Source organism: Schistocerca cancellata, chromosome 7, assembly GCF_023864275.1.
Source record: "Schistocerca cancellata isolate TAMUIC-IGC-003103 chromosome 7, iqSchCanc2.1, whole genome shotgun sequence".
In the NCBI taxonomy this organism is placed as follows: Eukaryota; Metazoa; Arthropoda; class Insecta; order Orthoptera; family Acrididae; genus Schistocerca; species Schistocerca cancellata.
In genome coordinates this window covers 106,478,263-106,766,620 of record NC_064632.1, presented here as the reverse complement: position 1 = coordinate 106,766,620, position 288,358 = coordinate 106,478,263, and the positions used below count along the sequence as shown (strand labels likewise).

The 288,358-nt window shown below is 43.5% G+C and overlaps 1 protein-coding gene, 1 non-coding gene and 1 pseudogene across 2 annotated transcripts; 2 read left to right on the top strand and 1 right to left on the bottom strand.

Moving 5' to 3' along the window:
• Positions 1 to 86,501: 86,501 nt before the first annotated feature.
• Positions 86,502 to 266,257, top strand: LOC126092656 (radial spoke head 1 homolog). The gene is made up of 6 exons (XM_049908378.1): positions 86,502 to 86,555; positions 122,574 to 122,793; positions 155,159 to 155,385; positions 221,787 to 222,029; positions 232,642 to 232,813; positions 266,181 to 266,257. The coding sequence occupies exons 1-6, from the start codon at positions 86,502 to 86,504 to the stop codon at positions 266,255 to 266,257; spliced, it is 993 nt and encodes a 330-aa protein (XP_049764335.1).
• Positions 165,258 to 165,375, bottom strand: LOC126092986 (5S ribosomal RNA; annotated as a pseudogene).
• On the top strand, positions 252,081 to 252,154 carry Trnat-ugu (transfer RNA threonine (anticodon UGU)). Its single transcript has one exon. It is a non-coding gene; the product is annotated as a tRNA-Thr (tRNA).
• Positions 266,258 to 288,358: the final 22,101 nt, after the last annotated feature.

Genomic DNA, 288,358 nt, shown 5'->3' with positions numbered 1-288,358 from the left:
CCGCCAATGTAGTAAGTCCCCGTCGCTGTTTAACATACACTGAACATAGATGAACTGTGTAGAACCTAGAGAGCGAACACTGCTTCTTTGGAAAGCAAATTAAGAATCCAACGATGTGTTCAGTCACTTTCTTGAAGTCCCTCTCAGTAGCAGGAACCTAACTCTGAAATAACCCCCCCCCCATCCCCCCCCATTATATTAGAGAACTGAATAACATCTCCAGCTTCAGCAGACAGTTAATGACATATCTACTAAAGCAACAAAAGTGATTACCAGCAACAATAATAATTACCATTCTCCTTGTACACACTCGTTACCCCTACTCATCCTTCTTTCCAACTAGATCTTCCTCCTTTCCCAATATAGCTGGTTCATTCTCCTTACATTTCCTTTCCCCATAACTCACTAAATCAGAAAAATCTATTTTGTACACGTGTAGTTCCTTTTATATCCGTCACTATCAGGCTTTTTATTATTGTCATTATTATTTCTTTCTATTCTCAGACGTTATGTCTGGTCAAAAATGGACAGTGACGCGGACCTTGATCAAGCGTGACTTCCTTTTAACTGTACAGTATATGTTATATTGCATTTAGGAACTTTCGGGTCATTGAACATGTATCAATAATTACAGATTTTTGTAGATGTATATATATGTTTGGATGTAGCTGTATTGCATTGATGGACTGGTGGATATTGTGAGGTATGACTCCTGTAGTTGATAGTATAATTGGTATAATGTCGACTTTATCCTGATGCCACATTTCCTTGACTTCCTCAGCCATTTGGATGTATTTTTCAATTTTTTCTCCTGTTTTCTTCTGTATATTTGTTGTATTGGGTATGGATATTTCAATTAGTTGTGTTAATTTCTTCTTTTTATTGGTGAGTATGATGTCAGGTTTGTTTTATCTGTTATAATCGTTCCTTTCCAGTATAATTTGTATTCATCATTCTCCAGTACATTTTGTGGTGTGTACTTGTATGTGGGAACGTGTTGTTTTATTAGTTTATGTTTTATGGCAAGTTGTTGATGTATTATTTTTGCTACATTGTCATGTCTTCTGGGGTATTCTGTATTTGCTAGTATTGTACATCCACTTGTGATGTGATCTACTGTTTCTATTTGTTGTTTGCAAAGTCTGCATTTATCTGTTGTGGTATTGGGATCTTTAATAATATGCTTGCTGTAATATCTGGTGTTTATTGTTTGATCCTGTATTGCAATCATGAATCCTTCCGTCTCACTGTATATATTGCCTTTTCTTAGCCATGTGTTGGATGCGTCTTGATCTATGTGTGGCTGTGTTAGATGATACGAGTGCTTGCCATGTAGTGTTTTCTTTTTCCAATTTACTTTCTTTGTATCTGTTGATGTTATGTGATCTAAAGGGTTGTAGAAGTGGTTATGAAATTGCAATGGTGTAGCTGATGATGATGATGATTATTATTATTATTATTATTATTATTTTCATTACTAGAGGCAGCAGCAGATGTACTGCCAGTATTAAATAATTTATATTCGTCACTATCAGGATTTTTATTATTGTCATTATTATTGTTATTATTATTTTCATTACTAGAGGCAGCAGCAGATGTGCTGCCAGTAGTAACTCAATCAGTTAATAGTCAGTTATTTACTCAGATTGTCAATATAGGCACTAAAATAATTTTAATACTACTTGTCATACTGAAATTGTTGTTTCGTAAGGAGCTATGATGTAAAAAAAAGTATTGTATTTGTGAAACCTGGTACGTTGTAAGACACAGGCTGACGGCCTAATCAAATCACGTTAAATAAATAAAACAACATATGAACACCTTACTCTATAAAGACGATCAAGTAATTATTCGAGAAACTGCAAAAACAGTATATAATATAAGTACATGTCACAAACTCTGTACACAATTTAAGTATTTCAGCAACTAAAATTAAGATTCATACTTCCCGAGGGAAGAAACCAGTGAAATAAAAATTCTGCATCGATGTTAAAAGTTTCACATTTCCAGTACCTCCGCTGCGACATATGATATGAAGAGTACGAACGTATGAAAAGCAAAATTAACGTCTGCCAGCGAATATGTGGTACATATGCAGGAAAGAGATGCAAAGGAAATTTTTATAAAATGATACCAGTTCCCAGTTACATTGAGCATAATGTAGGGCTCAGACGCAGTCTTTGGAAAATTCGTGATGGTTTCGCGATGAATAACTAAATAGCATTTAGAACTGGTTTTGGGTATAGCCAGTTAATGTCGATGAGACGTTCTAGATTGCTTCCAGCCAATATTGAAATAATACTTACGTCTGTTTGATGGAAGAGAGGATGCGAATTAAATGTGAGAAGATTTTTTTCCCCACTACTACTCTTTGGGTACGCCCTTATCGTGCATTTGGTAATTCAATATCCTTAGTAATTTAGTATTCCAATATGTCCGATAGACATCCATGAAAAGCATCACCACACTTGAATTCGAAGTAATGAGTAGGCAGTAATACCTTCACTGCCACTTCGGGAATTACGAATAATGGACTTGTTGACGTGTGTAACTGGCATTTCATGCATGAGCAGTTCTGCGGCCGCGGAGTTTGATTTATATACCCAGTTACAGCAGGGTGGAAAGTTGGTTATTGGTTCAGCTTTTTCCAATAGAGGAACTAGATGAAGTTGCAGCGTGTCACCGAAACCGGTAGTGTCTGAATAAAGTGATTCAAACGCACGGCTAAAGTTGTCATCATTAGTTCTCATATTCTAAGATAATGGGCACTTCTAAAACTTATATCTGGAATTCTGTCTGTAGAATTTCTCGTCCGTGGACTTATTATTAAATTTTTTTTCCGTGTCACTTCTCCCTGAATGAAATTTCTAACCATCAATGTCGCCAACTGTTGACGCACTCATTTTTCCCATTAGTCCAAAATGATCCACATCGCTTGTGTACCATTTGTTTTGTGCGGATTCCAACGAACCTCTCCTTCTCCCTGCCTCTCGCTTTACCACAACTGAACATACAGGATGTTTATTAATTATTATACAAAAGTAACCTTTAATTGTGAAAAGGATAAATAACTTACAGAAATGTTTTATATAGCACAGAATCCAGTATATCCTTAAGATTTATTCTCGACTGACACTGTTAGTTCCCGACATTCCTGCTAAGTGGCACGTACCTCTTTCACAATTAAAAGTTGCTTTTGTGTAACTAATTTATAAATTCATATATATTATCATTTTCATTCTACGAATATATACATGTTTCACGCCGGCCGGGGTGACTGAGCGGTTCTAGGCACTACGGTCGCAGTTTCGAATCCTGCCTCGGGCATGGATGTGTGTGATGTCCTTAGGTTAGTTAGGTTTAAGTAGTTCTAAGTTCTAGGGGACTGATGACCTCAGAAGTTAAGTCCCGTTGTGCTCAGAGCCATTTGAACATGTTGCACTTTGTTATGCCCAAAGTTTTCTTTGGTATGACGCCAGCTGCGATCTTGAAATTCCTCGACACTAGTCGCAATGAAACTCCTTGGAGTATATACAACTGTACATGCATCTGAAACTGGGCCTTCTACTCAGCCTTTTCAATGGAGCGTCCAGAAAAAAAATGGTTCAAATGGCTCTGAGCACTATGGGACTCAACTGCTGTGGTCATAAGTCCCCTAGAACTTAGAACTACTTAAACCTAACTAACCTAAGGACATCACACACATCCATGCCCGAGGCAGGATTCGAACCTGCGACCGTAGCGGTCGTGCGGTTCCAGACTGTAGCGCCTTTAACCGCTCGGCCACTCTGTCCGGCGGAGCGTCCAGAAAACATATCTTACTTTCAGTGTACTGATAATTTTAATGGTCCTTCTGATTTCATGACAGTTATTCTCCGGATATTTCTATGTAAGAGTGCGAGCCTTTTTCAGTGAGTTGATTCTGAATCTCGATCCTGACCCTTTTCTTCTTGGCCAGCTATTGCCTGCGATGTGGTTTAGCAATCCAAACAATGATCTTAGCACAAGTAGAACGTCTCGAAGTATGAAGGTCATGCTAACAAAATATGTGGCAGTGTTATGCAGTAACATTCATTATCATTACCATTAGTGTGTCCCAAATGTTTCAGTTCCTACAGTGCTCTACCTATAAAAGATATTTTAGATATTTATCAGTATTTTCACTCCTTTCAAAGTTGCTATTTAAATATGCTACTGTGGCTGTGGTCCTTAAGTCGCAGCCTATAGATAATTATCAGTTGGGTACCAACTAATTCGAGTAATTCGGAACACCTGTGGTGTTGTCAACAAATACTCTGAAAAAGATCCATATGTCGTCACAAATTACAATTAAACTGCTTGTAGAAGAGAACAGTTTATCTTTACGGCCTTTAGTGCTGGTATTATTGGTCCTGCATAACTTTCTCAGAAGCATTAGAAGTAAAAACAGAAGTGAGATTGGGAGATATTATATCACCAACCCTGTTCAATTTGGCCATCAACAACACCCTGAGGAGAGTAACACGTGAAACTGCAGGAGTCATCACAGGAGAAAAGATAAATGTCCCGGCTTTTGCGGGTGATATTGTGCTGATGGGAAAGAACTGGAAGACCTGGAGAAAATGGGGACTGTGCTAATGGAAGAAGCTAAGAAAGTAGGTCTAAGTATAATTGAAAGTAAAACAAAGTTCATCGTAGTAGGAAGAAGACCTCATTTAGGCCAAACCATCTGTTGTTGTTGTTGTGGTCTTCAGTCCTGAGACTGGTTTGATGCAGCTCTCCATGCTACTCTATCCTGTGCAAGCTCCTTCATCTCCCAGTACCTACTGCAACCTACATCCTTCTGAATCTGCTTAGTGTATTCATCTCTTGGTCTCCCTCTATGATTTTTACCCTCCACGCTGCCCTCCAATGCTAAATTTGTGATCCCTTGATGCCTCAGGACATATCCTACCAACCGATCCCTTCTTCTAGTCAAGTTGTGCCACAAACGTCTCTTCTCCCCAATCCTATTCAATACCTCCTCATTAGTTACGTGATCTACCCACCTAATCTTCAACATTCTTCTGTAGCTCCACATTTCGAAAGCTTCTATCTCTTCTTGTCCAAACTATTTATTGTCCATGTTTCACTTCCATACATGGCTACACTCCATACAAATACTTTCAGAAACGACTTCCTGACACTTAAATCAATACTCATTGTTAACAAATTTATCTTCTTCAGAAACGCTTTCCTTGCCATTGCCAGTATACATTTTATATCCTCTCTACTTCGACCATCATCAGTTATTCTGCCCTCCAAATAGCAAAACTCCTTTACTGCTTTAAGTGTCTCATTTCCTAATCTAATTCCCTCAGCATCACATTCCATTGTCCTCGTTTTGCTTTTGTTGATGTGTAAGTAGGCTGTTTCTGTTTTCTCATTCGCAACGTTACATAGCGCTGTGTATGAAAATCACTGGCTGTGCTGTGTGCAGTCTGTGGCTAGTTTGCATTGTTGTCTGCCATTGTAGTGTTGGGAAGCGGAAGCTCTAAATCAAAATCTTTCATTTGCTAACTATACCTATCAGTAGTTAGTGCCTTCAGTAGTTTGAATCTTTTATTTAGCTGGCAGTAGTGGCGCTCGCTGTATTGCAGTAGTTCGAGTAACGAGGATTTTTGGTGAGGTAAGTGATTTGTGAAAGGTACAGGTTAATGTTAGTCAGGGCCATTCCTTTGTAGGGATTTCTGAAAGTCAGATTGCGTTGCGCTAAAAAATATTGTGTGTCAGTTTAAGCACAGTCTTGTATAAATAGTTCTAAGGGGACGTTTCAGATGTTCATCTTATATCCTCCTTTCAAGACACTGTCCATTCAGTTCAATTGCTCTTCCAAGTCCTTTGCTGCCTCTGACAGAAATACAATGTCATTGGCGAACATCAAAGTTTTTATTTCTTCTCCCTGGATTTTAATACCTACTCCAAATTTTTCTTTAGTTTCCGTTGCTGCTTGCTCAATACAAAGATTGAATAACATCGGGGAGAGGCTACAACCCTGTCTCACTCCCTTCCCAACCACTGCTTCCCTTTCATGACCCTCGACTCTTATAACTGCCATCTGGTTTCTGTACAAATTGTAAATAGACTTTCGCTCCCTGTATTTTACCCCTGCCACCTTTAGAATTTGAAAGAGAATATTCCAGTCAACATTGTAAAAAGCTTTCTCTAAGTCTACAAATGCTAGAAACGTAGTTTTGCCTTTCCTTAATCTTTCTTCTAAGATAAGTCGTAAGTCAGTATTGCCTCACGTGTTCCAACATTTCTATGGAATCGAAACGGATCTTCCCCGAGGTCAGCTTCTACCAGTTTTTCCATTCGTCTGTAAGGAATTCGCGTTAGCATTTTGCAGCTGTGACTTATTAAACTGAGAGTTCGGTAATTTCCACATCTGTCAACACCTGCTTTCTTTGGGATTGGAATTACTGTATTCTTCTTGAAGTCTGAGGGTATTTCACCTGTCTCGTACATCTTGCTCACCAGATGGTAGAGTTTTGTCAGAACTGGGTCTCCCAAGGCCGTCAGTAGTTATAATGGAATGTTATCTACTCCCGGGGCCTTGTTTCGATTCAGGTCTTTCAGTGCTCTGTCAAACTCTTCATGCAGTATCGTATCTCCCATTTCATCTTCATCTACATCCTCTTCCATTTCCATAATATTGTCCTCCAGTACATCGCCCTTGTATCGACCCTCTACATACTCCTTCCATCTTTCTGCTTTCCCTTCTTTGTTTAGAACTGGGTTTCCATCTGAGCTCTTGATATTCATACAAGTGGCTCTCTTTTCTCCAAAGGTCTCTTTAATTTTCCTGTAGGCAGTATCTATCTTACCCCTAGTGAGATAAGCCTCTACGTCCTTGCATTTGTCCTCTAGCCATCCCTGCTTAGCCATTTTGCACTTCCTGTCGATCTCATTTTTGAGACGATTGTGTTCCTTTTTGCCTGCTACATTTACTGCATTTTCTCCTTTCATCAATTAAATTCCACATTTCTTCTGTTACCCAAGAATTTCTACTATCCCTCGTCTTTTTACCTATTTGATCCTCTGCTGCCTTCACTACTTCATCCCTCAGAGCTACCCATTCTTCTTCTACTGTATTTCTTTCCCCCATTCCTGTCAATTGTTCCCTTATCTAAAAATCGGAAATATAAAAATACAGGAAACAGACACATTCACGTACCTCGGTGTCAACATCAACCAACGAAACCTTATAGAACAATAGATAGTAACAAGGATTCAGGCTAGGGGAAGATGTTCAGGAGCTATGCACAACATCATAAGATCGAAGTTACTAAGTAGGCAGGCAAAAATAAGAATATATCAGACCATCATCAAGCCAATAGTGTGCCATGCAAGTGAGACATGGATCCTGACAAAAAAAAAAAAAAAAAAAAAAAAACAGAAAAAGCTCACCACTAAAAAATAAAGTACTGAGAAAAATATATGGACCACTGAAAGAAAATGAACAGTGGAGAATAAGGAAAAACAGAGAGTTCAGACAATTATACTCACTGCCTGACGTCGTAGAGAGTGTGAAAATTAAGAGACTAAGTTGGTACAGACATGTGAGGAGAAGAGGGGGAGAACACGGAAATAAAGGCTGTAATGGATGGACAAGCTGAAGGAAAGAGACCACTGGGACGGCTGAGAATGAGACTGAAGGATAATACCATGGGAGACATGCAGATACTGGGTCTGAGAGATGAAGATGCAGATGACAGGAAGTGTAGAAGGCTGCAATGAGTGAGGCCAAAGACCGGCTGCGGTTTGTGTGGCCGGCATAAGTAAGTAAGCATTTGTAAAGCTAATTCTAAGAAAATTAGACTCTAGCTTCAGTGTTAGAAATTGAAAAATTCATGGTTCACTGTTTTTTGAAATTCAAGCCCTATGGGAGTGAAATAATGGATAAAATTCTTTATGCAAATACTTCGTAATGCGAGAATTTTTGAACCTAAATCTATGAAAATTGGTATTTCACTTGCCGGTTAATTATAAAGAAATATATGTTAGGGGATGAAAGCTTCTATGGAAATATCACATCAAGAAAGCAAAAGGCATGATTCATAAAAGTATTAGACTCCAGCCACCAGGATCGCTTTTTGATCAGAACTACGTTGGGAAAAAGTCATATTGCTATGGCCTTCATTAGCGTGAAAAGTTTAGAAGGCAAAGCATAAAAATTTGATTAAAGGAAAACCTAGTTATCGTTAAAATATAGTAGCTGCGACAACATAGACGTTAAAACTAATATTTGGCCGACAGAACAGAAGACGTCCTTTTGTGTTGACTGTAATCACCAGATCTAATCAGGCAACTGTTCAATGCGACATTCTTCACTGCTGCTTGGCGAGGATGACTGCCGAACAAGCACATATATTTTTTGTCCACCGAATAACAGCGTTATATCTTCGGTCAAGTCTAATTACTGACAACTGCATGTCACGATACAAAAGGGCATATGCGCAAAAAACGCGTTGCGAATCACACTCAAATAATTCTGCCATTTAACCAAATGTTCTTCCAGCCTTCTGCGTCAAAAAGTTTAATGGATAAGCTGAGCGTTACTAGGGATGTGCCTCTAGTTAAATTGTTCTCAACTGACTTTAAACTGTTCCCAGTTTAAAGTAAATGACGGCAGCGCATCTAATTTCATAGCAGCAATTAGCAGTAGAGTTTCTGACTTTCAATCGTCCATTCAGAACGTAAATAATTTTCAGTAATGTTCAGTTTTCAATAATATTACTTCAAATCATCTATAATTTGTCAACTGCTCTTCTAACGTAAAGAAAGAACGATATATTGTCTACAGCGCATTCAGGGGGGGCATAATGTAACTGACTCTTCCTTCAGAGAACGTAGACTTTCGATATCACGTTTAACATATACTTTATATCAAACATTATGAGTTACATGACATGCTGGAGCGTAAGAGGTTTTTCACACATTAATCAGTAATTAAATATTTCTGGCCAGCCTAGTAGTGCGTCAAATATTTTCTTTTCGAAAGAAGAAAACCTGCCGAAAACAAATTGGACTATCGGAAGTGACTTCTATTGTAATTAATAGGTATTAGGTGTTATCAGACATTGCATCATTCTGTTTTCTTACTCCTTGCCTGATATTTCTGTTCATTTCGGCTGCGTCACCAGTTATAAGACGGAAAACGTGACATCTATCACTGCCAACTTATTATAATATTCAGTGATTTATTCGTTTGCAAGCCTCATTTTAGCACTCAGGCCTAATAGTGTGAGTCCTGAGTCTGTTCTGCAGGGGGACCCGAAAGTCCGTTAATATCTGAGATAGTACGAACTCACGGAATAATAGAGGTAAAAATTGACCAGATGCCTGAAATCAAAACCGAATGCAGAAATTGGCCAACAGACGGTGCTGGGCAGCAACACATCAGTGATTAGGCATGAAAATCGTGTATAAAATGAGCTGTAATGAGACAGGGAGTCAGATCATTCCCTAACGTGGCTGATAAACACCTGCTGGAAGGTACGACTTTTATGCTGGATGGCGCTGCACCTCATATTGCTACACGTGTGAAAGATCTCTTCCGCACATCTTTTGATAAAGATCGCGTGCTGAGCAGCCACATCCGTCATGCTTGGCATCCCAGATCCCAGTCCGTATGATTATTGGTTTTCATATTTAGCTGAAGCCGCATGTGTACCACGACCGTTGAACCTCAGTGATGCTAAACGTCAACACCCGACAGCAGTTTCTCACTGTACCTACTGATATGCTGTACAGTCCTGTTCACAACATTGTCTCTCGACTACAGGTATTGTTGATTAATGACCGCCAACATGTTGAGCATTTATTATGAACAGCATCGTCTTTGCTATAAATCAGTTGTTATACTAATTACTGAACTTGTATCTTGTGAAGCTCCAACTGTTGGTCATTTTCTGAGTTTTTCTTTTTGACCCCATGCCGTTTAAGGCATGTGTTTCAATTTTTAGCTTTCTAGCTACATTATCCCTTGAAGTATTAAATTTTCAAATGCTAACAGACTTTTGGGTCACTCTGTATTAAGACACACACAAAGGCCTCCGCGTTAAAATTGCAACTGTTACTGAAAAATTCCATATAGATTGGACTTCTACCAATTGTTCATTATCAGTGAAATGACACTCAGCTACAGCCCATCATCATCAGCTTCCTCTGCCTCAAACGATACAATGAATGATGTCAAATGTGTTTCACACGACCTCGAAAATATTTATAGTACTGTTCAATTGGAGACAATTGTGTCGTACGCAGACTCAGTGTGGGCTATCAGAGTCTATGGAAAGCAGCCAATGAAATTCAAGCAACATGTTTCTCAAAGTTGTGTACTATTCACATCAAGAAGTATCAAGTCACCCACAAAACATTGGTGGATCTACTCCCACGATCATATTTTAAGAAACCTCTGCTAATTCGTCTGCTAGTACCGATGGAAAATTTAAATCCCAATGGACAATAATTTAATCAGCCATCTTCTGGTGTCTGCAATAATTACCAGCATGTCAGATGCAGTGAAAATATGAAATTAGCCTTCCATATACAGAAAAAGATAGACGGTAGGCAGAATGTGTCTCAAAAGCAGTGAGGAGCAGCTAACTGATAACTTACGTTACTCCTCTTCATTCGGAATAATCAACGAAGTGAAAATGTAATCTTCAACCTACGATGCACGTTTTCCTTATAATGCAATATATCGCTTGACTGTATATTGGTGTAACATATATGTTACTCATAACTATCTGGTGATAAAATTTAAGCTAATTAGAAGTTCGTGCTTGACGCAGGGCACATGGGTGTATATTCTGCAATCTACTGTCCGTGTATTAACACGGTGACTGGATTCGTTCACTGTAAGTGGGTTAGTGCATTCTGTTTAGTTTAATATGGTTTTCATATATTTCATTCGAAGTACCTTGGTGAACGTACAATCTACGTAGTGCTGTCTACATGCTATAATTTTTACCCGTACATACTTTTAGCATTGTTATTTTTATCTGTTTATTCCCTGTTAATACGAATACGAGTTCACTGCTGAAACATCCGCTCTTTGGATTGCAATGTTGTATTCAATCCAACTACACACTGTACTTTGTTTTCATGCATTTTTTTATATCTGTTTTTCCAGTTCACCTTGGCATCTTATTCTTCACTGTTACGTAATATAAGCATATTTATATGGCAATGTTATTTTTGTGCCTTCTGCAAGCTATTATTGCTGTTAATCCATGCAGAATTTCCTCCACAGTTCTGAACTGAAATTTTGTTTCTGTATGGTACCCAGCTGGATCTCTGCAACTCTTTCCCTTGCCGTCCTCTCTTATCTTCTACATTTTCTATATACTTTGTGTTACATCACAATAAGTAAAGCATTAGTCAGTAATTAGCAGGTGAAGCTTAATCGATATGTAATTTGGCACGTAACGCTAGCTAATAAAGATTCTCACCACGCCGTTCCCTGTTTAGTACCATGATCAAACATTCTTCGTATTTTTAACTTCCTTAGTTTTCATTTCTCGCTTCGTACTAGTATCTTTATAGTTCGTTATAAGATACTGAAAGGTAACTCTTTCTCAGCACTTTCATATCCTTTCAGTGTATTTCATGTTTTTTTTGTGAAATCGACACTTGTTTTAACATAGTCTATGAGATCTCGCTCTCATCAGTTTCACTGAACTATTACAGTAATTTCTTAGTCAGTATTGTTTACTCACATTGCCATTACAGACACTCAGACAGTTTTAATACTATTTGTGGTATTAGTTAGCTCTCAGGCAACTATGAGGTAAAAAAGGTTCAAAATGATTCAAATGGCTCTGAGCACTATGGGACTTAACATCTGAGTTCATCAGTCCCCTACAACGTAGAACTACTTAAACCTGACTAACCTAAGGACATCACACACATCCATGCCAGAGGCAGGATTCGAACCTGCGACCGTAGCGGTCGCGCGGTTCCAGACTGAAGCGCCTAGAACCGCTCGGCCACACCGGCCGGCTTTACTCTGATATCCAGATGAATCAGTCGCCGTAATAAATATTCCTAGCAGATTAGAGCTGTATGTGGGAACGGTGTAGTGCGTCGCTGACTTCGTTGCACACCCGTTCCCAGCTCACGGACCAACCCCAACGGTGAGTACCGTTCTCTTTCGACAACCAAGGCCACAGCAGCACTCAGACTACATCCCCACAGAGCTAACACTGCTGGGATAGAGGATATTGAGAAAGCGCTAGAATATACTTAACTTAGGGATTGTTAACGGACTGCAAGCTGTGAATAGACCTATGAAGCATGTTTGAACGACTCAGTCGAAACAACACTGCCCACGGAGACTAAATTCAAGTTCTAGTCCCACGAACATTTTTTTTAATCCGCCAAGAAATTACTACCGCGTGAAGATCTTGTGTGCTTATTCTGTTACAAGAAAAGGATGTTATCGAGACAATACATCTCTGACACTATGTTCATCCTCTACATCTACAGCCAGACATTAGCACATCGCGTGCCAAGTGAACTAAACTAGCTTGGAAATGGCTTGTATAAGCGGCGGTAGTGAAAGTCTTGTCGCTATTTTTTACTCTGACCGAATTATCCCGCCCACTCAGTCTGCACCCCTACCTCGGACTTTCTTAACATTTCCGGGCCGCTTTAATCTAATCTAGAAGTGCCGACAACTTAGCTACCTGCAAGGTATAAAAGCAGTTCACCGGCTCGTACAACAAGCAGTTAAGCACTGGGTCAGTCAACTATGACGACTGCAATCGCTGTTCTCCTGTCCCTTGTTGCCGCAGTCCTAATTGGAGCGGCAACGGCTGGTGAGGTGTTCGAGTCCAACGGCGCCCACTGGATCAACAACCCGTACCCAGAGAGTGGTGAGTACCTATTCCTTGTGAATCTGTTTTGAGTCATTATGCAGTTAAAGCATTGTTTTAAAAAAAGATCACTGAGAAAGATGCTTCGCTGCTACCTACGATACAATGTTGTTGTTCTTGTTGTTTGGTTGTTGCTGTGGTTTTCAACCTGAAGATTGGCTATTTTTTGATGCAGTTCTCCATGCTACTCTACCCTATGCAAGTCTCTTCGTCTCCTAGTAACTACTTCAACCTACATCCATTTGCATCTGCTTAATGCAATCATCCCTCCCCAGTCTTCTCTCTATTAGCAAAGCAACTAGTCTCTAGGGTTCTTCTTTCAGACAGGTTGTTGCTATCTGTTTCTTTTTTCCTCAACCACCCTCTGATTAGTTGCTTTACCGATCCTCCCCAAAATGTTCAACGTTCTTGGGTAGCACCACATTTCAAAAGCTTTTATTCTCCTGTTTTCTGAAGTGCTGATCATCCTAGTTCCACTTCAGCAGAAGGCTACACTCCATACACGTACTTGCAGGTATTGATTTATATTAGAATTCTTCTACTCCAGAAATGCTTTTCGTGCTATAAATAGTGTGCACCTCCCATTTTCTCTACATCGGCCACTAACAGTTATTTTGGCGTTCAAATAGCAAAGCATATCTACACCTTTCAGGTCTCATTCCTTCAGCATCATATCATAAAATTTAGATACATTCCATTACCGTTGTTTTACTTTTGTTGGTATTCACCATATAACTTGTTTTAAATACCTATCCTTTCATTCAACGGCTCTTGCAAGTCCTTTGCCGTTTCCGACAGAAATTCAATGTCATCGGCGAGCCTTAAGTTTTATTTGATTCACTTCCCAAATTACTCCTTGATGTCCTTTACTGCTTGCTCATTGCAGACACTGAATAACATTTGGGATAAACTACAACACTGTCTCCCTTCATCGTAACCACTGCTACCGTGTCAAGTTCTTCGGCTCTTGTAACTGAAGTCCGGTTATTGTACAAGTTGTAAATAAGCTCACAGGAGAAAAAATTAGTCACACCTAGAGGAATCATTACAAGCATCGTTTAATACTGTTCATTCTGACTCTGGAATTCGTAATCACCTGTATTCGGTTATAAAGTCAGTCCACAAGGCAGTGCAGGTACGTCACAACTAGGTTAAGCCATTCGCTGAGGATCTGAGCGTGAAAATCCGCAAATTTGCAGGGATGCTGATTTTACCTCTTGTTGCAACATGTCCCACAAATTTTCTATGAACTTCAAATCAGTTGAATTTTCAGGCCAGTCGAAATGTATTAGGGTGGGGGCAGTGTTCAGGAAACCAGTCATATATTTTTCCAGCCCGATGAACTTTGCTGTTGCCGTCTTCATGTGCCTGCATGAGCTATGGCCTCTGGCGGGGTGACCGACTCCAAATGCTCACTGCATGCAGTTCCCGTAACAACGTTCTATCGCTAACAGGTTGGAATCGAGTTTCATTCTGCTTGCAGCAATTCCTCTCGGGTTTGGAGGCGATTTTGATTCATAACCCGTGAAACGGGTCTTCAATCCCTCTCAGTCATTATCTTTTTCCGACCACAATTCTGACGTCGTGTTTTTGGCCATGTGTGTTACATCATTGCTTGTAGACACGCTGAACACATCAAATCCAAAAATTTCACTCAGACCATATGACAGTAGGTGCAGCTAAATACGATTGCCCCTTTTTACCACTCTGTCAGTTCTTTACATCTACTCCTGTTTAAGTACAATGTCCGCTTGTAAAATAAATGTCTCATTGATTGCTACTGCTTTATGCTCACGTAAAGGCAGTGCGTCTTCTGTTGAGCACGTGGCTCGATCGCTGCGCCATCTGTAAAAGCTAAACGATTCACCTGTGCGTGGGCACTGGGGTGACTGACTTTTTTCCGTTGAGCTTATCCTTTTGTTTCCTGTATCTTATTCCTGCTACCTTCAGAATTTCAAAGAGTGTGTTCTAGTCAACACTGACAAAGGATTTCTCGAAATCTACAAACACTATGAACGTATTTGCCTTTAATTTACCTATCTCCTTAGAGAAGTCCTGTGGTCAGTATTGCCTCACGTGTTCCTACATATCTCCGGAACCAAAACCGATCTTCCTCCTCCCCCTCCAACTAAATTTTCTAATCTGTGGTAAATAATTCGTGCTAGTAAATAAATAGTGCGGTAGCATTCACACCTGTCACCACTTGCCCTCTTTGAAATTGTAACTATTACATTCTTAATTTAAATTGAGGGTATTTCGCCTGTCTCATATACAGTGCATACCAGGTGAAGTAGCTTTGTCGTGACTGGCTATGCCAAGGATCTTAATAAATCTGAGGGACGTCGTCTGCTCCACGGCCTTGTTTCGAGTTGGAACTTTCAGTACTCTAACAAATTCTACTCGCAGTATCATGTCTCCAATCTCATCTTCATCTACTTCATCTTACCTTTCTCTAATATTACATTGCAGTTAATTTCCTTCGTAAAGCACTTCAGTATACTTCTTTCAGCTTTCAGTTTTTCCTTCATTTCTTAGTACTAGCTTGCGATCTGAGCTCTTGATATTCAACAGCTGCTTCTCCTTTCTCCAAAGGTCTCTTTAATTTTCGTTTACGCGTCATCTGTCTCCCCCTTAATTATCCATGCTTATACAGCCTTGCATTTGTCCTCTAGTCATTCCTGCTTTAGCATTTTGCATTTTCTGTCAATACCAATTTTTAGACGCCTGTATTCCCTGTTGCCCACTTCATTTGCTGAAATTTGACTTTTTTCCTTTCGTCAGATTCAATACCTCGTGCATAATGCAAGGATTTATACTGCGCTTTTCTATTTGTCTATTTAATCCTCTGCTGCCTTCACTTCAAAATGTCTCAACGCTTCCCCTTTATCTTCTGTTGTATTCCTTACACCTGTCTCAGTCAACCGTTGCCTAGTACTCCTTTTGCAGCTCTCAGTAACCTCTAGTTCTTTCAATATATGCAAGTACCATCTTATTCCATTAACGTGGAATCTATTCATTTAAAATTTGCAGTTCACCAGTAAATTATGATCAGAGTCCAAATTTGTCACTGGAAATATTTTGCAGTTTGAAATCTGGTTCCGGAATTTCTGTCTTATCATCTAACCTATGTGTGTCTCGATGTCTCTTCCACATACACAAATTTATTCCATGATTTTTAAACCAAGTCTTATCGATGATTAAATTATTTTTTGTGCAAAATTCCACCAGATGGCTTCCTCCTTCACTTCTTTCCCCAGCCCATGTTCTCCTACTTTTTTCCCCCTCTCCCTATCTCTTCTATCGAACTCCAGCCCCACATCACAATTAAATTTTCGTTTCCCTTAACTATCTGAATAATTTCCTTTATTTCTTTACTGTCGCCTGATTATACTGTTTTGTGGCAAAATAAACGTAACCTTACAAAATTTTGGTTTGCTGCTGCAATATTGGACACCAGTGTCTATGTGAGGCTTATCAGGAGCTGCTCCACTATTTTAGCTGATTATTTGTATCTCCTTACGCTCAGTCACTGTGCTAGTTGGTCTGCTGGTAGTTCTTCGGTGCTCACGAGTGATTCCTTCTTCCGATTTGATGCGGGTTTTTCAACGACCCTCTGGAAAGCTTTCTGGTCCCTGTCCGTTAGTACATGAGGTGTGCCTGCTCTTCGTTTGATGTAGTTGTTCTTCGCATTTAAATGGCAGAACCACAATCACCGACAGTCGACTAGGGGAGCTTCAGAAGGGATGAAGTGTTCAAATGGCTCTGAGAATTATGGGACTTAATTTCTGAGGTCATCAGTCCCCTAGACTTAGAACTAGTTAAACCTAACTAACCTAAGCTAGGGGAGCTTCAGAAGGGATGAAGTGTTCAAATGGCTCTGAGAATTATGGGACTTAATTTCTGAGGTCATCAGTCCCCTAGACTTAGAACTAGTTAAACCTAACTAACCTAAGGACATCGCACACATCCATGCCCGAGGCAGGATTCGGACCTGCGACCGTAGCGGTCGCGCGGTTCCAGACTGAAGCGCCTAGAACCGCTCGGCCACTGCGGCCGGTGGGATGAACTGTATCTGATGGATTTATTCCTCGGGTGATATCCAGTTACTATTTCACGTTGGAAGTCAATGAACTCTCCTGACTGTTACTGCTTTTCTACTGGCAACACAATTGTCGCCGATACATTTTATACTGGCAGGTACGCCTCTCATGAAGTATAGTGGTCAATTCTGGATTACATAATGGTGTCCTGATAGTTTTGATCAGTTATGTAACAAGCAGCGCTCTCGTGTGGTCAGGGGTATCGTAAAATTTTGCACATCTGTTCCTAGAAAACGCTTGAGAAGCGCATATCAGTAACGCAGCTTTCGTTACATGTAAGAAGGGGAACCGGTCATAGTTCACTCTGTGATATAGTCGAAACGTGACAAGGTGGTAGAATAATGAAAATTAAAGAATATCTGTTTTGGTTTATGTGCCAACACACTATAGCTTCCGAGAAAGTGACTGTCAAAGTTTTGACGCGGCTTATCAGGCTATTCGTACAACGTAAAACCAAGGTTCCGGAACTGTCGCCCTCCCTGTTAAAAAGTATTATTATGGTGATCCTTTCTGGCAGATTAAAACTGTGTACTGGACCGAGACTCGAACTCGGGGCCTTTGACTTTGGCGGGCAAGTGCTCTCCCGGCTTTTCTTTCATCTCATTTTGTCCAATAGTGTTCGTTGGATGCGTTTGTGGCGGACGTCTGATAACACGCGTTCAGGTTCTTCGCTGAAATGTCTTTTCATTACAGAGGGTAGCTAATCCTCTGACCGAACACGCTGAGCTACCGCCCCGACGCGTTCTTCGTCAGAAGTGGCTGAGCTACCTAAGTACGACTCCCTCCCCGTTCTCACAGCCTTACTTCCGCCAGTACCTCGTCTCTTACCTTCGAAATTAGAACATTGCCCGCGAAAGGCAAAGGTCCCGAATTCGAATCTCGGTCCCGTTGGTTCAAATGACTCTGGGCACTATGGATCATCAGTCCCCTAGAAGTTACAACTACTTAAACCTAACTAACCGAAGGACATCACACACATCCATGCCCAAGGCAGGATTCGAACCTGCGACAGTAGCGGTCGTGCGGTTCCAGACTGTAGCGCCTAGAACCGCTTGGTCACTCCAGCCGGCTCTCGGTCCGGCACACAGTTTTAATCTGCCAGGAAGTTTCATCATACCAGCGCACACTCAGCTGCAGAGTGAAAATTTCATTCTGGAAATTACACAAAATCTTATAAGATTTGTTATGATACAATCAGCCTTAATAAGCTTTGAAATCTTTATTGTTTTGCCAGATTCCCTTGTATTTCACCAAGTCGTAAAAATTTTGGTGTGACATATTTCCCGACAACAGAAGAAAAACAAAACGTAAGATTTGATTTGAATACCGATGGCGAAATTTCGAACTTGCGCTTTATACCACTGCGCCACCAACTCACTCCATTATGCGGTGCGCGAGTGGACACGTCTAAAGTTTGACCATGATTTTCTCGAAAACTATTGAGTTTTGGCACCTAAGTCGAAACTGGTGTCCCTTTACTTTCACGCTTCTTTTACCATACCAAGTTTCGACTGTATAGGAGAGCGACCTGTAGCGGATTCCCCCTGTAAAAGTGTGCCATTATCGTGATAAAAATGAGCATTCGGTGTGCGTACGAGGTGTGGCTAGAAAAAAACCGGACTAGTACTGGTGAAACAATAAAACGAATGCAATAAGGCTGAAAGTCGCGTGGCCTGTCACGTGACTCTCGCTCCGCCTACTGCTCGAGTTTCATCTGCCTCCTGCACTCAGTCTGCCCGTGGCATCTGTTTTAAGTAGTTGACGTTTTATCTGTGCGTCGGAAAACGTTGAGTGTACAGAAAGAACTGCGTGTTAACATCAAATTTTGTTTCAAACTAGGAAAATCTGCAAGGGAAACGTTTGTAATGTTACAACAAGTGTACGGCGATGATTTTTTATCGCGAACACAAGTGTTTGAGTGGTTTAAACGATTTAAAGATGGCCGTGAAGACACCATTGATGACACTCGCACTGGCAGACCATTGTCAGCAAAAACTGATGCAAACATTGAAAAAATCGGTAAACTTGTTCGACAAGATCGCCGTTTAACAATCAGAGCAGTGTCTGAGTTAACAGGAGTTGACAAGGAAAGTGTTAGGCAGATTCTTCATGAAAGTTTCAACATGAACAAAGTGTGTTCAAAAATGGTTCCAAAGTGTCTCACAATTGAACAGAAGGAACGCCGAAGAATGATTTGTTCTGACATCCTGGAAAACATTGAAAGTGATCCCACCTTCTTACAAAATGTTATTACTTGCGATGAATCGTGGTTTTTTACTTACGATCCCGAAACTAAACGCCAATCGATGCATTGGAAAACTCCTGGTTCTCCACGACAAAAAAAAAGCACGAATGTCAAAATCGAAATTCAAGGCAATGATGATTGTTTTTTTTTTTTTTACATCAAAGGGATTGTGCTCATTGATTGGGTACCAGAGGGACAAACAGTGAATCAGCATTACTACATCAGCGTCCTGGCTACCCTACGTGAGCGAGTACGGAGAAAACGGAACGATTTGTGGAGAAAAAAGTCATGGATCCTTCACCAAGACAATGCCCCAGGTCACAGTGCGTTGTCAGTGAAGACGTTTTTGGCAAAACACAACATTCCCATCTTAGATCATCCACCCTACTCACCTGATTTGGCCCCCTGTGACTTTTTTCTTTTCCCTAAAGTCAAGTCAGCTTTGAAAGGAACTAGATTTGAGACTGTTGAAGCAGTAAAAGAAAAAGCGACGGAAGTAATGTATGGACTTACCGAAAATGATCTGCAGCATTGCTATGAACACTGGAAAATTCGTATGGAGCGGTGTAGAGACCGAGGAGGAGAGTACATTGAAGGAGATAACATGAAATTGTAAATAATTGTAAATAAATGTTTTTTCCAGCATCAGTCCGGTTTTTTTTCTAGCCGCACCTCGTATCTCTGGAAAGAGAAGGTGACTGAATGATGAAGTGGGACAGAAAGGATTTTACTCTGTAGTTTCTGCTGTGTTGTTCAGACAAAATTACGAGGGCAGTTCAATAAGTAATGCAACACATTTTTTTTCTCGGCCAATTTTGGTTGAAAAAACCGGAAATTTCTTGTGGAATATTTTAAAACATTCCCGCTTCGTCTCGTATAGTTTCATTGACTTCCGACAGGTGGCAGCGCTGTACGGAGCTGTTAAAGTGGCGTCTGTAACGGATGTGCGTTGCAAACAACGGGCAGTGATCGAGTTTCTTTTGGCGGAAAACCAGGGCATCTCAGATATTCATAGGCGCTTGCAGAATGTCTACGGTGATCTGGCAGTGGACAAAAGCACGGTGAGTCGTTGGGCAAAGCGTGTGTCATCATCGCCGCAAGGTCAAGGAAGACTGTCTGATCTCCCGCGTGCGGGCCGGCCGTGCACAGCTGTGACTCCTGCAATGGCGGAGCGTGCGAACACACTCGTTCGAGATGATCGACGGATCACCATCAAACAACTCAGTGCTCAACTTGACATCTCTGTTGGTAGTGCTGTCACAATTGTTCACCAGTTGGGATATTCAAAGGTTTGTTCCCGCTGGGTCCCTCGTTGTCTAACCGAACACCATAAAGAGCAAAGGAGAACCATCTGTGCGGAATTGCTTGCTCGTTATGTGGCTGAGGGTGACAATTTCTTGTCAAAGATTGTTACAGGCGATGAAACATGGGTTCATCACTTCGAACCTGAAACAAAACGGCAATCAATAGAGTGGCGCCACACCCACTCCCCTACCAAGAAAAAGTTTAAAGCCATACCCTCAGCCGGTAAAGTCACGGTTACAGTCTTCTGGGACGCTGAAGGGGTTATTCTGTTCGATGTCCTTCCCCATGGTCAAACGATCAACTCTGAAGTGTATTGTGCTACTCTTCAGAAATTGAAGAAACGACTTCAGCGTGTTCGTAGGCACAAAAATCTGAACGAACTTCTCCTTCTTCATGACAACGCAAGGCCTCACACAAGTCTTCGCACCCGAGAGGAGCTCACAAAACTTCAGTGGACTGTTCTTCCTCATGCACCCTACAGCCCCGATCTCGCACCGTCGGATTTCCATATGTTTGGCCCAATGAAGGACGCAATCCGTGGGAGGTACTACGCGGATGAAGAAGAAGTTATTGATGCAGTACGACGTTGGCTCCGACATCGACCAGTGGAATGGTACCGTGCAGGCATACAGGCCCTCATTTCAAGGTGGCGTAAGGCCGTAGCATTGAATGGAGATCACGTTGAAAAATAGTGTTGTGTAGCTAAAAGATTGGGGAATAACCTGGTGTATTTCAATGCTGAATAAAACAACCCCTGTTTCAGAAAAAAAGTGTGTTGCATTACTTATTGAACTGCCCTCGTAGTAGGGTACTGCATGGAACAGCCCCAGTCTGGACTGTTCTGCTGTGTCCGCCGATGCTGGAGCCGGTTGCTGTGGCTGTTGACAGGTCGCGACGGCAACTGCTGCGACCCACCGGCCGTGGAGGTGTGCAGTCCGCACACGGAGCGCTACTCGTGGGCCTACGACCCCGGGTGCGCGCTGGTGTGCGCCTCCGGCGGCCAGGGTCCGGTGCCGGGCTTCTTCCGCTGCCAGGGCCGCAGCTGCATCTGCTACGGCTGACTCCGAGGCAGGCGCCGGCTGACACCGTGCTGCCCACGCCCTGCAGCGGCCGGAGCGGGAGAGCAGCGCACACAACACAACAGATGCTGATCTCGTCTCGTCTCCACATACATGTGTCACCATTTCTCTAACCCCACTAATGTACTGAACTTCGTCACACACATCAAATAATGTATCACACTGTCTCCTTCAGAGCCGATTTACTTCATAACTAGTCCCTTCTGCAATATCTGAGTTTACTTCACTTAAGGGGCTCCGGAACGCCCTATACTTGCAATGTTAAAATAACGCTTATAAATTACATCTTTCCTCACAAAGTATTTGAGGTAGGAAGTTGAACTTTTTACAGATTATTTATTGGAATATGGGCTACAACTTAACACTGGGATTTTACAAAATTTTAGTTCAGTTATTAAAGATGATTTTTTTTCAATTGTAATGAAAATTCACAATATTTTTTTGCAATTTTTTATTTATATATTCAAAAATATACAGTTTTTTGGAAAAAGGCTGTGTTAAATTATGCAGAAGGTACTGTGTAACATTTACTGAAAGTTTGAAACAAATATGTTTGGAAGATCCTTAGAAAACATGTAATTAGTATGAGAAAATAAAAGTTTTGGGAATCGAGCGACAATGATTGGATTAACTTTTTAGTGCATTCCAGGTCCATAGGACGGATTATCTTCATCCTCTGCAAACTCCTCCTCCAGCTTCCTCTTGTTCCTCCTCCTGTTTACTCTTGCTTGTATTTCTAGACTCTTTACAGCCCTGTCTGCAGCCCGAAGGCGTTCCTTGTCTAAAGCAAGCATCGCTCGTACCATGTTAGAATGTTATTATTTACAGTAATAACACATACCTTTGGCTTTCCAACATTTCTCCTTTTCTTAAAAGCCTTCAGAGGATTTCTAATAACTTTACTTTTACTCATTATTATACTTCAACAAAACAGAGACTCAAGAAACAGAATTAATTACGAATATTTTCGAGATAACGACAGAGTAAATAAACATGAAACAATCGACAATCACACCAGCGATATATATTGAACCATCACAGGTTAGCCACAACACATACTTTATCTCACATCACTAAAATGTACCTGATGAACACGGACGTTAATAATAACACCATTTGACAGCAGTTTAACAGGGCCACAGTGGGTCACGCCCATGTAGAACACATTTCAAAAAAAAATTTAAAAATAGTTGTAGTCTTCGGAATTGAATAAATTATATATCCATTAAAAGGTAATAGTCTGCAGATTCAGAAAACGCAAAAAAGTAAAAATTGAACTTTTCATGATTTTGAGCCTTTCCGGAGTCCCTTAAAACAAGGGAAATCCTTCTAACAATAAAACATCATATTTTAGAGAGAAATAAGCACATTAGCAACATATCAGCTCCAGCAATGCTTTCTGCGCCATTTGGGCCATAATTATGATAGAACGTAGTTATGACCTTCTGAATGTACAGCTTTTACACTTTGCGCGCACCTGTTTTCCGCCACTCCCTGAAAGCGTGGGAAGAGGAGGGGGCACGGATCACATCTGCCGAACGTGATTTGTTTGTTCGACAACACGTTGTTTTACACGAAAGGAGTACGTACATGAATGTTCAGTATTCTATATGAGGTGTCTCAAACCTTTTAGCTGAAATTGAAACAGGTGATAGTGCGCTCACAACCGACTACATCGAGATAGGAAAACAATGCCAGGAAATGCATATTATTGTGTTATGGACATAGGCAGCGTACCCTGCATAACAACAAGACAGCTCGTACTAATTGTTCAAAGTGACGACCATCAGTGTCGAAGCACGCATAGCAACGGCGCATGTTCTGCGGCTCTCTCTATAGATCCCTGGCATTTGTCGTACCAGAAGACAGACAGCTTGGACATTAACAAGCACGTCTTCATCCGCTTCTACGGGATTTCATAAGCAAACGTCTTGACATAACCCCAGAGGAAACAGTCCAGAGGTGTCAGATCCAGCTATCGCGCTGTCCTTGGGACCGGTCCTCTCCTTCGAATCCAACGATGAGGGTACGCGTTGTTCGGCTATTCGCGGGCATTATCGTCGAAGTGGTCTGGTGCATTATCGCATTGAAACGGCGTCCTTTCGCGGACAGCTAGGGGCACAGTCTACAGGAACTGTGACAGCACATCTCGCAGGAACACGGTAACGTGTACCAGGCAAACGGTGATGTAGCTAGTAATGCCGTGTTAGGTTTCTTGGACAACGCCCACCCATACGTTGACAGAGAATCGTTGTGGTGGCCACCGATGTGGGTGGCTTGGTCATTGACCTCACTCTAGGCACAGCTGTTGCTGCTGTTGAAAGCACCGTCACGGGTGAATGAGGCCTCGTCCGTGAACAATACGACCTATGTTGTTGTTAAGCGGTGCAAGCTTCGTACGTCCATAACACAATAAGTACGAATTTCCGATAACTGGTTCCCTATCCTAATGTGATCAAAAGGTTTGAGACACCCTGTATGTATCTCATAACGTAGTACGAATAAACCTAGGCAACCGAAGAATTACTATGTAATCAAGTTCATGATTTTACATTTTAATCACGACAATCACGTTCAAGAATAGCACAACTATTGCAAATGTACTTCACTTTGAAAGTATCAGCTTTCCAGTCCAAAGAAAATAACGCACAACTACGATCTTGATAACTGAACAGTGCTACGCTATTTTTTAACAACACACTCACTCATTTCATTGACATACACTACATTTGTGAACAGCAGCATAAAAGTGATTAAAACAAAGAGATCTCTGGCACAAGCTACGGTCAGAAACCGCACACTTTGACAGAATGAGCCAAGCACTACCGCTTATTCGTGCAACTACTTTACCAGCACGAAGCTCTTACTCATTCCGCTGTACTGTACTTCGCGCTCGGGCATTAGGCTGCTCTGTAGTGGTCGTGGTGAGGGAGAGGGGGGGGGGGCGAGTGACAGCGTTCAAAAGCTGTATGTACATTGAGGTCAGAACTGCAAATGGCCCAAATTTTTCGGCAGCATCTATTGCTGGGGTTGACATGTCACTTGTGTCCTTTTTTTCTCCTTAAAATTTGACATTTCCTTGAAGTTGAATATTATATTTCATGCAATCTGCGTATCCTGCAGTGTGTCACGATCTTACGCAGAACCTGGTTTCAAACACGCAATGCCTCACAATTAAAACATTTTAAACAAAATATAGTTTTTGTGTAAAACAAGGATGCACACATGCCATTGCCAGTGATGAAGGACGAATAATTTCACAAAGGAGCGCACTCTTGTCTCATGTCAAGTGTTACTTCATTCGAATAAACGTATTCAATCACTAGTATGCGTAAATGTGCTTAATTTAATTTTACCATGTATCATGAAAACTTGTAATACAGCTGAAAACAATAAAATACTCCTACATAATAAAAAAAACTTTTGCCACTAACTAGGAAAGTACTTGGGCTCGAACAAACACAAATACACCAAAATCGTGTGAGAAATAATGTAAAGGTCTCTTATTGCACTAGTGATAACACCCGCATCTGCAAAACTCTGCAGTCGTCCGTTACAGGCCTCTGCGTATGCCATGCCGCATTGCACACTGACCTGCCGGTACGCCAGTCGGGACCAGTAGGGACGGTGTAGTGTGCCTCTGAAGTTGCGTTTTGTGACATTATTTGTGTATTGAAGCGTCAGATTGCTCGGCGGTTGGTAATCAGTTCTGCTAATGTATTGCGATTGGTTGAGATGAAGTTACGAAGAACCCTTCTTCGTGAAGATGCTACTGGTGTAGAAGACGAATCATTCGCATGTTTTCTGGTATCTATTATAGTGCAGAAATATGATACTGTTGTAACACTAACACACAATGATGATGATAGGGATGATAATGACGAACAACTCATTGCAAACGGTAGTGCTACGGCAAGTGCGGGAGGGAAGAGGCGATGGAAGCAGTGACAGTGAATACCAACCGTCTCCCAAGAAGAAGGTTAAAGTTGCAAGTATCATCACGGCGTTTGATGACGAGACACTGGAGAACATGTTCGATGATTATCACGTAAGAGGTTTCGACACATACGACAAGCTTCTGAAAAGATACCCTAAACTGAAGTCTAAAAGCAATATTAAAAACATACAGGATGACGTGGCAAAGAAAAGAGAAAGAAATACAGTTTTCACAGGAAATCGTACACTGCTGTTCAAGACCATCAAGGAGCGTGTAGTGGCGAAATTCGATGAAGCGCGAGAATGCGGTTCCGCCGTTCATTATTGGCATTTACAACATTAGGCATTGGACGTAGCCAGAAATCTCGGGTGTACAAACTTTACACCTTCACTAGGATTTATTACTTATTAGAAAAAGGAGTTTAGGATAACATCACGCCGTATCACTATGCTCCAAGCACGAAAAGATAAGGATGACGAAGAAGAGCTGATTGAAAGAGCTCAAACGTTTGTTGCTGACGTCAATGAGCATATCACGAGAGAAAACATCAATATTAGTTCACTACGGAACTGTGATCAGAGTCAGTTCAACTATGAACTTTCTTGTGACAGAACACTATCCATGAGTGCAACACATAGTTACACGATCGATGTTGCTATATCAATGGACGGACGATTGGCAGACAAACTCTATATTTGCTTCCAAGAATCCAGTGGAAAGTTTGGACCCCGCGTCTCAAGGTAAATAGAAACGCGGTGCCCTCCAAATTTCGTCGTCGATGCAAGTGCGAGTGGGAAGGTGACGAAACAACATCTGAATACGTTTTTTCTGTCAGTTTTGAATCCACATTTGTCGAGGAAGTCATTAGTACTTTGTGACTCCTGTTCTGGACATAAGGATGAACGAGTACTTCTGGAAGCATCTGGCGGAAAACATGTAGATTTAAAAATCATTCCGCCTAAAACTACAAAATATGCACAACCTCTGGATGTGTATTTCTTCAGGCAGTATAAAATATATGCCAAGAGAGTAACAGACTTCATTAAACTACGTTCCAGTAATATGCAGCCTAAATTGCACGACAGATTCTTTATCATGAATATGCATTCTGTCATTTACAATCAGTTATCTGCGGGAGTATACAGACCAGTGCTTCGTTACGCGTGGCGGAACGCTGGCTACGATATTGGTGAACCAGTGAACAACTTCAAAAGTGTCATCGACGTGGCGTTCAACCCTGATATTATAGAATGTGCAAATACGCCATGCGATCAACTTGCATTTCTTCACTGTGCGTTTTGCAGTCATTCATATTGCTCGGAACATTTTATTGACATTCCGCATTTACATTTATAGTTAAGATTGCTGCATTGCGTATGGCGTCTACAATTACATCCAAAGTGATATCTAGAGCATGACTGCAGAGTTTTGCAGAAAAACGGCACCCACCAGCACATTCAGAGGTACATAATGGTCCTGTAACTAAACGTTCATACATATCTGTTTGTTCGAGCCCAAGTACTTTCCTGGTAAGATCTGTGCATGACGAATTCCACCAGAATCTAGCTGCAACAGGAGCAGTAAGTCCTAGCAAAGTTAACGAAACTGTAATCTCCAGCTTTTCTCAAATATTCAACGGATATTTTCTTCTTCTTTCATTGTCAAACTAAAACTCTTGTTATTCTTATAGATTAAAAAAAACTCAAACTCCTTGTTATTGGAAAGAATTCAAGCTGTTATGGTCAGACAGAGAAACCACTAAAATAAATAGATCATGTGGTTGAACACCTCTAATCACTCAGAAACGACTCGAGATATCTAGACAAGCGTTGCAGGCATATACACTGATTAGCAAGAACATTATCACCACCGACCCAATAGCAGGTATGTCCACCTTTGGAACAGATAACAGCGGCGACTCGTCGTGGCGTGGAAAGAATGAGGCCTTGGCAGGTCGCTGGAGGGAGCAGGCGCCACATCTGCACACACAAGTCGCCTAATTCCCGTGAATTCCGGGGAGGGGACGAAGAGCTCTGACGCCACGTGCAATCACGTCCCAGATCTATAGGGTTCAGATCCGGCGAGTTAGGGGGCCAGCACACCAATTGGATCTCAACACTGTGTTCCTCGAACTTCTCCATCACATTCCTGGCCTTGTGGCGTGGCGCACTGTCTTGTTGAAAAATGTCACTCCGTCGGGAAGCATGATCTTCATGAAGGGGTGTACGTGGTCAGTAACCAGTGAACGACACTCCTTGACCGCCATCGTGCCTTGCACGAGCTCCACTGGACCCATGGATACCGCCGTAAATGTTCACCGCCAGCTTGGCTCCGTCTCACAGTACAGGTGTCAAGGAGCTTGGTTCAATTGGCTCTGAGCACTATGGGACTTAACTTCTGAGGTCATCAGTCCCCTAGAACTTAGAACTACTTAAACGTAACTAACCTAAGGACATCACACACATCCATGCCCGAGGCAGGATTCGAACCTGCGATCGTAGTGGTCGCGCGGTTCCAGACTGTAGCGCCTAGAACCGCTCGACCACCTCGACCGGCGTCAAGGAGCTGTTTACCTGGAAGACTACGGATTCGCGCCCATCCATCGGTATGATGATGATGGTATCGGGACTCATCAGACCATGCAAAGTTCTCCCACTGCGCCAACGTACAATGCCGATGGTGGCCTGCCCATTTCAGTCGTAGTTATCTATGTCGTGGTTTCAACATTGGCACATGCATGGTGTAATGGTCGCCTGGTCGTAGATACTGCTAATTGCTATAATCGCACTATTTCACTCCCATTTACGGAGCTTGTTAGCACTTGATGTTAGGTTGGCGCCATTAAAATGCATTGTGTTGTGGTAATCGCTGTTACTTGCTGGATCGCTGCTGTCTCTCGATGCTAATGCTGGCTCTACATCTGGTTGTCTAGGGTTAAAAACATGAGGTCCCGTGTTTTCTATATGCTTTTGATGATAAAGAACGAGCAAAACCAACAAATATGTAAACTTTAATTATTTATTACTCTGGTGGCCATCTTAATTCCACTGTCCACCAAAGACCATGACTGAACACAAAGTAGTACTTCCGTTACATGTTCTTTGCATTGTTTATCCACCTCAAACAATAACACACAAACACACTTTACCAAAGTGACATTCCGACTGCCTCTCGACCCTTCTCGCTGCTCGTATTTATAACATTGTCAAAGAACTACTAAAAAGAGATATAGTTTATAAGTCACATGTACATCTGTTATCATAATTTGTGCAGAAAAGTTATTAATTTGCATCGAGTGACATAATTTAACACGTTATTAAAATGACAGACAGATTTGTTGACTTGAGAGAATAACTCTTTGTTACAAAAAGGCCGTTTTTTAGAAGTTTATCAATTGACTTCTCTAATTTGCATAAATAAGTAATTAACATGAATTATTAAGAATTACATTGGTTTTCGTCTAAAACAGGATTGATTTCGTGAATACTGAGTGAAACCGCTCCTAGTGAACAAATAGGTTTCACTGGGTGATTTTTATTTAAGGAGATCCAAAATACCTAAGTTGGCCACTATTTTTCGTACTTCATATTAATTATTTACGATGAACTCAGTGTTTTTACATGATGACATTTGCTGTATCAGTGATCAAGTGATATTAACTTTTGTGTGGGTCAGTTACTCAGTATAATTTAATGGGTAGACTGTTTATGGAGACATGTTATGCAATCGTTGTTAACATACACAATACCTTTGCTATAATCATAAATACTCGTTAAACTGGTTGAATTTGGAGGGTATCGCATACTTCGGTACAGTAAAGCCTTTAATATGTTCCGTTACAATGGGTCGTGGGCTGCGGAGGCTCATCGTTAGGAGTGTTCGGTGCACTGTGAGGCCAGACATACTTCTACTTTGCTCAGCATTGAAGTACGACGATAGTTCCGCCACAGTTCGCCGCTTGTCCTGTTTTACCAGTCTGCCCAGCCTACGACGTCCGGCATCTGCAGTGAGGGTGCCCGCCGTACACCACGACGTCTGGACGTGGTTCCATTTCGGTTTCGCAACGCGTTGAAGACGTTTATCGCAGAACTCCTCGACCATCCGACAAGTTGTGCCGTTCCCGAAATGCTCGGCCGAGTCTCCAGGCCATCATAATCTGCCCTCTGTCAAGTTCAGGTACATCGCACGCCTTCGCCATTCTACAAACGGGACAGCGCGCTCACTGATACTACCTGCACAGTGCGTGTGTGTGTGTCCAGCGGTCATTCGCCACCAGGTGACGCTGATATCGCCTGGAAGGGTTTATATCGATAATAGGTCGGTGGTCATAATGTTCTGGCTGATCAATGTATAGCATGCAAAAGGAAAAGTGTTTTCATTGTGAAACGTCCCCTTTGAAAAATTATACACGACTGTGCTTAAACTGACACACAATATTTTTAACGCAACGCAATCTGACTTTCAAAAATCCCTACAAAAGAATGGCCCTGACTAACATTAACCTATACCTTTCACAAATCACTTACCTCACCAAAAATCTTCGTTACTCGAACTACTGCAATACAGCGAGCGCCACTACTGCCAGCTAAATAAAAGATTCAAACTACGGAAGGCACTAACTACTGATAGGCATAGTTAGCAAATGAAAGATTTTAATAGAGAACAAACAATGTATTTACCTTAATAATCATAATATATATAGCAGTTCATGACAAATTTCAAAACTCTGCCATCTCTCTCCCCACATCCACCACTGCTGGCGGCTCACCTCCAACTGCGCAACGCTACGCGCTGTTCACATCCAGCTGCCGCTGCCCAACACTACAATGGCAGACAACAATGCAAACTAGCCACAGACTGCACACAGCACAGCCAGTGATTTTCATATAGAGCGCTACGTAACGTTACCAATAAGAAAACATAAACAGCCTACTTACATAAAGAAAACATAAACAGCCTACTTACATAGACTGCACACAGCACAGCCAGTGATTTTCATATAGAGCGCTACGTAACGTCGCCAATAAGAAAACATAAACAGCCTACTTACATAAAGAAAACATAAACAGCCTACTTACATAGACTGCACACAGCACAGCCAGTGATTTTCATATAGAGCGCTACGTAACGTCGCCAATAAGAAAACATAAACAGCCTACTTACATAAAGAAAACATAAACAGCCTACTTACATAAAGAAAACATAAACAGCCTCCTTACATAGACTGCACACAGCACAGCCAGTGATTTTCATATAGAGCGCTACGTAACGTTGCTAATAAGAAAACATAAACAGCCTACTTACATAAAGAAAACATAAAATTGTTAATATTCGTAATATTTTTATTTGCCAATCTATTGGGACAAACATGGTTTTTAAATAAAACTATCTAGTTTCTTAACGGCAGTCGGCAGTGATACTTTTCTCATTAACTGCAGATAAATATGTTAAATCTAAGGTAATTTCAGATTATGACGACGATGACAATGATCAGTGTTTTTGGGCGCTAAACGCCGAGGTCAGTTCCCTTGCGTTAAATCAATACACACGGGGTAGTGAAAATCTATTAAAAATTAATCGCAAGTTTTAAAGCCATGAAAAGAATTCAAAATACAAGACTAAAATACTGAGAGCCGTAAAAGACCAACCATAAAATTATTGATAGAACATAGCGTAATAATTAGATAAGATCAAGGATAAGATAGCAGTACAGATACATTGGAAAGGGCCCATATTATTGTGGTGGGTGACTAATTGGAAATAAGGGGTTACCAAGGCACTCTGCGCCATATTAAAATCTCACTCTCTATATTTTGGGAAGGAGTCCTGACATCACACAGAACAATGAAACATGAAACACACCTTATTACCACTTAAAACAGAGGGCAGAGGTCTGCCGTCACGTCGTCACATAAAACACATTCGATTACTATATTGTATCGACTCCTGTGATCCACAGCGTTGACACACCGGTGGCTCCTCGCGATGTAGGAGAAAACCATGAATCAATGGGCGGGAACTTCGGATGTATTTTTGTCCACCCGGCCAACTAGGAAACTCTGAGGGCTTTCACGTTATCTACGACGTCTTGAATATACGAATGATTTAGTGGTAATTGTGATATTGAATAGTTCTTCTAGTAATTCGTCGATTGCCGCTGTGTTGTGTGTCACATATCTGTGACATCATCAAATTTCCTGTTAATCACCCGACATAAAACGAATATAGCACAAAATTTGAGCAAATTTTATTCATGGGGAGCTTATCAAAACCAGCCGCAATTTTTTTACACACACACTGCCTTTCAGGATTCACTTAGCTAGTGTGATCGGGTGAAATCAACATACTAAACAATATACTGTTGACAGGCTCCTTAGCGCAGCAGATAATTGACCAATTCATACCTGGACAACTGCTACGCTCGAAGCATGGAAAAAGGTTGCCGCTACTCATCGTCAGCGGTGATTCGATGGCAGAATAGGAATTTTTAGTTGAGATTGAAAGATGGAACGAGACACATCCAAGCCTGTTAACGTCCCTCACAAGTGGAAGTAAAACACGGTAACGCTGGCGTACTATGTGTACACATTTGTTTAGCCACAAACATCAACTGGAGACACATGTTTACAGAAACAAATTTTAGACCTTAAATGTCTGAAACCCTCGGCAGTAAACCCTCCGCTGGCGTAAAGATACTTCACTGGTCCCCGAGATGGCCCTCTGTGGTAAAAGATCGTATACACTATTTAATCACAACATCCTGGTCTATGGAGGGACTGTCAGTAATGAGAGGACATGTGTTGACACCCAGCTGACCACCTCATCGTGAGGTGGTGCTGCGACATCTAGTGAGATGTCAAATGCGCTACCCTTGCGGTGTACAAACCTCACGACCAGAGGAACTACGTTGGAGACCATCATTGAAACGCGTACGTTTCATATGTATTCAGTACCAGCGATGGCGAGGCATGAGAGAATCTCTGACTAGAGAGTTATTTATCGTTGCTAGTCTGCGCTTGACCGCGCGAGACGACAGTAGTAGTAGAGCGCGGGAGACAGTAGTAGTAGAGCGCGGGAGACGACAGTAGTAGCATGTTGCGAGTCGGCAAGAGCAGTTGCGAGTGGCACTCTGTCGGCAGTAGTTGTAGCGAATGGACGGTGGTACTGAGTGGGCGTCGGCATGCGTCGGCGGCGTGCTCTCCCTCCATCTCTGGTCACGGTTCGCGACGAGGTATTTTGTTATAGAAGGTAATGAAGCAGCATTGCGCTAGCTAATAACATATGTTAATTGTAATTAATTTGTTCAAGAGATGCCCCAATAATATTTTTCTATAAAGTAACCGTTTTAAAGAAAAAGATTCATTTCAATTCAAAGAATATTTCCTATGCATTTCCTCCAAGAATCAGAGTTAAATATACGCCACCATTGCACAAAGCTGTGTCAAAAATAAGAGCAGATAGACATACAGTTTTTCTGAAGTAAGAATTTATCAGGTTTGATTATTTCACAGGGCCATAGGTCAGCGCTGCTGTGCCTATAAAATTTATCAGGTTTAATTATTGCTGTTCAGATGTTACATTCAGTTCATGCTTCATTATTTAATTAACATTATTGTGGGTTTAATGAGCAATCTTCATTTCTTAACGTTAATTTTATGGGGAGTTTACATTTGGACCATTATTATTCTTTAATTTTGCAACGAGGTTACGCTTGGCTCATTTTTATTATTCAGTTTTGTGGGGAGCTAACATCAGGCACATTTTTTTTATAATCATTGACTTTCAAATTTCACACGGGGAGGTTACACTTCCGCTATTACTGATTTTTAAAATTTTGCGGGGAGGTTACATCATGACTTGAGGCAGTAGTTCTGTTGCAATCAATTCCGAAACGACAATTCGGAGCTCTAGATGGTTCTTTAGCTGCAAGATGGGACACGGGTCGTAACTCTGGGACACTGATGAAGCTGCTTTACCTTTACCATCACAGTCCCATCTGATAATGTTGGCAGATCGTGTGAAAGTCCATATCCTCCACCGTAAAACACTGCCGGCCTATCCAAGGACTGTGGCAGGTATCTAGTCGTGTCTGTATGTGAGTATTCAGGCTTGTGAGTCCACTGTAAACTGTGCACGCAGTGGGAACTCTGGAACGCATGGTATTATCTTTAGGAGGTCAGGCAGCTGTCGATAGCGTTGTCTAGGGCAGTGAGGCTGTACACGAACGACTTCAGCTGCACTGCGACCATAATGTGAGAGACGAGAACTGTTGCTCGTTATCTGCCACGTTCCTTTCGTTCTCTATGCAATATTAGACAATGCTACTTTTATGGTTATTATAAAAAATGACGTCAGGTCGTAAGCATCCTTCATAATTCCTACCTTCCTGCCAGTCGAAAGTTCGGAACAACATACGAGGATGAGCTAATAATAAGTCCCAAACTGGAATAGCGACATTAGAGCCGCGTGTACCAGCCTGAACTTTAGATTCCTTTTGAACATACTCACCTTTTTGTATCCCATCGCTAGACAAAGCGTTAAAAGGCTGCAGCTAAGAATTCTTGTGGCAGCGTCGGCATCTAACGAGTGATCCCTCGAAATATAACAAATTTAAGTTCCTTCAATTGCTGGATCTCACAAGACCGATGTGTCCTGGTGGTGGCGAAATACCACCAGATGGGGAGACAATGTGCCTTCACTGGATGACCAGGACGGTAAGGTCGTCCGTCGTTTGTGATCTTTTTGGCCTGTGGCGTATTCCCGTATGCATTTGAACAAAAATTTCCATTAAATACAGTTCTAATCATTTACGGGCGAATTTCAGTATGCACGTGCTTTGCGGACAGTCACTCGGGTCACAAAAACCGCGTTATTCTAGTCGGGTACACACTGGAAGCACATCTGCCATGTTGGTCTGATTGCATATCGTTGATCGTTGGGGGGAATACTGTTTCGGCTACCTCCACGAGACATGTGCTGCCACCTTTCAGATACGTACAGACGTGGAATTCAAAACGATATGCTACACATGTAAATTGAAGGTGGATGGGGGGGAGAAAGGAAAGGAAAGGGAAGGGATTATTGATGTCAGCTACATCTGGACATTACGCGGAATCAGCGAAGACGAGTGAAAATGTGTACCGGACCAGGATTTTTTTTATCTCATTTCGTTCATTACTGTTCGTTGCATTTGTTCGCGGCGGACGTCCCATATCACCCTTCATGTTCAATGTTGATCCACTCAGCTTTTTTTTTTTTTTTTTTTTTTTTTTTTTTTGTGATATAGGACAGCAAACCGTCCGGCCGAACAAGCTGAGATACGGAGTAGGCATGGGATTCGAACATGGGATCTGCTACTTGCTGGGCAGGTGCGTTAGCCACTGTTCCATCAGCGACACAGTGTTATCGCACCACAGAGTACCATTTCGGCACACCCGGCGGCCGACCCACACTCCCACCCAGTCGCTGGCAGTTTCCTCCATGCTCGCTGCTCTGAGGTTCCCGCAGGAGATCGGACGTACTTGTGGAGCCATTGCTCATCTAGCAGAACCAATTATATGAATCCGTGCTGTCTGTTCTTTTGGACATGTCTGAAAGAACAGATTCCACGCATTCATATAATTAGTGTGCCGTATTGTGGCGTTTGCCAGTTATTTATTGACTTACCCTGGTATTTTGGGATGTTACTGTGGAAAGGGAAGCTGTAGGTAGATCGTAAACGGAGCCCGAAGTGAAGGTGCGTGCGGACATTTGGAATCAGGATTTTGTATGGGTTTCGATTTGTTTCGTTTTCTATTTATGCGAAAATTGCAACCTGAAAAATCCAGAAAGGACGATGACAAGTAACAAAGTAGTCACAAACGACCACCCCTCTTTCTCTATGTGAGCTCTCTCCCTCACCTTCGTACCTTCGTCCTGCTGACGAAGCCGAGTGGCATAAATGCGGGACACCAAGTAACAATCAGTATTACATTTTTGAGAGACGTGTGCAAATACCTACAGATGCAGAGGTTGAACAAACATTACACCGCGAGAATGTATCTTTGAACGCAAATGCAGATGATAGCCAAGTCTGCAGTTTGCGCTGTTATATTTGATCACGAACAGCACATGAGCAGTGTTCTCCAAACGTTCCAAGCGTCAGTCGTGGTCAGAATAGCGTTCTGTGCAGTTGTGAATGTATCATGCCGGAGATAATGGAACTCGAACTTGGCAAATGGTTCGTGTTCATATTGTGGGTGCTTCCGTAACCATGATGACCGAATTGTTTGGTGTTTCAAGACTCAGTGTATCGCATATTGAAGCCGCAAACGGGGGGAGCGCAAAAATATCTTCCCCTAAGTCACAACGTGGAAAAATATGTGTGTTGAGTGATCGTAATAGATGGTCATTGGGGACGATTGTGACGAAAAAAAAGAAGACGTCAGTATCAAAAGTCACTGCAGAACTGAATGTAGCACTCGCGAATCCTGTCAGCAACGAAACAACACGAACAGTCCTTCACAGAGGAACGGGGTACTTAAAACTCTAGTACATAGGGCGCGCACTATCTCTGACGCAGAGAGTCTACCCCAGGAACTGGAACACCTGAGGACTGTATTTCGGAAAAATAGGTACTCAGAGTGGCAGATTCAACGTGCTCTCCGCCCAACCACTGCAGCACAACCTGTTGAGATGGATGAAGTCACGAGGGAGGAGGTAGGCACTGTATTTATTCCATACACAGGCGCACTCTTGGGGAAAATCGCCTGCATTCTGAAGAAACACCAGGTCGGAACTGTGTTTTGTCCTCCAAATAAAACTCGTGTACTGGTGGGGAGCACCAAAGATGACCTCGGTTTGAGGAAGACCGGCGTGTACCATATTCCGTGTCAATGTGGCAAGTCGTATATTGGTCAGACAATGCGTACCGTCGATGATCGATGCCGTGAACACCAGAGGCACACTCGACTGATGTATCCGAACAAGTCGGCTATCGCTAACATTGTTTGTCGGAAAATCACGCCATGGAGTATGACCGCACGAGGATTCTGGTACAGACGTCGAGATACTGGGACAGCGTTGTTAGAGAGGCCATCGAAATTCGCACCAATGACGACCTTATAAACCGTGACTGTGGCTATAATCTTAGCAAGGCTTGGAAACCAGCGATTGGGTTAATCAAGAGTAAATCGAGCAAACGTATAGTTGTGACGACCACGGCGGACAGAGCCATCACACCAACGTCATCTCAGACGCCGTCGCAATCTGTTCCACCGCGCGACCGTGGCGTGGGGCGTGGACGGCGGAGGGAGCGCGCCGCGGGCGGAGGGTATTTAAATCGGCCGCCGCCGCGACCGAACCCAGTTCCCTCTGAGCAGCCATAGCGTACGGATCTCCGTGCCGGCACGTTCACAGGAGCTCAGTCCGTCAGTTCACCTGATGATGGCGACATGTATGATCGCCGAAATATTGTGCCCGTTGGACACTATAGACCGGCAGCACACCTGTGGATATTTCGACTATCAAATACGCCGGGAGAAACTCAAGAATCACAACACGAACAGAGCTCCGTAAACAGGGAATTCCAAAACCACTCATCAGTGCTGCAAAAGCCCGTGAATGGTAAACGTGGTGCCAAAGTCATAAAGCCTTGAATACGGAGCAATGGAAGAAAGTCATTTGGTTGGATGAGCATTGTTTCACACTGTTTTCAAATTCAGGCCGAGTTTACGTATCAAGAGTCAAACATGGCGAGAATTCGGTGATGATTTAGGCAGCCATGTCTTCGCATTCCATGGGACCCGTAGTTACTCTGCGATGTCACATTACAGCCAAGTACTAAATGATCATCACATGATACAGTGCTAACTCCTCAATGGTGATGCTGTGCTCGAAGACGACAGGGTGGCTCTCCACACAGCTCGCATCGTCCAGGACCACTTTTTGTGAGCATCAGGATGAGTTGTCGCGCCTTCCCTTGCCATCACAGACACCAGACCTCAGTATTATTCAGCCTCTGTGGCGTACTTTGGAGAGAAGGGTACGTGATCACTACCCACGTCCGTCATCGTTACTTGCATTTGTAGGAAGAATGATATCAGATTTATCGAAAAGCATACATGACCTTTATTCATCCACCCCTAAACGACTAGAAGCTGTTCAGAATGCCAACGCTTTTCCTACAGCATATTAGGCATGGTAATGTATTGCGTTTTTGATGTTTCCGTATTTTTGTTCACCACAAGCGCAGAGCGTCGCCAACCGGCGTGTGCAAAGTATGTTTACGCGTCTCAATATACGTTGGACCCGCGCGACACGTGTGGAACGTGCGCATTGCGCTGCAGTGTTGTGTCACGTCACAGGTGCTATACGCGTCTCAATTTGCGCTTAGCCTTAAAGTAGAGTGCTGCAACGCTCCATGTTTGACCGGTCACGGTTCGCCTGTTGACGGGGGGACCGAGCAGCTCGTGTCCGGCCCCACACGACTCGGCTCGGTCACGTACTCGCCCCATGTCTGTTGTCCGGATTCCGGACACGCGGATAACCGAGCATGACCGGTCACCGCTGACGTCTCACCTCGCCTCGCCACGGCTCGCTGCACTGCTCTGTACTGTACTGTACAAATCCAACGCCTCTCTCTCTCTCTCTCTCTTTTAATACAAAAGTAACATTTCCAAGAACGGGTACGTTACACAGCTAAATTCATAGAGCACTTTCTTTTATAATATTTACTCCCGTCTTCCTAACGTCCGGGAATTTTGTTGTAAATAAAACATTGATCACAAGAGACCAATCTGTGTTAATGTAATCAAATGTAAGCGTCAAATAGTGCACCTGATTATGCGAATCAGTCCACATATCATGTATCAACTGTCGCAGCACATGTTTTATTAATAACTTCCGCAATAACAGAAGGCATGATACTGTTTCGTATTGCATCAGCTTGTTCTTTGACTTTGGCCGGCCGCGGTGGTCATGCGGTTCTAGGCTCTGCAGTCCGGAACCGCGGGACTGCTACGGTCGCAGGTTCGAATCCTGCCTCGGGCATGGATGTGTGTGATGTCCTTAGGTTAGTTAGGTTTAAGTAGTTCTAAGTTCTAGGGGACTGATGACCTAAGATGTTAAGTCCCATAGTGCTCAGAGCCATTTGAACCATTTTTTTGTTCTTTGACATGTCTGCTTATAGTAGAGGGATGTGGCATGACATCTGCCACGTTAACTTCTCCATAATGCGCACCTAGATGTATTAATTCTTGGCCTAGTTCTCTGAAACCTTCACCGCAAACAGCATTAAAAGGTCTCATATCTTTAGCACACATTGCAGCACACTCTGCTGTAATACAATTTTTTATTACCGCCGGTATTCCTGAAGGAGCTGTATCTTTGTGAGGTTTCTTGCAACTGTGTTTCTTTAAAAGAGAGGTTCGCGATTGGAAACACAATAATGTGGAGCAGTTTATGCACGATACGTACCCAGTAGACGCACTGTTTTCGTCTACAACCACCAAAGATATGCTCCGTCCTTGGCTTTTTAGACCTTCCCGTCTCTTCAACGTGTAAACATTGATTTCAGTCTTACGTCTTACTGCACTGGTTTCCTCGCACTGCATGATTGCAGAGAGAGAGAGAGAGAGACCACAAATGAGAAGCCCGTACTGGCTGCAGTCTCACACGGATAATGACACGTGTAATGTGTTTGAAGTTGCGTGCTACGTATTCGGCCACGGCTTCTATGCTCGGTCACTAGAACTAGTGCGGGCAGCCTATCCAGTTAGGGTGTGCTCGCCCCATCTCGTATTTTGTGCTCGCTTACTCGGTCATGCAGGACTCTACCTTAAAGTGCTTTCGGCATCTGTTGGGCAGTTTACTTAAGGATTAGGAGCGCTGCTGTAAGTAAAGGAAGTTTTATGGCTTAAGACTGTGACTGGGCTATTGGCCTGACTACAGGTAGAGTACAGCTTTTCTTCACCGTGGCACTAGGCGGAGAAGGCTGTAAGGGCAATTGCTCCGTCCGCCTTTTACCCACGGGTAAAATGTCCTACACATATCTGATAGCACACTGAGTTGACCGGTGGCCGTCCTGAAAGGACTAGAACCAGGAAGAACTTCGGATCCTACAGGTAACTGAACTCGGTACCTCCACGTCCCGAGTTTAGAGCTCTACCCACTACATCCCCACGATCGAGCTAGTAGTAGGCTGGGAAACAAAACACATGTCAGTGACGGTGGCCAAATTTTTAGTCGCTATTGAAACAAAAGGCATCGAATAATCCCTTAAGTCGTCAAATTTCCGCTTACATTCAGCAATGTGTTAAAATTTTACACAGTTGGTTGTCTCGTACACCAGTACTCCTTAAAATTACAAGCTCATGATTAAATCATTATAGAAGTACAAATGTCACAAATTAAAAGAGTGTTGTAAGTTCATGAGGTGAATTTGACAACCTGATGAATGAATGAATAATCGTATGGCATTGTTGGCCGCGATGTCCCATTCGGGTTCCGCCGCCAAGTGCAAGTCTTATTCGGAGCCACATTGGGCGACTTGCGGCCGATGATGAGGGTGAAATGATGATAAGGACAACACAAGACCCAGTCCCCGAGCGGAGAAAATCTCCGACCCGGCATCGGAGGCTCTGAGCACTATGGGACTTAACATCTATGGTCATCAGTCCCCTAGAACTTAGAACTACTTTAACCTAACTAACCTAAGGACAGCACACAACACCCAGCCATCACGAGGCAGAGAAAATCCCTGACCCCGCCGGGAATCGAACCCGGGAACCCGGGCGTGGGAAGCGAGAACGCTACCGCACTACCACGAGATGCGGGCCCCGGCATCGGAGACAAGCATGTAACCACTCAGCTAAGCAGGAGGACACAACCTGATGATGACAGCAATGTCTCTGAAAACGCGTTTTCAGTTTATGTAGGACATAAAACGGTTGAATGCTATCAGTAATTACTGTTATGTGAAGAGATTGTATGTTGTAATTCTCACGTGATGTACGTACCCAGGGTCCATAAAAATAGAGTAACTCTTAGCTACTCTATTCTTTCTAAGTTTACTAGGTAACGAATACTACTTTAGGTATCAACAGCTTTAGATGCCTGTCGAAGCCTAGCGACCTGTCGAAACCATATTGGTGCCGCTGCAATAAAAATAAACTTCATGTTGGATGTATTGAGAAGGGAGGTAGGGTAGAAGTTAAGTCGTGAAATGAGTTCACTAATTGTGAATACATATTAGCGTCAGTTACTTGTGACAAATGAAAATCTTTTCCGGACCGGGACTCGACACCGGATTTACCGCTTGTCATGAGCGGTCTGCCTTAATTCCTTCTCTTCTTAAAATTTTATAAAACAATAAAGTTTTTTTGAGAACATGATCAGCCATCTTGTATAATATAATTAAATATATATAATTAAAAAACACTCTTGATCACAAATTTCTTTTATCGGAGTGACCGGTTTCAGTCCTTAACTATCGTCTTCAGACTCTGAAATAACATACGTACAGATAGAGGGATCCTTACAGTATCGTATATACACTGAAATACAATTACAAACTACATATACCCAGAACGGCACGTGGACTTCCATGGAGCAGGCTGCGCCGACCCACGACGCTGAACTGACTGCTAAATGGATAGGCTGGGAGTGGTCTTCAATAGCACAAGTCCCGCTCACCGTTCTGTGTATATCAGTGCTAACTAATCAGAAGGTGGTAGTGGTGTCACTCATGGAAAAATTCCTGTAGTAGTTGGTGTTAGAGCTGCACCTTTTTTAGACTGAAGTCGGCTGATAGGTATACCTGCTTAAAGGAAGTGCCTCTAACTAAGGGCTCACCTCCAGAGGATGTAATGTTTCCAAGTAGAGAAGGAATTAGCATATTTCATCAAAATATAAGAGATATTAGAGATAAAGTTAGTGAACTGCTAATAGATGTTAACTCTGAAATTATTGGTATATCAGAGCACCACTTATATAATTTGATAATTCAGAGGCTCCCTTTACCAGGCTACAGATTAGCTGGCTGTATCTCAAGGAGTTCCTTGCGGGGTGGGGGAGTGGCTCTGTACGTAAAAAACAGTATTTCATTTGAGTCCATAGACGTATCACGACACGGCACTGAACAGATATTTGAAAGTTGTGCAGCATTAGTTGAAGTTAGTGAAGCTAAACTTCTAATTGCTGTTGTTTATAGGTCCCCTAACTGCGACTTTAGAGCATTTTTGCTTAAGCTAGAGAGGGTTCTTGATTCACTTTGTAGGAAGTACCAGAAAGTAGTTATATGTGGTGACTTCAATATTAATTTTGTATATGATTGTGCAAGAAAAAGTATGTTGGTAGATCTCCTAAATTCATATGATCTGATGAAAATTGTGTTTTATCCATCTAGGGTGCAGGGGAACAGGAGCACAGTCATAGACAATATTTTTATTCATTCTTCATTACTAGATGGGCATTATGTTAGTAAAAGGGTGAATGGCCTTTCAGACCATGATGCACAAATTTTAACACTAAAAGGTTTTTGTACTCAAACCAATGTCATATTTAATTACAAACTACGTAAGAAAGTTAATCCAACAACAATAGAGAGTTTTTTAAAACTTGTCGAGGAACAAGAGTGGCAAGATGTTTATAGTGCCGATAATATAGATGATAAATACAATGCTTTCCATAACACATTTCTCATGTTCTTTGAGAGTTTCTTTCCATTAGAACATTCTAAACGGGGTACTAGCAGTAATGGACAGCCCGGTTGGCTGACTAGTGGGATAAGGATATCATGCAGAACAAAGCGGGAATTATGTCAAAATGTTAGAAGTAGTCACAATCAAGCTACAGTAGCCCATTACAAACAGTATTGTAAGGTGCATAAAAATGTTATTAGCAAGGCAAAAAGTATGTGGTATGCAAATAGAATAGCTAACTCACAGGATAAAATTAAAGCCAAATGGTCAGTTGTGAAGGAAGTGTCTGGTCAGCAGCACAAGGTCGATGATATAAAGTAAGTTCACAGTAATAATATTTCTGTTACTGATAAATCAGATATATGTACAGTACTTAAGTCATTTTCTGGGCATTGCTGGTGAATTAAATAAAAATTTAGTTTCTGCAGGAAATCATATAAATTTCTGAGCAAATGCCTTTCCGAGACTGACGTCTGAAATACTCCTCTATAATACAGACAACTGAAAATGCCATATTCTCTTTCCTCTGTGAGGTACTGGATGGGCTAAACAAAAAGTTTCAAACGCTTGGCGTATTTTTTGATTTAACAAAGGCATTTGAATGTGTTGATCTCGCAATATTGCCCCAGAAGTTGGACCATTACGGAATAAGGGGAGTAGCTCACAATTGGTTCACCTCTTACTTTAGCAACAGGCAGCAAAAGGTCATTATTCACAATGTTGATAACGGCTGTGATGTGGGATCTGAGTGGGGTACTGTCAAGTGGGGGGTGCCCCAGGGATCATTGTTAGGGCTACTCCTGTTCCTTATTTATATAAATGATATGCCCTCTAGTATTATTGGTTATTCTAAAGTATTTCTGTTTGCTGATGACACTAGCTTGGTAGTAAAGGATTTTGTGTGCAACATTGACTCAGTTTCAAGTAGTGCAGTACATGACCTCAGTTCATGGCTTGTAGAAAATAAACTAACGTTAAATCACAGTAAGACTCAGTTTTTACAGTTTCTAACACACAATTCAACAAAACCTGACGTTTTAATCTCACAGAACGGGCATATGATTACTGAAACTGAACAGTTCAAATTTCTAGGTGTTCCGATAGATAGTAAGCTGTCGTGGAAACTCCTCGTTCAGGATCTTGTTCATATTCACTATTCGAACGGTATCAAAAGTGAGTGATACTTCGACACGTAAACTAGTCTACTTTGCTTATTTTCATTCACTTATGTCATATGGTATTATGTTTTGGGGTAACTCTTCCCATTCTAGAAGGATATTTTTGGCTCATAAATGGGCGGTTCGGCCAATAAGTAGTGTGAGTTCACGAACCTCTTGTCGACCTCTGTTCACGAGTCTGGTTATTTTGACATTGGCCTCTCAATATTTATATTCCTTATTGTCGTTTCTTGTTACCAATAGTAGCTTGTTTCCAAGAATAAGCAGCTTTCACTCGGTTAATACTCGGAAGAAAAAAACCTCCATTTGGATCGGACTTCCTTAACTCTTGTGCAAAAAGGGGTCCAGTATACTCCTGCATCCATTTTCAATAATCTGCCACTCCAATTCAAAAATCTTAGCAGTAATCCACGCGCTTTCAAATCGAAACTGAAGAGTTTCCTCATGGGTCACTCCTTCTATTCTGTCGAGGAGTTCCTTGAAAAATTGAGCTGAGTGTTATCGTATTGCTGATAGCGTTTACTTAAACTTATGGATTGACTTTTTTTCAGGTTCATGAACATTTTTTTATCTGTTATTCCTTTTATGTTGTAAGTTCATGTACTGACACGTCCATGACCTTGGAGATTTGCTTCTCAGTCTGGTCCTACGGAACTTGACGTGTAAATAAATTAAAAAAAAATAAATAATCTATATAGACGTTGAGGCTTGCCGTAGAAACGGCGCCCTCTATCGATGCCACATTCTAAAAAGCTGGCACAAAGTGTTGTAACGACAGCAAAGACGATCTATGTAGACGTTAAGGGATGCCGTAAAGACGGTGTCCTCTAGAGATGTGACACGTCAAAAACAAATAGAAAACATGGTAGTGAATATAATAGTCGTTAAAGATTATTCATAGTAATTTGTATAGCGGAATAGCGAAACATTGGGCATTATTTAACAAGCAATCTTGCCTAATACGTAGGAAGGAAACATAGATACAAAGGGCAGCATGAGGATTTAGATATACAGAGCTCCGTTACATCTTGTGTTAAACACGATATTGTTGTAAATTCATATAATAGATAATATTATGTAAAATAATGGTGATGAGGAAATAACCTATGCAACATTAAAGGATACAAAATCCGTTAAAAGGAGACTGTTAGTGAAAAAACAGTTTGTGAAGAAAAAGGGGGAGGCTGTTGGGGACAAAACATTAAGAATACTAGATAACAGCAGTGATAAACATGAAGAAACTATAACGTCATTAATCATAGAATAATGCGAATGATAAAATCACGAGTCAGCGTTATTTGTATAAAAAGAAGGTAAACTAAAACACAGACTGGAGCAAAAAAAAACGAAAGAGCAGTTCAAAAAGATCAAAGAAATATTTTTTCCTAAAATGAAGCTGCTCGTTCAATAACGCTAGAGGCTCGTTTCTGTGATGACCGTTAATTTCTACTTCTTCTAGTGAATTGATAAAGGTCCTTTAGGGGTAATGTAGAGAATTTTTAAATTATTTTGGATTGACCCTTCAGAGTGATCAGTCTTTTAAATGTTGCCCTAATAAAGATTTACCTCGACTAGTACCTGAGGTGTGTTCTTTAAGACGTACGTCAAAATTGCGACCTGTCTGTCCAATATATTGTTTTTAACAGTCATTACGTAAGATTTTATAAACAGCAGAATTTTGATATTTGATGTCATTTAGACCAATGGTATGTCTAAGTCTATTCTGAAGCAAGTTGTCGTTGATAAAAGCTATTGTCAATTCGATATATTTTATAAATAATTTATTTATATTGTCAGAAATATTCCCCATGTATGTCATTTTGGAAAATTTTCCATTACCAGCTTCAGAAGTGCCATATGTGTGTTGTAGCTTATTAAACAAAAAATCAATTTCGTTGGGATTGTAATCATTTGAACTAATAATTTGCTTTAGTAGTGACATCTCTTTATGGGTTCCATCTGGGGTCAGTGGTAATTTTAAAATTATATGGATCACTGATTGGAAAAACGTTTTTTTATGTCTGGGTGGATGACAAAAAGCAGCGTTAATGAAGACACCTGTTGCCGTTGGCTTTCTGTATATTGAATAATGGTGTTTATTGACCCTGTTTGTGATAATGAGATCTAAAATATTTATACTTCTCGAAATCTGGCAAAAAACAGATTGGGATTCTGGTCATAAGTAAAGTACACAAGCGGCAAATTACAAAAAAAAATGGTTCAAATGGTTCTGAGCACTATGGGACTCAACTGCTGTGGTCATAAGTCCCCTAGAACTTAGAACTACTTAAACCTAACTAACCTAAGGACATCACACACATCCATGCCCGAGGCAGGATTCGAACCTGCGGTTCCTCACTGTTGCGCCTTTAACCGCTCGGCCACTCCGGCCGGCCGGCAAATTACAATCAACACCATCACTGCGCGATAACAATTGCGATGTTACAGATGACAGTGCCACTAACGCAGAGTTACTAAACACGGTTTTTCCATATTCCTTCACAAATGAAGAAGAAGTAATTATTTCAGAATTCGAAGCCGCGCAGGGTAGACGTGCGGTCTAGGGCGCCTTGTCACGGTTCGCACGGCTCCGCCCATCGGAGGTTCGAGTCCGCCCTGGGGCATGTGTGTTTGTGTTGTCGTTGTGTAAGTTAGATTAAGTAGTGGGTAAGCCTAGGGACCGATGACCTGAGCAGTTTGGTCCCGTAGGAACTTACCACAAATTTCAAAATTTCAGAATTCGAATCAATAACAACTGACAACATGACTAACTTATCCTGGGTGTACCGAACCAGCTTAAAACACTTAATAAAGGCAAGGCCTCCGGTCCAGGTTCTTTTCGGAGTGTGCTGACACAATAGCTCCGCGCTTAGCGGTCATAAACAACCGCTCGCGCTTCGAAAGATCCGTAACTAAAGAATGGAAAGTTACACAAGTCCCACCAGTACCCAAGAAAAGAATTAGGAGTAATCCGCTGAATTACAGACCCACATCACTAACTTCGATCTGCAACAGGATTTTGGAACATATACTGTGTTCCAACATTATAAATGACCTCGAAGAAAACGATTTATTGACAAATATTCAGCACGGATCCAGAAAGTATCGTTCTTCTGAAACACAACTAGGTCTTTATTCTTGCAAAGTAATGAATGCTATCAACAGGGGAGATCAAATTGATTTTGGATTTCCAGAAGGCTTTTGATACCGTTGCTCACAATGGACTTCTAATCAAATCGCATGCCTATGGAGTATCGCCTCAATTGAGCAACTGGAATGTCAGAAAGATCACAATTCGTAATTGTTGACGAAAAGTGATTGAGTAAAACAGAAGTAATATCTGGCGTTCCCCAAGGTTATGTTATAGGCTCTCAGCTGTTCCTAACCTACACAAACGACGTAAGAGACAATCTGAGCAGCCCACTTATATTCTTCGCTGATGACGCTATGATTTTCATCAGATGATCAAAACCAGTTGTTAACTGAGGTACAAAATATACCTGTATGGCGCGAAAAGTGGCAGTTGTCTTTAAATAACGAAGAATCTGAAGTCATCCACATGAGTACTAAAAGGAACCTGCTAATTTTTTAGGCTACAGGATAAACCTCACGAATCTAAATTCAACTAAATACTCATGGATTACAATTACGAATAACTGAAATTCAAACGATCACATAGGTAATGTTGTTGGGCAAGGAAACCCAAGATTGCAAGTTACTGGCAGAACACATAGAAAGTGCAACAGGTCTACTAGAAAGACTGCTTACACCACTCTTGTTCGCTCTCTTCTGGAGTACTGCTGTGCGCTGTAGGATCCGCATCAGGTAGGATTACCGGATGCATCGGAAAAGTTCAATGAAGTGCAGCTCGTTTCGTATTATAGCAAAATAGGGAAGATATTGCCACGGATATGATACTTGAATTATGGTGGCAATCTTTAAAAAAAACGTTTTCTGTTGCGACAGGATCTTCTGGTAAAATTTCAATCACCAACTTTCTCCTAGAATTGCGAAAATATTTTGTTGGCGCACCTACAAAGGAACAAATGAACATCATAATAAAATGAGAGAAATTAGAGTTTACACAGAAAGATTTAAGCGTTCGTTTTTCTCGCGCGCTGTTCGGTAGAGAAATAGCTTGAAGGCGGTTCAATGAACCCTCTGCCAGGCACTTCATTGTGAATTGCAGAGTAATCATGTGGATGTAGATCCGGTGATAAAAACTCTTGAGAAAAGTTTATAAAAAAATATCAAAGTAGACATCTTCGCAATTGTCATTACTGTCTCGGTGATCACCGCATTCTATAAAAATGGCTCTCAGCACTATGGGACTTAACATCTGAGGTCATCAGTCCCCTAGAACTTAGAACTACTTAAACGTAACTAACCTAAGGACATCACACACATCCATGCCCGAGGCAGGATTCGAACCTGCGACCGTAGCGGTCGCGCGGTTCCAGACTGCAGCGCCTAGAACCGCTCAGCCACACCGGCCGGCCGCATTCTATAAGAGTAACATATTTCCCTGCGGTCAGATGACAACAGAATATGGTAACTCGTATTCAGAGCACGTTCCAGAGAGCAGTGTTATTTTTTTTCTCCCCTGTAATATACTGACGCTTTCGTGCTTAACTCACACGACAATATATCTACAAAACAGGTAATTTTGAAATTTCGTATGTAAATGTATGCTCCGAACTTCCTTGTTTAACGCTGTTATCTTCAGCTGTATCCGCTAATTCATGGACCAACTGTCCGAATTACTCATGCTGTTGTATACCAGAGGCGTCAAAATATATTTTGTGCTTTCAGTGAGGCAATATTAATAACACTGTCCGGATGGCCGCCCAACACGGGACGCTACGAATAGCGCCCTTGTGGCCAGTGTCCCGTGGTAGGTAAACTGTTACTGAAGCGGAAATGTTTCACAAATGTTAAGACTTTAAACCAAATTCACTCTCTATTGTTCAGTAACGACTTTACATTCCCCAAAGTCAGTATCCATGAATTACATAATTATAATAAATGCTTAGATTTCCTAAAGAACAATTATGGATCACAAAACAGGAATCACGATGGAAAATTAGGTTAATTGAGTACAAATTGGGGTAAGAAAATGCAAGATCAGTGTACTGCTCATTAAAAGTGAAACATTTTTACTGATCTTTGTACAAATCGCATTTATACCTACATCTAGTTGCATTCTGTAATTTTTTCTCTATTGTTTGACGATTGGCAAAAATTATAATAGTTTTTGTTGATAAGATTGCAGTACGATCATATGAATATCTTAAGAATATGCTTTCATAAACACAAAATGGCAGGAATTCTCAACAACAAAAGACAATTTAAGCGATATTAAATAATGAAATTATTCTGTGAAAACCAAGGGATGTAATGTTACCTTTATCAGTCGTCCTTCCCCAGTTTCTGCTTCGACGCAGTTTCTCTTGTAGATGGGTATAACAAGACAGGTGTGCAAAGTTTAAGAACGAATGTAACTTCCGCATGATGTGTCACCACCAAGTAACTTAGCTCGATGAAACTTGAATCATACATAGAAATAATTGCTACAGTACATTACAGTACAGAAGGTCGTTGAAAGAAATCATGATCAACGTCGTTTCCCCTCTATCCAACATCTGGTCGGGTTGCGGTATCAATGGTACTTCGCCACTTTACTCGGTCTTTCGGTTGAAATAAATATGCACTGAAAAGAACAGAAATTTCACCTTTATTCGAAGACAGTACCTACACTGAAGTCTCCACGGATGACCCACTGGTTCTTAATACTGTTTGAGATCATGGACGGCAATGCGTGCACTACAACGTGCTCCCACATGATGGCCTCAAAATTGGTAAGGTGTTCTTGAGGTACGGCGTTCCATTCCTCCAGCAGCGCGTGGGCGTGCTGCAGAACGTCTCCCCGACGCATCCCACGCGCGTTCGACGGTATTCACGTCGGGGAAAAGGAGAAGCCAGTCAATTCGCAGAATAGCCTCCCAAAAGCCCCTCCGCCTGCACTATCCGATGATGATGATATTTGGTCTGTGGGGCGCTTTTTCACAGTCCAGTCTAGCCACTGTTAGGAATGATGACGGCAACAGAAACACCCAGTCCCCAGGTAGAGAAAATTCCCAACACAGTCGGGAATCCAACCAGGGACCCCGTGATGCAGAGGTAGAAACTCTAGCCACTAGAGCACGAGCTGAGGACCCCTGCGCTATCCGTTTCAATCGTTCATTGCCATTCATAAAAATGAACTCAGGGTCAAATTCACTCTTGAGAAGACGCGAATGCTTAAAGAATACAGTCTCACAGTAACGTTGGCCAGTAAGTGTAGTGTGTTCAAATATTTGGAAGCTATTACCTCCTTTCAACATTATAGCTCCCCACAGTGTAACACCTGAATCACCAAAACGATCATGTTCGACAATGTTTGCAGGTGCGCTAACTGTTCCCACCGATCGTCATATAAGGGTACATCCCGCATTGTTGTACATGATCGCTTTAGGTGCTAAGGTGTGGCAGGGCATAATGTTACGTGGGCATACTCGCCACCAAATCTTTGAACTCTGTTCACACACCGATCAACGTTGCCGTGACGTTCTTATTCATATCCCACGTGCGTGTTTTCAGGTGTGCCTTCAGCCCCAACTTCATTTTTATAGAAGACAATGCATGACCACATCAAACAGAGGAGATGAAGGAGCTTTTGGTAAGACAGAATATTCGGCGAGGAGACTAGCCTGCCCATTCTCCCTACTCGAGTTCCATCGAGCAGAGACGGGATGAGTTCGGGAGAGGCAGTGCACAGTGAAACGCCTGGGTAAATCCGCAGGACAGAGAAGGTAGTTGGAATTGTGGAAGGGGCCAAAAATGATCGGCTGTCAGTTACACTAGAACACATAAAATTTTATTTAGTTGCCCAAACATTACGCCGCAAATTTCCGAGCTTAACTATCGACTGAATATGTCACACGATCTTATGGCTTAGGGATAAAACCTCTTTTATTTTCAAAACGGACGAAGGCCCATGATTGAAAAAAACAAAAAAAAACAAAAAAAAATTTTCAAATTCAGAAGGCCCAAAGCTTTATTCAGGAAAAAAATTTTTTTAATTGAGCTTGAACGCCCAAACAATGCAAGACGACAAGTAAGGGACTTTCAATTTTAAAATGGCTGAAGGCCCATTATTTAAAACCCAACTAAAAGCATAGAAATTCAAACCATCGGCTATGAGCCATTAAAATACACAAACAACAATAAGAAAAGGCAGTACAGCCAGCGGTGCTCAGAAGTTTCCGGGGGTCGGTCTGCACTTGAAATATTAACGTTCGCCTAGGGGAGACAGGTAGTCGCCTCAACTACATCCGATCCGCCGGCATCCCCACCAAGAGACAATCAACGGACCCACCTACAAGACGACTTGCTTTCCACCCGACCAGTATACAAGGGACTCCAAAGCCAAAACATAAAAGGCGTACCCGACCACAACCAAGTATGCATGAGGTCTAGTAAGGTCATCCGAAGACCAGTATCAGTTGCAAAGCGATTTAGAAAAGATTGCTGTATGGTGTAGCAGTTGGCAATTGACGCTAAATAACGAAAAGTGTGAGGTGATACACATGAGTTCCAAAAGAAATCCGTTGGAATTCGATTACTCGATAAATAGTACAATTCTCAAGGCTGTCAATTCAACTAAGTACCTGGGTGTTAAAATTACGAACAACTTCAGTTGGAAAGACCACATAGATAATATTGTGGGGAAGGCGAGCCAAAGGTTGCGTTTCATTGGCAGGACACATAGAAGATGCAACAAGTCCACTAAAGAGACAGCTTACACTACACTCGTTCGTCCTCTGTTAGAATATTGCTGCGCGTGTGGGATCCTTACCAGGTGGGATTGACGGAGGACATCGAAAGGGTGCAAAAAAGGGCAGCTCGTTTTGTATTATCACGTAATAGGGGAGAGAGTGTGGCAGATATGATACGCGAGTTGGGATGGAAGTCATTAAAGCAAAGACGTTTTTCGTCGCGGCGAGATCTATTTACGAAATTTCAGTCACCAACTTTCTCTTCCGAATGCGAAAATATTTTGTTGAGCCCAACCTACATAGATAGGAATGATCATCAAAATAAAATAAGAGAAATCAGTGCTCGAACAGAAAGGTTATGGTGTTCGTTTTTCCCGCGCGCTGTTCGGGAGTGGAATGGTAGAGAGTATGATTGTGGTTCGATGAACCCTCTGCCACGCACTTAAATGTGAAATGCAGAGTAGTCATGTAGATGTAGATGTAGGTGTCAAAACTAGACACACCTGTTGGACCGCGCCAACGCGGTGAGGAAAGGACATTGCCTGAATTTTGCGTCAGCGGCCAGGAGCAGGTAATCGGAACGCTAACGGCCACAAGGCAGAAAATTCCGCTGGTGCACTTGATCTTCAAATAATCAAATTACAGTTAAACTACACCGGGTGGTGGTCAAACTTTCGCCAACTCGAACACTCACTGTTGCTCACGGGAATACCCCCAACAGCCAACCATGAAAAGCAATAGCACAATGTGAATAGACTGGCTTCGGTAATTACATCACCACTCAACCTTGGTGTCCTGGGTCGGTGAGCCACGAACCTCGTAGCAATCGGAACATCTCCCACACACTCCGACACTGCGTAGAGACCACCAGCGGGCCCGGCCCACTTCGCCGTATGGAGATTTCCTGGCTTATCCACACCACCCGACCGACTGCTGCACACCGGCTAGCCAGAAACTAAAACCACCACACCAAACATAGTACAAGGTGTGAATATCGATACACACTGCTGCTGCCACACGTAGTAAGAGGAAGAACCACAGCACAACGGCAATAACAGCAGAGTAACAGTCAAGGTTTAAACCAACGCCTAAACCGGGGCCAGCACGGCTCAACCTCCTCCCCCCCCCCCCTCAAACTTAACCCATGGAGGGGGGATAATCCAAACCCTGAGCTACTTAACTTGAATAAGGTGAACACTGTATTGCTTACCTGAACTGTTCTCCTTGACCAACAGGTTTACCGGACCCAATATGCACATGATAGGCCCCAAAAAACGAGGAATGTATTTACTAAGATTCCCATCACGCACCTGGAAATCGCGGACATAAACTTGGTTCCCCGGCCAGCCGTTAAAGGATTCCCGTTTACAATTTTAACACTCTGCTTGCTTATTATGGGCCTTGAGTATATTATGCCTGGTCCGGCTCCAGTTTTCCTTGATAACAGGCGGATTAATATCGACTGGAATAAGATCTTGAATTCCCCACAAGTCCGAAATAGGGAAATTAACTGGATAGGGAAAGATCAAGGATGCAGGCATAGTTCTCAAGGCTTCATGACTGGCGGTATTAAAGGCAAAACTAAGCCAGGGAAGAACGGTGTCCCATTTCCTGGGGGTGTTCTGATGATAATCAAAGCGGTCTTAAGATTCCGATTAATTCTCTCCGCAAAGGACTATTGGGGATAATATGGGGTGGTAGTGACATGGTTGACACTGTTCTAAAAACAGAAGGCCTTGAAAGGGGCTGAAAGAAATGCAGGAGCGTTATCGCTAACCAGCTGCTTGGGTGGTCCAAAAACACAGAAGACACAAATGATTAATAGTGGTGGCAGCGGTAACGTTAAGGCTGGGAAGGAGTCAAGTAAATCTGGAGATCTCATCAATCATATCGATGACCCCTTCTAGTACGAGGTAAAGGCCCCAAACAATCAATATAGAGCTTGTGCATAGGACAGGACTCTCGTTCGGAACTCAACCAACCTTGTTGAAGAGCATTCCTGTGTTTGGCTGCATTACACAAGCGGCAATGGGATATCATTTGTCTCACATCCCGGACAATGGAGGGCCAAGTTAAATGCTCCTACATTTTTTTGGAGAGTCTTACAAGTTCCTAAATGGTCACCCACCAATGAATCATGAAAACAACGGAAGACCTGATGCACCAAGGTTGCAGGCGAGCAGATCTTAGACTGTTTACTATTGCCCACCTTCCTGCAAAGAACACCATTCTTAACAACATACTCTTCCCACAGCTCTACTGCCAACACACGTTGCTTAATACCGGCTCAAACAGGGTCCTGATCCTGATACTGAGCAACGTCTTCGAACAAAAGGGGAATTCACCCAACACCATACAATAGAGGTTGTCGCCCTCTACCTGCTGCCGTCTCTCACTAGATGTAACTTCAGTGAACATCCAGCTGAGGACATCCGCAAGGACATTTTCAGAGCCTTTCACATGTTTGACTTCAAACTGAAATGCCGAAATACGTATTGCCTACCTAGCAATACGGCCAGTTTTACGCGGCCTAGCCAACACCCAGGTCAAAGCTTGATTGTCAGTTTCCAACTGGAAAACCCGATGTTCAAGCGATACTTCTCTAAGGCAAATAATACGGCCAACGCCTCGCACTCGTAGACGGAGTACTTAAGCTCGGCATCAGTTAACCGACGAGACGCGTAAGCTAATGTCTGTCTCTGCCCCTCAAACTTCTGGAGGAGAACAGCTGAAATACCCGCAACGCACGCCCTTTCGGCGTAGCTGATTTAAGGGTGCCGCCAACTGAGCAAAATTGGGACCAAAACACCTAAAGTACTTTGCCATGCCTATAAATTTAGCAGTTCCCCGTTTATCAGTAAGGGGAGGCATTGCTCCCAAGGCCTTAGTCCGCTCTTGGTAAATGGGAATACTTTCACCCGACACTATATAGCCTAAGTAAGATAACTCCTGCTTACCTAGCGTGATTTTACTAAGCTTAACAGTTAGACCGGCTCGCTGTAATCTGAACAGAACTTGTTGCATATGCTCCAAATGATCCTCAAACGAACGGCTACAGATAACCAATTTCTCCAAAAAATTATAGACACAGGCTAACTTTAAGTCGCGAAGGATATTATCCAACAAACGAGTAAGCGCCGCCGCTCCGGTTGCTAGCCCAAAAAGAACTCTGTTAAACTCGAACTAGTTCCAATCAGTACAAAATCCAGTAACATGTTTACATTACTCAGCCAAAGGAATCTGATAATAGGCCTGATTCAAATCAAGGACATTAAACCAGTTAGCGCGGCAAACCAAGTAAAAGAATTATGCAGATCAGGTAAGGATACTGATTGAAGTAAAACCTTGGCATTCAAACGGCGGTAGGCAACCACAGGTCTGAAATCGGCCCCTGATCTTTAGGTACAAGAAATATTGGGGAAGCATAAGCAGAAGTAGAGGGCCTAATCACTCCTTGTTGGAGCATCTGAGATATCTTAGACTTGAGTATCTTCACCTTCTGGGGTGAGAGGCGGTATGGAGATTGCCTAACCGGAATATCATCGGACAGAAGGATATGATATTCGAGAACGTTAGTGACAGCCAGGTTATCACTAGGAGTCTGTGCAACAAATCGCGCAACTGAGAAACCTGATGGGGCAAGAAATGGGCCAAATGGAATTCATTAGCTGCGGCCTCAACGGCCAAGGCTCCGGCAGTTTACCATACACTAGTTTAGCGCACTCACAAAGGCCAAACATCTCCCTAGGAGTAAACTTAAAGGAAAAGGTGTGTCCGGGATAATCCAGGATCAACATGGTTTTATTAATGAAATTACACCCCAAAATTAGACTAACAGGCAGTTCCTTAACCAAGGCTAAAGACATAGGCCAGGAAAAATCACCGGCCGATATACTCAGCCGGACCCAACCCTGCAGAGGTAACACCTGACCATAGGCCAACTGACATCTCTGCACCGGCGAAGGCCCGAAGTTTTGTAAGATGCCCAAATTCCAAAAACCACTCAAAACTTAATAATGAAAAGGCACTACCAGAATCAAAGAGAGCGTAAACGGACTCGCCACCTACCTGAGAAGAAACATAAGGCAAAAAGGGGTGATGAGGGATCACCCACCCGAGTGCGCCAGGGCCTAAAACTTCGAACCTGAGTTCGCGGGCCAACCCGGGGTCATCTATTGGCTATAGGAGCACGAGGCTGAACACAAGAGCGTACCAAATGAGCCGTACTGCTGCATCTGAAACAACGCCGGGGTTCCCTTTTGATAACTGCAACAGATGTAGGTAATCCGGAATCAGCGCCGACGTCGCGCCCCTTAAAGGCCGGTTCCCACTAGAGCACGGCAGCGCGTCGTGCGGCAACGGCAGTGGCAAGCGTTTTCCGCTTTGACGCAGCGGCTCACGGAATTGGCGTTCCCATCTGGAAGCGGCAGACGCTAGCGGTAGCCAATGACGGACAGCCACGGAGGTACGGGGTGGGAACCACTGAAACCCCCGGTGCGTTTGATTAACTGTATCTTACACCTACATGAAGGAAAGACAAAGTTGGGTGAAGACATACCAATTTTTCATTTTCTGTACAATGTACTCTTTCACATATTTCATTATTCATGTTTCCTCATCTCACCATAAACAGATTTCATGACTACCGTTCATGATTGTTCACTATCTCCTAACACATTAAAACAATGAATGACAAAAGAGATTATTCATTTAGTTAAGCGAGACAAAAATTTAAAATGTGATGCGGTAGCAGGTACAGGAAAACATAATAACACAAAGGCTTGGGGCAAGGGATGAAAGTGGAAGCCACCTGATAGAATTTCGCACAGAGCATAATATAATCATCGTCAGCACCTTTCTTAAGAATCATGAAAGAATAATACATATTTGGAACAAAGTTTTCGAAACCAGATTTTAAATTATAAGACATTTTCCGGTGCAGACGCAAACCTACAATAATTTATTGGTTATGAGCTGCAGTTTACAACTAAAAAGACAGCAAACGGTAGCAAATTAAGGAAATGGAACTGACTGAAACAGAGGAAGGAATCCGCAATTATTCGAATGGATATCTTTGAGAGAAGAAGTTGTGAATCCAGCAGAGTATGTGAACGGGAAGAATGTGCAGTAGAAATCGTTAGATAAAACGTGATATATTAAATTTGACAAGAGGGGAAAAATAAAAAAAATGCAGCAAATAAAGTAGGCCAAGGGAAATAGAAACGTCTAAACATGACGTTGACAGAAAGCCCAAAACTGCAACGCAATTTTGCACTTGGAAAACATAGGGGAATGAAAATGAGAAAGAACAAAGTAAACTTTGCTCAAAGGAGGAGCAACTGTCAAGAACTCATTTGGCAAGCCAGAACTAAACAAACCAGAGAAGGCTAGAAAGTGGAATGAATATTTAGAGAAGAGAGGGGGAGGGGTTGTACAAACTAACATAAGCACAATGTTAGATTCCTGCGAGATGTCTGAAAACGCAAGGCAATACTGATCCTACCACTTAGCTAAGTAAACACACTGAAGAACTGTGAAACTGTGTTTATAGCATTTGCATTTTTAGAGAAAGGTTTTTACAGTCTTAATTAAAAGATTCTTTGAAGCTCTGGAGATGTCATCGATAAAACACACGCCACAAGATTATCTACAACTCGTACAGAAACCAAACTGCATTTCTAAGACTTCAATGACTTGAAAGGGAAGCAGTAATTGGTAAGGCATAAATAGAGAAGATATAAAATGAAGACTGTGAATAGGAAGAAAAGCGTTCTGAAAAAGAAAATTTGTTCACATCGAATATAAATTCTAATGATTGGGTACTATTTTACAAAGGTCTTTGTGTGGAGTGCGGTTTTTGTGTGGAGTTCAGCCTAGTATGTAAGTGAAACGTGGGCAATGAACAGTTCTGTCAAGAAGACAATGGACGTTTTCAAAACGTGGTGATGAATAAGAATGCTGAAGGTTAGATATGAGGATCGTGTAACTAAAGAAGACATACGGAATTAAATAGAGGAGGAAGTGGAAATTACGGCACAACTTTGACTACAAGAGGGGTAAGTTGGCAGGACATATTATGAGGCGTCAAAGAGTGAGGACAAAGGGGTTGGGTGACAGTATTCTGATAATAATCATGTGTTGAAATGCTATTCTATTATTTTATCTATGAATGTAAGCAGTGAATTTACTCTTCCATGCACTCCTCCACAAAACATTTAAACCAAAACTGAAATCAGCTGAACACCAAATCTTTCAACCACCGTCTGACAATTACTGCATTCACTTTCAACTTTCTATAACTATCACTGGCTAGCCACACACACATACAGATATAAGGAGAACAGAAATAAACAAACATTAGTTTTCAGCATATAATTCTTTAGGTTGGCAACATGTACATAAACCAAACAGGAAGGGACATGAGGTGAACACACTGTAGTCATGACTTTAAATCAGAGCTTTTGGTAAATGTCTGCAGCTAGTGACAGAAGAAAAAAGAGCGAACATGAAAATGTGCTTATGTTCCATAATCTAAGTTTTAGTTCAACCTCCTGCATGTGACCAGGTGAGGGGAAACGCAGATGTCCGCCAAAAATCGATTCTCTGTAAGTAATCAGTTATTCACGTAAAAAAAGATCTGAACTTTTTTATAATCTGCAAGTATCACATATCAAAACAAAACTGAATCATTCTAGATTCCACCGAAGATGCCTTAAAGTAAAAGGCGAAACGCGTCTTGAAACAATAAAGTACACTGGATAAAGAAAAAACGTTTGTTACTAACCAAAGGAAATAATCAATAGCTGTAGATACTTAGCAAATTACATCTTATGACATACCTGCAAATTAGTTTCGGTTTAACTTCTCATTCCACATGCTATTAAATGCCGTTTAAAAAAAATTCATCTATCCCATCTGAAAAACTGTAGTTACTTTCATATCTCGGTAGATAAACAGATTTTGGATATTTATCATGCGATGAAATATATGACTTTTTACAAGTTATCGTTTGCAAAAAAAAACGCGTTTCGATTTCTTGAACCATTTACGAAATTTGCGGTTGATACAACCACATGGTTTACGACGAGCAGGACGAAGTATCGGTCGCGTCGCAAGCGACCCGCGCGCTATCACCGCATAGCCCCTCCACCGATATATCATTCAATATCTCGAGAACGGTGATAGCTATCGTTCTTCTCTCAGCTTTAAAAACAATTTCGATATGTTGGCTACATTTCATACGCAATAATGTATTACCTAAAATGAACTGTACGCAAAGTCCACGCAATGCGTCTTTACCTCTGCACACTCATTAAAATTTCGTTTAAAGGTTTACGTAAATGCGATACAGCAAGTAACCACGACGAATAACGAAAATAAATTCGGTCCAAGAATCAAATGGTTCTACTGAATAGTTTCCTTGGAATCGGATGATACGTATTTCATAGCTGCCGCCGCGTCCGCGCCAGCGGTTCGGCGAAAGTTCGTGTGGCCTGGGGTTCCGTACCTGACGTCACGGTCAGCGCGTTCTGTGATTGGCGGCGCGGGCCTGGAGCGCGGCACGCGGCAGCGGAAGCGGTTCGACATGGTCAAACCGCGACACAGAGCCCGCCGCGCCGCGCCGCGGACGGCGTTTCCATGGCAACCACGCCGCTACCGCACGGTTTTGACGCGCGGCAGCCCTAGTGTGAACCGGCCTTTAACCTCCTGACGTACATGGTTCTCAAGCGATAATGCGGATGCTGGTATGACCACATCACGGAGCTCTCCGCAGGTTGTAGGCTGCTTATGGAAAACAAAATGCGACTTATCCACCGCACGCATTCCCTTAAGAACGATTGGGACTAATTCTTGTTCAGGTACATCAATCAATAAGGCGAAAGAGGCGAAAGAGGCTGTCTGGACTCTATCGACATATTGATGTAACTGCTCCTGACCCCACTTCACTTACAAATATAACGACACTGTAGTTGTTTACGAACCCCGGTGGTTAACCTTTGCCTAACTACGAGCTCCCTTATTTGCTGCAAGGAAAATTCTTCTGCCATGGCTCACGAGAGGAGGTTCTGCAACTCGCCTCTAGCTAGCGGGTACAACAACAACACAATTACTTGGTGTGGAACACTAAAGGCGGCCGCATGTTGTTCTAGGCGAACCGGTAACCACAATAAGTTTTCCAACCGATCAAGTCGCTCTATAACCAATTCAGTAATATCTCGGAAGAAATAGGCCAGAGGATTAGGCAACTTGGCAAACACAGCATCTAACTTGACAGCCGATGGAACAGTGCCACGCCCAGGCTGGTTCTCATGCTCTTGCTGATAGTGCCAGTAGCTATATTCAAACTTCCTCCCATCTAACTCCAAACACGTAAGCTTAAACTGTAATGTGCTCACCAAAGTTCCCAACTCAATGGTTAATTTTTTGTGATGATCCCCTAATCTAACATACTTAAATCGGCTACCCAAGCCAGCTGACTGTCACTAGGTTGGGTTATCTCTAGAAGACAAATAGTGTCCTCAAGGCCTTTAACAGCTAACAGCCTCAAACAAAAACTGAATTGCCGCTCCTGTCTCACCGACCACCGCTGGCATGACGTCAGCCGGCTGCAGCATGGGAAGCGCGCAAACGGGCTACTAATTCTGGAACACTTCCTTCAGTCGGTTGGTGCCTTATTGCCAACTCGTAGACAAGGTGGTCTTTCCGGAGCAAGCCGATCCCCGGACACTTTCTGACTGCCATTTTGGCAAGCACCTGAAACACGTCACAGCCAAAGCAATACGGTACCACCAGACACAAACAGAAACAAGAGTGAATCTGACAGCAACTAGAATGGCAAGCACAAGCGCAACCAGGCTCTGTTACGAGTGAAACGCCTGGTTAAATCCGCAGGACCGAACAGGTACTTGGAATTGTGGGAAGGGGCCAAAAATGAGCGGCTGTCAGTTAAACTAGAACACATAACATTATTTAGCTGCTAAACACTACAGCGCAAATTTCCGAGCTTAAATATCGACTGAATATTTCACACAATCTTATGGCTTAAGGACACAACCTCCTTAATTGTTAAAACTGCTGAAGGCCCATGATTCAAAACACAACTACAATAAATTTTTACAAGGCAGAAAGCGCAAACCTTTATCCAAAAAAAATATTTTAAATGAGGCTGAAAGCCCGAACAATGCAGGGCTTGACAAGAACCGAACGTTAAATTTTGAAACGGCTTAAGGCCCATTATTTAAAACCCAACTAGAAACATACAAATTCAAACCATCGGCTATGAGCCATTAAAATACACAAACACCAATAAGAAAAGGCAGTACAGCCAGCGGCGCTCAGAAGTTTCCGGGGGTCGGTCTGCACTTGATCCGACAGGCAGTCGGCCCAACTACATCCGATCCGCTGGCAACCCAACCAAGAGACAGTCAACGGACCCATCGACAAGATGACTTGCTTTCCACCCGACCAGTATGCAAGGGACTCCAAAGCCAAAACATAAAAGGCGTAGCCGACCACAACCAAGTATGCATAAGGTGTCAAAACTAGACACACCTGTTGGACAGTGACAACACGGTGAGGAAAGGACCCTGCCTGAATTTTACGTCAGCGGCCAGAGCAGGTAACTGGAACGCTAACGGCCACAAGGCAGAAAATTCCGTTGGTTCACTTGGACTTCAAATAACCAAAATACAATTCAACTCCACCGGATGGTGGCCAAACTTTCGCCAACTCGAACACTCGCTGTTGCTGACAGGGATGCTCCCAACAGCCAACCATGAAAACCAACAGCACAATGTGAAAAGACTGGCTTCGGTATTTACATCACCACTCAACCTTGGTGTCCCTGGTCGGTGAGCCACGAACCTCGTAGCAATCGGAACATCTCCCACACACTCCGATACTGCGTAGAGACCACCAGTGGGCATGGCCCACTTTGCCGCATGGAAATTTCCTGGCTGATCCACACCACACGACCGACTGCTGCACACCGGCTAGCCGGAAACTAAAACCACCAGACCAAACATAGTGCAAGGTGTGAATATCGATACACACTGCTGCTGCCACACGTAGAAAGAGGAAGAACCACAGCATAACGGCAATAACAGCAGAGTAACAGTCAAGGTTTAAACCAGTGCTTAAGCCGGGGCCAGCACAGCTCACACAGCACGTCCACATGCACCAACGACCATCCAGCAGCTGCCAGTCGTGCTGGTGGAGGAATGGAACTCCTTACCAATCTCATGGCCACCACAGGAGCACGTTGCAGAGTCCGTGGTGATCACATACCGTACTGAGAACACTACCCGCCTCCAAGCCCCGGGGTCCTTAGCTGGGGACTGGTCAGCGCCGCCAGTCTCCTGTCACCGTGAACCCTGGACATACTTCAGCGACCACCGCATGGCGCGGCGGTGGAATGTTGTGTGCTGCGGGGAATGGTAATCTTGGCTTGACCGCCTGGATTGCGAGGAAGGTAAACCTCTATAAAAACCCCTCAATCTTATGGTGTGCTGCGCGCCTATAAGATGCATGGCTGCTGGGGTGGAACAGTCGCAAGCGGGCAACCTCTGGGGCACCTGCCGCACCCCAGTTGTATAAGGCTTACTCAGGCACGCGGGGCTCTGTCTGAGCGGACCTTTAGTTCCCTAGCTGCTCGTGGGACCACAATGGACCCTTCGACCTCTACGTTTCCCCCTACCAGTGGATTGGGTGGGCCACTGGTAGGAAAACACACCCAATCGAAAAAGCGACTTCGTGCTGGAAGTCCTCCAGCGCCTGGTGTTACTAGAGATTTATCAGACTGTCGTAACAGAGCACATGCTGATAATCAGAATGTGTTTTTGATTGTCAAACGGAAGGAAGGTAGCTTTGAGAGAGTTTCTCCCTTTTACATCCACAAGGGTCTTGAGGGAATTGCAGGAACACTGAAATCTGTGAAGCGTCTGCGCAATGGGACTCTGTTAGTTGAAACTTCTAGTTCCCGTCAAGTAACTTCTCTTAGGAAAGCAACCTGTCTCGGAGAGTACGCTATCGAGACCGAGCTCCACTCTACTTTGAACTATAGTAAGGGTGTTGTGACATGTAGGGACTTGGTGGATATCCCCAAGGACGAGTTGAAATCTGAGTGGGCTGACGAAGGTATTGTCGACGTGCAGCATATTATGAAACGAGTCGATGGTGACCTAGTCAAATCCGACTCGTTTATTCTCACGTTCAATTGCCCGAGACTCCCAGAGCATGCTAAAGCGGGTTTCTTACGTTTGCCAGTACGGCCATATTACCCTAACCCAATGCGCTGTTTTAAATGTCAGCGCTTTGGGCATACTACGTTGGGGTGCAATGGGACAGCCACTTGTGGTAAATGTGGTCAGCCTGCCCATGAAGGAGCCGATTGTTCATCGCCTGTGAAGTGCGTGAATTGCTCTGGGAGTCACCCTGTCTGGAGCCGGGTCTGCCCCATCTATCTCGAGGAACGGAAGATACAGGAGATCAAAACAACTAAGCGCATCCCCTATGGTGAGGCCAAGAAGCTCTTTAAGGCCATGCAGCCTCCTGTGTTTACAGCATCTTTCGCTTCCGCTCTGCAGAAACCGGTACAGTTGGCCACTGTTGCTACACAAACGGAGGTTGCTAGTGTCAGCACTAATACCTGCGTTTGCCAGTGCACCTCAGCTGCTGCGGTTGTTTTGCAACCTGCAGCTCTCCCCACAACGTCGGACAAGGCCGTGGTTGCTGACATTGGGGTACTTCCTGCCCCTCCCCATATGGCACCTTCTGCCCAGGCGAGTAAAGCTCCAACTGTTGACAAGGTTCTGCATTCTAAGCCCCCCAAGACGAAGACGCCGAAGGTGAAGGTTTTGCCACCTGAGGAGACTAGTCAGGGTCAGTCCGATGACGATGCCATCGTACTATCTGACATCTCCCTTGGGTCGCCATCAAAGCTGATGGACATTGATGTCGACTGGGGGCGATATTCTCGCCCCAGGAATAAATCTCCGGCCAGTACGGGCTCTCCTCCAAAGCACAGGGGCAGGGTGAAAATTCAGGCACCCTGATCACTGGCTCCCATATTACAGTGGAACCTGAATGGGTTCAGGAAGTATGTGGCCGAATTACAACTCCTTGTACAAGAGCGCCCCTTGTGCTTATGTCTCCAAGAGACACATTTCCGGGCCACTGATGCTCCTTCTTTACGGGGCTATACCGTGTATCGAAAAGATTATCTGATGGGGGAAAGGGCAAAGGGTGGTGTTGCAGTTTTTGTCCATGACATGCACCACTCATCTGAGCTCCCTCTCGTTACGGACTTGCAAGCCGTTGCAGTTGACCTTCTTGTGGGGCGGAGGCTCACAATCTGTTCCGTTTACTTACCACCTCAGGATGCAATAGACTCTGAGGCTCTCACAGACCTTATTACCCAACTCCCCCGCCCATTTCTCCTTCTGGGGGACTTCAATGCTCATAATGTCTTATGGGGCTCTACGACTACTTGCCCCAGGAGTCGCATTCTGGAGAGCCTCATGGCATCCGAAGAACTGTGCATCCTCAACTCTGGTGCTCCCACTAATTTCTGTACTGCTTCTGGGTCGTCGTCAGCTATTGACCTTTCCTTTTGCTCTCCAGCACTCGCGGATTCTGCTCTGTGGGAGGTTGCCGCTGACCTCCATTCTAGTGACCACTTCCCCCTTTGGATTCGCCTCCTGGATGAGACTGTGGCATTACCAGTGCCACCCAGGTGGCACCTCTGCAGAGCTGACTGGACACTTTTCAGCGATTTAGCTGTTTTGGAACACCGTGCCAGCGTCCACGAATGGGTCGACCATGTTACAGCCGTGATCTCCCATGCTGCTGAATTGTCGATTCCACGGTCCTCAAGTCATCCCAAGAGGCGCCCTGTCCCTTGATGGAACACTGAGTACCGCTCAGCCATCCGAGCCCGCCGTGCAGCTCTGCGCCGCTTCAAGTGCCGTCCCTCAGCTGACAATCTTGTGGCCTTTCGGGTGGCAAGAGCCAAAGCGCGGCGAGTGATTAAAGAGAGTAAACGACGGTCATGGCAATCGTTCCTGAACTCCATCTCCCGCTCCACTAGTTCTACAAAAGTATGGGAAGCCATCAGGAGGATTTCCGGGAAACGCAGCCAACTACCTGTCACGGCATTGCTGCATCAGGGTTGTCTACTCACGGCGCCGAGAGACATTTCCCAGACACTGGCCATGTATTTTTCCCGAATCTACTGCCACTATTAACTGTGATCCAGATTTCTGCCGCTACCGCACTGCCATCGAGAGGGATCACTTGGACTTCCGGTCTCCAAATTCTGAACCCTACAACTGCCCCTTCACAATGTGGGAACTGGATTCGGCGCTGTCTGTGGCTCATGAAACTGCGCCAGGTGATGATCAAATCCTGTACAGCATGCTGCAGCACTTGTTGCTGCCATCCAAGGAAGTTCTCCTGAATTGTTTTAATATGATATGGTCATCCGGCACGTTCCCTGACTCGTGGAGGGAGACGATTTTGATTCCCCTCCTCAAACCGGGAAAAGACCGAATGCATCCCAGTAGTTATCGGAGTATTGCTTTGACGAGCTGTGTCGGGAAGACATTGCAACGCTTGGTCAACCGTAGCCTGGTTTGGCTGCTCGAGACCAGGCAGCTCCTTAGCCACTCTCAGTGTGGCTTTCGGAGATGTCGTTCAACTATAGACAACTTGACCCTGCTTGAGGCGGCCATCCAGCAGGCCTTCCTACGTAACCAGCATTGTCTGGGTGTATTCTTTGACATTAATAAGGCGTATGACACTACTTGGCGTCGCCTTATCCTCAATCAACTCCATCAGTGGGGCTTTCGTGGCCATCTCCCCATCTTCATTCGGTCCTTTCTTTCCCGCCGCCTCTTTCGATACCGGGTTGGTAATGTGTTATCTGATTTGTACGTGCAGGAGAATGGTGTTCCTCAGGGAAGCGTTTTAAGTGTCATCCTCTTTGCCGTCGCCATTAACAGTATCACGTCCACTATCCGGAGTCCTGCCCAGTGCTCCTTGTTTGTGGACGATTTTGCTGTTTTCTGTTCTTCCTCCAGTCTTGACACTGCTAGTCGGCAGCTGCAGCTTACGATAAAGCGATTAGAGGCATGGACTGCGAAGACGGGTTTTACCTTTTCTGCAGACAAATGTGTGTGTGTTCATTTTAATCGTTCTCGACGTGCTTTTACCTTCCCTGAATTGCGTCTGAGGGGCACCATTCTTCGTTTTAGGGACACTGTGAGGTTTCTGGGCCTCACTTTTGATTCCAAGTTGTCGTGGTTGCATCACCTTAAAGACCTCAAGGTGCGGGCCCTGAAGTCACTGAATATTTTGAAGTGTCTGAGCCATCGGTCCTGGGGAGCAGTTCGGGCGCGTCTGCTGCAGTTTTACAGGGCTTTCGTCCGGTCGCGTCTTGACTATGGATGCTCTCTGTATGTGTCAGCGAGGCCTTCGTATCTCAAGATTCTTGACGTAGTACACCATGAGGGTATCAGGCTGGCTACTGGTGCCTTCCGTACCAGTCCCATCCCCAGCCTGTGTGCTGAGGCAGGGGAACCGCCGCTCGCCATCCGGCGGAAACTCCTCATGGTGCGACGGGTGTGTCAATTCCTTGCCTGTCCTACCTCCCCTGCATACCCTACTGTTGCCCTACCGTCTATGGAACGTCTCTTTTCCAGTCGCCCAAGGGCAACGAGACCATTTGGGATTCGTGCCAAGCATTTGCTTGAGTCCCTTGGTGTGGAGCGTGTGGCACCCCAACTCCAGAGTTTTACCCGTCTGCCATCCTGGTTGCTCCAGAGGCCCAGCGTCCTTTTAGACTTGTCAGAGTACGGAGGAGCTGCACTCCTGCGTTTGTTTTTACCTCCTTATTTTATGATATTTTAAACCAGCATGCCGACCATGTACCAGTATTTAAGGATGGCTCTAAACAGGGGGACTCTGTTGGTTGTGCTGTTGTTTTCCCTGATCGAGTCGTCAAGTTACGGCTTCCTGCAGCGTTTACCATCTTTGATGCCGAATTGTTTGCGATCTTGCGGGCGTTGAAGCAGATGAGATGTGTTCCCAGTCTTAAGTTTCTCATCTGTTCTGACTCCCTGAGTGCCCTTCAGACCATGCAACACTTGTACCCAGCGGATACGGTCGTCCAGAACATCCACGATGCCCTACTCCACCTGCAACGGCAGGGGAAGGAGGTTTCTTTCTGCTGGGTGCCGGGGCACGTGGGTATTAGGGGAAACGAATTGGCGGATGTGGCTGCCAAAGATGCATGTTCCCTCCCTCACGTTGTTGAATGTGCCGTCCCACTCCAAGCTGTTACCTCCCTTTTGCGTTTTCGTGTTATGCGTCAATGGGAAGAGGAGTGGCTGGCAGTCGGTGAAAATAAGCTGCGTCTGGTCAAGGCCACCACGCGCCCATGGCGTACGTCCTACCAGTCATGCAGGCGGGATGAGGTTCTCCTCATTCGCCTCCGCATCGGGCACAGTCCCTTAACGCACGGTTTTTTACTCCGGCGGGAGGACCCCCCAATCTGCAGTGCTTGTGGCGTCCAGATTACTGTCCGCCACATTTTACTTGACCGTCCTTTATTCTCTGACCAGAGGGCGGTGGTTTCCTTGCCACTGGATTTGCCCTCTATTTTGCAAGACGACGCAACGACTGTGGTTAAGGTCTTACGGTTTTGTGTCCTGTCCAATTTGTTGCCTCGGATTTTAGGGAGAGGATCTTAATGTGCTGCTGGGTGACTGGCTCACCCAGGCTTTAGGTAAGGGGTCCGCCAGTCACGATTACCTACTTGTTTCACTTCGATTTCTGTTCTCTGTTCCTTGTGTTCCCTTTCCTCTTTTAGTGCGTTTCTTCTCCTCTTGTTTTGCCTCTGTATGTGACGATTTGTAACTGCGTCAGATCTGTGTCTTTTAGCCGTTCTCTTTGTTCGCTGTCCGTCTTCGTCGCTTCACTGCATGTGTTCCTGTTTCTATGCGTTTGGGCGCTGATGACCACGCTGTTTAGCGCCCGAAAACCTCAAACCACACACACACACACACACATACACACACACACACACACACACCTCCAATGTCCAGAGGACTACCATGAGTCGCGGTGACATCAATTCAGTTATAGTTTTGAATAAAAGTGTCTGTTCTTCTCACTGTGTATTCCTTTCTGTTACTTACAATGTAGCAGTTCTATGTTCTCGTATGTTCCAAGTTTCATCGAGTTGTGGTATTGGGAGTGACAGATCAAGTCAGCCGGCCGGTGTGGCCGTGCGGTTAAAGGCGCTTCAGTCTGGAACCGCGTGACCGCTACGGTCGCAGGTTCGAATCCTGCCTCGGGCATGGATGTGTGTGATGTCCTTAGGTTAGTTAGGTTTAATTGTTTCTAAGTTCTAGGCGACTGATGACCTCAGAAGTTAAGTCGCATAGTGCTCAGAGCCATTTGAACCATTTGAACAGATCAAGTGAAAGTGACTTTCGTTCTTAAGTTTTGTAGACTACTGTATTACCAGCATTTCAGGACCGTTCTTTTATTATTATTTTTAACCCAACATACTGCATTCAATAGTTTTACAGTTGTCTACAAAGACACAAAAACTTACTGGTTACTTAATTGTAACTACATTGTTTGAGATACTCGCTGTCTCACTGTAGCAGTTTTAGGATATCTTGGTATTAAAATTATATACAACTAAATGTACACTGAATACTACATAGCGTGTTTCAAAGGCACGACCGTTTGCTCTTGTCACCTCAAAATGCAACCGCACTTCCGAACAATGGAAGACCACTCTCGTCAAAGATGTGTCACGATTTATCTAATACGGATGTAGTTGTATGGCAACACTGAGCGCTGTTATAGGTTCACTCTGCACGTCAAAGGTAATGTTCTTGCTCACATTCTCACTTATTCGTATTACATGACATTTCTAAGAAATGGGAAGCATGCAGGAGCAATTAACTGTGTAAAATTTACATACAGTTTCATTCAGAAACACAATAACGTTTTGGCATACCGAGATCGACTGCTCGCCTCTTTTGTATAGTCTTCAGTCTCTGGTAGTCTGACCTGTGGCTGAAACATAAAAAGTTTCGGTTTTAGAAGGGATGGCTATTAGGCCCAGTTAAATGGCACAATTAAAGTGTCAAGCGAGCACGCAACGAGGCGGGGCGGCGAAAATAATTGTGAAAACACACTTGGCGTCTGTCAAACGCTATAGGTTTTTGTGTGTCCAAAACATTTATTAGTTGCAATGGACGGGTAAGACTGTGCATTAGTAGGCACTATAGTCTTGTCAGACGTTGCCACGCAGCTTTTGACGTTCAGAGCAAACTTCCACTCACCGTTGAGACAAGGAACCTTGCGGGGTAATGGGACCTCAGGCCTGCACCGGCCTCAAAAGATCGATGGGCTTGAATTCCGTATTACTGAAGTGTGAACGATCGCTACAAAGCTAGGCTGGACGTTGGCCATAACAACTTTACATTGTACAAGAGCGAAAGGATGTTCATAGCTTCCTGACGTAGAATGGTGGTGAATGAACCAAGGACACCCATGTTTCCTTTTGGCCAGTTGTGCCATAGTATGCGGTTGGTAAGATGTGGGTCAGGGTCGCTGAATGATGCAACCAACTGCTGTATTTGAGCCAGCGTAAGTTGATCCCTGACAGTTACAGTGGGATCGGTGCAGCAACTTCGCATGTCTACCTCAACCGTTAACATAACGCTACATTGTAAGCGTCTCTATGGACACGCATTAGTGTTGTCACAGCTCTACAGATGGTCACTGCTTTCCCCTGCAGCCATTAGCGATTCACAGTTAGAAACTTAAAAACTGCAAACAGCGCTGGCGAGCTGTCAGGGAACTACAGGGTTATTACAAATGATTGAAGCGATTTCACAGCTCTACAATAACTTTATTATTTGAGATATTTTCGCAATGCTTTGCACACACATACAAAAACTCAAAAAGTTTTTTTAGGCATTCACAAATGTTCGATATGTGCCCCTTTAGTGATTCGGCAGACAACAAGCTGATAATCAAGTTCCTCCCACTCTCGGCGCAGCATGTCCCCATCAATGAGTTCGAAAGCATCGTTGATGCGAGCTCGCAGTTCTGGCACGTTTCTTGGTAGAGGAGGTTTAAACACTGAATCTTTCACATAACCCCACAGAAAGAAATCGCATGGGGTTAAGTCGGGAGAGCGTGGAGGCCATGACATGAATTGCTGATCATGATCTCCACCACGACCGATCCATCGGTTTTCCAATCTCCTGTTTAAGAAATGCCGAACATCAAGATGGAAGTGCGGTGGAGCACCATCCTGTTGAAAGATGAAGTCGGCGCTGTCGGTCTCCAGTTGTGGCATGAGCCAATTTTCCAGCATGTCCAGATACACGTGTCCTGTAACGTTTTTTTCGCAGAAGAAAAAGGGGCCGTAAACTTTAAACCGTGAGATTGCACAAAACACGTTAACTTTTGGTGAACTGCGAATTTGCTGCACGAATGCGTGAGGATTCTCTACCGCCCAGATTCGCACATTGTGTCTGTTCACTTCACCATTAAGAAAAAATGTTGCTTCATCACTGAAAACAAGTTTCGCACTGAACGCATCCTCTTCCATGCGCTGTTGCAACCGCGCCGAAAATTCAAAACGTTTGACTTTGTCATCGGGTGTCAGGGCTTGTAGCAATTGTAAACGGTAGGGCTTCTGCTTTAGCCTTTTCCGTAAGATTTTCCAAACTGTCGGCTGTGGCACGTTTAGCTCCCTGCTTGCTTTATTCGTCGTCTTCCGCGGGCTAAGCGTGAAACTTGCCCGCACGCGTTCCACCGTTTCTTCGCTCACTGCAGGCCGACCCGATGATTTCCCCTTACAGAGGCATCCAGAAGCTTTAAACTGCGCATACCATTGCCGAATGTAGTTAGCAGTGGGTGGATCTTTGTTGAACTTCGTCCTGAAGTGTCGTTGCACTGTTATGACTGACTGATGTGAGTGCATTTCAAGCACGACATACGCTTTCTCGGCTCCTGTCGCTATTTTGTCTCACTGCGCTCTCGAGCGCTCTGGCGGCAGAAACCTGAAATGAGGCTACAGCCGAACAAAACTTTATGAGTTTTTCTACGTATCTGTAGTGTGTCGTGACCTTATGTCAATGAATGGAGCTACAGTGAATTTATGAAATCGCTTCAATCATTTGTAATAGCCCTGTACTTACACCGACTCGAGTGTAGCTTGACAGACTACAGCGGCGGCAGCCGTTATCACTGCCTTAATCTATCACATACTTCGGCTCATTAGGAATAATCTATTGTCAGTGTATTCCATACTTGGGTGACGTAAGTCGACCTGTGGGACGGCAACGCCGTTTTTCCTCATTGACAGTTCTGTACTACACTTCAGAAAATAGAAAGTCAGTCACTCTTCAGTAAATGCACAACATAACCACAGCCACTTTCCTTTAAGCACTTAGTTCTACCTAAGTTCATTCAAAGAATAAGTATCGAAAACAATTGAGAAGTTTATACTACATAAATTAACAAACGTCCGAGTTGATCGCACATGGTACACCAAACAGGTCAGAACACTGTTGCAGAAACACGAAAAAGGCAAGCCAAATTTAAACAACGCAAAATCCCTAAGTTTGGCGATCTGTAACAGAAGCTCGAAATTTAGCATGGACTTCAACGCGAGACGCTTATAATAGTTTCCACAATGAAACATTTCTCTAAATTAGACAGAAAATCCAAAGAGATCCTGCTCGTATGTAAAGTATGCTAGTGGCAAGCCACAATTAATACCTTCTCTGAACAATAGCAATAGAAAATACACTCCTGGAAATTGAAATACACTCCTGGAAATGGAAAAAAGAACACATTGACACCGGTGTGTCAGACCCACCATACTTGCTCCGGACACTGCGAGAGGGCTGTACAAGCAATGATCACACGCACGGCACAGCAGACACACCAGGAACCGCGGTGTTGGCCGTCGAATGGCGCTAGCTGCGCAGCATTTGTGCACCGCCGCCGTCAGTGTCAGCCAGTTTGCCGTGGCATACGGAGCTCCATCGCAGTCTTTAACACTGGTAGCATGCCGCGACAGCATGGACGTGAACCGTATGTGCAGTTGACGGACTTTGAGCGAGGGCGTATAGTGGGCATGCGGGAGGCCGGGTGGACGTACCGCCGAATTGCTCAACACGTGGGGCGTGAGGTCTCCACAGTACATCGATGTTGTCGCCAGTGGTCGGCAGAAGGTGCACGTGCCCGTCGACCTGGGACCGGACCGCAGCGACGCACGGATGCACGTCAAGACCATAGGATTCTACGCAGTGCCGTAGGGGACCGCACCGCCACTTCCCAGCAAATTAGGGACACTGTTGCTCCTGGGGTATTGGCGAGGACCATTCGCAACCGTCTCCATGAAGCTGGGCTACGGTCCCGCACACCGTTAGGCCGTCTTCCGCTCACGCCCCAACATCGTGCAGCCCGCCTCCAGTGGTGTCGCGACAGGCGTGAATGGAGGGACGAAAGGAGACGTGTCGTCTTCAGCGATGAGAGTCGCTTCTGCCTTGGTGCCAATGATGGTCGTATGCGTGTTTGGCGCCGTGCAGGTGAGCGCCACAATCAGGACTGCATACGACCGAGGCACACAGGGCCAACACCCGGCATCATGGTGTGGGGAGCGATCTCCTACACTGGCCGTACACCACTGGTGATCGTCGAGGGGACACTGAATAGTGCACGGTACATCCAAACCGTCATCGAACCCATCGTTCTACCATTCCTAGACCGGCAAGGGAACTTGCTGTTCCAACAGGACAATGCACGTCGGCATGTATCCCGTGCCACCCAACGTGCTCTAGAAGGTGTAAGTCAACTACCCTGGCCAGCAAGATCTCCGGATCTGTCCCCCATTGAGCATGTTTGGGACTGGATGAAGCGTCGTCTCACGCGGTCTGCACGTCCAGCACGAACGCTGGTCCAACTGAGGCGCCAGGTGGAAATGGCATGGCAAGCCGTTCCACAGGACTACATCCAGCATCTCTACGATCGTGTCCATGGGAGAATAGCAGCCTGCATTGCTGCAAAAGGTGGATATACACTGTACTAGTGCCGACATTGTGCATGCTATGTTTCCTGTGTCTATGTGCCTGTGGTTCTGTCAGTGTGATCATGTGATGTATCTGGCCCCAGGAATGTGTCAATAAAGTTTCCCCTTCCTGGGACAATGAATTCACGGTGTTCTTATTTCAATTTCCAGGAGTGTAAGAACACCGTGAATTCATTGTCCCAGGAAGGGGAAACTTTATTGACACATTCCTGGGGTCAGATACATCACATGATCACACTGACAGAATCACAGGCACATAAACACAGGCAACAGAGCATGCACAATGTCGGCACTAGTACAGTGTATATCCACCTTTCGCAGCAATGCAGGCTGCTATTCTCCCATGGAGACGATCGTAGAGATGCTGGATGTAGTCCTGTGGAACGGCTTGCCATGCCATTTCTACCTGGCGCCTCAGTTGGACCAGCGTTCGTGCTGGACGTGCAGACCGCGTGAGACGACGCTTCATCCAGTCCCAAACATGCTCAATGGGGGACAGATCCGGAGATCTTGCTGGCCAGGGTAGTTGACTTACACTTTCTAGAGCACGTTGGGTGGCACGGGATGCATGCGGACGTGCATTGTCCTGTTGGAACAGCAAGTTCCCTTGCCGGTCTAGGAATGGTAGAACGATGGGTTCGATGACGGTTTGGATGTACCGTGCACTATTCAGTGTCCCCTCGACGATCACCAGTGGTGTACGGCCAGTGTAGGAGATCGCTCCCCACACCATGATGCCGGGTGTTGGCCCTGTGTGCCTCGGTCGTATGCAGTCCTGATTGTGGCGCTCACCTGCACGGCGCCAAACACGCATACGACCATCATTGGCACCAAGGCAGAAGCGACTCTCATCGCTGAAGACGACACGTCTCCATTCGTCCCTCCATTCACGCCTGTCGTGACACCACTGGAGGCGGGCTGCACGATGTTGGGGCGTGAGCGGAAGACGGCCTAACGGTGTGCGGGGACTGTAGCCCAGCTTCATGGAGACGGTTGCGAATGGTCCTCGCCGATACCCCAGGAGCAACAGTGTCCCTAATTTGCTGGGAAGTGGCGGTGCGGTCCCCTACGGCACTGTGTAGGATCCTACGGTCTTGGCGTGCATCCGTGCGTCGCTGCGGTCCGGTCCCAGGTCGACGGGCACGTGCACCTTCCGCCGACCACTGGCGACAACATCGATGTACTGTGGAGACCTCACGCCCCACGTGTTGAGCAATTCGGCGGTACGTCCACCCGGCCTCCCGCATGCCCACTATACGCCCTCGCTCAAAGTCCGTCAACTGCACATACGGTTCACGTCCACGCTGTCGCGGCATGCTGCACATACGGTTCACGTCCACGCTGTCGCGGCATGCTACCAGTGTTAAAGACTGCGATGGAGCTCCGTATGCCACGGCAAACTGGCTGACACTGACGGCGGCGGTGCACAAATGCTGCGCAGCTAGCGCCATTCGACGGCCAACAGCGCGGTTCCTGATGTGTCCGCTGTGCCGTGCGTGTGATCATTGCTTGTACAGCCCTCTCGCAGTGTCCGGAGCAAGTATGGTGGGTCTGACACACCGGTGTCAATGTGTTCTTTTTTCCATTTCCAGGAGTGTAGTATCGATGACAGTGCCGCTAAAGCAGAGTTGCTAAACACAGCCTTCCGAAATTTCTTCACCAAAGAAGACGAAGTAAATATTCCAGAATTCGAATCAAGAACAGCTGCCAACATGAGTAATTAGAAGTAGGTGACCTCGGAGCAGTGAAGCAACTGCTCGGTGCAGACTATACACCAATTAGGTTTCTTTCAGAGTATGTTGATGTAATAGCTCCATACTTAACAATGATATACAACCGCTCGCTCAACGAAAGACCCATACCCAAAGACGGGAAAGTTGCATAGTTCATACCAATATTCAAGAAAGCTAGTTAGAGTAATCCATTAAATCACAGGCCCATATCATTAACGTCGATATGTAGCAGAATTTTGGAACATATATTGTGTTCGAACATTATGAATTACCTCGAACAAAACGGTCTATTGACACACACTGTCACGGATCTAGAAAACATCGTTCTTGTGAAACACAACTAGATCATTACTCATACGCAGTGTTATGTGCTATTGACAAGGAATTTCCACACGACTTGTTGTGTGCTATTGACAAGAGATTTCAAACTGATTCCGTATTTCTAGATTTCGAGAAAGATTTTGACACTGTACTTCACAAGCGGCTTGTAATCTAACTGCGTCCTGATGGAATATCGTCTCAGTTTGCGATTGGATTTGTCATTACCTGTGAGAGAGGTCACAGTTCGTAGTAACTGACGGAAAGTCATCCCGTAGAACAGAAGTGACCTCTGGTCTTCACCAAGGTATTGATATAGGCGCTCTGCTGTTCGTTATCTATATAAACGATTTAGGAGACAATCTGAGCAGTGTTTAAACTCAGAAGAGTGATCCTGGAGACACTCTGTAGAAATTCTGGACATGAAGGGTGTCGCATTGTCCTACTGGAATTGCCCAAGTCCGTCGGAATGCACAATGGACATGACTGGACTCAGGTGATTGGATAGCATGCTTACGTACGTGCCACATGTCAGAGTCGTATCTAGACGTATCAGGGGTCCCATATCACTCCAACTGCACACGCCCAACACCATTACATATCCTCCACCAGGCTGAACAGTCCCCTGGTGACAAGCAGGGTCCATGGATTCATGAGGTTGACTCCATGCCCGTACACGTCCATCCACTCGATACAATTTGAAACTAGACCAGGCAACATGTTTCCATCATCAGCAGTCCATCGTAGGTGTTGATGGGCCAAGACGCGGGGTAAAGCTTTGTGTCGTACACTCATTAAGGGTACACGAATGGGCCTTCGGCTCCGAAAACCCATATCGACAATGTTTCATTGAATGGTTTGCACACTGACACTTGTTGATGGCCCATCACTGAAATCTGCAACAATTTGCGGAAGGGTTGCACTTCTGTCACTCTGAACGATTCTCTTCAGTCGTCGTTGGTCCCTTTCCTCCAAGATCTTTTCCCGGCAGCAGCAATGTATGAGATTTTATGTTATACCGTATTGCAGATATTCACGGCACACTCGTGAAATGGTCGTACGGGAAAATCCCCACTTTATGGCTACCTCGGAGATGCTGTATCCCACCGCTCCTGCAACGACTATAAACCACGGTCAAACTCATTTAAATCTTGATAACCTGCCATTGTAGCAGCAGTAACCGATCAATCAACTGCGCCAGACACTTGTCTTATACAGGGTGGTCCATTGATAGTGACCGCGCCAAGTATCTCACGAAATAACCGTCAAAAAACTACAAAGAACGAAACTTGTCTAGCTTGAAGGGGGAAACCAAATGGCGCTATGGTTGGCCCGCTAGATGGCGCTGCCATAGGTCAAACGGATATCAATTCCGTTTTTTTAAAATTGGAACCCCCATTTTTATTACATATTCGTTTAGTACGTAAAGAAATATGAATGTTTTAGTTGGACCACTTTTTTCGCTTTGTGACAGATGGCGCTGTAATATGCAAAAACGTATAAGTACGTGTTATCACGTAACATTCCGCCAGTGCGGACGGTATTTGCTTCGTGATACATTACCCGTGTTAAAATGAACTGTTTACCAATTGCGGAAAAGGTCGATATCGTGTTGGTGTATGGCTATTGTGCTCAAAATGCCCAATGGGCGTGTGCTATGTATGCTGCTCGGTATCCTGGGCAACATCATCTAAGTATCCGGACCATTCGCCGGATAGTTACGTTATTTAAGGAAACAGGAAGTGTTCAGCCACATGTGAAACGTCAACCACTACCTGCAACAAATGATTTACCCAAGTAGGTGTTTCAGCTGCTGTCGCGGCTAATCCGCACATCAGTAGCAGACAAATTGAGCGAGAATCGGGAATCTCAAAAACGTCAGTGTTGAGGGTGCTACATCAACATCGATTGCACCCGTACCATATTTCTGTGCACTGGAATTGCATGGAGACGACTTTGAACGTCGTGTACAGTTCTGCCACTGGGCACAAGAGAAATTGTGGGACAATGACAGATTTTTTGCACGCATTCCGTTTAGCGACGAAGCGTCATTCACCAACAGCAGTAATGTAAACCGGCATAATATGCACTATTTGGCAACGGAAAATCCACGTTGGCTGTTACAAGTGGAACATCAGCGACCTTGGCGGGTTAATGTATGGTGCGGCATTATGGGAGGAAAGATAACTGGACCCCATTTTATCGGTGGTAGTCTAAATGGTGCAGTGTATGCTGATTTCCTACGTAATGATCTACCGATGTGACTACAAGATGTTTCACTGCATAACAGACTGGCGATGTAGTTCCAACATGATGGATGTCCGGCACATAGTTCGCGTGCGTTTGAAGCGGTACTGAATAGAATATTTCATGAAGGTGGATTGTTTGTCGAAGCACCATACCATTACCCGCACGTTCGGCAGATCTGACGTCCCCGGATTTCTTTCTGTGGGGAAAGTTGAAGGATATTTGCTATAGTGATCCACCGACAACGCCTGACAACATGCGTCAGCGCATTGTCAATGCATGTGAGAACATTACGGATGGCGAACTACTCGCTGTTGAGAGGAATGTCGTTACACGTATTGCCAAACGCACTGAGGTCGACGGACATCATTTTGAATATTTATTGCATTAATGTGGTATTTACTGGTAATCACGCTGTAACAGCATGCGTTCTCAGAAATGATAAGTTCACAAAGGTACATGTATCACATTGGAACAACCGAAATAAAATGTTCAAACGTACCTACGTCCTGTATTTTAATTTAAAAAACCTACTTGTTACCAACTGTTCGTCTAAAATTGTGAGCCAATTGTTTGTGACTATTACAGCGCCATCTATCACAAAGCGAAAAAAGAGGTCCAACTAAAACATTCATATTTCTTTACGTACCTAACGAATATGTAATAAAAATGGGGGTTACTATTTTAAAAAACGCAGTTGATATCCGTTTGACCTATGGCAGCACCATCTAGCGGGCCAACCATAGCGCCATCTGGTTTCCCACTTCAAGCTAGACAAGTTTCGTTCTTTGTAGTTTTTTCGTTTGACGCTTATTTCGTAAGATATTTGGCCCGGTCACGACCAATGGACTACCCTGTATAGGCGTTTCCGACCTCAGCGTCGTAGTCTGCCTGTTTACATATCTTTGTTTTTGAATATGAATTCCTGCACCAGTTTCTTTGGCGCTTCGGTGTATAATGAACAGATCAAGAATATGCAAGACCGTGTGGTTTTTTTTTTTATCTCGCAAAACGTGTAATCGTACAGATGAATCCTAAATGCGTGAAAGCTTTACACTTGGAAAAAACAAGTATAGTCCTCAAATCAACATGCTTATAACGTCCTTTAATTTATACCACGAATACATATTTCTGCTGCACTTGGAGATCTCGTAGAGTGAGCATTACAAAATCTCTAACACGTCTGGACACTTTGTTGTTGCTTTGATGAATTTGCTTCGCTGCCTAAATTAGATCTCTCTGGAAGTGAAATTTGTGAACCCCAGAGGGGAGCAGTTGCTGCACTAGAAAAGTCTGCAACATACAGGGACACACTGGTGACTAATGAAGAGGAATGAGACGTTAGATGTGTTTCTGATTTCCTTTGTAAATCAAAAAAGTGCTTGATGGACGTGCATTTTGGTTAGAGTTTACAGTGTTCTTTTATTTTATCTTGCCTACGCAAATTGTTTATGAATCAAAGCGGCTCGTAAAGGAACAGGACAGCTTTAACACATCGAGATCAACAAAATCACTCTTCTTCTGCAATACATATTCATCGGATGAACGAATGAAGATTTTTTATTTTGCTCAGGTAAGCCATTGGTGGTTCCAGGTTGTTGTTATTTGTGAGGAACAATGGACAGTTATTTCCTTACTCTGTCATTATAATCGACGGAATTATCCAGCCAGAAAATATGAAATGCACTATAATACTGTTAATCCAAAGAATTAACCACTCAGAAAAAAATGCTCGATAATACTGTTCAAATTCCACGTGTTCCCCGTTAGACAACGCGGCCAAAATGCTAAAGCAAAGACAAATTTGAATTAATGCAAACAAATGAATCTCTTAACAGTGGGACATAGTGAAAGAAAGTACAAAACGGACAGAACTGTGAACAAGCGCGCGGCTGCTATAGCAAAAAAAAATGGCTCTGAGAACTATGGGACTTAACATCTGACGTCATCAGTCGCCTAGAACTTAGAACTACTTAAACCTAACTAACCTAAGGACATCACACACACCCATGCCCGAGGCAGGATTCGAACCTGCGACCGTAGCAGTCGCGCGGGCTGCTATAGCAGGTAGTTATAATTAAAGTACAGATACTCACAGAGATCCAGTGTGGACAGTAATTATCGTATGGCAGCGAAACCTTGTGAATATTCTCGTGCGTTAATGAGGAACCGATTTACTCTGGAAAACAGTTACATCAAATTTTGGCCACGAGGTGCGGATCTACCACTGCGAATGTAGCAAAGACGTGTAGAAATATTTACAAATTAATGGATTAAAAACGACATAGGCAGGGAAGGTTACACAAATGAGAAAGGCGTAATGTTGATTTTGTTGTTAACCGCCGTTTGCGCTGTTTGTTCAATATGAGCCCCGGAGAGATCTACGAGATGCTGTACAGCGCTAGATCTGCATCTGGTGACCAGAATTGAAACTTTTTTTTTTCTCAGCGAAACTCGGTCCCGAATTAACACATTAGCATATCTATCAAGTTTCCCTGCCGTGCGATAGTTACAGCCTATTCTAGCCCTCAGTGAGTAGCTGCACTTTAATTTTAACCACCCAGTACTTGTTTCCCTTCTGTAAGAGGGAGACTCTGAGCATGCACACGTTGGATCGTGAACACAATTCAGCCATGTGTGACTCTGCATTGGTCCATGCGGCTCCTTGCCTCTTCTTGCCAACTGCCGCCTTCACCTAATGCACACGGAAAGTTAGCAGGTGTAGAAGTATCTATAGTTTCTTAATCATTGGGAAGGAACATCTTTGAAGTGAGCACTCAGACGCACAGAACAGAACTTCTCGCGCCAGTATACATTTACTCCGAAAGTCACGTGACTATGCCGCGGTGTAAGGTTTATCCGCAAACGCTTCACAGATTTTGAATTGAATTTCATTCCTAGTACTTACAGATCCTGTTACAAAGGTCCGTGGGTTTTGTACCCGCGTCTCCTACGCATCTTAACAATGTACATTCGATATCTGGAAAGAACTTGCCTTAAAGCTTTTAATAGATAAATGCAGAGCTTTCCGCTTATTTATGACAAGTGTAACAGATCAGAGATGTCACGAATTCTTTTGTTACAAGAAGAGAATGGATAGCCACGCTGTTTTTCAAGTTTTGTATTTCATTTGATCGTATTGCTGAATATCTGCATCTACACTTTCGCTGCGGCGGCATTGCGGAATGGCTTCCAAGTATCTCAAAACAAAAGTGTCCCAAAAAGACACCGAAATAACAAATTAACGTTTTATTACACAATGGAATATTTATATGGACGACAGTTTTGTTTTTCTCTTCCAGTGCCATATGTTTGATCTTCATTCACTTTTCGGGAGCTAGATTTTTTTCTTTTTGTCCACATTCATTCTCCTTGAAGTACATCTACATCTACAATCATACTCTGCAAATCACACTTAAGTGCATGGCAGAGGGTTCATTGAAACACGTTCACAATAATACTCTATTATTTCACTCTCGAACTGAGCACGCAAAAAACAACACCTATACCGTACCGTGGGAGCTCTAATTTCCCTTTTTTACTGTGATGATCATTTCTCCCCATTTAGGTAGGAGTCAACAAAATAATTTCGCATTCGAAGGAGCATGTTGCTGATTGAAATTTCGTTAGAAGATCCCGCCGCAACGAGAAACGCCTTTCTATTAATAATGTCAACCCCCAACTCTGTATCATATCCGTGACACTCTCTCCCTATTTTCCGGTAATTTCAAAACCTGCTGCTCTTCTTTGAATCTTCTCGACGTATTTCGTTAACTCTATCTGGTAGGGATCCCACACGGAGCAGCAGTACCTCGAAATAGGACAGACAGGAATAGTAGATCTGTTACTCCTTCTAAGTGTTCTACCAGTAAAACGCAGGCCTTTGTTCGCCTTCAATACGATGTTTTCTATGTGTTCTTTTCAATTTAAGTTGTTCCTAATTGTAATACATAGGCATTTACTTAATACGGCCTTTCCATTTGATTGATTTATCGTGCAACCGAAGCTTGACGGATTCCTTTTAGCACTCATGTGGGTGACCTCCACTTTTCATTATTTAGGGTCAATTGCTAATTTTCACACCATACTGATATCGTTTCTAAATCGTTTTGCAATTTGTTTGATCTTCTGATTTACTAGACGATAAACGACAGCATCGCCTGCAAACAATCTCAGACAATTCCGCGAACCACCAAATTCCCCAGACATGGACGGACATTATTGACCATATCTGGGAAGCCTTGCAACGGGCTGTTCAGAAGAGATTTCCACCCTCTCGTACTCTTACGAATTTATGGACAGCCCTGTAGGATTCATGGTGTCGGTTCTCTCCAACACTACTTCAGACATTAGTCGAATCCATGCCACGTCGTGTTTCGGCACTTCTGCGTGCTTGCGGGGGCCCTACACGATATTAGGTAGGTGTATCAGTTTCTTTTTTTTTTTTCAGTGTACATACCTGATGTGTTGGCAGAAGAGCCAACACCGTATAGCTAGAGGAGGCCGAAATGCACGCGTTAAAGCTCACGCAGGCTGGCGTGAGGTCTGGAAAATGACAAGGAATTATAGTAGCCAAAACTAGTACATAACTTCTGGAATACTTAACTTTATTCCATAATTGGAGAACATCGGTCTTGATGATACATAAGTGCAATCTCAATATACTGGTAATGGCGCCTTGCTAGGTCGTAGCAATTGACGTAGCTGAAGGCTATGCTAACTATCGTCTCGGCAAATGAGGGCGTATTTGTCAGTGTAGCTTCGCTAGCAAAGTCGGCTGTACAACTGGGGCGAGTGCTAGGAAGTGTCTCACTAGACCTGCCGTGTGGCGGCCCTCGGTCTGCAATCACTGACAGTGGCGACACGCGAGTCCGACGTATACTAGCGGACCGCGGCCGATTTAAACGCTACCACCTAGCAAGTGTGGTGTCTGGCGGTGACACCACAATACCCACCTCCGTAGTCGACGTCGCTATCGCGCGCCGGTGTGGTGACACATGGCTCAGACCTAATCCGATTCGAGTCCTGGTGGATGACATTTTCGCTGATAAAATTTGGCCGGAAAGGGGAGGAGAGGCGCCGGCCAGAGTGGCCGAGCGGTTCTAGGCACTACAGTCTGGAACCGAGCGACAGCTACGTTTGCAGGATCGAATCCTGCCTCGGGCAAGGATGTGTGTGACGTCCTTAGGTTAGTTAGGTTTAAGTAGTTCTAAGTTCTAGGGGACATGACCTCAGAAGTTAAGTCTCATAGTGCTCAGAGCCATTTGATCCATTTCGAGGAGAGGCGATGACTTACAGTTTCTGACCACCACTCATTGCGCCAATGTTCTCTGTTAAATTCCAAACAACACCACAATTTCTCATAAAGTAAGGGCATGTGACACTGCTGATGGTGATCCGTCCTTCGGACGAGAACGTTAACATCGACGGCCCCCTTGGTATTTTTCAAGAGGAGTAGGGTATGGCCGGCCAGTGTGGCCGAGCGATTCTAGGCGCTTCAGTCTGGAACCGCGCGACCGCTACGGTCGCAGGTTCGAATCCTGCCTCGGGCATGGATGTGTGTGATGTCCTTAGGTTAGTTAGGTTTAAGTAGTTCTAAGTTCTAGGGGACTGATGACCTCAGCTGTTAAGTCCCATAGTGCTCAGAGCCATTTGAACCATTTCTGAGTAGGGTATGTGCCGGCACTAGGTTTCAGCCTCTCCCTTCCCTTCATCCTTGACAACACAAACCCAACGCTGCATTATACAAGCACTACTCACAGTCATGCAAACACCTTAGATTCAGACTTGACACTTCATAACAGGTAGGAGGAAGACAACAGCAAATCGTCTCCACTAGGACCATGCTACGAGCGGCGGTGCGGGATTCCCTTAGTATGGGACTACGTAGTAGTCATCATACTGTTAACAATCCAGCAAGTGTTTTGTTCCTCGGAGTAAGTTACGTAACATGGTCCGCAGCCTGCCTTTAGAAAACATATTTCTGCTGCAGACGAATTAGCTACACATCGTCAGCGCATCTGATTTCTTTTAAAAAAGGAAAGCCCTGGATAATTGTCGGCTACACAGGTGCATAGAACCTGCAGTTCCAGCTTGATCACAAGAGTAATGCACGTGGTTCCCTCTAGGTTAAGTGGAATCACTCACGCACTTAAATGTGCGTTTACATCTGTGTACTTTCCGCCTGTGCTTGCCCCACACAAAAGTAGAGGCACGCGCTATGTGCATGCCACTTTTCACCATGTGGGTATGAGTGTTTCCATTCGTACCTAGAGGGGACCTGCGAGGTATTCAAATGATAGAGCTGCAGCTAGGTTAAAGGCGCCTGTGTGGCTGGCCAGTGGGTGATAAGCTTGTTTATCACATCCAGCCATGTGTGCGGCCGATGTGCACCAGCAAGGCTGCAGCATTAAAGTGCTCCTTAAAGGCAAGCTGACGACCACCTAACATTATTTCCCGTGAGAAACAAAAAACTCTTGCTAGATTCTTGTCATTTACAGTGAACAGGTCAACAATAAGAAAGTACGCGAATTTCATTTATTTCGCAAAACGTGTAATCATGTTGAAGTCAAACCTTTATGTTACGAAAGAGTAGCAGTCATCAAATTAACGTGCTTGTGAGTCCTTCAATGTGTATTATGCATGCATATTTCAGCTCCACTTGGACATCTTGTGGATTGAAGCATAAGAAGGCAGATTAAAACTGTGTACCGGACCGCGACTCCAGATCTTTGCTTTTCGCGGGCAAGTGCTCTACCAACTGAGCTACCCATGCGTCCTCACAATTTTACTTCCGCCAGTACCTCGTCTTCTACCTTCCAAACTTCACAGGCGTTCTCCTGCGAAACTTGCAGGACCAGCACTACTGGAAGAAAAGATATTGCGGAGAAATGGCTTAGCCACAGCCTGGGGGATGTTTTCAGAGTGAAGTTTTCACTCTACAGCGGAGTCTGCGCTGATTTGAAACTTCCTGGCAGATTAAAACTGTGTGCCGGGAGTAAAATTGTGAGGACGAGTCATGAGTCGAGCTTGGGTAGCTCAGTTGGTAGAACACTTGCCCGCGAAAGGCAAAGGTCCCGAGTCGAGTCTCGGTCCGGCACACAGTTTAATCTGCTAGGAAGTTTCAAATCAGCGCACACTCCGCTGTAGGGTGAGAATTTCATTCTAGGACCCGAGATGTCTGAACATTTTGTTATGATGAACTCGATCCGCTGGCTAAGCCAGAAGTGTTGAGAGATGAAATTTATGAAGCTCAGAGGGGAGCAGTTTCTCCAGTATATGAGATTGAAACACACAACGATTGGTTGGCGACCAATGAAGAAATACAGGACGTTAGATGTTGGGTTTCTGATTCAATTTTCAAATTAGAAAGTGCTTTATTGATGCACATTTCTGCTAGAGATTCCAGCCTTCTTTTATTTGCTCTGTTCGACACAAATTATTTTTGAATCAAAGCGGCAGGTAAAGGAAGCAGGAATGCTCGGCACGTAAAGGGCCCCAGAATCACTACTCTTCTTCAACACGTATGGAAAGGCATGCTTGACTTTGTACTGGTGCATGCGCCTTCTTGTCTCTTCGGGTAACGACTGCATGCATCTAGCGCGCACGGAAACTTGCTCAGGTATAAACCCACCTTCAAAATGTATAGGTTTTCTACTCCTTTGGTAGATCTCATACATAAACTTTTTCACATACGATGAGCAATCATTTCGATTTCACATTTACGTGGTAAGTTGCGTGTCAGTGTCATTATTTTTTTCAGCAAAACAGCTTCTCATTTAGAAGCAGGAGGCTAAGAATCGATCCTGAAATCTCCGCATTAATAGCCTGTCACGCTAATGACTTGGCCACGAAAGCGGCCGTGGTTCTATTACAAAGTATAGACCCCTACTGGTGAATGCAGAACGATATAACTTTATTTATCGTGACTATTTTTTAAAACATGAATTCAAAAATCTATAAAGACCATACATTCCTGTTGATGGTGTTCCATAGCCCTGACAAAATTTTGAAATGACATTATACAACACGTAAGCTGTTGTTTAATTTATTCTTTAATGTGCTACCAGTTTCCGTGAAAGACCATTATCTGAAACAGAAGAGTTACATTTATACACAAAGAAGAACACAAAGTCAAAAATATAGTACTTTGAAATTCAGAAGTGAGTGCTTTAGGGAATAATTTACACAGCACCTTACGGTTTTATGCAATGTGAACCAGAACTCAATCGACAAACTTTGGGAGGTGCTAGTATTGGGGAAAACAAGGAAAAAATGTTAGTACACATGGGCTCTAAAATGCATACCTTAAAAATGCTAATACCCTAGGAACATTTATTTTCGCAACTGTGGAACACTTCTCATCTGCTGAACAAGTGCTCATAACTTTTAAGGTCTGCGTTTTAGATCACATGTTTACTGGCCTATTTTTCTTCTTCTGATCCAAACTACCAGAATTAAAATTATGGAAAGCAAAGAGCTCGTATTAGAAGAGGTGTGTTTCACAGTGTCGAAAATGGACAAGTGCACATGGCCCCTAAGATATTCATTTTAAAGCCCATGTTTACTAGATTTTCCTTCTGGTTTTTGTCCACATCCCTAAACGTTTGTCGGTAGAGTTCTGGTTCACCCTGTACAATGTCATATCTTAAATTTATGAAGACAGTTCAGTGTTATGCTGAGAAATTAGTTGTCTCTCCATAGTATATCATAAATACATGTTCATATTAAACTGAAATCGAACGAATGACCTAACTTCATCCTACAGCTACATCTACATCTACACACGATGCATGGCGGAGGTTACCTTGTACCACTGCTACTCTGCTGGTCGTTCCATTCCCTGTTGCACTCGCAAATGGAGCAGAAGGTTAGCAACTTTCTATACGCTTCCAAATTAACGCTAAGTTCTCTAACCTTGCCTTAGTGGTCCTTACGCGAGATGTACATTGGTGGATGTAAAAACATTCTATAGTCTTTTCCAATTGCGGGTTCTCTAAAAATTTTCAGCAGTATTTCGCCAAAGCAATGTATCTTCCCTCCAGAGATTCCCATTTGAGCTCACGAAGCATCTGTCTAATACTCGCCTGTTAACGAACTACCTGTAACAAACCTAGCAGCATGAGTTGGAATAGCTTCAATGCCTTACTTTAGTCCCAAACATTCGAGCGGTACGCAAGAATGGGTAGTACAAATATTCCGTACACTGTCTGCTCTATAAATAAGTTAACACTTTCTTAGAATTCTTCCAATAAACCGATGTAGACTATTCGCCTTCGCAACACCGAACGTATTGTTCTTATTCCGTTTCGTATGACTTCACAACGTTACACTTAAATACGTAATCAACTGTGCCAGGCAGCACGCCACTAATACTGTAATTCAACACTACAGGACTGATGACTAATAACCCGACGAAACATTTAAGATTTCGTTAGTATGCATCATCAGCTACACTATTCAGTGAGAAATAGAATTCTTCTGCCGTATACAACCACGTTACCAGCAAGAACCATTTGTTAATGCAGCTTCGAAGTACTCTTTTTTTAAGACGTAAGAAATTACTAAGCCGTTTCTATATGTTTGCCTTTTGGCTTCATGCTGTTTGATATATTTCCGGCGGTAATTAAATGTCAAGATTCCAAGTGTTGTAATCCCCATATTTTATACAAGTAAATACTGCTAAACACATGCATAATCTTTGAACTCGGCAATGAAACAATGAAAGCGCAGTTCAACAACATCTCTGCACATTGCAGCTGAAATTGCTGGCGCTCAGCTGAATTTTATTGTCATTATCAGCGGTCGTCTATCTGCCTGTAAGCCCTGAAAATGGGAGATGAAGGGGAAGATGCACTTGGAGAAGGAGAGGAAGAGTCATTGGGGGTATGTAACAATAACTTCCAATGTTTATAGATCACGAAGACACCTCAGGTTAAGTATTTCATTTCTGCGTTATTGCCTACTTTGTTGTCTGCGTGTGTGTCTGTTTTGAGTAGTAAGTGATTGGGAGTGGACAGGTGAGAGGGGGGGAGGGTGTTATGAACAGATTGCGCACGCATATCGTTTACGTCTCTTTTCTATGGTGTTTAGCAGTGCACACCATAAACAACAGGAAATTGTATTTCACGACAACGTATTACTATTATTCTGTGTACTGATGTGCTCCTTCTGTTTGTTTTGAATTTCTGCTACTGATCAGTATCAGGTAATAGGGTCGGACTTTTTTGTTTAAACTGCAAGACTGTTATGACGTTGTAGTGTAAACTGTAGCCTATCGTCAACACCGAGGCTGTTCCAGGGGGAGTACTAGGTCAGTTGTTGTCGGAGTCCGCAGTGGTCATGCTCAAACACCCATCCCAGTTTTCATCCACTTCGATGAGAATGACTCGGGAATCTCAAACATGTATATGAATCAAATAAAATAACACACTAAACGCAATGCACGGATGGACTCATTTTGGCTTCTGTTTGATGGGGTGTGAAACATACCACTATATCGCTAATGTAACCGTTGATTGAGTAGTGTCAACGTGTTTCTTTCTATTTGTATTTCATCGTTTTACTAAGAATCTGAGCACGTCGCTTCACAATTCTACTACTATCTGTATTTGTCCGACTTCGAATTCGTTTGTTACAGGTGTTTCTTTTATGTTCTTGTTCTGTGTCAGGAACCTTTTAAATGTATTAAAGCATATCAGATTCGTCCCCAAGAGGAACGGTGTTCAAAACTTGTCCCATCACCATGAGCAGCGTTTATTGCAATAATGCGTCAGGTGATTTCCTTCGCCTGCTTCGCCAAATTCCTCCCATTGTTCGTCTATATTAGCACCACTCCAACGAGGTGATTGGCCGTCGTCTTTTATTTCATCATTTCGCTAGCAGTTAGAATGGGGAAATTGTGCTTTACAAGTATATACAGGGTGTTCCAAAATAATCTTTACCATTTTGATAACGTATGTTTCAGAAAATGGGATACGTAGAAAGGTGCTGTTTGCGGCATAATGTCTATACATATATAACGTTTAATAGAAGTTTCACAGGTTCCAATATGTGCGCCATTTGTAACACGCAGAATATCCAAGGAACATTTCTCCCTCTAGAGAGAAAGCCACTGAAGAGATCGTTAAAGGTGTCCTTTTCTTCTCTTCTTTTTTAAAGAAATGTTAAGTGATTCTCTGTAAACTGACTCTCCTAAATTTTGAAAAAAACACCCTACATCATGATTTTGTTGGTATATATTGAACTCTTTTCTGAGCCACTGGCAGCTTTAACAATGGGTAATAAAGGATATTTTTTCCTCTAGGAATATGCTTCTTCCAGTTCAAGTTTTCATTAATATGCACCTCCAAAAAATTTGGAGCATTCTACCCCATTTACAGACTCCTGTTCATGTGCAACATCAGTTGTTGTCATGATTCTACTTGTCATAGAGAACTGAATATAATGTGTTTTATGCAGAATTTACGGGGAGCCCATTTTCAGAGAACCATTTAATAATTATTTGGAGAACCACCATTAACAATGTCTTCTGTATCTTTCCCTTTAATTGGAGAAACTGCAATATTGTTTAGAAATCCAGCGAGCTACAGACGGCGCACAATTTGAAGTCTGTTGAACGGCTACTAAAAGTATAGGTGTGTGTGAATATTACGCCGTAAACCGCACCTATCTACTTATCCCTATTTCAAAATAAACGTGATCAAAGTTGTAAATATCATTTTGGAACACACTGTACACTATCGTTAAGCATTTCATCACTAGTCTTTTCGTTTCGTTTATAAACAGTTTTCACCATTACAGGAAGTAATGTTTTAACTCTCGATCTGAAGCTACTATTTCCGAATTCGGAGAATTTTATTCGAGTTTTGTTACTGGAATTATCACAACAAATACTTCGTCTTGCTCATTCATGAAAGTTCAACGCATAGAAACTAACGCAGGTTTCTGAAGGCCGTAGAAAGAATCCTATTGCACATTTTCAGTGACTCCGAGTTTATCACCTTTCGCATCTAACGAATTTTCACAGTAGAAGTATTGACACACCATCGGCAAGTTGTGAAATGAAATGCTACTGGTGAAAGCAGAAACTAATCATTTTACACAAAAACTTATTACAAATTTTATAAAAGACTGGAGAATATCTTAGAAGACATCATAGAAAACTCTGAATGCAGATTACGACAGTCATGAAGCTAGACCAAGAAACAGAGTGTGGTTAACCGAGTGAAAATTCATCGATGAAAATGCCCAAATGTTTTCCTTGTCAGTTGCGTATGCTGTTCCATTTCGCCGTTTTAATGCCTTTATCGGAACGCCAGTTAACAATTAAGTGACTAAAAAGGGATGAAGGAACAACACGCCAACTTACAAGTACACTACATGAGTTAACACACATTGTTTGAAGCAAACGTTCAACTTTTTGCCAAATAATATCTCATTTATGACTCTCGTGAAACTGCTGGTCATGGGCACACCTGGATGACGCACAGGTTTTTATTGCGCCACCTCTCTGTCGTTGTGGTTCGGCTTTGACGATGGTCCACATTTTGTTGGACTGCCCGCTTTTAACTCCGCTGAAGCAGACGTTTTCGCTGCCTGATACGCTTCCCACACTTTTATCGGATGACGTTGCAATGGCAGACTTAGTTTTGAGTTTTATTCGTGCAGGGGATTTTTATCCCTTGATGTAAGTGTTTGACCTTTTTTTTTTTGTTGAGTCTGGCCTTTGGCCTACGGTTTCAGATTGTGGTTTTTCATGTGTCACTTAGTGGTTGGCTTTTTCTTTTTGTTTTCATGGTCGGCCAATCACTGTCACACTCTGTGTGATTTTAATTCCTTTTGTCTGGTCTCTGTCTGTGTCTTCTTGTCCTGTGTCGTCCCTTGTCATCTCCGTTGTTTGTTTTTATTCTTTGTGGGTGTTTAAAGTTCGTGGGAAAAGGGACCGGTGGCCCATGTAGTGTGGTCCCTTCAAGCCCACAAACCAACCAACCAACCGTAATTATGTGTTGCACGGTATAATTTCTGCGGCGAATGGTGCATGTATGATCTTTACACTAAGGTGACAAGTCATGTGCTAGCGATATGCACTTATACAGATGGCGGTAGCATCGCGTACAAAAAGTATAAAAGGGCAGTGCATTGGCGGAGCTGTCATTTGTACTCAGATTATTCGTTTGAAAAGGTTTTCGATGTGATTATGGCCACATGATGGGAATTAACAGACGTTGAATGCGGAATGATAGTTGCAGCTAGACGCATGGGATATTCCATTTCGGAAATCGTCAGGGAACTCAGTGTTCCGAGATCCAAAATGTCAACAGTGAGCCAAGGATACCAAATTTCAGGCGTTAATCTCATAACGGCAACGCAATGGCCGACGGTCTTCACTTAACGACCGAGAGCAGCGGCGTTTGTGTAGAGTTTTCATCGCTAACAGACAAGCAGTACTGCGCGAAATAGCCGCAGAAATCAATGTGGGAACTACGAAGAACAAATCCGTTATGACAGCTCGGCGAAATTTGGCGTTAATGGGCTATGGCATCAGACGAGCGACGTGAGTTACTTTGCCAACACCACGACATCACCTGGCTCGTGAACATATCGGTTGGACCCTAGATACTGGAAAACCATGTACTGGTCAGATGAATCCCGATTTCATTTGGTAAGAGTTGACTGTAGGCTTCGAGCGTCGCGCAGACCTCACGAAGCCATAGACCCAAGTGGTCAACAAGGGACTGTGCGGGCTAGTGATGGTTCCATAATCGTGTAGTCTGTGTTTATATAGAATGGACTCAGTCCTCTGGTCCAACTGAACCGATCTTTGACTGGAAATGGTTATGTTCGGCTACCTAGAAACTTTGCAGTCGTTCATGGACTTCATGTTCGAAACCAGGATTTCATGTCACCAGGAAGCAATAGTTCGCGATTGGTTCGAAGAACATTCTAGATATATCGAGCAAATTATTTGGCCACCCAGATCGCTCGACATGAATCACATCTGCAACATTTTCGTAATTTGTGGACAGCGATAGAGGCAGCGTGGCTCAACATTTCTGCAGGGAACTTCCAACGACTTGCGTCCATGCGAGTTGCTGCACTACACCGGACTGAAAGAGGTCCGACATGATATTGGGAAGTATCCCAAGACTTTTGTCATCTAAGTATTGATTCCTTAATATTTAAGATTTTTACAGCCAAATTACCTTAATGGATGGTAGATCACCGTATCATTTTGGTGCGGTTATAGCTGTTCGCGCTAGTGGTGCCTCGTGTTGATCGCAGTAGCTTCAACGGATGCCAAAATAAGTTTTCTATCGATGCACGTCACAGTTAAAGGAAACATCCGTTACACGATAAATGCAATTCGACCACGGCGTTATAGCTGTACTAGGGAGCTGATTGCCTGCAGCAATACACTGCTATTATTTCGAGCATTGCAGAACTTCGGCTGCATCCAGCCTCCTATAGCTACTAATTATACATGTAACTGTTTATAATTTACTCTTGGAAAATTAATCCAAAGGCAAATCCATGAAGAGGCTTTCCCTTGTGCCCATGGTACATTCCGTTCTAATTCCGCCAAGATACTGTTATTAATAATTATGGTAATTTGGTGTTTAATATACACGCGTTCCTTCTAAACTATAGTGCACTCTGGCGGTGGCTTACTGCGTATTTCCTACGAGAAATATCCCTCAACGTCTTTGCCTCTCATTTATACTGACGCTAATGTAAAGTGTTACATCAAATGGTTCAAATGGCTCTGAGCACTGTGGGACTTAACTTCTGAGGTCATAAGTCCCCTAGAACTTAGAACTACTTAAACCTAACTAGCCTAAGGACATCACACACATCCATGCCCGAGGCAGGATTCGAACCTGCGACCGTAGAGGTCGCGCGGTTACAGACTGTAGCGCTTAGAACCGCTCGGCCACCCAGGCCGGCAGTGTTACATCATGATGCAACACTATTAAACTGACACTCCCGTATTTCCGTGCATGTTGATTCGGGTTTCATAATTATGCGAGTTTATTTTCAGTACAGAAATAGATGTTCCTAGAGATGAAGAATGGAGTGACTATATGATGGAAATTGGGTGTGTCTAATGTTACCGAAACTTTTGTGGTGGAATTCGCTATCCGATATCCAGGAGAAAGTGCACGTGCAGCTTATCGCCTTCTTCCGGACGATGATAAATGTCCAGTCATTGACATGAGTGACACGGGAGCATCATCACCAGACAGCTAGCTGTAGTACACTGACTGCAGAGTAAGAGGTGACGAGATGCTCTCGGAGTAACGGTGTGGAGACAGGAGTGGGAGCAGGTCCTTCCGGAAAGAGTATACCATGAGGAGATCGTAAGATTGCTTGACTGTCTCTGACAAGGAAACAGTTAACAACAGCTGAAATTGGGCAAATGCTACGAACATAGTATCACGATGATGCTAACAGTTTACTGGAGACTAGACTGAGATCTCGAGTTACCATGGGTTATTTACCGTTGACAATACTGATACCTCACAACTAGGATTGGGATAGCTTTAAGGAAAACACATGGAAGGCGGACCAACATATTTCGTCATTTGTTGTTTCATATAATACACTTTATTATTTAACAGCAACATTATCATTAAAATTTAAAGACTTATTAAAAGAACCAGAATTCTCAGCAAAACTTAAATAGGCTCAATTCATTAAAAGCCAACTTTCACAATTGTACCATTAACAGCAGGGCATGAAAATCGGAAGTACACAGTTCCCAAAAACAAGAAAAGTCACACCAACAGGACGTGGCTGCAAGCAGGTTCAACAAACAATTTTATCATCCAAATGAATTACAATGACTGCCATTAAACATACTAACAATCTCCAAGCTTAGGTAACAGTTACACAATTAGATAACGTTCATCCAAACACAGGAACGATCACAAGTCATGCCACTTATTGTAGCTGAGAGAATAGCGCTTAGCAGTGTATGAGTCTTTAATAAAAAAATAAAAAAAAATAAAAAAGGCCTTAAACAATAAAATACACAATCCCTCAAAACAGACAAACTGGGAAGTATAAAATTTAATTATTAATCCCAACCGGTTCACGCCAACCAAAGATTGAAAATGACATTTAATAAATATATAGTTGCCCAAAATTCAAGGTAAGTTGGGAGTACATGGAAACTAAAATGTACTTCCAACTGGTACAACCCAGCAGAAACGTTGATAATAACCATTAATAAATATGCAATTGCCCAAAATTCAAAGTAAGCTCAGAGCTACAGCAAATGGCTATCACAGCCAACAAGGAATGAGCAGCCAAATTTAACAAGTGTAGTAGCTAATGACTGTGAATCTAGGTAAGGTTCGGCAGTTCATATAGATAAATAACAGATCTTAAACTTAACACGCTGAGAAGCAATAATGAGAATGCTAGGTTTAAACGAATGATTACAGCGGTATAATGAATGAGGAAGAACCTCAGGCTCGGCAAACACGCTTTAACCTCCTGAGCTCTTTAAATTCACCAAATAGATCCAACTATTGGTTTCCGCATAAACGGTGACAATCCGCCTTGGCAGGCATCAAACGATCAACTTTACCTGACGTAAACCACCACGATGCGACTGATAGGAGCGGCAGACTGCCGGTCAACCAAGACGCCGTACCACGATGGAACTGCAGCCGTGCCTAAAAGCAAACACGCCTCTGCTCAGGACCAGGGAAAAGGAACTCGTCGTTTGTCGTCAAAGCTACCCTGTCAGCACTTATCAGAGGGAACAGTAATCTGCGCAAATAAGGCTTCACGTAAGACTCGCAAAGAAGTAAACAAAATATGACGTCTTCACCAGCGGTAAGTAATCAACTATAATGAGTTACTGACTGTCGGATAAATAATGGTACAACCTTCGGGAGTGTGTTCGATGTGTGTAAGCATACAGCATATAACTCTTACGCTCATAGATAATGCAAGTGGCGTTCTTTGGAACGTTGAGATCTTCCAGATCGTCTTCAGACATCGAGCAGGAAGCTGTGTTTTTTAAAGCTCAGAGATATAGATTTTCAGGCCTGGCGAGAAGAAACATGTAACATCGTTAGTGCAATATCTATCAAAGTTTTTAGAGGTGTTAATCATACAATGATTATCAAATGATTAAGTCATCATTCAGTTCGGAACGGATATCCATCATCAACATCACTACGCAGTGTGACCCACATATCCACGAGCACACTCTTGTATCCGTTGTGACAAGGAAGTATACAGCCTTAGACCGTCAGCTTGAGGAATTTCCTGCCATACCCGAAAAACATATTGTGACAGTTCGTGAATAATGCTGGTAAGAGGCTGGTATAAATTTGTACATCTTCCCATCGCTTACCATACGTGCTCTCCCTCGGTGACGAATCAAGTGGCTGGCCAGGCTAGCCAAGAATTCGGACGCTCCTCAGAGGTTTGTCGTGTGAACTGTAGTGTGGGTTCTTGCATTATCCTGATGGAATATAGCGTTTGATTACCTGCCCGTGAAGAGTACGGCGACAGGGCTTACCATTCTTGTCACACACCAGCGAGAATTTAACCTGCCTTCAACAGTTACAAAATCAGTCCTTATTATCATACACAGTAGCTCACCACACCACCCTTCCAGGAGTTGGAAGAATGGTTGCCTCACCAAGTCATCAACAGACACGATGGCATCGATCAGAGGTCACAGACAGGAGCAAGACTCACAGAATGCCACTCATTGCCCATTTGACTCTGGCTCTAAACTATGCAAGTCTGCGTTGTCCGCGGTATATTTGAGCCGTGGTGGCTCTAATCTTGGCGGAATGGCATTTCCCTGGCGGCACTAACTACTCAGGTTGCCAATATCGATTCGATCGTGTGTCGTGAGCTAAGGTCTTTGGTCGAGCTGTGCGTGTTGTTTGTATGGCGAGGCCTGGAGAGCAGCTGACTGGAAGGCACGTTGTGGTTCTTAGATGACTACACTGTCTGACGTGAGTCTCGAGAAGCCGCATAAGGTTAAATCGGTCGGGGGAAAACCTGGCCGGCTAGCTTAAGGATTGGTAGTAGCAGGCGGCGCGAAGACCTACGGACGTCGCGTGCAACCTGACTGGCAGGTTCCCAGCTTACTCTTCAAGCTTAAAGTTTACGGCACCTCGACGACTACCTGTTCAAATGGTTCAAATGGCTCTGAGCACTATGCGACTTAACTTCTGAAGTCATCAGTCGCGTAGAACTTAGAACTAATTAAACCTAACTAACCTAAGGACATCACACACATCCATGCCCGAGGCAGGATTCGAACCTGCGACCGGAGCGGTCGCTCGTTTCCAGACTGTAGCGCCTAGAAGCGCACGGCCATTCCGGCCGGCACGACTACCTGTCACGGCTTCTTCGCACCTGATTGGAATTAAGTGTTGTTTGTTTATTTTGAGTACTTGATATTGTAAGCCCATGTCTGTGTTATATGGAATAGGACCTGTTATATTAACGCGCCTAATTTTGAAGTATGTTCATTTTAACCTGTATCGGAACCCGCTTTTGACATTAGTTCATGTCTGGAAATTTGTGGTACGGTCTTATGCGACCAAATTGCTGAGGTCATTGGTGCCTAAACCTACACACTACTTAATCTGACTTAAACTAACTCACGCTATGGACATACCTATGCCCGAGGGAGGACTCGAACCTCCGACGGAGGGAGCCGCACGGACCGTGACAAGGCCTCCTAGACCGTGACAAGTTCTCCTAGACCGTAACAAGGCCTTTTTTAGTTATTGGCGATTTTAATGCTACTGCATACGCTCCCTATCGTAAAAAATGTGTTACAAATCAGTATAAACGATACTACACGCATAAAAAAAGTTTTGCATTGACCCCAGTTCCTAGAACTCCTGAAGATAGACGTTGACTGTGGATATTGTATCACAGATCACAGTCCCTTTGACTGTTCAGAGATGTCGTTAAACGCGCCCAAGGATGTAAACAACCATGCATGAGAAGGGCCTATTAGAGGGAGGGGGTCCGACAGCCGATCAATTCCATTCATTCCACCAGGAAGGAGGTACACGGCTCTTGTTGTCTGTAGTTTAACGATGCCTAGACGGTCAATACCGCTGTTCGATCGCGTTCGCATTCTTACTTTGTGCCAGGAAGGGGTCTCAACATGGGAAGTGTCCAAGCGTCTCGGAGTGAACCAAAGCGATGTTGTTCGGACATGGAGGAGATACAGAGAGACAGGAACTGTCGATGACGTGCCTCGCTCAGGCCGCCCAAGGACTACTACTGCAGTTGATGATCGCTACCTACGGATTGTGGCCCGGAGGAACCATGACAGCATCGCCACCATGTTGAATAATGCTTTTCGTGCACCCACAGGACGTCGTGTTCGACTCAGACTGTGCGTAATAGGCTGCATGATGCGCAACTACAGTCCCGACGTCTATGGCGAGGTCCAATTTTGCAGCCACAACACCATGCAGCGCGGTACAGATGGGACCAACAATATGCCGAATGGACCGCTCAGGACTGGCATCAGGTTTTATTCACCGATGAGTGTCGCATATGTCTTCAACCAGACAATCGTTGGAGACGTGTTTGGAGGCACCCCAGTCAGGCTGAGCGCGTTAGACCCACTGTTCAGCGAGTGCAGCAAAGTGGAGGTTTCCTGCTGTTCTGGGGTGGCATTATGTGGGGTCGACGTACGCCGCTGGTAGTCATGGAAGGAGCCGTAACGACTGTACGATACGTGAATGCCATCCTCCGACGGATAGTGCAACCATATCGGCAGCATATTGGCGATGCATTCGTCTGCATGGACCACAATTCGCGCCCCCATCATGCACATCTTGTGAATGACTTCCTTGGGGATAACGACATCGCTCGACTAGAGTTTACCGCAAAGAAGGCTTCTCTACTCCATTGATTCCGGAGCAGATTCAGAAGTGTCAAAGATGCGGAACACGAGTGATGATACAGTATATTTTTATTTAGTGTGTTTTATTTAATGCATTGAGTAAAGGTACGAGTCCCTCACCGGATCCGCACTTTAATTTGAATGACAATGAGCCGAATGTGATGCTTGCTTATAGTTCTGTGCCTGTCAGGGATCCTTCTCGGAACAGTGGATATGAGATTTTAGCGTGCTTCAGAGTGACAGGATCACCCCATCATTTTTAGTAGTCACCCAGCCTCAGTAATCCGGTCCCTTTCAATAGAGTCTGTCCTGGTATTTTATAATATATTTTATCAACAGCTAGTCTGCCGCGTTTTTATCTATATTTTATATATTGTCTTTTATGAACTTACAAATGCCACCGTTGTGTTGTAAATTCTTGTTTGCTTTGCCTTAGAGACGTCGGCTGTTTTCCTTATTGTCAAAGTACTCTCTCTATCCTTCAAACATCTAGTGCGCTATTACAGAAAAAATCTGAGAGTGCTTTGTATTGATAGATACTGTGAAAGTCGTGATTTAAGTAACCATCATTTTTTTTTATTCCATACAGGTTACTCTCACTCAACTACTAAACTATCTATGAATCCCCTTCAAAAATCAGTTTCCTGATGTACCGCCTTAGACTCTTACTTGAGATATTACCGTTTATATGAGGTATCCTTACTCTGCTGAAAGATATTCAATTAAATATTAACTTCGCTGCCGCTTCGGCCATTCCTGAAAGCCCGACTGACAGAACGCAGAGTAAGTTCTCGCTTTTTTTGTGTCGTCCTGGAAAAGAAAGTTTAGCTGAAGCAGGCTTTCCCTTTGTTTTCAACTTAATGAATATTCATTCTTTGCGTTTCTCTCGGGTTTGAAGCACACTAGCAATTTCCAACACTCTAAACATCACAGGTCGCGCAAAAGTCGTAACCAGGTTAGAAAATTGAAATTCTTTACGGACAACGTTTCCATATTACTGTGGTGAACATAAATTGTTTTAATTTTTTCATTCTGTCGCAACTCTGGAGAGAATGGAGGGAAGTAACCCAGTTTGCCAGCCCCCTGTGTATTTTGATGTCTGAATGTACCAAACTTTGCTAGTTAACAACATTTAACGGTACACAGAAATACACGAATAGCCATTATCACCTAGCATTTGTAAATCGGAGCAAAAATGACTAAAAGTTGCGTACACATCTTACACTTGATGTACACCCGTATACAAAAGTTGTGCCTGATCGGAGGAAGAGAAAAACAGAACAGGAAAAAGTAGGTAGTTGCTGTAAATGACAGTGAAGATTTATCCACAAACCTATAGGAAGCAGTGCTTACAAGCAGCGAAAAACAATGAACCACACTCATAATTTCTCAGCCGTATTTACACTTCCGTTATGAACAGAACATAGCCCCATAGTAAATAAACAACGTAGTTCTACAAAGGTACAGTTTCGATCCCACTCATCCATGGATGCCTTGAAATAGGTCAGAAACGTTCAGTGTTCCCAGCAACACTGAACATTCCACGAAAGTTATGACAAGCCTTTGGCTACAATTCCGAGGTAACAAGATTAGTCACTCAGTAACTGGACGTAGCTGGACGACGAAACTGAATGGTCTGTAAACCGTAAGGCCGTGAAGTGTTCTTGCTGCCTTTGGAGTTACCGTTTCTTGACAAACGGTGTATCAGAGATTCAAACCAACCGGTTATTTATTTAGCATATGGGTTACAGAATTATAGGTTATAGGTACACAAATTAAACTGATACAAGACGAGATAAGGTAACATTAAACAATACAACCAGATGTAGATTGTAGAACTAGCAGTGGGTAGAAGAGGTTGAGATAGCCATTAGCTGCTATAGTTGAATATCAGAAGACACCAGACAGCTGATTGCTGCAGCTGTTGCGTCATGAGTCTTTTCAGATGATCATGAATTTTCTTTTTGGGCAATCGTGCAGGATGTGTCCAGTGTTTGTTCCGACGTTCCGTAGTCGCATTGGTCATTATCAGCCATTTCACATTTAATATAGTGTTGCTTTGATCACTGCGTGCCCAGTATTGACACTCTTGGGGAAGCTCGGTATTTTTCTTGGTTGATTCGCTCCGAAGGGTTGGACTATCGGATCTGTTTCATCGCTTCTCATAACCGTGGAAGGATGTCCACTGATTTCTCCATTCTTCTTTTAGATCACAGCTGTATGGGAAGTCATCGCCAGTGTTTACCAGCCTGGTTCCTTAGATTTTAGTCGGGTGCCAGACTCCGGCAGCTCATGTCTTCCTTACGGCCATCTAGAGACGGACCTGCTTATTACTCAGTTATCTGCATCGGAATTATTGTAGAATTAATCCTGCTTCTGTTTGCAGAATAATTCTTGCCGCATGTTCATTTGAAGGAAAGCGAGTAGCTGGTACATTCACAGACTTATTGTGGGAAAGTCTGCCTCTAGGTGAGTGGTCAGCGCGTCTGAGTGTCCGGCAGCTGGCCCGGGTTCGATTCCCGACCGTGTGAGATTTTTCCCTGCTCGAGGACTGGATATTGTGTTGTTTTCATCATCCCCCAGTGTGGCGTCAGCTGAAAAGACTTGCAACTCGACGGTCGAACTTCCCCAGGTGGGGCCTCCCTGCCATCAATGCCATCGTGGAAATTTGGTAGTGGTAAGAACAAAATAATGATGTATGAGCGTAGGAAATTTCACTTTTTCGTATGTGGTGGAATACTGTTAATGCCAGAGATGATGTAATAGTCTACGCAACTCCTCTTAAACTGTACGGATGGTCTGTATCGGCCCAGCACGGTGGGTTAATTTCTTGCTGATAGAGATACCCACAGCGTAGTCTGACCATCGAGGTTTCCGAATCTGTATCCTTCATAGTATGTGTGGAATACATTATAGAGGAGGTATGTAGCGCTTCAGCCGTCAGCATAGATTTTTCCCCACTTTCCTTTCTCGGGAATAGAATAGACGGTAAAAAGGCTCATGAACCACTTTATACATTGTGAAGCCGACTCATTTCAAAAGCTTGTTCAGGAATATTTTTTAGGTTGGGTCGTTAGAGAGTAATTATGTGATTCATCGCCTTTTACCCCAGTAACTTTTGTTTCTGCAAAAATTTCTCCATGGCAGTAAAAAAACATGTAACAAGCAATTACCTAATTTTTCAACACAAACACTGGGTAACGCAACAACAACATTCAGATGCAAAAGTACTGTGATGTTGTTGCTGTCGTTGTATGAACATCTCAGCATTTCTTTCAACGCATTCTTTGAATCCATAAAGAGATGTATACCGGCCAACTGTTCATCGTAAGTCTATCCACACTGCCGTTTATCACTGTTAATATGCAGCAAACACAGACGGTAATCCAATTCCCAGACAGAACCCAGCTGTACTGGATGCGAGATAGAGGCTGAAGGGTGAAGTGGGCTTTACTGTTAGTAAACAGCAAGTGCATTGAGTGCCTGAATAAGTTTGTTACCAAACAAAACATGCAGCTCTCACCGCCGACTGTTGTGCAGATATTTTCAGTTCATCAGGGACACAAAAATAAATGAGGGTAAGAAATCGAACGATATGCAATTACGCTGTAACGAGCCACCCGAGACAACGGATCCGTTATAACAAAACACTCAGAACTTTTCCCAACAAAACCTTCGAAAGCTGATCGTTGGAGGTCGGGTTCACCGTATACAGAGCATTCCACAGAGCAACCAAGCAAGTGAAGTAGACATAATTTTGTTAATTAAATATGTATATTTGGTTACAGAATGTTTCTAGCAAAACGTTTCGGAGACAGTGCTATTGAAAAGTCTAATGATGAATATTTACTTTCGTCTGTTATCCTTCCGACATCCTGTTCAGAAAATATACTCTCATTTCTTTATCATTCCTAACTTCTGAAATTTAAAGTAAATATATGTTTTAGCTACAGGTTTTAATAAACATATTTCGTTGTTTTCACTGTATACTGAAAAAAGGAAATGGCACATCCATTCCGCAGAATCGGAAAATTCCTTTTCAGCAGTATCATAGTTTTCGGACCATCGTGCACTTCCAGCTCGTTAAATATAAAGTACACACTTTTAGGTGTAAATAGTATTTCTGTGTGTCTGCAATCTCTGCAGCGCAGGTTAAACTTGCGTTTAATTAAACAGTCAGTCATATTGGGTTTGTTTTGCCGTTCGCTTGCCATTTAAACGCTAAACTTTTTAAAATCTGCACTTCGTTGGATCTGAGTTTAAAATGAAATGCAAGAGAAACAGACAATGAATTTCGATACCGCAGGTGAGGATAATCTGGTGGCTGATTTATTAAATAAAATACCCAACTATAAATTCTCTTTTGTACATTAGTGTTTTATATTATGTGAAGTGCAAAAAAACGACTGTTAGACAATCAGGAGCGTTGACAGTCAATACTCCATAATTTGCTCTCGAAATTTAATTGCAGTAATGCGCAGTTCAAATACGTACTTCGTTTTCGCACATAATTAGCTCTGTTCTGAGATATATGAATGGTGGACATTTTGTCTATATAAAAACATTACAGAACTATGTAAAGCTTTCAAAATAAAGGAACGGAATATTTGGTTTAGCTTCTCGTCAACGACGAAGACGTTAGGCATTTAACACGAGCTCCGATAGGAAAGAGGAAGAAAATAGACAGTTTCGCTGTCTAAGGAACCATCCTAATATTCGTCTCATTTGTTAATCGATTTGGAGAAACTAAGGAAAATCTAAATGTGGACGGTAGGACCGTGATCTCAATCACGTTCTTCCTACACGCTGGTCCAGTGCCTCAGCCACCTAACTCGGTCCGTAAGGTTTTTAGGAAGAAAAGTGGCAAGTGTTGACACGGGAAACTTGAAATATTAAAGTTTACAGAATAAAAATTCAGTAGACGTGGAGTTAGATCTTCTCAGCAGAAAATTCTTTAAGCCATTACGATTATACCAACGGGTGATCACTGACCGTAGTGAAGCAAATTTCACGTGCGACACTGTCAATAACGACGTAAGTCATTGCTATGGTCTCATTAAGACACACAGACACAGATGTAACAATGTCACCCTTAACTTACTGTAACGGATGGTAAAAGGTCATAATGGCAACATGATAGCAAAATTTCATCAAATTTGACCTCGTTAATTTGTTCAAGTAAGCCACGAGATCAGGCAGTGCGTCCCTAAGACAGTTTATGTTATGGAGAGGTTATTCTTCATATTTATATATCAGAAAGTTGTACGTATAGTGAGGGGCGTAATCAATGAGAATCTCACGTGGTTCGTAAATTGATTTGAACGTTAGCTACTGCAGTATCGCTGCATACATATTTTCAGAAAATTCGAATTTCCCTTATTGTGAAGGAAATCATGGTAATCATGGCTTATAGTGAAATTGTGTGCTTATGGAATATCGTCTCAGTTATGTGACTGGATTCGTATTTTCCTGCCAGAGGTCACAGTTCGTAGTAATTGACGGAAAGTCATCGAGTAAAACAGAAGGGATTTCTGGCGTTCCCCAAGGTAGCGTTATAGGCCCTTTGCTATTCCTTATCTATATAAACGATTTGGGAGACAATCTGACAATCTTAGGCTGTTTGCAGATGACGCCGCCGTTTATCCACTAATAAAGTCGTCAGAAGATCAAAACCAATTGTAAAACGATTTAGAAAAGATATCTGTATGGTGCGAAAATTGGCAATTGACCCTAAATAACGAAAAGTGTGAGGTCATCCACATGAGTGCTAAGAGGAATCCCTTAATTTTTGGTTACACGATAAACAGTCAAATTAAAGGCCGTAAATCAACTAAATAGCTAGGAATTACAATTGCGAACAAATTAAATTGGAAGGAACACACAGAAAATGTTGTGGGAAAAGCTAACCAAAGGCTGCGTTTTATTGGCAGGACACTTAGAAACTGTAACAGTTCTACTAAGGAGACTGCCAACACCACGCTTGTCCGTCCTCTTTTAGAATGCTGCTGCGCGGTGTGGGATCCTTGCCAGATAGGATTGACGGGATACATCGAAAAAGTTCAAAGAAAGGCAGCACGTTTTGTATTATCGCGAAATATGGGAGAGAGTCTCACAGAAATGATACAGGATTTGGGCTGGAAGTCATTAAAAGAAGGGCGTTTTTCGTTGTGACGGAATCTTCTCACGAAATTCAGTCACCAACTTTCTCTTCCGAATGCGACAATATTTTGTTGAAACCGACCTACATAGGGCGGAACAATCACCACGATAAAATAAGGAAAATCAGAGCTCTTACGGAAAGATATAGCTGTTCTTTCCGCGAGCTATACGAGATAGGAATAATAGAGAGTTGTTAAGGTGAATGAACTCTCTGCCAGGCACTTAAATGTAGATGTAGACATTAGAACTGACCAGGCAATCAAAATGGTTAATTTAGTAGGAATATTAATAATTATCTCAGTCATCTGAGCTTTAGTCTTCATCATAGCGCAGTTGGTGTGAACTACAGAATAAAGGCTTTGAATGAAGGCTTTCATGACTGTATGTTTTAGCTGGTAGTGCATCTTCTTTGACGTATGGTCGTGATCTATGAAAAGCAAGGAACAAAAAAAAAGAAAGAAATATTCAAATGGGTGTGAATTCCTAAGAACCAAACTGCTGAGGTCATCGGTCCCTAGACTTCCACACTATTTAAACAAACTCATGCTAAGAACAACACACACACCCATGTCCGAGGGAGGTCTCGAAACTCCGGCGGGAGTAGTAGCGCAATCCGTGACATGGCACCTCTAACCGCGCGGCCACTCCGCGTGGCAGTTAGGAACAGAAATGTTTCATAGATCACGACCACACATCCCTGATGATTCACCGTGCGTTATGAAATAACTACTTTCATACAGTAAAAAACTAGGCAGGTGCGAGTAGGACTCACGTACTGAGTGTTCCGAACAAAATTATGTATACGGATAATTCATCCATTCCGGGGATCGAGAATCTCGACAATTTTTGCCTGTTATCGACACTGATACGGGCAAGGTATCAGTCCTAGGGATTCTAAAATGTTCGAGACTAGTCTGCGAAAGTTTGCTTTACATACGACTTGAAACGCCATATCTACGTGCGGTAATCACTCCTGGATATGTGAAGATGGGTAAATTTCGAAACGCGACATATGAGCAGTAGTCATTTCTTGACAGATTTTCGACTTTTATCGTTGGGATCCAGTCAGCCTAAGTGCGGAACTACTGATTGTTTTAATTTCAAGTTTGAAGTCGCATAACAAATGACAAAAGGTATTTTTTAGTCTGCTATAATCCCAAATTAATAGTTTTCTGATTTTCTCCTTTACTTGTACTGTGAAATCTTGCTTCTTGCTAAATTTCATGATTCTAAAAAAACTGGAAGTACCCTATAGATTTTGATGGGTGAGTTTGCAAGTATTAAAGTATGTGACATAAACGGCGTATCTTTTGATTGCACTGACTTAGAAGCCTCAATTGTTAGACTGCCAACGGACCATAGACCTCAGCATTTGACGTAAATTTCAACTTAGATACCCCTAACCGCTCCTGAGAAAAAGGCTTTTTTTATGAGTCGGGCAGACAAATGCTAGGTGACCTCACTGCTATTATAATCTCTTGGAGGCAGAATGCACCAAACTTTAAATTAGCATAAAGTGCATTACTAGCTTACAAGTGCAAGTAGTTAGGAGCACCGCTACCAACATTATGCATATAAAGAAAGACTACGCAGACAGCTGATCATTTTGAAATCGCATTTGAATAATGTTATGTATGCCTCATCTGAGAAAGAGAAACGTGTACCAGCACGGGTGGGAATTCTGTAGTGGCAGGATCGTGGCCGACTGAGGCTGGTTTATCGTTCCGCGATATTGCCACTCCAGGCGATCAGCGCCCAAGAGGCCAGACAAATAAGTGGAGGTACACCTTCTATATGCTGGATAGCATGATATACGCTTGCTGTGTAAGAGTTAAACAGCATAACTCACCTTCCGAGTTTTACAAACGCTATTGAGCTGTCACAAGGCTACTGTTACTGTCAAAAAATGGCAGTTTGGAATCTGGATGGGTAATTTATTTAAACCGAGCACTTAAAACTTTCATTGCCATTGGGGCGCGTGTGTCCCATCATAGCTTATCAAGAATAAGTTTGATTTTGCTGTATGTTATTGTTCTGAATCAACGACCCACTGGTAAAGGGAAGCTTGCTGATAATTTGCAGAATTCTTATAATTACTGATTGCGGCTGTAGGTTGAACATGTAGACAAATCATCCGCTCCATATTTCCGCACCGAATTAGTTCGCACCTGCAGATAGGCAACCCAGTGGTCAGATTTGCAAAGTGGGCTGGCGTCGCGTCGTCCCGGATAATTCTCGTCTGTGAACTGCACTCAGGTATCGACCTTTGCCACGGCATAAATCGTGCCCGTAGTGAGTACCTCTAACGTGAATTAAAAACTGATGTCTTTCTGTTTTTTTTTATGTCCTGTAGTTATTATGAAGTCGTCTTCTGAAACACTGTATGTAATTATGAATAATCCTCACTTTGGAAAATGAATACGAGTAATATTAATGTCTTTCACTCCGACAAAAAAATGGTAGTGAAAGTGTTACGGAAACAGTATTGTAAAAGAAATTGGTGGTTTTCGTCGGAAGATTTTGTCACGACTTTTGTACAGGTGTAAGCTAACTATAATGCCTAGAATCGCTCCGTTCAACTTTTGGTGATTAATAAACTTCAGAAAAGACTGTCTACAAACTGTTTGCATATTTCGTCATGGGCGTGCTTCGTCAGTGATAAACGTTTTGAAGGTCTGTCAAAATCTATTGTCGTTCCAAAAATCATCTATGCTATGCACAACAGCACTGAAGAGGATCTGCATGTAACTTACCGTGAATAGTGGCATCCTCAAGCATACCGAAGACTGGAGTACATTCGATTGGGCATAATATTTGCCTATGAAAAAGTGAAGTTCTTGATAAATTGCATACGTCTTGACGGAATTTCAAAAACAGGCTCTTGTGAGTTGGTGTAACGGAATGCCTTATTAATTTTGTTGTATTCGCCAAATACTCTAGGCACCCAACGTAAACGTGGCAGGAACGGAACCACTGCAACCTCAAGTAGTTGCTGTTATTGAGGTGGCTTGGTGGCTTGCTTGCACGCAGAAACCATGCAGCCTCGTTGCACAGCCATATAGGTCAGCCAAACCACGGCAACACAGATTATCAACAATTAACAATAATTTATTAAGAGTTCTATACATTACGTGACTTGAGTGTGAAGATGCCACATGGCAATGTAGTCTACCCACTTCACAGTTCAGTTGCACGGCTCTAGTTCTGAACCCGGTCATCGAAGACTAATGTAACTTCGTAGAATGTCCAGTTGTGTTTCCTGCCCGGCGTCTGTAGATAACAATGGTTCAAGTGGCTCTGAGCACTATGGGACTTAATCTGAGGTCATCAGTCCCCTAGACTTAGAACTACTTAAACCTAACTAACCTAAGGACAGCACACACATCCATGCCCGAGGTAGGATTCGAACCTGCGACCGTAGCAGCAGCGCGGTTCCGGGCTGAAGTGCCTAGAATCGTTCGGCCACAACGGCCGGCGTCTGTAGATAATTCCAGATGTTGTCTCGAGACACGGTGTTGATACTATCGAACTAACCGTAGATACACTCTCTGACTGGAACTGTGCATCCGCTTGCATCCGTCTTCGGCCGATGAATACTGCTTGGGAGCTATACTGACGGGAAACAATCTAAAAACTAACAAGGAATTTAAAACTTTGAACATAGCTTCTAAGGTTCAGTGACCGTGTCAGAATTGTATTAGAACAAATAAACCATCGGTCACAAATATTAAGTGCAAATTGACCAGGCTTCGACGCTACTATGAGCGTCGTCTTCAGAATTAAACTAACTGTTCTAAATCATATTAGGTATATAGTACATTAATAAAATTATAGTTTGTACTGACTGGAAAGAGATGCAGTACTTACAAGTCACATTTTAAAAAATCTAAGCCGGAAAGGCGACGTCATGAATAGTTGCAAATAAGATGGCGCGCTAAGGTAGTACGAGCAGTTCTTAGCGGCTCGCCATCTTATTTACAACTATTCATGACGTCGCCTTTCCGGCTCAGATTTTTTAAAATGTGACTTGTAAGTACTGCATCTCTTTCCAGTCAGTACTAACTTTAATTTTGTTAATGTATTACATACCTAATATGTTTTAGAACAGTTAGTTTGATTCTGAAGACGACGCTCATAGTAGCGTCGAAACCTGGTCAATTTGCACTTAATATTTGTGACCGAGGGCTTATTTGTTCTAATACAACAAGGAATTGTGCGGAATGAACGAAACTTGGTACGCATGATTCTACATCTGAAAGATGATGCATATCCAAATTCCGCGCCAGTCGCATTAGAGAGGCGCTCGTAGCGCCACTATGAGGACGCACATCATGTTTGATTTAAATATATGCTATAACGGTCGTGAGAGTTAGTTACTTTTGGAATTGGACATGGTGAGTTGATTTTAATTAAGATTGTTCCAAAGGTGGCAAATATGCCGTTATCAGCACGTCACTGTGTTTGGACGAGGTCGTGTAATAGGGTTACGAGAAACTGGGTGTTCCTTCTGCGATATTACAGAAAGACTTGGTAAGAATGTAGCCACTGTACGTGATTGCTGGTAGCGGATCACGAAAACACACGGTCGCAAGAAGACCGGGCTCCTGGCGGCCACGTGGCACTACCGAGGGAGAAGACAATCGTGTTCGGCGTACGGCTCTAGAGCATCGTACTGCATCTGCACCATCAATCTGAGCAGCAGTTGGCACCTCAGTGACAAATCGATTACTTCAAGGACAGCCCCGAGCCAGAAACCCTGTAGCGTCCACTCCACTGCCCCAAACCACTACCATTTGTGACTTTAGTAGTGTCACACGAGGTCTCATCATAGGGCAGGGTGGAGGTCATTTGTGTTTTCTGGTGAGAACAAGTTCTGCCTAAGTGTCAGTGATGGCCATGTGTCAATTAGGAGGAGGCCAATCTGTATACGTAATAAACACAATGGACCTACAGGGTGTTTCAAAAATGACCGGTATATTTGAAACGGCAATAAAAACTAAACGAGCAGCGATAGAAATACACCGTTTGTTGCAATATGCTTGGGACAACAGTACATTTTCAGGCGGACAAACTTTCGAAATTACAGTAGTTACAATTTTCAACAACAGATGGCGCTGCAAGTGATGTGAAAGATATAGAAGACAGCGCAGTCTGTGGGTGCGCCATTCTGTACGTCGTCTTTCTGCTGTAAGCGTGTGCTGTTCACAACGTGCAAGTGTGCTGTAGACAACATGGTTTATTCCTTAGAACAGAAGATTTTTCTGGTGTTGGAATTCCACCGCCTAGAACACAGTGTTGTTGCAACAAGACGAAGTTTTCAACGGAGGTTTAATGTAACCAAAGGACCGAAAAGCGATACAATAAAGGATCTGTTTGAAAAATTTCAACGGACTGGGAACGTGACGGATGAACGTGCTGGAAAGGTAGGGCGACCGCGTACGGCAACCACAGAGGGCAACGCGCAGCTAGTGCAGCAGGTGATCCAACAGCGGCCTCTGGTTTCTGTTCGCCGTGTTGCAGCTGCGGTCCAAATGACGCCAACGTCCACGTATCGTCTCATGCACCAGAGTTTACACCTCTATCCATACAAAATTCAAACGCGGCAACCCCTCAGCGCCGCTACCATTGCTGCACGAGAGACATTCGCTAACGATATAGTGCACAGGATTGATGACGGCGATATGCATGTGGGCAGCATTTGGTTTACTGACGAAGCTTATTTTTACCTGGACGGCTTCGTCTATAAACAGAACTGGCGCATATGGGGAACCGAAAAGCCCCATGTTGCAGTCCCATCGTCCCTGCATCCTCAAAAATTACTGGTCTGGGCCGCCATTTCTTCCAAAGGAATCATTGGCCCATTTTTCAGATCCGAAACGATTACTGCATCACGCTATCTGGACATTCTTCGTGAATTTGTGGCGGTACAAACTGCCTTAGACGACACTGCGAACACCTCGTGGTTTATGCAAGATGGTTCCCGGCCACATCGCACGGCCGACGTCTTTAATTTCCTGAATGAATATTTCGATGATCGTGTGATTGCTTTGGGCTATCCGAAACATACAGGAGGCGGCGTGGATTGGCCTCCCTATTCGCCAGACATGAACTCCTGTGATTTCTTTCTGTGGGGACACTTGAAAGACCAGGTGTACCGCCAGAATCCAGAAACAATTGAACAGCTGAAGCAGTACATCTCATCTGCATGTGAAGCCATTCCGCCAGACACGTTGTCAAAGGTTTCGGGTAATTTCATTCAGAGACTACGCCATATTATTGCTACGCATGGTGGATGTGTGGAAATTACCGTATTATAGAGTTTCCCAGACCGCAGCGCCATCTGTTGTTGACAATTGTAACTACTGTAATTTCGAAAGTTTGTCTGCCTGAAAATGTACTGTTGTCCCAAGCATATTGCAACAAACGGTGTATTTCTATCGCTGCTCGTTTAGTTTTCATTACCGTTTCACATATACCGGTCATTTTTGAAACACCCTGTACATCTGGAGTTATGGTCTACGGTGCGATTTCGCATGGCAGCTGGAGCACTCTCGTGGCTATCCCATGCACCCTGACTGTAAATTTGAATGTCTGTCTGTTGATTCGACCTGTTGTGCTGACATCCATGAACAGCGTTCCAGAAAGTGTTTTCCAACATGATAACGCTTTCCCACATACTACTGTTGTAACCCAACGTGCTCTACAGAGAGCTGACATGTTGTCTTGGCCTGCTCGATCACCAGACTGTCTCCAATTGAGCACATTATGGGGCATCATCGGACGACAACTCCAGCGTCATCCACAAACAGCTGTACTGACCGAACAAGTGCAAAAGGCATGGAACTCCATCAAACAAACTAACATCTGGAGTCTATACAACACAATGCATATACAATTGCATGCTTTCATTCAGCATTCTGGCAGCTACACCGGTAATTAACGTACCAGCAACTCACATTTGCAATGGCTTATCTCGCGCTTATATTAGCCTTTGATCTCGTAATGTTTATCACTTAAATATGTTACTTAGACTAATGTATTCCCAAAATTTCATTACTGAACATTAATTATCCTTTGCTGTTTGGACTTCTTCCCGTCAGTGTATTTTCATAGTGTAAGACGAAGTCATAACATAATCTGTGTTGTGCACGTCACCTACAGTGTCGGACTATAACCGTAGTCCAACACATACAGCGTGACACTCATCGCTGTGGAAGTTGTTGCCCTCTGACAGCTGAAACGACACTAGCACCCCTAGAGACGAGAAAGACAGCCGTAAGATTAATGGTTGTTTTTAATAACTTGTCTGGTTAATTGACGAAGTAATTATTATAGTTTTGCGTCTTTAGCCTTAGTAAATTAGCGAGAGACATGAATGATCATGTAATAAATGGAAAACAGCTTAATCTCACTGATTGAGTGACATGAACTATGACTTAGTGATGAAGCAATACCTTCGGACATGTGTTTAATGCAGCTTACTCCGCTGAAAGCAAGAGAATATAAACACAAATGTCATCCTTGAGACGCATATATTTCTGTTGCTGCCTGTTCTTATTATGATACACACTTCCCTTCACATGTAACAATTTTGTATGGAGTCTAATGACTCGCACATTATTACACTTCACTCTACTTTTTAACACACGACTATTTCGGTAAACATAATTACTTTTGGTTTAAAAGCGAATGTCTTGAAGTTTCTTGATGTTTGTGTCTCAGATGTAAAAGCAACAGTTGTCGAATTAGTTTCTTTTGTGTTGAGAAAGAGTTGTATTGCTATTGACGTTTTATTGTCACGTCTCTGTGTTTTCTCTTTAGCTACGGTGTTGATGGCTTATTTGGTACTTTAAATAATGTAGATATAGCATTCTATAAATTTTCCTTCTTTCCACGGATGCGTGGAAATGTATTGAAGAAACCTACACGTTGCTGAGTAAATATACGACGTCTTTCTGTGAAAGGTCCAGTCTTCTGCTTTTTATGAGATACCTATTTATTTCTGAAAGAAAACGGCATTCTTCGGTGAATATCTGAAGATTACAAGAGATTCGTAAATAAACTATCCTGTCATGTACCTTTTCAGACTATCCAGGTTCCTTAGGAAACCGAAAAAAGACAAATGTGGTGTCATTTTTTAGTTATTGCCGATTTTAATGCTACTGCATACGCTCCCTATCGTAAAAAATGTGTTACAAATCAGTATAAACGATACTACACGCATAAAAAAAGTTTTGCATTGACCCCAGTTCCTAGAACTCCTGAAGATAGACGTTGACTGTGGATATTGTATCACAGATCACAGTCCCTTTGACTGTTCAGAGATGTCGCTAAACGCGCCCAAAGATGTAAACAACCATGCATGAGAAGGGCCTATTAGAGGGAGGGGGTCCGACAGCCGATCAATTCCATTCATTCCACCAGGAAGGAGGTACACGGCTCTTGTTGTCTGTAGTTTAACAATGCCTAGACGGTCAATACCGCTGTTCGATCGCGTCCGCATTGTTACTTTGTGCCAGGAAGGGCTCTCAACATGGGAAGTGTCCAGGCGTCTCGGAGTGAACCAAAGCGATGTTGTTCGGACATGGAGGAGATACAGAGAGACAGGAACTGTCGATGACATGCCTCGCTCAGGCCGCCCAAGGGCTAGTACTGCAGTTGATGATCGCTACCTACGGATTGTGGCCCGGAGGAACCCTGACAGCATTGCCACCATGTTGAATAATGACTTTCGTGCACCCACAGGACGTCGTGTTCCGACTCAGACTGTGCGTAATAGGCTGCATGATGCGCAACTACAGTCCCGACGTCTATGGCGAGGTCCAATTTTGCAACCACGACACCATGCAGCGCGGTACAGATGGGACCAACAACATGCCGAATGGACCGCTCAGGACTGGCATCAGGATTTATTCACCGATGAGTGTCGCATATGTCTTCAACCAGACAATCGTCGGAGACGTGTTTGGAGGCACCCCAGTCAGGCTGAGACCCACTGTCCAGCGAGTGCAGCAAAGTGGAGGTTTCCTGCTGTTCTGGGGTGGCATTATGTGGGGTCGACGTACGCCGCTGGTAGTCATGGAAGGAGCCGTAACGACTGTACGATACGTGAATGCCATCCTCCTACCGATAGTGCAACCATACCGGCAGCATATTGGCGATGCATTAGTCTGCATGGACCACAATTCGCGCCCCCATCATGCACATCTGGTGAATGACTTCCTTGAGGATAACGACATCGCTCGACTAGAGTGGCCAGCTTGTTCTCCAGAAATAAACCCTATCGAACATGCCTGGAAAGATTGAAAAGGGCCGTTTATAAAACAATAAACTGGTAGCCACCATCGCAGGAATTCTTTTTATTCCATGATTACCGATTTCGGCGAAACCAAAGCCGCCATCATCGGATCTTAGGACACATACAGGTTACAACATCAAGGCAGACAAAGGTGATATTAATAGTTGCCTATACCTAGCACATAGGCGTCCAAGAGAGAAGACATTATAAATGTTAAGTGTCTCCATCACACACAAGCGCAAGCTAGGTACTCGTTTTCAGATGTGTATCTTACAGTCAACTTGGAGTGCTGCTGTCGCAGTGTATAGCATCAATCAGCAGGAGTGTCGTGGGTGTAAGTGTTAGACTGTGTCTTAAATATGTTACGCTTCTCTGGTGTCCTCTCTGTAAATGATTGTGTCTCTTGTCTCTTGAGGACACAGTAAATTTTACCAGGGTAGTGAAAAATCTGTTTAGAATAATCATAACAAAAGATTAAGCTTGAATAGAGTCGTACAAGCAGGAAATTACGCAGTGGTCAACTGTTCCAGTGTTCGAAGATGAACGGAAACGAAGAGAAGTTGTTTGTTTGCAAAGCACTCCAAATAAATTTATCGTCTCTTTCCTTGTTGCACTGGTCATGTCGCGACCAGTGTTTTAGATGATCGAAGAACAGTTGATTATGAATGGTAAATAAGAATTTGTTTGCCACAGGTCACCCATTAAATCAGAAAAACTAATAAAAACTTCACATCATTCTTCATTATGACATAGTACGTAGAGTAAATGATTATATCAGGAAGAGGAAAATGGAATTATTGCATCATTGGCCGTATTCACTTGGTTAATCACCACAAGACATCTTCGTGTTCTCTTACGTCACAAAGAAGTGCGTGAATAGTGATTTTCATCATCTCAAGGAACTATTGAATCCTATTGTTGCCGGCCGAAGTGGCCGAGCAGTTCTAGGCGCTACAGTCTGGTAACGTCCGGCCGCTAAGGTCGAAATTTCGAATCCTGCCTCGGGCATGGATGTTTGTGATGTCCTTAGGTTAGTTAGGTTTAAGTAGTTCTACGTTCTAGGGGACTGATGACCTCAGAAGTTAAGTCCCATAGTGCACAGAGCCATTTGAACCATTTTTTGAATCCTATTTTTTTTTCTTTATTGTATTTCGATTCCCCCCTGAAGGGAGCGAGCTGGCAGCAGCTTAGTGCGCCGCTCTTCAGCCTACAGAATTTCTAAAACTTAAGAAGATAAGAAACAATGAAAACAGGTGATAAAATGGTGACGTAAAATGTAAAAACGGCGGAAAATTGTGGAATGTTAAAACATAAAGCTAATGGTGGGCGATGATAATAAAATACACAGGAAGCAGACATGGAAAAAGTAGACAGACAATTAAAAAAAAAGGTGATAGTCTGGATTCTGTACGCAAGAGATATAAAAGATCACACCCTGCGACGGCATGATGTCCGTTCGCAACTCTTCGGGAAAGACGCACAACACTTTACAATCACTAGGAACACTGCACTAAAGGTTCGGCACGAAGGCAAGGGCAGATGGGAGGGGGGACGTGGACAGAGGAGAGGGAAGAAAAAGGGGGGAAAGGAAAGGAAAAAACGAAGGGCATGGGGGGGGGGAGCGACGAAGGGAGAGGACTCAGAAGGGGGGAGCAGGGTAGACGCGAGAGCGAATGGGGAAATGCAGAGTAAGGTAAACGGAAAAAGGCTCTTGGGAGAGTAAGGAGGCAGTGAGAGGGTAGGTGGGGAAAAAACGGGATGGAGGTGGGAGAGTTGGAGGGGAAGAGGGAGCCCGGGAAAAGGACAAAGGAAAGGACGGGGGGGTGAGGATCAGAGTTGATAGTAGGCATAAATGGAGGGAGAGAGGGCATCATCTGGGATGGGGAGTTGACTGAAGTCACCTTGGGAAAGGTGATGAGCGGTGTAGAGATGGAGGGTAGGGGGGACACAACAGTGAGGGTGTGGAAGAGGGCGGCTGTTGGAGAGGAGAGGAGCAACCAGGGGATAAGGGGATCAAGGCGTCAGGAAGTGTAGAGTATGAGGATATATTCAAGGGTCGTAGAGAGGTAGGAATGAGGTTGTAGAGAATCTGTGTGGGGTACGGGAGGTGTATACGGAAGGCGAGGCGGAGTGCATGGTGCTCAAGGATCTGGAGGGACTTATAGAATTTGAATCCTACCAAAACAATGATTTTGACACGCCAACATTCAAAAAAAGTACGCGAGAACATGTGAAGGCGGGGGGTGGTCGTGGTGAATGACAAAAGTTTCGTGGTGAATCATTGTGAGTACACTTGCTGCTGAGTAATGTCCATTACACTTTCTATGAGGGACGTCCAATAAGTAACAACACATTTTTTCTCAGTCAGTTTCACTTCAAAAAATGTAGAATTTGTTGTGAGATATCATGGAATATTTCCGCTTGAGCCCCCATAACTTCATAACGTTCCGATAGATGGCGGCACTACACTTCCCTTAAAATCAGAAAATTGTAGCGATATGCCGGAAGACCTGCAGAGAATCGACTCTTGGTGCTGGAATTAGGCCGAGCGGCTCTAGGCGCTTCAGTCTGGAACCGCGCGACCGCTACAGTAGCAGGTTCGAATCCTGCCTCGGGCATGGATGTGCGTGATGTCCTCAGGTTAGTTATGTTTAAGTAGTTCTAAGTTCTAGGGGACTGAGGACCTCAGAAGTTAAGTCCCATAGTGCTCAGAGCCATTTGAACCATTTGAACAAGGGTTTGCAGTAAGCACTTGGATGGGTGGTCCGCCGTGCGCTGTTAGCAAGTGGAGTGCACTCAGCCATTGCGAGGCCAAATGAGGAGCTATTTTATTGAGAAGTGGCGACTCCGCTCACGAAACCTAAGAACGGCAACGAGGGTGGAGTGCTGACCACATGCCCCTTCATATCCGCATCCGGTGACGCCTATGGACTGAAGGTGACGGGATGGCCGGTCAGTACTGGTGAGTCTGCTCGGACGGAGTTTGTTTTGCAGTAAATACTTTTGCTGTGCTTCGAAAGAACTACTGGAAAACAGCAAGTGGTTTATATCTTTTGCTTTCTTTTGAGAGTCACAGAAATGGTTATCCTTTACGCCTACCCAATGTAAATAGCCATGGTTTGGTTTTTACGGATTCGTATCAGAGTACTTACGAATTTCCTGCTCGCTTTAAATTTTCGAAACCAAGAAGAGTTCGTAATTACTGTTTGGATCGCAGCGTACTATCAACCTTTATAGTAGAACCGAGCGGTGTAGGGCAGTGGTTAGCATACTGGACTAACATTCGGGAGGAAAACGGTACAAACCCGCGTCCGGGCATCCTGGTTCAGGTTTTCTGTGGTTTCCCTGGATCACTTAAGGCAAATGCCTGTATAGTTCTTTCGAAAGGGCACAGCCGCTTTCCTTCTCCATCCTTCACTAACCCGAGCTTGTGCTTCGTCTCTAATGACCTTGTTGACGACGAGATTGTAAACAATAATCTCCTCCTCTTCCTCCTCCTCTTTATAGCAGACTGAAAAGTTTAAATCTCTTGCCCATTCTTTCAAAAATGGTTCAAATGGCTCTGAGCACTATGGGACTTAACTTCTGAGATCATCAGTCCCCTAGAACTTAGAACTACTTAAACCTAACTAACCTAAGAACATCACACACATCCATGCCCAATGCTTGATTCGAACTTGCGACCGTAGCAGTCGCGCGGTTCCGGACTGAAGCGCCTAGAACCGCTCGGCCACCACGGCCGGCTCCCATTCTTTCGATCCGTTTCCGTATCTTGAAATCGGATGACGGTAGACTGAGGTTCATTATTGGGCCTCAATGAGTGGCCAACTTCGTTGACCTTTCCTTTGTGAATCTATCCTCCACGATCAGGGACTCACAGGCAGACATTTCCAAGCCCTTTCTTTTATTTGCAATGTTTTTCCTATAATATCCTGTATTTGGACATCCATTTTATTGTCCAACTTTAGGTTTCCCATTTACGGTCTGATATTATGAGTAGCCCCAAATTATGGCCAAATTTGAGAGCTTCTCAGATTTATGTCACCTTCACAGTAAAAACTGAATAGCAAGGCAGCAGGCAAGTTGTTTGAATTACACTGTGCAACAGTAAAAATGTAAATTGCATGCATCTAATTAATCCTCTATGAATTCACGTAGGCTGATAACGAATATCATGAAGAAAACTGAAACTTGGCTCTGTCTTGTGTTTTACAAAGGTTTGCATCCATAAAGGAAATTTGTTGCCAACATAAGTATAATTGCTACAAATGATAATAATGAAATAATATAAAAATATAGTTCAATTTATTATTAATAAAAAATTTATTATGCTATTACAGGTCGTATCAGTTCAGTACCTTACTTCAATATTGTAGGTGGTAATATTTGTAATTTGCCCTTTTTCTAAATTAATTTTATGTGACTAACGAAAAACTTTGTAAAGACCGTGATTCACGTAGAGGGGCCTTATAAGAACTTGAGAGGAAAGTTACCGTGATTGTGTGCATAAGTCAAAGGGAGTATTATCGTTGGCCCACAGATACTACAGCTTTTCAGAGACAAGCAATTTGACGGAATATTGAATGGTGATGAGAAGGCTGTCTGGGTGAGTTTTAAAAATTTTTGTTTCAATATCTAATAAAATAATAGAGCGTAAGATCATAATAAGCGTGTTGATCAACTGTTGTTGAAAACTTGGCTGTGACATGTCTCTGAACTATATTTCCTCCTTACGCACCTCGACATTCTTCCTGGAAACTGCGCAACGTTTCTGATGAATATGGAGAGCGATTCCCCCGGGATATTGCAGCCATGGAGAGGAAGAAATACGCAGGGAAGTGGTCTCCTGCTATTTTGGCAGCCTGCTGCTGGACAACTGCCAGGGATGACCCACTTACAACTTATAAGCGACAAACCAAGCAGAAACACGCGGTCAGTGTATAGTTTGATCAAAAATTCTTCGAAAGATCAAATCAGAACATTAATTATGCTCGAAGTATTTATGGTACTGAATACTTTATGCTACAAGACGCTGCATAAACACAGAAAAATCTTCACTTTATTTTGGTTTAATGTATTAATTTCGTGATCTTATGATTATTGTATATTACCTCACTCGAGTGATTGTTCACCTCAGGAATTCACATTCATTAACAAATTTCCTATCCCTAAACACTTCTATGGTGTATTACTACTTATGTGTATTTTGGTGGTTAAAAAAAAGGACATGTATTTCTAAAGCAGGAGGTAAACATTTATTTTAGTTGTTATTTTCATCACATTCTGCCAGGCAAAAAAAGGAGGAAACGAAATTAAACTTCACTGGTTGAAAGGGTATGTGACGTTATTTCAGTGATTAGAAAAGAAAGCCACATTACAAAGAACTTGGCAGTATGATACTCCTTATCAGTATGACGTTGCTCCCGCTCTGGCGTAGATGCATCCACTGATTCCGTTGGGAAGGTTGTCAGAATCCGCGATGCAGGGGAAGCGTCTTTTACTAGTAATCAAAATGTCCTGGGTCCCTGGTGTGGACCAGGGCACTGCTTAAACTTTGAATAAAAATAATCAGCAATAGCGGACGAAGACTCTCGGCATAAGAAGTCATCTCCGTCCTGCTGAAAGTTATTTGCTCTGTCTCGATCGTTCATTCGTTCAAGAGCAATAAAATGTTTGCCGCTTTTATTCAAACCCGAATACACTGTCCTCTGTTATAAAAACGTTGAACAGAAATTGCTATTGCGAACAGCGTGTCTCAGTGCACACATTTACATAATAACAAAACTAACTGGCGTCCACTGTGCAGGAAATTAAATCGAAACGTGAGATGAGAAACGAAAGGACCAACAACAACTGAAAAGAATCTCACCTGAAAAATTACCGCATAATCACCAGCATCAACTCAGCATTAAGAAATCGCGCCAGCTAAACTATGTTAAAATAAAATTAAACTACTGGGAGAAAGACTGGAACGATTTTCTCATACTACAAAAAATTCTTACTTGAAGTGAAAATACCAACCCGTTCTTTATAATGACAACGCTGTATTTTAAACTCTTATTTCACAAGAACATAAAACTCACAGAAAACCAAAAACTTATCGTTATGTACAAAAGTCTTACATGGTAGTGCTCTTACAACTGTACAAATTGAAATGAATTAAACTGAAATGACATAAACTGAGGTGGAGAGGTGGACTGTTCCGTTGATAATGCAAATCCATTCTCTTTGCTCCATAAATGCTGCGTCTATAAGTCCTTCCATCAGATTAATAGTTCCTAACATTTTTGTTCAGCAGACTCCTCCTCCAATAACCACTAAGCTTAAAGTTCTGCCAACTCACTCCATGTCCTACACCCGACTACTCTCCACATTACCATTGAGCCAAAGATACACAGGTTCAGAGATTCTACTGAAACTGCCTTAGTCGACTATTCCACAGATGTCACACGCGACTGCTTCACTCTCATAACATGAAATTTCCACTCATTCTGAAACCATCCGAAAATAAATGTCCAGTCCGCCTATACATGTCCACCTTTCACTGCCAACGGTCTTATCAAGAGGACGGGGGAACGGACCGAGGTTAGGGGTGGGAAACTCTCCCTAAAAGGTGGAAGAATCAACAATGATCAACGGAATGAGGACGCAGAAGGCAATGGAAGTCAATGTATTAAAGACATATGATTTTTATCCACACGACATGTGGCCTGCAGTTGAAAAAGTGGCATGATGATCTCCACATTCAGATCTCCAGGAGGGGACTACCAGTGGGAGGTGACTCTAAGGGAAGGATTGAATAACCAATGAAGGTATAACGTCCTACGAGTCGGAATATATGTCAGAAGCCAGAAGATAGCAGGAATCTGAACAGGGAAATTCAAAGTTTCAAACCAGATATAGTGTGAGTAAGTGAAGTGAAATGAAAAGGAGACAAGGATTTCTGGTCAGACGAATGTTAGGTACATGAGCAGTAACAGAAAATGGTTTAAAAAGAGTAGAGTTCGTAATGAAAAGAAAGATAGGGCAGAGAGTGAGCTACTAGAAACAGTTCAATGAAAGGATTGATCTCATCCGGTTCGATAGCAAACAAACGAAGACAACGATAGTTCACGTATACATACCGACGTCGCAAGCAGACGATGAAGAGCTAGAGAAAGTATGTCAAAGTATATCAGGATACAGCGCGGGTGATTTAGTATGTAAAGGGAGATGAAGATCTGAAAATAATGGGAGAATGGAACGAGGTTGTAGGGCAAGGAGTAGAAGAATGGGTTGTGGGGGAATATGGAGCTTGGCAGTAGGAATGAGAAAAAAAGAAAGACTAATTGAGTTCTGCAATGAATTTCAGGTGGTAATAGCGAATACTCTGTTCTAGAATCATAAGAGGAAGAGGGACCTTTGGAAACGTCTTGGAGACACGGATGCATTCCAGCTGAATTACATCACGGTCAAACAGAGATTCCTAAATCAGATATTGGATTGTAAGGAGTACTTAGATCCAGATATAGACTCAGATCATTATTTAGTAATGATGAAGAGTAAACTAAAGTTTAGGAAAATCGTCAGAGAGAATCAGTGTGGAAGGAAGCGGCATGCTGAAGTACTAAGAAATGAGACGCGTTTGAAGTTCGCTGAGGATGTGGTTACTACGATAAGGAATGTCAGTGCAGGCAGCTCAGTTGAAGAGGAGTGGACATCTCGGAAAAGGGTAGTCACAGACAAAAACAATAACAAGGAAGGTACCTGCGCAGAATCCTTGGGTGACGGACGAAATTATTCAGTTAATAGACGAAAGAAGGAAGTATAAAAATGTTCAGGGATATAGCGTTATAAATCCCTTAGGCGTGAGATAAACAGCAAGTGTAGGGAAGCCAAGACGAAATGGCTGCAGGGAAGATGTGAAAAAGTTGAAAAAGAAGTGAGCGATGGGAGGACTGACTCAGCATATAGAAAAGTCAAAACAACCTACGGTTAAGTTAAAGGCAAGGGCGGGAACATTGAGAGTGCATTTCCACTGTTAAATGCAGGAGAGAGAACAGATAAGTGGGGAGAGTACATTGAAGGTCTTGGCTGATAACATGATAGAAAAGGAAATTGAAGTCGATATGGAATACATGAATTTTAAAAAGCTCTCGAAGACTTTAAATCAAATTAGGCAGAAGGTATTGATAGCATTCCATCGGAACTTCTGAAATCGTTGGAGGAAGCTGCAACCAAACAACTATTCAGGTTGGTGTGCAGAATGTATGAGATTGACGACGTACCGTCAGACTTTCGGAAAAATACCGTCCACACAGTTCCAAATTCAGTACTGGTGGATAACTATCACACAATCGGCTTAACACCTCTTGCATCCAAACTGCTGATAAGAATAAAATACAGAAGAATGGAAAAGAAAATTGAGGATGAGGTAAATGACGATCAGTTTGGCTTTAGGAAAGGTAAAGGCACCAGAGGGGCATTTTGACATTGCTCATGGTAATGGCAGCAAGACTGACGAAAAATCAAAAGATACGCTCATAGGACTTGCCGACCTAGGAAAAGCGTTCAGCGGTGTAAAATGTTACAAAATGTTAGACGTTTTGAGGAAAACAGGAGTAAGCTACAGGGGAAGACGGGTCATATACTATAGGTACAAGGAGCAGGAGGGAACAATAACATTGGAAAACCAAGCACTGCTCAGTATTGAAAATGGTGTAACACAGGCATGCACTGTTTCGCCCGTACTGTGTAGTCTGTACATCGAGGAAGCAATGACGGAAATAATAGAAAGGTTTGAGTGTGATTAAAATTCAAAGTGAAGGGATATCGCTTATATGATAGGCTGAAGACACTTACAGTATGTGTTGGATAGAGTGAGCAGTCAAATTAGTACAGAATATGGATTGAAAGTAAACTGCAGGAAGGGATGAGTCCGGAGAGCCGTGCGCGCTAAACGCCGCTTCCGGGACGGGAGATAGTGTGACATTACAGCCTTTATCACTGCGTTTCCTAACATGTAAAAGTTTTTTTTTCTGTATTCGCGTCAGTATGTGCGAACTTTTAACATATACCAATGAATGTTGTAACCAGATATCTTTGCCGCGCTCCTGAAAAGCGCAGAATATCACCATAGCTATAAACTGTTATACGCGGCTATCGATCAGTAAAAAAACGATGCACCTATGTTTCAAAAATAACAATTGCCAATTTTTACTTCTGCAGGGAGCCGCGCCGCTCTCTAGCTGTTCTTCTGTGAATGTGTTGCGAGTCGGACGCAAAAGTATTGTGCTCCATACTGATATAATCATTTTATTGTAAATTTAAGAGTTTAAGTGATTAAAAATATATGTAGCCACAAACAAGCGAGAATGTGTATCATGAAAATTCTCTCCACCGCCACAATGGGTGGCCATGTTAATGTAAGTTTCCGTTTCGTAATATAATACTTGAAGCCTTGAAGCTTATTTAATTTCAAAGAAAATCTCTCAACCTTATTTTCATTAATTATACTTGTGATAATCTTTTCTGTTTAAAAGATTTATGCAGCTGATGATCCAGCGTGTGTTCTGTCGGAACAGGAGGCTGTCGTAACGACATCGTTATAGTATTCATTCCAAGTTCTTTCAGTTCCGTTTATATGTTCGTACAAATCCAATTAGTTGGTCCCTTAGGTTTCTTTCATGTAACTTCTGTCTGTTTTCTCCGCGCGATCTTACTCCGAAAAAAAAAATTCTGTTCATTTTTTAGTAATTTTCGATATCGCGAATGAGAAAAGACAGCCGTCTCCTGCTCCGAACGGAACACCACGACTTTTCTAACGTCGGAGAGTACCGCACGAATTTTCCGCTAAAAGGTAATAGAATTTCTTAAAGCTGGATCAATTACACATGTTGTTGCTGTTCTCCGACAAATCTGGTGTGATTAATAGTAATTTATTCTGTCACGACAAAAAGAACCAATTTTATTTTTACCAAAGCAACAAAGCTTTCAATTAAATTACTAAAAAAAAAATCATACCAGAATAGCCGGCCACGGATGAACTGCGCGCGGAGGGTTAACGAGAGGGGTCGAAGTGCAGATCAGCCTGGATGTGGTTTTCAGGCGGTTTCCCACATTTCAAATTATGTCAGCTGCTGATGACGCTGTTCCAAATCAGTACGTGGCATTTTCGTGTACTTCAAGTGATCGCTCAATATCTGACGCTGTTAACGCCTCTTGTACCCTACCAGGCCAGGTAACAACGCTAATGTACTCTGGTGGCTGCTCTACACGTCACGGACCATTGCAACTCAAGTTACTTACATGCGGTGTGTGTGTGTGTGTGTGTGTGTGTGTGTGTGTGTGTGTGTGTGTATGTGTGTGTGTGTGTGTGTGTGTGTGCGTGTGTGTACGAAGTTACATTGACATCTGTTTGTATCTTAGGGGTACTTCACTTTTTCTGTGAGGTAGTATTATACATAGATAAATATAGAAATCGTAAATATTTTATTTTACAAATTTTAAGCGAAAATTCGGTGCACTGTGTTATTTGTGCCCCGTTGCGTTTGTACAGGAGTACTGGGGGGAGCGCAACGCAGCGGACCAGCGTCACGGGCGGGGGTGGGCGCGGCTGCCCAACGGCGACCTCTACGTGGGGCAGTACGCTCGTGGCAAACGACACGGCGTCGGCATCTACGTGTTCCGCGGGGGCGCACAGTACCACGGCGACTGGCGGCAGGGTCTCAAGTACGGACAGGGTGTCTTCCACTACCCGGACGGCTCCCGCTATGAGGGTAAGTCGGCGCAGGTAAACACTGTGCGCCCCGAACCGGGACTTGGCTTCTGGACAGAGCACTACATGCGCGTAGCGAAGCCGAAATCGTTCCCCATCACGCGCTTCCCAAGCGGTCCGTCTTAACTCTGCCAGCAGTTCCCATACTAGCCCCACGCAGGCGAACAGTCGCTGAAATTGGATACTATCTGTACTGAGAGTCTCGCCGTCGCCAATGGCCTTTTCCGTCTACATGTCAGCGACAAAGGTGAGTTTTCTTGTGACAGCTCTCTGCTGTGTGGTTTGGCACGAGAGCGGCGAAAGCGAGGTTATGAGGGACCATTCTTTTTACGAAAAATTCTAAATATAGTTAGACAATGTAAAATCAAGCAATGAGAGTGATTAAGACAAAATTCATATTGGCTGTCCTTGACGAAGGTCCCACTCCTGGGTGGTGAGCGCGCCTGACTGCCGCGTGGTGGACGCAGTCTCGATGCCCGATGGTGCCAGGGATTTTTTGTTGTGTCTGGGAATCCTGGATACTCGGTTCGCTAGACAATCAAACAACTCATATTAATGAGTTATATTACAAATAGACAAATACAAATACTTAACAGAATGAGATTTTCACTGTGCAGCGGAGTGTGCGCTGATATGAAACTTCCTGGCAGATTAAAACTGTGTGCCCGACCGAGACTCGAACTCGGGACCTTTGCCTTTCGCGGGCAAGTGCTCTACCATCTGAGCTACCGAAGCACGACTCACGCCCGGTCTCACAGCTTTACTTCTGCCAGTAACTCGTCTCCTACCTTCCAAAATTTACAGAAGCTCTCCTGCGAACCTTGCAGAACTAGCACTCCTGAAAGAAAGGATATTGCGGAGACATGGCTTAGCCACAGCCTGGGGGATGTTTCCAGAATGAGATTTTCACTCTGCAGCGGAGTGTGCGCTGATATGAAACTTCCTGGCAGATTAAAACTGTGTGCCCGACCGAGACTCGAACTCAGATGGTAGAGCACTTGCCCGCAAAAGGCAAAGGTCTCTAGTTCGAGTCTCGGTCGGGCACACAGTTTTAATCTGCCAGGAAGTTTCACAAATACTTTACTTTGACAGATGTGTTCCAAGCAAAGGGCGACATACAGAACAATCAGACTTCTTCAGAATAGACAAACACAAGTCTGTGCTACGTAGAGATTTCTTATGATGGAGGTTATGATGTGTCGGCTAACGAAGTGGCTAACGTTGAAGCTGCCATCCAAGTGGGCTGCCACCAGTCGGGTGTGGCCCTTATGTCTTTTTCACCTATGGGCCGCTGCTGTCGCATTGACGTCCTGGAGGGAGGTCGGTCAGCGTGCGATTGGTTGACTCTTGTCACAGCCTTCTCTTCTCTGCCGTTCCCGACTGTGTTAAGGCGCTGACTTTACGCTGTACATTCCTCCCCCCCCCCTCCCCAAAACGACGGACCGTCGTCGTATATGGAACACGACAATTGAGGTGGGGTAAGAGGGGAGAGGCAGGAGCATCGACACTCAGATGGACCAGAAACAGTGGCTGCAGGGGACGTCAGACTTCCAGTCGTACGCCGCCATCCAGCCTTCGCTTTGGTGGAAATGTCCCTTGGCAAACACCCAGAAGCGAAGGCATCCACCTCCTGAGGCCCATTCCAAGATGCAGAAGGTGTCGGCCGCTGTGGCCTGGGCTGGTCCAGTTTCATTGATAGGACGAGAGGAGGCGGAGGAGGCGAAGGCTCCGTCTCCATGGAGTCGTCCCGCAGTGTCGTGGTGACACCCTCTGGTGGCTGCTGTGGCTGCGCTGTCCTCGGGATCCGTGAATCTGGGAGAAGAGATACAGAAGGATCACTGTGCACATGACAGTAAGGAATTTGATTGCGATGTCGGCGCTGTAATCCGTCTGAGCCTGAAATGAGATAAGTGCATGCGCCAAGCCGACGAAGGATTTCGCCTCGCGCCCACCGTCTGCTCCTGCTAAAAACCTGAAAAACACAATATCATGGGGCGCGAAGCGATACTTATGGCCTTCCTTTGGCGCCGGATGCTGAGGAAGGTCGAGTAGGTGGAGCAGTACCCGATGGCGGCGGCCGTGAAGCAATTCCGCCGGCGATGATCCATCTCGTGGATGGGAACGATGGGAGGCGAGAAACAGTTACAATGCTTCATCCCTGGTGTGTTCGGTGCGAAGTTTGGCCATCTGCTGTTTGAAGGTTCCGTTTCGCTGTTGGACTGTGGATGGAACGGTGCATTAGTTACATACTGTATTCCATTGCGTTCACAGAATGTTTTAGCTTCATTTGACATGAACTGAGGGCCATTGTCCGACACTATGACTTCAGTTAAACCTTCGAGGCAAAAAATGGAGGACAACGCATGAACTGAGCTAGATGACTTTGTGGAGTTCATTGGAACAGCAAAAGGAAACTTGCTATAAGAGCCTATCACAATCAGCCTACAAAAGTTCCAAAAAAAGGACGCGCAAAGTCTATGTACACACATTGTTGTGGTGATTGCTGCTAAGGCCAAGCAGAGAATTTTTGTGGTGGAGCAGGCTGATTTTCCGCACATGCGTGACACTGTGAAGTCATCTGTTCTATTTGGGTGACCGTACCCTGTCAAGTACAGGGTTTACGCGCTAACTGTTTCGTACAAAGAGTCCCCCAGTGTCCTTCGTTTATTTTTGCAAAGCTTTGTAGATCAACACATACGTCTGAAAAGTATGTACACCTCTACTGTTTATGACATGACCAAGAAAGCAACTCATCTTTAAAAATGTTACACTTGTCCGGTCTACGTTTTAGTCCTGCAGCAGGTAACACACGAAACAAAGCACGCAAATTTTCAATGTGTTCTTCAGGTGTACGACCTGCTTCGACAATATCGACCAAATAGTTTGAACAATTTCGTTCTTGAGCAGTCAGCTGTTCCAAATACCGTTGGAAAAGGCAGATACGGAAGCACTGCCAAAAGGCAAACGCAAATATTTAAACAAGCCCAAATGAGTGTTAACTATGCACACTTTTTGAGATTCTTCATCGTCTGGTATTTGAAGATATGCGTCACGCGAATCAAGTTTTGAAAAATAACGACCAGCACTTAATCTGTTCATGAGGTATTCTGGGCATGGCAACGGATAGATATCAATCTCAGTTTGTGGGCTTATGGTAGACTTAATGACAACACCGACGTGAATGCAACCTGAAGGTTTGGGGAGCAAAACCAGTGGACTTGCCTTCTGGCTAGTTTTTATGGGTGCAATAGGTCCGCTATCTTGCAGTTCTTTAAGTTCAGCAGCTACATTGTCTCGTAATGCAATGGGAACTCTTCTGGCCCGGGAAAATTTCGGCTGAGCCCTTTCTTTCATAGTAATATGTGCAACAGAATTGTTAGCCTTTCCTAAATCTTCAGGAAAGAGTTCAAGGAATTCTTTCAGCAAGCGAGGTACAGTGTCATTGGCACTGAATGCAGTCACTGACAGATTTTCATGAATTTGAAGGCCAAACAAATCAAACGAATGAAGGCCAAATTTGTTCTCACAATCATGTGATTGTAGCACAGTGAAATTCACAGTTCGTGTATGTGAGCAATACATGGCAGATCAAGTACATTTTCTGAGAACTGGAATGTATTGTCCATTATAAGCCGTCAGATGCATATTAGTTTTAGACAGGCGTAGCGAGCCTAACAGTTCATTTGTGTTACGATTCAGCAATGTAACAGAGGCACCTGCGTCGAACTGAAATTTCACATTTTTTCCCACTAAACTGCTAATGAAAAAAAAGTTCGTTAGACTAGCATAGCGCCAAAGAATCTGTTTGCTTGCTAGTTTTGCTAATGCATGCATCAGGCTTTGAAGACACTGCAATGATTACATGGGCCTTGTGACTAGATTTTTGTGAGTGAGCAGAATTCTTATGTTTGCTCCTTTGCAAACATACGGATTGTACATGACCTTTCTTGCCACAGGCGTAACATTGTGTTTGTCTGGACGGGCAATCTTGGCGTCTGTGTTATGAATAGCACCAAGGGCATGGCTTAATTCTATTACTGATGTAGCTGCCTGTTTAGAGAACTGTTTACGCAGCTTGGCGCATTCATGCTTTTGCTGCCTACTGGGCCAGTTGTGAGCAAGGGATGACTCAACCCGACAAATTTGTGTTTGCTCAAATTTATCGGCAACTACAGCACCTAAATCATACTGAACTATTATTTGCACTACATGATGAAAATATGGATCTGACTGTTTCAAAATCTGTTCTCTAAGGTTGACATCAGTTACATTGTACTCGATTGCATCACATGACATAATATCTTAATCTAAAGCACCACAAGCACATTTTAATTTTCTTTTCCACATCGTACCCTGCAAATCAGCTACCTACTCGCGATAAGTCTGATCTGAGCTTTTCTTGCAACGAAAGAATTGATACCTAGCTGGCACCACATTCACTTGTTTGCCACAATAGTTAGTCAGAGAATCTACAACCTAATCATAGGAAATCACTTGGAGTGCCATTAGGGAACAATTTCTGAATGAGGCGACACACTGCACTTCCTACTATTGACAAAAAGAAATGTAGTTTCACAGTACCTGACACTTTGTGAGCAATGATGTGGGCTTCATACCGTTGCAATCACTCGAGCCATTCCTCTTCTTTTTCCTTAAATTGGCGAAAAGGCGGTATGATACCCGGAGCAACAGATGTTGCATGTTGGTCGGTTGACCGTGCTGCATTGGGCGCTTGGTTAACCAGTAATTGCTGTACAGTGTTTAGAAGGGTTGCAATCTGCTGTATCTGAAACTGAAACATCTGTGTTAGCTGCGTTGTGTCTATTGCTTGCAGCTGAGTCACCTGCCCAGGGGGTGGAAGAGGTGGATAGCTCATTTTGGAATAGGCAAATGCAATAAATTGACAACTGAAGCAATAAAAACAAGCACATAAGCAAAGAAAATTTCTGCAAGGCCCTCCTGTGGGAACACTGAATAGAGAGAAACACTATAAGAGACACCGTCAAAACATGTAAACACACCCCTACAAAGAAAGCATAATGTAGGACTAAGGTGCCAGCAAAACACAAAAGCCCATGAAAAAACAAAACAGAGACAATCGGTGGCAGCTGGTGGCTCTGGGTTGTCGCTATGTTATTGCTCCTAATCGTCAGCACGATGTTGTTCAGATATCCCATCCTCATCACCTTGATGGTGTATTAGGAATCCTGCATACTCAGTTCGCTAGACAATCAATCAAACAACTTGTATTAATGAGTTTTATTACAACTAGACAAATACAAATAATTAACTTTGATAGATGTGTCGCAAGCAAAGGGCGACATACAAAATAGTCAGTCTTCTTCAGAATAGACAAATACAAGTCTATGCTATGTAGAGATTTCTAATGACAGAGGCTACAATGTGTCAGCTAATAAAGTGGCTAACATTGAAGCTGCTATCAAAGTGGGCTGCCACCAGTCAGGCACGGCACTTATGTCCTCTTCACCTACGGGCCGCTGCTGTCGCGTTGTCGTCCTGGAGGTAGGTCGTCAGTGTGTGATTGGCTGACCTCTTCTCACAGCCGCCTCTTCTCTGTCGTTCCCGACTGGAGCGGGATACACTCAGCCTCGTCATGTCAATTGAGGAGCTATTTGACCGAGTAGTAGCAGCTCCAGCTCACAAAAACTGACAGTGTGCTGATTCCATGTTCCCCCATACCGCATCCAATGACGCTATTGGTGGAAGATGACACGCAATTGGTCAGCGCCAATGGAACCGCCAGAAACTAAGGACGGATTTTACATTCTTGCCAAAGGTCATATGGTAAAATTGTAACTGAGAAATACAAAAAAACCTGTTGTCCAAACATTTCAAAACGGATATATTATATAACTGCTCAAGGAAATATATATGTACAAACTTGTCAAATAATATATAGAAGGCAGTGAATAGCACCTTTTTACTTTAGTCTCTGTATCTTCTTTTCTTTGTAAGTGATAAAAAACGCCCGATGTTATTTTTCCCGCTAAACAGATCTGACTTTTCCACTGCTGAGACAATTTTCATTAAAATCGGTTATCTATTTACATTCTTATAGATGATGATGTGGGTTTTTTCTTTGTTTAGCTATTGCGAAACGTAAATACCTTATTGGAGAACACAGGTAGGAAAAATACCATTCCCCCGTGCAGCCTTTACAAAAAATCACGAAAAGAAAGTTAACAAAAAAAAAAAAAAAAAAAAAAAAAAGCTTAAGAAAACACAAAAGCACAAAATCCATTACTGTAAAAGATGTCAGCTCGGGGAGAAGTGGTTAAAACATTCTCATGTCAGCAGACAAAGCCGCTGTCCCGCTCCTGTGCATGCGGACTCTGCAGCATACTCGAGGATATTGAGATCCTCACTCGATATAGTCGACTGATTACTTAGGTCATTGACACATTCGTGACGTGTTCGGCGGTTTATTCATATGCAGCTGCGTGGCACGTACCCACAGCGATTCACACATGTACAACGTGCTTCCGGGTAGCGAATCTCACCTGCACATAATGCAGTGTGACAACTTAAGCGCAAGTAAGAGTGATCGAGGTAGTATGAGTCATGGCTCTGAGCACTATGGGACTTAACATCTATGGTCATCAGTCCCCTAGAACTTAGAACTCCTTAAACCTAACTAACCCAAGGACAGCACACAACACTCAGTCATCACGAGGCAGAGAAAATCCCTGACCCCGCCGGGAATCGAACCCGGGAACCCGGGCATGGGAAGCGAGAATGCTACCGCACGACCACGAGCTGCGGACAGTATGAGTCATCTTCGCCAACTCCCTCCAGACTATGTGAAGTTTATTCCACCCGCCTCCCACACCAGAGCGAAGACCACAGGACTCGGTTACTTGTGTACAGCTGTTTGGTATTGGGGCACATGAGAGTTTTAGCAAATCAGACCGGAATTGAATAAACTACAGATGCGAAAATGAGACACACTACGCCACAACGTGCTGTGCTCTCTAGGTTAACACCTCGCTATTGGGACCAAGGACCCCGTATCCGCAGGATGAGAAGTGATTGAGCTTGAAGGACAATAATATGTGACCAATGCAGCCAGCGAACCAGCTGTAACTTTTATCTTTCGGACTTCTTATGCAGAATGAAGTGATTTCAACACACCCATGGATGAGACACTGCCATCCCGCTCTGGTGAGATGCAAACACAATCATGCGGTGCTAGTGGCATCCAAAATTTTGAACATCACATTTCAATTCAATATTACCTTGGAATAAGACCTTCTTAGCTTTTATACCTTTTGAAAACGCTTTATGTGTACATTTAGTTTTTATTCAAGGCGATCAAGACTTCTACATGAGATAGGTTACAGGTTGGGCCACGCCTGGTCTTCAATTTTAACGATCGACTTCCTCTAACCTGCGATGTGCCCATTGCCTGGTATCATGATTTATTTAATACTTTTGATGCAGACAGTATATATGAAAAAGTATATATGAAAAACTGCCATACTTATCACTGAGGAGTGATAGCTATCCTTTTTCTAGAAAATACACTTCTATTCAGTCTGTCGTTTGCCGTCAATTACTTCTATATTATCGTTTTCTGGCATTGTCACAGATGTAAGGTCTGTTGAAGATGCAAGAGCAAATGACAGAGAGTTTTATAGTATGTAAACTCAAGATTACGTCCACAATTGTCATTTGATTTCATATCCTTAACACATATATTCATGGACGAGAGTACCTGAAACTGGTAATCTGGGAATAACAAACAGCGGTCAACAGACTATTACTCGGCTATTGCAATCGACTGCATTTTGTATATACGAAAAATTTATTGCTGTTGTTGTGGGCTCCAGTCAGAAGACAGGCTTGGCACAGCTCACCATAGTATTCTATCCTGTGCAAGACTCTACCTCCTTACACACTTACTGCAACCTACTTCCTTTTGAGTTTGCTTCCTTTAGTCAAGACTTGCTGACGCTCTACTATTTTTATCAACCTACACTTCCCCCCTTACCAAACTGTTGAATTGTTGATGCCTCAGGGTTTATTCCACCAAACAGTTCCTTCTTTTAGTCAAGCAATCGACTGTTTTATTTTTCTCACATTCCAAATAAATAAATCTCCTGCCGCTTCCTTGGCTTTGATATTCGTTGATGCTAGTGTCTGGCAGGCACAGTATTTCGGCGGCATGCCTCGTCATCACCGTCAGGTACTAAAGTTTATCAATGCTATTTTACTGTTTGTTGTGAAGAACTGAGTTTCGTGTGGGGCACAGACAAGTGGTTTCGTCCAAGTGATTCTCTTTTCTCTCGTCGATCGTTTATGTGTGATATCATTACTTCCTGTTCCAGTATTTGAGCACACAATTCAAACTAGGCACATAGTTTCTGCGGTTCGATGAAATGTTTTAAGAGCAGCTATTGATTTTTAAAGAAGCTACCCTACTGGCCTATGGTTTCACGACGCCTGACCACTGTGTTCCAAAGTTGCAGGATCGTCTCAGGGTAAGCACTTCACCACTGATTACTGCAATAGAGATACGAGCACACACGCCTTATATGGAGGTAATTTTAGCACAAAACTTGTTCGATGGATCTGTTTTTGAATGAAGCCCAATAGCGAGGATATCTACAGAGTGTTTCCTTAAGAGCGAGCAAAAATTTAACAGGCCGTAGAGGATGCTCTACTGAAAAATCTGAAGTAGGGAACCTGCGATCGGAGAAGCCAGCTTAAGGACATAATACGAATAAAAACACATTACTGTGTATTTTTTATTCACATTTACTTGCAGTTAACTGCAAGTTACTCTAGATACCCTCCTAGGAAATAATGAACTGAATTCAGGTCAGATGACTTCGCTGGCCATGAAATAGGACCCCGCCTTCTAATCCAGCGAAAGCCGGCCGAAGTGGCCGTGCGGTTAAAGGCGCTGCAGCCTGGAACCGCAAGACCGCTACGGTCGCAGGTTCGAATCCTGCCTCGGGCATGGATGTTTGTGATGTCCTTAGGTTAGTTAGGTTTAACTGGTTTCTAAGTTCTAGGGGACTAATGACCTCAGCAGTTGAGTCCCATAGTGCTCAGAACCATTTGAACCATTCATTAATCCAGCGAAAAGGAAATACTTCCTAGTAATCAGCCTCGTCCTCCTCATTTCCTTGCAGTAAATAAATCGGTTGTACGAATGGTCCTCATGTTTCCATAAGCCTCATTTCCTCTTTCCAACGAAACAGTCTCCCGTATTCGTCGGCCGAGAGAAATAAACACTCTCGTGACAGACGATTTCTGTTACGAAATGGTTCCCTGTACAGCATTTAAGCACTGAGAGCATTGCAGGCCACTTGAGCATACACAAGGTGCACGTCAGTGGTTTTGCGAAACTCTAGCGGCACTGTTCCGTCGTATTGTATTGTACTTCCCTTAGTAGCACTGCATCCATAATACGTTCTGTCGTGGGACATTGTCGTGCGGTACAACAGAGCCACCGTATGGAAGAGTAAAGTAGACAAAACCTGCATCATGACTCCCTAGTTATCACTCTCTTCCTCCTTGTTTCCTTGCAGGAAATAAAGAATGTAAATGTAAATAAACAACACAGTACGTGTAAACATGTACGCACGTTAGTCGTAAATAAGCTGGAAAACTGTAATACTATACAGAGCGGTAGACAAGATTACTTCCATATGTTCTTGCTAAGCTGGCCTCTCCGACCCCAGGTTCCCTACCTCAAATTGATCAGTGGAGCATTTTTGTTTTGTCCTGTTACATTTTACTACACCCTTACGGAAACACACTGTATATTACTAACCGATTATGAGGGCACTCGGTTTCTGTTGCATAATCTGACGGCTTACAGGGCCAACTACAATACAGTTTTAAATACTTCTCGCAGTTATTGATCGAATTTAAAAATTTTAAATGCTTTCATAATGTACTCAGTAAGGGCACAGTCTTATGCTATAAGTTCAACACAACAGCACAAGTGTTACAGTTAGAAACTGTGTGTTTGTCTTGTTGTTGTTGTTGTTGTGGTCGTCAGTCCTGAGACTGGCTTGATGCAGCTCTCCATGATACTCTATCCTGTGCAAGCTTCTTCATCTCCGAGCACCTACTACAACCTACATCCTTCTGAATCTGCTTAGTGTATTCATCTCTTGGTCTGCCCCTACGATTTTTACCCTCCACGCAGCCCTCCAATACTAAATTGGTGATCCCTTGATGCCTCAGAATATGTCCTACCAACCGATCCCTTCTTCTGGTCAAGTTGTGCCACAAACTTCTCCCCAATCCTATTCAATACTTCCTCATTAGTTACGTGATCTACCCAGCTAATCTTCAGCATTCTTCTGTAGCACCACATTTCGAAAGCTTCTATTCTCTTCTTGTCCAAACTATTTACCGTCCATGTTTCACTTCCATACATGGCTACACTCCATACAAATACTTTCAGAAATGACTTCCTGACACTTAAATCTATACTCGATGTTAACAAGTTTCTCTTCTTCAGAAATGCTTTCCTTGCCAGTGCCAGTCTACATTTTATATCCTCTCTACTTCGACCATCATCAGTTACTTTGCTCCCCAAATAGCAAAACTCCTTTACTACTTTAAGTGTCTCATTTCCTAATCTAATTCCCTCAGCATCACCCGACTTAATTCGACTACATTCCATTATCCTCGTTTTGCTTTTGTTGATGTTCATCTTATATCCTCCCTTCAAAATACCATCCATTCCATTCAACTGCTCTTCCAAGTCCTTTGCTGTCTCTGACAGAATTACAATGTCATCGGCAAACCTCAAGGTTTTTATTTCTTCTCCATGGATTTTAATACCTACTCCGAATTTTTCTTTTGTTTCCTTTACAGCTTGCTCAATATACAGATTGAATAACATCGGGGAGAGGCTACAACCCTGCCTTACTCCCTTCCCAACCACTGCTTCCCTTTCATGTCCCTCGACTCTTATAACTGCCATCTGGCTTCTGTACCAATTGTAAATAGCCTTTCGCTCCCTGTATTTTACCCCTGCCACCTTTAGAATTTGAAAGAGAGTATTCCAGTCAACATTGTCAAAAGCTTTCTCTAAGTCTACAAATGCTAGAAACGTAGGTTTGCCTTTCCTTAATCTTTCTTCTAAGATAAGTCGTAAGGTCAGTATTGCCTCACGTGTTCCAGTATTTCTACGGAATCCAAACTGATCTTCCCCGAGGTCGGCTTCTACTAGTTTTTCCATTCGTCTGTAAAGAATTCGTGTTAGTATTTTGCAGCTGTGGCTTATTAAACTGATTGTTCGGTAATTTTCACATCTGTCAACACCTGCTTGCTTTGGGATTGGAATTATTATATTCTTCTTGAAGTCTGAGGGTATTTCGCCTGTTTCATACATCTTGCTCACCAGATGGTAGAGTTTAGTCAGGACTGGCTCTCCCAAGGCCGTCAGTAGTTCCAACGGAATGTTGTCTACTGCGGGGGCCTTGTTTCGACTCAGGTCTTTCAGTGCTCTGTCAAACTCTTCACGCAGTATCGTATCTCCCATTTCATCTTCTTCTACATCCTCTTCCATTTCCATAATATTGTCCTCAAGTACATCGCCCTTGTACAGACCCTCTATATACTCCTTCCACCTTTCTGCTTTCCCTTCTTTGCTCAGAACTGGGTTTCCATCTGAGCTCTTGATGTTCATACAAGTGGTTCTCTTATCTCCAAAGGTCTCTTTAATTTTCCTGTAGGCAGTATCTATATTACCCCTAGTGAGATAAACCTCTACATCCTTACATTTGTCCTCTAGCCATCCCTGCTTAGTCATTTTGCACTTCCTGTCGATCTCATTTTTGAGACGTTTGTATTCCTTTTGCCTGCTTCATTATCGGCATTTTTATATTTCCTCCTTTCATCAAGTAAATTCAATATTTCTTCTGTTACCCAAGGATGTCTACTAGCCCTCGTCTTTTTACCTACTTGATCCTCTGCTGCCTTCACTACTTCATCCCTCAAAGCTACCCATTCTTCTTCTACTGTATTTCTTTCCCCCATTCCTGTCAATTGTTTCCTTATGCTCTCCCTAAAACTCTGTACAACCTCTGGTTCTTTCAGTTTATCCAGGTCCCATCTCCTTAAATTCCCACCTTTTTGCAGTTTCTTCAGTTTTAATCTACAGGTCATAACCAATAGATTGTGGTCAGAGTCCACATCTGCCCATGGAAATGTCTTACAATTTAAAACCTGGTTCCTAAATCTCTGTCTTACCATTATATAATCTATCTGATACCTTTTAGTATCTCCAGGGTTCTTCCATGTATACAACCTTCTATCATGATTCTTAAACCAAGTGTTAGCTATGATTAAGTTGTGCTCTGTGCAAAATTCTACCAGGCGGCTTCCTCTTTCATTTCTTAGCCCCAATCCATATTCACCTACTACGTTTCCTTCTCTCCCTTTTCCTACACTCGAATTCCAGTCTCCCATGACTATTAAATTTTCGTCTCCCTTCACTATCTGAATAATTTCTTTTATATCATCATACATTTCTTCAATTTCTTCGTCATCTGCAGAGCTAGTTGGCATATAAACTTGTACTACTGTAGTAGGCGTGGGCTTCGTGTCTATCTTGGCCACAATAATGCGTTCACTATGCTGTTTGTAGTAGCTTACCCGCTTTCCTTTTTTCCTATTCATTATTAAACCTACTCCTGCATTACCCCTATTTGACTTTGTGTTTATAACCCTGTAGTCACCTGACCAGAAGTCTTGTTCCTCCTGCCACCGAACTTCACTAATTCCCACTATATCTAACTTTAACCTATCCATTTCCCTTTTTAAATTTTCTAACCTACCTGCCCGATTAAGGGATCTGACATTCCACGCTCCGATCCGTAGGACGCCAGTTTTCTTTCTCCTGATAACGACATCCTCTTGAGTAGTCCCCGCCCGGAGATCCGAATGGGGGACTATTTTACCTCCGGAATATTTTACCCAAGAGGACGCCATCATCATTTAATCATACAGTAAAGCTGCATGCCCTCGGGAAAAATTACGGCCGTAGTTTCCCCTTGCTTTCAGCCGTTCGCAGTACCAGCACAGCAATGCCGTTTTGGTTATTGTTACAAGGCCAGATCAGTCAATCATCCAGACTGTTTCCCTTGCAACTACTGAAAAGGCTGCTGCCCCTCTTCAGGAACTACACGTTTGTCTGGCCTCTCAACAGATACCCCTCCGTTGTGTTTGTACCTACGGTACGGCCATCTGTATCGCTGAGGCACGCAAGCCTCCCCACCAACGGCAAGGTCCATGGTTCATGGGAGGCAGCGTAACTGACGGGCAGCAAATATCAGGATTTGATTGATCCAATACTTGAGAATGAGAGCACTTATCAACTGCCAACAAACTTTACATATAATTTCAAACCTACAAAAAAACGTAAAGGCAAAAATTCACTACTTAGTACATTTTCGCTCTTCATACAGTAAAACTTCAGCATCAGGCCTGATTTACTCAATCTTTACTACTAATTGTATTCGCAGCCCACTTTGCAGACACTATCTGCATATATCATTGAATATACCTGCAAAATTATATCGCTTTACGACACGTAGTTCAGGAGATATGACGTCGTAAACATTGAGATGCGTGAAAAACTTGTTTTCATTGAAAATGGAGTGAAAAACACCCAGACTATACTCTTCCAGTGGGAACCCTTAGCGTCTTTCAACAAATTTTAATCATAATTTCGAATCAAAAACTCTAAATTTTTTTTCCAGCTTAATGTCAAATATTTAACACATTAACTCATTTGTAAAGTAAACAGACGTCTGAAGCTGTTTTAGTCGTGGGAGTTCGATTCTTTGATGAATCGGGGGTTTTCCTAGTTCCAGATAACATGAAACTGCTTAACATCGTGGACGATTGAAAATGTTACGTAGCACTCCTGGCCGCGTGGCGGGGCCGTCCTCTTGGCTTTTGGGATTTCAGACGTAGTTTCCGGCATCCGATGGAAATAATGGCTCAGTCTGATTTGAGGTCGGATCGTAATACGGGCTACTAGATTAAGACTAGTGACTCCCCATTCTGGCCTTGAGGCTGACTGGCCTACAAGATGTTTTGGGCCTCACGAAGCCGGAAGTCTGCTGGCAGCCCAGCTAGCTGGAGGAAGTTGTGTGAATAAATGTGTAATGGCTGTGAAGGCGACAGATAGTAATCCGGAGTGAAGAACAAAGTTTTCTTTCCAGAACAAGAAAGCACAGAAATTCGAATTTGTTTTCCAATGGGCAGTTGTGGAAAGTCGGTTACTTATTTTACGAACTTATGGGCGAGGGCTATGGTTTAGCGACAGTTCACGTGTTAGACAGATTCCTCGTGTTATATTGTTGAGTCATTAACTACCTAACTGAAGGTGATGTTTAATGATAAGGACAGACACGGTGAAGTGTAATTGAAGGAAATTAATTACATTTGTTTTCGTTTCAATTTGAGTTGTTGTGTACTTCTGTGACTGTGGACATGTTGACTTTGACTGTTACTACATTCTGTCTATATGAAGATTACGTGGCGGAAGTTGTTAGGATCCTGATAGAGACGTCGTATGAACTATTAGCGGTGATCATTTTGCAGTTGTCGTGTATCGGAATATTTCTGAATGCTTTTAGGTAGTTACAGGACATGTGTCATTGGTTTCGGAGCACTGACATTTTAATGCTGTTTTACGGAATCGAAGCGAGGTTTGCGACGCTTTTTTAGACTGGTTTTGTAAGAGTAGCAGTGATAATATTTTTTTCTGGTTTCGGCAATAAATGTTTCCCCAGCGCATCTTCGCAACAATGCGTCGCCTGATTTGCCCCGCGCACCAACAGAGGCCGCTAACAGGACTTCTGCGACGCTACGACAGCCACTAGAAAAAAACACAGGAAGGTTCAGTACTGCCCCCACATGCACTATTTTCAGTAGAACTCACGTTTATATAAGAAGCTCTTAAGCACGTTGGAAACGTTGAAGTTGACACAATCATAATCTTGTCAGACATTTCTGTGATGATGCTATGAAAGCACAGTGTAGTTAACAACGCCAACAACTACTTGGTATACCAAACCGTAAAACAGATGACAGCGTTAAATTTTCGTGGTGTAATACATATTTGTTGTAGGGGAAGCAGCACTACAGTACAAGAAGTAGTCAAGTTTTCAACACACTTACCCAGTAATCAATGCGAAACGGGACAAATAAATACGACCAGTTTCCACACGCAGATTTACACAAGGATGAATCGCTGCAAATGAGGGCCAGCTAGAACTGTTCTCCTTACGAGTACAAGGGAAGACGCTACGTTGAAGTACCACATCAGTCTACAAAGTTTAGAGACTGGATAAATAAAAAATGAGTAAAAGTTACAGTGGTGGTTGTAATGCTTTAGATGTTCTATATAGTCTCCCTCCACTTGAGTACAATGCACAAAAGGTTGATACATCCATGTGAAACTGTGAGAGGAGGCCTTCTTTGGCATCTCGTTCAACTCGCACGTCACACTGGTTTGAATGTGTGTTACCTCGTCATAGTGTTGTCCGTCCAAGCTAATTTCTGCACTTTGTCGTTTTGTCATACATTCGTACTGATAACGCCAAGTCTCGTCACACGTGATGATTTTTTTCTACAAAATAATTATCCGCGATTCTCATTTCAATCCAGTTGCAACGGCCGTCCACGCGTCATTGTTTTTGTTCAGGATTCAAATTGTGCAGGACAAACTTTGCACATACTTTTCTCTTCTTCAAAATATATCTTGAACATCTGGTTTAGAGACGCAATGTATCCAATAGCAGTATCGATAACCATGCTGAATTAGAGAACTGTTATACTTGGAGAGGTTTGCCATGGAAAGGGCGATCCTGGGCTGACCACGACGCCATCGGCTTTCCCGCGGCAACCAGCAAATAAGACCGACACCGAGCAGCAGTCGACTCGACGCAGAGCAGGGTGGGCAGTAGAGATCTGACATGAGCACCGTAAGCTCGGTTTAAACTTACTCGCCGGTCCTATGACATCATCTCCGAACTCGCTTATCTGTGTATGCTCGGAGACTTTACTTACGTTTCCGCGCGACCTGTTTATAACCATAAACACGTCGCCTGAGTCTTGTCGGCTACAAGTGGACTCTACCAGCATAGAAAGGACAGCGAATACAGGACTGCGCGAGTATAACCGAGGACTCGCAGCATTGCCGCTGCACACAGCGCTGCGGGTTCTGTCTGTACGTGATGGCTAAACACAGGAGTAGGAATTTCGATACTGTTTTCACTAATAGACTAATTCACGAGGAAGCTTTGTGTATATAATTTATAAATACTACGAGAAAATTGGCTGAAGTATGACTTATTGAAGTCCGTGCCGTCTTTTTCTGTCTGTATGTGAGGGATGATCTCGGAACTACTGCACGGCCTTTCACTGATTTGCGTATTTAATTTATTACAGCTAAGCCAGACAAGTCGTCCTGCTGTAGATACTTGTACTGCCTGTGAGAAGCCAGGACAGGTCTCTGGTTATTTACTAATACCGATTGGTTAGCAGCGAATATTATTCTCCTAAAGCAAAGATCAACTGCCTTCAGTCACAATTATGATTTTATTTCATTCACAATGCATTTGGAGCCTGAGTGCGAAAGTGTATAAACACTACTGGCCATTAAAACTGCTACACCAAGAAGAAATGCAGATGATAAACGGGTATTCATTGGACAAATATATTATACTAGAACTGACATGTGATTACATTTTCACGCAATTTGGGTGCATAGATCCTGAGAAATCAGAACCCAGAACAACCACCTCTGGCCATAATAACGGCCTTGATACGCCTGGGCATTGAGTCAAACAGAGCTTGGATGGCGTTTACAGGTACATCTGCCCATGCACCTTCAACACGATAGCACAGTTCATCAAGAGTAGTCACTGGCGTATTGTGACGAGCCAGTTGCTCGGCCACCATTGACCAGACGTTTTCAATTGGTGAGAGATCTGGAGAATGTGCTAGCTAGGGCAGCAACCGAACATTTTCTGTATCCAGAAGGGCCCGCAGAGGACCTGCAACATGGGGACGTGCATTATCCTGCTGAAATGTAGGGATTCGCAGGGATGGAATGAAAGGTAGAGCCACAGGTCGTAGTAACACATCTGAAATGTAACGTCCATTGATCAAAGTTCCGTCAATGCGAACAAGAGGTGACCAAGACGTGTAACCAACGGCACCCCATGCCATCACGCCGGGTGATACGCCAGTATGGCGATGACGAATACACGCTTCTAACGTGCGTTCACTGCGATGTCGCCAAACACGGATGCGACCATCATGATGCTGTAAACAGAACCTGGATTCATTCGAAAAAATGACGTTTTGCCATTCGTGCACCCAGGTTCGTCGTTGAGTACACCATCGCAGGCGCTCCTGTCTGTGATGCAGCGTCAAGGGTAACCACAGCCATGGTCTCAAAGCTGATAGTCCATGCTGCTGCAAACGTCGTCGAACTGTTCGTGCAGATGGTTGTTGTGTTGCAAACGTCCCAATCTGTTAACTCAGGGATCGAAACGTGGCTGCACGATCCGTTACAGCCATGCGGCTAAGATGCCTGTCATCTCGACTGCTAACGGTACGAAGCCGTTGGGATCCAGCACGGAGTTCCGTTTTACCCTCTTGAACCCATCTATTCCATATTCTGCTAACTGTCATTGGACCTCGACCAACGCGAGCAGCAATGTCGCGATACGATAAACCGCAATCGCGATAGGCTATAATCCGACCTTTATCAAAGTCGGAAATGTGATGGTACGCATTTCTCCTCCTTACACGAGGCATCACAGCAACGTTTCTCCAGGCAACGCCGGTCAACTGCTGTTTGTGTATGAGAAATGGGTTGGAAACTTTCCTCGTGTCACCACATTGTAGGTGTTGCCACCGGCGCCAACTTTGTGTGAATGCTCTGAGGAGCTAATCAGTTGCATATCACAGTATTTTCTTCCTGTCGGTTAAATTTCGCGTCTGTAGCACGTCATCTTCGTGGTGTAGCAATTTTAATGGCCAGTAGTGTATGTACCTAAATATCTTTACTGGCACTGCGCTTCAAAAATCATGTATATGTGAAAGTAATTGATGTAGATCGTCAAAGCACCTGAATGAGAGCCCGCAGGGCTCTAAATGCATCGTGAATTAAAATAAAATTACGATTGTGACTGAAGGCGGTTGTTGTTTATTTTACGAAAGTAATATAGTCGCGGAAGAAACACTGACAGAAATGGATAAAATTAAAGAATATTATTCTGTTTGCTCATACACACAATACAACGTATAAATATATATATAATGTATACAGGTTGGTTAGAATCAGTCTGAAAAATTTGTAACGGTTTTGCACGGTAGGCTGTGCTGAAAAAGAATTGTTAAGAAAAAATTCGATACGTTTCTCCTTCCCCGAATTAATTAGCATTAAAGTTAGCCGATACGCCGTTGCACGTTCTATATTAGTAGTCACTTTCCATTAATGTTGTACATACACTCCTGGAAATGGAAAAAAGAACACATTGACACCGGTGTGTCAGACCCACCATACTTGCTCCGGACACTGCGAGAGGGCTGTACAAGCAATGATCACACGCACGGCACAGCGGACACACCAGGAACCGCGGTGTTGGCCGTCGAATGGCGCTAGCTGCGCAGCATTTGTGCACCGCCGCCGTCAGTGTCAGCCAGTTTGCCGTGGCATACGGAGTTCCATCGCAGTCTTTAACACTGGTAGCATGCCGCGACAGCGTGGACGTGAACCGTATGTGCAGTTGACGGACTTTGAGCGAGGGCGTATAGTGGGCATGCGGAAGGCCGGGTGGACGTACCGCCGAATTGCTCAACACGTGGGGCGTGAGGTCTCCACAGTACATCGATGTTGTCGCCAGTGGTCGGCGGAAGGTGCACGTGCCCGTCGACCTGGGACCGGACCGCAGCGACGCACGGATGCACGCCAAGACCGTAGGATCCTACGCAGTGCCGTAGGGGACCGCACCGCCACTTCCCAGCAAATTAGGGACACTGTTGCTCCTGGGGTATCGGCGAGGACCATTCGCAACCGTCTCCATGAAGCTGGGCTACGGTCCCGCACACCGTTAGGCCGTCTTCCGCTCACGTCCCAACATCGTGCAGCCCGCCTCCAGTGGTGTCGCGACAGGCGTGAATGGAGGGACGAATGGAGACGTGTCGTCTTCAGCGATGAGAGTCGCTTCTGCCTTGGTGCCAATGATGGTCGTATGCGTGTTTAGCGCCGTGCAGGTGAGCGCCACAATCAGGACTGCATACGACCGAGGCACACAGGGCCAACACCCGGCATCATGGTGTGGGGAGCGATCTCCTACACTGGCCGTACACCACTGGTGATCGTCGAGGGGACACTGAATAGTGCACGGTACATCCAAACCGTCATCGAACCCATCGTTCTACCATTCCTAGACCGGCAGGGGAACTTGCTGTTCCAACAGGAGAATGCACGTCCGCATGTATCCCGTGCCACCCAACGTGCTCTAGAAGGTGTAAGTCAACTACCCTGGCCAGCAAGATCTCCGGATCTGTCCCCCATTGAGCATGTTTGGGACTGGATGAAGCGTCGTCTCACGCGGTCTGCACGTCCAGCACGAACGCTGGTCCAACTGAGGCGCCAGGTGGAAATGGCATGGCAAGCCGTTCCACAGGACTACATCCAGCATCTCTACGATCGTCTCCATGGGAGAATAGCAGCCTGCATTGCTGCGAAAGGTGGATATACACTGTACTAGTGCCGACATTGTGCATGCTCTGTTACCTGTGTCTATGTGCCTGTGGTTCTGTCAGTGTGATCATGTGATGTATCTGACCCCAGGAATGTGTCAATAAAGTTTCCCCTTCCTGGGACAATGAATTCACGGTGTTCTTATTTCAATTTCCAGGAGTGTAGAATTCTGCCAAGCACAATCATAGAAACTGCTTTAAAATTCCTGTGTCTAGCTGCGTTTGCTGAAAACCAACCCGTTGTCATTTAACGAAGCTTACGAATAATGCGACAACTCTTTGTTGTTTGTAAAGGTACGTTTACATCTGACAGTTATTGGATGATATTTACGTCAGACAGAAATCGTGTGTAACGTAAACAATGAATCTGTGTCAGAGATATATGTGTCTCCTGCCAGAGATTCGTGTCGCCGCATCTATACCATGTTACAGTCTGTCTGTAGCAACCGATGTAGACACTCATTATTTGCAAGTTCAAACTTGTGCGACAGATTTAGCATAGATTGGCTGCCCGACTACTTAACTGGCAATAGACAGTAAGTTTCGAGTAAACATGAGTGAAAAAGAAAGAGTGGATAAAAATTTCATGAAGGAAAGGATCAATATTATGTTTTTGGCAAATATGTTGGATCTGAAATTAGACGCCTCACTTCCGAATATTTGTATAAAAACACGAAAAGAAAATTTCAAATTCAAAACGTTATACTATACATAAATGAGGTGGATGATCTTAGGCCAAATTCCGCTTCTCATAGCTACAATAATCCGAATTCACTTGCTACGGATAGTAGATTTTTCGAATCTTTAAGTAATTCTGAAAAATATATAAATCTACGACCACCAGAAACGTTAGCATATTACATACTGACTGAAGTTAAAAGTATCTTTTTATTTTTTAACAACAATTACCTTACCTTCTTTTAAATACTGACATAATTGCTCTGCATGTTTCAGGAACAATTACACTTATTGTGCATTTTCCTATTCTGAATAAGTAACTAAGGCTTCTGTAAGAATAATCTCCCAAAATATAATGTTCAGTTTCAAACACTATTATTTTAATAAGCATTTCAGTCAATAAGATAATATTTCATCAAGTACTTTAAGTACTGCCCCATCCAATGCTAAAAATTGCGAAGTTAACAGCAAGTCTTTCTATTACGTTAATAGCTTTTCCGAATTTGGGACCTTGCTTTGATATAAGTGGACCAATTTTACAAGTAAGCTTTGCGAAATTAGCTGGATTTATTCTTAAAACATTCCAAATCAGCGATGGATCCTCAATACGGAGCTCAGACATTAATTGACTATACGCACCGAGCCGGTCGTTGGGGCCGAGCGGCTCGAGGCGCTTCAGTCTGGAACCGCGCGACCACTACGGTCGCAGGTTCGAATCCTGCCTCGGGCATGGATGTTTGTGATGTTCTTAGGTTAGTTAGGTTTAATTAGTTCTAAGTTCTAGGGGACTGATGACCTTAGATGTTATGTCCCATAGTGCTCAGAGCCATTTGAACCATTTTCATAGCCACCGAAATTATGACATCTCAAAATCCGTTCCCAAATCCTCACAGAACATTTTTCTTCTTTTCTGACATCTAATACAGACCGCGATTTTTGCGTATCGGTGCTTTCAACATGGTCAGTAAAATGAAACAGGAAACATTTGCTTGTATCATGCAAACATTTTCAGATGTAAACACTCGTAAACTGACTATACAGTTATTAAAAATTAGACTATTTCGATATATAAATTTCAGTGATTTCTGTCATTGTGTAAGCAATCAAAACGATTTTCTGTCCAACACTCGGGATATATTTCCGGAGAAAATTGTGAGATGTAGGGGCGCCTTTATTGGAATTTTAAGAGAATGCTAAATGACGATGATTCGCCATCAATGCGTTTCTAGAAGATTGTTGAAAGGATCATTAAATTTAAATAACATTATATCATAATATTACAGTAGTTAATAATATCGACATCAGTTAATCTAAGTCAAAAGCATTTAATGGATCATTCTTACTGTGACCTAATAAAATGTCATCCACAACATTATGGTCCAGATGACTTATGCTTTTAGCTACGCATGCCAGATATGTCGCTGTCTTTTCATGTTCTTTCCACCATCCAAGAACATCGGTGTCCACTTCTGCATCCTTTTCGGTAACAGCGATTGAGAAGTGCAACAATACTTTGCGGTGTTTGCCCACACACCCAGACATCTCGGATCCCTCAGTAATTTCAACGAATGCGGCAGTTTCGATGGAATGTACTTCCGTGATTTTAATAAAATCCTGTGTTAGGACTCCGTCGCAATTACAAGTGTATTACCATGTTAGTGAGATGAATCTTTGAAACTGTGCTGAGCTTTGGCAAAAGACGCAAATTTCATTATGGTAACAAAAGAAGTGTAGATGTTACCCAAACTGGCCACTGATGACACACTCCTGCACAATTTAGTATCGGAACGAGTCGACGGCTAGGAAGCGCCGTCAGCGCTACCAGTCCTCAGACTTGTCACACATGCGGAACTATAGGGATGGTTGGGTTTGGGGGAGGGGGAGGGGGAGGGGGAGGGGGAGGGGGAGGGGAGAGGACGGTATAGCACTGACGTAACATGATGCCTTGATTTCTGAGACATCAGACCCTCAACTTTGGACTCGTACTCGCTCCGTTTCTGACCTCTCTGGGTGCATCGCACACGTCGAGCAAGTCCTCAACCTTATTCTGATACACACACCTATACATAGATAAACGTGCACACACCATCACTTCATATTTTCTTCAGCTTCAGTTCACACAAGTGATACCATATCAGCTTCGGCTTTTTAGCAAGTCATCATCTGACGATATGTTTGAAAACAAAGGCAAAAGGAGGATAATAACATTACAGGTTGACCTTCAACCACCCAAGCACCTGTCCCACTGCGACACGTACCAACCTTTGATCGATTATCACATTGTAAGGCAGCATTAGAATCACGTAACTACAAATGCAGAATGTCAATTAATTTGAATAATCGGGAAAGCACATAGCAATGTGTACGCTGTTAACGTTATTGTTCCAGTGAAACATCCTTAGTCACCGAATAAATCACCCAGAAATATCGTAAGAAGAGGCTGCGGGGTACTTGTATAAGGTGACGTCTGATTGGCGAGTAACGTGAGGTTCTTGGAAGGTATTGTTTTAACAAGGCCTTTCCGTGGGCATCACGAAACTCACCGATTCTGGTTGACTCCAAGGACTCTTGGTCGTGAACGAAGGAGTCGTTGTTGCAATCATAGGTAAGATCATTCTGCTTTCTTTAGTCATCGATGAAGGACGGTATTTTCTAGGTGATTAGTAGTATGGTATCTTGATCAGCTGCAAGTGCGATTATTAATAGTATCCTACTTCAAAATGGTAGGTAGCTATAGAATATGAGATCAAAAGTATCTGGACATCTATTAGAGGACATTCATATGGGATTTGTTCAACCTTCGACTTTATGTTGGCTTGAACTATGCTGGGGAGACTTTCAATGCGATGCCTGTATGTCTGTGGAGGAATGACAGCTCATTCTTTCTGAAGAGCCGAAAAGAGACAAAGTAATGATACTACACCTACAGGTCTGGAGCGAAGCCGACGTTCTGACTGGTTCCAAAGGAGTTCCGATGGATTCATGTCGGGATTCTGGGTAGGCCAGTCCATTTCAGGAATGTTGTTGTCTAGAAACAGATTCTACTGCACGCAGTACACAGTCCTGTAAAATCAGTCCACATCCTTTCACATTTAGCGTTTCCTTGAGCGTAGTGGGAGGACAAAACCCTAACCGCGAAAAACGCGCCCATATACCGTAACACCATCTCCTCCGTACTTCAGTGTTGCCAGTTAACATTTTCCAGGCATTTGCGCAAACCAGAGACTTCCAAACGATTGCCACTGGATAAAGTATGATTCATCTTTGCAAACCACTCGTTGTCGGCCATCCACTGTCCAGTGGCGTCGCTCATTACCTCACTTCAAATGCTACTTAACTCTGATTACAGAAATGTGCTCCACCACTGTACCCCATTCTTTTTTACTCCTTTTGCACAGTCACTGTGCTAGCTGGACTGAGCCGGCCGCTGGTGGCCGAGCGGTTCTAGGCGCTTCAGTCTGGAACCGCGCGACCACTACGGTCGCAGGTTCGAACCCTGCCTCGGGCATGGATGTATGTGATGTCCTTAGGTTAGTTAGGTTTAAGTAGTTCTAAGTTCTAGGGGACTGATGACCTCAGATGTTAAGTCCCATAGTGCTCAGAGCCATTTGAACCTAGCTGGACTGGTGGTCACTCACGAGTGATTTCTTCCGCTGATTTCATGCGATTTTCACAACCATTCTCTTCAATGCCTGACTGTTCTCGTCCGCCAGCATGTCCGGTCTTGTTTCAGCTCAGGCTGCTCCCACACGTCTCCACCTAACAATCACATCACCAAAATACGACTAAAACGTCTTTAGAAGTACTGAAGTGTTTGTGATCGATTTGTTGCACAGGTTCGAATTCACTGAGCTCTCCAGACCGACCCCTTCTGCTGTTACTGTTTCTCCACTAACAACACAATACTCCCAGCCCGCTATTATACTGGCAGGCCTGCCTCACGTGACTTTCTAGTGGTCAGGGCAGGCATTACATACTGCTGACCAAATAGTTTATGTGTGAGGTACATAATTCTGAACTGAAGTACTTGGTAAAGACGCAGATAACAGTAAAATAAAATTGTGAAATCTAAATTGTATCCGCCATTTATTTTTGGTTCAATAGCAACCAGTATCGACCCTTTAAAAAAACATAAATTCTCTGACGAATTACTTATTTTGCAGGCATGCGTACTCATTCCCTGCGCCATGTTTTTTTTTTTACACCAGCGTCTAAATGCATTCGCAGCATGGATCCCGTGTGTTCTACTACCAGCGCGCCTCCTATGTGACTGAAAAGAACCGAGGCTGTCTAGTGCGTCGGGTCTCGAACAGCCCGCTCAACCCATTGGGGTAATATATGGAGCATGAAAAAGTTTCCATATCACAAACAGCGGGTAACGTTCCAACACACCTACGAGGAGTGGTTGTAAGGTTCTCACCTCGAAGAAATCAAGCTGCTACAACCAAACTTGCTGACGGCGTCAGCCCTTCCCTGAACATTCACCACTGAACCTGAAAAATTTTACTTAAAGATGGACCACTGGGAAGAGATCTCCGTTTGAAAGGTCTGCATTTTGGGTGGTCAGAAAAACGCCTTAATTTGAAAATTACCTAGTCGTCATTCTGGAAATGTCTGACACGCAATGATTTTCTTCATTCAGAAAAAAGGAAGGAGTCATAGCGTGTAGCGTGCAGTTTCAGGAGAATACGGTGAAGGAGGGGGGGCGGGGGGGCAAAACTTGATATCTCAAAAAAAAGTAGCGTAAGTGGCTGTGTGCCGTTTATAATGAGGTGAGTCGTTGTCATTGACCAAAACCGCTCTCTTGAGTTCATTCCCGCAATGCTTCGTCTTGACAACCTCGCGTAACATCGTCAAGTGATTTGGGAAGTATGCTCCTGCGACAAATGGTTCAAATGGCTCTGAGCACTATGGGACTCAACTGCTGAGGTCATTAGTCCCCTAGAACCTAGAACTAGTTAAACCGAACTAACCTAAGGACATCACAAACATCCATGCCCGAGGCAGGATTCGAACCTGCGACCGTAGCGGTCTTGCGGTTCCAGACTGCAGCGCCTTTAACCGCACGGCCACTTCGGCCGGCACTCCTGTGACATCTTATACCTTACGAGTATACTCGATTATTACTACACGTATCCAGTACCACTCCTCCCCATGATTGTTGGGTCTTTGTGTTTCTCGGAGATCCTGAGTCTACATCTTCCCACTACTTCCTTTCCTCTTTTGTCTCGGGATCATACACTCAACACCCGTACACAATGATTAGGCAACTAAAGAAGTCATCTTAATTGACCTGACACTTTTTGGATGGGTGTGAGCATTCGCAGAACATAGTGGTCGGCGATCTTCGTCATATTCAGAATGTCATACAATATGCTGGAAACGCATCTATGGCATTTTAACTTTTCTCACTACATCTCGATTGCGATAAACTGGTCTTTGAGCACCACGTTCTCTTCTTGCAATTCCCGGTTCTTCACGAAGAGATGGAGCTCCAGTTCGTTCTTCATCATACAGGCTTGTTCGACCACAGTAGAAGGGTCTGCGCCAATTAACCTCTGCGTCATAAGATGGTTCATATTTCCGCACACTTCCATCAACTCAGCATGCTTTGTTGCAACGCAGCTGGCCTTCAAATGTAAATAACGAATTGCCAAATGGCCTTTCAGGGTGTGGTATATAGTTACGATAAACCTTTTGTTAGACACATTTGTTGTACAGGCAACGGCAAATATAAATTTGTAAGGTTATTGCTAATTTATTTACATGTTTCCACTAATTTACACATAATTTGGCACTGGACAAATTTCAATGCCAATGATCACTATATATAATATGGGAACTGATCTGAAAAACGAAATGTGTACAGTCAATTTCTCGATTTTTCGTAGGAAGCACAAATCTTAAATATTCTGAATGACGTTCTTGTTTGCTAGCTAGGTTTTTATCACTCAGTATACAGTGGCTGTATGTGTGTAGCTTTCAGTCTTTCTACGGCAGGTCTGTCCTTTTACCTTATTGATAATGTATCAGTGTAACGGATAACCATATTAATTAGACAAATTACATACTGATTTGTTGCTACAGATACGTCTTGAGAATCCACGCCACAGTCATGGTGTTCAAAATTCAATTACTGATGGAATAGTAATCTGTGGTAGGTAGAATCGTAATTGAGGAGCAGTGATGTAACTATACCAACAGATGCCCAGGGCAAACTTCGATTTTCCATCCCCAACCCTCTCTCGCAGCTAACAACTCCCCATTCTTTGTTTAATCCCTATCATTGCTTCGCCTGTTTATTCGCTTAATGAGTCAACATGACTTTACAGTGAACTAGAAGGCCCACATTTCAATAATTTTTTCGTAAGGTACACTTCAAAAAGTAGAGCAGCATACAGTCAAAAGTCGCAAAGCGTGTAACAATAACACGGCTCTTTTTTCATTGTGTCATGGCCGACCAACGCAAATCCATAGCAAACAAAACAACAAACGCAAAATATACTGTTTACATTTGCGTTGCGCTCAGTCACTCGACATTACGAGAATGAATCCATTTACAGTTCGGAACCGATAACTTGGCAGTTGGCCGCAGCCGTAAACAAACGAGAACGTACCAAAGCCGGTGGGCTGAGGAGCGGTGCGGAGAACAAGGCTGGTAACCTACACCACTGTTTTGTGCTCCCGCGAAAGCACCACTGATACGTGGTCATAGTGAAACGTCCCCTTTGAACAGTTATATATGACTGTCCTTAAACTGACACACAATATTTTTGGCGCAACGCAATCTGACTTTCAGAAATCCCTACAAAAGAATGGCCCTGACTAACATTAACCTATGCGTTTCACAAATCGCTTACCTCACAAAAATCTTGGTTACTCGAACTACTGCAATATAGCGAGCGCCGCTACTGCCAGCTAAATAAAAGATTCAAACTACGGAAGGCACTAACTACTGATAGGCATAGTTAGCAAATGAAAGATTTTGATAGAGAACAAACAATGTATTTACCTTAATAGTGTTGAAAAATCATAATATACATAGCAGTTCATAATATCCAGTATTACAAATTTCAAAACTCCGCCATCTCTCTCCCCACATCCACCACTGCTGGCGGCTCACCTCCAACTGCGCAACGCTACGCGCTGTTCACATCCAGCTGCCCAACACTACAATGGCAGACAACAATGCAAACTATCCACAGACTGCACACAGCACAGCCAGTGATTATCATACAGAGCGCTACGTAACGTTGCCAATAAGAAAACATAAACAGCCTACTTATAATAGGGATCGCCGACCGCTTTTGGTGTTTTGAGAGCCGTTCCTGAGGTCCTGTAATGCACCAGGATTAGTCTCTTCACTCATTTCAAACCTAGAAAACAACGAGCAACGTGTAGTCGAAAGTAAAACGGAGTACGCAAGGCATTTGGTAACAGCTACCGCCAGATCGCTTGTTGAGGCTGACAGTGTCGTAAACAAGATATTTCAGACCTAAACTCTGCTGGTGTCTTACGTAAAAATAGTTGAATACATCCTATATCTAAAACTACCGCGATAGTAGTGGTCGACAAAACAAACAGTCGACCGTGTACCCGGAAGGTATATGCTATGGCACAGTTACTCAACACAATCCAATCCGAATTTCAAGACTGCCTTTGAAATATCTCTGTCCGTGTTCTCATTTTAGTGCTCTCCAATCCATTCCCAATTCCTTTTCCTGCTCCTCCTTCTCCTCTTGCTTCTTCTTCTTCTTCCATCACTCTATTTTTTTTTTACTCTCTCTCTCTTTTTTGCGTGTCACAAAATCGTGCCCCCGCAGTAACGGTGTCCCCGGCTTTCACCACTGTTTGGGAGAGATAGCTGAACACATTACCATACAGTGACACAAAAGTGCTGCTTTCGGTTTCCAGTCCACTTTGGTTTATACAGGGTGGTTAGAAACAGCCTGAGGAAGCTTGTAAAGGAGTTGCTGGGAAGGTTGTGCTGAGAAATAATTGTTAAGAAAAAATTCGATAATTGCGCTTTTTCCAAGTTATTTAGCATTGAAATTAGCCAATCAGATCGTAGCGCTCGCAACTTCAAGCAGACTGCCAGAGACAGTGTCACAAAACTGTTCTTCGTTTGGTTTCCTCAGACCAAACAATAGAAGTTTTTGCTCACCTAGCTTAAATTTATCACTTCCGAATAAGGTACATTTTAGCTGATAATGAGCATTTCAACAAGCCGTAACTCAAGGACCCACAGACGTCTGTGCGTTAACGCATTGTAGCGCGTGCAAGGGCTTGAATCTGCGCACGCAGCGACCTGACTGGTTAACTTCAGTGCTAAATAACTCGGAAACGGCGCATCGTATCGAATTTTTTTCGTAGCAACTATTTCTCAGCACAAACTCCCCTGCAAGAGTCTTACAAGATTTTCACACTGTTTCTGGCCACCCTTACACCGAGAACGAGTCAAAAAAAAATTATTGTACTTTTCAGCCTTGGGTGAAACATATAATATGTCTACCAGTTTCTTTTTCTTAGCAACGGACATTTGTTAACATGTAATATAAATTTAAGTGTTGGAAAAGTCTTTTTTTAAGCTATTTTTATTGAGCTTAGCCTTGTGCGGCAGTGAAAAGTGGACGATAAGCAGTTCAGGCAAGAAGAGAACAGAAACTTATGAAATGTTGTGCTACAGAAGAAAATTAAAAATTAAATGGGTAGACCGAATAACGAATAACTCGCCTGGATAGCCGAGCCACTTCCGGCATTCCGAGAGGCGAGCCTGCGTACAAATGCTGGTGAGCTAGCCAGCCTGCATGTGGTTTTTAGGCGGTTCCCACGTCCAACTAGGAAAATACCGGACTAGTACCTACGTCCCGCCCCAGATACGTGCTACACAAGCATTTAGAAAATCTTCTCATAACTAAACATGAGGTTTACTCTAGACGCAGACACATGGGGTATACAAATTCCGTTCCGCGGGAAATGGTGGCGTCAGGGCATGCATCCGGCCACCAGCAGTCACAATCATTGCTAAAATCCATATAACAATGGCGATACCGCAGATAAATGGCAAAAGGCAAGGAAGATGAAGAAGAAGAAGATGAATAACTAACGAGAAGGTACTGAATCGAACTGCGAAAAAAATAAATGTGTGGTACAACTTGACCAATACAAGAATTTGATGCATGGGACATATCGTTAGGAATCATCAGTTTGGTAATGGAAGGAAGTGTAAATTGTAGAGGGAGACCAAGATATGAATACAGTAAGCAGACTCAAAGCTGTGCATGTTGTAGCAGCTATGCAGAAATGAAGCTGGCACAGACGGATTGGCTCGGAGCGCTCCATCAAAGCAGTTATAGCAAGTTATCATCAGACGATTTGAATACGTTACGTAGCATGTCGTCAAACTATAGCTCACCATGCCAGGAGAGGTGCTGACAATCTTGAGGCTGAAATTTACGATAAAAGAATGTTGTCTTCATGTTCTCCTTAGACGCTATGAGTAAGTTGGGTGGCTCAATAATTTAATCGCTTATTTCTAAAAGAAGACAATTCGTGATTAATAAATTATTAAGGAAAAAACGAAAAAATTTCACAACATTTCTTTTATAATTTAATGGCGAATTTCTTTCTGTCATGTGAAACAATTCGTTTTCTGTACTGTATAAGGCTAATATTACCTTCTCTGAAAAACATGGTGATTTTCAGGTTATCGAGGTCTCCATTTATAACAATAACCGAGAAAGCATGTCTATTTTCCAACCGCAATAAAAGTAATTTTAAGAAAATTTGTCTTTCCTGAGCGTACTGTAAACCAAAAAATGCATTTAAAATGAAATTTCACTTTTTCAGCGGATTGTGTGCTAATAAGAAACTTCCTGACAGATTAAAACTGTGTGTCGGACTGAGACTCGAACTCGGGATCTTTGCCTTTCTTGGGAAAGCGCTCTACTGACAGAACTTCTGTGGAGTTTGGAAGGTAGGAGACGAGATACTGGTGGAAGTATGAGCTGTGAGGATGGATTGTGAATCGTACCTGAGTCCCGGCGCGGTAGCTCAGCGTGTTCGGTCGGAGGCTTAACTGCCAGTTCATGGATCAACGATGAACTTGAACAAGTGTCATAGGACGACCGCCCCGAGCAAATACAAGGATAAATTACGAACAAAAATGAGAGCACTTGCACGCAAAAGGCAAAGGTTTCGAATTCGAGTCTCGATCCCTCACACAGTTTTAATCTGCCAGAATGTTTCAGAAATTGTATTTTTACCATACATATTCGCGTTATGAAGTAAATTTAAATGACAGCCGAATAACTTGCTGTTTCTCAGTGTTTCTGAACGTAAACCACCGAATATGTTTAATATTAACTTTGTAGCTCTTAAGTATTCAGGAAATTTTCCTAAGTTTATACAAAAATTAATACAAAACTTCCTAAAAAAAGATGACTGATTCTAGACACTTTTCACTCAACTTCACTCACTCCTACATTAGACCATGTCTCCAGCAAATGAAAGACTTCATACTGTGAATCTATAATTTACTACAATAATTTACCAGTAAGAACTTTCTTTTTCTTGTTTATGGGACTTTCCTATCACGTGCTTCTGGGTGAGGAAGCCCAGTGACTTTGTAGGGGAATATGTTCTGGCCTTCACTAATGTATGTATGGACTCGAAGTTTTCTGCTGTGGGGTCTAGGAACAACTTGCCTATATACTCACAGTAAAGTGACTATTCGGGCGCAAATAATACTTTGTCCTTCTCTAGTACCTTTTCCCATTCTTTCATCTTAAGATATCCATCATGAGTTTAAAATCAGCTATTTCCCTTGTTTTCGCTACATAAACTTTAAAGCGATGAAGACTGCTGGATTCGGTGATAAGTGACATACATGAGGCACTCTGTCGCAGATTCGGAACTTTCATTTCACGACACCAAAGTCACATTCAGGTCGCAGATAGGAGTGCCCCCTAATGGAGAATTAGTGACAGACTTAGTCATATTTGCCACTTTCAAGATCAATAACACTCTTATAACCGAATGAGTGCGAATTTGGTCTCCATATGCATTGCCTAACAAGTAGAGTTCTCTCATGTTTCGTGTTTTGGGGACGAAACCCTCAATGGAATGTTACAGAAAAGTAGACACTTCATTAGGACCGTTGGCCATCATGATAAAAATAAAACACACCTTCATCTGTTTAATATAGTGTATCTCAAATTCAAAAACTCACAACTGCCTGAGATAAAAGATTTCTTGCACCGCCAAATGTGGAAGTGGGGGGCTATGTATACTCTGAAATAACGAGTCAAACCATCATAGTTGTCTTTGTAAATTTTGGACACTTTTCTCATTGCAGTGGAAAACATTACAAAGCCACCTTTTATGGACAAACATTCCTTGTAATACCTCAATGAAAGCCTTTGTGGTACACAGAATACAACAGGATACCATACTACAAATGTAATCGTGCTTACCTTGTTTCGTTGTTTTGTTTTTTATTATCATTTGAAACTTAAGACTCCGAGCTGTCAATATTCTGGAATTGTTAATCAAAGTTTACAACAACAATTACCAATCGGTTCAGCATCATTCCAGATCGATCACGTTTATTTCATAAACGTGACAGCTCCTGGAATCGTCCCCTATTAGAAAGGAATGCAGGATTCATACCACCCTCTGCAAGTAGCAAGGCAATGATAGCGTCCAATTTTCACTCCAGTCGATGCATCTATGTCTCAATAAATCGAAACCAACAAAATCTGCCTTTTCAGTATTTAACGAGTTATCCCCATAATAATAATAAGCTACTCTATTGGTTCGAAGAGATTATTCACAATTTCACCTGTCGCTCTGTGGAAAAAGAGCTAACTGAGATCGCCGTGCGCCAAGTGTGTGGTTTGTGACAGGCGACTGGCGGTACGACGCGCGCCACGGCTACGGCACGTACTACTACCCGAACGGCGACGAGTACGAGGGCACGTGGTACCGCGGCCTACGCCACGGATTGGGCACCTACGCGTTCGTCGAGTCCGGCACGCGCTTCATGGGCACCTGGGTCAAGGGCCGCATGCTGGGACCCGGGCAGCTGCTCTTCCCGCGGCACCGCTTCCACGGCTCCTTCAAGAACAACACGGTGAGCCGCGGCTGCAGGAATCTGAGAGAAAAAAAATGCAGGTTTCCTAATCGAAACTGATGTCTTGTGTCCATAAGGCTCGTCCATCACTGCAAGTACAGCGTTCTCCAGGCTACCCAGCTTTTCACCATTCTTTTCGTAGCTCCGTAAGATGCTTTTACTCTGAAGATCCAAAGAAAAGGGCACACCTGCTGAAACGCGTATGTGTTTGGTGCAGCGGTGGCGAGCCATGAGAGAATCTCTGACCAGAGAGTTATTTATCGTTGCTAGTCTGCGCAAGTGTAACCTCCCCGTAATTTTTTTTAAATGATATGAATTGAATAAAAAATGCAAATAGTCCCATATGTTAGCTTCCCACAGTAATAAAAGTCAATGATAATAAAAATGTGCGAAAACGTTAAGTCCCACAAAATTAACGTTATGCTAAACCTGATAAATCTTATAAGGCCAGCTGCGCTAACCTTAGGCCCTGTACAATAACCAGCGTGATAAATTGATTCTTGGAGGAAAAGCAAAGGAAATTTTCTTTAAACTTAAGTAATTTTTTTCTTTAACGAAATGCAAGGGAAATATTATTTCCAAAAGGATTGTTTGTTAAAATGCTTAGTTTGAAAACAAAATTATTATTGAGGCGATTCTTGAACAAATTAGTTGTCGGCGCCCGCCGACTCCTCACACAACAGCTAACTCGCAACTGCAACTACCGACTACCTACATGCAACTGAATTGAACTCTCGCGCGGTCAAGCGCAGACTAGCAACGATAAATAACTCTCTGGTCAGAGATTCTCTCATGGCTCGCCATCGCTGTACTGAATACATACGCGTTTCATAACCCTCCACTGGGGGGGGCACAAATTTGGCAGCGATGGTGAGTCATTTGGACTTACCATGAGCAACAATTTTTTTCTTAATTAATTAACTTTACAATTACACCATATATACAAATGTAGAACATGAATGAAATGTGGTGCACATGCACCGAGTACAAAATATATCAGACAAGGGCAAAAAAACATATACAATGAGTACAAAACATATTAGATAAGTGCACATGCACTGAAAAACTTCTTAGCATTTTCAAAACAAATAAACAGAATGGCAAAAAAATCATGTTGACAAGTGACACGAGTGCACATGCACTGCAGTTGAGAATATATCAGCAAATGAGGAAATGTATATACAATGAGTAACAATTGACACAAGTGCAAAATGTATACAGAATGAGTACAGATCATATTGAAAAATGAGAAAAGTGCACAGGCACTGAAGTTCAGTAGAAAGCATATTAACTCATGACACAAGTGCACATGCACTGAAAAATTCTTCAAAGTTTCCACAACAAATCTCATGGACAAATGACATAAGTGCACATGTACGGTAGTTTAGAACATATCAGAAAACCACGAAATATATACTTAATGAGTACAAATGGCATAAAGTGCACACACACTGAAAAACTCTCTAATATTTTTTACGACAAATAAACCTAATGATTACAAATCACATTGACAAATGACAAAAGTGCACACGCACTGCAGTACTCTCTAGTATTTTTCTACAACAAACAAACAAATCAAGGTGTGTTTGGTGCAGCGGTGGCGAGCCATGAGAGAATCTCTGACCAGAGAGTTATTTATCGTTGCTAGTCTGCGCTTGACCGCGCGAAAGCTCAGTTCAGTTGCATGTAGGTAGTCGGTAGTTGCAGTTGCGAGTTAGCTGTTGTGTGAGGAGTCGGCGGGCGCCGACATGGGACTCTGGTCGAGATTCAGGACGAGGTATATTTTTTAAATAAGGTAATGAAGCAGCTTTGCGCACATCTGATAATGTAATGTAAATTAACTGTAACTAATTTGTTCAAGAATCGCCCCAATAATAATTTTGTTTTCAAACTAAGCATTTTAACAAACAATCCTTTTGGAAACAATATTTCCCTTGCATTTCGTTAAAGAAAAAATTTACTTAAGTTTAAAGAAAATTTCCTTCGCTTTTCCTCCAAGAATCAATTTATCACGCTGGTTATTGCACAGGGCCTAAGGTTAGCGCAGCTGGCCTTATAAGATTTATCAGATTTAGCATAACGTTAATTTTGTGGGACTTAACATTTTTGCACATTTTTATTATCATTGACTTTTATTACTGTGGGAAGCTAACATATGGGACTATTTGCATTTTTTATTCAATTCATATCATTTAAAAAATTACGGGGAGGTTACACTTGGTTCCATTAACATTTTAATATTGTTTTTTCAACATTTTTGTGGGGAGGTTACACTGCCTAAAATCGTGAAAGGCCCCACCACACGACGTAACATGGACTCGACTAATGTCTGAAGTAGTGCTGCAAGGAAATGACACCACGAATGCTGCCGAGCTGTCCACAAATCCGTAAGACTACGATGGAGTGGAGATTTCTTCTGAAAAGCACGTTGTAAGGCATACCAAATATGCTCGATAATGTTCATTTCTGGATTTGGTGGCCAGCCGAAGTCTTTAAACTCAGACGAGTGTTAGTGGAGCCATTCTGTAGCAATTCTGGACGTGTGAGGTGTCGCATTGTGGTGCTAGAATTGCCCAAGTCCGTCGGAATGTACAATGACCATGAATGGATGCAGGTGATCGGACAGCATGTTTACGTACGTGTCACCTGTCAGGGTCGTATATAGACGTATCAGGGGTCCATATCACTCCAACTGCACACGCACCCACACCATTACAGAACATCCACCAGTTTGAACAGTCCCCTGCTGACACGCAGGATCCATGCATTCATGAGGTTGTCACCACACCCGTACACGTCTATCCGCTAGATACAATTTGAGACGAAACTCGTCCGACCAGGCAACATGTTTCCAGATATCAACAGTCCAATATCTGTGTGGACGGGCCCACGCGAGGCATACAACTTTGTATCGTGCAGTCATCAAGGGTACAAGAGTAGGCCTTCGGCACCGAAAGCCCATGTCGGCGACGTTTCGTTGAATGCTTCGCACGCTGACACTTGTTGATGGCCCAGCATTTAAACGGTTCCAATGCCTCTGAGCACTATGGAAATTAACTTCTGAGGTCATCAGTCCCCTAGAACTTAGAAGTACGTAAACCTAACTAACCTAAGGACATCACACACATCCATGCCCGAGGCAGGATTCGAACCTGCTACCGTAGCCGTCGCGCGGTTCCAGACTGTAGTGCCTAGAACCGCTCGGCCACCCCCCAGCATTTAAATCTGCAGTAATTTGCGGAAGGCTGCACTTCTATCACATTGAACGATTCTCTTCAGTAGTCGTTGGTCCCGTTCTTGCAGGATCTTTTTCTGGTCGGAGCAGTGTCGGAGATTTGATGTTTTACCGCATTCCTGATATTCACGGTACGCTCGTGAAATGGCCGTTCGGGAAAATCCCCACTTAATTGTTACCTCGGAGATGCTGTGTCCCATCGCTCGAGCACCGACTCGAACATCAGGTTCAGCCTCAATTAAATCTTGATAACCTGCCATTGTAGCAGCAGTAACCGATCTAACAACTGCGCCAGACACTTGACTTATATAGGCTTTGCCGACCGCAGCGCCGTATTCTGCCTGTTTACATGTCTCTGTATTTGAATACGCATGCCTATACCAGTTTCTTTGGCGCTTCAGTGTGTCTGAGTGCTGTCACTTAGCTCCTCTCTACATCTTCCTCTGCCCAATTTCACACTTGATATTCCTTCTAGTACATCTTTTATCATGCAAAATCTCTTGATACTTTGTCAACCCGGGACAGCGCCTGGTCAAATATTTATCAAAGAAGATTGTTGTGTCTAGACAAGACAGCCTAGACACAATGAGAGGAAGCCGAAAGGCACGCGCTTAAACTCACGCAGGCTGGCGTGAGGTCTGAAACAGGATACGTAATGAATGCTATAAAGAAAAGTACGTAGCTTCTGGAATACTTAACTTTAATCCACATCTGTAGAACATCGCTCTTGATGATACATTAATAGAATCTCAATATCTATACTGGTAATGGCGCCTTGCTAGGTCGTAGCAAATGTAGCTGAAGGCTATGCTAACTATCGTCTCGGCAAATGAGAGCGTAATTCTCAGTGAACCATGGCTAGCAACGTCGGCTGTACAACTGGGGCGAGTGCTAGTACGTCTCTCTAGACCTGCCGTGTGGTGGCGCTCGGTCTGCAATTACTGACAGTGGCGACACGCGGGTCCGTCGTATACTAGCGGACCGCGGCCGATTTAAAAGCTACCACCTAGCAAGTGTGGTGTCTGGCGGTGACACCACAAAGATCGCCAAATAGCCGTACATATTTGAGACGTTATTTTCTTTTATTTTGACTGCCTCGTTCGACATTTCAGCATGTTTTTTCAGGCCCCATGTACACTTCATATACAGACGTTCAGATTGCGGGCTTTCAAATAATGATGAAATGTTGCGTGGCCCTGATCTATGTACCCTCTGACTCAGGGTGAAATATTGAAAGTTTTGGCTGGTTTTGTTCACTAGCTGCTGGGATACATAGTTGCCGCATTACAGGCCAAATACTGCTGAGTCTACAGTATACAATATGAATACACACATGAATCGAATGGTCGAAGGTTCATGTCACTCGGCAGTTGCGAATTTTGGATGAATAGACATTTATAAATGAAAGATTGTAATTAAATAAATTCTGCAGGTACTATTTTAATACCTTTTAATCATGGGTACGACAGCAGAAGTACCTTTCAGAATGCCCTTTATTACTGTAAAACATTTATTGGTGTTGATGGCCTAGCAATTAAATAAAATGTAAGTTGAATAACAGGGAAACAATAGATTGCTACTTCACGTAATTAGTTATGAACAACAACATGGCTCACAAGACATTCACTTCTAAACGCATACTATGTCTTCACTGCAGATGCCATGGAAATCTGAAAAGTGTATAAGTCGGCACTATGAAATCTTTCTATCCTCCGCGACCACGCACAAAACTGCTCCACTCTGCAAGTCTTTCCTGCGACTGTGAATCTGTCGCGCGACACTGTTCAGGACTGTCTCGTGTCCTCTCCCGTACTGTCCAGAACTGCCGCGTCCTCCTCCCAACGATGCTCCTCCCCCAGGTAGTCGCCTGCTGTAGTAACGAGCGCTGTGATTGGCTCGAGCGTTCCCGCCATGTCCTAAAGCCAACGCACACTCACAAACATAATGAAACACATTCGAAATACTGGATTTACATTTAAATAACTTGAAATTAAATAAATAATCCTATGGCTGAACCATAAACACACACTAACACACATTATTAAATATATAAACAAATTAAATAAATATATATCAAAGGCATAGCAAGCAAAAGTAGGCCAGTAGCCTAATGTCTCTGTACTTTCTAAAGCACAGTAAATATTTAACCAATTTAGTCATAAATATTATATATCGGATATAAACAAAGACATAGAAATATAAATATATTTTTAAGCATGCTGCTACCGTTTTTTTTTTCGTAACTGTAGAGTACTTACGGCCTGACATGATTAATAGTAATTGGACATGTATTATTCAAGTTTCACGGCTGTAATTCACAACAACTTAGGTTTACACCAATAGCTTCCTAAAGACACATTGATCGACGAAATCAGATGAACCGTTTATACTTTGGAAATTCGTTGCTGGGCATTACTTGTATAATTTACAGTCAGATGTTAAACTTTAAACTAATAAAGATATTGAAAATCTGCTTACACCATCAGAATCGTCGTGCAAATAATGTAGATGTTTCTTTTTGAGGTATCATGATTCATCTGACTGCTATTAATTTCTATACGAACTGTGAAATGGCTGCCATTAAGGTTTCACACAGTCCGCCATCTTTGGCACTCTCGGCGTACAAGTCTCTTCAATGGACACAGCGCCACCAAGGAATTGCCAGCCAAGTGGTCGGCCTGTACCCCGGCTAGCGTTCGGCACCACGCGGCCCCCGACGAGCCGCGGCCACGCCAACTGCGAACTTAGAATATTTTCAGGGCGCCACAACTCGCCCGTTACCTCACAAGATATACCGATAGTGACATAGTGGGGCCATCAGTGAGTGGATACCGTGGATTTGTTACTCGAGCGCTTCTTTCGAAGACTCGAATGCAACTATCAGTCTTCCTAAGTCTTCGAACGAAGCACTCGAATAACGAATTCGTGGCATCCAGACGCTGATGGCTGCAGTATGTCATTATCGGTATATCTGAATTTCTGTGCATGAAGTGCATATGCAGTATGAAGGTGGCATACTGAAATGCCGAAATTGATAGTCAAAATAAAATAAAATAACATCTCAAGTACATACAGCCGTTTGGAGAGCTTCCTTGATAAAAATACTGTGATGCAAATTCAACTCACCCAGCTTCGTAGACAATTTCTTTTCCTCCCATCAACTATTTCCTGTATTTATCTTTTCTCACTCGTCCTGCACAACACAATCCCATTCTTATTTTATCTCCCTACTTCATATCTTTCATTCTTCTTCAAATCCACATACTAAAACATCTAAGGATTTCTCCTCTCTCCTTCGTAGTGCCCATAATCTGGCTTCATACAGACCAGTATACGTTACAAAACACGTCCCTAGTCTTCTCTTGAATTGTTTATTTAATGGACCACAGAATTACTGGCTCTGAGCACTATGGAACTGAACTGCTGAGGTCATCAGTCCACAGAATTACTTCTCCTTCCATTAAATATCGCTTGTGTAATAGCTCACTTTTTTAATTTCTTTATTACCTGAACTTATGGGCTTTTTCCATAAACTCATCACAAATCTCCACTTTTACCTTCCTTTCTTGCATAGAAAAAACCTCTGTCTTACTCTTTTTCCACATTCATCTTCATTCTGTATTCCTCACAGTTATTGCTAAAGTCTTTTAACATATTGTTAATTGCTTCATCAGCCATGTAATACCATGTCATCAGCATATCTAATACTTTTGATTACGCTCCCTCTTATTATCAAATCACTTTTCTTGGAAACCATTTTATAAACAAATCATCTAAACAGATATTAAACAGAGTAGTGGAAAGATAACAGCCAATGCTCTTGCCACAGCAGTAATACCGGTTCCTGTCAGATCACCAAAGTTAAGCGCTGTCGAGATTGGCTAGCACTTCCATGCGTCACCGTTTTGGTTTGTAGACCGCTGTTGGCAAGGTTGGTGCACTCAGCCCTGGAGCTATTTGGTTGAGAAGTAGCTGCTTCGGTTACGAAAACTGACAATGCTCGGGAGAGCGGTGTGCTGACCATACGTCCCTTCACATCCGCAACGAGTGACGCCTGTGGGCCGAGGATAACATGGCGTTCGGTCGGTCCGCTATGCCTTCCGAGGCATGTTCGGACGAAGTCAGTTAGCTGAAAGATAATAACCATCTGTAACCTGTCTGCCAATTTTAAGTCCTTGTGTCATCTCACTTCCTATCCTTCCTTTCACTCGTGTCGTATACAGTCTGCTTATTAGTCAAAATTTATTTCTAGTTAACTTCAATCTGCTTCTGGATATCTAAAATTTTGGTTTACCAAAGGCTTTTTCTGAATCAACAAAATCTGTTCAAACTTCCCTACCTACTTCTAGGTATCTTTCCCATATTTATCGTATCAGTTCAATCACTTGTGTTTTGTGAAGCCGAACTCTTCTTCATACAATTCTCTTCCACCTTTAAACTGTAAATGTCTATTCATTCTTAGCAGACTTTTTACTGAATGAGACTTCAAACTTATTGTACAACGTTCCGAATGTTTCGTGGCGTTAGTTTTCCTCCGTAGGTACTGTCAACATCATTGTTTTTGTGAAGTCAATCTGTCTCCTTATCTTTCCCATAAACGTTACTGCACAAATGCAGTATTCCCTGCTTTCCTTTGAGTTCAATGGGAATCTGATATTCATCTACTGTTTTTCCACATTTCATTTCCTAACATCCACTGATAACAGTTACGTGAAAAGTGCATGGATCTTATATACTACATGAGCAGCGGTTGTCTGTCAGACCGTTGAGTAACTACATGAGATAGCATATACCACGTCCTATGCTGTATTTCCAAATATTCGGTTGTTTTCACGAAAACATTTTTATAATACAGAATTATTTTTTATGTTATAATTGCAAACAATTATCGTTGGTTTCGTGCTCAGGCTAGAATTTCGCACAATAATTTCTTATAGAAGGATTCTGCAGCTGTGTTACAGTGCGAATATCTTCCGAAAGCCTTCTTTAGTGACAAATAAGCAACCTGATCATACCTTCTTTCTGTAGTATTATAAAGTTGAATTCGTTGTTCTCATTGAGTCTTTTCTTCATTGAAGTGCAAGCTGCTGCTACTACAAGGCTGGATATTATTGCCAGTCGAAACTGGCAGTAAGTGTTATACGATACAGAAATCTGCACAGCATATGGATTTCTCTGCAAAACTACATGTTTTACAAGAAACCAAAGGAAAACCTGGAAGGTAGTTTTTGTGACATGTGATTCGGTTTCACTCGCCTTTTTTTTTTTTTTTTTTTTTTTTTTTTTGTAGGCGAAAATATTTTCATCTCTGCTATCATTGTCTAACTATAAAGCCAAAAAAAAAAACCAGCTGATTATACATCACTAGGAATGTCCTCGAATCATCATCGAATCATAAGTCAGTTGCTCACAGATCAAATCCTTAATGTGGATTTGTTTATCCCTGTTTGGTTAGATATGATACATATTGTTGTAAAGATACACAATGCCATCTTGCAATTCACATTATGCAAGCACAGCAACATAAGAAGGAAACTGATGGGCTACATTCTGAAACACTGGCAGAATACCTGAATGGCTACGGCCAGTGCTATTGCACAACAATATAAAACATTTCGTTTTGTTTAAAAAAAACGGCTGCTGTATTGATGCTTAATTGGTTACGATAAAAAGTAGATATTCACTGACTTTCCTTATAACGACAAAAAAAAAACAAGAACACCGATGATATACGAGCAATGCCGCAAACTACACATCATTTTGCATTCACAAAAGCCATTCAAGTGAAATAAGGTAAGAATGTGGAAACTTCTCCAGTACAGATTCTCAGACGAAAGGCAAAAAGTATCAGATATCGGAGACTGTTGGTGGTCAGATCTCGAGACCTGCCAGGAGCAGTTTTTAAAAGAGTGCAAGTATAGTTTCGCTTCTAAATCCCTGGGCTTCATAGGGCTAAACACTGACATAGCTAGTGCGGGTGCAGCACTTTCTTTCAGAGTGGCAGCGAGCTGTCGTGTCGTGATATGGTGGAAAACATGAAAAAAACGTAAAAAGAATGAAAATTCGTGTCCTGCGTTCATTGCTGCTAGATATTAGAGATGTGAACCCACTAGTGCTGTACACTCAAAGCATGCTATATTAGCGCCTATCCTCAGAAGTAAGGCGATGAAATTTTGCCATTTATTTTCTTTTGAGCTTATTATCCTACGCAGAATACCATAGCGATGCAGCCAATGATTTTGCGATATGCATACAGCTATGGACAAACTCATTTGCGATAGTCACATATGCCCTAGAGGTACCACTCGCACAGAGCGGCTAGCTAAACACTGCACTGTGTAGTAGAGCGCAATGGATAATGTAATGGCAATCAGTGACCAGGTTACCCTACCAACCCGCCGAATTAAAGTATTTTTTCTGATCAACTGTTATTTATAATGTTTAGCACTCCGTCTTCAGGCCACGAGTGGCCTACCGGGACCATCCGACCGCCGTGTCATCCTCAGTGCAGGATGCGGATAAAAGGGTCAGCACATCGCTCTCCCGGTCGTAATGATGGTATTCGTGACCGAAGCCGCTACTATTCGGTCGAGTAGCTCCTCAGTTGGCATCACGAAGGTGAGTGCACCCCGAAAAATGGCAACAGCACATGGCGCCCTGGATGGTCACCCATCCAAGTGCCGACCACGCCCGACAGCGCTTAACTTCGGTGATCTCACGGGAACCGATGTATCCACTGCGGTAAGGCCGTTGCCCATAATGTTTAGGAAAGTATCTAAACTATTGAGAAATCCTCTTTATAAATATTCATTGCAGAACACGTGCGTAAACCATACATGAAATACTTTTACTCCTATGACTACTTGCTACTGATCTCTTAAAATTATGAAAAATTCAGAACAAAATCAGATACAATTTTCAAGTTGACGCTGCTCCTCATTACTGCACCGTTTGTAGCAGCTGCTGTACAAATCTCCTTTTCATGACTGAAAAGGATGAAAACTCATATGTCGTAGAATGTCACAACCTAGGTGGTAGGTCATCTGCGAACAACGTAGCATACAGATACCAAGATCGAAACTAACGGAAACACAGCAGCAGAGAGCGAACGTTATGTTTGCAAGTAACACGAGCTCAAATCAGTACCAATGGACAAAACCAGACAATAGCAAAATATTCAACCAAAGATCCAATTCGAAGCCGAGTTCCACAAAACAGAAGCAACAGCTGCATTTGTGAATCGCCGTAGCGCAGGCTTCGTAGAAGAAACTCGAACCGCCGATCCGCTCGCCGGGCTGGGAATTTAATTCTTGAAGTGAGCCAACGGTCATTCCCTTGTGATGTATTTTCCGCATCCTCCGGAGCTGCAGCAAGCAAAAGCGGAACTATCACACAAATAATAGCGTCACCACTCTCGAAGTCTGTCTCCATTTCGCTGGCGTGACTGGTTATCAGAAACACATCTTACAGATTTACCCAGAGTCATGAACCCCTTTCAGGAGTGGCACTTCTGTCCATAGCAAAATGCGCTCTGGTTCAAGTAAAAAGAACGCAGCATGCATGACATCTACAATGTTTAAAGAATGTCAAGTTGTTCTTAGCACTGTCTTCGACATTAAATGCTACTGCAGTTTATATAATTCTCGAGAATAATCAGTTTGTTATATTATAATGGTATACATTGATCTCATAAATGATGGGAATCACGAAATACGATGTACCACTTCGTAAGTCCATAGAAAGTTACGTCTACCGAAGACACAAAATCCAGATATTCTCTGTACGAGTAATAACCGAACATAATAATTTCGGATGCTTGTGTGCTATAACTACGATATCCACTATATCCATACTTATTATAAAAATGGCTGTATGTGTGTGTGAAGGTGTGTATATGTATGTTCCACATCTCCTCCCAAACCACTGGATATATTTCGACCAAACTTGGTACGCATATCCCTTAGTGACAGGCAACAATTTCTGTTGGTGTAAGAACTATCTAGCGATCATAGCTCAGGAGATATTCCGACACAAACAATGAGACGCATGAAAACGTGTCGCATGATGCATGACGTTTAAATCTGTTACTTCTGCGCTACTAAGTCTATTCGCAACACATTTCGCTTGCAGGATCCGCATATGACGCTAAATGCACTTACTTTTGTATCACGGTGACACTCAGGGTTCACGAGATTGTGGTCAGAAAAACTGAGGAGCGTGAAAAACTACTGCATCATTCATGACATTTAAATTTATTGCTTCTTTGCTACTAACTCACATTGCAACACATTTGGCAGGAAGTATCCACGTATGCTGGTGAATGTACCTACACAAATATGTCATTGTACGGCAACATGGTTCAAGAGGTATGACTTCACAATCACTGAGACGCATGAAAAAATGCCGCATCATGTGTGAAGCCTTGATACAGTTACCCTTTACTACTAAGAAGATCCTATAGTCGTGTCAACTTAAGGAAATCCTTGACACCTGGAAGCATCTCTGACAGCTGTCAACTGCGAAGCGCAAACAGCTGTAGGCGAAAACAACAGTGTCTACAGAGATGTGAAGAGGCGTTGCCAGAGAGACGTTTACAAAATTGCGACATAGGCACATGAAGCAGTTCCGTCCAGCGTGCAAATACTATATTTCTTAATATGGATACTGTGCTTACAAATTTGTACATTGTGCATAATTCTTTGTACGTCTATTTCATAAATTCAAATATGGTTTCATGGATAAACGGAGATGAAATTTTTTCGATATTATGCAACAAACACAGTTCATTTTTTGTTTTCGATTCTAATAGAAAATTGGAGAAATGGACACCAGGGCAATGCTGGAGCTGGCAGCCAGGTATATTATAATAAGTCCGAAGAACCATTAACATAACGAATTTTCATTTGCAGTTGCATTTCAATCCACGTGTGAACCACCACAAATTATCAAATTACATCCGATAGGTTGGTGGTTTCAGTTGTCACTTGCTTTTTATTCGCGAAGTGGTACATCATGGTTCCCATTGTTTATGACATGAATTTATACCGGTCAATCACACGATTTGATTCTGATTGAAATGGCATAAAAACTGAATCTGCAATGCCATTTAATAAAGATAGACAGCTCTTGAATATTGTGGACGTCCTTCAAGCAATATATAATCTTTCCTCAAGAAGTTAATTCCATAAATATTCATCACTGGATTTTGTCAACGAGAAGTACGAATAGATTTTACTCAAAAGTATGATGTCCAAATTAATGTTGAGCATTACAACATGAAATACAGTAATGTCACTAAGTGATAGAAATTATGAAGTGCTAAAGTTTAGTATTCTTCCTTTGTACGAAATTTTTCCAAGTTTGATATGTTTCCGAGTTTTTCTGAACTTACTGTGCTGTAAATATGTACTACATTATTCACAGGACCACACGTGATTGCACCTTTCTCTATTACAATGAACAATATACACATGCCACAGACCACAGCGGGTAATTGGAACGAGTATCCTTTTTTCCTTAAGTATTGCGTCTGCTTAAAAATGAATTATTCTTCTTTTTTACTTAGTGAAAATAGGTTTACTACTGACCACTTTTTCAGTCTCTTTACGAGCGGTTCGTCGAGTGTTCTCTCTAAGTTCATCTTAAACTAAAAATTGAAACCTCTGCTTCATTAGTCAATAACGCTGGGCGCTGCGCCTGAGATGCTGTTGGCAACACGTTAGATGTTGAACGCATTAAGCATAACCTTATGCCTGTAACGTCTGTGCATAAAAGTTAAATTTCCCAAATACCTCCGCCTTTCATTGTTCTGTAAAGGTTACGTACATACGGAATTAATCAGTGCATGGTCAGTTGAGAAAGATCTCACAGAACGTACGCTCCGAAATTGGTAAATTTGCAGAAATACGGCACTGAAAGTCTCAGTGATACCAAATTTAAGCAATCTCCGGTACAAGCCCTTGCCGCTTACGCGCTGATGCACTACCGAATGCTGACTGTGAAACGTCCCCTTAGAACAACTTATACAAGACTGTGCTTAACCTGACACACAATGTTTTTAGCGCAACTCAATCTGACTTTCAATAATCCCTACAAAACAATGGCCCTGACTAACTTTAACCAATACCTTTCACAAATCACTTACCTCACAAAAATCTTCGTTACTGGAACTACTGCAATACAGCGAGCGCCACTACTGCCAGCTAAATAGAAGATTCAAACTACTGAAGGCACTAACTACTGATAGGGATAGTTAGCAAATGAAAGATATTAATAGAGAACAAACAATGTATTTACCTTAATATTCATAATTGACATCCAGTCTTACAGATTATCAAAACTCCGCCATCTCTCTCCCCACATCCACCACTGCTGGCGGCTCACCTCCAACTGCGCAACGCTACGCGCTGTTCACATCCAGCTGCCCCTCTACAATGGCAGACAACAATGCAAACTAGCCACAGACTGCACACAGCACAGCCAGTGATTTTCATACAGAGTGCTACGTGGCATTACCCATATAAAAATCTAAATAGCCTACTTACATAGCCCCCATGCTCCCCACAAAAAAATTTTACAAATGGTGTTGGGCACTGGCCAATACAGATTTGAAAAAATTTTTCATAATTACAATCACAAAGATATCAAATGCCCACACTTATTAATACAATGTTGGTCAACAGCTAAAATTTTCTCACAGTCAATAAAGACAGTCCTGATCATTCATCAGAGTAAAACTGCCATTTCTTTTCTCAAAGTCTGAGCAGTAAAAGACAATGCACACGGAAGTAGTGGATTTCCATGCAGTCTTGAAGAAGTAGTGTTGTCCTTCCAACGCAAAGACAGTGCTGACTCTTGACATGCCGACAGGTAATGGGCCACAACAAAGCAAACCCACAGCAGAGTCATTCGACGTTTTGAAGAAGATTGTTAGGTAGGTCGTCACAGAGCAGACCCCCTGTAGTCCTGGTACAGATTACAGTATTGGTGGGTCACCAGAGGTGCCGACCCACTGCAGTCCTTGTAGAAATAATGGTATTGGTGGGTCATCAAAGATGCAGACCCACTGTAGTCCTTGTGGAGACGGCCAGCAGCCATCCGTTGCGACTGTGCAGGTGCACATTCACCATCGAAGAGTCTTGCGGAGAATATAGCAAGTCCATAAACCACCACTTGTGCACGCACAAAGTTTTTGGGAATTGTCCTTAGAACCAGCAATGCTGTTATCCAGTCCCTTGCTGAATTAGTAACACACGTGCAAACACTAACAGTCCCTACTTCTCACATATTGTCCATATACTATGACCAACAGAAATGTGTGCAGTGAAATGAATGCTTACAAGTTACTTAATTTGATTAACTGGCGTCAATTACAATATTATAACATGAGAATACAATGACAAAGGTACAAAATACATCATTAAAAACATAACAATACAGATAACATTTGTAGTAATACAGGCTTTACAAAATAATAGAAATAAACATATACATCAGTGTTACAGAAATTATGACGTAAGTACATACATAAAAGATCAGAAGAACGTTTGAAACATCACCTTCACATGTGAGCAACCAAACAGTATAAATAATGTCGAAACATCTTTACAAATTAAATAACAGAATATTAGAAAATGTCTACAACATAGCTCTCATCAGCTAAACACATAAAGACAGGAAAAACACAAATACACAAGAGTACACAAACATATAGCGGAATAATAGAAGGAAAGGACAGGGTTTGTTTTACTGCAGTATTTTGCAAACAAAACTTTCTTTACTTCTCGGAGATCTCCCTTCATTCATCATTATTCCCAAAAAGTCCTATCTATACCTCCTTCCTGTATTCTATTCATATTTCTTTCAAAATAATTATTTCTGATTGTACAATACTCATTTGGGCCCAAATCTTTTTCATATAACTTCGCATTGCATTCTTTACCTATTCTCCATAGTCAGTTTCTTATATAGTCTACCCCCTCTTAAGCTAACTTAAATCTACTGAGCTCAGATGCTAAACTAAGGGACGAGGCAATGCAGCATCACATAAAACAGTTAATATAAACAGCAATGAAAAAAAAAACGCAGATTTGCGAAGCAAGCAGCATTAAGAAATTAGCAAAAGTCAAATTCAATAACACTATGCCTGGCAAACAGCAGCAACTTATACCTAAACATGACATAGCTCAAGCAGAAAAAATATTACAGTAAAAACAACAATGCAGACAAGAGAAATGTCTATTCACATCATAATGTCTATGTAATTACAGTGGTGCACCATAACAACTGATTGTAAAAAAATAGTACCATGTACTTGAAAAGAAAATTATGTGTTACTGTTACTAGTTCCTTCTTATTGTTCTTTCCTTTCCAAGTGCTCCTTTTTTAAAGAATGTGGATCATAAAATAATTATTTAATAGATCTGTTGACAGAAAGAGTTCACATTAGCAAATGCATCTAAGTTTATTTTATAAAACTAATGCTGCAACACAGCTGGAAACCAGATATTAAATGAAATAAGCAACTATGAAAAGCAAAGCATAAAAATATCATTCAATAGTCATGTGGCATTTCGTAAGTCAGTAGCACTCAACTCTCGGAGAAAGACACTTGTCATAATCAGGTGTGCAGATGTAATTCATAAGTATTTCAATAATTAGCACAAAGTGCGAGTAATCATATGTTTTTAAGTAACGAGGGTGTCACATTAGCGATGAAAGGCACACCCTAATGGCTTGTTCTCCAGGTGTTTGACACAGCTGTGTGCCCACAACGCATTACAAAAATCATATGTTTTCAAGTAACGAGCGTGTCGCATTAGCGATGCCCTCTACAAAGGAATGTCATTAGCGTGGTATAGGCTTCCGGAAAGGCACACCCTAATGGCTAGTTCTCCAGGTGTCTGACACAGCTGTGTGCCGACGACGCACGTGCAGGTGGTCACTTTCTTACGGAAATATTTACGACACCAGTTTCCGCTACAGTGACAGTCTCATATGAAAATTTCAGGTCGAAAATTTACGTCACAAGTGTGTAGAAACAAAATCCTATGAATATAACAGTGTCCAAAAAATTTTCGCCGGCATTGTGATACATTCACGCATTTACACACATTTCATAATTCTTAAAGTACGATTCTCGGTTTCCAACATCCTTTTTCACAAGTCAAGAGTCCCTAACTTCTATTCATTATTCATATACATATAAACACGTAATCACATTCCTCATATATGGTAGCATCATCTTATTGACATAAACATACCTCAACAGCATAATACACATCAGTGTCGTAAAAATAACATCATAACACCTCAGTCAAATCTCAAAAAAGTCGTAACATTCTGCAATAATTTCAAACCATAAAAATATTCTCTGCTCATTTCAATAGTGTCATCTACCTCAAACGTACTTTAAAAATCATGATCTCATACCAAATACATCATTCAAAGCTCTCATCGTATCACAATGGTTCCGAAAAAGTATGAAGAGTTCACACAGTACAGACAAAATACAATTTCTTAAGTGTGAAGTAATCCAACTCTGTAATTGCGTAAACATGTGTCACTGACGTAGTAAAAAGATGTTTGTTTCTCTGTTAAATGATCAGATAGCTGTGTAATTTATGTGTTAGAGAAATATGGTACCGATGTGTTAAATTGTATAAGCAAATACCATAGTAGCTAGGGCTCCTTGTGCTTGCCAAACACATGGTACACAAAGTAGGCGTATACCCCCCTGAGGTTTATTGTAATTATACTCTCAGGTGTTACAGATTACAAGAATGGAATGAAATGTATTACGGAAAACCTTTGTATCATTGTATTTCAAATATCTTTGAAAATAAATGTTTTTAGTACAAAATTAATCACTCAAATACGTGTCCTGTAGCGCTAAATATGCTTCTTGCTGTAAGATAATCTCTGTGGAAGTGTCGTAGTTATCGTCCTCCAAAAGCAAAGTTCTGCAGAAGTCAATGTACTGACCTCATGATAAACAAAGTGAAATGCTTTGCGTATAGATAACATAGTTATTACGCTTACTGCCGTGATGAGCAAAAGTACTGTGCTGTAACGTATTGTTGTGCTACAGAAAAGGCTGTCTCATTGTAGCTATAACACAAAAGTTACTACTAAAACATGTTTTACTTTCCAGAATAATACAGAAAAACTGTGCAGATATGAAACAGAAACACCGCAAAAGCAACATTGTAAATTGTCGCTCATTAGTAGCTTCGTGACAAAATAGTGTAGCTGTCACACAAACTAACCATTGTCTCATCTGGTATCTCACAGAAAGTACCTTAAATCCAGAATCCACTCTCAAGCAAACCAAAATGTTGCATGAAAATTTCATTAGCAGTGCCGGTATATGTTCCAAGTATGTGAGTCTTATAGTCGTTACATAATCGTGCAACTAACAAGCAAGAATGCACACACACAATAACACTGTGTCGCCTGTTCACAATAACAATTCATTCGTAATTTCTGTTTAAATAAGTTCTCTTGGTTCTTGACTGGATATTTAACTTCAAACAATGTTGCATGTTAACAGTTTCTCAGTGTGACAAATTGTACAAGTAGCGTGAAGTGAAAATTGCAAAGACTAAGTTAAAAAGCAGATTATCTGTCAATAAATGGTTTTACATGAGAAATGTGGTGTAAACCTTTACTCTTCCTAGTACGCAGAGTTTCAACTTCAAGGCAATTATCATGTGGTATACGTCGGATTCTGACAATGTTTTTAGCGCAACGCAATCTGACTTTCAATAATCCCTACAAAACAATGGCCCTGTCTAACTTTAACCTATACCTTTCACAGATCACTTACCTCACAAAAATCTTCGTTACTGGAACTACTGCAATACAGCGAGCGCCACTACTGCCAGCTAAATAGAAAATTCAAACTACTGAAGGCACTAACTACTGATAGGGATAGTTAGCAAATGAAAGATATTAATAGAGAACAAACAATGTATTTACCTTAATATTCATAATTGACATCCAGTCTTACAGATTATCAAAACTCCGCCATCTCTCTCCCCACATCCACCACTGCTGGCGGCTCACCTCCAACTGCGCAACGCTACGCGCTGTTCACATCCAGCTGCCCCTCTACAATGGCAGACAACAATGCAAACTAGCCACAGACTGCACACAGCACAGCCAGTGATTTTCATACAGAGTGCTACGTGGCATTACCCATATAAAAATCTAAACAGCCTACTTACAACTGAAAGTAATTTTTTTAATGAAGGAAGAGAGGGAATGCTGTAAAATGTTCAACTGCCCTCTTAACACAATTACTTAAGACTAAAGACTAACCGCTGATTAAACTGTCACAAAATCAGCCAGTTTAGTGTGACTTAACACTGACTTTGTTGCAAAAGATAAAATTTGGAGGGAGGCTGCAAGGGTTCTTCAAAAAAAATTTTCAGTATCCTTGCGAAACTTCCGTAGCTCACAGCTTCATCTCTCTGAACTCTCAGGCAGACCTTGTCTTCTTATTCCATAAGTGTTGTATCTGTTACAATACATGACGCTGTATGAGCAATACGCATTCTCCACTGCTCTAATGACAACTGAGTACTAAACACGTCTTTCTCACCTCTTTTTGGCCGCTAACAACAACAATCCGCTCATCGTAATATTTTTCTTTGCTATTTGCGAATTTCGTTCATAGCCGATCATCGGACTATCAGTATTTAATACACATTATCGAATAATTTCACCGAGCGAGGTGGCGCAGTGGTTAGCACACTGGACTCGCATTCGGGAGGACGACGGTTCAATCCCGTCTCCGGCCATCCTGATTTAGGTTTTCCGTGATTTCCCTAAATCGCTTCATGCAAATGACGGGATGGTTCCTTTAAAAGGGCACAGCCGATTTCCTTCCCAATCCTTCCCTCACCCGAGCTTGCGCTCCGTCTCTAATGACCTCGTTCTCGACGGGACGTTAAACACTAATCTCCTCCTTGAATAATTTCACACTGTTGAACTGTTGTTATCACCGGCCAAAAAGTCCATATAATGGTCGCGAAGTCTTGAGTTACTTTATGTCGGAAATTAAACAAAATGACGCAACTGTGCGCTTTAACTGGATTATTGTCACCTGGCGGAATGTTTTAGAACAACCACCTATAACAAAGATGCGTAAGGTCACCCGGGAAGAAATAGGAATTAGACATAAAAACATTTCGTCACCACAAGATTAATAATAGAGATCAAAGGCCAGAAACTCAGGAAAGAAAAAAACAGGAAAGAAAAATAATATCGTCATGTAGCATGAACGAAGTATTCGATTACACTGCGAACTGAAAACAGTTGTCAGGCAAGCTACAAAATTTCCTTTCGCTATAAACTGTTTATACTGTTTCTGTCTCTTAATACACTGAAGAGCCAAAGGAACCGGTACACATGTCTTACACCGTGTAGGGCCCACGCGAGCACTCAGAATTGCCGCAACACGACGTGGCAAGGATTCAACTAATAAGTAGTGCTGGAAGGAATTGATACCATTAATCCTGCAGGGCTGTCAATAAATCCGTAAGAATACGAGGCGATGGAAATCTCTTCTGAACAGCACGTTGCAAGGCATCACAGATACGATCAATAACGTTCATGTCTGGGGCGTTTGGTGGCCAGCGGAAGTGTTTAAACTCGGAAGAGTGTTCCTGGAGCCAGCCTGTAGCAATTCACGATGTGTGGGATGCATTGTCCTGCTATGACTGCCCGAATCCGTCGGAATGAACAGTGGGCATGAATGGATGCAGGTGATCAGACAGGATGCTTAAGTACGTGTCACCTGTCAGAGTCTTATCTAGAGGTATCAGGGATCCCATACCACTCCAACTTCACACCGCCCACACCAATACAGAGCCTCCACCGACTTGAACAGTCCCCTGCTGACATGCAAGGTCCATGGATTCATAAGGTTGTCTCCATACCCGTAAACGTCCATCCACTCGATACAATTTGAAACGAGACTCGTCGCACCACGCCACATGTTTCCAGTCATCAACAGTACAATATCGGTGTTGACGGGCCCAGGCCAGGTGTGCAGATATCAAGGGTTCACGAGCGGACCTTCGGCACCGAAGGCCCATATCGACGATGTTTCGTTGAATGGTTCGCACCCTGACACTTGTTGGTGGCCCAGCACTGAATTCTGCAGTAATTTGCGGAATGGTTGCACTTCTGTTACGCTGAACGATTCCCTCCAGTCGTCATTGGCTCCGTTCTTGCAGGATCTTTTTCCGGCTACAGCGATGTCGGAGCTTTGATGTTTTACCGGATTCCTGATATTCACGGTACGCTCGTAAAATGGTCGTACGCAAAATCCCCACTTCATCGCTGCTTCGGATATGCTGTGACCCATCGCTCGTGCGCCGATTATAACAACACGTTCAAACTCAGTTAAATCTTGATAACCTGCCATTGTAGCAGCAGTAACCGATCTAATAACTGCGCGAAGAACTTGTCTTATATAGGCTTCGCCGACCGCAGCTCCGTATTCTGCCTGTTTACATACCTCTGTATTTGAATACGCATGCCTATACCAGTTTCTTTGGCGCCTCCGTGTATTTTGACACTGAAAGTGTCTGCTCTTCTGTTTTGAGTGTTTTCTAAGTTTAAAGTGTTAATTTTTAAACATTATTCGCTCAATGGATTTTCATATCGAAACCAATCACTTACACGCCATTATGCCACGGCAGAGGAGGGACATCTATCTTTCTGGACACTCTTTAACGTTAGTGAAAGACTCTGCTAGACGCAAATTTTAATTTTGATCACTGAAATTCCCGAGTCCATATCTTGAAACAGTTTTCTGGTGTATCTTCTAGATTAAGAAAAATTTGCTTCACATGCATATAATCTCCTCTATGTTACCTTAAAAATGGTCAGCTCAGCTTGAGTGCGTCGATCGTTTCTAGACATTCATTCATAAGTACATGATTACGAGGAATAGTAAACCTGCAGTTATTCCTTGTGAGTTATCACTTAATTCCCCGTTTTGTGGTACCAACTGTTATCATACAACAATACCGTGGACTGCGTCACCTTTTTTCATTATATCCACCACCACTTTAAAATAAATCTTGTAAAATAATTTACTTCTTCATAGTCACGCCGATATCACACCCTCAGTATTCTGTCTAAAATGCTTAATCATGTCACTATTTTTACACACTTCCATATCTTTTGCCGTTGTCCACCCTCACGTCCACCACTCTGGACGTCCTAAGTCCCTCCCTACATTACTGACCTTGCCTGGCATCCCCTCCAGTTACTCTAACTCCCTGCTTCTCACGCTATACCCTCCGCCAATTACGCCATATAGATTCATGTAACTCGACGATTAGTACAGTCTTCTTATGAACAATACCGGTGATTTTGCCTATCAAATTTCAACATAAAATGGAACTAAGTTCACAGTGGATTTTAAATATTCACTTACCTACACAACAGTTTCAATTCTTTATTCATTAACAAAACGTGAGCTGACAATACGTTTCCGAAGACATACTCACCTTATAAATAGTCCTGCATATTGTATATCGCTTCAGTAGTTCCTACTTACAGACGTCGCATATGGCACAGTCTTAAAAATGAAGTGAAAGTTCCAGGGATTTGTGAAATACAGCTATGACTGGAGAGTAAATGGGCAATATCGAAACCAGTCACTTAGACCCCATTATGCCACGACAGAGGCGGGACATCTATCTTTCTGGACACTCAAATATGTTTTCTGGCTTCCTCTGGGCGTAAGCCGCAGGTATTTATCTTTCAAGCACTAACAACGTCTTAAACTTCGAAAATTTCGGATGGCAACCCACTCGAAGTGCAAATGATTGCGAGAACGTACTTGCCCTGTTAGCAACAAACAATCATGAGTAAATAGAGGGCATCACGAAGGATACAATGATTAGTGACCACAAGGCAGTTGTAACGAGACTGAATACCGTAACATCCGAACCCACCAAAAATAAACGCATACTACATATATTTAAAAAAGCAGATAAAAATTCTCTTGGTGCTTTTCGAAGAGAGAGTTTCCACTCCTTCCGATCTGACTACGTAGGCATGGACTTCCTGTGATTTCATTTCAGAGAAATAGTATCGACGGCAACTGAGAGATATACACCACATAAATAAATAAGAGGTGGTACTGATCCGCCATGGTACACAAAACGGGTCAGAATACTATTACAGAAACGACAAAAACAGCTTGCCAAATTTAAAAGAAAGCAGAATCCCCAGGATTGATGAAGTTTTACAGAAGCTCGAAATTTAGCGCGAACTTCGATGCGAGATGCTTTTAACAGTTTCCATAATGGAACTCTGCCTCGAAAAATGGCTCTGAGCACTATGGGACTCAACATCTTAGGTCATAAGTCCTCTAGAACTTAGAACTACTTAAACCTAACTAACCTAAGGACATCACACACACCCATGCCCGAGGCAGGATTCGAACCTGCGACCGTAGCAGTCCCGCGCTTCCGGACTGCAGCGCCAGAACCGCTAGACCACCGCGGCTGGCAAACTCTGCCTCGAAATCTGGCAGAAAACCCAAAGAGATTCTGGTCATAAGTAAAGTATACCAGCGGCAAGAAGCAATCAAGATCTCCACTGTGCGATAAAAATAGTGATATCACTGATGACAGTGCCATTAAATCAGAGTTACTAAACACGATTTTCCGAATCTCGCTCTTTCACAAAAGAAGATGCATTAAATAATCCAAAATTCTAAACTAGAACGACTACCAACATGTGCACCTTAGAAGTAAATATCCTCCGTCTAGTGAAGCAGCTTAAATTTCTTACAAAGGCAATATTGTATAACAGTCAGGTTCCTTGCAGAGTCTGCTGATATAATAACTCCGTACTTAGCGACCATGTACAATCGTTCGCTCGTCGAAAGTTCCTTACCTACAGACTTGGAAGTTGCAGAAGTCACACCAATACCCAAGAAAAGAAATAGCAGTAATCCGTTGAATTACAGACCCATATCACTAATGTCGATTTGCAGTAGGATTTTTGAACATATAATGTATCTAACATTATGATTTACCTCGAAGAAAACGGTTACATCTACATTTATACTCCGCAAGCCACCCAACGGTGTGTGGCGGAGGGCACTTTACGTGCCACTGTCATTACCTCCCTTTTCTGTTCCAGTCGCGTATGGTTCGCGGGAAGAACGACTCTCTGAAAGTCTCCGTGCGCGCTCGAATCTCACTAATTATACATTCGTGATCATCTCGAGAGGTATAAGTAGGGGGAAGCAATATATTCAATATCTCATCCAGAAACGCACCCTCTCGAAACCTGGCGAGCAAGCTACACCGCGACGCAGAGCGCCTCTCTTGCAGAGTCTGCCACTTGAGTTTGCTAAACATCTCCGTAACGCTATCACGGTTACCAAATAACCCTGTGACGAAACGCGCCGCTCTTCTTTGGATCTTCTCTATCTCCTCCGTCAACCCGATCTGGTACGGATCCCCTATACTCAAGTATAGGTCGAACGAGTGTTTTGTAAGCCACCTCCTTTGTTGATGGACTACATTTTCTAAGGACTCTCCCAATGAATCTCAATCTGGTACCGGCCTTACCAACAATTAATTTTATATGATCATTCCACTTCAAATCGTTCCGCACGCATTACAGAAGTAACTGCTACCAGTGTTTGTTCTGCTATCATATAATCATACAATAAAGGACCCTTCTTTCTATGTATTCGCAATACATTACATTTGTCTATGTTAAGGGTCAGTTTCCACTCCCTGCACCAAGTGCCTATCCGCTGCAGATCTTCCTGCATTTCGCTACAATTTTCTAATGCTGCAACTTCTCTGTATACCACAGCATCATCCGCGAAAAGCCGCATGGGACTTCCGACACTATCTACTAGGTCATTTATATATATATTGTGAAAAGCAATGGTCCCATAACACTCCCCTGTGGCACGCCAGAGGTTACTTTACCGTCTGTAGACGTCTCTCCCTTGATAACAACATGCTGTGTTCTGTCTGCTAAAAACTCTTCAATCCAGCCACACAGCTGGTCTGATATTCCGTAGGCTCTTACTTTGTTTATCAGGCGACAGTGCGGAACTGTATCGAACGCCTTCCGGAAGTCAAGGGAAATAGCATCTACCTGGGAGCCTGTACCTAATATTTTCTGGGTCTCATGAACAAATAAAGCGAGTAGGGTCTCACACGATCGCTGTTTCCGGAATCCATGTTGATTCCTACAGAGTAGATTCTGGGTTTCCAAAAACGACATGATACTCGAGCAAAAAACATGTTCTAAAATTCTACAACAGATCGACGTCAGAGATATAGGTCTATAGTTTTGCGCATCTGCTCGACGACCCTTCTTGAAGACTGGGACTACCTGTGCTCTTTTCCAATCATTTGGAACCTTCCGTTCCTCTAGAGACTTGCGATACACGGCTGTTAGAAGGGGGGCACGTTCTTTAGCGTACTCTGTGTAGAATCGAATTGGTATCCCGTCAGGTCCAGTGGACTTTCCTCTGTTGAGTGATTCCAGTTGCTTTTCTATTCCTTGGACACTTATTTCGATGTCAGCCATTTTTTCGTTTGTGCGAGGATTTGGAGAAGGAACTGCAGTACGGTCTTCCTCTGTGAAACAGCTTTGGAAAAAAGTGTTTAGTATTTCAGCTTTACGCGTGTCATCCTCTGTTTCAATGCCATCATCATCATCCCGGAGTGTCTGGATGTGCTGTTTCGAGCCATTTACTGATTTAACGTAAGACCAGAACTTCCTAGGATTTTCTGTCAAGTCGGTACATAGAATTTTACTTTCGAATTCACTGAACGCTTCACGCATAGCCCTCCTTACGCTAACTTTGACATCGTTTAGCTTTTGTTTGTCTGAGAGGTTTTGGCTGCGTTTACACGTGGAGTGAGGCTCTCTTTGCTTTCGCAGTAGTTTCCTAACTTTGTTGTTGAACCACGGTGGATTTTTCCCGTCCCTCACAGTTTTACTCGGCACGTACCTGTCTAAAACGCATTTTACGATTGCCTTGAACTTTTTCCATAAACACTCAACATTGTCAGTGTCGGAACAGAAATTTTCGTTTTGATCTGTTAGGTAGTCTGAAATCTGCCTTCTATTACTCTTGCTAAACAGATAAACCTTCCTCCCTTTTTTTATATTCCTATTAACTTCCATATTCAGGGATGCTGCAACAGCCTTATGATCACTGATTCTCTGTTCTGCACTTACAGAGTCGAAAAGTTCGGGTCTGTTTGTTGTCAGTAGGTCCAAGATGTTATCTCCACGAGTCGGTTCTCTGTTTAATTGCTCGAGGTAATTTTCGGATAGTGCACTCAGTATAATGTCACTCGATGCTCTGTCCCTACCACCCGTCCTAAACATCTGAGTGGCCCAGTCTATATCTGGTAAAATGAAATCTCCACCTAAGACTATAACATGCTGAGAAAATTTATGTGAAATGTATTCCAAATTTTCTCTCAGTTGTTCTGCCACTAATTGTGCTGAGTCGGGAGGTCGGTAAAAGGAGCCAACTATTACCCTAGCTCGGTTGTTGAGTGTAACCTCCACCCATAATAATTCACAGGAACTATCCACTTCTACTTCACTACAGGATAAGCTACTACTAACAGCGACAAACACGCCATCACCGGTTGCATGCAATCTATCCTTTCTAAACACCATCTGTGCCTTTGTAAAAATTTCGGAAGAATTTATATCTGGCTTCAGCCAGCTTTCTGTACCTATAACGATTTCAGCTTCGGTGCTTTCTATCAGCGCTTGAAGTTCCGGTACTTTACCAATGCAGCTTCGACAGTTTACAATTACAATACCGATTGCTGCTTGGTCTCCGCATGTCCTCACTTTGCCCCGCACCCTTTGAGGCTGCTGCCCTTTCTGTAGTTGCCCGAGGCCATCTAACCTAAAAAACCGCCCAGTCCACGCCACACAACCCCTGCTACCCGTGTAGCCGCTTGCTGCGTGTCGTGGACTCCTGATCTATCCAGCGGGACCCGAAACCCCACCACCCTATGGCGCAAGTCGAGGAATCTGCAGCCCACACGGTCGCAGAACCGTCTCAGCCTCTGATTCAGACCCTCCACTCGGCTCTGTACCAAAGGTCCGCAGTCAGTCCTGTCGACGATGCTGCAGATGGTGAGCTCTGCTTTCATTCCGCTAGCGAGACTGGCAGTCTTCACCAAATCAGATAGCCGCCGGAAGCCAGAGAGGATTTCCTCCGATCCATAGCGACACACATCATTGGTGCCGACATGAGCGACCACCTGCAGATGGGTGCACCCTGTACCCTTCATGGCATCCGGAAGGACCCTTTCCACATCTGGAATGACAGAGTGCACATTGGTTTTCTTCCCCTCTCTTGCTGCCATATCCCTAAGGGGCCCCATTACGAACAGGCTGCCCGCGGATTCACAAAATATCGTTCTTGTGAAACGCAACTGGCTCTTTACTCTCACGACGTAATGATCCTTGAAGACAGGGGATGTCAAATTGATTACACATCTTTAGATTTCCAAAATCCTTTCGACACCGTTCCTCACACGCATCTTCTGATCAAATTGCATGCCTGTGGAGCGTCGCGTCAGTTTTGTGACTGGATTCGTGATTTCCTATTAGAAAGGTCACACACAGGTCGTAGTAAATGAAGGGAAGTTACAGAAAGTCATCGAGTAAAACAGAAGTTATCTGGCGCTCCCCAAGGATGTGTTATAGGTCCTCTGCTGCTCCTAATCTACAAAACGACTTAGGAGACAATCTGAGCAGTCCACGTGCTATTATTTACCGTCTTGTAAAATCATTAGATGATCAAAACCAATTGCACAACGGTTTAGACAGGATAACTGTGTGATGATGCGAAAAGTGGCATTTGACTCTGGATAATGAAAAGTGTGAAGTCATCCATGTGAGTTACAAGATAAAGCACGTAGATCTACAATTATGAATAATTTAAATTTAAACGATCATATAGATAATGTTGGGGTTAAAGCAAACCAAAGACTGCGATTTATTGTCAGAACTGCTTGCACTACGCTTGTCCGTCCTCTTCTGGGATCCGCATCAGAGAGGACACCAGAAAAATTCACAGGAGGGCAGCTCGTTTTCTATTATCGTGAAACAGGGAAGATAGTGCCACCGACATTGGGTCCACCTATACAGGGTGGTCCATAGATCGTGACCGGGCCAAATATCTCACGAAATAAGCGTCAAACGAAAAACCTACAAAGAACGAAACTCTTCTAGCTTGAAGGGGGAAACCAGATGGCGCTATGGTTGGCCCGCTAGATGCCACTGCCATAGGTCAAACGGATATCAACTGCGGTGTTTTAAATAGGAACCCCCATTTTTATTACATATTCGTGTAGTACGTAAAGAAATATGAATGTTTTAGTTGGACCACTTTTTTCGCTTTGTGATAGATGGCAGTGTAATAGTCACATATGGCTCGCAATTTTAGATGAACAGTTGGTAACAGGTAGGTGTTTTAAATTAAAATAATGAAAGTAGGTACGTTCGAACATTTTATATCGGTTGTTCCAGTGTGATACAAGTACCTTTGTGAACTTATCACTTCTGAGAACGTAAGCTGTTACAGCGTGATTACCTGTAAATACCACGTTAATTCAACAAATGCTCAAAATGATGTCCGTCAGCCTCAATGCATTTGGCAATACGTGTAACGACATTCTTCTCGACAGTGAGTAGTTCGCCTTCCGTAATGTTCGCATATACATTGAAAATGCGCTGACGCATGTTGTCAGGCGGTGTCGGTGGATCACGATAGCAAATATCCTTCAACTTTCCCCACAGAAAGAAATCTGGAGACATCAGATTCGGTGAACGTGCGGGCCATGGTATGGTGCTTCGACGACCAATCCACCTGTCATGAAATATGCTATTCGACACCGCTTCAACCGCACTCGAGCTATGTGCCGGACATCCATCATGTTGGAAGTACATCGCCATTCTGTCACGCAGTCAAACATCTTGTAGTAACATCGGTAGAACATTACGTAGGAAATCAGCATACATTGCACCATTTAGATTGCAATCGATAAAATGGGGTCTAGTTATCCTTCCTCCCATAATGCCGCACCATACATTAACCCGCCAACGTCGCTGATGTTCCACTTGTCGCAGACGTCGTGGATTTTGCCTTGCCCAATAGTGCACATTATGCCGGTTTACGTTACCGCTGTTGGTGAATGACGCTTCGTCGCTAAATAGAACGCGTGCAAAAAATCTGCCATCGTCCCGTAATTTCTCTTGTGCTCAGTGGCAGAACTGTACACGACGTTCAAAGTCGTCGCCATGCAAGTCCTGGTGCTTAGAAATATGGTACGGGTGCAATCGATGCTGATGTAGCATTCTCAACACCGACGTTTTTGAGATTCCCGATTCTCGCGCAGTTTGTATGGTAATGATGTGTGGATTAGCCGCGACAGCAGCTAAAACACCTACTTGGGCATCATCATTTGTTGCAGGTCGTGGTTGACGTTTCACATGTGGCTGAACACTTCCTGTTTCCTTAAATAACGTAACTATCCTGCGAACGGTCCGGACCCTTGGATGATGTCATCCAGGATACCGAGCAGCATACATAGCACACGCCCGTTGGGCATTTTGATCGCAATAGCCATACATCAACACAATATCGACCTTTTCCGCAACTGGTAAAAGGTCCATTTTAACACGGGTAATGTATCACGAAGCAAATACCGTCCGCACTGGCGGAATGTTACTGGATACTACGTACTTGTACGTTTGTGACTATTACAGCGCCATCTATCACAAAGCGAAAAAAGTGGTCCAACTAAAACATTCATATTTCTTTACGTACTACACGAATATGTAATAAAAATGGGGGTTCCTATTTAAAAAACGCTGTAGTTTTTTCGTTTGATGCTTATTTCGTGATTTAGCCCGGTCACTATCAATGGACCACCCTGTACAAGAAGAAATGATCTCATGATAGAATAAGAGAAATTAGACCTCGCACAGGAAGATTTAGGTGCTCGTTTTTTCCGCGCGCCGTTCCATAGTTGAATGGGAGAGAAACAACTCGAAGGTGGTTTGAAGAAACCTCTGCCAGGCTCTTAACTGTTAATTACAGAGCAGTCATGTAGATGTCGATGTAGATGTAGATGTAGACAGCACATACGGTAGCAGGGGTTATTAGTGGCCTTTTACAGAAGCTTCGAGGAACGAAACGAGTTTTGTGTAACTGATATTACTAAAGAGTCAAAGTACTACGCTCTCTATCTCGTTTCCATGAGAGAAGTTTGTAAGGAAGAAGAAACGAAAGGGTTTAACTTACCACCGACTAAAACTAAGCACAAGTTCTGGATGGACAAAGATGGTGATGAAAATCACCCGTATTATTTTCAGAGGCATCATTCTGGAATAGTGATTATGTGATTTATGGAAATCTAATGTGGGTGGAGGATGCGGGATTTTAGGTCCGTTTCTGTCAAAAGAGTCCAGTGCCCTAATAAGATCAGTTCCCGTCGGGCTACAGAATTTAAATGCTGTCGGCCTCTGCTAGCGCTTGGATGGGTGACTCTCGGGGTCTGCCAAGAACTGTTGGCAAGTGGGGTGCACTAAGTCCTTGTGAGGCCAACTGAGACGCTACTTGACTGAGCAGTGGCGGCTCCGGTCACGAAAAGTAACAACGGCAGGGAGAGTTGTGTGCTGACCACATGCCCCTCCGTATCCGCATCCAGTAACGCCTATCTCCTGAGGATGACGCGACGGTCGGTCGGTACCGTTGGGCCTTCCGAGGCCTGTTGGGACGGAAAGAGAATATTTGCGGGAAGACTGGTTATTAACGGTCGTTTGCAAAAGCACTGAATAATTTAGCGAGTGATACGAATGTAAAATGTGGTGTCAGGTTCTCAAGTTTGTAAGTGCATTTTTTTTATTTCAGAAAATAAAACCGCATAAAAAGCAAAACGTCATCGGTTTTTAATTGTCCTAGAGCCAAAAAGCGCATAAAAAGCAAAACGACGTCGGGTTCTAATGGTCATGAGACTGGCATAAGACATGTAGAATATGCTGTCCACCGTTTTCTGCTACAAGTTGAAATCGAGAACCAGAATGTTCCACAAAAGATCGGGGGTCACGTTCAGATGTGATGCGCAATGTGTGCCTTCAATTCAGCTACCTCCGTAATTGGAGTAGTGAACACAACATCTTCCAGATAACCCCACAGCCAGAAGTCACACGGGATAAGGTAAGATGATCTGGATGGCCAGGGTGTAGGGAATTGACGGCTGATAGATCTAGAATTTCCGAAATGCCTCTGCAGCAGCCGCTTCACAGGTTGTGCTATGTGTGGAGGAGCGTCATCTTGCCTAAAAATTGTCCTACCCACACATCCACGCTGTTGACCGGCTGGAATTGGCCACCGCCCGTAAACAGCTGGAAGCTGTATTGGCCGTGGTCGGCAGGCTCCAGGAGGGGGTGAGTGTTGTTTAACGTCCCGTCGACAACGAGGTCATTAGAGACGGAGCACAAGCTCGGGTTACGGAAGGATGGGGAAGGAAATCGGCCGTGCCCTTTCAAAGGAACCATCCCGGCATTTGCCAGAAGCGATTTAGGGAAATCACGGAAAACCTAAATCAGGATGGCTGGAGACGGGATTGAACCGTCGTCCTCCCGAATGCGAGGCTCCAGGCTGTTGCCCTGGGACGCAGTGACATTAGGACACACGAGGCGAGCACTTTAGCGCCTCTGTAACCTGTAGCATCGCCTGGGATCTCTGATGCCACTGCGCCCTCGGAGTCTAGCGTCCCTGCCGGACGTCACTCGCCTGACGGTGATTGGCGAACTGTGGCGGGGTCGCGAATCCCTGGGCGGAAGGCTAAAGTTGGTGCTGGCAGCAAGGCTGTACCCTAACGCCTCCGTAACAGGTTTGAGGTGCTGCCCACTGCTGAAAGTACTTCCAAGCCATAAACGGCGGCCTCGCCTGTTGCGGCAGTGGCCGGTCTTCCTGAGAGGTCCGGACAAGCGCAGAAGGTGGGATTGCTTGTCATTGGGAGCTCCAACGTTAGGCGGGTGATGGAGCCCCATAGTGATATGGCAGCTAAGGACGGTAAGAAAGCCAATGTGCACTCAGTGTGCATACCGGAGGGAGTCATCCAAGATGTGGAAAGGGTCCTTCCGGATGCCATGAAGGGTACAGGGTGCAGCCAACTGCAGGTGGTGGCTCATGTCGTCATTAGTGATGTGTGTCGCTATTTATCGGAAGAGATACTCTCTGGTTGAGTTGGTGAAGACTGAGTTGGTGAAGACTGCCAAGCTTGCTAGCGAGATGAAGGCAGAGCTCACCATCTGCAGCATCGTCGACAGGACCGATTGCGGACCTTTGGTACAGAGCCAAATGGAGGGTCTGAATCAGAGGCTAGGCGGTTCTGCGACCGTGTAGGCTGCAGATTCCTCGACTTGCGACATAGGGTGGTGGAGTTTCGGGTACCGCTAAATAGGTCAGGTGTCCACTAGACACATGAGGCGGCCACACGAGTAGCAGGGGCTGTGTGGCGTGGACTGAGCGGTTTTTTAGCTCAGACAGTCTCGGGAAAGATCAGAATGGGCTCCAGTCTCAAAAGGTACAGGGCAAAGAAACGACGAGAATCGACCAAGCAACAGTCGGTATTGTAATTGTAAATTGTCGTAGCTGTGTTGGAAAGGTACCAGCGCTTCAAGCTCTGATAGAAAGCACTGAAGTTGAAATCGTTATAGAAACAGAAAGCTGGCTAAAGCCAGAGATAAATTCTGCCGAAATTTTTACAGATCGCAAACCGTGTTCAGAAAGGATAGATTAAATAAAGTAGGTGGTGGTGTGTTTGTGTCTGCTGATAGTAGTTTATCCTGTAGTGAAGTTGAGATAGATGGGTAGAGGTTATACTCAACAGTGGTACGAAAATAATAATTGGCTCCTTCTACCGACCCTCCGACTCAGATGATATAATAGCTGAATGCTTCACAGAAAACTTGAATCTCATTACAAATAAGTACCCCACTCATACAATTATAACTGGTGGAGACTTCAATCCACCCTCGATTTGTTCGATTTGTTGGCGAAAATACATGTTCAAAGCCGGTGGTAGACAGAAAACATCTTCCGAAATCGTACTAAATGATTTCTCTGAGAATTACTTTGAACAATTAGTTCATGAGCCCACACGAATTGTAAATGGTTGCGAAAACACCCTTGACCTCTTAGCCACAAATACGCCTGATGTAATATAGAGCATCATGACGGATACAGGGATTAGTGAACACAAGGGCATTGTAGCGAGGGTCAAAACCATATCAACCAAAACCACTAAAAATAAACGAAAAATATATCTATTTAAAACAGCAGATAAAAATTCGCTTGATGCCTGCCTAAGAGAGAGTCTCCATTCGTCCCAAGCTAATTATGTAAGTGTAGACCAGATACAGCAGAAATTCAAAGATATAGTATCGACAACAATAGATAGATTCATACCGCGTAAGTTAATAAGAGACGGGACTGATCCACCATGGTACACAAAACATGTCAGAACACTGTTGCAGAAGCAACGAAAAAAGCATGCCAAATTCAGAAGAACGCAAAAATCTCCAACACTGGCTAAGTTTCACCGAAGCTCGAAATTTAATGCGGACGTCAATGCGAGATGCTTTTAATAGTTTCCACAATGAAATATTGTCTCAAAATATGGTAGAAAACCCGAAGAGATTCTGGTCGTATGTGAAGTACACCAGTGGCAAAAACCAGTCAATACAATCACTGCGCGTTAGCGATGGAAATGTTACCGATGGTGGTGCCACTGAAGCGGAGTTACTAAATACAATGTTCGGTAATTCCTTCACGAAAGAAGACGAAGTAAATATTCCAGAATTCGAAACCAGAACAGCTGTTAGCTTGAGTGACATAAAAATAGATAGCTTAGGTGTTGCGAAACAACTCAAATCACGTAAGAAAGGCAAGTCTTCCGGTCCATATGGTATACCAATCAGGTTCCTTTCAGAGTATGCAGACACAATAGCGCCTTTCTTAGCAATCATATACGAGGGTCGGTCACAAAGTAATGCCTCCCATTTTTTTTCTACTTAATGAAATTAAGTTAAGTGAAAAATTTGAATTTGGCGCCATTCCTCAAACCTTCTTCTGCAATCCACTGCAGTAGTAACTTTCTGTGTCAACAGGTGGCAGCACAGCAGAAGTTTGTAAGATGGCCGACATCGATGTTCGTTTGAGACAGCGTTGTGTGATTGAATTCTTGAATGCAGAAGGTGAAACGCCCATACGCATTCATGAAAGACTGAAGAAGGTGTATGGTGTTGTGACAGTGGATGTCAGCACTGTTAGACGATGGGTTCGTCGTTGTAAGGAAGCTGAAGGGCAAACACCGTTGACTGACGAAAAGCGGAGCGGCAGGCCGGTGAGTGCAGTGACTCCACACAACATTCAGCAAGTTGATGACATCATTCGTGGTGACCGTCGGGTGACTGCAGATGAAGTGTGTCGCATTATTTCTCTTAGTAAAGGCAGTGTGATAACGATTATTAAACAATTGGGGTACTCAAAAGTTTGTGCACGGTGGGTTCCAAGAATGTTAACCGATCAGAATAAAGAGGCAAGGAAAACAATAGCCTCCCAACACTTGCAGCGCTTCCGTTTGGAGGGAGATGAGTTTCTGAAAAAAATTGTGACCGGGGACGAAACATGGGTGCATTTTTTTGAACCTGAATCAAAGAGGCAGTCAATGGAGTGGCGTCACACAAGCTCGCCGAGGAAGAAAAAATTCAAAACTGTGCGATCGGCAGGGAAAGTTATGGCAACAGTTTTCTGGGATACAGAGGGTGTGATTCTGGTTGATTTTTTGGAGCAGGGATGCACAATAAATTCTGTTCAATACGTCACAATCCTCAACAAACTTAAAGCACGTCTTCAGCGAGTTCGCCCAACAAAATCAATGGCAGATGTTCTTCTTTTGCATGACAATGCAAGACCACACACCAGTCGTCACACCTCTGACGAGATTGTCAAAATTGGATGGGAAGTTTTGCCTCATCCCCCATACAGCCCTGACCTGGCACCATCAGACTTCCATCTGTTCGGGCCACTAAAAGAAGCTCATCGTGGGATTCATTTTGAAGATGAGGAGGCCGTCAAAACATCCGTGCGTCAATGGCTTAGGAAGCAGAGCTGTGATTTTTACCGTGCTGGGATACATGCCCTTGTTCAAAGATGGACCAAAACTGTAGAGATGGGCGGAGATTACATTGAAAAATGACAAAATGATCCTCAATGTTGTGGTTTTCAACCTATGTAATTGCATTTAAATTTCCTGACAATTAAACGTAGAAAAAAAAATAGGAGGCATTACTTTTTGACTGACCCTCGTACAACCGCTCACTTGACGAAAGGTCTCTTCCTTAAGATTGGAAAGTAGCACAGGTCACAACAATATTCAAGAAAGGAAATAGGAGTAACCCATTGAATTACAGACCCATATCAATGACCTCAATTTGCAATAGGATTTTGGACCATATACTGTACTCGAACATTATGAATCATCTTGAAGAAAATGACTTATTGATACATAACCAACCTGGATTCAGAAAATATCGTTCTTGTGCAACACAGCTAGCTCTTTATTCCCATGAAGTAATGAGTTCTTTCGACAAGGGATCTCAGATCGATTCCATATTCCTAGATTTCCAGAAGGCTTTTCATATCTTTCCTCACAAGCGACTATTAATCAAATTGCTTGCATGTGGAGTGTCGTCTCAGTTGTATGACTGGATTCGTGATATCCTCTCAGAGAGGTTACAGTTCGTTTTGATAGACGGTAAATCATCTAGTAGAACAAAAGTGACATCTGGCGTTCCGTAAGGTAGTGTCATAGACCCTCTACTGTTACTGATTTACATAAATGATCTAGATGACAATCTGAGCAGCCCCCTTAGATTGTTTGCAGATGACGCTGTAATTTACCGTCTAGTAAAATCATCAGACGATCAATTCCAATTACAAAATGATCTAGAGGGAATTTCTGTATGGTGCGAAAAGTGGCAATTAGCACTAAACAAAGAGAAGTGCGAGGTCATCCACATGGGTACTGAAAGAAATCCGATAAATTTTGGGTATACAATAAATCGCACGAATCTAAGAGCTGTCAATTCGACTAAATACCTAGGAATTACAATTAAGAGCAACTTAAATTGGAAAGACCACATAGATAACAGTGTGAGGAAGGCGAAACAAAGACTGCGCTTTGTTGGCAGAACACTTAGAAGATGCGACAAACCCATTGAAGAGACAGCCTTCATTACACTTGTCCGTCCTCTGCTGGAATATTGCTGCGCGGTGTGGGATCCTTACCAGGTAGGATTGACGGAGGACATCGAAAAAGTGCAAAGAACGGCAGCCCGTTTCGTGTTATCGCGCAATAGGGGTGCGAGTGTCACTGATATGATACGCGAGTTGGTGTGACGGTTACTGAAACAAAGGCGGTTTCCTCTGCGGCAATACGCGGTGGTCTAGCGGTTCTAGGCGCTCAGTCCGGAACCGCGCGACTGCTGCGGTCGCAGGTTCGAATCCTGCCTCGGCCATGGATGTGTGTGATGTCCTTAGGTTAGATAGGTTTAAGTAGTTCTAAGTTCTAGGGGAGTGATGACCACAGATGTTAAGTCCCATAGTGCTCAGAGCCATTTAAACCATTTGAACCTCTGCGGCAATATCTATTTACGAAATCAGCGACTTTCTCTTCGGAATGCGAAAAGATTTTGTTGACACCCACCTACGTAGGGAGAAATGATCATCATAATAAAATAAGAGAAATCAGAGCCCGAACGAAAAGATTTAGGTATTCCTTTTTCCCACGCGCCTTTCGATAGTGGAATGGTAGAGAAGTAGTATGAAAATGGTTCGATGAACCCTCTGCCAGGCACTTAAGTATGAATGGCAGAGTAACCATGCAGATGAAGATGTAGATGTAGAACGACGTTGGGGCACAAAGTACTCTCATAGCGTTTACCAGTGACGATACAGAGAGCAGGATCCACAGGTCTCAACTCCTCCTAAAAATATGGCTCTACGATAAATGATGCCGTCAAACCGCACCACATAGTCAGTTTTGCTGAATGAAATTATATCAGTTGATGTGTGTGCGGATATTCCGTTGCCCATATCCTGTGGTTCTGTGGATTTATATGCCCCTGGAGACGGAAATGAGCTTAGTCTATCCACATACTGTTACACGGCCATTTATTGTCCACTTCCACGAGAGGAAGAAATTCTAGAGCGAACGTTTGTCCTGCTGTCAGGTCAGCAAGAAGCAACTCCTGGACATGGGTGATTTTGTTTGGACAGCAATTCTGGATGTTTCGTAGGATTTTATGCACTGTTATCACAGGAATATCCAACGTTCGGGCAATTCCTTGTGCACTGCATGTTTCCACATCACCGCTTGACCCTTTCAGCAATGTTGTAGTCACATATTCGACAGATGTTGAATTAACTTCTTTCCTCCCTTTTCCACATTGCACTCTAAAAGAACCTGTCTTTTCGAATTTTGTAAACATTTTCTCCAGAGTTTTGCAGACTTCGGACCAACGCCCTTTTTTATACCTCTAAGTGTCCCGAGCTTCTGCAGGGCTACTGATGCACAGCCACTGTTCTTGTAAAAGAGTTTTATCAGCAGCACGCGGTCGTTCATGGAGACAATCATGTTGGGCGTCTTGGACGCAAGCTGAGGAACAGTCGTGTTCCTTGGGTCTGTTGGTGTCAGCGCCATCTGTTGGCCAAATTTTAGTTTTTTTTTTTTTTTAGGTTTTACCGTGTGTCAGTAATATGCTGTTCAGATTTGTCTTCATTCTGAGGAGTGTTTCTCCTTCTACAGCGTTTTGAAACTGGAACTTTAATTATGGACACCCTGCAGATCTCCATGATGAATTTTGTACTAGTGTTTTTTTTCTTTTTTTTCCTTGATTTCGTTTGCATCTTTCTCATTACCCGCAGACAAGACAATGATATCTCGACATACCTTCTGAATGATACGACTGAAGGGTAGTTGAATATATGCCAACCAGCCAGCACAGAGATGAGGAAGTGGAAGAATATTATGAGAAAATACAAGAACTCATCGAGAAAGAAAATAGAAATGCCTGCATTATCATCATGGGGGACTGGAATGCAGTGGTGGGTGAAGGAATATCTGTGTTTGCTTCCGGCACATATTGCTCCTCTTCAACCTTAATTTCGCTTTGCATTTCATCCCCCTTATACAGAAATTCAATATATTCTTGCCACCTGTTCAAAACCTCCTGTGGTTCTTCTGCTAGAGTACCATCCGCTCTTCCTATTTCCATGTCATTCCTCTTTCTTTTAAGTTCAAAAACTATCTCACTGGCCAGTCTATACATCATTTCATACTTGCCCTCTCTCTCCATTTTCTCTATTTCATCGCATTTCTGTTTCATCCATTTTTCTCTTGCTTCTTCAGTTTCTCTTCTTAATTCATTATTCAGTTTCCTGTACCTCTTTTTGCCTTCTTCAGTTCCTACACTTTTCCACGTTCTGCACTCTTCCATCTTTTTCAACATGTTTTCTGTCATTCATTCTTTCCTGGTGCTTTGGGATACTCTAATTCCTAGTACTTCTTTGGCAGAGTCCATGAGTCCTTCCCTCATTTTCATCCACTTGTCATTAACACTTTCATCAACACTACCTCATTGCCATTTTTCCATAAATCTGTTCTCTAAATCTGATGCCTTTCCTACCTCTTTGAGTCTTTCTATGTTTAGTCTTTCCTTTGCTTTACCTCTACAGACTTTTTTCAACTTCACTTGTATTTCTCCCATCACTAGGTTGTGGTCTGAATTTATATCAGCTCCTGGATAAGCTTTAGCATTCTTCAAACAGTTCCTAAACTTTTTTGTATCAGGATGTAGTCCAGCTGATATCTTTCCTTATTCAAATTTGATATCCATGTGTAACGTCTCCTTTTGTGGTGTTCAAATAATGTGTTACCCACTGCTAATGAATTTTCTTTACAGAAACTAATTAGTCGTTCACCTCTCTCATTTCTTATTTCTAATCCAAATTTTCCTACTTTATCTTCATCTCTTCCTTCACCCACCACTGCATTTCAGTCCCCCATGATGATAATGCAGGCATTTCTATTTTCTTTCTCGATGAGTTCTTGTACTTTCTCATAATATTCTTCCACTTCCTCATCTCTGTGCTGGCTGGTTGGCATATATACCTTTTGATCTACCCTTAAGTGGTATCATCATCAGTCTTCCATCAATATATTGTACCTTCATTACTTTATTTTTCAACTTTCGCCCTATCAATATTTCTACTCCGTTTTCACCACTCTTGATTTCCCCTGAGTAAAAGAGTTTATAATCTCCACTTTCTATCTCCCCATCCTCTCCCCATCTCATTTCACACAAACCGAGGGCATCTAATCTGTTCCTTTTCATATCCTGTTTTGCATTCTCTAGCTTTCCTGCTTGCAGAAGTGTCCTCACATTCGATGATACAATCCGTATCTTTCCTCCTTTCACTGTCCCTTTCTTCCTTTCAAATATGTCTACTCTCAATGTGTTCCCCTCTCGGAGATCCGAATGAGGGGAAGTTTTAACTCCGGAATCTTTCACATGGAGAGACATACCATGTACTGCTTGGGAATGTAATGTGGTAGTTTCCCGTTACTTTCCACATAGGCAGTAGGATGCCCAGCCTAAAGTCAGCCGCTCACCATGAGTCAGACGCTGTCTGTAGCCGCCCCTCTGGGGTTCAGTCGCTACTTGTACTCTTTTTGTACCCAAAGAGAAAAGGTGCCTCTTCCGCCAGCTCCGCCGTACGGAAGCCCATCTTCTCCGCCTTCGCTGCCGTTGAGGTCTTCACCGTATGCAAGGGGCCCTCACGACGTACTATCACCCAGGTCAGGTGAACCAAGGTTTTTTAACTAGGTGTTACTCCTCCCCCTCCTCCTTTCTCAACCGGGCTTGGGACCGGGTATGGCGGAGCAATATGTGCCGGAAGATGAAAAGGGATTTTCCATCTTGGAAGCAGAAGTAGAAAAGACGCTGAAGGAGATGAAGAAAAGGAAGGCATGTGGAATAGATGATTTGCCAGCAGAACTGTTGAAGAGTCTGGGAAACAAGGCAAGAAAAGAAATAGTCTACCTCTGTAACGAGATACATGACAAAGGGGCCTGAGGACTTCGCTGCAACAGTTATGATACCAATAGAGAAAAAGAGAAATACTAAAAAATGTGAAGAGCACCGGACCATCAGTCTAATTTCTCATGCAGCTAAAGTCTTGCTGAGAGTGTTGAATAGAAGGTTATATGACAAGCTGGATAGTGGGATTGCAAAGGAGCAGTTCGGATTTAGAAGAGGAAAAGGAACGAGAGATGGTATTGGCCTGCTAAGAACTATAGGGCAAAGATATATGGAAAAGGGTAGGGAAATCTTTGCTGTTTTTATAGATTTAGAAAAGGCTTTTGACAGACCTCAGTGGAACAAGCTGATGGATATCTTGAAAAGGAAAGGCGTAGCTTGGAAAGAGAGGCGACTGATACAGAATCTATATTTACAACAGAAAGTAAGGATAAGGACTGGAAATGAAATATCAGAAGGAAGCAGCATTGGACAAGGTGTTATACAAGGTTGTTGCCTTTCCCCACTGTTTAACGTATACCTTGAAGAGATTGTTGCGAAAAGCTTATATGGGAAAAGAGGAATATGTATTGGTGAAAAGAGAATAGAATGTATAAGATTTGCTGATGACATGGTATTAGTGGCAGAAAGTGAGCGGACAGTGAATAACATGCTCAAAGATCTGAATGAAAGTCCCATAGTGCTCAGAGCCATTTGAGCCATTTTTTGAGGCATTCAACAGAAAGAGGAGACTCCTATGTGGCAAATTAGATACAGCACTAAGGAAAAGGCTTGGCAAATGTTTTGTCTGGAGTGTGGCACTATATGGGGCAGAAACATGGACAATGAGACGAGAGGATGAAAAAAGGTTAGAAGCATTTGAGATGTGGTTGTGGAGGAGAATGGAGAGAATAAGCTGGATGGAAAGAGTGACTAATGAAAGAGTATTGGAAAGGGTTGGTAAGAGAAGATGCCTGCTGAAGGTTGTAAGAGAAAGGAAAAAGAACTGGTTACGACATTCATTGAGAAGGGAGTGCTTGCTTGTAGATGCTTTGGAGGGATTGGTTTGTGGGAGAAGATTGAGAGGAAGAAGGAGATACAAGATGATAGACGACATAAAGGGAAGAGGAAATTATGCAGACCTGGAGAGGATGGCAGAAGACCGGACAGCTTGGTGAACTACCATGTGAAAACCTGCCTTTAGGCAGAACACTGATAATGTGTTTGCTTAAAAAATTATTTTCTAAGTCATTTATGAAAAGGTCTGCATGGGTTTCTCATAGGCTCTTCTCCATCTTTCTGATGAAGAATGTCTTTGTTAAATTTAAAACAGTTACAAGATAGGACAAAAAGGGATAGGTTCTAACCTTTCGACCAGCTCAACTGTTTATCCTTGGCTAATTTTGCCACATCTTAGGAGGTTCTTTTTAATGTTTTCTACAGTTTCAGTTATTGATGTTAGTTATACTCAAGGACAGTATGGATGTGTCTATAGGTATAACAAAATCTTTATTTCTTTAGTGAATTCATAACAGTTTCTTACGTCATATGTTTCTAGTACGTATATGTAGTTTACAGTTTCGTGTTACAGTCCTTGTTGATGTTGTAGATAGGGATATGACACATGGTTCACAACTAGCAGAATCGATCTTTCTTTCTTATGTAGTTTACTTGGGAACGAAGTTCGGATCGGATACATCATTTTCCACGTACATGTTTCTTATATGAATAAGAATTAACTATTGCCTATCTTCCGTTTTAACCTCGTCTGGATTTTACTAGGCGTATCTTTTTCTACATCGATAATACTGTTTTCCGCCATATAGCTTGTTTTAGGTAAGTGTTTCCTTTTTTATAATAGGAGTTAGTTACGATGCGCACTTGTCACTGTTTTACTTTTATTTTTATTCTGTTTCTAATGTAAAATGGAAATGAATATTTGCGTCAATTTTTAACTTGAAAATGATATTTCTGTAAAGTATAATATTCAGTTTATCAGACAGTATGAAGCACGCCATCTATTTCTTTGTGTGTGATTATATGATGAAACCAATATCATCCATTAACTGTGACGTTTTGTGCTGTACAAAAACCTTTGTGCAGGATACATTTTTTTATCGATCGGAGGGAAGAATTAGTATGTTTTGTCATCGTGCGTACATTACCCATGGAGGCTATACAAATGTAAATTGTATTTTTTACGTTTTTTGGAAAGCAGTTGTTAATTGTAGTAAGTATTTAATATCTCCTGTAACAGATACGAATATGGGTAACTGGCAATCTGGATAACACGTGTTCCGCTAACGGTTTTTGTTTTGTACACTTTTAATACTATTTTATCCCCGTCCGTTGGCGTTTTCCACAACGTAACCAAACACGATGTAAAAGCGTTACTCCGCTGCAATATACCACAAGCCGGTAGATGTGGTACGTTCGACTGACCGCAGCAGAGGAACTAGATAAACCAGAGCCTCGGCATCGTCCGTTGACTTTGACCAATGACGTCATTTCGTGAAAGAATTGGAAAGGAAAAGGGATGGGAAAGAGATAGGAAGAAAATAATGACTTCTAGCCACACAGGGCATTGCGGCAATGCGACGGCGAGAGCTGAAAATTCGTATCGGATCGGGACTCGAACCCGGATGCTCTGCCTCGGTCATCCGGTCACGATTTCCGGCAAACCCGATTTCCCAACTTCCCTCTCGCCGCACCACGGCGAACCCCTCGCAGATTTCCGATTCTCATAGGAATTCGGACGTTGGCTGTTCATCCACACGGAAACTTTTTCAACAAAAAGCTGCCGTGCCCAAAGAATTATAGACAGAGCAGACGCCACTCGTATCTATAGGGCTACAAAAACGTCACAAACACCCGTTTCCAAGACGCAGAAATATAAAAATCAATTACGGAATCGTATAAAATCTTAACGGCACAACCTCATGAAACTGAGGACTTTAAGCAGGAACAAACTGAAATATGAAGTTACAACCACAAAGATCACGTAAATACTAAAATAAACAAATGGTTCAAATAGCTCCGAGCACTATAGGACTTAACATCAGAGGTCATCAGTCCCCTAGAACTCAGAACTACTTAAACCTAACTAGCCTAAAGACATCACACACATCCATGCCCGAGGCAGGATTCGAACCTGCTACCGTAGCGGTCACGCGGATCCAGACTGAAGCGCCTAGAACCGCTCGGCCACTGAGGCCGGCTAAAATAAACAAACACGATACATGGTTGCTATCAAATACGCAAAAAAATACAAAATTAGCGCAAACTACTTACAACTGGTACCTATAATATCACTTGAACTACACAGCTCAACATGAAAGCTCCGTACTAATACAAAAAGTCAGAAAAGGTAGCAAATACGAAAACGCTGTATCGAAAGCAACACTTGAAATACGTAGCTCAACTGAATATCCCGACACCAGTACAAAATAGTACAACCGACAGAAATTCACAAAACGCGGTATCGAAAACATGGCCACATCTACATAGCCCAGCTGAAAACCCAAAGCCAAAATCGAGGAAACAAGCTATACCTCATACCACTTAGACGTAAGATGGCGTACACTAAGATCGACCTGGCGAAGATAATTTACTTTATTCTAACGCTCTGGAGTCTGTGTTTTCTATTCTTCTGATAATACTAGTAAACCCAAGAAGAAAAACCCACGTGCAGCACAGATATGACGTCACCAGAACCAACACCACTACTTCACGCCGAGGATGGTATCGAAAGCTCAAGTTGAATTGAGAAAACTTCTTGCACCTTACGACATACCACTCTGTACATATGCTTCAATTTTTAACTCAGGCTTCCGTTTAGATATCAATTATTCAAAATGACAGTCACAATCGCATTATTTATTTTGCCGCCAACCGGTTTCAACCCGCGATGGGGTCATCTTCAGGGCAATTTACACCATCTGGTCGTTCGCTGGAGTCGTTGGTAACCAACCGTGCACAGGCCGGGTGACTACTCCAGCGAGCGACCAAAGAGTGTAAATTGCCCTGAAGATGACCCTATCTTGGGTTGAAACCGGTTGGCGGCAAAATAAATAATGCGATTGAGACTGTCATTTTGAATAATTGATTGTAAGTAAGCCAATCGCTGTTATCTAGACACAACTATGTTGTCTAAAAATTCCGTTTAGGTAACGTCGCCAAAATATATTTGATAACTCTTTAAAAGAGCACACTGGTCACATCGGAGTTCTGTTGGTCGCGTGGGGGTGCCAGTTATTTCGTTTCATGTGGAGGAAAATTGATAAAATTAAGCTCGTATTTCTTAAAATCATTAATAATTTTTACATGTGATAATTATGGTAAAAGGAAACACCTTTCTTAAATGTTTACAAGTTTTCGAGTTAAAATTCGGCAAAGTTTGCAGACGAGATAATTTGTCTGCCTTGTAACGCTAGAACCTTCTATCGGATTTCTGTGAACTGCAATTCATTTTGAAGCTGAATGTTTGTTGTTGATGCAGGTATATAACAATAGTATAGCAATTATTAATACAATTAAAAAAACTCTTATTTGTGTATTAAGTTCAAACAGAATTTTCAAAAAAATGTTCCACTTATAATAGGCTGAAACTCCTTTTACTTGATACTGATATCAGTTTTAAGTTTTATGGTGCCCCTTGTCTGAAATGTGGAAAAAATAATTAAATAATAAATATATGAACCCAAGTGGCACTCGGTTTTAACGGGCTGCCTGAAACATAAACAGCAGGTGATTGATAAAGGCCTCGTCATGGTTGATGGGTGTTGTGCTGTTTCTGTTTACTTTTTTTTTTATTCTACAGTTCTTCATTGAAGATACCATAAAAAGTTTACTAATATTGTTTTTAAATCAAATGTTGAACAATATTGTACAATTTTCATTTCGTTTAAATTTGTGTTTTTCAGTAGAAATATGAAACATGACGAAAATAGCATTAAATTTAAGTTCTACAAAGAACGGGTCGGTACCACCTCAAACTATACAATATTACCTTCAATTTAAATTTTATTTGAGGGTTTTAGTTTGAATAGTTTCTGAGCCATACGTCTCAGTATCCCGTGATTTTATTTAATTACAGTAACTTGGATCCTTAAAAGAACCTGGAAACACAGCTGCGAAGTTGCGAAAGCTTAACTTGACGCCTCCCACGATTAATGTATTACCTCCTCGTAAACCGATTGTAGACTACCCGTGAGCTATCTTAGCAGTTTGGCACCTACCCCCTCAGTGCGAGCTTGTGGTTGGTCCTTTCCATCAATAAGCACTGACAGTAACTAAAATTTGTAACTAGCATTTCCTAATAAACTGAGTGAAACCATGTTTTATGGACTATAAGACGTACCTTAAGTTTTAAGAAATTTTTTTAATAACATTTTTACCATTTTTATTCTTAGATTGCAAAGCCAGGCTGAAAAAATTCTTAGTTTATAAAACCGAACTGACCTTTAAAATCCCTGAAAATCGCCATCGGAACTTCGTTATTCTTCCTCTTCGTTGTCAAGGTTGTCCTCTTCATATGCAAGATGATCTTCATTCCTATTGAGGCCATTACTTAACAATAGTGTCTTCTATAACTCTAGACCTTGACTGTTTTATCCACTGATATACTTGTTTGATTGTAGGTCATTTTAAAGCTCAGTTCGGCATGGTTTCATGTTGGGTTTCATTAATTTGTTCCATTCCTCTCTCATATACAGTTATATAAATGAAGAGATCTCTTCTTCAGTAAAGCACCTTTCCTTCTCTCCCACACTCTGTTAATCCATTATTTCATACTAGCCTTGTCCGTCCAACTCTTGTCTTCTACGTGACCAACAGTACCTGGCGGTATTTCAGAAAGTTTTGGCCTTGTTTTGCAGTTGAAAATGATTATTGGATTAAGTTTATTACTGTCAGCACAACATTAAAGGACAACAGTATAGTGCATTTTTCATGTTCCTTCGTTTTTATAGTTGCAGTTTTAGCACCTTTTTATGATAACAGTTCTATTACTCGGAACATCAAACATCAGATTAGTTTTGTCCAATTGGCTTAGTTCCACACTTGTTTTCTCTCAGTGTCGAATAATAAAGCGATGGAAATATAATATTTCCTCTTCGTACTCTTGGGGCAGTTCCTGAAACATTGTGGTTTTGATTTGTATGCTAAGTCCGTGATGCTTCATAAAGTTGTAGCACGAGCCAACTCCATCCTTAAAGTCTGTTACGTTCCAGTGTAGCGCTAGCTTACAAGCATATATGCGAATCATTTTTCTATTAATTCCAATGCTGTTTTGATGATGTCCTTGAATCCATTTCAGTATGTCATCATCTAGTTTTGGAGCCATTTTGCATTCAGTCCTCTATTTCCAAGTTTAGTCTTCCTCTTTTTTTTCAGTTCTTCTGTACTACTCTGCCAATTGCTAACGGTTTTTTTCTATTGGTGGATGGCCGAAATGCCACTCAGCTGCTCTGTTTCCATTTTCTTCTGCATATGTTATTATTTTCAATTTATAGCCTGCATCATACGAATGGGGTGTGGGGTTTGCTAGTCCCCCATCGGGCGCCTCCCCAAGTGGCGGATAGGGGAATGCTCTCTAGATATAGAGGGCACTGGGGAAATAAAATACCCGGGGTGGACCAAAACTAGCACGGGCAGGAAAGGCTCGATCAGCCGCGGTGAAGGCAACTCTCCTAGGGGTAGAGTACCCCAAAATCTAGACTCCTGGTCCTCCAGGTTGGGGGTTGTGCAGAGGGCTACCAACCCACTCATGTACAAATACGAAACGGTCAGGATACTCAACGCCAACCTCGGAAACAGGACAGGATTTACTGGAACAAAAACTGGTAAAGCTACAAGGAATTCTCTTTTGGACCATGGAATATTATAAGCCTGTATCGTCCCGGAACTGCTCAAATTCTATCAAACGAATTAAGAAAACATAGAGTGCAACTGGTAGCTCTCCAAGAAGTAAGATGGCGGGGAACAGGTTCACTGAAAATAACAGACGGAACAATAATGTACGGAGACTGCGCCATGAATTTGGAACCGGTTTCTACATTCATAAATCAATAGATGTCTCAGTAAGGGAGTTCAAACATGTTAATAACCGTATGTCATACATAACTATGCAGACGCAGTGGTTAGACATTACATTTCTAAATGCACACGCACCCACAGAAGAAATGGATGACAACACGAAAGAAGAATTCTATGGCCAAATGGAACAAACGTACAACTTATTAAGTAGGCACAATGTGAAAATAGTGTTAGGAGATTTTAATGCCAAAGTTGGAAAGAAAGAAATCTACAAGCCAACCATCGGCAATTTTAGCTTACACGAGGAAAGTTCAGACAATAAGTTTCGACTTATAAACTTTGCCATGACAAATGGTCTCACAATAATCAGCACAAAATTTCAACAGAACTGCATTCATTTAGGAACATGGATATCACCATATGGAAAGACAGTCAATCAAATAGATCATGTAGCTATCCAGAAACGATTCCAAAACTGTATTAATGATGTCAGAACCTTTAGGGGAGCGGATTGTGACATAGACCACAAGTTAATAATATCAAAAATGAAACTGAAACTCAAAAGGAAAGTAAATAGAAATAGAGAAGAAATTACAAGATATAACATAGGAAACATAACGAAAGTAGATATAAAATAAAATTTTACAAAAGAAATTAAAAGCAATCTAACAAAACCGAGACTGACCAATGCAGAACCTCAGGATGTCGAAAGCAGATGGAGTTGTATTCAAGAAGTAGCTTCCAAAATCATAGGTGAAAGAAAACGACCTCATAAAATTTGGTGTAACACAAAGTGTCATGAAAAAGTGCTGGAAAGAAGAAATGTGAGGAATGCATGGATTAAAGAGAGAGACAATATGACATTGAAGGAAAGATACTATAAACTCCGCCAAGAAACTCAAAGAACCTTAAGACAAGAGAAAAGGGAGTACTATAACAATATGATCAGAGAAGCAGAGGATGATTTCCAGCATCGCAGGACAAGGCAGATGTATCAAAATATTAAAAAATCCTTTGGTAAGTTCAGTAAAAGGGAACAGCTTATAAAGGGTCAGTATGGGAAAATAATGACCAACAAAAGTGACATACAAAACAGATGGAAGACATACTTTTCACAACTTCTCAATTGCAATGACCCACACTCTTACTTTAAATTGGAAGAACCTGATACAATGATACAGCTGATACAGTTAGTACCACATCAGTAAATGAAATGCAGCAAGCAATAAAGAAATTGAAGAATAACAAGGCTTGTGGCGAGGACATGATATACGCTGAGTTATTAAAGAATGGAGGCCCACAACTGGAATTAGAAAAACAGGCGTTAATAGAAACAATTTGGGAGACAGAAACCATTCCTGCAGATTGGAAAACTGCAATTGTGTACCCCATATTTAAGAAGAATGATCCACTAATTTGTGATGACTACAGAGGAATTGCCCTATTGGATGTCACCTTCAAAATCTTATAGAGCTGCCTATTAAACAGGCTGATACCAATAACTGAAGAACTGATTGGGGACTACCAATGCGGTTTCCGCTGAAACAGTTCCACATTAGATCACTTATTGATCCTAAGAAAAGTAACTGAGAAGGCGTGGGAATTCAATGTAGATGTCCACATATTATTCGTAGATTTTAAAAAGGCCTATGATAGCATACACCGACAGACACTCCTAAATATAATGAAGGAATTTAAAATACCATCAAAATTAATCAGATTAGTTAAAATGGGTATAGACGAAACTTTATGTCGCATAAAGACACCGGTAGGAGAAACTGAAGATTTTAAGGTTTACACTGGACTGAGACAAGGGGATGCCATTTCACCTATTTTATTTAACCTTGTCCTAGAGAAGATCGATAGAGAATTTTCTAAAACCAGTCCACAAGGGATCCAGCTACAGGATGTGAAGATTAGAAGACTTGCCTATGCAGATGATGTAGCTCTAATAAGTAGTTCCAAAAGAGAATTAATCAGAATGATGAAAAATTACTACAAAATTGCTGAGAAAACATGATTACATGTTAATGAAGAAAATACAGAATACCCGCCCATAAGTAAGAAAACCAGGAAAGATGCACCTCTGACTGTAAATGGATTCAATTTCAAGACTGTTGACCACTTCAAGTACCTAGGGAGTCTTTTTAGTAATAACAACAGAACAGATATAGAAATAGATGCCCGTTTATCAACAGCAAACAAGACACTTTCTAGTTTCATAAAAATTCTAAGAAAAATATCACTTAGCAGTAACTTCAAAATCCGCTTATATCAGTCGACCATTATACCTGTGATGTTATATGGATGTGAAACATTAATATTTAGAAAGAAATACGAAGAAAACCTGTTAATATTCGAAAGAAAAGTACTAAGCAAATTTTTGGACCCGTATACGACGAAAATAACATGGAATGGAGAATAAGAAGTAATGAAGAATTAAGAGGGCTGTACAAACACCGTAACATCGTCGAAGCGCTCAAGAGGAGAAGGTTGAATTGGGCAGGCCATATAGCAAGAATGACAGAGAATAGACTACCTAGAATGGCATTCAGCAGAACAATAGATGGAACGAGAGGAAGAAGGAGACCCAGAATCAGATGGCGTGATAACATTCGGGAGGATACAACTAGGATGTAGGGCAATAGCTACTGGACAAACAACGCATTGGACAGGCAGAAGTGGAAGAGGCGTATGATTGATAAGGCCCTTGCCACATGTAAAGTAAAAGTAAAGTAACTTAACGTCTACCTCAGATGACAGAAAACAGAACCTGACCGAAAAATGCAAAGTTTCCAGATGTTAGAAGTGAAATGGAACAGCCCGTATGTGTCAGACGGTTGCATGAATTAGTGCAGTACGCCTACGTAGACACGTGATGGAAGCCTAGAAAGCGGTCATATATGAATTTCCCTGACTTGTTGGTGTATCAACGCGGACTGTCCAACTTGCCTACAAGAAACGGTGCACCACTTTCAGCCATGTAACACGCTGGGAAACAGAGACTAGTATCATACCTCGTCAGTGGTAATCGGTTTCAAACCAGCATCCCGACCATGTACCAGTATTTACGGATGGCTCTAAACAGGGGGACTCTGTTGGTTGTGCTGTTGTTTTCCCTGATCGAGTCGTCAAGTTACGGCTTCCTGCAGCGTTTACCATCTATGATGCCGAATTGTTTGCGATCTTGCGGGCATTGGAGCAGATGAGATGTGTTCCCAGTCTTAAGTTTCTCATCTGTTCTGACTCCCTGAGTGCCCTTCAGACCATGCAACACTTGTACCCAGCGGATACGGTCGTCCAGAACATCCACGATGCCCTACTCCACCTGCAACGGCAGGGGAAGGAGGTTTCTTTCTGCTGGGTGCCGGGGCACATGGGTATTAGGGGAAACGAACTGGCGGATGTGGCTGCCAAAGATGCATGTTCCCTCCCTCACGTTGTTGAATGTGCAGTCCCCCTCCATGCTGTTACCTCCCTTTTGCGTTTTCGTGTTATGTGTCAATGGGAAGAGGAGTGGCTGGCAGTCGGTGAAAATAAGCTGCGTCTGGTCAAGGCCACCACGCGGCCATGGCGTACGTCCTACCAGTCATGCAGGCGGGATGAGGTTCTCCTCACTCGCCTCCGCATCGGGCACAGTCCCTTAACGCACAGTTTTTTACTCCGGCGGGAGGACCCCCCAATCTGCAGTGCTTGTGGCGTCCAGATTACGGTCCGCCACATTTTACTTGACTGTCCTTTATTCTCTGACCAGAGGGCGGTGGTTTCCTTGCCACCGGATTTGCCCTCTATTTTGCAAGACGACGCAACGACTGTGGTTAAGGTCTTACGGTTTTGTGTCCTGTCCAATTTGTTGCCTCGGATTTTAGGGAGAGGATTTTAATGTGCTGCTGGGTGACTGGCTCACCCAGGCTTTAGGTAAGAGGTCCGCCAGTCACGATTACCTACTTGTTTCACTTCGATTTCTGTTCTCTTTTCCTTGTGTTTCCTTTCCTCTTTTAGTGCGTTTCTTCTCCTCTTGTTTTGCCTCTGTATGTGAGGATTTGGAACTGCGTCAGGTCTGTGTCTTTTAGCCGTTCTCCTTGTTCGGTGTACGTCTTCGTCCCTTCACTGCATGTGTTCCTGTTTCTATGCGTTTGGGCGCTGATGACCACGCTGTTTAGCGCCCGAAAACCTCAAACCACACACACACACACCAAACTCGACAGGAATTACATTACGTAAATTCAAGGTGGACCGGGGTGGGGGGAAGAAAGGGAAAGAACTGATGACGTCGGCTGCATCGGGACTTCATACGGAATGATCGGCAACGAACCAAAACGTATCCCAGACCAGGATTGTAACCTGGGACTTTCTACTTACTAGGCAGCTGTGTTAACCCCTACACCACCCGGAACACAGTGTTTGTCGCAACTACGCGCACTGTCTCAGCACTCCTCTCAGCCGACCGACACTCCCACCTAGCGCCACTTATCCGCCGTCCCTGTCCATGTCGTCCAAGCTCGCTACTTTGAGAGTCCCGCAGGAAATCGAACGTAATTGTGTACCCATACTGAAGGAGGTGGATTCATTGCTGATCGCAGCGAATCAGTTATAAGAATGCGCGTTGTCTGTTCTTTGGACATGTTACCGCTATCAGGTCCATGTCAGGTCGATTCACAGCAATAGTTGCACAAAGAAGTACAAAAGAAGTATACAAGAGCTCTGACCTCAGTTGACCTCTCAGCAGAGTGACGGGACATTTCTCTGCAATGTTGTCAATGGTCTGAACTGAAGCTTCACAGTCACACAATGGGGAATCCGAGAGTTCCCATTTGTACATGAAGGATTCAGATCTTACGTGTTCACATCGTATTATATTCAGCTAACACCAGGTTATTCTGGGCTGTTGCAAACCTGATACACGTGTGGGGTCTTCGATGACATGATGACATAAACTGGGTGTTGTTTTTCCATATCACCTTTCACACATCTTTAGTCTTGAGTGGTGGGATCTCACGAGCTGTCCAGGACAGATTCCTTTACTTAAGACGCATGCTGGGTGGCCAGGCCACAATTTCTTGGAAAGGTAGCTTTTGTAAAAACTCTAATTATTAATCTTTTTCCATTGTTTTGTTTTTGTCGTCTAAACCTCAGTGCGGCAATATTACTGAGAGTAGACCGCCAAGGTAGAAGAGCTGATCGCAAGGTGCCTGTTGTGATTCTCATGGTATCGTTCACTTGAATATCCACCTTACTGCCACGCACACTCTTGTACCATACTGATTCGCAATATTCAGCCGGAGATTATACAAGAGACAAGGCTGCGGAAAGTGTCAGCTTGAGTCCCACCCCCAAGAAGTCCCAACTACTTTCTGGACAGCATTGATCCTAAACTTTAACTTTTTTGCAAGTGGCCAGAGGTGAGTCCTGAATGATAGTGAAGATAGTATACCTAATCGTTTTTGTTACAGAAGGTTGAGTTTTAGTGGCTGGTTTGCTAAGCGGTTGTTGAGGTGAAAAGCTGTCACTTCAGTTTTTGCAGAGTTAGGGCACAGCCTACAAGTTCTGTAAGAATCACCAAATACTCACAAAACTTGTGAGAGCACAGTTTCTCCATGATCGAGGCGCTTGCTTTGAAATGCAATGGCAGTACAATCTGCGCACCAGAACTTCCAGGATACTGTTTCTGATATGTCACTGACGTACAAGTTGACCAACAGTGGGGCCAGGACAGACCCTTGTGGTAGACCGTTCTTGACTCTATACGATTTCTTCATTTTGTCTTGGAGGCAGACTCGGAAATACGACAGACCTGAATAAATCTTTTTGGATTCACTTCCTCGACGAATTGCGGCCTATATCAATGGTTACAGACGGTGTTTCACGGTATTGGCTTAATGCCTCCTGGGGAGTGACTAATCTTTTGTCACCAAAGCCTGTCGCTCCGTTCACCGAACGTATCAGACAAACCTTGCACTAGGGACATTGTATGAGGATATTTTCAGAAGTGCGCAGAATCATCACCAGATGTCAGCGCTAGCGCAGCGAGTTTCCCGTAGAATAATAAATCATTCTATACCAGTAAACACGTCATTTTTTAGTGTTCTGTGTAGAGATCTACGGTGCGAAACTCTCTCTATTGTTGTTGCAGTATACTGATTTGTGTAGATGCAAAAAATCGAGATTCAAGCAATGATTAAGTACTTTGTATGAAAAGGTATTAAAATAAAGTAAATTTATAACTGTTTTCAGAATACAATGGGGCCCCTACTCCTTTGATATTCAGCTGTTTCCAAATGCATAAACGAGTATAATTTTGTTTGGTGCAGCTTAGATGATGCTCCACAAAGTGGTCGGCCAACATGTTGTAAGTAGGCTGTTTAGATTTTTATATTGGTAACGTTACGTAGCGCTCTGTACGAAAATCACTGGCTGTGCTGTGTGCAGTCTGTGGCTAGTTTGCATTGTTGTCTGCCATTGTATTGTTGGGCAGCTGGATGTTAACAGCGCATAGCGTTGGGCAGTTGGAGGTGAGCCGCCAGCAGTGGTGGATGTGGGGAGAGAGATGGCGGAAGTTTTGAAATTGAACTGCTATATATATTATGATTATTAAGGTAAATACAGTGTTTGTTCTCTATTAAAATCTTTCATTTGCTAACTATCCCTATCAGTAGTTAGTGCCTTCAGTAGTTTGAATCTTTTATTTAGCTGGCAGTAGTGGCGCTCGCTGTATTGCAGTAGTTCGAGTAATCAAGATTTTTGTGAGGTAAGTGATTTTTGAAAGGTGTAGTTTAATGTTACTCAGGGCCATTCTTTTGCAGGGATCTTTGATAGTCATATTGCGTTGCGCTAAAAATATTGTGTGTCACTTTAGTGAATGTTTGAGTACGTTCAGTTTTGCTCAGCTGTTTGAAAAGCAAATAGTGTAAGAGGTTTATCAGCACAGTCGTGTATAAATTGTTCTAAAGGGGACGTTTCATATGTCGACCCTTAGCCTAGGATACCTCACTGGAATCTTCTGATTTTTTCTTGTAGTTTGTGTATTTAGTGTAGCTTTTGTTTATTGCTAGCGCGTAATTGTAGAGAGAATCTCCTTTGTAGTTGCAGTCTTTCATTGTTGTACTGTAAAACAGTTGTGGCATGCATGTAGATTGCACCAAGTATTTCGCAGCTGCGCTTGTAATTAACTACATATTATGTTGAGTGCTATGTTAATGTGTTCTCTTATTTTTGCTATTCAAATTGTGCTTTTCTGTGTTATCGTGTGAAATATTGTGACAATAATGGCGTGTGAAAAACGTAACACTTGGCTCCAAAGTAAACTGAGAAATAATAGTGACGACGAGCGTAGCTTATCAGCACCACTGGGTAGAGAATTAACAGACATTCGAAGTAGTAATTTGGTAACTGTGCATAGGGATATGGAGCGGGCGGCAAATAATGGTGTAGACAGTCAAACAGGTAGTGAACAGGGAAGCATTATCGATCGATCGGTCGGCAACAGCTCGCCTCAGGAATCCGAAATGACAGAACACAATACTGCAAATACTGTAGACTTCGGTTTTGGGTCCTCACCGTTTTCTCAAATGAGTCAAGACACATTTTCTGCTTGTCAAAATGTGAATGTTGCCGGTGAAAATGCACTGCCAAAAAGCATAGAGAAACAGATTCCAGACACTAATACATTACTATTGCAGTTAATGCAACAAATGGAACAATATCAGAGACAGATGGGACAAAATCTTCAAAAGTTAGACACAATGGAACAAAATCTTAAAAAGTTAGACACAATGGAACAAAATCTTCAAAAGTTAGACACCATACTTGAACAAACACGTGAAGATTTAACTACTGAATTACATAACATTGAATCGAAATGTCAAAAGGTCTGTAATGACGTAAAAACACAAATTTGTGAGCATTTTCAACCTATTTTTTCGCAGCATGAAAATGCATTACAGAATCACGAAGCAGCCATAAAAGAACTGCAAACCATTGTTCATGAAAATCATGAGACCTTGTGGGCTAAAATTGACTCAGTTGCATCTACTGATTCGGTTACGCAAGTGGCAAAAACTCAGGAAAACTTAAAGGACACAGTAGATACGATTTCAACACAAATGGACACTCTGAAACTTGGTTCAGAAAAACACACTGAGGAAATAAGTACACTATCAGAGAAAGTAGCTGAACTTTCGGATCAGGTCACTAACTTATCTACAAAGGTAGATGATGATCTGAATGACACAAGACCCATAGCCTTCACTGACACAGAAGAGTATGAACAAATTAGAAAATTCAAACAAAATCAAAATCAAATCAACACGCAGTACAAAAGAGAAATCCGGGAAGTACAAGATCAGCTGACACAGGTGATACAAGAATTACATATTTCAGAGGACACTCGCGCTCCAACACGGGAAGAGGAACTTAGAAATACGGAAAAGCCACAAAATAATAACACAGGGCATTTCGGTAATTATGAAAGGAATTGGCAAGGTGGACCGAATTTTGAGATGGAACCGCCGACACGACGTAACAATGACCGATATGCTACTCGCCGACACGATGACTTTGACTATAAGCTGTTCATTACTACACGTAAATTCAAAACATTTAAGAATTCTGCCAACGACATTCATCCACAAGCGTGGCTCCATCAATTCTCTCATTGTTTTCCTCCCAACTGGTCATTGGCGCACAGATTAGAATTTATGTGTGGCTACTTGGAGAATGAACCAGCTGTAAGAATGCGATCGGTCATTCACGATTGTCACAGTGAAGGAGAATTTTACCATGCGTTCCTCTCAGCATATTGGTCACAAGCTACACAAGACCAAGTAAAACATAGCATCATGATGATGAAACACTTTGAACAATCTGAATTTTCCAGTCTTGTCAAATATTTTGAAGACATGTTGCACAAGAATCAGTACCTGTCAAACCCATACAGCCCCTCAGAACTCATCCGCATTTGCTTAATCAAACAGCCTGAACATTTACGACATATTATTTTAGCAGGACGTTGCAAAGACGACATTGAAGCTTTTCAGGAACTGTTACAAGAATTAGAAATTGACACAACCAGTCGCGGGATGCGAAAACAGGAAAACAATCACTACAGGTCACATCCGTCACAATTCCGTGACGACAGAAACAATAAATGGCCGCAACAAGCCTATTCTTACAACGTAAATCGTGACCAAAACAGACACCACCCGTATGACAACCACTGGCAGAGTAATAGTTACAGAGAAAGATCGCATTTCCGTAGTAATGAATATGACAGAGACACTCATAGAAACAGACAATTTGGCAACCAGAACAATTTTTATCACGGGAGACAGAATAACTTCAGACGCAACGGTCCAGCGCGCAGTTACGATTCAGGGAGAAATTCTCCACCACGTGACCGACAGGAAAGAAACTGTGTAAACTACCGAAAAAACGACAGACCTGAATTCCATCAGAACTGGCGAGTTTTAAACAGAGCTGGGCCCTCTCGGTAAGGCGAATTTGTGGAAGTTAGGCCTCCTAATCCCAGTAACGACGCGCGCCAACAAAGAAACAGACAATGACTCACACCGCAGGCAGCCGCGTGCGCCGGCTGGCTCAGGGAAAAATAACATTGACGCTAACCTTGAGCAAAATTCCAGTATTCTTTACGGACGAATACCGCATGATAATTGCATTCAAGTTGAAACTCTGCGTACTGAGAAGAGGAAAGGTTTACACCACATTTCACATGTAAAACCGTTTATTGAAAGATAATCTGCCTTTTAACTTTGTCTTTGCCATAAAACGTTTCACTTCACGTTACTAGTATGCTTTAGAAACTGTTACCATGCAACAATGTTTGAAGTTAAATATCCAGTCAAGAACCAAGAGAACTTATTTAAACAGAAATCACAAATCCATTGTTATTGCGAACAGACGACACAGTGTTACTGTGTGTGTACATTCTTGCTTGTTAGTTGCATGATTACAACATTTACCAGTACTGCTAATGAGATTTTAATGCAACATTTTGGTTCACTTGAAAATACATTCTGGATTTAAAGTACTTTCTTTGAGATACCAGATGACACAGTGGTTAGTTTATGTGACAGCTACACGATTATATCACGACGTTACTAACAAGTGACAATTTACAATGTTGCTTTTGCGGTGTTTCTGTTTTAATCTGCACTGTTTTTCTGAATTATTCTGGAAAGTAAAACATGTGTTAGTAGTAACTTTTGTGGTATAGCTACAATGAGACAGCCTCTTTCGTAGCACAACAATACGTTACAGCACAGTACGTTCTTCACCACGACAATAAGCGTAATAACTAAGATATCTATACGCAAAGCATTTCACTTTTGTTTATCATGAGGTAAGTACATTGACTTCTGCAGAACTTAGCTTTTGGAGGACGATAACTACGACACTTCCACAGAGATTATCTTACAGCAAGACGCATATTTAGCGCTACAGGACACGTATTTGACGGATTAATTTTGTACTAAAACATTTATTTTTAAAGATATTTGAAGTACAATGATACAAAGGTTTTCTGTAATACATTTCATTCCATTCTTGTAATCTGTAACACCTGAGGTTATAATTACAATAATCCTCAGGGGGGTACACGCTTACTTTGTGTACCATGTGTTTGGCAATCACAAGGAGCCCTAGCTAATATGGTATTTGCTTATACAACTTTACACATCGGTACCATATTTCTCTAACACACAAATTACACACCTATCTGATCATTTAACTGAGAGATAAACATTTTTTTCACTACGTCAGTGACCCATGTTTACGCAATTACACAGCTGGATGATTTCACACTTACGAAATTGTATTTTGTCTGTACTGTGTGAACTCTTCATATTTTTTCGGAACCATTGTGATACTATGAGAGCTTTGAATGATGTATTTGGTATAAGATCATGATTTTTAAAGTACGTTTGAGGCAGATGACACTATTTAAATGAGCAGAGAATTCTTTTTAGGTTTTGAAATTATTGGAGGAAGCTACGACGATTTTGAGATTTGACTGAGGTGTTATGATGTTATTTTTACGACAACGATGTGTATTATGCTGTTGAGGTATGTTTATGTCAATAAGATGATGCTACCATATATGAGGAATGTGATCACGTGTTTGTATGTATATGAATAATGAATAGAAGATAGGGACTCTTGACTTGTGAAAAAGGATGTTGGAAACCAAGAATCGTACTTTAAGAGCTATGAAATGTGTGTAAATGCGTGAATGTATCACAGTGCCGGCGAAAATTTTTTGGACAATGTTATATTCATAGGATTTTGTTTCTACACACTTGTGACGTAAATTTTCGACCTGTGAAATTTTCATATGAGACTGTCACTGTAGCGGAAACTGGTGTCGTAAATATTTCAGTAAGAAAGTTAAGTGACCACCTGCACGTAATGCATTGTGAGCGGCCAGGTGTGCCAGCCGCCTCGAGAAAAAGCCATTAGGGTGTGCATTTCAGAGGCAGAGGTGGAGGAAAAAAAAGGGGACCATTAACCTCGCTATTGACATTTCTTTGTAGAAAGCATCGCAAATATAACACGCTCATTACTTGAAAACATATGATTACTCGTACTTTGTGCTAATTACTGAAATGCTTATGAATTGATGGGAAATATTCGTACATCTGCACACCTGATTATGACAAGTGTCTTTCTACGAGAGTTGAGAGCTACTGACTTATGAAATGCCACATGACTATTGAATGATATTTTTATGCTTTGGTTTGCGTAATTGCTTATTTCATTTGATATCTGGTTTCCAGCTGTGTTGCAGCATTGCTTTTATAAAATAAAATGCATTTGCTAATGTGAACACTTTCTGTCAACAGATCTATTAAATAATTATTTTATGATCCACATTCTTTAAAAAAGGAGCACTTGGAAAGGAAAGAACAATAAGAAGGAACTAGTAACAGTAACAAATAATTTTCTTTTCAAGTACATGGTAATATTTCTTTTTACAATAAGTTGTTGTGGTGCACCACTTTAATTACATAGACATTAAGATGTGAATAGACATTTCCCTTTTCTACATTGTTGTTTTTACTGTGATACTTTTTTGCTTGAGCTATGTCATGTTTAGGTATAAGTTGCTGCTGTTTGCCAGGCATAGTGTTATTGAATTTGACTTTGTATTATTCTGTTAAGCCAGTTTTACTAATGATTTATTTTTATTGTTGCTGCACATTGGCTCATATTAGTTGTAATGTTGCATTGCTTGGTAATTTAGATTTACTGTAGCTTGCTTTGCAATTTTCCATTTTTTTACATTGCTGTTTGTGTTAATTTGTTATGTGCTGCTGCATTGCCTCGTCCCTTAGTTTAGCATCTGAGCTCAGTAGATTTAAGTTAGCTTAAGAGGGGGTAGACTATATAAGAAACTAACTATGATGAATTGGACGAAATGCGTTAAGAAGCTATAAGAAAATGGTTTGGCCAAAAAAAAAAAAAAAGGGGGTAGTGTACAGTGGAGAAAAACTATTTTGAAAGAGGATGTGAACAGAATACAGAAAGCAGGCTTAGATAGTACTTTTGGGAATAATGATGAACAAAGGGAGATCTCCATGCAAAATACTGCAGTAAAACAAACCCTGTCATTTCCTTTTTTGTCATCCCTCTATATGTTGTGTACCCTTGTGTATTTGTGTTTTTCCTGTCTTTATGTGTTTAGCTGATGAGAGCTATGTTGTAGACATTTTCTAATACTCTGTTATTTACTTTGTAAAGATGTTTAGACATTATTTATACTGTTTGGTTGCTCACATGTGAAGGTGATGTTTCAAACATTCTTCTGATATTTTATGTATTTACTTATGTCATAATTCCTGTAACACTGATGTATATGTCTATTTCTATTGTTTTGTAAAGTCTGTATTACTACAAATGTTATCTGTACTGTTATGTTTTTAATGATGTATTTTGTACCTTTGTAATTGTATTCTCATGTTATAAAATTGTAATTGACACCAGTTCATCAAATTAAGTAACTTGTACGTTACATTTCACTGCACACATTTCTGTTGGTCATAGTAATGCACAATATGTGAGAAGTAGGGACTGTTAGTGTTTGCACGTGTGTTACTAATTCAGCAAGGGACTGGATAACAGCATTGCTCGTTCCAAGGACAATTCCAAAAACTTTGCGAGTGCACAAGTGGTGATTATGGACTTGCTATATTCTCCGCAAGACTCTTCAATGGTGATTGTGCACCTGCACAGTCGCAGCAGATATCTGCTGGCCATCTCTACAAGGACTACAGTGGGTCTACACCTTTGATGGCCCACCAATACTGTAATCTCTACCAGGACTACAGTGGGTCTGCTCTGTGATAACCTACCTACCAATATTCTTCAGAACTTCGAATGACTCTGCTGTGGGTTTGCTCCATTGTGGCCCATTACCTGTCAGCATGTCAAGAGTCAGCACTGTCTTTCCGTTGGAAGGACACCACTACTGCTTCAAGACTGCATGGAAATCCACTACTTCTGTGTGCAATTTCTTTTACTAATGAGAAACTGTAATTACTATTATGATGAATGATCAGGACTATCTTTATGGACTGTGAGAAAATTTTAGCTTTTGACCAACATTGTATCAATAAGATTTTATATCTTTGTTACTGTAATTGTGAAAAATTTTTTTCAAATCTGTATTGGCCAGTGCCCAACACCATTTGTAAAAATTTTTTGTGGGGAGCATGGGGGCTATGTAAGTAGGCTGTTTAGATTTTTATATTGGTAACGTTACGTAGCGCTCTGTACGAAAATCACTGGCTGTGCTGTGTGCAGTCTGTGGCTAGTTTGCATTGTTGTCTGCCATTGTATTGCTGGGCAGCTGGATGTTAACAGCGCATAGCGTTGGGCAGTTGGAGGTGAGCCGCCAGCAGTGGTGGATGTGGGGAGAGAGATGGCGGAAGTTTTGAAATTGAACTGCTATATATATTATGATTATTAAGGTAAATACAGTGTTTGTTCTCTATTAAAATCTTTCATTTGCTAACTATCCCTATCAGTAGTTAGTGCTTTCAGTAGTTTGAATCATTTATTTAGCTGGCAGTAGTGGCGCTCGCTGTATTGCAGTAGTTCGAGTAATCAAGATTTTTGTGAGGTAAGTGATTTTTGAAAGGTGTAGTTTAATGTTACTCAGGGCCATTCTTTTGCAGGGATCTTTGATAGTCATATTGCGTTGCGCTAAAAATATTGTGTGTCACTTTAGTGAATGTTTGAGTACGTTCAGTTTTGCTCAGCTGTTTGAAAAGCAAATAGTGTAAGAGGTTTATCAGCACAGTCGTGTATAAATTGTTCTAAAGGGGACGTTTCAATGTGCCCCTATCACGAAATTATTGCAAAAGTGCATAATGGTCATGAAGAATCGCTGACCGAAAGTCCGAGGAATTTCTAAGGTTTTAAGGATGTCTGAAGTTCTAGGCCTGTCATATAAATGGGCATATCACACTTTAAGAGTGGAATTGGATATGAAAAAAATATGTGCAAGATGGACTCAGGACGCAGATCAGAAACTCATCAGAATGGAAAGTCCCGAACGATGTGAGACCCGTCTCCATAGCAATGAACAAGATTTTTTTCCGTGGTTTGTGACCGTATATGAAACTTGGGTCCACTACTGTACCCCAGAAACGAAACAACCCCCATAGCAATGGAAACATGTAGATCCACCACCACCATCACCACAACCACCACCACCACCACCACCACCAAAGGAAGCCAAAGTAATACGGTCAGCTGGAAAGTTCATGGCATCACGTTTCCGGGGTGCGAAGCGACTACTACACTAACCTCCTGGATCAACTACAGCAAAAGGTACGCGAAAAAAAGGTCAAGATTGGCTAGGAGGGAAGTCAGTTTTCATCAAGGCAACGCGCGCCTACACACAAGAAGTATCTTTGCCATGGCAAAAGTACATAAATTAAGACACGAATTTTTGTGACACCTGCCTTATTCGCCTGATTTTCATAAGACTTCCATCTCTTCCCCAAGCTCGGTGGACGGTGATTCTTTTCAAACGAAGAACTGTCAGCCGAAGTTGATGGGTACTTTACAGGCCTGGACGAATTTAATTTCCGAGATGGGATCAAAGCACTGGAACATCGCTACATCAAGTGCGTTAGTGTACAAGAACGCTACGTTGAAGAAAAAAGTTTCAGTAAGGTACGTCGTTTCTTCCTGTTCTATTCCTAGAAATTTTCAACCTATCCTCGCAGAGTAGTTGTCCACAAAATGTAGAATGATTAACCACGAAAATGCAGTAACTTATACGATTTAGTTAATACTGCGGGGTATGCTTTACCATGGCCTCCATATGTCTGTACTACCGTACTACCGTAGGTATATTAGTTTGACACGGTAAATAAATTTTTGGACCCACCTATGAAGTTGTCTATTAGTTATATAGAAATATTCAGTTACTTAATTAATATTTCATTATTATATAGGGTAACAGCGTAAATGTTTAATATTTGGCGTATTGAACACCTTGAACATGCACACAGATGGTCAACCGATATTCGGTATGCACGTTCTAGAGTTAAGAACGTTTTCAACACATTATTTAATTAGTGGATAATAACTTCGTCGGTCAATAGCATGTACGTGCATTAACCGGAATGACGATCACCAAGTCACTACCCCTTTATAGAATCCTTGAATATCACCGATTGTGGTCAATACTATGTGTATACGACAGCAGTGATGCCATCACCTAGTCATACACGACTTTTTATTAACTTAATTAATGGCAGTCATATCCATATAAGTATCACGAGAGGGTAACGTCACATTGCCACAATCTACTGGATACGAAGTTTTGGTTCAGACTAGCCGGATCAGTCTGAATTGATCTTACTCAATGACGTTTAAAGGTGTCCTTGGAGCGTTGCTCACCAAATCACACCATAATTTAACCATTTCCCGTCATCCTCCCACAATTTACACTAGTTCTTCAAGTACATACTGACCTATGTCGGTCAATTATTTTAAGTGTGTTGAGCGGAGCGATGTTCTACAAGTCACACTTTAGCTTTGAGCATAATTGACTTATGTCGGTCAATAGTTTTCAAGTGTGTTGACTGGAGCGATGCTCGCCATGTCACACATTAGCTTTAAACATAGTTCCGCTGTCATTCCCTAAGTTCAGTGGCAGTGGTCACCAGGCCGGTATTATGATGGCAGTGGTCCACATACAGTTTTTACAGTATGTATGTGGATCACCTTCAGGAAGGCAAATTGAGTACCCCAATACCACCACATTATCCCCTAGTATAGTGTTTTGAGCAACTCATAACCATAACTTGGCCAAGAAGCTCAATCAGGCACGTGCATTAGTTTTTGACTTGATTCTAGAGCATTTCACGTCAAATATACTAATGTTGAATAATGACCATTCATTTTATATGGCGGGTATTGCCGGATGTTACAGATTAGATATAGACTTGTTCATAAGTTCAATCATGACAATTTGTGTGCTCAGTCAATAGGATGTTCATGCGTTTTAACCGTAGCTAAGCAAGTGCTTAACAATTACGTCTTAAAAATTTCTAGACCTAGTAATAGTCATGACGATGTTGGCTTTATACACTCTTGGAAATGGAAAAAAGAACACATTGACACCGCTGTGTCAGACCCACCATACTTGCTCCGGACACTGCGAGAGGGCTGTACAAGCAATGATCACACGCACGGCACAGCGGACACACCAGGAACCGCGGTGTTGGCCGTCGAATGGCGCTAGCTGCGCAGCATTTGTGCACCGCCGCCGTCAGTGTCAGCCAGTTTGCCGTGGCATACGGAGCTCCATCGCAGTCTTTAACACTGGTAGCATGCCGCGACAGCGTTGACGTGAACCGTATGTGCAGTTGACGGACTTTGAGCGATGGCGTATAGTGGGCATGCGGGAGGCCGGGTGGACGTACCGCCGAATTGCTCAACACGTGGGGCGTGAGGTCTCCACAGTACATCGATGTTGTCGCCAGTGGTCGGCGGAAGGTGCACGTGCCCGTCGACCTGGGACCGGACCGCAGCGACGCACGGATGCACGCCAAGACCGTAGGATCCTACGCAGTGCCGTAGGGGACCGCACCGCCACTTCCCAGCAAATTAGGGACACTGTTGCTCCTGGGGTATCGGCGAGGACCATTCGCAACCGTCTCCATGAAGCTGGGCTACGGTCCCGCACACCGTTAGGCCGTCTTCCGCTCACGCCCCAACATCGTGCAGCCCGCCTCCAGTGGTGTCGCGACAGGCGTGAATGGAGGGACGAATGGAGACGTGTCGTCTTCAGCGATGAGAGTCGCTTCTGCCTTGGTGCCAATGATGGTCGTATGCGTGTTTGGCGCCGTGCAGGTGAGCGCCACAATCAGGACTGCTTACGACCGAGGCACACAGGGCCAACACCCGGCATCATGGTGTGGGGAGCGATCTCCTACACTGGCCGTACACCACTGGTGATCGTCGAGGGGACACTGAATAGTGCACAGTACATACAAACCGTCATCGAACCCATCGTTCTACCATTCCTAGACCGGCAAGGGAACTTGCTGTTCCAACAGGACAATGCACGTCCGCATGTATCCCGTGCCACCCAACGTGCTCTAGAAGGTGTAAGTCAACTACCCTGGCCAGCAAGATCTCCGGATCTGTCCCCCATTGAGCATGTTTGGGACTGGATGAAGCGTCGTCTCACGCGGTCTGCACGTCCAGCACGAACGCTGGTCCAACTGAGGCGCCAGGTGGAAATGGCATGGCAAGCCGTTCCACAGGACTACATCCAGCATCTCTACGATCGTCTCCATGGGAGAATAGCAGCCTGCATTGCTGCGAAAGGTGGATATACACTGTACTAGTGTCGACATTGTGCATGCTCTGTTGCCTGTGTCTATGTGCCTGTGGTTCTGTCAGTGTGATCATGTGATGTATCTGACCCCAGGAATGTGTCAATAAAGTTTCCCCTTCCTGGGACAATGAATTCACGGTGTTCTTATTTCAGTTTCCAGGAGTGTATTATCCTTCCCACTCCTAAGTTCTTTTTGGGTGATTAAACCTCGTGCTTAAGCACAAAAATTTTCCTAGATAGGCCATACCTTGTAAGTACACGAAGTCTTCCTCATATCATGACGAATGAATACTTCATAAATTTTAAGACAGTCGATCTGAGTACGTTCTGCACAGGATAACAAATACGCCCTTTTCCTCAGCTGTACCTTTTATTTCACTTTACTAGTAAATTCAAAGTCAGGAGTTAGGTTCGCGTCTTGTCCCAACAAGTACCCATCACACAGTTTATACGCAGGCGAAAGGTACTGTGTCCGCCTAGGCGGGCCTCATGACGCTACGGTCAGTTCCAGTACGGCACTCGTGGCTGCCGCATCACGGTCGCGAAGTGGGGCCGAGGCAGTTTCAGATAAGTTTTTACAGTCTGACGATAATTTATGGATTTGTAGTTTTAGCTTGACGATGTCCACTATGGACAAACGGTAGTTACGGTTATTCTGAAGAAGGTTGGGTTATCCCGACTGAAAGCTAGGTAAATTCTAGGTAAGTTGTGCAACTGAGGCTGTTGATTATTAGCCGGCCGGGGCGACCGAGCGGTTCTAGGCGCTACAGTGTGGAACCGCGCGACCACTACGGTCGCAGGTTCGAATCCTGCCTCGGGCATGGATGTGTGTGATGTCCTTAGGTTAGTTAGGTTTAAGTATTTCTAAGTTCTAGGGGACCTATGACCTCAGAAGTTAAGGGACTCCGCAAAGGCTCAAAATCATGAAAAATTCAATTTTGTTTTGCGTTTTCTGAATCTGCAGACTATTACCTTTTAATAGATATATAATTTATTCAATTCTGAAGACTACAACTATTTTTAAATTTTTTTTGAAATGTGTTCTACATGGGCGTGACCCACTGTGGCGCTGTTAAACTGCTGTCAAATGGTGTTATTATTAACGTCCGTGTTCATCAGGTACATTTTAGTGATGTGAGATAAAGTATGTGTTGTGGCTAACCTGTGATGGTTCAATATATATCGCTGGTGTGATTGTCGATTGTTTCATGTTTATTTACTCTGTCGTTATCTCGAAAATATTCGTAATTAATTCTGTTTCTTGAGTCTCTGTTTTGTTGAAGTATAATAATGAGTAAAAGTAAAGTTATTAGAAATCCTCTGAAGGCTTTTAAGAAAAGGAGAAATGTTGGAAAGCCAAAGGTATGTGTTATTACTGTAAATAATAACATTCTAACATGGTACGAGCGATGCTTGCTTTAGACAAGGAACGCCTTCGGGCTGCAGACAGGGCTGTAAAGAGTCTAGAAATACAAGCAAGAGTAAACAGGAGGCGGAACAAGAGGAAGCTGGAGGAGGAGTTTGCAGAGGATGAAGATAATCCACCCTATGGACCTGGAATGCACTAAAAAGTTAATCCAATCTTTGTCGCTCGATTCCCAAAACTTTTATTTTCTCATACTAATTACATGTTTTCTAAGGATCTTCCAAACATATTTGTTTCAAACTTTCAGTAAATGTTACACAGTACCTTCTGCATAATTTAACACAGCCTTTTTCCAAAAAACTGTATATTTTTGAATATATAAATAAAAAATTGCAAAAAAATGCTGTGAATTTTCATTACAATTGAAAAAAAATCATCTTTAATAACTGAACTAAAATTTTGTAAAATCCCTGTGTTAAGTTGTAGCTCATATTCCAATAAATAATCTGTAAAAAGTTCAACTTCCTACCTCAAATACTTTGTGAGGAAAGATGTAATTTATATGCGTTATTTTAACATTGCAAGTATAGGGCGTTCCGGAGCCCCGTAAGTCCCGTAGTGCTCAGTGCCATTTGAACCACTTTTTGTTGATTATTAAAATTAAAATTAATACTGTTTGTTTGTGGTGGCAGCCCTTAGGATCAGGCGCGTACTGGTTCGAGTCCGGCTGCGTGCAGCTGGGGAACTACTTGATGGCCAGGGACCCTGAGCTGGAGTTCGGGGAAGAAGAACCAGTTCGGCCGCCGCCGACAGGCGAGGGCGCCGAGGACGAGGAGGAGGAGTGGCCGCCGCGTGGGGAGGTGGCGCTGTGGCGCGCGCACTCGCTCCGCCCCTTCCGGCCAGACATCATGCCTCCGGAGCCCGTCTCGCTCAAGGTACGGAGGGGTAGTTCGCGAACGAACGGGTGCAAAGGAACGGTTCACCAAGATGAACGAAAGGACCGAGGAACGAATTCCAAGGAACGATCGGTTCATAGTTCACTTCGGTCTCGGCCGTCTACTTATAGTTCCCGCGAACGAGAGACGATGGGTTCATACTTAACTTCGGTCGCGGCGGCCTACTTATAGTTACCGGGAACGAGGAACGATCGGTTCATAGTTCACTAGTCCACTTCGATCGCGGCGGTCACTTCGGCAGTTCTCGTTCCAGCCTCGGTCGCGTGCTCGTCTCGGTCTCGGTCTCCCTCCACCGCACTCGTCGTTCTTCAAATGACCACCTGTCTCAGTTCCACTGCTGACTGCTCCTAGTTAGTTCAGAATCCAGTTATTCGTTTCCTTCCCTGCGCTCGCCTATTTTACATGTGTTCCAAACTGTTCTTGCACTTGGTTCTGGCTATTCAGCGTCCATGACCGGTAATCAAAAAATATTCTATAGTTACGTAAATTACATAAAAATTACGTTGTATGTAATAGGTACGTCTTTTCAGGTAACAAAAGGGCATATCAGCTCACTTCGTTATATCGATGAACAGCAGAAGACATACTTATAACAAGGCAAGTTTTTTTTTGTTATTCATATATTTTTTGGTGTCGTCGACTTGATTTAGCAGCTAACTTTCAATAATTTGCTTAATTTCAGTGTAAGAAAATTCATATAAAACGATTTTAGTCTATCTTTCATATAAAAAACATCACATTTAGGAAGGCTCTAATTATTTTTGAGTTTGGTTGTTTCCAATTTGCATTACCTGCTAGTTTGGTTTCATGCAAAAAAAAAGTCGCTTGTGGGTCATTTTGGCTCAGTAGGAAAATCGGTGCCTCTCCATTTGAAAAGACATAGATTGCCATTAAATCATATTTACTTATTATCTCGAAAATATTTGTTCAGAAGGAGCTTTCAAACCCAAAACTTTATTACTGCGAACTTAATTATTAGTATTATTGCTGCATTAACTTTAATAATGCTACATAAAAACCTAATTTTTACTAAGCGTGTGACGCAAGTATGAGAGAACCACATTTCATTTTATCCTTCCATAACGTCTCTACTTCGCCTACGAACTCAGAGACAACGTGAAGTATATATAGGGTGTAAACGATTATTGTTTACAACGTAGCATAGCTATGTAGTGGAAGTCGAAACGAAGAATTTTATACAAGACACTTGTGGTCTATTAACTTGGGAAACAGCCACCAAGACTACATGAGCTATAGCCCATGCGCGTCGCGTGAGATTTTCATGTTCTCTTCTCCAGCTCTCTACACATCGTCATCGACTTTCGCAATTGTTGCTTGCATTAGCTTGTTATTTCTTCACTGCCTAATTATTACGTTTGTCTGTTTGTTATATCTGATCGTAATGGGCAACACATCGTCCGTAATTGGTGAGCAGTTTGTACTCGGGGCCGGTTTTCCGTGCGCCGCCCTATATTATTTCCCTGCGATCAGCCACACAAGGCTACGGTTGGCTAAACGAGAGGTTCTGCAGAATCACAGAAATTACTTCTAAAAGTGTGTAAGAATTCTGTAATGAATAAAAACTCTATACTCTAGGGGGGAGGCATGTGCCTCCTCTTGGTGTCCTCCATCTTTCAGTCTCCTACACTACTAGTTTTCAGTTTTTCATAAGAACAATATACCAAGCACAAGTGAACGGTGAACGAGTAAAAATGATCGGTTGCCAAAAAGAAACGATCAGCAGTGAACGAGTTCCCAAGGATGAACGAGTTTGCCCATCTCTAAACTGCAGTGCCACCTGCTTCAGGCCTCCTTCATTAAGCACGACTCTCATTCCACACTGAAGTGACAAACGGCAGGGAATAGCAACATGCGCATATATACTGCTGGCGGTAGTATCACATACAAAAGGTATAAAAGGACATTGCACTGTGTAAGGGGTCCGTAGGCCCTTACTATAAGTTTGCACTCGGCACAGGTCGACAGGGCAAACTATCGATAGTGTGTCGTGTGGCGAGAGCGAGTGTAGAGTCAGTTGTTCCCGTGTGGCGGGCCGAGCTGTGCAGAAGCCAGCAGTTGTTGTAATGCGAGATTTACCGACAAAGGGAGTGGACATCGCCGCGGTTTAACCCCTTTGTGTTAGAATAATACGGGAAAGTGATAAAGTATAATTACGAGAGTGATCAGTGATATTTCTGTGCCGTTATTTTGATTTCGCGTCTACCGCGCCGGCATTATTTTGGATTTGCAGTGTTGGATTGCAGTGTTGGATTGCAGTGATTGTACCAGCGTGTGACGAATATAAATAACGAAGAAGCCTGTGCTGAGATTAGCCGTTATTAAAAGTGTATGACGAAGGCAGTGGCTGTCTCCCTTTTCTTGTGTTTTTGAGACGAATATAGGTCTTGATTAGTGAAGCTGTGTTGGCGTTATTCTTGCCACCAGACATTTCATTATTACAGCATTGAGAAGGACAAAACGGAATGTAACAACTCCGTAACAGTCCATTCCGATTGCCAGCCCCATTAGGTACACGGTCACATTATTTAATTATTCATTTGGGCTGCTATTAGATCCCGATCGAGCGGGATACATAAAATACGGACGTGTTACAACTGACAGAGATGACAACTATACTCAGGTGATTCGTGTGAAAAGGTTTCTACCGTGGTTATGGACGCACGACAGCAGTTAACAGACATTGAACGCGGAATGGTAGTTGGAGCTCGACGCGTGGGACATTCCAATTCGGAAATCTTTAGGGAATTCAATATTCTGAGATTCACAGTGTCAACAGTGTGTCAAGAATACCAATTTTTAAGGCATTACCCCTCACCACGGACAATGCAGTGGCCGACGGGCTTCACTTAACGACTGAGAGCAGCGCTGTTTGTATAGAGTGTCAGTGCTAACAGACAAGCAACATTGCGTGGAATATCCGCAGAAATCAATTTGGGACGTATAACGAACGTATCCGTTAGGAGAGTGCGCCGAAATTTGGCGTTAATGGGCTACGGCAGCAGACGATCGACACGAGTGCCTTGCTAACAGAACAACATCGCCTGCAGCGCCTCTCCTGGGCTTGTGACAATATCATTTGAATCCTAGACGACTACTTGATGGCCAGGGACCCTGAGCTGGAGTTCGGGGAAGAAGAACCAGTTCGGCCGCCGCCGACAGGCGAGAGCGCGGAGGACGAGGAGGAAGAGTGGCCGCCGCGTGGGGAGGTGGCGCTGGTCAGATGAGTCCAGATTTCAGCTGGCAAGAGCTTATGGCGCAGAGACCATGATAGCCGCCCAGAGTGGCCCAGCGGCCTGAGGCAGCATGTCACGGATTGCGTGGCCCCTCCCGCCGGAGGTTCGAGTCCTCCCTCGGGCATGGGTGTGTGTGTTGTTCTTAGCATAAGTTAGTTTAATTAGAGTGTAACTCTAGGGACAGATGACCTCAACAGTTTGGTCCATTAGGAATTCACACACATTTGAACATTTGCGAACATGAAGGCGTGGACCAAAGTTGTCAACAAGCCACTGTGCAGCTGGTGGTGGCTCCATAATGGTGTGGACTACGTGGAATGGGCTGTGTTCTCTGGTCCAACTGAACAGAACATTGACGGGAAATGGTTATGTTGGGCTACTTGCAGACCACTGGCGACGATTTATGGACTTCATGTACCCAAACAACGATCGTCAGGTCACTGGGTCACAACTATTCACGACTTGTTTGAAGAACATTGTGGACAGTTCGTGCTACAGATTTCGTAACCCAAATCGCTCGACATGAACCCCTTGAAGATTTATGGGATATAATCGAGAGCTGAGTTCGTGCGCAAAATCCTGCACCAGCAACACTTTCGCAATTATGAAAGGCTGTAGAGGCAGCATGGCTCATTATTTCTGCAATGGACTTGCGACATGTTGAGTCCATGCCAAGTCACGTTGCTATACTACGTCGGACAAAAGAAGATCCGACGTAATATTAGTATGCATCCCATGACTTTTGTCACCTCATTTTATATTGCGCAGTTCAAGTACACTATACACTGCCTGATCAAAAGTAACATAACACCCCTACGCAGTGCGGTATTGGCAACTACATGTCACGAGAGGCGTATCTGCTAGTATAAAAGGAAGCGTAGTGTACTATATTGGCAGTATAGGGCTCTGAAACCCGCCGTGCGCATTTCACGACTCTAGTCGATGCGTTTGCTACATGAAGAAAAGGGCATTCCACCAGTACATGATGTGGTGTCAACGCCAGACACACTTGGTAGCTTTAAATCGGCCGCGGTCCATTAGTACATGTCGGACCCGCGTGTCGCCACTGTCAGTAATTGCAGACCGAGCGCCACCACACGGCAGGTCTAGAGAGACGTACTAGGACTCGCCCCAGTTGTACGACGACTTTGCTAGCGACTACACTGACGAAGCCTTTCTCTCATTTGCCGAGAGATAGTTAGAATAGCCTTCAGCTAAGTCCATGGCTACGACCTAGCAAAGCGCCATTAACCATATCTAGAGAGAGTCTCACTTGTATCATCAAGAATGCTGTATACAAATGATGGATTAAAGTTAAGTATTTCAGCAGCTACGTACTTTTCTTTATAGCATTCATTACGTATCCTGTTTCAGACCTAACGTCAGCCGGCGTGTGTAAACGCGTGCCTTTCGGTTACCCGTCACTGTGGACTGGCAGTCTTGTCAGTCCACTACACATGATAGCTTTCGGCAATGTGCCCTGGCATTCTACAAAAAGATGGGTCGTCTACAAATCAGGTCATCAGGACGTGGACCACCAACCAGTTTACAGGCCGACAGCAAAGTGATCTGATCTGCTGCGGAAGTAATTCTGCCCGCAACAAACTGAGAGGAAAACACGGTGGGGGCGGGGGCCATGAAGCAATTGATACTACTGTCGAACGCACTCCCCAGAGGCCAGTTCATCAAGGCAGGACATCACATCTCCGCAACAAGATGGTCAGCAGGAATAATATGCGAGTGCGATAGTGCAGTGCGTGTTTTGCGTAAAATTACGATGCAATGTTCCTTTGCATAGTAATTTTGTCAAACACAGACACTACAGTATCGTATCTACCCGCCGACAACCGGCAAGCAAGTTTTAAGTGAGATGTCTTCCCTGTGCGGGAATGTATATAATGAATGCACGAGTGCAGGCTGTAGATACACAGTTGACGGCATATGGGAGTTTGGTTCTTCCCGTGAGTCGCGCTCGGATAGTCAGATGGTAAGGCGACCGCTAGCGAAAAATCCGGATTCGAGTTCCGGTTCGGCGCAAATTTTTATCATCGTCAATCCATTATATAGCTGATGATTGTTCTTATTCGCAGCTGCAAATACATTTCATGCATAACATGCAAGTGTTTAACCTGCGCGGCATCCAAGCAAGCAGTTCTTGTCAGTCACCAGTGGCAGTGGCTGTGTGTTGTCAGCAGAGAAGCAGTAACAGCAGAATGGGTCGGTCAGGAGAGCTCCCTGATATTGAACGTGGACCGGTCACTGGATGTCACCTGAGTAACATACCCATCAGGCATATTTCAAGCCTTCTACAGCTCCCAAAATCGACTGCTGGTGACGAGATTATGAAGCGCAGTCGCCAAGGAACAACCACGTCTGAACCTAGACCAGACAGACCTCTTGGAATGGTGAATCACGCTATACCCTGCGGCAGTCCGATGGAAGGGTTTGGTTTACGGGGAGTGCCTGGAGGAAGTTACCTGCCTTTTTGTGTAGTGGCAATAGAAAAGCACGGATGAGCTGTTGTTACGGTATGGGGGCGTTTCTCGTGGTGTGATTCCCTTCCTGCATTTAAGAAATCGCTAAACGTGGAAGAATATGAACATATTTTAAAGCATGGTGCATTGCATATAGCAGAGGATGATTAGGAGACGACAAGTTAACCCACGGTCCTATATACAGGGTGGTCCATTGATCGTAACCTGGCCAAATATCTCACGAAATAAGCATCAAACGAAAAAACTACAAAGAACGAAACTCGTCTAGATGGAAGGGGGCAACCAGATGGCGCTATGGTTGGCCCGCTAGATGGCGCTGCCATAGGTCAAACGGATATCAACTGCATTCTTTTTTTTTTATTAGGAACCCCTCATTTTTATTACATATTCGTGTAGTACGTAAAGAAATATGAATGTTTTAGTTGGATCACTTTTTTGGCTTTGTGATAGATGGCGCTGTAATAGTATATGGCTCACAATTTTAGAGGAACAGTTGCTAACAAGTAGTTTTTTTCAATTAAAATACATAACGTAGGTACATTTGAACATTTTATTTCGGTTGTTCCAATGTGATACATATACCTTTGTGAACTTATCATTTCTGAGAACGCATGCTGTTACAGCGTGATTAGCTGTAAATACCACATTAATGCAATATATGCTCAAAATGATATCCGTCAACCTCAATGGCAGCGCCATCTAGCGTGTCAACCATAGCGCCATCTGGTTTCCCCCTTCAAGCTCGACAAGTTTCGTTCTTTGTAGTTTTTTTCGTTTGACGCTTATTTCGTGAGATATTTGGTACAGTCACGATCAATGGACTACCCTGTATAAGCGAAACCCACGTAAAAACATTTTCAAAGTCTGTTTACTTTACAAATGAGTTAATGTGTTAAATATTTGCCTCTAAGCATGTGAGTGAAAAAAGGTTTCGGAAAGCTTTGAAAATTTGTTGCAAGTTGCTAAGTACTGTCGTTAGAAACAATGGATGAATAAAAACAGAGTAATTTCCACTCCATTTTAAACAAAAGCTAGTTTTTCACAGATCAGAGTGTTTGTGACGTCATTTCTCCTGAGCTGTGTGTCGTACAATGATATAATTTTGCAGATACATTCAATTGTATACGTGAATACTGTCTGCAAAATGTATTGCGAATACAGTAAGCAGTAAGGAAGAGATAAATTAAAGCGTCATGCCAGATCTTGAAGTTTTACTACATCGACAAGGGAAATGTAGTGAGCTATAAACCTTTCCTTTTCATCATTTTTTGAGGAGTAGCAGCGAGAAAAATTTTCGAAATGGTTTGTTGGAAGCCGCTAAGTGCTTTCATTCTCGCATACTGTGTGAATAAGGTCAGGGCATTTGCGCGCCGTCAGTTGCGTTGCATCGAGACAAATACAGTTTCTAACAGCAATAGTTGCCCTATGACCTCAGCATAAGATTACACCTTTTAACGAGTACATTAAGACAGCATTTTATATTTTGAAATTCGATCAATAGCTATGCGAAATAATGAAAATCAAATTTTGATGCCTCTTGAGGTTTAGCAATATAGATGATTGTTTATGTCACCATGACAATGCACCTTGTCATAAAGTAGCAGCTGTAAAGTGATAGTTTGTGGACGATAACATTCCCGGAATCGACTGGCCTACCCAGAGTCCCGGTCTGAACCAAATGGAACACCACCGCGATGAGTTAGAACGTCACCTTTGCTCCAGACCCCAGCATCCGACAACACTACCTTCATTGGTTTCGGCTCTTGAAGAATAATAGGCTCCCATTTCTCCGCTGACATTCGGAACGTCATTAGTGGTATCGCCAGCAATGTTCAAGCCACCATAAAGGTGAAGGGTGGACACATCTCACATCAATGCCCATTAATAGGTGTCCTGATACTTTTGATCAGATAGTGTATATCTCATCAATCATTCAGTATACTATGACAAGTTGTTGAATGTACTTATTACGCTGCAAAGCGAAATGGCACTGGTTAAGGTGGCAGCACCATCTCGTATAAGCCAGAGGAACAGGGATGAGATGTAATAACAACACACATTCTCGCATTTCATGGGACACCCTACATGTCTCTACGGCAAAAGCCTTGCATAACAGAGCTATTAAATATTGAACGGCGCTTTCGTTTCACAATATCTTTAATACAGGGCCATTAAAAATGATTGAAGCGATTTCATAAATTCACTGTAGCTCCATTCCTTGACATATGGTCACGACACACTACAGATACGTAGAAAAACTCATAGTTTTGTTCGGCTGAAGCCGCACTTCAGGTTTCTGCCGCCAGAGCGCTCGAGAGCACAGTGAGACAAAATGGCGACAGGAGCCGAGAAAGCGTATGTCGTGCTTGAAATGCACTCACATCAGTCAGTCATATCAGTGCAACGACACTTCAGGACGAAGTTCAACAAAGATCCACCAACTGCTAACTCCATTCGGCGATGGTATGCGCAGTTTAAAGCTTCTGGATGCCTCTGTAAGGGGAAATCAACGGGTCGCGCTGCAGTGAGCGAAGAAACGGTTGAACGCGTGCGGGCAAGTTTCACGTGTAGCCCGCGGAAAATTGGCTCATGTCACAACTGGAGACCGACAGCGCCGACTTCATCTTTCAACAGGATGGTGCTCCACCGCACTTCCATAATGATGTTCGGCATTTCTTAAACAGGAGATTGGAAAACCGATGGATCGGTCGTGGTGGAGATCATGATCAGCAATTCATGTCATGGCCTCCACGCTCTCCCCACTTTACCCCATGCAATTTCTTTCTGTGGGGTTATGTGAAAGATTCAGTGTTTAAACCTCCTCTACCAAGAAACAACTGCGAGCTCGCATCAACGATGCTTTCGAACTCATTGATGGGGACATGCTGCGCCGAGTGTGGGAGGAACTTGATTATCGGCTTGATGTCTGCCGAATCACTAAAGGGGCACATATCGAACATTTGTGAATGCCTAAAAAAACTTTTTGAGTTTTTGTATGTGTGTGCAAAGCATTGTGAAAATATCTCAAATAATAAAGTTATTGTAGAGCTGTGAAATCGCTTCAATCATTTGTAATAAACCTGTAGTTCTCGCACGCTTTCACAGTCACACTGATCAGCCAGAACATTATGAGCACCGATTTACTATCGATATAAAACCGTCCAGGGAATAGCAGCTTCACCTTGCGAGGAATGACTCTTAGTCAGACACACACACACGGTGCACTTAGTACCAGTGAGCGTGCTGTCCGTGTGTAGAATGGGAAAGGCATGCAATCTATCTGCGTTTGATCCAGAGCAGATTCTATGATGGCCTGGAGGCTCGGCACGAGTATTTCGGAAACTGCATGACTTTTCCGGTGTTCGAGGAGTGCTGTGGCGAGTGTCTTCATCACATGGCCAAACCAAGGTTCAAATTGTTCAAATGGCTCTGAGCACTATGGGACTTAACATCTGAGGTCATCAGTCCCCTAGACTTAGAACTACTTAAACCTAACTAACCTAAGGATCACACACACAGTCATGCCCGAGGCAGGATTCGAACCTGTGACGGTAGCAGCAACGCGGTTCCGGACTGAAGCGCCTAGAACCGCTCGGCCACAGGAAACCACGCCCAGACGTTGTGGGGTTTGGGCCGCAGCTCGTCATTACAGATGTCAGATGTTGTAGGCTGGCCGTCTGATAAAACAGGAGAGGAGGCGAACTGTGGCGGAACTAACGTCAGACATTAATGCTCAGCGGAGTACAAGCGTGTCTTAAACGATAGGCCTCCGTAGCCGACGACCTATGCATGTGCCAATGTTAACACAATGACAATGGCAACTACGACCAAAATGGGCATGTGACCTCAGCCTTGGGCATTGGTACAGTGGCAGTGCGATGCATGATCTGATGAATCCGGATACCTTCTTCAGCTTGTCGATGGGAGGCAGCGAATCCATCGTCTTCCAGGAGAACAGCACCTTGACACCTGTACTGTGTGATGGAGATAAGCTGGCGGCAACTCCAGTATGCTCTGGGGAACATTCGCGAGGGCATCCATGGCTCAAGTGGAGCTTGTGCGACGCACCATGAAGGCCAAAGAGTATCGTACACCGTTTCAGAGCTCTTCATGACGATCATGTTTCTTGACGGCAGTGGCATTTTCAACAAGATAATGCGCCATGTGACAAGGCCAGGAGTGTGAAAGAGTGGTTCGAGGAACACAGTGGCGAGTTCCTGTTGATGTTCTGGCTCCCAACTCGCCAGATCTGAACCTGATCGAACACATCTGGGATGTGGTTTTACGTGGCGTCAGATCGTGACCTTCCCCGTAATGTGCGGGAATTAGGTGACTTGTGTGTGCAGATGTGGTGCCAACTCCGTCCAGCGGCCTACTGCGGCCTCAGTGCTTCCATGCCATGACCCCTCGCCCCTGTTATCAGTACCAAAGGTGGACTTACCGGCTATAAGGTAGGTATCATAATGTTCTGGCTGTTCAGTGTATATACAGTGTACGTGTACGGGCACACGTTTCGTCAGAATAAACTACTGGTCGCCTTAATTCTGATGGCTCACTTATTTTGTTAAAAAATAAGTATAATACAATATGTATCTCGTTCGGACGTGATGACTCCTTTCTTGTGACACATGTCAGAATCACTAAAATAGGTCTGCGTGGGAAAAATAAGTCATTTTCTTAACGTGAAACATCGGAAATTTACAGCGTTTTCCTTCGTCACTAAGCTGGACAGAATAAACTCATTTTTGAATCTTGTATAAACACGTATGTCCCAGCCAAGGATAACCGCTACAACCGAGTTTTTTTGGCAAGCCTTTAGCCATCTGATGCTTTTCTGTGCAGATTACGGACTCTCGGGAGTCGATCTCCGTGGAGGTCCCAGAAGAGCCTGTGGAAGAGGAGCCACCGCTGGAGATAGACGACCAACTGTTCATGCGGTCGCCGCCGCCTGAGGCCGTCGAGCCGGAGGAGGTGGTGCCCGAGGAGGGATGGCCCTTCGACGAGGAGGACGCTCGTAAGTACTGATCACACGCTGAAGTATAACGCAGCTCATTAAAATTGCCACAACAGAAGGGATACCGATAACGAAATTTTACTTTTGTGCATGTACAGTATATTATGTAAATATATGATTAAATTTGTAGTTGATCTGGGGATGTATATGGGACGAAATCGAATATACAGTGCTACCTCATTTGGCAGCAACAATGGTTCTAGCCTGGATTGGTATGGAGTCGAACTGAGCTCGGATAACAGACACAGGTACATCATTCCACGCTGCTTCAATCATATGCCACAGTTTATCAATCGTAGAGGCTTTCATATAGCGGCAATCCATCAACAGATGTTTTCAATGGATGAAAGATCTGAAGAAGTTGCTGTAGAGGTCAGCAGTCGAACACCGTCTTTATCGACATAAATCGGGAAAACATAGGCATCATGAAGTCTTGGGCTGTCTCCTTGAAAGATAACGTGACAGACACCAAAAGGAAGGACGTAGCCACTGTCCTGAACATAACGTTGGTGTAAAAACTACCGGCTATGTGAATCAGAGTTGATGGTGATGTGCAGCCAGTGGCACCATGACGAATGAAATTTGGCAACGTTCTTTTTCCTCAGGGCCTCCAAACTCCGATACATGCAAAATGATGCTGTGCGCAAAACCGGTACTTGTCTGATACGTCGACATTCTTCCACTTCTATGTCCAGGGCTGTCGTTGAGCGCATTTCGGTCAGCGTGCTTTTCTCTGCTGCCACTTGAAGGGAAGCGAGACTATGGTCACCATCCAGATAGTCCGTAATGGTCCAAACGTCATAGAATGAAGGCTTTCACGGCAGTAGTTGTCATCACTTAACATTTCCGGGCTGAGATGCCGTGGTCCATATATAAGACTCTCCCAAGACATAAAAGAGGGGTGATTAAAACATTAATAGACAGGGCGCACAAAATATGTGAACCAGCTAACTTAGATGATGAGATTGAACACCTTAGAGCGACCTTCAAGAAGAATGGGTATTCCAACAGAGAGATAGATCGTGCCCTAATCCCTAGACTGACAACTAGGACGGACGAGGATCGACACCAGCCCAAGGGGAAAGTGTTCTTACCTTTCATCAGTAAGGTCACTGATCGTACTGGAAAAATTTTAAGCAAGTACGATGTGGAAACTGTTTCAGACCACTACGAAAATAAAAGGATGTTTAAAATCCGCAAAAGATAAACGACATCCTCTAGCTACACCAGGCGTCTATAAATTCCGTGCAGTTGTGGAAAGGTCTATATAGGCACAACAAAAAGAAGGGTCAACACCGTTCTGGGTGAACATAAAAGGAACTGCCGCCTCGGGCATATTGATAAATCGGCTGTAGCGTAACATGTGTTTCAGGAAGGTGATCATGAAATAAAGTTTAGTGAGAACGACCGTCATAGCAAAGACGTCGCATTATTATACGCGAATGTACAGAGAGGCCATTGAGATTGCCAAACACTGCAATAATTTTAATAGAAAGTGTGAAGGCATTAAGCTGGATTAGATATGGATGTCAACATTGTAGCAACAGCGTGACAATCTATTAGTTTCAATTGAGAAAGTTGGCAATATCAGAGATCACAGCACAGCCGACGTCACGTGATTGGCAGCGGCGCCCTCTGGATGGCTTATATATACGGTGCTCACTAGTGCTCTCTTTGCAGTTCGCCGATTATCCTCGGAGGATGACTTCCGCAGTCGAAGGCGAAACGTCAGGGGGAGAGTCTTATGTATGGACCACGGCATCCAGCCCGGAAATGTTAAGTGATGGTCCAAACGTCGTCCCATGCCCCGTGTGGATACCAATCTTTCTGTAAACAAGCCCATTCCCTGACGCAATATGCTTGGCATGGCTGTACAGTCCTGTACAGCCTATCGAACAATATGTCAGTCCTCTGAGGTGCTTGTCGATTCTGTATGGCGTTCAGTATGGCCCTCCTGAACGCGTCGATTCCATATTCACAGGTAGTCGGCGGATTCCGACCAATGCGAGCAGCAACGTCACGTAACGCTAGGCTGCACTCTCGACAGGTCACTCGTGACACGAGGGATAAAGCGATCGTCTCATGAACAACACACATACAAATTTGTCTTCTGAATGTGAAATTCACTACGTGATCTTTCCTTGTACAGGATGTCCCAGAGAGAATGGTCAGTACTCAGGATTTTACAGGAACGATCATTCATAGCAAAAAAGGCTAGTAAACATGAGCTCTAAAGTACATACCTTAATAGCCATGGGCACTTGTTCATCTTCGCTGTTGTGAAACACCTCTAGTCCATAGTTTCACCTCCCAAGCTCCCAGAATATGGAAAGCAAAGAGCTTGTAGGAGAAGAAATTTGTTTCACAGTATCGAAGATGAAGAAGAGCTCGTACCTCCTAAATCATGCTTTTTGGAGTGTATGTTTGATAGACTGTTTCGCTTCGAATTATTGTTCCCTTCATATTCCTGAATATTGACCATTACACCTGAAACGTCCTGTACACAGAATGCAAATGACGTTAAACCTACGTACTATGCGTGCTTCTGCTGAAATACATTTGCATATCTAAGCCCCAAGTACGCCACACGCCATTTCGACGTTTGTTGCATACGGTCTTCATGCTGTTGTAATCTTTTAATGGCAAACAATGTATGTCCCTCACTGCCCATGACAAGTCTGTCGCAAAGGGAAGTTCTCCTTCTTTCTGCGGCTTTTTAATCAGTAGCTGTAACTTATAATTGGAATACCATCACTTTAATAATGCAATGATTACTTTTTAATCGAAGTTGCACGAGATTCTTACTTCGATTAAAAAGTTGTGCGAGGTTCTGAGCTACATTTCCGGTCCAGAATGAAATTTTAATCTACCAGGAAGTTTTATAATGTTTAATTTTTCGCATCTTAGTGTTCTTTGCAATTTTTCCTTTTCGTACAAAAGGCGTAGTTTATGTTCAGATGAGCATGACACAGTCTACATATGGTTCTATAACCAGAATCAGTGCACACAGACTCTTCGGAGAATCTGGGAATTTGACTCGTAACGAGCTACAAAAGTCAGGTAAATATTCTTCCCGTATGTCCCTCGGAACGGGTGCTTATGGGAAATTTAATTGGCCGCTCAAAGAGATTGTCCAGGTAGCTTTCGATGTTATTTTGATTGAAATTTGGGCGTAATTAAGTAAACTGCAAACCTTAGGGAACATCAGCTCAATCAGATAAGGTATGAATTTCTTATTTTTTATACATAATATTTCTAAATTAGAATACGACTAAAACAACGAGCGTTTTCTTCACTATCTTCTTCTACAACGCCAGGTTACGCCTAGCAGTGGCAGATGAAGAAGCAGAAGTACAACGCTGTTTTTTTCAGTCGCGTTCTGATTTAGATAAGCTATGTACAAAAAACTTCTAAGTCTACGTCTGGTACGACTGCATTAGTTTTTCCTAACGTTTGCAGTTTATTTAATTACGCCTAAGTTTCAGTTACAACAAGGTCACTAGTTACCAAGACAGTCTCATAGTCCTTGAACAACCAGTTAACTTCCCAATAGTTACGTTTTGCGTTTGACGCACGGGAAGAATCACGTGACTCGTTCAGCTCATTGTGAGTCACGTTTCCTCTTTCTCAGAAGAGGGTGTGTGAGGTGATTCTGAGCCTCTGATCACGTCTGCATCTGTCTTCTGAACAGCACTGAAGATCTGTAGGAGTCGTTGAAGATGTGTGTCCAAACCTCTGACGTTATGTTTGAATGGAGTAAACGGAGGTAGTGAATATAATTCTGCACGTGTCTAATTTTGCACAGCTCTGCCGTCAGTTATTTTGAGGCCCACTGCTTTACGTTGATTCGTATAACACAGGAACATCTGAAATCCAAATACTGTTCTGATGCTAGGTTGTCATAGATGGTGTGAGGCACGATTCCAAAAGTATTCTTCTCGAAATCGTGTCCAAAGCAATGAGTCGTCAGGAGCACTATTATCGCGAGTCCTAGAAACATGAAAATCCAAAGATATTTGAAATAAGCAAATTTTGTCACACTTCAAAGTCTGACAACGACGGTGAGTAGCCGGAACGTTGAAAAGCGCAGATCTGGGCAGGGTGTCAGTACTCGTAAGGAAGATAGAAAGTCACTGATTTGGACTATGACTCGCGTTGTGGGCACAACGTAATGGGCTGTAGACGTACTGCAGTCGCGACACCACCAAGGTACCGACGATGACGCCTTCATTTCCTGGCTGGCCCTCTAGGTACGTGTCTACACCTGGAGAACCTCAAAGATTATGAACGTTTCTTTTAATTAACTGTTAATTAAAATACGAACACTGAGAGAGATTTTTCACTGATAACCTACGACAGTATTGTTGTTGTTGTTATTGTTGTTAATTAAAATACGAACACTGAGAGAGATTTTTCACTGATACCTACGACAGTATTGTTGTTGTTGTTCTTATTGTTGTGCTGAAGAGGAGCACAACAATAACAACAACAACAACAATACTGTCGTAGGTATCAGTGAAAAATCTCTCTCAGTGTTCGTATTTTAATTAACAGTTAATTAAAAGAAACATTCATAACCTTTTAGGTCCTCCAGGTGTAGAAACTGGTTTTATGCAGCTAGCCAAGACGAGTTATTACCGCAGACTACGTCCATTTGAACTTGCTTACTGTATTCATCCCTTGGCCTCTCTCCACAATATTTACCCCTCCACACTTTCTTCCGTTATTAAACTAACAATTCCTTGGTACCTCAGGATCTATCCTATCAACCAGTCCCTTGTTTAGCCAGTCTGCACCAACAAATCGTACCGGAACACAGTACAACGCTGCATCGCATCCATGGCACAACATACACTCCTGGAAATTGAAATAAGAACACCGTGAATTCATTGTCCCAGGAAGGGGAAACTTTATTGACACATTCCTGGGGTCAGATACATCACATGATCACACTGACAGAACCACAGGCACATAGACACAGGCAACAGAGCATGCACAATGTCGGCACTAGTACAGTGTATATCCACCTTTCGCAGCAATGCAGGCTGCTATTCTCCCATGGAGACGATCGTAGAGATGCTGGATGTAGTCCTGTGGAACGGCTTGCCATGCCATTTACACCTGGCGCCTCAGTTGGACCAGCGTTCGTGCTGGACGTGCAGACCGCGTGAGACGACGCTTCATCCAGTCCCAAACATGCTCAATGGGGGACAGATCCGGAGATCTTGCTGGCCAGGGTAGTTGACTTACACCTTCTAGAGCACGTTGGGTGGCACGGGATACATGCGGACGTGCATTGTCCTGTTGGAACAGCAAGTTCCCTTGCCGGTCTAGGAATGGTAGAACGATGGGTTCGATGACGGTTTGCATGTACCGTGCACTATTCAGTGTCCCTCGACGATCACCAGTGGTGTACGGCCAGTGTAGGAGATCGCTCCCCACACCATGATGCCGGGTGTTGGCCCTGTGTGCCTCGGTCGTATGCAGTCCTGATTGTGGCGCTCACCTGCACGGCGCCAAACACGCATACGACCATCATTGGCACCAAGGTAGAAGCGACTCTCATCGCTGAAGACGACACGTCTCCATTCGTCCCTCCATTCACGCCTGTCGCGACACCACTGGAGGCGGGCTGCACGATGTTGGGGCGTGAGCGGAAGACGGCTTAACGGTGTGCGGGACCGTAGCCCAGCTTCATGGAGACGGTTGCGAATGGTCCTCGCCGATACCCCAGGAGCAACAGTGTCCCTAATTTGCTGGGAAGTGGCGGTGCGGTCCCCTACGGCACTGCGTAGGATCCTACGGTCTTGGCGTGCATCCGTGCGTCGCTGCGGTCCGGTCCCAGGTCGACGGGCACGTGCACCTTCCGCCGACCACTGGCGACAACATCGATGTACTGTGGAGACCTCACGCCCCACGTGTTGAGCAATTCGGCGGTACGTCCACCCGGCCTCCCGCATGCCCACTATACGCCCTCGCTCAAAGTCCGTCAACTGCACATACGGTTCACGTCCACGCTGTCGCGGCATGCTACCAGTGTTAAAGACTGCGATGGAGCTCCGTATGCCACGGCAAACTGGCTGACACTGACGGCGGCGGTGCACAAATGCTGCGCAGCTAGCGCCATTCGACGGCCAACACCGCGGTTCCTGGTGTGTCCGCTGTGCCGTGCGTGTGATCATTGCTTGTACAGCCCTCTCGCAGTGTCCGGAGCAAGTATGATGGGTCTGACACACCGGTGTCAATGTGTTCTTTTTTCCATTTCCAGGAGTGTATGTTGGAAATGGCCTCCATCGGATGCAGTGTCATGCACGATACACGTAATCGTACTTTGGCTTACATCAGGTTGGCGGGCCACTTGCCTGGAGCTTATACTAGTGTTCGTCTCAATATCCTGTAGAACACAGTCCTCCAGATCTGGTGTACGCACAGTCCACTGCTTCCCTGAACGTTCGTCTGTCTGAAAGGACACATGATCACACAAACGCCCGAAAAGCTCTTGAAATGTTGAATGATGCTGTTGGCGTCTGTGAGGGTATTTGTTTTGGCACAGCTGTGCTGCCTCTCGACAGTTTTTCATCTGCTTGGCAGTACACAAACACCATCTCGGTTTGTTCCCAACATGAGTATCGGACCATTCTGCTGCTTGCAATAAGCTACGTCAACCACACAGCCTACAACACACAAGGAACACACAGCACGTGGTCGGATGAACAGTCATTCGTCAGCACCATCTACTGTGGCAACGATACATTTCTGGACACATGTTCGGGATGATGTTTGGTTTGTGGGGCGCTCAAATGTGCGGTCATCAGTACCCGTACAGAGTCCCAATTTTTACACAGGCCAGTTTGTTTACACAGTACAAACTAGCTTCTGCCCGCTTAGCTGGGTGGTAACGTGCTTACCTCTCGTGCAGCGGGCCCGGGTTCGATTGCCGGCCGGGTTGGAGATTAGGGAACTAGGGATACTAACTACTGTTTCCCAATGTATTTATTCCTTACTGAAATTTGTCATTAAAAATATACCACTTTTTCAAACCAACAGCTCAATTCATGGAATCAATACTAAAAATAAGAATAATCTTCACAAGGATGTAAAGTCAGTCACTTAGTCTTGCTCAAAAATGTATGCATTATTCAGGAACACACATTTTCAATAACTTGCCAGCAGCCATAAAAAGCTTAACAACCAATGAAATTCAGTTTAAGAGAAGTCTAAAGGCTTTATTGGTGGCCAACTCCTACTCCATTGATGAATTTCTCAGAACCAAGTGATTTTTTAACTTCTGCACAATTCCAATGCAGTAATGTTTCATTGTAAATAAGTGTGTGTGTGTGTGTTTGTGTGTGTGTGTGTGTGTGTGTGTGTGTGTGTGTGTGTGTGTAAGTACAATCTAACTTCTGCAGCATTTCAGTGCAGTAATGTGTTCATTGTAAATAATTATTATAGTAGTTCTATGACATATTTATTACCTTATTAATATAAAACTTTTTTATTTTAAATTCAGTGCATTAGTTTTTGTAAAATGATTCTTTCTTATAGTGTTCATTAAAAAAATGACGATCATTCCACTTGGGACCTGTGGAAGGTACATTAGCTTATTTGTTTCAGTTGTAAATATTTGTCATGTATTATTGTTTTTCTGACATGTTCCAGATCCTGGTGGAACTCCTCACTACGGATCAATTGGAATGAAAGTAAATCTAATCTAATCTAATCCATGAATTTTCTGTTACTAGTTCACCTGCTCAACTCCTTTCTCAAACAATCGGTTAAATATCCGTTTAGCTTTAATATCGTTGTGAAATGGTTTTAACTAGGATCGGACGACGTTACAAAGAGTGAAGTTTATCATTTAGAATAGTCAATTACAGATAACAAATTTCACTTTTTTATTTTCTAGTTTGTTTCACGTAACCGACAATTAATTTGCATTACGTCTTAATATCGCCTGTATGCCACAACTCCCAATGAAACTTTTTATGCTGATGCTTCAGTTCATGAAAATTTTCTGATGCGGCTAATTAATATAATTCGGATTCTCCTATTTGAAACAGTAGTAAGCGGTGTAAGATACACACATGTCAACGAGCGCACGTCTTAACCGACTGCGAAGTCAGAACGCAACTGCAACTTGACTACTGCCGAGTTGCTGCTCTTACTGACGCACATGCACAGCAAGAACAAATAATAAACTTTAAAGATTCTTGTAAGCCAAGATACCCTAACAAACTCAACAAAAAATGGCAATAAAACAACCAATACATATTCAATAAAAATTTTCTGGGTTTGTGACCGCCTTGTCAATACATAAAACTACAGACATTTCGGTCCCTGTTGCAAGTGACCTTCTTCAGAAGGAGACAATGGCCGCAGAAGCCTACATTTATATTTAACGAATATGTTGTGTGAGGTTCTAGGACCTCATACACAAAGTTCACTTACACTGAGTTAGGTAGCGTATCCACGTCGATCATCCTCCCAATCTTCGATTTACCCAAAATAGATACCTCTGACACAGGCGTAACAACTGCTGCGACATCCAGTTTATGATAGTGAGACACATGTAATACACATTATCTTCATACGAGCGGTTTATATAAAACAACGTGTAACTTTCTGTCTCATACTGAATGCTAATTACTTCGCTTTTCTTTTTCAGTTACGCCTGTGTACTCAGGGCAGTGGAACGACATTCAGCATGAATTCCGACTGTCTCGAAGAGCACGTAAGTAAATGATGTTTTGCATACCGTATGACTATGAAGGCATATCTTAGTGAAATGATGAGACTAAGTGACTAACTAGTAAGACTGCAGTAAACCCCCGAGGTGTTTGTAAAATATACCGTGTGTGTGTATGGTTGCGTAATGTTGCTTCCGCAATGGAATGCTCACGCTCTAATTAACTCCCAGGCATGGAGTGCTACAGAAGTTGTTAGTACGTTGTGCTAGCCAGTATGAAATTATTAATAACCCGATTGTGATCTGATATAAATATAAATTGAAAGGAAGTTACAGAATATTAAATCGTAAGGGGGCAAATTCATCCGGATTACATTGTGATGGCATCGAATCATTTAAAAATTTCAATCAGGGGAGAGAATTTTAAGACTATTTGTTTCATTGAATATCACTGTAGTGGCTACATCCACCTTAAGAATACAGCGTGTAGAGTACGATCAAGTATTCGCACCCTTATTAGTGGACATTAATATGGGGAATGTCCGCATTTATGACGGCTTAAACTCTGTGGTGGCACTTTCAGTGAGGTGTCTGACTGTCTGGAGTGGGATGGCGGGCCACATTTCCTCAAGAGCAGAAATCAGAGGAGGTAGGATTCTCCACGTTGCGGTCGGGAGCGAAGTGGACGTTTTAACTGATCCCAGTGGATTCAGGTCGGGACCTATGGCAGACCAATCCATTGAAGGAATGTTGTCCACAGACTGTTGACTCACAGACGCTGCTTTACGAGAGGGTTACAAACATGTGTTCACAGTCTCCCTCAATTAGCATTTTCTTGAGAGCAATAAGGGGACCACACAGTAACCACGAATATCACCCCCATACCGTAGCACCATCTTCTCTGTATGCCACTATTGTTACTAGTTGAGATGATGGTAGGCAACGTTCTGGAGGCACTCGCCAATTCCAAACTCTCCTATCGGATTGCAACACGGTAGAGAGTGATTCATCGCTCCAAATCACACTTTTCCGGCAGTCATCGACAGTCCAGTGCGCCGCTCTTTGCACCACATCAAGCACCGGTTAACATTGACTTCAGATACTGATGAGTAGCTGCTCGATAATTGTACCGTATTCTTTTTAACTCCCTACGCACAGTCATAATGCTAGCTGGACTGCTGGTGGCACTTTGCATCTGACGAGTGATTCCTCCGCTGATTTCTTGTGACTTTTTGAAGTCACCCTCCGCGATGCTCGATGGTCGCTGTCCGTCATTACACTAGGCCAGCCTGGTCTGGTACAAGAAAATTGAATCTTGCAACCAACAAAAGTAATAGGTCCTTGTAGCAACTCCTGTTGACCAGTCTCATTTGGTGTTATTGAAAATGTATCCACTGTCTTGTACACTGGCATTCTGCTCCTCCTTGCATATCTTCTACGGCAGTAAGGCATGGCTGTGTGCTCCGTGCAGCTGCCTCGAGTCGAATGAGCATGCTGCTGCCTCAGAACAGGATGCGAACTTCCCGCCCCCACCGGCGCGCACAGCGCCAGCGCGCCTTATCAGGGAACTTCCGGTTGCGCAATCTTGATTTTTCAGCAACACGGGCCTAGTAATACTAGGGCCCGTGTTGCGCTCTCTCTCGCACACTCGCGCAGCTGCCTCGCTCAGCGGCTAAGTCCGCTTCAAGGTCATGCGCCTATAAGGCGACACACACATGGCTGTGTGTGTCGCCTTATAGGCGCATGACCTTGAAGCGGACTTAGCCGCTGAGTTATACATGGCTGTGTGTGTCGCCTTATAGGCGCATGACCTTGAAACGGACTTAGCCGCTGAGTTATACATGGCTGTGTGTGTCGCCTTATAGGCGCATGACCTTGAAGCGGACTTAGCCGCTGAGCGAGGCAGCTGCGCGAGTGTGCGAGAGAGAGCGCAACACGGGCCCTAGTATTACTAGGCCCGTGTTGCTGAAAAATCAAGATTGCGCAACCGGAAGTTCCCTGATAAGGCGCGCTGGCGCTGTGCGCGCCAGTGGGGGCAGGAAGTTCGCATCCTGTTCTGAGGCAGCAGCATGCTCATTCGACTCGAGGCAGCCGCACGGAGCACACAGCCATGCCTTACCGCCGTAGAAGATATGCAAGGAGGAGCAGAATGCCAGTGTACAAGACAGTGGATACATTTTCAATAACACCAAATGAGACTGGTCAACAGGAGTTGCTACAAGGACCTATTACTTTTGTTGGTTGCAAGATTCAATTTTCTTGTACTACAACAGAAGTAGTTAGTGGCAATGCATGGTTAACAATTGCTGTTTTGAGAGGTACTGACACACCTCTTGCTGGATTGGAAGCCTACAATGAGAGGGACATTATTTCTTATCGCACTTTTGCTGTTATACATGGCTGTGTGTGTCGCCTTATAGAACTGTTATTCTTTGCGTTTCCGTTTCGCAATCACATCACCAACTGTTGACTGAGCAGCTGTAGAAGGGCTGCAATGTTCCTGATGGATCTGATATACAGGTAGACTCAGATGACTAGTCCACGTTCCAAGTCACTGACGTCTCCTGATCGACCCTTCTGCTGTAGCTGCTCCTCTGCTGGCAGCTCAGTACTTCCCGCCTCCTCTGATAGTGGCGAGTATGCCTATGGTCACATCTAGTGGTCTGTCTCGCTTTTCACAGCGGTGTCCGGATGCTGTTGATCAGATAACGTATGCAGGTACACCAAGGCCACTCTCTTAAAGACCAAGACCCTTACATTGCTTCTGGTGTACAGTGAGTTGAAACTGAATTTGAGGCGAATATCTGCGTACACATTTCACATTTGCTGTGTAGTACAAGGTGGGGTTTACTCTGTACTAATATTAGCCACTGCCTTCCAATTCTATTCATGTAAGGAACGAGGGAAAATGACTACCTATATGCCTCCGTGCGAGCTCTAAATCCCCTTGTTTAATTTCTGATAATCCCTCGCGATACGCACTCTCGAGGCTGCAGAATCGTATGGCAGCCAATCTCAAACATGGTTTTTTTGTATTTATACACTCCTGGAAATTGAAATAAGAACACCGTGAATTCACTGTCCCAGGAAGGGGAAACTTTATTGTCACATTCCTGGGATCAGATACATCACATGATCACACTGACAGAACCACAGGCACATAGACACAGGCAACAGAGCATGCACAATGTCGGCACTAGTACAGTGTATATCCACCTTTCGCAGCAATGCAGGCTGCTATTCTCCCATGGAGACGATCGTAGAGATGCTGGATGTAGTCCTGTGGAACGGCTTGCCATGCCATTTCCACCTGGCGCCTCAGTTGGACCAGCGTTCGTGCTGGACGTGCAGACCGCGTGAGACGACGCTTCATCCAGTCCCAAACATGCTCAATTGGGGACAGATCCGGAGATCTTGCTGGCCAGGGTGGTTGACTTACACCTTCTAGAGCACGTTGGGTGGCACGGGATACATGCGGACGTGCATTGTCCTGTTGAAACAGCAAGTTCCCTTGCCGGTCTAGGAATGGTAGAACGATGGGTTCGATGACGGTTTGGATGTACCGTGCACTATTCAGTGTCCCCTCGACGATCACCAGTGGTGTACGGCCAGTGTAGGAGATCGCTCCCCACACCATGATGCCGGGTGTTGGCCCTGTGTGCCTCGGTCGTATGCAGTCTTGATTGTGGCGCTCACCTGCACGGCGCCAAACACGCATACGACCATCATTGGCACCAAGGCAGAAGCGACTCTCATCGCTGAAGACGACACGTCTCCATTCGTCCCTCCATTCACGCCTGTCGCGACACCACTGGAGGCGGGCTGCACGATGTTGGGGCGTGAGCGGAAGACGGCCTAACGGTGTGCGGGACCGTAGCCCAGCTTCATGGAGACGGTTGCGAATGGTCCTCGCCGATACCCCAGGAGCAACAGTGTCCCTAATTTGCTGGGAAGTGGCGGTGCGGTCCCCTACGGCACTGCGTAGGATCCTACGGTCTTGGCGTGCATCCGTGCGTCGCTGCGGTCCGGTCCCAGGTCGACGGGCACGTACACCTTCCGCCGACCACTGGCGACAACATCGATGTACTGTGGAGACCTCACGCCCCACGTGTTGAGCAATTCGGCGGTACGTCCACCCGGCCTCCCGCATGTCCACTATACGCCCTCGCTCAAAGTCCGTCAACTGCACATACGGTTCACGTCCACGCTGTCGCGGCATGCTACCAGTGTTAAAGTCTGCGATGGAGCTCCGTATGCCACGGCAAACTGGCTGACACTGACGGCGGAGGTGCACAAATGCTGCGCAGCTAGCGCCATTCGACGGGCAACACCGCGGTTCCTGGTGTGTCCGCTGTGCCGTGCGTGTGATCATTGCTTCTACAGCCCTCTCGCAGTGTCTGGAGCAAGTATGATGGGTCTGACACACCGGTGTCAATGTGTTCTTTTTTCCATTTCCAGGAGTGTACAACAAGGATTCACAGGTCATTGTTGCTTTTCTTAAACTTTGTAAGGAATCAAAAGTGGTAGTACAAGTCAGTATGATGAAATGCGGAATACGTACGTAGATGTACGAGGAGTTTCGGTAAGCAATGCAACATAGTTTTCTTCTGAAAGTACGTTGATTTTACTCAGGATTTCAATACAACATATTATTCCCCATTCTTTTGGCTGCAAAGCCCTGTGTTTTAAACACAATGTTCGTTCAATGTGAGGGCCTTACGCAACCTTTCTGGGATGGCATGTGTGCCCTCGTGGTACCACTCGACTAGTCGTCGTCGGAGCCAACGTCTTCTTGCGCAATAAATGCTTCCTGCCGACGACATCCTTCATTGAGCCCAACAGACGGAAGTCGGTAGGTGCGACGTAGGATGGACGAAGAAGAACTGTCCACTGAACTTTTGTGAGCTCCTCCCATGTGCGCAGACTTCTGTGAGGCCCTGCGTTGTCATGGAGAAGGAGAAGTTAGTTTGCATTTTTGTAGCGACGAACACGCTGAAGTCGTTTCTTCAATTTCTTGAGGGTAGCACAGTAGTCTTCAGAGTTGATTGTTGCACCATGAGGGAGGGCATCAAACAGAGTAACTGTTTCAGAGTCCCAGAAGACCGTCGCCGAGACTTTACCGACTGAGGATGCGGCTTCGAACTTTTTCATCGGGGGAGAGATGCTGTGGCGCCACTCCACAGATTGCCGTCTTGTTACCGATTTGAAGTGATGAAGCCATGTTTCATCGCCTGTGACGATGTTCGACAAAAATTATCACGATCAGCCTCGTAACGTGCAAGCAATTCCGTACAGATCGTCCGTCGTTACTTTTTATGGTCTTTCGTTAGTCGGCGAGAAACGCGACGGTACATACCTTCGAGTACTCCAACTGGTGGACAAGTGTGTCAGCATTACCAACAGAGACGTCCAGTTGTGCAGCGAGCAGTTCGATTGTGATCCGTCGATCACCTCGAATGAGAGTGTCCGCACGCTCCGACAATGCAGGAGTCCCACGGCACGTGGGAGATCGGACGGACAGGTTTGCGCGACCTTGTTGGAACGATGACAAACGCCTTGCTCAACGACTCATCGAGCTTTTGGTCACTGTCAGGTCTCCGTAGACATTCTGCAAGCTCCTATGAATACCTGCGATGCTCTGGCCTTCCGCCAACACAAACTCACAGACAGCTCTCCTTGGAACGCAACTCCGTTACAGCCGCCACTTTGAGGGCTACCAACAGCGCTGTCACCTGTCGGAACTTCAGCAAACTATAGGGGCTGAAGCGAAAATATTCCACCATGTCCCACAACAAATTCCGCATTTTTTCAACCGAAATTCACCGAGACAAAAAATGTGTTGCATTACTTATTGAACGCCTCTTGTAGGATGGTTCATCGGACGCTTCACCAACAAGATGGTAATTGTTGGTTTTAGTATGAGACAGTAATTCGGATTTCTCGTCCAGCATGACAAAGTCAGAGATACGCGGACTTGTGGCACGATCACAGCGTTCTCTCGCGCAGGGTGTCGCCAGCACGAGATTGTCACCTGGCCCTCCCACTGACGCGAGATTGTCAGTACATACTGTAGCCCAACATTTGCGCATCAATTCCTCGCTGTTCTCTTAAGCCTTTGATCTGCCATTCATAGTAGAGTGATTGACTTTGGCTGTGTTCGTTTTTCAATTCGCATTCCTCTCTGGACTGTTTGTTACGTCCTTACGACTTTAGGTACTCTCTGGAATTTCCTTTTGCTTAGACATTCACTTCGTGAACTCCGCCATCTTCGGCCAAAGGAAACGCATGATTGTTTCACCAGTCTCTACGTCACTGCCATTGCGAGTCGAGTCATCATAAACTGTATTCTAACTAGGCAGAGAAGGACAGAAAATTGAGATTGGGACCATCTGTTAGCGGTCAAGCTGAGACACCTGGAATGATTTTCCACGTGAGTAATTATGCATGGGGACATGAAAGGCATGTGTTTAAACACCAACTGCAGTAGGTTCAAGCTTGCCTCCTCTATGGAACTCCAACACCACTAAAAGGATACAACTCAGAAACATTACTGTTTAAAATGAGTGCTAGTGAAGGGGTGAGAAAAGAAGTCTATGGAAGGCTCTTACCAGAGGCAGGACAGGTTACTGGGACATATGCTACGGCATCTTTCACCAGTAGATGAAAGGTGCTGCAGTAGGGAAAATAGTATGGGCAGACTCAGACTAGACTATACAAAAACATATTAAAGTTAAATTAAAAGTTTTGCAGAAAGGAAAATATCATCACTATTAGAAAAAAAATGGAGGGCAGTATACCAAAAGGCAAAAGACTACAGGCTTACAAAACGTTCAGAGGAGGATCTCCTTTAGACACTAGCCAGTAGGTTCCTCATCTCACCACCTAGTGCTCGTGAGGAAGCACACAGAGGCGGTGATGCTACAGTTTTCCCCTTGGTTCGTTGGTTGATTTGGGGGAGGGGACCAAACAGCGAGGTCATCGTCCCATCGGATTTAGAGAAGGATGGGAAAGGAAGTCGGCCGTGCCCTTTCAAAAGAACCATCCCGGCATTTGCCTGAAGCGGTTTAATGAAATCACAGAAAACCTATCAGGATGGCCAGGCGCGGGTTTGAAGCGTCCTCTTCCCGAATGCGAGTCCAGTGTTCTAACCACTGCACCACCTCGCTCGGTTTTTCCTTGGTCAAATGACATAGACACAAAGCGTCTAACCCAGGCTTCGTAAGCCAGGCCGTCAAACAATGAGGTCCCGCTGGTGAAGACTAATTACTATCAAGACCACGTCCCCCTCACACAATAAATGAGGTCAGATCACTTACCTCCCACATCCAAAACGACACATCTTGATGTATTAAGGTTCGAGAATGAAAAAGTCCAGCCACTGTGATCTTCTAGTATTCGGAAGGTGGTAAAGTGTCCATCTCCCCCCTAGTTTTCCATGTGGGCGTATAATCGGCCTATCATACCACAACACCTCTGCTCCAAAAGACGTTCTAGGATGGCTGGTTTTGAAAGTCTGACTGTCGACGTGAGGGCTGGAATTGGAGGCGTACAGCATCAGGCATGTAATGCACAGTTCTATACGCTCATTTTTCGTCTTCTAAAGTTGAAATTCTTCTCTCAGAAGACCACGCACGGCCCTGCTTCTACTTATGAAGTGGTGACTGAAACTGATCTGTAAAAAAGCTGGTATACTTTCCAGTAAACAGCACATAAATTCTTTCCAAGTGACACCATTAATTTATTGAGCGTACAATTCTTGCCACAACGCTGTTCAAAATACACTCACGAGACATTACACAACATTGTACTCGACTGATTGCTCCGTAAGTCATGTACGCAACTCGCAAATTATAAAATCGATCACAGTACCTCTTGTCTCAATTACTTTTTAATAACCCTTAAGCATATTCTGAGTGAACAAACTACAACTCCTGCTATCAACTATGGCAAACCGCGACCTTGCACTCGCGAGGGCTTGCGCCTACGACCACCAACCAACTCTCTCGTAAGCAGCAGTGCAGTATCTGACTCAACATTTTGACCAATGAAAGGTAACGCTACCATATACACCCATGTTGCGCTCAACCAATGATAAGTGAAGACCCCGTCTCCAAGTGAATTGTCACGCCTTACCTCTTCAGCAAGAGGTAATAACGTCGCAATATGCTCTCCAAGAGAATGGATTGAGACGTAAGAGCAATGCACAATATTCTGACTCACCATGTGCCTGTTTGCAATAAACGCTACAACAACAAGGACCTGTAACGCCCGGGACCCGGACGCTGCGCTACACGGTAATGGTAGGTTGCTGAGTTCAGCCTCTAGATAGACTATTACACTTGGACGTCGGTGAGCAGTGTTTCGATGGTGACGGCCTGCCAGACGCCCGATGGCGCTAGTGAGACATCATTAACACTCTGTTGCTCCAAGACACGCGTGTGTCTTGATTCTTATGCCATTTGCGGCAGCAGGGCAGCAGTGGCGTGCGTTATGCCAGGCATGTGGCGACATCAGTGCGCAGTAGGCAGCCTCGATATCAGCAGTGGCTGAAACGGCAGCGTCAGCCGTCAGCGCCCAGTGACATCAGAAGGCCACTGGCCACACTAGGCAGGCAGCGTCGTTCCCGCTGGCCGTGGCCAATAGCAGTTCCGGAAAGTGGATAACCAGGGCATGCCTTACCTTAACATAGACCGCGAGTAGAAAAGGCACCACCAGCTCTGCAAAAATTGCATGAAGTTGTGCGGATTCACGCTGCTGCCAGCCGACAGGAGAACAGCTGGCAGCAAAGAAGTCTGCCCACATTTTCAACATGTCCCCAATGAAGTACATCAACGCCTGTTTGCAGCTAGGGTGTCCATTTAATTATCATTTCATTTCTAGCAAGCTGCATGGTCATCCACGGTAACTGTTCTTTCGGGAACAGATACTACCGTCATATATACACTCCTGGAAATTGAAATAAGAACACCGTGAATTCATTGTCCCAGGAAGGGGAAACTTTATTGACACATTCCTGGGGTCAGATACATCACATGATCACACTGACAGAACCACAGGCACATAGACACAGGCAACAGAGCATGCACAATGTCGGCACTAGTACAGTGTATATCCACCTTTCGCAGCAATGCAGGCTGCTATTCTCCCATGGAGACGATCGTAGAGATGCTGGATGTAGTCCTGTGGAACGGCTTGCCATGCCATTTCCACCTGGCGCCTCAGTTGGACCAGCGTTCGTGCTGGACGTGCAGACCGCGTGAGACGACGCTTCATCCAGTCCCAAACATGCTCAATGGGGGACAGATCCGGATATCTTGCTGGCCAGGGTAGTTGACTTACACCTTCTAGAGCACGTTGGGTGGCACGGGATACATGCGGACGTGCATTGTCCTGTTGAAACAGCAAGTTCCCTTGCCGGTCTAGGAATAGTAGAACGATGGGTTCGATGACGGTTTGGATGTACCGTGCACTATTCAGTGTCCCCTCGACGATCACCAGTGGTGTACGGCCAGTGTAGGAGATCGCTCCCCACACCATGATGCCGGGTGTTGGCCCTGTGTGCCTCGGTCGTATGCAGTCCTGATTGTGGCGCTCACCTGCACGGCGCCAAACACGCATACGACCATCATTGGCACCAAGGCAGAAGCGACTCTCATCGCTGAAGTCGACACGTCTCCATTCGTCTCTAAATTCACGCCTGTCGCGACACCACTGGAGGCGGGCTGCACGATGTTGGGGCGTGAGCGGAAGACGGCCTAACGGTGTGAGGGACCGTAGCCCAGCTTCATGGAGACGGTTGCGAATGGTCCTCGCCGATACCCCAGGAGCAGTGTCCCTAATTTGCTGGGAAGTGGCGGTGCGGTCCCCTACGGCACTGCGTAGGATCCTACGGTCTTGGCATGCATCCGTGCGTCGCTGCAGTCCGGTCCCAGGTCGACGGGCACGTGCACCTTCCGCCGTCCACTGGCGACGACATCGATGTACTGTGGAGACCTCACGCCCCACGTGTTGAGCAATTCGGCGGTACGTCCACCCGGCCTCCCGCATGCCCACTATACGCCCTCGCTCAAAGTCCGTCAACTGCACATACGGTTCACGTCCACGCTGTCGCGGCATGCTACCAGTGTTAAAGACTGCGATGGAGCTCCGTATGCCACGGCAAACTGGCTGACACTGACGGCGGCGGTGCACAAATGCTGCGCAGCTAGCGCCATTCGACGGCCAACACCGCGGTTCCTGGTGTGTCCGCTGTGCCGTGCGTGTGATCATTGCTTGTACAGCCCTCTCGCAGTGTCCAGAGCAAGTATGGTGGGTCTGACACACCGGTGTCAATGTGTTCTTTTTTCCATTTCCAGGAGTGTAGTTAAAATATGGTTTCCCGGCCATTGACCTTCTTGTGCAAAAGCACACGCTATGCCCGAACTCGTACGGGACTTAGATTAATCTGCCACGAGTAATGAGTATGATGGGCAAACATCTATTAGGCGCGCTGCGAACGTAGTGGTGTTGACATGTTGGGAATGTGGATCTCACGGGGAGCGTGCAAGGGATAAGTCCCTGCAGTCGCGCTATTCATCTGTGTCCTCGGTGGCTCAGATGGATAGAGCGTCTGCCATGTAAGCAGGAGATCCCGGGTTCGAGTCCCGGTCGGGGCACACATTTTCAACATGTCCCCAATAAAGTACATCAATGCCTGTTTGCAGCTAGGGTGTCCATTTAATTATCATTTCATTTCTGCCCACAGGAATAGGAGGCAGGTGGTAGCAGCTATGCGCCCCACGATGTAAGATAATGGTCTGCTCCCTGGACTCACTGATTGGGCCACCAAAAGATCTGCTGGTTGATAGTGCCCACAGCTCCCCATCGTCTTGACCTACATGCAGCATCGCGGCTCACAGTGGCTATGACCCCCAGTGAGTCTTGCTGTTTCGTCAAAGACTGAAGACAGTTGGACGAGATAAACAGAGGATACACCAACATGGGTCCAACCTCCAGACTGGACGTTTGCAAACGGAGTTGAGTCCTCCACTGGAACAGGAGTAACATTTATGCATGACTGGCCTGTGTTCACTGCTACTGTGAGGCTGCACTGATATCACTTGGCCTGCTTTTCTTGTCTGGTCAGCTTCTTTGGTCACCCTGGCCCAGACTGTAAGGTGTCTCAGCCCTGCCTTCAGGAGCAGTGGCGGGCGTATTTTGTAGAGTTGGTGTACTGAATAGTTACTCTTGCGTCCAACTTGATACTCTCTTGCTCCACTCTGCGTAGTCATCATAGTGACGGTCCCCTCACCCTATATCAGTCTAATGCACCAGAGCCTTGGACATGCTGTGTGCAGCATTAAACTCTGTCTTGCAGTTGTATTACATGCTGCTTCTGTGGTCCTTCTTTGTTGACATTCCACCTGCCTGTTATCATCTTGACCTTCTTTGCCCACCTCTCGAACTATCAGGAGAAGGATTCAAAATTTAATTCAACTGTGCCAAGGATATTACACTCCTGGAAATGGAAAAAAGAACACATTGACATCGGTGTGTCAGACCCACCATACTTGCTCCGGACACTGCGAGAGGGCTGTACAAGCAATGATCACACGCACGGCACAGCGGACACACCAGGAACCGCGGTGTTGCCCGTCGAATGGCGCTAGCTGCGCAGCATTTGTGCACCGCCGCCGTCAATGTCAGCCAGTTTGCCGTGGCATACGGAGCTCCATCGCAGTCTTTAACACTGGTAGCATGCCGCGACAGCGTGGACGTGAACCGTATGTGCAGTTGACGGACTTTGAGCGAGGGCGTATAGTGGGCATGCGGGAGGCCGGGTGGACGTACCGCCGAATTGCGCAACACGTGGGGCGTGAGGTCTTCACAGTACATCGATGTTGTCGCCAGTGGTCGGCGGAAGGTGCACGTGCCCGTCGACCTGGGACCGGACCGCAGCGACGCACGGATGCACGCCAAGACCGTAGGATCCTACGCAGTGCCGTAGGGGACCGCACCGCCACTTCCCAGCAAATTAGGGACACTGTTGCTCCTGGGGTATCGGCGAGGACCATTCGCAACCGTCTCCATGAAGCTGGGCTACGGTCCCGCACACCGTTAGGCCGTCTTCCGCTCACGCCCCAACATCGTGCAGCCCGCCTCCAGTGGTGTCGCGACAGGCGTGAATGGAGGGACGAATGGAGACGTGTCGTCTTCAGCGATGAGAGTCGCTTCTGCCTTGGTGCCAATGATGGTCGTATGCGTGTTTGGCGCCGTGCAGGTGAGCGCCACAATCAGGACTGCATACGACCGAGGCACACAGGGCCAACACCCGGCATCATGGTGTGGGGAGCGATCTCCTACACTGGCCGTACACCACTGGTGATCGTCGAGGGGACACTGAATAGTGCACGGTACATCCAAACCGTCATCGAACCCATCGTTCTACCATTCCTAGACCGGCAAGGGAACTTGCTGTTCCAACAGGACAATGCACGTCCGCATGTATCCCGTGCCACCCAACGTGCTCTAGAAGGTGTAAGTCAACCACCCTGGCCAGCAAGATCTCCGGATCTGTCCCCCATTGAGCATGTTTGGGACTGGATGAAGCGTCGTCTCACGCGGTCTGCACGTCCAGCACGAACGCTGGTCCAACTGAGGCGCCAGATGGGAATGGCATGGCAAGCCGTTCCACAAGACTACATCCAGCATCTCTACGATCGTCTCCATGGGAGAATAGCAGCCTGCATTGCTGCGAAAGGTGGATATACACTGTACTAATGCCGACATTGTGCATGCTCTGTTGCCTGTGTCTGTGTGCCTGTGGTTCTGTCAGTGTGATCATGTGTTGTATCTGACCCCAGGAATGTGTCAATAAAGTTTCCCCTTCCTGGGACAATGAATTCACGGTGTTCTTATTTCAATTTCCAGGAGTGTATTCCATGACGCTTCGCCCGTCACCTGCCAACCGAAAAGGTGTTATCATCTCCCTCCATTAGCGAGAACTGAAACAGATGAAAAAAGCAGAGCAATTGCCTTTTAAAACTTCATAAACTCTCCAGAGCCTCAGAGTCAGGGGGCTTATGGGCGCTCAACATCGAGGTCATCAGCGCTCAGAGTCAGGATCCAATTGTCAAACACACAAGATTACCCCTCAGGATACAAGTACCTAAAGGGAGTCCACAATCCATCATCTGTTAGCGACCTGACTGGGTGAGGTAAGGCATCTTCTATGTCACCAGATTCGTTTGCGTCGGAAAGTAAACCGGTTTTGTGAACTATTACAAGTTCCTAATCAGGGGCGCATTATTTACTTCACCTGAGTGCTTCAGAAGTCAGGTTTTTGAATATCTGCGTATTATTAGACACAATTCCTACGTTTTCGTCAGGGTCTACAGTACTGTTTTATTTTTAATCTTTATTCAAAATTGGCTACAATATACATATCAACCCCACTACCCTACTACATTAGTGGGTCCTAATATTACAGTCATATTACAATTACTGCAACTTAATTGCTAACACTACAGGTATGTTAATTCTACTCGTACTATTATTTCACCACTACAGGCATTTCTATTCAACTATTACCCTGTTGTACGTGTATCTTGGTTGCTAGTTGATTGTGAGTGGTTCTCTAAGTTGTTATTTTACGATGTACATGCAACTATCTATACCTAACTAATCTACACTACCTGCAGCGTTACAGGTGTGCCAGTGTTTAACAAACCTACGTTGTTGTTGGCCATGCCCACCGAGCTAATCCCAGTTGGCACTGGGCTGGCCGAAGACGTTAATCGCTGCAGTGCTATCCTAAGGGGTTTTCCTGTCTTATCCTACAACTAACCTATTTCTTATCTATACTGTCATTGTCGGTGCGTGTCACGATCGGTGAAAAGTGTGCACCCCCTCCCCTCCCCCCCCCCAACCCGAGACATGAAGGATCCCAGCCGTGAAGCAGCTGGCCTAGTCCACGCCCCGGCGGAACAGGATAGGTGCACGCAGTCTAATTCGGGTAATTACCTATTATAGATTGTTCCTTAAAAATTCCTTAAGAACTTTTCTAGATATTGCATTTGAGAGTTTGTTCAGGACGTGAGAGGTGTTCTCATGCATGTGCAGGTGATGTGTGTCATGGTTAGGAAGTTGTTGTCGAAGTTCATCTGCAACATCGTCGAATAGGGGGCACTCATACACATCATGGTCTGGATTGCCTTGCACGGCACCACAGTCACACGTTGGTGTACCCCGCCTCTCGAACCGACATAGGTATGTCGGGTATGGTCCATGTCCAGTAAGAAAGTGGAGCAGTCCTCTGGTTAGTTTAAGGTATGTAAGCTGTAATTGCTCCTCAGTGTGTGGCAGCAACTCATACCTTCTTCGCCCCATATCATCATTATCCTACTTCTCTTGCCACAATTCTTTCCCCCTTCTTTTTATTCCAGGATTATCCCCGTTATTTCCACTATCTTTTCCCTCCTCTCCTTCTTCATCCAGTACCAGGCGGCCTGTTTCCTGATTTTTATATCAAAGAGACAGAGCCCCATTAGTAAGAGCAATGCCCCCCAGGAGTTGTTCCGTATGCCCCTACCGAGCGCAGGAGCATGTTTCGCTGCACCCTTCTTATGGCCATAGAAGGCATAGCCCTCGTGAGCCTGTGTGCCCAGACCCCTGATCAGAGTCCCACGATTGAGGTTATGATGCTATTATGGTATAATTTAATTAGGTCAGGTGGGATATGGAAGCGTTTGTGGCCAATTCCAATTAGGTTGTTTAGCGTTTATAATGATCTTTGTGTTACGGTGTCAATATATGATTTATAGTTCCACCTCTCGTCGACGACTACACCTAGATATCGGGCCTCACAGCACCGAAGAACTGGTGAGCCTTTAATTCTAACAGTTGGATTCCTAATAAGTTGTCCAAGTATGTGGACTTGCTTGGCGCAATTGTCATTTCGGCTTTGTGGCACCATGCCGTCATAATAGATATAGCTCTTTCAACTTTAGGTTCTAGGTCCTCGCAGCTACAGCCGCTAACCAGCAGGAGGAGGTCGTCTGCATAGGCTATGACCTCTAGCACATCGTTACTGCTCTTTAACTCATCCGGAAGGGGTCCCATGTTGACATCCCAAAAGAGAGGCCCCAGAACAGAGCCCGGAGGACACCCCTTTGTTATGTTCTTCCTAATTCTTCCGCTGGGTGCCGATAGCCAGACCTCCTGTCTTCGCAATAACTCCTAAGACAGCCATATAACGGCCCTGGACAATTCTTTTCCGAAAGCAGGAGAAGAGCGCAGACCACTACAGTTTGTCAAGGGCGCCATTGATGTCCACCATGATGGCAACAATGTACCTGTGCGGGACAGAGTCACATACATCTGTAGCCAGGGCGATTGCGTCAGACGCTGATCGCCCTGACTGGAAGCCGAATTGTCTGTCACCCATCCCACACAACACCTGGTGTGCTCTGTCTGCTAGCTCAAAAAGTTTGCCCAGCACGTCCAGTAAGCAGATGGGTCTGTAAGATTTCACATCTTTAGGGTTTTATGTGGACCTTTTTTGATTATTACCACATTTGCTTTTTTCCAAATGGACGGAAATTTTCTCGACCGTAGACACTCATTGTATAACTTAGCGAGAGGTGCCACCAGCTAGCGGGCGAGGAATTGCACCACCTCTGCTGTAATGCCATCTGGCCCAGGAACCTTGCCCCTCTTAAGGGCGTTTATTTGGGCACCTACCTCCCCTTTGGAGAAGAGATAAACCATGGTATTGTTTACGTAGACCTGCTGGTTTTCTCTCCTGACCCTTTGTTGTTCATCTGACACGTCTTCCTCTCTATCATCAGGTAACAGGACCTGGAGGAGGACCTCAGCAGTTTCCCGCCAAGTCCCAGTCATCTGGTCCCCAACCCTAACGGTGGATAACACCATAGGAGACCTTTTGTTTCCTGTACTAGCTTGTACGGGATACCCTATAGGTCTTTAGCCAATTGGCTTTGTATACTTGTCCCAACTCCTCAGCCTGACTGCCCTGAGCTCCTGTTGGAACTGTTCTTTGGCTTCTCTGTACGCTTGCAGCCATCGTTGCTTTTCTTCCCAGATGACACTCCGATGGTAATACCTCCTCGCCCTCCTTACAGACTGGCGCATCTGTCCCAGTTCGGCTGAGCATGGTGAAGAGGGCGCCGCAACGGCTCTCCTCCTGCCTTCACCGCCTTGGTAACCGCTTTCACCAACTCTTCGGCGTATTACTCTACATTCTCATCACCCTCCGGCAATATCGGTACGTCGCACTCTCTCGCTAGGTGGTCCCAGTCTCACCCCATGTCCCAGTGGCACTCCCGGTCTATTATGGAAAAGGTTATTAAATTATGGTCGCTTGTTGCGACCTGATCCCATACAGCCCAGTCTATTATCTTGTTGCATGATTTGGCATTACTAGAGTAACGACGATGTTTGTGCCCTCCTCCCTCCGCTGGAATAGGTGGGGGGAGGGGGCTTTCCTTGCTTGTTGGCGACAACTAATTGCAGTGCCTTAATGGTTTCTTCTGCTTTTTCACCTCCGTCATCTTGAGTGGCACTGAATCATAGGGTGGACTTGGCATTTATATCTGCTGTCACTATAAATCTGCGCCCCCGCAACGCTGTGGCTACTTGAGTTAGTTTATCCAGGAATTCATCGATTCCTCTGCCATATTGGAAGTACATATTGACGACATAAAGTACTCATACGGGCGACTGTAATTCCATGACGTTGCAGTGGTCATCAGAGAACTATGCAAGGACTGTAGTTCTCTACGCCCTGTTTGCCACTATGACTGCGGCCCTTGGTTCCATTCCAAAGTGAATTTCTTGCCAATTGACAGCCATGAAAGGGATTCACCCAGATTGTGAGTACGGCTCCTGCAGACATAGGACATCTAAACTCATCTCCTCCACCACTCTGCGAAGTTCCTGCAGGATTAATTTGCTGTTTCGTGTGTTTATCTGTCCAACGCTTAAATGGTTCATGTGGAAAATATGTACGAATATGAGAATCTGACCAGTTCCTACTCCAGTCGTGTGCTATTCTTCCATTGCTGATAACTGATTGATTGTATAGCTCATCAAGATCAAATCTCTCATTTCGTCTCTCAAACACCTTTCTAACTACGTCCTGCAAGGCCCCAAGATTCATTGTCTTAAGCTCCATCCTATCTACAGCCTCCATTACCAGAAAGGTGATTTCTCTTCCATACTCATGGCCGGCGCACACCACATGCCTTAAGGCTCCTCTAGGCGAGCTAATTGCAGAGCATGCTCCAGGTTGGGGTATATCCTAGCAGGGTCCATTCCCAACCCCCTCTGAGGTGGTAGGCCTGTTGACGAACTTGAGCTGCTCACATCATTCATCTGCACTGGCTCTTTGGTACTTGTTTCGTTATACTTTTTCACCGGTAGACTCTCTACCACAGGATGCCCATGTGGTCGCGCATGATCCTCAGGCGACCTTAGTCCCCGGCTTGGAGGAGAGGGAGCCTTCTTCTGACCGAAAGAGCCTGTTTGCACACATGCTACTTTCGTTGCTACTGTTAGGGATTGCGACTTTGTGAACTTTTGAATGAATTCTCTGACTCTACTTGCGGTCATTGCATCGCTCGACCTCTAGCTCGGGGGACTTTCTTTTAGGCTTCCTGTGTTCAGGTAGAACCTCAGCCATAATCTATTCGAGCAATAAGCCTTTGCTGCAGCATTCGGTATGTTGGGCAGTTTCTTCCGGTGGTGTTACAGGTCTTCTATCCTCTCCTTGTGCAGGGGATGCATATCCCAGCTTTGCCACAGTTCTTCTTAACGTGATCCTCAGCCCCACACCTGGAGCAAGCCGGCTTTCGTCCACAGTGCTTAAGGACATGGTCCAAGTCGCCAGAATCGTGGCATCAGAGAACCACAAAGTAATCTCAGACATTGATGGCATGGAAACCTATGTAGATTCTGCCCACTCTGGTGAGCCTTCGCCAGATTTTCCTGAGACCTCGGAAACGTGATGTACTACATCCCAGGGCCCAGTTTTAAAGCTTAACTTGAACTCATTTTTAAAAGTATCCTAGTCCACGTCATCAAAGTTTTGATGATACATTGTCTCATAGATAACGTAATCTTTTAATGCTACTGGTACGTCATAGAGAATCACCAAAGGGTTTCGCTTTTTTGGTGGTTCGCACTTTATTGCTTTGTTTAGTGTTGTGTTGTTCAGAATTTTCTTTCTGTCATCCTCAGTGGCTACATTAACAACATTTTTGTCACCTTTACCTTATTAATTTTGATTTTATCCTTCGCAGGGTCGATGGTAGTAGTAAAGATCTCCTGCACTTTCTTAATACTCTGCCCAGGCAGGGGAATCAGGAAGACCACCGTGTCTGGTCTCTTCGAAATATTGGCAGTAGTCTCTTTGGTGGTTTGCGCTTGCGCGGCCACTCCAGCCCATGTCTTGACCGGTTGCTGACGCAGTCTTTCATTCTCTTTTCCCAATTCTTCTAAACGCCCCTCGAGCTTCGCAATGGCGATAGCCCAGGCAGCAAGTTCATTTTTGATTGCCAGGACTACAGTCTGGCTAATTTTTCCATTCTTAACACTAGATTCCAGTATCTGGTTACTTCTAGTGTGTCTCTCTAAACCATTTTCATCGTTCTGTCACACGTCCTCTTGTGAGGTTGGAACAGTAGACACAGACGCCCTCGAAATCGCACTCGAAACACTCGCCCTACAGTAGAGATTGTGCAGCACATGCCGATAGTCCGTTTATCTGCATAGTTTAGTTTTCCACGGTCTTTAGTATGGGCAGGGACTGCGATTGTTGCGTGCGGATGCGAGCTGAGTTGGTGACACTTCGCTCTCAGCTTCAGGCTGTGGTGGCTTCGGTTACACAACTTGAGGCTGCAGTGGATGGGCACCACTGTTGTGGGCTGACCGTGGGGATCCAGCTGACGTCCAGCACGTCAGAGTCCTCCGATAGGACCTCACCGGTGGCCAACCCAGTTACTGCTCGCACTGAGTTGGACCCCTCACCTGTGGTGGAGTGGGAGATCGCCCCGGGGCGAAACAAGCGGCCAAAAACCTTCCCAGGCGGCCGCACGTAAAGCCTCCCCGGTTTGTCTGACAAACAGGTTCCAGGTGCTGTCTGTGGCTGACACTGTGGCTGAACCAGATGCTGTCGCCTGTACTGTTTCAGAGGAAACCACCCAGCCTGCAAGATCCGGGCAATCACAAAGGGTGGAATTATTGCTAGTTGGGAGCTCCAACATTAGGCGAGTTATGGGGCCCATTAGGGGCGTGGCTGACAGGAAGCAACGTATGTGTGCGTACCGGGTGGAGTTATTCCAGATGTGGAAAAGGTCCTCCCAGATGCCATGAAGAGCACAGGGTGCAGCCAACTGCAGGTGGTTGCTCACGTCGGTACCAATGATATGTGTCACTTTGGATCAGAAGAGATTCTCTCTGGTTTTGAGTGGCTAACAGAAGTGGTAAAGGTTGCCAGTCTTGTTTGCAAGACGAAAGCAGAGCTGACCTTTTACAGCATAGTCGACAGGACTGATTGCGGACCTCTCGTACAGAGCCGACTGGAGGGTCTGAATCAGAGGCTCAGACCGTGTAGGCTGCAGTTGCGCCAAAGCGTGGTTGGGTTTCGACTTCCGCTGAATAGGTCAGGTGCCCACTATACGCAGGAGGCGGCTACACGCGTAGTGGGGGCTGTGTGGCGTGGACTGGGCCATTTTTTAGGTTAGAGGCTCTCGGGAAAACACAAGAAGGGCTTCAGTCTCAAAGTGTGCAACCCGAACACAGGAAGAACGAAGATACAAAAACTATTGGTATAACAGTTGTAAATTGTCGTAGCTGTGTTGGGAAAGTACCAAAGCTCCAAGTGCTAATAGAAAGCACTGATGCTCATATCGTTATAGGCACTGAAATCTGGCTAGAGCGAAGAACCTAACGGTGTTCCGAAAGGATAGGCTAAACACTGTTGGCGATGGCGTGTTTGCTACTGTTAGAAGTAGTTTAACTTGTCGCGAAATTGAAGTAGATACTTCCTGTGAGTTAGTATGGGCAGCGGTCATTGTTGGCAACCGGAATAGAATAATAATAGGATCCTTTTACCGACCTCCCAATTCAGATGATACAATTGCTGAAAGGTTCAAAGAAAACTCGAGTTTGATTTCGAACATGTACCACACACATACGATAATAGTTGGTGGAGACTTTAATTTACCCCCGATATGTTGGCAAAAATACATGTTTAATTCCGGAGGTACGCTTACAATATCATCCGAAATTGTGCTAAACGCATTCTCTGAAAATTATTTCGAGCAGTTAGTTCATGAGCACACGCGGATAGTAAACGGTTGTGAACTTTTAGAAACAAAGAATCCTGAGTTAATAACGAGCATCAAAGCCGGTACAGGAATTAGTGAACACAGGGTTGTCGTAGCGAGGTTGAATATTGTAATCCCCAAATCCTCCAAAAATAAGCGAAAGAAAACCTATTCAAAAAACCAGATAAAAATTCGCTTGACGCCTTTGTGAGAGATATTCTCCACTCATTCCAAGTTAATAATATTAGTGTAGACCAGATGTGGCTTGAACTCAAAGAAATAGTATCGGCAGCAATTGAGAGATTTATACCAAATAAATTAACTAACGACGGAGTTGATCCTCCTTGGTACACAAAACGGGTTAGAACACTGTTGCAGGAACAACGAAACAAACATGCCAAATTTAAACAGACGCAAAATCCTCAAGATTGGCGATCTTTTACAGAAGCTCGAAATTTAGCGCGAACTTCAATGCGAGATGCTTACAACAATTTCCACAACGAAACTTTGTCTCGAAACTTGGCAGAAAATCCGAAGAGATTCTGATCGTGTGTGGAGTATGTTAGCGGCAAGAAACAATCAATGTCTTCTCTGCGCGACAGCAATAGAGATACTATAGAAGACAGTGCTGTCAAAGCAGAGTTACTAAACACACCCTTCAGAAATGCCTTCACAAAAGAAGACGAAGTAAATATTCCAGAATTCGAATCGAGAACAGCTACCAACATGAGTAACGTAGAAGTAAATATCTATAACTTTAATCACTTAATAAAAGCAAATGTTCTGGTCCAGACTATATACCAATTAGATTCTTTCGGAGTATGCTGATTCATTAGCTCCATACTTGACAATCATATGCAACCATTCGCTCGACGGAAGATCCGTACCCAAAGATTGGAAAGTTGCACAGGTCACACCAACATTCAACAAAGTTAGTAGGAGTAATCCACTAAAGTACAGGCCCATCTCGTTAACGTCGATATGCAGCAGGATTTTGAAACATATATTGTGTTCAAACATTATGAATTACCTAGAAGAAAACTGTCTATTGAGAGACAGTCAACATGGGTTTAGAAAACATCGTTCCTGTGAAACACAACTAGCTCTTTATTCACATGAAGTGTTGAGTGCTATTGACAAGGGATTTCAGATCTATTCCGTATTTCTGTATTTCCGCAAGGCTTTTGACATTGTACCACACAAGCGGCTCGTAGTGAAATTGCGTGCTTATGAAATATTGTCAAAGTTATGTGACTGGATTTTTGATTTTCTGTCAGAGAGGTTACAGTTCGTAGTAATTGACGGAAAATCACCGAGTAAAACAGAGGTGATTTCTGGCGTTCCCCAAGGTACTGTTACAGGCCCTTTGCTGTTCCTTATCTACACTCCTGGAAATTGAAATAAGAACACCGTGAATTCATTGTCCCAGGAAGGGGAAACTTTATTGACACATTCCTGGGGTCAGATACATCACATGATCACACTGACAGAACCACAGGCACATAGACACAGGCAACAGAGCATGCACAATGTCGGCACTAGTACAGTGTATATCCACCTTTCGCAGCAATGCAGGCTGCTATTCTCCCATGGAGACGATCGTAGAGATGCTGGATGTAGTCCTGTGGAACGGCTTGCCATGCCATTTCCACCTGGCGCCTCAGTTGGACCAGCGTTCGTGCTGGACGTGCAGACCGCGTGAGACGACGCTTCATCCAGTCCCAAACATGCTCAATGGGGGACAGATCCGGAGATCTTGCTGGCCAGGGTAGTTGACTTACACCTTCTAGAGCACGTTGGGTGGCACGGGATACATGCGGACGTGCATTGTCCTGTTGGAACAGCAAGTTCCCTTGCCGGTCTAGGAATGGTAGAACGATGGGTTCGATGACGGTTTGGATGTACCGTGCACTATTCAGTGTCCCCTCGACGATCACCAGTGGTGTACGGCCAGTGTAGGAGATCGCTCCCCACACCATGATGCCGGGTGTTGGCCCTGTGTGCCTCGGTCGTATGCAGTCCTGATTGTGGCGCTCACCTGCACGGCGCCAAACACGCATACGACCATCATTGGCACCAAGGCAGAAGCGACTCTCATCGCTGAAGACGACACGTCTCCATTCGTCCCTCCATTCACGCCTGTCGCGACACCACTGGAGACGGGCTGCACGATGTTGGGGCGTGAGCGGAAGACGGCCTAACGGTGTGCGGGACCGTAGCCCAGCTTCATGGAGACGGTTGCGAATGGTCCTCGCCGATACCCCAGGAGCAACAGTGTCCCTAATTTGCTGGGAAGTGGCGGTGCGGTCCCCTACGGCACTGCTTAGGATCCTACGGTCTTGGCGTGCATCCGTGCGTCGCTGCGGTCCGGTCCCAGGTCGACGGGCACGTGCACCTTCCGCCGACCACTGGCGACAACATCGATGTACTGTGGAGACCTCACGCCCCACGTGTTGAGCAATTCGGCGGTACGCCCACCCGACCTCCCGCATGCCCACTATACGCCCTCGCTCAAAGTCCGTCAACTGCACATACGGTTCACGTCCACGCTGTCGCGGCATGCTACCAGTGTTAAAGACTGCGATGGAGCTCCGTATGCCACGGCAAACTGGCTGACACTGACGGCGGCGGTGCACAAATGCTGCGCAGCTAGCGCCATTCGACGGCCAACACCGCGGTTCCTGGTGTGTCCGCTGTGCCGTGCGTGTGATCATTGCTTGTACAGCCCTCTCGCAGTGTCCGGAGCAAGTATGGTGGGTCTGACACACCGGTGTCAATGTGTTCTTTTTTCCATTTCCAGGAGTGTATATAACCGCTTTGGGAGACAATCTGAGCAGCTGTCTTAGTTTGTTTGCAGATGACGCTGTCGTTTATCGACTAACAAAGTAATCAGAAGATCAAAACAAATTGCAAAACGATTTAGAAATGATCTGAATGATGCAAAAATTGGCAGTTGACCCTAAATAACGAAAAGTGTGAGGTCATCCACATGAGTGCTATAAGGAATCCCTTAAACTTCGGTTACACGATAAATCAGTCAAATCTAAAGGCAATAAATTCAACTAAATAACTATGAATTACAATTACGAACAAGTTAAATTGGAAGGCACACACAGAAAATGTTGAGGGGAAGGCTAACCAAAGGCTGCGTTTTATTGGCAGGACACTTATAAAATGTAACAGACCTATTAAGGAGACTGCCTACACTACGCTTGTCCGTCCTCTTTTAGAATACTGCTGCGCGGTGTGGGATCCTTACCAGATAGGACTGACGGAGTACATCGAAAAAGTTCAAAGAAAGGCAGCACGTTTTGTATTACCGCTAAATAAGGGAGAGAGTGTCATAGAAATGATACAGGATTTGGGGTGGACATCTTTAAGAGGAAGGCGTTTTTCATTGCGACGGAATCTTCTCACGAAATTCCAATCATCAACATCCTCCTCCGAATGCGGAAATATTGTGTTAACACCGACCTACACAGGGAGAAACGATCACCTCGATAAAATAAGGGAAATCAGAGCTCGTACGGAAAGATATAGGTGTGCGTTCTTACCGCGCGCTATACGAGATTGGAATAATAGAGAATTGTCAAGGTGGTTCGATGAAGCCTCTGCCAGTAACTTAAATGTGATTTTCAGAGTATCGATGTAGATGTAAATGTAGATAGATGTAGATGTAGACTGAACCTGAAAATCTGTAGTGCCTCGTTATCGAATTACGTAGGTGATCGAAGCTCCTCCCACTAGCCTGTACCAGAGCCCAACACATCCAAGACATGAAGGGTAACCGTCATATAGGTTCATAAAAACACAAATGCAATACAGTATCACAATTTCTTCCTTATTAAGATACTGGATAACTGCAGTTCAGTTAGAAATCCATTGCTACTAGAATATTTATATATTATTTCTATGAATGCTGCTCAGCTGTTCGTTATGCATATCGGACCTTGACCTTTTCAAATAAAGGCACCATGAACAATTACAGAAATGCTTCAAAATCAGAACTGAGGAAAATGTGAAGTAGAATACTCAATACCTTGTGATAATTTACTCTGAGAACTGTTTATTAAGATATAATATATGAATATTCTTTGACTTTACCTTAGGGATGATTAATGCAAAATTAAGCGGATAACAACCTATTCATTGGGCTATAAGCATTCATTCTTCCCACAGTAGGTTTGCGAATGGAACTGGTTAAAACTTCGATTCATTGTACAACAGACAGATTTCTCTGTCACACACGTTACAGCGATTTGAAGAGTCTATCGTTGATGTCGAAAACAGACATACTGAGTGTGGCTGGCAAAGATTTTACACGATCTCACAGAAACCTTCTTTTCATTTGCAGGTGAGGCTGCATTGGCAGTGAAACCAGGACAAGAAGAAACAGAAGAGGGAATGGGCGAAGAGTTCGCCACAACGTGAATTGGAATCACCTTGCAGCACAAGGCTATTGTATTTTCTGTAACTCCTTTACATTTGTTGATCGTTTATTTGAATGACATTTACAAATTCAAGGAATTCGTCACAGATTCTGCTTATTAAAACTTAGTTCTGGAAAAAGGATATAGAATATTATCTCAACGTGTTATTCAAACGCCAGACTTTATTCCTGTCTGCTATGCATATGATCTAAACATGTTTTGCAGATTCTCTATTCGTACTATTTACAAGACGTCAATTTCAGTGATGCACTCTATAACATTATTCAACGAGCTACTAAACTACTTCATTGCTGCTTAGTGAACATCACAGATATTATGTACTAGTTCAAAATAAATACGGATTACACGTAATTTGGAGTAAATATTCAACGTATCTAATACATAAAGAAATTTTAGTAAGGGTAACGTGAGAAATTGAATATTTATTCAATCCTGGAGGCGTGATCGGATGCTTATACTACTAGACGTAATTACATCATAAAATTATGGAGTGAGGAACAGCGTCCGATCGAACTGTTGCGGAAATATATACAATCAGCAGTTATTTCTGGAAACTGTCCTATACACGAAGTCAGTGATCTGGATCGAGGTGGAGATCGATACGAAGGTGGTTCAACTAAGCATAAATCCGAGTATCTACCATGTAACACGTAGCAGTGATTACCGCTCTGCTATTCTTCGCATGACCTTGTTCACTCTGATGTTCCGGAAGTCAATAATTCTAAACTTGCCGCACTGCTTACAGGAGACGTTAATGTTGTTTCACGATACTCAGTCGTTATTTGTCAAATCTCCTCCACCGAGAACCTATCTAACGTGATTTAATTTGTTGTGTCAGTTAGTAGCAGGGGTGGCTAGAGGACAAATGTAAGGATGTAGAGGCATAACTAACTAGGGGTAAGATAGATAGTGTCTACAGGAAAATTACAGAGGCCTTTGGAGAAAAAAGAACCATTTGTATGAATATTAAGAACTCAGACGGAAACCCAGTTCTAAACAAAGTACGGAAAGCAGAAAGGTGGAAGGAGCATATAGAGGGTCTATACAAGGGCCATGTACTTGAGGACAATATTATGGAAATGGAAGAGGATGTAGATGAAGATGAAATGGGAAACGTGATAGTGCGTGAAGAGTTTGACAGAGCACTGAAAGACCTAAGTCGAAACAAGGCCCCAGGAGTAGACATCATTCCATTGGAACTACTGACGGCCTTGGGAGAGCCATCCATGACAAAGCAAGATGTATAAGACAGGCGAAATACCCTTAGACTTCAATAAGAATATAATAATTCTAATTCCAAAGAAAGCAGGTGTTGACAGATGTGAAAATTACCGAACTATCAGTTTAATAAGTCACGCCTGCAAAATACTAACGCGAATTCTTTACAGACGAATGGAAAAACTAGTAGAAGCCGACCTCGGGGAAGATCAGTTTGGATTCCGTACAAATGTTGGAACACGTGAGGCAATACTGACCCTACGACTTATCTTAGAAGATAGATTAAGAAAAGGCAAACCTACGTTTGTAGTATTTGTAGACTTAGAGAAAGCTTTTGACAATGTTGACTAGAATACTCTCTTTCAAATTCTGGAGGTGTCAGGGGTAAAATACAGGGAGCGAAAGGCTATTTACAATTTGTACACAAACCAAATGGCAGTTATAAGAGTCGAGGGGCATGAAAGGGAAGCAGTGGTTGGGAAGGGAGTGAGACAGGGTTGTAGCCTCTCCCCGATGTTATTCAATCTGTATATTGAGCAAGCAGTAAAGGAAACAAAAGAAAAATTCGGAGTAGGTATTAAAATCCATGGAGAAGAAATAAAAACTTTGAGGTTCGCCGATGACATTGTAATTCTATCAGAGACAGCAAAGAACTTGGAAGAGCAGTTGAACGGAATGGACAGTGTCTTGAAAGGAGGATACAAGATGTACATCAACAAAAACAAAACGAGGATAATGGAATGTAGTCGAATTAAGTCGGGTGATGCTGAGGGAATCATATTAACAAATGAGACACTTAAGGTAGTAGATGAGTTTTTCTATTTGGGCAGCAAAATAACTGATGATGATTGAAGTAGAGAGGATATAAAATGTAGAGTGGCAATGGCAAGGAAAGCGTTTCTGAAGAAGAGAAATTTGTTAACATCGAGTATAGACTTAAGTGTCAGGAAGTCATTTCTGAAAGTATTTGTAAGGAGTGTAGCCATGTATGGAAGTGACACATGGACAATAAATATTTTGGACAAGAAGAGAATTGAATCTTTCGAAATGTGGTGCTACAGAAGAATGATGAAGGTTAGATGGGTAAATCATATAACTAATGAGGAGGTATTGAATAGAATTGGGGAGAAGATAAATTTGTGGCCCAACTTGACTAGAAGAAGGGATCGGTTGGTAGGACATGTTCTGAGGCATCAAGGGATCACCAGTTTAGTATTGGAGGGTAGCGTGGAGGGTAAAAATCGTAGAGGGAAACCAAGAGATGAATACACTAAGCAGATTCGGAAGGATGTAGGTTGTAGTAGGTACTGGAAGATGAAGATGCTTGCACAGGATAGAGTAGCATGGAGAGCTGCATTAAACCAGTCTTTAGACTGAAGACCACATCATCAAGTAGCCCTCGTACCAAGTTTCGATTATTATTAATTTATTTATGTAATTTATTTCTTTACAGGTGAAAACCCACATTGCTGACTTTATTCTATAAGTGTAAGGGCATAGTAATTAAAGTAATAACAGATCCTTAGTTTTCTTACGTCATAGACACCGTAAGCGGCAGAGACACATACACTAAAAACATAATTTTATAATCGAACTTCAAATTTTAAGAAAAGTTCACATAGGAAAATGTAAAGCCTGTCTTCTTGCGCCATCACTTTTCTGATTTATATGAATTCCCTTCTTGCCCCAACCTCCTCATCTAAGGAGTAGCACTTACACCCAAGGCCCTCTACTGTTTGTTGGATATATTCCAAACTCCTACAGTTTTTACCTCAAATACCATCCTTCTGTAATATCACAGTTCAAACCCTTTGATTCTCTCCCGTTTTATGTCCTCCTTGCTTTGTCCATCACGCGTTATTTTACTTCCGAAGTACAAGGTGTACAACTTTCCTTCCGCCGTTTTTTCCCCAACATTTGAGGTTTTAATTAAACAAATTGGTTACACATGTATCATTCAAAGTATTTTCCATCGCTGGCCACTACTTTCTCCCATCTTTCGGGCAGCATACGAATCCCGTGTCGAAAAACTTGTTCGCCTTTTGAAGCGATCCACGAATCGATCCAACTTGTGACTTCTTCATGAGATCGGAAGTGTTGGTCAGCCAGGCCATGTGCCATTGATTTAAACAGGTGATGGTCAGAGGGAGCAAAGTCTGGAGAACATGGCGGGTCGGGTAGGACTTCCCATTTTAACGTTTCCAAGTACGTTTTGACCTCTTTTGCAACGTGGGGTCGAGCTTTGCCGTGCTGCATTCACTTTACCGTGCCTCTCACTGTATTGCTGCCGTTTGTCTTTTAATGCTCTGCTCAAACACATTAACTGCGTTCGATAACGAGCACGTGTGATTCTTTCACTTGGTTTTAACGCCTCATAGTAGACGTCACCGAGCTGGTCCCACCAAATGCAGAGCATGACCTTGGAGCCGTGTATATTCGGCTTGGTCGCCGACGTGGAACACGACCGGGATATCCCCATGATTTTTTTTGCGTTTAGGGTTGTCATAGTCAACCAATTTTTCGTCCCCGGTCTCAATGCGATGCAGAAATCCCTTCAGTTTTTGCCTTTGAAGCAACTGTTCACAAACACACAAACGCCGTTCAACGTCTCCTGGTTTCAGCTCACACGAGATCCAAGTTCCTTCTTTCTTAATCATGTCCATAGCCTTGAGACGTTTTGAAATGGCTTGCTGTGTCACTACCACTAATCGTGCCAATCTCTTCTTGAGTTTGAGGCGAGTCTCTAATTCTGCATTTTCGAAAACATTTTCTCTTCGACCACTATGCCGGTCCACGACGTTAAAATCACCGTTCTTGAAGCGTTGAAACCACTCACGGCACGTTCCTTCACTAATAGCGTCCTTACATTATGTACTTGAGAGCATTTCATGAGCCTAAGCCGATGTTTTCTTCATATTGAAACAAAACAGTCACACCTCCCACAAATGACGAGAATTAGTCTAGTAAACTGACATTTTCAATCAACAACAACTTTATTATGTAGACACAAATCGACTAATGTTCGAACGAGCTAAATGCCTGACGTCTGCGATCTGTTTCTTTCGACCGCTACTTACCGCTATCGCCACCTATCGGCAAACGGCGGAAGCAAAGTTGTACACTTGTAGCAGAGCTCCTTCACTTTGCCTTCTACAGATCCCAAATTTTGATGTTGAGTTTATCGACAATCTACTAACTGTTACTCTTCATTACGGCTGGTCCCGGCGGAGGTTCGAGTCCTCCCTCGGGCATGGGTGTGTGTGTTTGTGCTTAGGATAATTTAGGTTAAGTAGTGTGTAAGCTTAGGGACTGATGACCTTAGCAGTTAAGTCTCATAAGATTTCACACACATTTGAACATTTTAACTCTTCATTAATTTCTTCACTGGCATCCTTTCACTTTGAGTTATCAAAACACCACTGAACTGTTCTTTTATTTCTGTCATTGCTTCTTCGATGTACATTTCAAATGATAGGGAAGAAAGACAGAATCCCCCTTCCCCCAATTTAATACGAGTACTTCTCTCTTGGTCTTCGATTCTTACTGCTCCCTCTTGGTACTAATACATATAACTAGATGTATATTTTTTCTTGTACCTGTTTTCTGCCATGTTGATCACAAGGCTTCCAGAACCGTCAAGAACAAATTCTGGATCCCCTACGTCTTCCAGATCGACACCTACTTTTTCTTCTAAAATATCTGCAGACAATTCCTCGCCCTTGTAGTGACTCTCAGTGTCCTTTGCCTCCTATCTGTCCGTCCTCAGCTTTCAACAATGGAATTTCTTCTCCATTCCACGTCTTCTCCACGTCCTTTCTTTTAATTTCACAGAAATTTACTTTTAATTTTCTATGTTCTGAATCTTTCATAATCTTGAGGACATGGCGCTGAAGACGGCGTCCTTAAAACCAACCTGTTTCTGGAGGTACGTTGACGATACGTTTATGATGTGGCCTCATGGGAGAGAAGCTCTTGACCGCCTCCTAGATCATTTTAATTCCCTGCATCCTAGCACCAAGTTTACGATGGAGGTGGAAAGTGATGGAAAGCTTCCGTTTCTGGATGTTCTGGTGTACAGAAAGGATGATGGGACTCTGGGACACAGTGTTTATCGAAAGCCTACGCACACGGACCGTTACCTGCATGCTTCTAGCTGTCATCCATCGTTCCAGCGTACGGGGGTCCTGCGGACGTTGGCGAGAAGAGCTTATGCCATTTCAGATGGAGAAAGCTTGACACAAGAATTGTACCATCTTAAGGTTGTGTTGAAGCAGAATGGCTATACAGATAAACAGATCCGTCGTGCTTTTCAGTTTGGACCTTCGCCTGAACCACCAGAAGATACATGCAAATCGGTGGCTTTTCTGTCTTTTGCTGGGAGCATTTCCTCGAAGATAGGAAGAATTCTGAAAAGATATCATATCAAAAGTATTTTTTATCCGCCAGCCAAGATTAGAGCGCTTCTTGGCTCTGTTAAGGATGACTTGGGTTTGAGGAAGCCCGGTGTGTACAAGATCCCTTGCCACTGTGGGGAGGCTTATATTGGTCAGACAATCCGGACCATTCAGGACCGATGTGTTGAGCACCAGCGGCACACACGGCTGCTTCAACCTGAGAAATCTGCAGTGGCGGAGCACTGTCTCACCGAGGGACACAGAATGCTATATGAGGAGACACAAATGGTTGCCCCTGCCTCTCGCTATTGGGACTGTGTTTTAAAAGAATCCATAGAGATTCGTTTATCTGACAATCTTATTAATAGAGAGAAGGGTTATCTTTTAAGTAAGACTTGGGACCCGGTGTTATCTGACATTAAAAAACAACGGGCTGTGTTTCGATCGTAGAATAAATTTTTTTTAAATTTTTTAGTTTTTGACAGCGGTATCTCGATTTCGTCTGTTTCCACCACTGGCGGCGCGGTATGTATACTGCGCTAGAGGGCAGTTACGGCACCTTCTCGCGCACGCGTGGTGGGTCTTCTGCTGCCTATATAGGGGCCGCCGCTTGCGTTGGGAAGTCAGTTCCGGCGAGATCGTGCACCAGCACTTTCACCTGAAGATGGCGGCCAGTTGGATCGCGGAAACATTGTGTCATGAAGACGTTATGATCCGGCTGCATACCCGAGAAGAATATTATCAATTACGCCGGGAAAGCCTTCGTAGTCACAGCCTTAGAGAACTTGAAACACACATCATCATTCCTCAATACTTCAGCGTAACACTTCTTTACACATTGTTCCTTTCTAACGCTTCTCTTAAGCGTCTTTCTGTCCCTCATGTTCTGCGCTTAAAGTGTGACCTGAGTCTATATCTGGTCCTGGGTACGCCTTATTAACTGATTTCGAAATCTCTGCCACACCATGATGTAATACAGCTGGAATCTTCCCATGTCTCTAGGCCGCTTCCCAGTGTACCTCGTCTTCTGGTGATTTTTGAATGGGGTACGTGCTACTACAAGATGAAATTACTTGAATGACTCAATTAGTCTTCTTCCTCTGTGGTTCTTACTACCGAGCTCGTATTCTCCTGTAACTCTTCCTTCTAATCCCTCTCCTACTAAAGTGATCCAAAAAAATGGCTCTGAGTACTATGGGACTTAACATCTGAGGTCATCATTCCCCTAGACTTAGAACTACTTAAACTTAACTAACCTAAGGACATCACACACACGCATGCCCGAGGCAGGATTCGAACATGCGACCGTAGCGGTCTCACGGTTCCATACTGAAGCTCCTAGAATCGCTTGGCCACACCGGCCGGCTACAGTGATGCAACCCGTTTGAGTATTAGACCTTCATCTCTTTTTATATACTATATTACCAATTTAATATCCTCATATATTTTTCTCATTACCTCATCTTCTACTTGTAGTGTCAGTCAGCATGTATACCTGAACTACTCTTGTTGGCTTTGGTTGGCTATCGAGTATGATGAGAGTACTCCTGTCACTCAACTGTTCACAGTAACTCACGCGTTGCCCTACCTTCCTGTTCATAACAAACGCTATTCCTGTTGGATTATTTTCTGCTTTTGTCGATATTGTCATATATTCATCTGACTATAAATCCTTATCTTCATTCCATTCCACTTCACTGAGACCTACTGCATCTAGACTGAGTCGTTGCACGAGTGTGAGTCAAATGAAAACCTTAAATATTTTTTTTAAATCTTATTTATTCTTCAGAAGTGGTACAAAGCTGTATAACTTTTCAACATAATCTCCCCCACGCTCAATGCATGTCCTCCAGCGTTTACAAATTGCATAAATTCCTTTAGAAAAAAATTATTTTGGTAATCCGCGCAACCACTCATGCACCGCGTGGCGTACCTCTTCATCAGAGAGGAACGTCTTTCCTCCCATTACGTCTTTGAGTGGTCTAAACATATGGAAATCACTTGGGGTAAGGTCTGGTGAGTATTGTGGATGAGGAAGACACTCAAAATACAGGTCTGTGATTGTTGCAACTGTTGTACGGGCAGTGTGGGGCCTTGCATTGTCATGTTGCAAAAGGACACCTGCTGATAGCAATCCACGTCACTTTGATTTGATTGCAGGCCGCAGATGATTTTTTTAGGAGATCTGTGGATGATTCTTGAGGACAATATTCTGGAAATGGAAGAAGATGTAGATGAAGATGAAATGGGAGATACGATACAGCGTGAAGAGTTTGACAGAGCACTGAAAGACCTGAGTCGAAACAATGCCCCCGGAGTAGACAACACTCCATTGGAACTACTGACGGCCTTGGGAGAGCCAGTCCTGACAAAACTCTACCATCTGGTGAGCAAGATGTATGAAACAGGCGAAATACCCTCAGACATCAAGAAGAATATAATAATTCCAATCCCAAAGAAAGTAGGTGTTGACAGATGTGAAAATTACCGAACAATCACTTTAATAAGCCACAGCTGCAAAATACTAACACGAATTCTTTACAGACGAATGGAAAAACTAGTAGAAGCCGACCTCGGGGAAGATCAGTTTGGATTCCGTAGAAATATTGGAACACGTGAGGCAATACTGACTTTACGACTTATCTTAGAAGAAAGATTAAGGAAAGGCAAACCTACGTTTCTAGCATTTGTAGACTTAGAGAAAGCTTTTGACAATGTTGACTGGAATACTCTCTTTCATTTTCTAAAGGTGGCAGGGGTAAAATACAGGGAGCGAAAGGCTATTTACAATATGTACAGAAACCAGACGGCAGTTATAAGAGTCGAGGGACATGGAAAGGGAAGCAGTGGTTGGGAAGGGAGTAAGACAGGGTTGTAGCCTCTCCCCGATGTTATTCAATCTGTATATTGAGCAAGCAGTAAAGGAAACAAAAGAAAAATTCGGAGTAGGTATTAAAATCCATGGAGAAGAAGTAAAAACTTTGAGGTTCGCCGATGACATTGTAATTCTGTCAGAGACAGCAAAGGACTTGGAAGAGCAGTTGAATGGAATGGATAGTGTCTTGAAGGGAGGATATAAGATGAACATCAACAAAAGCAAAACGAGGATAATGGAATGTAGTCGAATTAAGTCGGGTGATGTTGAGGGTATTAGATTAGGAAATGAGACACTTAAAGTAGTAAAGGAGTTTTGCTATTTGGGGAGCAAAATAAATGATGATGGTCGAAGTAGAGAGGATATAAAATGTAGACTGGCAATGGCAAGGAAAGCGTTTCTGAAGAAGAGAAATTTGTTAACATCGAGCATTGACTTAAGTGTCAGGAAGTCATTTTTGAAAGTATTTGTATGGAGTGTAGCATTGTATGGAAGTGAAACATGGGCGGTAAATAGTTTGGACAAGAAGAGAATAGAAGCTTTCGAAATGTGGTGCTACAGAAGAATGCTGAAGATTAGATGGGTAGATCACATAACTAATGAGGAAGTATTGAATAGGATTGGGGAGAAGAGAAGTTTGTGGCACAACTTGACCAGAAGAAGGGATCGGTTGGTAGGACATGTTCTGAGGCATCAAGGGATCACAAATTTAATATTGGAGGACAGCGTGGAGGGTATAAATCGTAGGGGGAGACCAAGAGATGAATACACTAAGCAGATTCAGAAGGATGTAGGTTGCAGTAAGTACTGGGAGATGAAGAAGCTTGCACAGGATAGAGTAGCATGGAGAGCTGCATCAAACCAGTCTCAGGACTGAAGACCACAACAACAACAACAACGTGGATGATTCACTGGTGACAGTGGTACCTCTAGGCACGTAATGCTCCAAAATGGCGCCTTTTTCGTCCCAAAAGAGAGTCAGCATAACCTTCCCTCCTGATGGTTCTGTTAGAAACTTCTTTGGTTTTGGTCATAAGGAATGGCGCCATCCCTTGCTCGATCTCTTCGTTTCCGGTTGGTGGAAGTGAACCCCGGTTTCGTTCCCAGTAACGATTCTTGCGAGAAAGCCATCACCTTCTCGTTCGAAGCCCCGAAGAAGTTCTTCACAAGCATCAACACGTCGTTCTCTCATTTCAGGAGTCAGCTGCCGTGGCACCCATCTTGCAGACACTTTGTGAAACTGGAGCACATCATGCACAATGTGGTGTGCTTACCCACGAATAATCTGTAAACAACCTGCAATGTCATTCAGTGGCGGTTTTCCTTCACTATGGCTTCAACTGCTGCTATGTTCTGTGGAGTCATGGAGTCACAACTCGATGTGCCTGAGCTGGACGAGGAGCATCTTCCACTGAAGTCACACAATTTGCGAACTTTCTATTCCATTCGTAGACTTGCTTCTGTGACAAACATGCATCACCGTACTGAACCTTCATTCGTTGATGAATTTCAGTAGGTTTCACACCTTCACTACGCAAAAACCGAATAACAGAACGCTGTTCTCCACTGGTGCAAGTCGCAAGTGGGGGCGGCCATCTTTGTACTGATACTGCGACGGTATGTGTGCATCTGCACTATGCTGCCACCTACATGCCGTTCTGCGAGCTGTTTTTAGCACCCTTACCAACTTACAGTACAACGGAGCGAATTTTCGATTTCTTATTACAAATTTAAGGTTTTCATTTGACTCACCCTCGTATGTGTTACGGCGTAAAGTCAAACGCCGGCATGCCAGTCGGGAACGATAGAGCAAAGAGGGCTGTGACAACAGAACGTCAACCAATTGCACGCTGACCGACCCCTCTCTAGGACGACAATGCAACAGCAGCGGCCTCTATTTGAAGGGGGACGTAGGCGCCACTCCCGAGTGGTCGCGCTCAGTTGAAGAGAAGCTTCTAGACTAGCGACCTGAATAGAAGCATCAACTGTATTCGGAATTGTATGTACTGAAGAAGCTTGTTTATTTTGTCTGTCGCCCTTTGCTTGCGACACATCTATGTAATTCTCAAAGTTACTGCCATTTACTTTTTTGTAATAAAACTCATTAATACGATTTGCTTGGATTGTTGCCTACCGGTCCGAGAAAGCAGCTTTCCTAGACACCCCATATTCGACGACAAGGCAGCACTTAATAGTATACGCCTTTTCAGATTTTCTAGCTTCCCTACAACATTCAGAATTCCCAAATTCCACTCTCCGATTCGTAAAATCGGTTATTCAATCCTATTTTCATAATCATCTCTTCCTTGGCACACATACGAATGGGGGACCAATCCAGAATCTTTTGGCAATAGAGGGACTATCATAACAGCTTTATTTTCTGTTACACGGCACATATGTAAATTACGTGTCTGTAACGGAATGATTTCCATTGCCTTCTGCATCTTCATGCCATTGATCATTGCTGATTCTTCCGCCGTTTAGGGTCAGTTTCCAGCTCACAGTTTCCAGCTCAAGGGCAAGAGGATACCCTGAAAGTCTGTCCGCTCCTCAGCCATCTTTCTCAAAGCCGTTGGCAGAACGGGGGTGACTATTGATACCTGAAGTCTTCACGATTTTTTACTAACAATTTGAGGAATGGCTAGAAGCCTGAAATGAAGCAACAAGATAATAAGATCTAACTATAGCACTTAATCAATTGTATATTCTAAAAAAATTCTTTTTATTGATTTACAAATCAGCCACGAATCACATTAGTTCATCACACTACATTCCTAAAATTCTCGTAACTATGACCAGAATAAAAATAAAGTATATTTTATTGAGTAAGTAATATATTTTAATTAGTAGAAATAATAGAATTTGAGTCTCAGTTATACTTTCATCCAGATTAGTCGAAGAGTGCTGCAAGTGATGCATGTGAGTTGACCTTGCCTCGGGACTGCTGCAATTGTACCTAACGTTTGTCAACACTCAAGAAGCAGCTTCAGTGAAGATGCACCTAAAGCGCTCATTCGTGTCTTACAAGTCATATCTAGTCTGTCAAAAGGATAGTGTTCACGTTTTGCTGAGCTGTAGTTGATTTCTACTAAGATAAAGTGGTCCTTCTAGTTTGGCGACAAACCACTACCACAGTTCTGCAGTAACAAGCAACTTTGATCTATGATTAGTGACGAACTAGTAAATTTCAAGATGGAAAAAAATTAATACATCGACGCTCTTCGGTCGTTTCCGTTGACTGAATAGATTTCTTTTTTCTTGAATAACAGTAATTAACAAAGTTAATTTGCAGCATTTATTTATAGTCGCTACCCTTGAAAACCACATAACTAATGAGGAAGTATTGAATAGGATTGGGGAGAAGAGAAGTTTGTGGCACAACTTGACCAGAAGAAGGGATCGGTTGGTAGGACATGTTCTGAGGCATCAAGGGATCACCAATTTAGCATTGGAGGGCAGCGTGGAGGGTAAAAATCGTAGGGGGAGACCAAGAGATGAATACACTAAGCAGATTCAGAAGGATGTAGGTTGCAGTAGGTACTGGGAGATGAAGAAGCTTGCACAGGATAGAGTAGCATGGAGAGCTGCATCAAACCAGTCTCAGGACTGAAGACCACAACAACAACAAACCCTTGAAAACAGTTTCTTATTTTGAGTACAAATTTTGCGATATATCCCATTCTTTTAGTGTGTTTATCAGTGTCAAGATTCCACTTCATTGGAAGTCACTAATTAATCTGTGGGGCTGTCTCCAGCATGATGAGAAACGCTACTTATTTAGTGTCTGAACTAGAGCAGAATTTGACACAGTACAACGAGAACGTGATCAGTAATATCGAGAGTGGAAGTCAAACAAATAAGCTGAAACAGAACTGTGACCCTCGAGAGTTGTACAGCAGTCAGTTGGAGCCCAATACCTGTGTTAAGGGTGTGGCCACCCAAGCAAGCAAAATACCAAAGTTATCTGTCCAGTGACGGGAGGAGGAAGGGAGGAGGGGAAAGATGAAGGACTTTTGTATTAGGGTGCAAACTATAGTCCTAGCACAAGTAATTCATTTGGGTGACGGACGGACACTTGGTACACGCGGCGTATGTAGTGGCTATACTGTCTGCATTCACAGGTGATATCGTCTGAAGAGTTTTCAGACTCTGCTGTCACATACTCTTCCCTTCAGACCAGAACCTTCCCCGCTGTAGTCAGCATATAAGGATGAAATCCTATTGTCAAGTGCCGTCTTCGTTATGACTAGCAAACCGTGAAAGTTGTTGTGTTCATCTGGTATCCGCGCCTACCGATAATGCCATAGCAATGAAGAACGTGGAACCAGGTTAAAGTCCAGCTCTGTCTCAATGTCATCTCGTGTAGGTAGATGGGTATCTAAGGCCAATGGCTGAGGCGCTGCCCATGCTATTCAAGTATCAGCCAGCTATGGATCAATGTCCACCAGCGCCCTTATGGACCAGGGCTGGAACACTAAAAACTAGAAAGGAACCCTACAACGCAGTTTCAGATTCTTATTTGACATTCATTATGGCGTGTCCGATGTTTCTGCATCGTAGACTCATACTTTGGGAAAAAAAATATTAGCAAATGAATAAACAAAAATGTGATCATTTCACAGAAATTGTCATCATACCATAAAACTTTTCCAGAATGGTTTCAAAGAGTATTATACATATGTAAAATGGATTACTGTAAAAGGCACTTATTTTCTTCGAGGCATTGTGGCAGAAATTAAGTATTAGGGTACAATTAAGTTTCCAATCTATGAGTGGATTCCTATATTTGGCTATCTTCCTTACTTCTTGTGTTTACATTAGGACCAATTTCAACACACATTTTACAGAACATTCAGCTTCTTTATTTACGATATTTAACGAATACTATGTCTCTCATTTTATTCTGATCAGACTATAGTCTGATGAAACGCTTCTGTTTCTTCAGTCGAATAATAGAGATTTAAATGACCCATTTTCTGAACCGATAGAAACAGGGGAGGATACAGTGGCCCGCTGATTCATATCGCCACAGCTTGGTCTTTATATTCACTCTCATTCTGCCCTCCATAACATTCCTTTAGAGTTTTGAGATTACGCTAACCTACTCACTTTGATTAAAATTTTACTCACTGGACTCTTTATACTGGAACTTGCCCTTCTGCTAATCTCTTGACCCCATCACGATTTGTACAGCCTTACTATGTGTGTGTTAAGCCTCAACGTAGATGTTAGGTTTTATTGCACTAAGTTGTGTCCATTATAAGTAACAGGTGATCTCGAGATAACACAAACGATGTGTTCTTATTGTTACAATTTTGTTGCAAAAGGTTTGTGCACTGTCTTTCTGATATGCAGTCGATCTTCGTAATTGTACAAATATCGGTGTTGTAATTCAGATAATGCTGCATGTATCTCACTGTTAGCTGCTGTGGGACCCAGTGTTCTGACGAAAATGGTTATAACCAGTTAGCTACGATTGAAGCGACGGCGCAGAAAGTAACTCACCTATTCAATGCTGGACAACACCCGGCACAATAATCCGCTATACACATTGCACTTCTCAAGGTACACAGGATAGTAATTGACCAGAACGATCGTCTTTCAGTGTCAGTGATAGTAAAAGAGATGCGAGAACTGCTCTGCAAAGACACAAGTCTAGGCGGATGGGCTCGATGCTTTCAAGCTGACCACTTCTAGCAATACGTTGACCCAGCAGTGCACCAGCAGGTATCGCTGCCTCCCTGCAAGATGGTAACTGAAACAATAAGACACTCCTGCATGTGGTTTATCTGACTTCAGCAGCCACAATACCATGACAGATCCAATTTGACGCGGATAAATAGTGACTGTAAGCTAGACAGATGATCGAAGTGTCATCGGTTGAATCGGCGAGTTGCTGAGTTGTCAAGCATTGTAATGACGGCTTCCATAGTGAGTTCATCACCGCTCTGCTGTCACTCTGCCAGGGGTTCCTACCAGCACCAGATTGGCCAGAGGTCGAACTGGTGCTCTCATAAGTCACGGAGCCATTCTCTGCCAGAATGTGGCTGTCGGAATGGGGGCGTGGGGGGGCTGCAATGACCGGTTTGGAGGTTTGCAGGAGACATTCTTCAGATTGTCAGGATGGCATTGCCCCCTACCCCCCCCCCCCCCCCACACACACACACACATACACACATAAGAGATGTGGGCACAATGGCTTGGCGAGGGCTACAGGAGTCTGTCGGAGTATCATAAGGCGTGTATGCAAGCTCTTTCATGTTTCGGCAAGCTAAACAACTATGGGTGTGCATTCTCGTCATGTTTGGTTGGGTCGATCCCTGTCATCCCCGTTCCGCGATGTGATTAGGCGTCGATATCGCGGCACACCCCAGTGAAGAATTGTCGTGAGGATGGCAGCAGCTGCTACGCTCAACGTGGACCAGGCACGGAGCGAACTCGCGTAGTAAAATATTTCCCAACTGGGCAGTGTCAGATGCTGGTGGAGCAAACAGAATTATGACGCTTGTAGTCATCCGAATATGGGATATGCTTGTCCACTGCCCCAACAGCGGCCGGGTTAAGAGCAAAACTGTCCAAGGAACAAACCTGCTACCGATGGCCAGCTGGCAGCGGTTGGCATTGGCGAGCGCCCCAGGGGCTCCGTCTCTATAAGAGGCTCAGTTCGACCCTCTGCCCCTCCCGCAGGACGACAGCAGAGCGGCGCCGACCTGACTGCCGAAGCCGTCACTGCGGCGGTTGACTGTTATGACTCCCTGATTCGACCGATGACGCTCCGAATCACGAGGCTGGCCAGACGGCCAGTGCTTCTCTGTGCCGGAGCGGATCTGTTGTGGCGCTGCGGCCGCTAAGGTCGTGTACAACATATGCGAAACTGGTTACTTCAAATGCTACGATGCTTTCTTTGCAAAGGGCACGGCTTATTTTCTTCGAAATCCTGCATCACATTAAGACAGCTATTAATAAATATCGACTCATTTCATTATTAACTTCCCCTGAAAATTTCTGGGACAGTTCTTAAGAACGGTTGAGGATTTATAGAAATACGACAGTCTGAACAGTTACAATTTGAATGACATAACTCCTCCACGGACAGTGTCGTCTACCATTTCATCTACCATGTACTAATATCCAAATGACAATATTTCACCGACTAAGATTTTTATTCTGATTTAAGTCGTCCACCTGTGCAACTCAAGAAATTATTTTGGAAAAACTTAAAGTTTATGGATTTCAAAGTAGAATGAGTAATATTAATAACCTGAACACAAGTATTAAGGGCGATGGGAAGGAAGAAGGCTGTGGAATGTGGGTGTGAACAGTCACAACAAGCTTATTATCTAACAGTGAGAGAAATAATAACTGAATACATCTTTAACAAGAGTGAGTAATGGAGCCGTGTTTGGTCATAAGTACCAGGTCAGAAATGGTTTAAGTTATATTTAACTTATAGAATCCAAAGAATCATATCAGATAGCTCCTGTAGTTTTCATGGCGAATCTTCCTCTGAGTGTGAACAGATCACTACCAGTGTTCAATAAGATTCAATATATGAGTCACTCATGTCCTTGCTGTATATACGGTGTCTTTTTTATATACATGTACATGGCCCTACAGAAAACACAAGTAACTTGTGGACAAAAATTCCTCTTCCATTGTTTTTCTTGGCCAACGTTTCAATCAGTAATTAACTTCAGCGTCGTTCTTTTTTTTAGGAGTGAGCTTCGGAGCCGTCTGTGGCTATTAATGGCGTGTCAAAAGAAGTTCTAACACACACAACCGCTCCCTGCTTGGTTAACATTTACGCAATATTTGTTTCTTGCAACAGAATTCAGCGGTATCTCGGGGATACAATTTAGATCAATTACTGTAGCAGGAAGTGACTGAGTTTCTTAAAGAACTAATGCTTTCTTCTTACTTTGAAAACTTACCTGTGTTGTGTCATTAAGTTTGTGACCAACAGTAGCAATCTATAGGGTAAAAAATATAATTTGTAAGCATGTTCCACCATTGTGTAATAATATAAATGTGGTTAAGAGAATGGTCTCAAACGCTTAGACCCCGCAAAATGGATATTTTGCTTTAACATGTACGTTAGTCATTTTTTTTATGACAGCCTAACCTGTATAACACATAGACCTGCCTTTCCTACACTAGCCTGTTTGATTATTTTCCCGGAATATTTCTCGCCAGTAATTTTGTCAGTTTTTCAGGAATAACCCAGTTTTTCAGGAATAACCAAACATATTACAATTGCAATGCACGTGTAATTTGGTCATCTGATTCTATTTTCTTTTGAATTTCGTTTCGAGGTTTTCTGAGTATATAGGTCAATATCATTCCTTGTGATACCAACAGTTAGTTAGCTAGTTTCATGTTCAATGTATTTGCATGAAAAATTGTAATTCTACATCCATGTCTACATGGTTACTCTGAAAATCACATTTAAGTGCCTGGCAGAGGGTTCATCGAACCACCTTCACAATTCTCTATTATTCCAATCTCGTATAGCGGGTGGAAAGAACGAACCCGTATGTCTTCCGTACGAGCTCTGATTTCCCTTATTTTATCATGTTGTTCGTTTCTCCTTATGTAGGTCGGCGTCAACAAAATATTTAAGCATTCGTAGGAGAAAGCTGGTGATTGGAATTGGGCGACAAGATTCCTCGGCAACGAAAAACGCCTTTCTTTTAATGATGTCCACCCCAAATCCTGTATCATTTCTGTGACACTCTCTCCCTTCTTTGAACTTTTTCGATGTACTCCATCAGTCCTATCTGGTAAGGATCCCACACCGCGCAGCAGTATTCTGAAAGAGCACGGACAAGCGTACTATAGGCAGACTCCTTAGCAGATCTGTTACATTTCCTAAGTGTCCTGCCAATAAAACGCAATCTTTGGTTAGCCTTCCCCTCAGCATTTTCTACGTATCCCTTCCAATTTACGTTGTTCGTAATTGTAATTCCTAGGTATTTAGATCAATTTATGGCCTTTAGATTTGACTGATTTATCGGGTAACCGATGTTTAACGGATTCCTTATGGCACTCATGTGGATGACCCCACATTTTTCGCTATTTAGGGTCAACTGCCAATTTTCGCATCATACATGTCTTTTAGCATGTGGAACAAGTCATTTCATATTCAAATATTTTTTTTAAATATATCTCCATGCTGATCAATTGTTACATTTTTTAATTAAAGAGATACAGATGTTAGTAATTCCTACCCATCACCATTTACACATTACAATAAGAGACAGTGTTCTGCGGAATAGGAGGAGCTGTCAAAGCGAAAGGTTTTCAGTTTAATTTCAAATTTTACTTTGACGTTGTCAGACATTTTATATCAATGGGTAAGTTATCAAAACGTTTGGTTGGATAAGTGATCAAAACTTTTGGTTGTAGCATTATGAACCCCTGTTTGTGCTACAAAAAAAAATGGTTCAAATGGCTGAGCACTATGGGACTTAACTTCTGAGGTCATCAGTCCCCTAGAACTTAGAACTACTTAAACGTAACTAACCTAAGGACATCACACACATCCATGCCCGAGGCAGGATTCGAACCTGCGACCGTAGCGGTAGCGCGGTTCCAGACAGTAGCGCCTAGAACCGCTGGGCCACCCCGGCCGGCTTTGTGCTATAGACAACTTTAACATGGCGCAACGCATGTCATTGTTTTCTTCTGGTATTATAATTATGTACATTATTGTTCCTGTTGAAATGCAGTAGATTATTTACATCACTTCATAAGTGATAACTATACCGAGAAATGGATGGACTGCTACTCATACGCCGAACAGCAGGCAAGCACGATGAACAGAGAGTTTACATTATGTTTTCCGCCAAAGCCTTCTTCACAAAGGAAGCGAACCACACGCATTCTAATTTATTCAAACATAGACACAAAACTCATCCACACACGACGTTTGTACCGGCTGTTCTAAACAGAATCGTTTTTTAAAGACGGAAGAAATACACTCCTGGAAATGGAAAAAAGAACACATTGACACCGGTGTGTCAGACCCACCATACTTGCTCCGGACACTGCGAGAGGGCTGTACAAGCAATGATCACACGCACGGCACAGCGGACACACCAGGAACCGCGGTGTTGGCCGTCGAATGGCGCTAGCTGCGCAGCATTTGTGCACCGCCGCCGTCAGTGTCAGCCAGTTTGCCATGGCATACGGAGCTCCATCGCAGTCTTTAACACTGGTAGCATGCCGCGACAGCGTGGACGTGAACCGTATGTGCAGTTGACGGACTTTGAGCGAGGGCGTATAGTGGGCATGCGGGAGGCCGGGTGGACGTACCGCCGAGTTGCTCAACACGTGGGGCGTGAGGTCTCCACAGTACATCGATGTTGTCGCCAATGGTCGGCGGAAGGTGCACGTGCCCGTCGACCTGGGACCGGACCGCAGCGACGCACGGATGCACGCCAAGACCGTAGGATCCTACGCAGTGCCGTAGGGGACCGCACCGCCACTTCCCAGCAAATTAGGGACACTGTTGCTCCTGGGGTATCGGCGAGGACCATTCGCAACCGTCTCCATGAAGCTGGGCTACGGTCCCGCACACCGTTAGGCCGTCTTCCGCTCACGCCCCAACATCGTGCAGCCCGCCTCCAGTGGTGTCGCGACAGGCGTGAATGGAGGGACGAATGGAGACGTGTCGTCTTCAGCGATGAGAGTCGCTTCTGCCTTGGTGCCAATGATGGTCGTATGCGTGTTTGGCGCCGTGCAGGTGAGCGTCACAATCAGGACTGCATACGACCGAGGCACACAGGGCCAACACCCGGCATCATGGTGTGGGGAGCGATCTCCTACACTGGCCGTACACCACTGGTGATCGTCGAGGGGACACTGAATAGTGCACGGTACATCCAAACCGTCATCGAACCCATCGTTCTACCATTCCTATACCGGCAAGGGAACTTGCTGTTCCAACAGGACAATGCACGTCCGCATGTATCCCGTGCCACCCAACGTGCTCTAGAAGATGTAAGTCAACTACCCTGGCCAGCAAGATCTCCGGATCTGTCCCCCATTGAGCATGTTTGGGACTGGATGAAGCGTCGTCTCACGCGGTCTGCACGTCCAGCACGAACGCTGGTCCAACTGAGGCGCCAGGTGGAAATGGCATGGCAAGCCGTTCCACAGGACTACATCCAGCATCTCTACGATCGTCTCCATGGGAGAATAGCAGCCTGCATTGCTGCGAAAGGTGGATATACACTGTACTAGTGCCGACATTGTGCATGCTCTGTTGCCTGTGTCTATGTGCCTGTGGTTCTGTCAGTGTGATCATGTGATGTATCTGACCCCAGGAATGTGTCAATAAAGTTTCCTCTTCCTGGGACAATGAATTCACGGTGTTCTTATTTCAATTTCCAGGAGTGTATGAATAATGAATAATTATCGGCGGGAGGAATTTAATGCATGAGATGCTGCACCAACAGTAATCCCACTCACGTAGCCGTGTGTGGTGTCGGGACGAGACCGCTGATACAGTGTGGCTCGGACGTCGGAGTGTTTGCGGTTTGGAAGCACGGACGTAGCCAAAGGGGTGAGGGATCCAGGGAGTTCGGAGACCCCCGCCCCCCTTATCGCCAGCATGAAATTACATACGACCCAGCTGTCGTGTAGTGAAACTGAAAGGTATAAGGGGCTATCAAAAAGTTTCCGTTTGAGAGCGTTGCCGCAGCGTATGTGTAACATAGCGCTACTCCGATGCGGTTACGTATGCACCGACGCGTAGACAAGGGTTAGTACAGGCTGTTTCAAAAATGACCGGTATATTTGAAACGGCAATAAAAACTAAACGAGCAGCGATAGAAATACACCGTTTGTTGCAATATGCTTGGGACAACAGTACATTTTCAGGCGGACAAACTTTCGAAATTACAGTAGTTACAATTTTCAACAACAGATGGCGCTGCAAGTGATGTGAAAGATATAGAAGACAACGCAGTCTGTGGGTGCGCCATTCTGTACGTCGTCTTTCTGCTGTAAGCGTGTGCTGTTCACAACGTGCAAGTGTGCTGTAGACAACATGGTTTATTCCTTAGAACAGAGGATTTTTCTGGTGTTGGAATTCCACCGCCTAGAACACAGTGTTGTTGCAACAACACGAAGTTTTCAACGGAGGTTTAATGTAACCAAAGGACCGAAAAGCGATACAATAAAGGATCTGTTTGAAAAATTTCAACGGACTGGGAACGTGACGGATGAACGTGCTGGAAAGGTAGGGCGACCGCGTACGGCAACCACAGAGGGCAACGCGCAGCTAGTGCAGCAGGTGATCCAACAGCGGCCTCGGGTTTCCGTTCGCCGTGTTGCAGCTGCGGTCCAAATGACGCCAACGTCCACGTATCGTCTCATGCGCCAGAGGTTACACCTCTATCCATACAAAATTCAAATGCGGCAACCCCTCAGCGCCACTACCATTGCTGCACGAGAGACATTCGCTAACGATATAGTGCACAGGATTGATGACGGCGATATGCATGTGGGCAGCATTTGGTTTACTGACGAAGCTTATTTTTACCTGGACGGCTTCGTCAATAAACAGAACTGGCGCATATGGGGAACCGAAAAGCCCCATGTTGCAGTCCCATCGTCCCTGCATCCTCAAAAAGTACTGGTCTGGGCCGCCGTTTCTTCCAAAGGAATCATTGGCCCATTTTTCAGATCCGAAACGATTACTGCATCACGCTATCTGGACGTTCTTCGTGAATTTGTGGCGGTACAAACTGCCTCAGACGACACTGCGAACACCTCGTGGTTTATGCAAGATGGTGCCCGGCCACATCGCACGGCCGACGTCTTTAATTTCCTGAATGAATATTTCGATGATCGTGTGATTGCTTTGGGCTATCCGAAACATACAGGAGGCGGCGTGGATTGGCCTCCCTATTCGCCAGACATGAACCCCTGTGACTTCTTTCTGTGGGAACACTTGAAAGACCAGGTGTACCGCCAGAATCCAGAAACAATTGAACAGCTGAAGCAGTACATCTCATCTGCATGTGAAGCCATTCCGCCAGACACGTTGTCAAAGGTTTCGGGTAATTTCATTCAGAGACTACGCCATATTATTGCTACGCATGGTGGATATGTGGAAAATATCGTACTATAGAGTTTCCCAGACCGCAGCGCCATCTGTTGTTGAAAATTGTAACTACTGTAATTTCGAAAGTTTGTCTGCCTGAAAATGTACTGTTGTCCCAAGCATATTGCAACAAACGGTGTATTTCTATCGCTGGTCGTTTAGTTTTTATTGCCGTTTCAAATATACCGGTCATTTTTGAAACACCCTGTATCTTTCCGACGCGGTTGCACTAAATGCGGAAACGTGAACTATGACGATGTGATTACCAAATGCGTCGAAACAGGTCCAACGTACTGTGTTTCTTCTCCTGGCTGCCGAAAGACAAACACCGGTAGACATCCGTCGGAGAATGAAGAACATGTGTGGAGCAGCATGTCTGTCGAAAAGCACTGTTGTGGAATCGTGTAAAGGGTACTGCTACTTCATAATAATGCACATCTCCGCATCGCAAATGTAAGGCAGAAGTTACCTACTCAAGTGGAA

What these genes read in the sequence shown, in the direction of transcription:
- LOC126092656 (XM_049908378.1), top strand. Translation starts at nt 86,502, where the DNA reads ATGGGAGATGAAGGGGAAGATGCACTTGGAGAAGGAGAGGAAGAGTCA. An exon ending in CGGAGCCCGTCTCGCTCAAG is followed by an intron (nt 222,030 to 232,641) that starts GTACGGAGGGGT and finishes TTTTCTGTGCAG; the next exon opens with ATTACGGACTCTCGGGAGTC. An exon ending in CTTCGACGAGGAGGACGCTC is followed by an intron (nt 232,814 to 266,180) that starts GTAAGTACTGAT and finishes TTTCATTTGCAG; the next exon opens with GTGAGGCTGCATTGGCAGTG.